General features: G+C 41.6%; 6 protein-coding genes across 7 annotated transcripts; 3 read left to right on the top strand and 3 right to left on the bottom strand.

Moving 5' to 3' along the window:
* The first annotated feature begins 99,496 nt into the window (after window positions 1-99,496).
* Window positions 99,497-103,634, top strand: NEFM (neurofilament medium chain). Its single transcript, XM_059831488.1, has 3 exons — window positions 99,497-100,558; window positions 100,882-101,006; window positions 102,278-103,634. Exons 1-3 carry the CDS (start codon window positions 99,497-99,499, stop codon window positions 103,632-103,634), a joined length of 2,544 nt encoding a protein of 847 aa, XP_059687471.1.
* Window positions 103,635-110,387: 6,753 nt separating this feature from the next.
* Window positions 110,388-114,730, bottom strand: NEFL (neurofilament light chain). The gene is made up of 4 exons (XM_059831487.1): window positions 113,678-114,730; window positions 112,905-113,029; window positions 111,649-111,965; window positions 110,388-110,566 (listed from the first exon to the last, which is right to left on the bottom strand). Exons 1-4 carry the CDS (start codon window positions 114,728-114,730, stop codon window positions 110,388-110,390), a joined length of 1,674 nt encoding a protein of 557 aa, XP_059687470.1.
* Window positions 114,731-156,632: 41,902 nt separating this feature from the next.
* DOCK5 (dedicator of cytokinesis 5) lies at window positions 156,633-236,454 on the top strand. Its single transcript, XM_059831392.1, has 52 exons — window positions 156,633-156,675; window positions 174,182-174,316; window positions 180,500-180,540; window positions 181,570-181,625; window positions 182,483-182,579; window positions 186,355-186,503; window positions 187,335-187,470; window positions 187,619-187,776; window positions 188,476-188,557; window positions 189,353-189,482; window positions 190,204-190,276; window positions 191,855-191,997; window positions 192,652-192,777; window positions 193,329-193,453; window positions 193,833-193,931; window positions 194,083-194,155; window positions 194,995-195,098; window positions 195,768-195,960; window positions 197,377-197,474; window positions 198,430-198,519; window positions 199,659-199,759; window positions 202,141-202,275; window positions 203,020-203,131; window positions 204,291-204,361; window positions 205,356-205,462; window positions 205,916-206,052; window positions 206,727-206,822; window positions 207,738-207,836; window positions 210,545-210,639; window positions 211,703-211,781; window positions 212,314-212,414; window positions 213,551-213,609; window positions 214,124-214,278; window positions 215,918-216,003; window positions 216,534-216,690; window positions 217,229-217,269; window positions 217,372-217,462; window positions 218,362-218,481; window positions 219,279-219,368; window positions 220,158-220,262; window positions 221,599-221,740; window positions 224,061-224,142; window positions 224,346-224,430; window positions 225,207-225,293; window positions 225,753-225,929; window positions 228,034-228,117; window positions 228,905-229,042; window positions 229,156-229,322; window positions 230,118-230,295; window positions 232,649-232,787; window positions 234,268-234,383; window positions 236,353-236,454. The coding sequence occupies exons 1-52, from the start codon at window positions 156,633-156,635 to the stop codon at window positions 236,452-236,454; spliced, it is 5,685 nt and encodes a 1,894-aa protein (XP_059687375.1).
* A 6,917-nt stretch (window positions 236,455-243,371) lies between these two features.
* Window positions 243,372-246,347, bottom strand: GNRH1 (gonadotropin releasing hormone 1). The gene is made up of 3 exons (XM_009808019.2): window positions 246,207-246,347; window positions 245,425-245,520; window positions 243,372-243,413 (listed from the first exon to the last, which is right to left on the bottom strand). The coding sequence occupies exons 1-3, from the start codon at window positions 246,345-246,347 to the stop codon at window positions 243,372-243,374; spliced, it is 279 nt and encodes a 92-aa protein (XP_009806321.1).
* Window positions 246,348-249,689: 3,342 nt separating this feature from the next.
* Window positions 249,690-258,475, bottom strand: KCTD9 (potassium channel tetramerization domain containing 9). 2 transcript variants are annotated; one of them, XM_059831452.1, is made up of 12 exons: window positions 258,428-258,475; window positions 257,408-257,529; window positions 256,697-256,740; window positions 256,421-256,517; window positions 255,872-255,930; window positions 255,132-255,260; window positions 254,414-254,481; window positions 254,216-254,311; window positions 253,641-253,790; window positions 253,154-253,259; window positions 252,750-252,883; window positions 249,690-251,936 (listed from the first exon to the last, which is right to left on the bottom strand). In XM_059831452.1, the coding sequence occupies exons 1-12, from the start codon at window positions 258,473-258,475 to the stop codon at window positions 251,820-251,822; spliced, it is 1,170 nt and encodes a 389-aa protein (XP_059687435.1). In that variant the 3' UTR covers window positions 249,690-251,819. The 2 variants fall into 2 exon arrangements, with proteins under 2 accessions (XP_059687435.1, XP_059687436.1); XM_059831453.1 differs by lacking the exon at window positions 255,132-255,260.
* Window positions 258,476-260,066: 1,591 nt separating this feature from the next.
* CDCA2 (cell division cycle associated 2) lies at window positions 260,067-273,372 on the top strand. Its single transcript, XM_059831501.1, has 13 exons — window positions 260,067-260,602; window positions 261,124-261,254; window positions 261,868-262,018; window positions 265,301-265,536; window positions 265,909-265,996; window positions 266,518-266,738; window positions 267,187-267,265; window positions 267,899-267,951; window positions 269,003-269,143; window positions 269,879-270,053; window positions 270,538-270,692; window positions 271,132-272,007; window positions 273,090-273,372. Exons 1-12 carry the CDS (start codon window positions 260,071-260,073, stop codon window positions 271,969-271,971), a joined length of 2,802 nt encoding a protein of 933 aa, XP_059687484.1. The 5' UTR covers window positions 260,067-260,070; the 3' UTR covers window positions 271,972-272,007; window positions 273,090-273,372.
* Window positions 273,373-288,358: the final 14,986 nt, after the last annotated feature.

Raw genomic sequence — 288,358 nt, 5'->3', positions numbered from 1 at the left:
GTAGAATTGATCTAAAAATTACTTAAATTAGTAAGAAAAGACTGCAGTAAATTTTTGATTGGACTCTGACAGACAAGGGACTGAGCAACAGAACGGGTACTGTTTTCTAATTAGTTACCCTAGGGAGCTGCTAGTATTAATTTATTTTGTATGATATTAGTAAGATATTAGTAAGTGATCTTAATTGCAAGCATTAGTAAATATTATGAGTTAAGTAATGAAGTATTTAAATTCAAATACACAACATCCTGTCCTTTTGATCTGCAGCACGCTCTTGCAATGGAAGCCTTGTAAGTAAGAGTAAATATATGTAAAGCTCAAGCTGTAAATATCGCCATATGGACAAAAGGGAAGAGCATTCCGCAGTGTACAAGGAGGTACTGTGCCGCTGTGCTGAACCCCAAGGCATTATCTGCAGTTAGAGCTGAGCTAAGAGTGTCACACTGCAGGGAGACAGCCTTGGACGTTTCAAAAATAAGTGCGGAGGCACCCTCTTGGTGACCTCCGTTTGTCAATGCGCTTCAGGATGGGCTCAGTTCACAAAGCTGACAACAGGAAGATGCCCAAGCATAAGACCAGGTTTACCTGCAACTTGCTGTTCATTACAGCCTTTATTCAGACTGGTAATCACCCCCAGGAACAGCCTTACAGCCTGCACAGGACTAGATCCTGGCAAAGACAGTCCAGTGTCAAATCAGCAGCAGGTCACGCTGATGCAGCCTGCATCATTTCTGAATGCCTCTGACCAACTGAAACTCCTGCTGTTATTCAAATCTAGGACTGCACATGCCAACTTTGTTTTGCATAACAGGACTTACTTGACTACAGAATCTATTTCCCAGATTGCATAACCTTACTACATTACTGCATGATTTAACTTCCTTCCACCTTTTCACAGATTATATTGTCAAAAAGAGGAGTAAGAGTAGCTGAACAATCCTGGGATGAGAGGGTTGGTCCAGCAAAAAGCACTTAGATCAGGGACACCTGAAAATAGAGGTTTCACAGGCAGCCTTACACCTCTCTCTTGGCAGATGTTTCAACTTCTACAGAAATAACACATCAGTCACAGCACGAAGGAAAGGACTCCAAACAGATGGTTTAGAAATATAAGGTTTGTCAGTGTAGATCGAGTCTCAATCCTCGAAGGAGGTTGTAGCCAAAAATACTATAAAGATCAGGTCATTCAGAGAGAAATACTAAATCCGGTAAGTTAGAAACCTGTGCAAAGCTGTGTCTGGGGATAACAAGGGATCATTTCACTGCAAAGAATTACTTAACTTCCTCAAGCATTCAATTATCATACATAGCATGATCGATCACACCTCAAGAAAACAAGTACATTTGATTTCACACAGCAATGAATCCCACAGCTTCACTACACAGTATTTAAAATACAGTGCTGTGTCTGACATGATGTTCCACCCACCCATCTCAGTGACACATTCAGCGTCGCTGTCAGTGTGCCGGTAAGGTGGGAGCCGCTACCTCGATCAAATTATCCAGCCTGGGACGTTGCCATGTGCAATGGCCAAGCCCCGCGTCTCCAGAAGCAGCAAGGAGCCCCGCTGCAGGCAGCAATGGATTAACACGCTGACAAGGAAAAAACCTCTTCCAGTTCCTCATCGTTTTGCAGCCAACACACAGGGGTTTGAATTCCAAGCAGCACTCCAAACTTAAAATCTTCATATTATTTTAATTCCAGGTATGTTCATTATTTAAAATAAACATCCATTCTACAAGCAGCACTTGATCTCTACAATATCCTGTGGCAAATCTCAATAGAAGGAAAATTGATGCCTAATAAATCCTACACATCAAGGACTTCAGCTTTGGCAAAGACAGAGATGTTGAAGTGGAGATATACTGGAGCTAATTCTCAGTACTTTACTGAAACGAGGAGAGAGAATAATTGCTATTATCTTACAAGTCCATCTGTAACAAATAGGCTGAATGTATGTCCTATAAATCTTACTAAGAAGGTTTGTCTCTAATGAAATGCCCGCTGCAGAAGGGGCAGGCATACACCTTAGGCTGCTCCGGGTCTGAGATGATGTGTTCCCTGCTTAAATCCAACACCTTAAACCTCTTTATTAATGTCTCAAAATAGCATGATTGATGAGAGTACTTCCACAGCAGGTATTGGAAACCATTGAGAACAGCTGCTGCTTCATTTCAAAGAATTAATCTTTCTGAAATTTATCACATTATGTGTCAGAGCTGAAGATGTTTGTGCTGCTCAAAGCTTACATGGTTCACCCTCCATTCCCTCTTAAAAACAGTTTCACCTTTTAAACAGATTTTTTTTTTTTTTTTTTTAACAAGAAAAAGTGATATGCAACAAACAGGACAAAATTACAAAAGCATGTCTTGATGTCATATAATTCAGGACTCAGGGTGAAATCTTTGATTATTTTACAAGATTACATGAGTATTATAACTTAAGAAACAAAAAGTAGGTTCCAAATAACCAAGCAATGCTTTAACACCATCTAAGATAATTTTCTTTTCAAGGCACCCAGGGAGAGACAGGATTTCAAGGCAATCTTGTCCTTCCTATATGCAGTAAAAAAAAAATTACAATGTGACCTCAAAGCATGCACCTCTTATGTCAACCTTGGTATCTGCTTTATTTTCAGAATGGCTGACTCTGCAGAAACCTGTGTTGAAACATTCCCAGAGGGTATTGTAGATTACACTGGGACAGCTGAAATGTCCTGCTGCCAAGACAAGCAATTAAGAAAAACTAACAGAAAAAGAGGGAAAAGCAGCATCAAGAAACTTCTTGTCAAGGTTAAAAATAATGGATGGATTAAATGGAACCACACTCCAATTACTTCATTTAGAGAATTTATGGTACTTGATTTCACAGTGTAGAGTGATAGATGAAGAATTACACAGCTAGACAGAGCAGGCTTATTTTCCCATAATATTTGTTTTGTTTTATGCATTAATCAAAAACATGTGGACACTCAGCTGACAAATGGAAATGTTTCCCAACATTTCTATTTAAAAGACCCACTTAATTGTCAGCAATTTTACTGCAAACCTCTTTCAACTCAGCTACAATTAAAAAGCCACTTGCTTCTTTGCTGATAACATAAAGGCAACCTGTAGTATATGACTGGTATGGAATTGCTTCCCCCCACCCCATAACTGTCTCCTGGCCTCTTATTAGGCAGTGGGATCTCATCTCCCCCTCTAAATGGGCACTCGTGTCCCGTCAGCAGTGCCTCCAAGCAGAGAGCACAGAATGATCGGCAGGGAATGCATTTGTTTGACATGGCAGCACTGGGCAATAAACCAAAAGAGTCCGGATGCAGAAACTCGTGTGACTCTACAGCAGTCAGTGTGTGTGACTGGAAATAAGTCACTTTCTGAATTACATGCCATTTTCCTTGCCTAAGAAATAAGAAATACCCTACCTACCTTCACTATCTCTGACAGAGGCGATAAAGGCTTTACTTGCGTTGGGGTTGCAAATGCAAAGCACTGGTTGCAAATATTGTCCCAGCTCCCTGAAACTGCTTGACAGTATGACTTGGTTTTAATCCTAGCTGACTTTTCCATGAACACACCCTTTTCCTTGGGCTCACTGGTTCTCTCCTTCCGACCACATCCTAACCTTGGAAACAGACTGAGGTCAGTTTAGTTTTAAATGGAAACTTCTAAAGTCAGTGTAGTATCTTAATATGGATTCAGCTTTTAATTAACTGGTGTATTATCTCACCCACCCTCAGATACTCCTCATCTTATTGCATTTCTCCCACTCCATCTCAGCAATGCAGAGAGATAACGCATCAGCTAAACGATGGCATCAGCATTTGTCTCGCACACCAACAGGACAAATGACGTCATATTTTCACAGTCTGACCTTCCTAAACTACTTACTGTTCTCAAATACCTAGAACAGCATTTCCTTCTCCCAGAAGGAGGGGGGGGGGAAGAAACCTACCGATGCCAAACCATGCATTAATGTAAAATACTCTGCTTTACAGATAGAGGAAGATACAGATGTAAATTAATTCTGAATAATATATCATAAATTATGGATTTCCCCCCCAGACACACTGAATTTTCTTTCTTCTGCATTGCAGTTGAATAATCCTTGGTATAACTCGTCACATTGCTGCCTGCAACTCCAGGCAGCCCACTCCAGCTGTTTATTTAATTAATAATATTCTTACTGTGATTTAGAAACAACCTATTTTAATTAGAGGTTCATTATGAACAACCAAGTATTAATTCTGAAAAATACACAAAAATATTTTAAAGTTCATGAATCAGCTGTATTATATACTCCAGAAAGCTTAAAAACAGACAGTGAGATCTACAGGGGGGAAAAAAAAAAAAAAAAAAAAAAAGAAAATCAACATTTATCTTCTAAATGCTGTTCTCTGAGTAGGGACTGAACATCCTTACCCCTCTGTGCAGGGCCTGGAGTCCTACCAAATGAAAGTGCTCTACAGCAACTGGACAGTCTAATCTCACTTGCTGTAAAAGGCATGATGACAAAATGAGTCTCTGCGTGTTCATTAAATCTTTACACATTGAGACTCTACCTAAATATTTCCTCCTAGATTAGACTTCTTTCCTGTTTCATCTTTCATGTGCACATCATATTTACATCAACATTTACTATACTGAAAACAAACACTCATGAAGATTATATTAAAAGCTACAATACTGAAGACATTGAAAGGCATGGAAAGATATGTGGGAGAACAAACATGGAAGGCTCATCATGACAATAGTTTGGCTTGTATAAAAAGTGGTATTGCTTAAAAATTTAAAGATTGACATTTATTTTTAAGAAGATTTTGGTTTTAATTTTCGATGTGGATGTGTATATATTGCAAAAGTGTTCTTTCATGTATGTATAGATGTATATACAATACTCATTTAATTACATATATATATATAATGCTATAAAGATACTATCACTATCACCTATTTTCCCAGAGTAAAGTGTGAAATCAATCAGGCTGAAGTAGGTGACCCCATTGCAGGCCGGCTCTGCCTTTTACCAGCCCCATGTGGGACCACCTCTAGCTACCCTTGGCTTCCCTTTGTGTCTCCAAAGGGGATGGCCACCTTTACCTTCTCTTTACAGTTCCTGGACACACTGGGATGAGAAATGCTATGAACAGTTTATCTTGCATAGTTTCAGCACAAAATTAACTTTATTTACCAAATACACCTTAACTAGGAGCATATTCTGAATTAACAAAACCTCCAAGTCCCTCTCAATTATTTCCAGGTAATTCACAAGCTATGAGAAATACAAATGGGGGTCAAGCACTAGCACTGGACATTGTCACGTCTTCCCTGCAAGCACATGAGATGTGGAGCCAAGGGGCCCTCAGGTGCCAAGTTTCTGTCTCTCTGACCAGGGTAAAGCAAGCCAGACAGAAAAGCCTCTGTCTTCCGTCTCCTTCACCATTTATACTGGCGTCTTGCCTAAAGGCGACCTGGCAAGGGACTGCTGCACAAAGCAATGCTACGGACTCACCGAAAGTGACAGTCACTGCCATACAGAAGTCACAAGCTGATGAGAGAGCTGGGGACTGTGCTTTCTTCTCCCCAATCAAGGGGAAAAAGCTCAGCTGAACTTCAATTAGCTCAAAGCAATACCTGTGCTGCCAACAACAGGGCAATGCAGTTGTACAGACTTGCAAAGACATTGTGATAGCACATGCTGAACTTAGCAGAGCAGCAACATACAGGTCCCCTTCTGCCCCACGTCACTGCAACACAGATCTGCTTTGGCAGCCAGCACACACACTCGAGACACAGACACTCAGATATCGGGATCCCAATTCTCTGTCTCCTGCAGTTCCTTCTGGACTTGCAGCTGCCCTTTGACTTTTTATTTTTTAAATGTATGTTTGCTGTCAGATGTGCTAATGGTTTATGCTGGGGTCAAAACACTACCGGACTTCCCTGTCAAGCTGGTTACGAGCTCTCTTGCCATCAGCAAATAGATGGGTGCAGCAAGAGTGTTCAGCGTTAAATCAACGTGTCATTGGTCCTCTGGGTGGTTTTTATCATTTTCCTCTTGATATCTGACAAAATGGGCTGTCATAGATGTCGGTATCTTCAGCAAAATCACCTGCAATAAAGGACCAGGCCATTGAAGGTGGGCTTGGGTTACCAGATTGAGCCCTGGATTTTCAATCCTTACATTTGCATTACTAGGCACTTTGGCCCAGCACCAGTACAGATGAGAGACAGACTCCCATTAAGGTCAATGAGAAGTGTCCTGTTAATTTTAGGGGACAGGATGCATGTCCAAAAAATGTGTAAGCAAGTTGTAGGAGGTACTTTCTAGTGCCTTTCCTCTGGGAGACAGTGACAGCCTTCGCTCAGTGCCGACTACTTCATATTCACCTGTCCCACCACATGGCAAAATTCACATCTTAGCTTACCCAGTCATGACCCAGTCCTGTGCTCCACGTCTTAGTTCAAAAGTAACTTAACCAAAATGCTTCAAGTCTCACTGGTTTTCTGCGAAACAGAGTTGCCTAAATTGTATGTTAAGATGAAACAGTGCATGACAGACTGAGCAGAGTGAGAACTTGCCACCCTTTCAGAGAAGGTTTTGGCAAGCAACTTGCAGGAGCAGAGTTTTAAAAGGCAAAGCTGACTAGAATCCAGTAAGTCTAATTTTACCTTACCAGTTTTCTGCTAAGGGTGGCATAGGTGGGGAAGAATAAGATGTACTCATTTCCTTCACAAAACATGATCACAAATTCTCCTAATGTTTTGTCTGTCTTAGTAGAGATTGAGATAGTAATTCACTGCAGTTGATGATAATAGGCAATTTAAAAAACCTGTTCTGAACAGCTAGAACCACTTCCACCAATTCATTAGGGTTTGTCTGAACTGGGATCCAGATAAGGAAATACTACCCGGATCTCTGGTTTCCTTTCAGGCTGATAGGCTGAATGAAAGAATTTAAATACCAGGTTCTGATTTTACTGATTATTTGGTTTAACCAATTTTAGATTACATTCTATAAGCAATAAAAGATGATTTACTTATCTGTTTATTTTATTGAACTGCTTTAAATATATTAATGCTGTAAAATCAATTATACTAGACTTGTAAAGTGAGGGAATGTCACCTGAAGGGCCGCTGCAGTAAATTTGCTATATGGGCCACATCAAGAAACTTAGACAATCTTTGCCATTTCCCAAATAAGGGTCTCCAAATCAGTAGGAGTCAAGAGTAACACACTTCATTTATTGAGCTAGAAATACCCGAAATTGTTAGACATCTCAGGCCATAAATGACAAGCCAGCAAGGTCAAAGCCACACACAACCCTACTGACAGCTATTTTCTCTCTGACTCGGGAACTTCCAGTCTTAAACCAAAATAATGGGAGATACAACCCAGCAATGACTTTTACTCTAAAGTTGCTTGTAGCTACCTACTCTATTTGCATGAAGTTAAACGATGACCCTCTGCTACTATGACTGCAGAGATGTTTACACATTGAACTACGATTTAGACTGGCAGGAAGCTGAAACCAAATGTTGCGACACATTAGTAGGACAGCACACAGCTTTGTCCTACTTTTGGATACTCTTGACAAGCTCTTGAAGGTTGAAGAGATCTGTGTTAGACAGAAGGTCCAGCCTTATGTACAAGAAGAGATGAATAATAAGTATTGGCACCACGGCAAGAGAAAGTCTCAGTTGCAGGAACAGTTGCATATCGCAATGTTGTCAAATACATTAAGTTATTCTGTAAAAGTTCTCTCACTTGTAAGCAATCTGGCAGTTTGTTAAAATTAGCATGCAAAGTTGACCTAACACGTGTTCAGACTGTGAAATCACGTACACCTCCCCTCTTTAAATTTAATTCTTACAAACTGATTTCACTATATATTCAATTAATCCTATTGACTTAATATCAGCCTGCAAGTCCCCGTCACATGAAGACAGAAATATTTCACTAGGCAAGATAAGGGTTCAGCTAGTATTGGCTCAGAGAATGTCTTCATTACAGTACCTAGCAGAAACAATCAATTTCTAACAAAGTTGTAGGGGCTATCAGAAACCATTATACTCTGGAGAAGCTACATGCATCTAATAAGTTAGTTTTTTCAAAGCTAGCTCAGCTACCCTTGCCTGGCACTATGTTGTGCTGCGTAGACAATAGCCCCTTTGTCTGCAGAGCAGAGATGCAGGAAAACCAATCACCCCGCTAGGAAGGGAAATGGAGGCTGAGGCTCAAAGATGAATTGAGCCATTGGGATAAATAGATGCAACTCTGCTGAAGACAATGGCAGCGAGCCCACAAACATCAATGGTGAATTTTGTCCCTATGTTGGCTTTTTTTTAGGAAAAAAAAAAAAAGAAAAAAGAGATTGAGCAGTTTCCCTAGTCAGGGCAAAAGTACACCAAAGACAGGCTTTCTTTGCAGAAACTAATAGCACATTTTGAAGACAGGGATGAATTAGACAACTTTCCATAGCATTTTTTGTTACAGAAGAGTTTGAAAAAGAGAACAAATTCTCTGCAGTGGTGAACATTTAAACTGAGTGGGTTATGAGACAGCTCGCTCTCTACTACAGCTGAAATCATCCAAATTGGAAGGTTACTGAGCTAAAACATCAGTTTAATTCAGGGGTGTGGCTTGCAATTTTTACACACAGCTCTGCTTCTTTGAAAGATAGTGCAGCAAAATATCAGGTATAGGTATCAGTTGGTTAATGCTTTGCTTCTGCAGCTAATTTTAGCACATGGTAGACTAAAGTAAATACATCAGGGATATTTATAAAACAACACATTACAAAGGCTTAGCGTATTTACAGAGTAAACAGTACATGGTATGGGGAAACGAGTCTATCAAACACTAAAAGGGGCAGTTAGAATAAAGAAGCTGCTCAACAGCAATGCTGAAAATCGTATTATAGCCAGAAATTAAAGCAAATTATATTCCTAGCCAAAACTGCAGCTTTTTATTTTACTTTTTATTTTCGTATCTCCTTGGCCACCCCAAGAGCCATTTCCCATTCTCACCCGTGCCAGCAGCTGCCCCTCTCATGACTTCAAGACAGACCAGCCCGCAGTTTTTAATTTTTTTTTCATTATTAGAAAGCACTATCTTGAGTTCAAACTCTTCTTTCCAATGCTTCTTACTGATGCTTGGATTTCATTACAAATATTTACATCAAACAATAATCCTAAATTATGTTTCATATTTCCCAGCAGTTCTGGGGCAACTAATACTCACCCAAGATCATTTTTCCTCTACGCTTGTTGGATTTTCAATTTGCACACATTTAATAACAGGACAACAATCCATTAGGGATGGAGTTAAAATGACTGCCACTAGTTACTTATTGATTTACTATACAGAGTAGCAGGGTATGAGAAATAGACTTTTTACTTTTCACTGGCCCATAAAATTGCAGTAATAATCTGAAAGAACATTGCTCGAAGCTTTTAGATGTTCCTCAGCTATTCTGAGGCAGAGAACCTTCCCCATCTCATTTTGTCAATAAGCAGTTTAAAAGACGCTGTATCCGTTTGTTATCCACTTAACAGCTGCCAATGCTAAGTAAGTATATACATGAATACATATATCCTAAAATGACCAGAGAAATCACTCCTGCTATCAAAGGCAATGCAGGGCACAACTGAAAAGATAACTAAGACCTGCTCCTATTGAATTAGGTTTTTCATTATTCACCACTAAAGAGCTCTTCACTTTTCAATATGAATACAAGGAAACCCAATCACTACATTGGCTTTGATGCTGGGTCAAATCTGTACCACTGACAAACTAAATAAAAGCTCCTTTACCATTTACCTTTACTGTTTCCAGATCCTTTCTTAAATAACAACCATCTCTGTTTCCTCACCGATCCTGTTCAAAGAAAGTTTATTCATTGCTATTTTTCACCTTTTTTAACCCAAGGGAGTTTTACAATAATGCCCTAGTGAAAACATCATTATTAAACATCCCTAGTACTTAACATGCATTTTATGGGGCATGAAAGTTGCATAAAGCAGTACAAGCAAAATTAATGTTGAACATGTTGATAACTTGGTTATGAAGAACATCAAACACTTAATCATGCGATTAATAATTATACCAAGCACATAATAAGATAGCACAGCATTTATAGTATCTCCCTAAACTAAATGCAGATCTCCCCTGTGCTCACTCCTTTTATCTTCCAAAACTTTAGGGGAAAATTCTTCTCTGTGCAGAGGGTTCATGCAATGCCTACGGGCCCCTCAGTCTCACTTTTTCATCTGCATTCACCGGGGTCCCCAGTCCATTTCAAGAGCTTTTTTTCACACCAGTTCCTCCCCAGCCCAATTCTGTTGAATTCAAAGCTTTGCCAGTTCAGACAAACCAAGGAGCTGGGTGTTTAAGGAAGCATGAAAGCACTGAAAATTTGCAGCAGAGCACCTTAGCACATACAACTAAGCCAGTGGCAGTCATGAAGTACCATCTTATGGCCTTGCACGTAGCTTATCCTGAAATAAGCCAGATAATTCAATGGGAAGTGATGATGCAAGATCACGTCCGAGTGGAAGTGCCACTCTGTTAAGCCTCCTCAGCACTTCACCCACTCTGCGCACGCAGGTTTTGTAGGCTATCTCAGCTGCAACAAGTGTCCCCTTAAAACAAAACGTGAAAATCCCATGCACATGTGCAGCAACGCCTCCTCCCCAGGGTTATAAACTAAACTGATTTTGTTAACTGTTACAGCTCCGTGGTTTTACAAAATACCTATTACTGGCTTGCACCACGAGTTACCTACACGCCCTTTGTGTCCTGAACAAGTCCTGATGGAAGGTCCAATTTGAAAATGAAAAATCAACTGGACAGAGCAGCAGGTCACACACGTTCATACAGTCACTGGAGAAAGAAAATACTCATTCAGTACATTATTACAGTGCTCCAAAGACAAACTTGCTCAGTACACAAAGGAATTCAACAGATTCTGAGGAAGCCAATTAATTAAGTATTTCTGGAGGTCTTCCAAGCTTATCAGAAAAAGAGTCAGGACTCAAACTCATTCAAAGACAAGCTCCAGCTGAAGTTTTAAGATGTTATCATCATTTACTTCCTTAATGAGACAATATTTGTCTGGAAAGAACACAAAGTTCCAGGCAGCCTGAATTTCTCTGCAAGTGGCTTTTGAATCAGACGCTGTAACAAGAGACTGAATGCCAGTGTTCAGCGGAGCCTCCGGGCAGACCCTGCATGTAGACTGTGGGCCCAGCCTGCAGTTACAGAAATCGGCACATGTCCTCAAGTGTGCTGATTTACACTCCTGGAGATTTGGTTTCATGGGTTTGGCTCTCCACTGCATGGCACTGGTATAATTCTGCATCATGCCTGCCGAGCCCAACTAATGTGAGAGCAGATAGACCCATCTTGACTAATAAAAATATGAAAAATCAGCCAGAAGGAAAAAAAAAAAAAATAAATGAACTCAGCTATTTAGTTAATAGCTAAGGAAGCTTAGCTATAGCACAGTGGTTCTTGCCAATCCATATTCAAGAGAGATCATTCCCAACACTTCATCACGGATCATTCCATTACACATTACATGCATCATGTGTGGATTCCAGCAGGCATTTAACCTTGCTGAACTACCTATATCCCTTCACATCATCTTTCTCCAAACTATTTTTTTTTAACGGACTAGCTTTCCTTTTGATCTTGGATTTTGACTAGATTCAAATTAATCCACTAGGCTGCAATCTAAAAGACATCACTAAGACAATGATAATTGTGTGCACAGACCGAGTTCAAGGATCAGGAATCATGTAATCTTGTTACACTAACTTGATGATGTTAAGGGCTGATAACCATTAAACCAAAAGTACTAGACCAGACAACCCCAGATCTACCCCCATTCATTTCATAGACTTTGGCTCAGACTTTTAAACAGACAATATATTAAGTTTAGTGTTGAATAAGGCTCACATTGGTTTGCCTTCAACATGACAACCAAAGCAATTTAAGTGGCAGTGCTGTTTGAAGATGATTTGATATTGCCCTTGAAACTACAATGCAGAGGCCGAGCTTTACATCCGCTATTTCAGTGAAACATGCTTCTTACAAACACTGCAGTGATGAAATTGAAGTGCGATGTAACCACAAATTAATGTCACTTCCAAAACAATCCGCCAACCTGAGGCATTGCTGTTGTGTGGCTAAAACCTTAGAACGGACGTAAAGTAACAAGCCCTGGCCTCTCTCCCTGCATGCTGTGCTGCTCGGGACTTAAACCTTTTCCTTACAACCCTCGATCTGCTCAGTCCAGCAGCTGTCTGGGGCAGGCACTGTGTTTGCACAGTGACTAGTATAGCTGGGGTCTTGCTGCTTGGTATTTATTCTGGCCTAATTGTAAAAGCACTAGCTCTACTAGAGTTAACAGAGCTATCTGCTAAGGGACTGAGCCCAGAGAGAAAAATTTTCTTCCAAATTGAATTATTCTCAGCTCTAAAAATGCAAATAAGTCACATGCTCAAAGTCTTCTTGGTTGCAATAAAAAAAAATAAAAACCCCAACCTCTTCTATTGAGTGACTGAAGCAATAGCAGCCCCAGCTGAATGCTGTCATTTAGTGTAATTTCCCTCTTTCCACTGCAGCACATCAGTGCAGCCTATTAGGGATAGGGCAGGGATGGCCACATTACCTCATGGACTACTACTCCACACACCTTCCCGATTCATATACCGGCCCTCAGCATCTGGGGCACTTTATTGTCCTTTGGACTGTATCTGAGCACACCCCAGCTGCCTCCTGTAGTTTTGTGGGGGTTTGGGGTGTTTGTTTTTTTAATTACATTCTGACAGTAGTGGTGATCTCCGGACCAAAGAAAGAACAGTCTTATGGATTTCAGGTTAATTTTTTTTTTAATGTAAAACTGTTCCTATTAAAAAGTTCTTGGAAGAAAATTGTTAACTCCAGAGTTGGGAGCTGGAGTATACCACTGAAGGAGGGCACAAAATGCTTGCACAGAATCTGGGATTCCTTTGACATAATTTCCACTTCTAAAGATCTGTGGTTGTCTTCACTTGGTTTGTAGTGAGCAGGACTGGAAATCAGCCCCACTGCAGCTCTGGTTATAAGCTGTTTTTTTCTTCACTCTTGTACTCACTCAGCTCTAGATTTAGTTATAATTCCGAACATGAACTTAAGAGGGAGGCTGAGTACATAAAAAACCTCAAGGTCCTGGGATGAGATGGTTGCTTAATTCCCATCTGTGTACCATGTATGCTCAGAACACATCTGCAAACTAGGAGCACTGCTTTCAAATGATTTTGAAATGCAGTCTTCAGTTCCTGCTGCACATTGGCTTTGCCAAATAGAACTCGGAGGGGCAAAAGAGACTAAATTAATGTTCCTTTATTGTCAAGGAAGCATCGACTGACCTGCCATAGCTTGGAAAGGGCCAATATGAACAGTCCTGCGCCTTGGAACACAGAAGCCCCTTAGTGGAGGGTATAATTGTAGCTGCAGCACACTAATTGGGAGAAAATTACTCATGACTAGTTAGTAATACTCTAATCAGGTACTTAATGTTGTATCTATCAGTATGGTATCTTCTTTGGGCATATTCAGCCCAATGGCCCCTAATATGGCAAACTGCTTTGCATTCACAAGAGTAAGGTGCCTTAATTAATGAAGTTTCAGAATATGAAATGGAAAAAGAATTAATAGTCACACAGCAATAAAAGCAAATACAGACACTTCCCAGCATGGCTCACAGCTCCAGGTGAGTCCAGGCACTTTGTTCTAATTACATCTATTAAACAGGTGCTGCAAAATTAGATAATCCATATTCATTGTAGGTCAAATTCACCCAAAGCCTGGGACTCTTATTTAAGTCACAGTGTGAAGCCTTAAAGGGGAAAATGAAAGATGTGGCTTGTTGCAAGGATGGCCAGTTTTACCACCTTTTCACTGCTCCACAGCAGAAAGACTCATTCACCTGTATGCAGAATTAGCAGTTTCATTTTCAAGCCTCATGCGCTTGGCACTACACAGCTATTTGTGCTTTGCACACGCATGATTAGTCAGGAGGCACAGAGGAAACATGTTGTTGTTGTTGTTCTACAGTCGCACAGCAACTGACACAGCCTTGTCAGGCTGCTAACTCAGATTCTTCTCTCACCCTCATCCAAAACTCTCTCTTTCCCTCTTCCACTGCCTGGATCCAAAACACACACAGAATCATCAAGGTTGGAAAAGACCTGTCAGATCAAGTCCAACCATCACTCCAACACCACCATGCCCACTAAACCATGTCCCAGCTACATTTCCTTTCAGAAGTAATACTTACACTAATGCCCTAGCTCTTGTGCAAGCTTTTCCGGACCAATTATTGCTATCAAATTACATAGCTAATCCTTACATTTAAGTGTAGGAATCTAAATTTTTTGCTGAAGGACTCAAAGTCATTAAAGACAGATTTCCTGTCTGATCTAGGCATACAGAAGCTACATCAAGGTACTAACTTTTGCCCTCCTGTGTTTCCATTACTGGCATGTAACGTGCGATGCACTGCAAGAAAAATATGCTAATGAAAGTCTTTACAGACAATCACATTCAAGGCTTTTATTCCCCCCACCCTGGATCCATAATCAGAAAAAAAGAGGTTAGAAGAAAAGTATTAGCATAATTTGCTAGCTGATCTTTAGCTGCCATCTTTTTCATGTCATACTGAAATTTCCAGAGGAGAAAAAAAGCAAGAATTAAGTTAGTGTACTGCATTTATAAAAGCAGAGAAACTTAAAAATATTTGTCTTCTCATAGGACAGAAAGGTTATGGTTTTTAGAAGGATCTTTACTATTTTTTTATTCTGTCCTTCCACGGAGCTTTCTATTCCAATATACTTCAGAACTTAGAATTATGTCCCAATTTGCTCTCTAAATGTCATTTTTACTGCATTCAAGCACTGGAAAGCATTCAATTCAGGAAAATAATAAAAGAAAGTACTTATAGTCATCTCGAGCAGCAGATAAAGTCTGCAACTGAGTCCTCAAAGACAGACCGTTTTGCCCACGGGAAGCTAATGGGACTCTGCAGGGGAACAAAGTTTCCTCTGGACAGTAATCCAAGCATGTCACCATTCAAGGGACAGAACGGCACTGACCAGTACTGGCCTTTGATTAAGAAACAGCCATCCCATCTGGCTTTGATTTATTATTTATCCCTCTATCAGCATAGCAGCATCTCTCTCTGCAGCTTAAATCTGGCTCTGCCATTCTGTATCCAGCAGCAGGAAGAGATACCAGAATACCTCACTAGATAATCAGTACTGCTGAAATAAAACAGATTAAGCCATACTTGTTTCACAGACTGACATGAAGTCGGCCAGGTTTTCCTGTACGGTCTGTGCATGAGCATGCTTAAGTTTATTGTGCCCAGATTCAGGCACCCAGATGCAGATTTATTGGCCCGTCACCAGGATTTAAGGTCACCAGAAATGCAGGCATCTCTTGCAGCTTGTTGAAAAGACATGGACATTCACCAGGTGAGACACATGGGTGGCAGGATGCAATCCAGACTTTCTGTACTGGAAAATAATGGTTTGCGATTAGAAGGGAAATGCTACCTAGACTGTGCAAAAGCTCCCTCTGAAAAAATGGATTTTCTTCTAAGAGGGAATGTGACTTGGATACTAGATGTGAATTGTATTTCCAGAACTGCCACTGATCTGCAGAATGACCCTGAGTAAATCCTTTGAATTCTTTCTGCGTCAGCCACTTTCCTTTCCCGGTCTCTCCCTGTCAGCTCTACTTAAGCCATAAACTCTCAGGCATAATGCCTCTACCTTACTCCATTTTCAGATGGCCCACAGTGAGAGTATAAACACAAGTTCTCATTCCATAGGGAATACAGAAATCTTAAAGGTTTCCACATCACTTCAAAGCAAGTTGCTAGGGCACATGACTATTCCCAGCTGCTTTAACAACATCCTGAGGGATAAATTCTGTCCCAAGGTACAATGTGGTAAATTAAGGTTAATTCCAGTGAATTACACCAATGTATAATTGGGCTTAGAATTGGGGAGCTCGAGTTTAGTTTTACCTTAGGATACATCAGGCATAATTCCACTGAGGCCAGCGTAATTAGAGTACTGTAAAAATAGCACAAGGATGTAAGAGACAGCCCCTGAGGTTGAGAGACGCACAGGAAATCGGAGAATTCAGAACTATATCTTAATATACAGATCTAGTGGGGGAAAAAATTAAAATGTAGGCAGGGCCTGCTTGGCAGATGGGGGACAGAAGCAAGAAGTGGTATTTTGGTATAGAGTTGCTGATTCAGGGCAAATTCATTTATAGAAGTAGACAGAGAAATTCTGTGAAGCTGGTGGAGGAGCTCTCGGTATACAGCACTGCAAGTGAGCTCTGAATCTGGCCAACAGTTCTGTTGCTGAAAGCTCTTATTATCAGTTAACAGTTTCATTTTTCGTCTCTGCATCATCATCAGCTTTCAGCTTCCTTCCTTTTACATCTCTCTGCTGGGTTTCTGAATTCCAGTCAATACTGCATTAGCAAATATACATTACTGGATTATATATATTCTCTACACACGAGGCATGGGAGGTTTTTCTGATGCAGAGAATGGCATTGTGACAAGACTGTCTGTAGAGGCATTTTAACATTTCTTAGAATTGCCATTTGAGAATAATTTTTCCCTAGTGCAAAGAGGGGGAGGAAAGAAAAACAACTGCAGCACTGTTGATTGTGGGCATAATCTGCAGGCTGATGTCAGATCTGCTCATGCTGACCTAGATGTCCCAATGGACTTTCTAATTCATGCTGCAGATACTGCAGAGATATGGGTGGGGTTTCCTATATGGGAAAAAAAAAATCTACTGTAGAATGAAGAGATTTAAAGACATAACCACACCACTGCCCAGTCAGAGAGCTCATGGGTCTGCTGTGCCTTTGAAGAAATTTACTTTTATCTGCATAATGCAAGTGTAATTTATTTTAAAAATCACTCTGGAGACTGCTTTTTTACTTCTGTTTCATATGGTTCAAAATAAATTGGTAGCATTTAGCAAACAAGAAATACAACAGAGCATGTGAACATGGTATAGCAACCCCATACATTCACCTTCTGCTATAAGCAGAAGAAACAGAACCCAACCTTGCTACAGTGCTTTCAGTTTTAATGCATTTTTAGTAGGGTTTTTTGTTTGTTTTAAAACAAATGAGGCTTATGCAACCATGCTGTGTGTGAGCACAGCTCTCAAGATGGTGGGTCAGCCTGTCAGACACTAAAGTATATGCTCTTTCCAAAATATCCTAGCCCAGGACTGGTAACTTGTGAGAATGATTAACCTGCAATTTTTCTCATGTTATTGGCTTAAAATCTTTCTGTACTCTAGGATATGGAAATGCATGGAGCACTGAGTGCCTTGGGTGCAAAGCACTCGTGTTTCCTCCCCCTTGTATGAACACTGCTCTCTGGCCATCTTGGCTGCATTCTCAGTGTCCCAACTGCACAGTACAACTGCCACACCTCCAAACCCAGACTGTCCAAATCAAATCTAATTGTGAGTCCATTAAATCTACTGGCAGTTGCCAGATTTGGCAAAAGGTGCTTATTCCTACAAGTTTTCAGCATAATGTTGGGTAGAGATGAAAGGTCATGTTTAATGCCTACACTGAGACTGACTACAGGCACAAGCACAACCCTTACTGGATCTTGCAGAACCTGCATAAAGGCGCAGCCATGAAGACAACAGGAGGGAAACAGGCTTCCTTAGCTAACCAATAACCGGCATTTTTTCATGTAGTACTGATTGCATTTCCCAAAGCATCCTAGGAAAGTGGAACACAGCTTCTAGATTTCCTTCAGCAGACTGGCATACCTCTTCAGGCCCGTCAGAAAAACAAATGAAAACCCTCAAACAAGCTCAGTCTTGCTTAACTACTCACCAGAAACCCTGCCTGGAACTCTGTCCTCGGGTGCTGAGCCACAGTCAGTGTTATCTAGAGCAATTATTGGAACATAAAACCAGATCCATTTTCTAACACAGTGTAAATGCTCCTGGGATTGATCACAGATGAGCATAAGATTTAGTCTCACAAAATTCAAACATCTTCTCAAAGCTAAAATTGATTCTTGGGCAATTTCTCCATTTTTCTTGTTTTGCCAATGTTATTTGCTAGCCTTAAAAAGTTCTTCCCCCTCCAAGCTTACCTCCATTCTATATAGAGAGCATATTTGTATCCCTTCTCATGCTTACATTTCCTGGGTTAAGTAAGCATGGACTTGACTAGCACAGTTTAAGATTTCAACTTTCCATAGAATAGGATCTCCATTCCCCTGATTTACTTCATAGCCCTTTTCTGAACCTTCCCCACTTGGTCTATGGAGTGATGTGAAAGCAGCATACCATGAGTATCAGCGACGGCAGGGCTTGACCCAGAATTCATCAGCACAAAGTGGCACCAGTTTCAGAAGGCACTGAATGAAACTCTTGCCTGCCAGACACAAAGACGTTGCCAGTAATGATATGAGCACGTAAGCAGAGTTTGCACCTTGTTACTTGGGCAATAGCAAGTTCCCATTTCTTATTCCCTAGGTCAGTGTTTCAGTCAGGACTGCGTAGCTCCTTTTACATTTCCACTGGCACCACACCCCATGGAACCAGCAGCAATTTACACCAATGTAAAGCAGAAATATAACTCTGCCTTCAGAATAGCAGCACCCAGCACTGAGCTTGGGTTTCATTTTACCCAACAAACAGAATACTACTCACTGACTCTCAGGACCAATCCGAGCCCACGAGAATTTCTTGGCAGGACTGTGCAGTGTTAATAACTGTGCAGTGCTAATTATAACAATTGATGGGCTGACACCACACTGCCTTTGTGTTCCAATTAAATTCTACCACTACTTTGGTTTTTAGCACATAAATGCATGCTGTATTTTGGTTTTTGAAAACAAAATGCAAGCAAAGAAACAGGTCCAAACAAAGATATGATGAGGAAAAAAATACAGAGGAAATAACGTTAGCAAATCCCCAGCATCAAATGAAAATGCTACTTTAAAGCAACAGAATAACCTTACAAACTCAAGCAATGTAGGAGCACTGCTGTTTGGTATAGTTTATTGTGATAGAGACTTTTTTTTGTTCCACTGCAGAAAAGAGATCCCACTGGAGCAATGCAGCAGGTACAGAACACAGTCAGAATAGACCAGGCTGTTTCGCCAGCCTGTTCACTTTCTGCCCTCAGATGAGGTGTTTAAAGAAGTAGAGCTTAGCGATTATTGCAATTAATGCAGCTGAAGTGATCACTGACTGCCTCTGGGATTGAACTGGGTTATTCATGATGTCTGGATATCCAGAGCCTTATGGAGTGTTGTTTCATTCCTTTATATCTAAGTAATTAAACCCTACCTATGTTTGTTTTAATGTAGCTGATCACAGATTTTGTGTGTGTGGAAAAAAAAGGGGCAGACAGATGAAAAACAGTATGCTTGCTTTTTTTTCTAGGTGCAGCTAAATCCTACTTTGCTAAGTTTTTAAAAATTGCAATGCAATGTCCCAATCACCTCCGTGTTTGAATCCAGTGTGCAAATTGCCATCAAAAACATATGGTAGGAACAGATGGGAGGGAAATTCCTGTAAGCCACGGGGGGGGGGGGGACGGGACACGACAGGACTTACAGATAAAAAATAAAACTACTTACTGACAATTTACACTTAAGAACCAGCTAAAAAAAAAAAAAAGGAGCAGGCAAGGCGACATCCATATATGGATGTGCAAGCAGAAGTTACAGCTGTATATATCACGAGAGGGTAGACATACCCAGTCAACAGTGCAGTGAAACCCAGTGGCAGGCAGACTGGAATTCAATCCTGCACAAAGCAGATGACTTCTGTATTGCACCGTCTTCAATAGAAGCAGAGAGCTGTCATACCTGCAGCATTAACTTCTACTAAAGCAGCTGACATAATTCTTACAGTAATGTATAACTAATGTATAACCAGCTGCCTCCCACCTTTGTATTTTCCACCTTAGATTGCTTTTTCTGGTCCTAAACTTCAGTTGCATAAAAAATTTAGGGCTCAGCTTGGCAGACGTATCATTCTTCTGTTGGCTAATACTGTAAAAACTACAAAACATGAGACTGCAGATCCATTAGTCCAAAACTGGTCACAGAACAAACTAAATTATGCAAGACCTCACTCAGGCAAGCCCCTCCACGCTCTGGACAGGAGAAGTGCCAGATCTCAAGGACACAGCTTAGGACCACTGCTGACTCTCTAGGAGGTTTTACAGTGATCTCAGGGAGAGGGAAAGAGTGAAAACTGATGTAATGAGAAAGAAGGTGACTTACCCAAGTGCTAGAGTTGGGAATGAACACAAGTTCCCTTATATCTGAAGTGACTGCTCTAGTCATTGAGTTATACTGCCTCTGATTCACTTACTCATACACCCAAATTAGCAAAACACCATTGGATCTAAGGACTGACGTATTTCTTAACAGTAAGTGCATCTTATAAATAGATATTCTAAAACTACGCATATGACAGACTCCCTCCATCAACCTTACCACAAAGGAAAATAAGGTTTAAAATCTTCTACCCAGGAGTCTTTCCATGTATTGTCTCTTCATTTTGGCAGCTCTCGTCCAAGAGAGCATTACATCATCTGGCTGGATCCTTTAGCCATCAGTATGGGAGCAAGCATCCCATAGCTCTGGAAGCCTGCAATACCTCTTAACAGTGCCTCTGAATATGCAGTCTGTTCTTTCAGACTAAAATTAATAGCTTTATTGGCAGGATGACTCAGGGAGCTGTAGTTAGGCTTGTCTCGTCTCCCTGCATTTGCAATGAGATTTCCCTGATTTATTTTATCTGCAGTAATTAAGGCAGCCTTCTCCCTCACTACCACTACACTGTGAAGATTTAAAAATAACACAAGAAACAGCAGTAGGCTAGGCGAATGGATCAGCAAGAAAATTGCTCCAGGCAGTTAAAATTTCACCTTAATATACACAGAGCAATTTCTGCTGCTTAGGAGCCCTCCTTGCCTGTAAGACAGCACAGCAGAGCTCTCTGTGCTGGGGCGAGGAGGCTAGCTAGAGCCCAACCCTGCAGGTGGAACTAGCCCCAAGCAGCACTGCTTTTATTTTGGGGCAGCAGTCCTCAGTGTCCTGTTAGACAAGGCTGCTGTGCCAGGCAATACCAAAGACTGAGCCCTTTATGCAACAATTGCAATATCAAGAAAACTTCAAGGTGTCTTCTATAAAGAGATACTCACAGGTTGCAATTTCTGAAGTATTACAAGAGTTTTGTCCTTGTAGGGGAGGAGTCACTCTCTCCTTCTGAGGCAGCTTGATGCAGCAGCCACTGATTTGCTCTGTGCTTCAGGGAAAATCCCTTTCTCATCTTTGCAGCCCTGTTTGGAATACGAAATGTAGCACTAGCGTGACCAAGCTGGCTGCCTCCCGGGCAGACACACCCATTCAGGAAAAAGGCTGCTTAGGTGCAGCTTCCACTGCACAGGGCCTGGCAGGAACCTTGTTAGTAAGAACCTGCTTCAGCTTAGACCAGCTCTGGGACAAAAGGGTGCACAGCTCCCCTCCACAGACATCTCAGAAGCAATGAGGGAAGGTAAAGCAGTGCAAGATCCCCAACCAAAGAGTATGGCAGTTGTGCCAAGTTTTACACTGTGCTTAATCCCAGCAGTAATTTTAACCCTTCGCATGCTTTCTGGGCCGCAGAGCCATCTGCAATACAGCAATGGGCTTACAGCTCCAAGGCTATACATTACAGATGTTCCTACTGCACCAAAGCCTTGCCAAAGCTCTGCAGGGCTGGATCCCACAAGGAAGAACAGGCATGTTTCTATCTATTTTGCCTTGGAGATGGGCTCGGGATTTGTTCCTCTCATAGCCTTTTTCCCCATTAGTTCCTGCTTTCTGCTACTTTCTTCACTCTAAAAACTATTTGAGGCACTTAACAACTCAGCTAATTATGGGAAAGAACCACACTGCAATCTCTTGTGCTAATGAAGGATTTTGTAATTTTCTGGAGCTCTGCTGTGAATGCTGCAGTATCCGCTCCCTGTCTAGTATAAAAAACCCCATCTTCTTGGATAAGTACCGACTGAAACACACACACTTGCTTAATACTGCTAGTCAAGGTCAGGCAGACCTTAATAAAAATATAACCACCAGGAGCTAAACAGTAAGTACAAAATGCAACACTGTAGACTCAGTAATAACGTTGTCTCTTACACTCTGCTCCGCCTGACTGATATTTCGTATCCCAGAATAAACCACATTCAGTTCTCCAAGGGAAAACAGCACTTAGAGTGCTTGCCTTAGTTTTCATACTGACTTCACAGATATATCCAAAGTGTCTCCAGGAAAGAAATTATTTATAAGGTTCATTACAAACTCCTCCACGCTGTGGAACCGATTCTTCACTGCTCTGCAGCTTGTGTCGTCATTTACACAAAGCAGTGTGCCATCCCTCCACGGGCTGAACAACTTCTTAGAGTGGAAGGACAGCGCCGGTGGTGCCTCCAGACTCGATCAGCTTCACCTGAGTAGGTTATGATTTTTAACGACCTTTTCACTCACCATGTTCCCTTAGAAGATGAACGTCCTATTTATGTGCAGATGTGGCTGAAAGCCTGCATGCAGCCAGTCAGAGGAAAAGAGACAACTTCACACCATTTCAGCTTGTCCTGACTCAGCACCAAGCACTTTTTGCTCCATTTATTGTGCATAGCACTGAAGTGCGTTTTTAAGCAGTGTATTAGCTACATGGGCCATCAGTTCTCTTGCTTCAAGGCAGAGTTGTCAGGAAGGAAATGCCCACCTTAACAGAATTACATACAAAATTACATTCAGTGCCTGAAGGTCTGTTTGTCTCCAAAAGAGAAGCAGCAAGTCAGGTGCACAAGAGGAGTTGGACCCTGGCTTGATCATTCCTCTGTGGCCAGAATGGTTATTTCTATCTACGCATGGAGCCATACCAGAATTCAAAGCCCATGCTTTTATGCCAAATGCTCACTGTACCCATACAGCAGAAAGCAATCGGGAACTAAAATAGGAACTGGATAATAAATAGCTATCTGAGTGAAATTATTTCAATAAAAGGGTTCATAACAAAGAGCTCTGGGTTGTATTTCATTAGTCATCAACTAAATATGGATTAAAGTAGTGGCAAACCAAAAGATGCCCAGTATGTCATCAAGCAATCTCACAGGCTGCTAAAGGATTATTATCCTTTCATTACCATAAATTAGTTTGATACATAGAACAACTCAATATCTGCACGTGCATCACAACTGTGGAAGATAAGTGCCTGCCTTTCCTATTTCTCCACTCTTCTTTTGCTCTACAGGTATCTCTTCTTGTTAATGTATAGATTAAAAAGTCCAAAATTATCATGATGCATTTTGTCCAGAAAACTGATTTGCAGTATGTCTCTCATGATTTGCCATCTTTTAGAAATACAGATTCAGCTACAACATTTTCTAACCACTAAAACTGTTGCCTCTGGCAGCTTCCCCATCCCTACCCCATCAGCAGAGCCCAGACGACACCAAGAATTTGGTCAGCGGAGTACTCAGAACCACGGGAATTAAGCCCAGCAGAGATGGAGTCGGGGAGCAGGGAATGCAGGTGCTTAAAGATTCGGCCTGTGTTTTCAGTGAAACAACATGAATATATCTTGGTCACTTCTAGGTTATTACTTTCCATTGCAAAATAGTCCTCTGCTGGTATAAACTGATTGAAGTCCCTTTGTGTTCAGTGGAGCTCTACTACTGACGCCAGTCAAAGAAACACTTGTTTATATTTAGCCACGGCAAGATGCGAAAGCAGTAGGTAAGGCAGCTAGGAGATTTATACCCAGCCATCTGCAAAGCTTCATACAATTTTTATAGCATTGATCCAAGGCTCTGAGTCCCCTTTACTAACCTTCCCCAAGCTCGCTAAATTCTTCCGGGCTTTACAGTGTTTTTAATTTGTACGCTGCAAAAGCACAAATGCTTTCCATGGAAGTTGTATCACATGGATTAACATTTCCGAAGATCACTAATGATGAAATGAAGCATGGCCCCAAACTCAAGAGAACAACAGCCTCGAGTCTTTATTTCAAATTCCCATTACAAACCTTCAATTAGTTTCCTGGAATTTTTTTCTTCCTCCCAACCCTGACGAATAGCAGGAGTTAGCCCACTTACTGAAAAATATGTCATTATAACTTATGCAACTCTGAAACCTCTGATGGCAGCATTAATTTTTGTGTGCACGGGAGACAGAGATCTAATGATGAACTAAGCCACTGAAAAGTGAAGCAGACACACTGGGCTGTGAAAATGTACCCCTTAACTCAAAGGAATTATGGGGCCAGACCTTGAGATAGGGATACCTTTAAAATCCCATTGACGTAAAAGGCATTTGAAGGCACTCTGCACTTTTTAAGATAGCTTTACAAAAGGCTGATGGGTGATAAACAAGTAACTTCTCACTGCTGTTGTTGTGCGGTTCAGAGTGATGCTTTGTTTAAATAAAAATTAAGGACTAGCCAGAAGTTAGTGGTTGGTACATATAGCTTAGGACCATGCCTGCGTTATTTTATCTGAATGCAATGTTAGTGTTAATTGGCATACATTGACTTTATTTGTACAGTGCCAATGAACTCTAGTTGATGTTCTGGCACCCACATGCTGGGATCCAAGCAGATGAAAGAAATAAGAATTAGGGTTGTCTGGTCCGCATTTGAAAATAAGTCCTTCGCATTAAGACTTTGGACATGTAAAATGGAGGTTTGCGGGACAAAGTGACGTTGAAATCATAAAAAGGCAAGATTTGTGTCTCCAGTTTAGACTCACACATTTGAAAAATGGCCTTGTTTATATTTGGGACTAAAGTAAATCAAGGGATAAAAATATCCATGGCATTTTGTTGTGTTTTTTTTCCCCAGCCAAATGAAATTAAACCTAAAAGTCTTATTTATTTACAGCATATCTACAATATCTATTTATTATAACAATTACATCAGGGCTTACAGAGCAACAAATCTAGTGCATTATTAAAGCCTACAGGTTTGCAATTCCCGTAAGAAAATACCGTACCAACACATACTGCAGGGACATTCGTTTGGGTTGTCACTAGACTTTGAAACTAGAAGGAGCCCTATGTATTGGCAGCCTTCGCAAAAGCTGATGGAAGAGGAAGCCTGCAAAACAGAACACAAAAGACAGATCTCCAGCAGCGCTGCTGGGTAAGATGCAACATCATGGCTTCCACTGAGAAATACCTGCTATTTTGTTTTTTATCTGTCTAAAAATATACACTTTGGGGAATGAGTAGCTGGTAGAAATCACCTTTGACCATTCAGTCCATACTCCATCTGAAAAGGCTATCTGCCTGTCCGGGGGTACTGATTAATGTTTTTTTTGAGACATGAGTATCAGATCATCTCAGAGAGGTTACCAAAAGGCTGTTAAGGACATATTGGAAACACGAAAACCTCATCCAAAACTGCCAGCCATGAATAGAGTAAAGTTCTATTTTGCAGAATGCTGGGTATTCACAGGGACCGAGGCAAGTGCCGAGGTCAGGCATTTACACTCAAGAACAGCCAGATGAAGGAGAAAGTACTGTTATGCTCAGAATACAGAGGGGGAAACGGAACATATGAGATGAAAGATAAAAAGGGATTTAAATACTAAAAGCTCACTGAATATATGATTTGACCTAAAGGCCACCAGTTTACTGTGAATTGCAACTACACATGGTATCGCGTAACCCATCCAGTAAGAATCTTTCAAGAGTGCATTTGAACCGAGCCCTTTGTTCATTCCGTTTCAGAGCACCTCCAGGAACCTATGATTTTAATCCCTTAATGTGATTGTCTGTCACATTTTACCAGTAAATTTGATTGATTGCATTTGCTTTATTTTAATGAGCTCTCAGATGTGATAAAGAGATCTAAAAAGCCTAACTAAACATTTATAATTCATTCATAACATACACACATACCTAGTACCTGCAGAGCTCTGTAGGTTTATAAATACAGCCAGAGAAATCAACATATAGAATTAAGATTCACGACATATGCAGACCTTCACATCTGATCACAGTAAGAAAAAAGCTACAATTACTTCCTCTTGAAATAGACTGGGGATCAGGATCTATTTCTTAAATATAGGGTGATTGCTGCCTGATACTGCTTTCTTGCTATACTCAGGTGAGTGTGGGAGAGTTTTCACATGCACCATCCTCCCTGACCATAGTTAGAGCTTTTGTGAACAAAAATACAGACCCGCAGTGGGCAAACAGATCTATTATTCCTAAGTGAAAAGATCAGTAAAGGATTAAACAATGGGCTTTAGGACAGATCTCTACAGCAAAATCACAAATAATGTGGTTAATTTATGGCTGCATATGCAACCTTCCCTTCTTTATGCTAATTTAATCAATACAGAAAAATTTGCACAATTTTTTCAATGGTCAGATCATCAGCAAAATGCCCAGGAATAGCCACGTGACATTTACTTCATCAAAAGGAAATAGCTACAAGTAAAACAAATTATTATGTGACAGATCCTTATGGTGCCAGAACTAAATGAGAGTGATTGAATACATATGGGTATAGAGGGCAACTGCTAGAATGAGATAATTAGGTATTGCGGCACTCTAATCTGGGGGGAGTCCATTTTCTTTCTCCACAGAGGAGCAGTCTCCGTTCCTCATCAAATTAGTAAATTCCATTAAGTATTTCCATTGAAATTACTAGTTGAACTTATCAAAGATAGCCTGGCTTCAACAAGACAGTCAGGGTTAGTCAGATGAGCAGCAGCTAACCTGCTTTTCTGCAATGGCCCCAAATCAATTTACCAACGCCCTGAGTTCCTGCATCTACTTTGTCTCAAAGTTACAGCCAAACGACATACGACTCTGCCACATTTCTTTGTTACTAGTACAAATACGGACACTGGCACAGAAACAACGGCACAGCTGAAAATCAGAAGTCAATCTCTAGGACATCAACCATGCCATGCTCACTCCATGTCTCTCCTATCAGTACGCAAAAGGTAGTTTCCTCCCCAGTGAAAGAAAACAAGCTACCTCACATCTACTGCACGATAAGTATGTACACAGAATAGCTGACACTACAGATTTACCCCACATCACCTGCACATAAATCCGAAGCCCCTGAGGCCTGGGAAGATAATGCATTAATGTATGGGAGTCTTGTTAGAAGCCTGCAGCAGGGACACATGCCCCTATATCAATTATACATCCCCAGCACTGAGCAGGCACCAGATGCAGAGGTTTCTCAAGTCTCTGTGCTGAGCATCTGCACGCAGATTTGCTGCCTACAGGGGACAGAAGCCCAGAGCAGCATTTTCTACCTGAGCAATTTTACTTCACCGATGCAAACATGCCCTGCTACTGCAAAACATAAATGTTTTACTGCATAAATGAGTCAGAGCTCTAGAAAGAGGCAGTCACGCAATATGTCAGAGCCACTTAATCCAGTCAGGCCTGCCTTTACCCTAAGAAACCCTGCGTGCTTTTTAAGTGTCAACATTTGGTTTTTCAATGTATTTGCGTATTTTCTCAAGTTTGACTTGTGTAACCTGAGCTCTTAGGTTAAGCAAACCTGAAGGGGCAAACCCCACCAGGATGTATCCATCTACACATGCAGCCCTCATTGCCAGCGAGGGGGGATACCTGACAATAACGAAGGGATTATGAATTTAGGGAAGAGCTACTTGCATTCTACAGATGAGGAACTGGCACAAGAAAATGATGTAGGGAAAACCAAGGCCCAGAACAAGCCAAAGTCATCACTGATTCAGCTACAGAGCCAAGAACATAGACTTGGCAAGGAGGACCAGATCTATACGAGGAAGAGAGCTTCCAAGTCAAATTTCCATTTGTGTTATTAATAAAAAACCTCTTAGCAAACAACTAGAAGAAAAATTGATTCCATCCTCTAGCAGAGTAAAATCTAATCAAGTTACACAAGGTGACATCTCCAAAAGCCAAGCGTTTGATTATGAGGATGGGTGTTTAATTAAAAGGGCTATGTACTGCACCTGTAAAGCTGCAGCTCAAGGAAGAAGCTTCTGATTAGATGTCTGTGGTCAAAATAACCTTTGCTGACATTTCTTCCAAGACAAGCAGAAACTGGTTCCTCATGGAAATAATGGGAAAGGACAGTGCGTTTATAGTAAACTCTACTTTGTTTCCACTTGTAAAGCCTTGGAAATCTCCTCTCATAAACCAAGTTAAGTGAGCAAGTGGGCAGTAGCTGTTTTGTTTGTTTTGTTTCTTAATTCATAGCAACATGGACTGTCCAATAGCAATGCCTGTAATTCTAATGGCCAGATGTCCAGGGCTTAAGATTAACTGCTTTACTGCACTGAGCAAGCATTCATCTTCCAGTGCTCCTTCCCAAAGTACTATCCCTGTCTAACAAAGAACTTGAGCATTGTACTGGTCCCACATATATTTAGAAAATGGCCACTGTATTGTTACAGTAGCAGTTACAAACCCATCCCAAGTGGGTCTTCTGAAAAGGTCTGGATACATCAGAAGTTCGTACTGAGACCTCCTCAGATAGTATTATGTTGTGGAAAGCTCAGCCAAGCTCATTCAATCCACGTGCACTGCTGAATAAAAGTTGCTGAAAAATTACAGACCTCAAAAGCTGTCTCTACCTGCCGTTCCCTTCTCACATTCAGTAATGTTTCCTTCATTTCTGGCGATCGTCTCAAAGGCAACAGTTTTACCATGTCACAGTATAGTAATACCCACAGGTCAGAGGATAGCATGATGGAGGGAGGCAAATATTAAACTAAAAAGCAGCAAGCGATGAAGCCCTTAGAAGACACAGGTTTACGACACTGTTATTTCTCACCACCCTGCATCCAATGCTCCTAGAAAAAAGCACTATGGTTTTATAAGATAAGGAATAATTATGGCAAAGACATCTTACTGTTTCCAACTCAGAAGAAGGAGAATCAGACCTATTTTATACTCCCACCCACAGCGAGCTCCTTGGCTGAGCAGGGGAAGATGATAAACTGACCAGGATTGTGAGTTTGCCCCCACTTGTGTGCTTGGCAAGTACCTTTGCCATGGTCCCTGCACTGCCTTGTCAGTATAAAAGGAGACAGAAAAGAGGATACAGCAAAGGATGGGAGGCACCTCACAACAGCAATAGCAGCATTAGGACAAGGTTTGCTCAGGTCTGCCTGCTGTGAATGGGTATCTGATCCCTCAGGATAAGAAATCAAAGGCAGACAAATGTGGTACCAGCCATATCCCTGTCAGCTATAGAAGTCATATGCTTTAATCAGACTTCCCAGAAGATTACTTTTCCATTGGAAAACTACAAACCTTTTGATCAAAAAAAAGCAATGAGTCCTAAGGAAAAAGCTGGGAGCTAACTCAGCTATACATCATCTCTGACATTTTGACCTAAATAAGACATTCCCTGTAGAGTTAATGAGGATATAATTTTATCATGTGCAGAGGCACAAAAGTGAGCCTTTTAGAGATTCAGAAATGACTGTCCCCAGGCTAGGCTGATGCTAATGCAGGAAGCACTCCTCATTGACTGGATTATTTTAGATAACACAGAGTTTCTCTGGTGATCTCCCCCAAACATTGAGACTAAAGGCAACATTCCCTCTGGAACTAAACCACCAGAACAGTTTTCAGTTAGAAATGAGTGTTAATGAGGATAGCAGAATGCATCCTTTTATCACAGGGCAGCTAGGTCTTTTAGAGGTGGACAAAGCAAGCAGTTTCTGGCTGCCCCTGAAGAGCACTATTTTGCAAATGCTACAAGGCAGTCCTGACTCTGAGTTGTCATACCAAGATACAGGAGACACTCAGCAAGCTCCCAGCTTTACCATACATAGTCCTCTATGATCTCAAGCAAGCACTAGACCTATGAAGTGGAAATAATAATCCTGCCTTGGTAGGCAATTTAGGACCTTCTGATCTTGGCTGAGGCAGGAGCGCCCATAGTTAGAAGCAAAAACTACTTTCTTGTTGTGTTTTTATTTCAAATAACAAAGAGAAAATACTTTCTTCAAAACATTCCCATTCTAAAATAGCCCGTTTCATAACACAACGACACTCTTCGGTATTTTAAAAGTAAAATTTAACCAAAATGACACATTCTGAGAAATGAGTGATAGAGGCAACTTTTGATAACAAAAAATACTTTGAAATTAAATTTCTATTTAACTCTAGCTGAAGCTTTCATATTCTAAAGTTACTGAAGCAACAAGCCCGAAAATAATGGTATGGAAAACATAGCAGTGAACTCCCAGAGCAGCTCCCACTGTCTACTTCTCAATCTCAATTAAAGGTCTTGCCCCAGGACTTCAGGAGCTGGTACTTAGAGTACTTCCATATAAACAGTTTACAGGATTAAATGATAAGATTAATAGGCATGTCTTTGTCTAGGAAAATGTAGTCTGCAACATTCACTGAAACAAGCAATAACAGCATTTTTGCAACCATGCAAAGTAAAATGAAATTAGAAAGTAATTGGCTGTAGTTCAAAATTAATAATTGTTTGAATGAACACATTATAAATACAATGTATAATCAAATCCAAAGGACATATTATTTAGCATAAAAAGTAACTACAGAAACATCTTTTAAAGCATTAATATTTTGCAGCAGCCTGACTCTGACTATGAAGCTAATCTTTCTCTCTAAATTTAATTTTTTAATACAATGGGGTGTTAGTTTTGGGGGGGTTAAAGATAATTATATGGAATTGCTTAGGACTCATCATTTGTACCCAAGCGGAAATTATATACATTTTGAAAACAGCCACTCTATAAACAACTTTTTTTTTCATTACAGCTCCTGATCATAACATAGGTTTAAATGAAGACAAAGGAAGAGAGTCCAAGGAAAAGGAAGTGAGGAAGGTTTTGTTCTCATTCTGTTTTCTTCTCCTTGCCCACATTTCAGACATTGCTTAGAATACCACCGGGACCTGACTTGGACTTGCTTCACAGTCCAAGCTGTCCTGGCAAACAGCTGGTTACATGAATGAAATGCAATTGGAAGAGGGCACAAAGCGTGCTTCTAAAGAGACAAGGGTGAAGGTGCTACTGGGGTATTGAGTAGGTCTACTAACACTGCCTTGATTTGAGCAGGAGGACAGAGGTAGGTCAGGGTGCGTGTTACCTCTGACAAAATGAACAGGGCCGACCCTTCCATCAGCCAAGCTGGCAGAAAGCAGCCCAGCAGAAAAGAGATAGATACAGTGCATCCTGGGAAAGCTGTACGACAAGCAACAATCCTTTGCTTTATTATTATCACATCTTTGTTTTGTAGAGATGCAAGCACAGCCTTAGCATTAGGTGTGTGCAAGTTTTTTTTCTGAATTGGGACTTTCAGGGCTGGTCTGGTGGGGCTCACTCATTCCATGAGAAACAAAATTACAGCACAATACCATGCAGCTGCAGACACTAAGTGAAACATCTCTGCATAAAATCTGAAAAATTCATCTTTGTAATTACTGATGCATCTTTACTATTTATTAATGATGACAGGATTTCTTCTGGAAAGACAATTTATTCCACCAACTATACATTAAGGCGCTGAGAAGAGCAAAATGCCGTGTCATCACTTCTCGGTCACGCATATAGAGGTGAAATTGGAGCATAAACCTGAATGGTGATATACCCACTATGTTCCACCCCATATATTCTGAACTTCAGGACCCCTATTTCCTCTCAACCCTTGTCACCAAATCTCTCTAGAGGCATTGCTTATGACATTAAACTTCGTGAGCTCTATTATGCAAAGGTCAGCAAATCTAGCTGATACTTCCTCATACATTAAGATACTGTAGATTCTAATTATTATTTGGGGAGAGTGATATTTTCATTTTTCAGATGATGCAATGAAATAAATCAGTGTAGCATGTCTCTGCAGTGAAAAATACTATAATTTAGCTGCTTTTGCAAATCCTACTTTAATTCTCTTAAGTGACTTAACCTAACCGGGAGCATCCATGGATCTCATCTTCCTAAATCACTCTGGTCTTTTCAGAAATCCTCAAACAAAAAGGATAAGTCACTTGCCTAAATCCATCTCCTACTCTTCTACAGGCTTCCACTACGATCACAAGCATAGGAGGGCATGCCTGCACCACAGAACTTTGCTATAGCTAAGGTGCTCTGTCCGTATCCCATGCTTCCAAACCAGGGTATGGAAGGCAGCATGATCTGCCCTTCCCTGACCCAGGACTCGAACTTCACAACACAGACCTGCACTGGCAGAGGGAGAAGGCAACGCCCGTGGTATTGAACAGGCACAGAGACAGTCCCAGGAGAGTAGGTGGCAGCAGTGCAGAATAGGACATCTATTTGGAGAAAAGATGCAGAATTTAGCAGGCAATGCAAGAGCAAGCTGAGATTTTTTAAAGTTTATTCAACTCAGATTTAACCATCTCAGTTCTGGAGCTGGGCAGCCATTCGATGTCCAGAAGAAGGAAATGGTGGTTTAACCTTCTGATTACTGTGAATGGAGAAGTCACACAATTAATTTAAAAGACAATGCAAAGCAGATTTACTACAGGATGTCCTATGTAGCCATTAGCATCCCAGAACAATATTTAGTTAGAGGAGTTTAACAAAGGCTAATGCATGATTAATGTGCATGTATCCTGCCTTTCAGCTGTGCTGGGATAGAAAAATGGTTTATAGATCATGTAACAAATCACTTCTTAAGGACACAGCAACATGCATTACTCCACAGAATACCATAGGGCGACTCTGCTTTTCTTAATCGGCAATACTGCTTCTGCAGCTTTGGCTCCTCATGCATTTTTAAAAGCTTCCGTCTTTCTCCTTCTGTGCTCCACATGTCTCCAAAATTACTTTCCAAATGGAATTAACAAGCGCATTAATTAAATCATTATTATGACTTCGGATATTTTTTTGAATATTTGCTCAGGCATATTAAACCAGAAGATTGCCTGTGGCCCCTAAACAATCACCTCTAGTCTCTTTGCACTGCTTTCACTTCCCCAAATCTCATTAAACACGAGCCAAAGAGAAACATTTTCAGGAGGTAAACTGGTGCTATTCTGCAACATAACAGAACTGTACTCCCTTCTGCCAGCTGAGGTCTGACCCCTGAAGCATATTAAAGAAAAACAGGAGGCTTTCACATGCATCGAGTCCCAGCTTCATCTGTTGCATACCAGTGGCTACCCAGCACTTGAATGCTTAATGCAGGATCAAAGTCTCTGCAGCTTGGCACACGAGAACAGAATTTCACAGGGTATTTCTCCTTTTAACCCAGGGACAGGAAGCGTATCCTCCTCTCTACTCTCCTTAGTCATATTAGCAAGGGCAGAATCTAATCTTCTGCCTGCCCTGTGGCAACGCATGCCAAAATCCTGCTCTTAAAAAAGCAAAGAGAAGAAGGAACATAAAGACAGCTTTATATTTTCTATTTCATTCTACAAAGTGCCAAATATGGAAGAATCACAGATATTACTTCAAGGCACAAGACAGTTGTGTTACACTGACCATTGCAGACTAAAGATAGGAAACAAGAAACTCCAGCCTCTTTATTCCAACTCAGCATCACTCCATGCTTAAGAACCTTGTTTTATCCTACTGTGAGATCATTTACAGTCCCAAAGATCTTTAACAACTTCTTCTAATTTATAGTACTGGCTACAGAAGCAGAAATGTGCAAGAAAGATGTTCAAGTACTATAATAGCTACTGCTACACTGACTTTAAATAGGGTCAGTTTTCCTGACACATCCATAGCAGTCTCCTTTGGGGATAAGAGGGATAGTTTCTTCCAGGGTGTGAAGGTAGGAAATCTTTTTGCTAGAGACAAACCAGGTCCCGAAGTGCAGCAGTTACAATCTACAGACATACAAAAATCATCATTTTTTGGAAATAGCTGCCATTTGCTCACCTAACTTTAGATACTTTTCCACTGTTTTAGTAGTTTAATGTATTGCGAAGGAAAATCTGGCCTGCTTAACTTGGGTGTATACTTTATTTCTTCAGGTTTCAGTGGGACATAGAGTTAAGCACAGGCTTGTTTGATTCAGCCAGCTCTCAAAGCTGTGTAATTTCCCTGTGCAGCTACTGTTGGGAGAATGAGTCATGCAAGAAGATAACTCATTTTTCCCATGTCTTCACTTCTTTTAGTTTGATATGAAAGGTTTTTCTTTTTAATTAAGGAAAAAAGAGCAGTTTACAGCTGTCTTGCAAGATCACATAGCTCTTATGTACTCACCTTTGATTTTTTCTTTTTCCTTCTTTTTCTTTGCCAGAAGAAACAGGAGAATATTCAGGATTAAGTTACATCCCTTATTACTTACACACTCAAGGCTTAAAAACACAAAATCAATCTACAGCCATGCTTAACCTTTCCTAAGGGCTTTACACAGAACTGGACAAACATTAACGAATTTTGCTTTACAGCAGTCCTGGATTAGCCAGGGAAAAAAAATAACAGCTTATTCACAAGCACAGTGCATGTAAAAACGAGTTCTCCCAACCCCTAATATTGGTATCAAGAATGCCCTTCCCTGCTGCTTATGCATCAGGTCTTACTGGTGCTCAAAACACCTAACTGGGGCCAGATCAATCTCCCTGCAAATCTGATTGTCAGCTGCATGTACCCAACAAGCAGTCTCACCCTATTAATGGATAGGCATCCTTCTGAAAATACAGAGACATGAAAGGCTTGCCTTTTTCCTTGATTATTAACCATGTGGGAGGGTCAGCAGTGTATAACCGGCTTATTGATTTACAGGGGCTCCAGGACAGCTCCAAGGAAGCTGTGAGCCAGCTGTGTTCTCCTCCACTTTTGTGCTGTGCAAGCCTTTATTGGAGCAAATTAAATACCACCCCTGCTGTAATGTATGGGCTGCTGTGCTTGCACAACCATTGATTCTTGGCCGATACCCATGGCTTGGTCTGGCAAAAATAAAGGCAAGATCTACTACAGAATCAGCTGAACAGCCAGGGCTCTATAGCTAGGGGCAAAAACAAGTCATACCCTCTGTGATTTGGAACGAGAAAGGGACTTCAAATACGCCTTCACCAGTGCATTGCACGTTTGCTCTTTGCCAGGCTCTTGTCCTTCACAAATCATAGCTGAAAAGAGCACAAGAGATATAGCTATATGCCCTGAAATGAAGACATTAAGCTCATGCTTATCTTTAAGCAAATGAGTAGTCCCAATGAAATGGATTCACTTAAATCCATGACTCCTAATACAATGGTCTAGTTTTCATTACTATAATTCATTATTGTATGTAATGTGGTTAAAATACCAAACAAAAAAAATGAGCTTTTGCATCATTGTGCTTATAAGAACTGTCACCATCAATCCCAAATTGTCCTCGTGAAAAATAAATATGATCTTTGACACTGACCTTGTATGCTGATCAGAGAGCCGTTTAAGCCCGTGGGAGAATTCTACATTTCAGCAGGGCTTTGTGCAGGACCACAATTTTAATAGTGATGCTTTGAGAGATTTGCATAGTGGTAGCTTGTCTGGGCAAGGCAGCATTTCAGCACTGTCATACCTGGAGTGTCTGCCAGCCACTAGGCACCGTTCACATACATGACTAGAGACAACAGAAGACCTCAAATGTTTATAGACTGAAGAAACTACATGAACACAAGAGGAGAAACTAAGAGACTACACAGCATGTCAGGGCAAGGCGTGGAGCTGAACTCAGGTTTCATTCCTAATTTTCTGCACATACTTGAAAGCCTGGGTTTGGTACCTGTTACATACAACAAAACACAGCTGGTAAAAATAAAAAGGCAGCTGTGTGCATGTTTCACAGAAATAGATGAAACCCACCAGGATCAGCTATCATCACTGTTCTTCCTGAAAGTAGTGTTTTTCTGAGCCCATTTAAAAAATATTTATGGCCTTCCTCAGCCATTCTCATGAGAATTCCTGTGACAGGGACATTGATATTTATTAAATGTTTAAAGAGTTCACTTCAGCTTTGCACTTTGTGTGAGCAAGCATTTTTATGCAAGGAAAAAAAAATGCCGTAGGAGCAGTCTCACTGCCACAGCTTGGCTCCCTGGTTAGGCAGCTGCTGGACTATCGGTGGGGTCTATATTACATGAGCCATTGGTGATAAGAAACAGGTACTGTTCATCATCAGTTACTGATGAACAGTCTGTTGGTGGTGTGATAACAGATCACAGCTACAGCACCCTCTTCCTGCACCACCCTCTCTGTATTGCACATTTTGAGCTTTATAAAAGCTTGGAGAAGCTGCCCAGAAACCTGTCTGCTTTCTTTAGGTCTAGCACCAGGCTGCACCCTGAACATCAGTTCCTGCTGAAAGGCGTCTGAAGTACAAAATTAGTTTCTTGGCCTCGCTCCAGTCTTGAAATGGTAAATGCTTTAATCTACAAAAGCCACTACAGTAATTGGCACCTTTGTGTTAGTGGAGAGCACACAGACCAGGCTAGTCACCTCCTTTTCTCCTCCTAAAGGTCATCCAGGAAAAGAGCTGCTGGGGAACAGCCTGAGAGCGCAGCATGAGGGACCTTACTCCCTGCTTGCACCCAGTCTGAGAACAGAGATACTGCAGCCCAACCCCTTTCATCTGCCTTCCCCAGTTTTCCCCTTGTTCAGCCATGTCTGCTCTTCAGGCACACCAAACAAGGGGGGGAAGATGCAGCTCTTGGGCATCATCTATATACTAAATTGCAAACTGCAATTGGTTTAAAGCTTACTAAGACCAGTAAGACCAACAATACTGAAGCACAAGCGTTTAGAAGAAGTTGAGCTGTCTCTCTTTGCTATTTGAAGTTACCGTGCAGTTTGCATGTAGGGATCTCTCTTGTTGCTATTATTTATAGTAGCTGTACAAGGGTACGAGGACATTGCAGACAGATACTGCAGGAAATTATCAACATTTCCTCTAGTCTTCTAATAAACCCTCCCCATCTCATGCACACATGCATACTCCCTACTGTGCTGAGTTTTTGCAGGGACATTAGCCTCTATTAGCTGCAGCAGTGTCTCATATGAACCTAGAAGACCTGGCGCTTTTTTGTTGTTGTTGATGTATTGATCCCAGCAGAGTTCTGGTAAAACAAGAATGATTCCATTTATGGATAAGTAGCCAGTTAAAGACGAGCTTTTTTTTGTCTCCGGCAAGGATATCAGTTCCTAGATCGTGACCTGATTCAATATATAGAGTGGCGCTATGATAGGTCCCTGTAGGCTGGTAGCAAAAATCCATTCTCTGTTACCTAGCTCGTGACACTAATTTGCATCATTCCACATTATCAGAGCACTATTATATCAGCTGAATATTCATGGCTGCTTTGCTCCATGTTCAGTATACTCCGTTGTCAACTCAGAAAGCATAACCCTCTTATCAGAAAAGAGATGCTGTTCTGTTTCAGAAGGAAGGCTATAGATCCTAAGAGCAGCTCTTACTTTGCCGAGTTATCATACAAGTCCACGGAGCTTAGTCTTCAGGTTTCTCCTTGCTGAACGAGAAACTAGACACAGCCTGGGAAGCCATAAGGTCAGAAACAGAAGTCAGAGCAATCTCCCCAAAGCCAGATCTGAATGCCTGCAAGTTTAGAAGAATCCACATCCAGAGCTAAACAATGAGCTCAGATGCTCATGTTTAAGTCCCAGCACACCCTTCAAGTGTCTGCTCAAGACAAAATTTCATCTGGCCACTTTTGCAAACCAGTAGGCAAAATGTCACACTCAGAATGTCCAGCATGGGATTGTACCTCAGAACCTATTCAATATCACATGGAGATGTGACACCATTTGACAGGAGAAAAAAAACACTTTTTGTGAAAACCTAGCAGAGAAATTACTGTGACAAACCGTATCAGGAAAAAAAATTTCCTATAATATAATTGCATTCTTTGCATTAGGATGAAAGCCTATTTCCAAGCAATAAACTGTCTCCTTTGATAGCTGAGTTTGAAGCAGAAATTGTGTAGTGACAAAAATGATTTACTACAGGGAGCAAATGTTTGTGTCTCTCCTGCTAATAATGCACGTATGCAATAAGCGGAAGTCATGAGACCAATTTAAACATGTTGAAAAATCAGTGAATGAAGAATCTTAATCACTTGGAACTGTGAGAACAATACTCAAAACTATTTTGTAGCTACCCTGTAATGCTCTTACACCATCTAAAACAGGATGTAGGTTGGTCCTTTATAAAGGTTGGGTAAGTAATTTTGCATTTACCAAGGCAAAAACATGCACGTGGACAGTTACGGAGTTAGAAGTATGCTTTATATTACTGTACAGCAGGTGAAGTTATGTAAAACAACCTAGCTTAGCGTGCAGTGAACTGAAGAGCTGAAGTCTCACTGGATGTCGTCAAACTTTAAAGATTAGATTTTCAAAGATGCAGAGAGAGTTTAAACATTTTCCACTGAAAGCCCATGAAGTCAGGGAGAGATAGGAAAAAAATGTTAAGTTCTTACAGGTACAAATACCTACCAAGGGAGAACAGAGCACCAAAACGTTACCCAAAAAAATCCCTTTTGTACCTGCATGACATCAGTAAATTTAATGCAAAATAGCTCATGAAAACTTTACCCCTCATCTGATGCAAAGGTCTGGTCTTACTGAAGAGAACAGAATACCTACAAGGAAAGCAACAGGCAGACTTACACGTAACCCTGCTTTTCACGTATGACTGCTTAACTTGGCTACGGGGACACCCATCTGAATGCAAAGATCCCATATGCAGCCAGAGATACTGGAACGCCACTTAAGGTCATAAAAATGGCACTCAAATCAAAGCAGCTATTATATAACCCCAAGGCATTTCGTTGCATCAGGTTTTGTTCAGCAGTGCAGTATTAAATCAGCAAGAAGAGGTTTTCATTTTACTTCTGAGCATGGAAGAACATGAGTTATCCTGCACTAATCAACCCCCAACCTACACATGACAGTTTTTTTACATTTTTTTTTTTTAAAGGATCCATTTTGTTTCCCAGAAAATAAGCCCATTTGTGATAGTTCATAGGTATTGTTTTGTCAGCTCTCAAACGTGTGTGAGATTTAGCTAGGCAAAATGCCAAGCACTGATGCTTCCAGGCAAAGCCATCTATTTAGCACAGTGATGAAGAGCTTACTGATGCTCCTGAACTTTGCTTTTTTTTTTTTTTAAATTATTATATTTGTTGTTGGGTTGTGGGTTTTTGTTTTTTTTTTTTTAAATCAATCTTTCAAGTCTGTCTCTATTCTCCAGATTCATGACAGAAAACTGAACTCTGTTCACACTTTATAAAACTGGTGTGACAGATTGGAGTAGCAGAATGGTGGAATTACCATTCGGATCTGTAAAGTCACATTTATTTTCAGCTGACTCCGACCTTTCCACAGTTAAACCTTCCGTCTTCTGTTTTTAATATGCATTACTGAACTTTTATTGTCAATAATGCAAAAGGTATGAGTAAAGCAGAAGCTGGCCAAGAATGGCCAAAAGCTGATTAAGTAAATCTGCAGATTTTCTACACTTCTGACACTCACACATCACCTTTTACAACCATTTCATGGTAATAGGCCAAAATATATTAAAAAATTGTTCTCAAGTGTAGTTTAGTGAGAAGAGGTACTGAAGCTGGACAAAACAAGCCCTAGATTGAGAGCAATTAGTGTAAGCAGAAAAGAAAAAGTGGAGAGACTAGAGTTTCCCCTCAAGATCTTTTCCAAATCCATTTCTTAAAATGGTGGAACAACTTGGAGGAGCAGTTTGCAATCAACATCATCTCCCCTATGTCCTTATCAGTGTTCAACAACTATGCTGTTATAAGAGCAAGAGCTTCCATTGATAAATATCACCACTAAGAGGGATTATTATGAGCAGCTAGTTACTAAGATCACAACTTTTTCCATCTGTATAGAGACTAAAATGTCCATTTCAGTTTGGACTGCCCAGGAAGGAAGGAGATCTTTGCAGGAAAAGGAAAGTACCAGAACTCAACACCTATAGTAGATTGGGTCCCTTTTGGAAATTCATTCTGATAAAACACATATTAGCAGTCTCTTTCAAAATTGTTTTTGGCCTAATTATTCTGTTTTAAATTTTCAAATGAGGTTATTTGCTCAGATCCATTCTGAAATAACTCTTTTGTTAGACTCACATTCCATCTTGCTCCAGGATAACTTCTTTATAACAAGCTCTTGGAACATTTCTTTAGCAAAAGTGCACATGCCTTACATTCAAATATGGTAAATTATATTCTTTTCCTACAACACAAGTAAAATTCTCCCCTCATGTGAAGAGGATTCAGGAGCTGTGGGGATGCATAAGATTGACAGCACTGGATAGTGTGTATATAAAGCAGTTTTCAATAAGAGCTATGCATATATAGTAGTCCCTGCCCTCCCTTAACTTAGATTCTCCCCTACAAATGCTTTCATAAAACTTCAGAAGTTGAACATTTCTCATCAGAAGGCAGTTTAACCTTCATTAAGAAATGGGTCTGCTATTTACTTTCTACAGCAAAGTTATGTTTCCTCTAAGGCCACTGCTTAAATAATGAATAACAACTGTGTTTGTCAGGGAAGAAGGTTAAATATTTCAATTAACTATATTACTTTAAAAAAATTCTTGCGTGAATGAAGACATTTGTACGCTGGGCCAATTCTGCCAATGCAAGCAGATTTCTGCATTCTTCATCCTTACAATCAATTATCTGATAGCAATGCCCTTGGCTTGAACATTGCTTTTCTCTGCTTAGTGTTGGACACTGACTGAACTCCTCAGCCCAGTGCTAAGCAGCCCCTCATTGATTATGTGCATATTATTATTCCCTGTAGCCATGGCATGATGGACAGTCACCACAGATCCAGGATGCTTGCCCTGGAGACTTGAACAGCCATCCTAAAACAAGACAATAGCAAAGGTGAAACTGATAAAAAGAAAAACGGTGATAACTCAGCAGGATCCTGAAGATATAGCTGTATATATGGATAGCAAAGCCATTCAGATTTATATCAGTTACACATGTTTTAGAGCAGACATAACCCCTACCTGCCTTAGAAATAGAATAGAGAAGTGTCAGGAAGCAGCTTTTCCTGAGAGCAAGTCATTGTACAGATATTTCTCAAAGGACTTATTCCACTTTTTGCTGAAGCAGCAGACAGTGACCACAGTCAGAGCAAGGGTATTGGACTAACTGAAGCACCGCCTTGATCAATATGGTAATTCCTATCTGGCTACTCACTTTACCCAAGGTGAGTGCTAATGGGTCCACACAGCATTTTTTGATATCTTGAAATGACAGATATCATGGTTCATCAATTCAGTGATTTTATCAGGAGTGCCAGTGAAACAAATGCTTTCAAGAATAAACAGTCATCTGCTGCCTATTAAGAAATGATCTAAATGTTAAACAGGAATAAAATTAAATAGATTTAAAAAAAAAAATCTGCCTTAAATGAATTTTTATACCTCCTTGCATGGTGACCTGAATATGTAGTATAAAGATATTAAAAAAAGTAAGCATAGTACCAATTGCCCTAAGTATGTCCAGTGGATTTATACTACCAATAGAAAATGGTGTATGTGTTTGGAGAATGAGTATATGACATTTTTGCATAGCTGATACAGGGCTTGATCCTGAATAACCCCATGAACACAAATAGCTAATTGACACAGAATTTCAGTGGAAGTAGAGAAGTTATTAAGGGATACTCATACAATTAAGGAGTTGCAGGATTTGGCTCAGATTGTAAGGGACCAATTTACAGCTGATTAAAGTCAACAGAAATATTTCATATGGCTATAGTGGAGTTCAAATGGACTGTCAAAGCAGTCTGCTTTACTGAGATAGCTCAGACACTTTCCCATGATTTTGTCGTTTCTTTAGACTAGTGAGGGCTGATGCCGAAAAGGAATTAACATTTCTCTTGCCACTTTGACTCCCAATTATTGAGAGTCAAATGAATAGATTTCTGCCAGGTTTATACATGGGTGCAGAGCAGGAAGAGGAATAATGTAGTACATGTATCTATTAAAAATGGTACTGAATTCAGCAATTTTGTATTGAAGTTGTTGATCCATGTTTATGGAATGTTAAGAATATATATATGAAAGGATACCATATGATTAGTATTGAAGTGCAGTACTGAGTAATTATCTTTCATACATAAATATATAAATATGTATGTGCATGCATATCTACATGCTATACTGAAACTGCAGCACCAGAGTTGGCATACTATAGAACATAAAAAGCATATTTGGACACTTTATTGGAAAGCACTTCTCTTAAGGGATGGGAGATAATGGGACATGATGTGGGAATAAGGACTTGGGAAGCCTGTATTGATTTAGCTTGGCTATGTCTGGGAGCTAGCCATGTAATCTTATTACTGCATTAAGGGCTACATCATTTTTTGCATTGGGATTAAGTCTACATACATTATGCAAGTCATGTGAGAGACAGAGAAAGTCTACGGTCCATTATAATGTGCTTAGACCTTAATGCTCCAGAAGACTATTAGCTACAGCCACTCATTCTCATTAACAAAGGAACTCGTGACAGTATCTTCTTTGAATCATAACACTGTGTCCTCATCTCCCTCAGGCTCGCCATTATCATTTACAACCCTTTCCAGGTCATCTTTAGATTTCAGTTGCTGAAGCTAGCTGGATGGAAACGAGCCCAAGATTATGCTTTGACATAAGAAATGACAACAGAGAAAAGAAGCCACATAACAGGGAGGAAAAAAAAAAATTAAGTTTAAAGACTACTATCTTTTCAGCCACTTCAGGAAGTGGATTTCAGTAGATACAGACAGAAACCTCCAGACAACAGTATGAGTTCTCATATAGACTAAGAACAGATTTTAGCGGAATCTACATCTTCTCTGGCATCTGAGAAGAAATATGCCATATTCCAAATGCCCTTAGATTTGCTTCCAAATTATAAACCTGTACAAATACAGCCTTTTCATTTTTGCCATGTAGCTAGAGAACAACTAGATACACAGAAATATCCACTAACTGCAGCACTCTGTTTCCTAGTTCCCTCTGACCAGCCACCACATTCCAGACATGGTCACTGAAGTCTATCAAGCTCAACATAAAATACTCCCAGAGGGCTATGCGGACCACCTGGGGGTCTTGCAGGAGGAAAAAGCAGCTTTGAACAGTGCTAATAAAATGCTTTGGACATAACGTTACCTTCATTCTGTCCTTGAACGTCACTGACTATCAGCTCATGAGCAAAGCTTCTGTTCCCATTAACTAAATTCTATTCCTCAGGCCAGATGACTATAGATTATCACCTTGCAGAGCAGACTTTGGCTTGATTTCTACTTCCTTCAGCTTTTTAATCTCCCAGAGGAATTTTCCCTGGCTACCCCTTGAGAGTGTGCAAATAAGCTCCAAAACATGTGGCAGAAAACCCATAATATTCTCTCACCTTCCAATGAGAAATGTTTCACTGATGCCAGTTTGCCTCAGCTGAGAAACCTTTGCAAATTACTATTTCAACCCTCAGGAAGTATCTGATCCTGGGTATTTCACCACGCTGCTTATTACAAGCATCTTCTTGACAAGAAAATAGAATACTAACATCTACAATTTTACCCAATTATCTGAAATCTCTGACATTTAGCTAGGGTAAGAGATTTCTCCCATTTGTAGCATTTTCACAAGGAAGTGGTGATAAACTGGGAGAAAACCGTTGCCATAAATAGATTTAAAGATGCCCCGAAGAACTCCTTTTCTATACAGCAAATGAAAACTCACTGTAGAGACATGACTGAAAATCTCTGAGAGAGTTTTAAAAGATGCTAAATAAGAGTTAGAGTTTAACCAACCATCCCATTTATAATCTGCTTTTCCTTTCCCAATAGTTAAGGCCAGTGCAGTGATGCTGACTTGGTGTTTCAGAGACTAGTGTTGCTAACTTTAAGAAAACAACAGGGCTGATTAATTCATCACACCTGCTAATTCCACTACAGAGTTTTTCAGTTATACACCTATGATGCATGGCTGGGAACAAATGCAGAATCAGCAGAGAAAGAGGCTTGGATGTAAAATGCATGCTGAGGGTGTTGTACAGAGGTGTGTACAATGAAGTACAAGTGCATTTTTGGGATTGCTACAAAAAACAAATGGGAAATCATTAACAATGGGCTGAAAGGGCAGTGTCTGTTTCACATAGGATAAAGATGAATTATGTTTTATGGGCACAAAGAAAAAAACATATGGCTTCAGTTTGAAAGGCTTTATTTATTCGGGGAGGGGGTGGGGGGGGTGGGGTAAGGAAGAGCCAGGGCAAGAATCTTCTTGAAATAGCACAATATAAATCTTGGGGACAATATACTGCATCAATCACGAGGTAGCTGTCCTGGGGGAACGAGCTTGTGTGGAAGCGCTGTAGAAAGCCACAGCACCCATACACATAGACACTATGAGCAGACCACACTGCTGAGGGCTTTTAAACTCTCTGCCCTGCCCAGATGAGCAGGCAGAGCACAAAGATGCACTACATAGAAAGCAAAGGACTATTTTGAGCATGAGGATATTGATCCCCATTACTGGTAACTCTACCAAGGCAGACCTCGCTTGTCATCCAGGGGATGACAGAGACAGGAGAGCTTTGGGTAGTTCCTCACAGCCTACCTGTGCCTCTTTCCTAGCACCCCTTTCTCAGCATCTAAAAACCTGTTTCTACTTCCAGCTCCTTCTAGGCCCAGCACAAAGCGCTGCGAGAAGGATTGACAGAGTGCCATCTACTGTTACAATTTAAACTTTTCCCACAGTTAAAGGGACCAAACTCAGAAATAAAAGTAAAATCAGGAAGAGCCCCAAAGCAAGAAAAAGCTGGGCTGGGTGAGCTCCAGAAATGCATGCAACAGGCAGCTCAGCACACAGGTGACTGCATTCTCTAATGAACTCCAATGCAAATGACGTAACAGTGGAGTAAGACTATTTTTTGTGGCAGGGACTGAAAAATAGAAATGAGTAAGTGGTGTGCTAGTTTGTGGTAGAAGGGAAGCTCTGGGCAAGTAATCCGTTTCCCAATCCCAGCCTATTTAGGGTTTCTTTCAGTAGGAAGTTCCCCAGGTCTCACCACCAAGGTTGTCCCATCTGATACTTTTGTCGCCAAGGTAAAGGACAAAAGCTTGTACCAGGTGGGAGTGGTACAGACGGCTCAAAGACACACTTCTCAAACTCAGAAAGCAGAAGCCAAACTAGGAACAGGTCTCAGGGCTGCCCAAATCACCAGTCCTTCATTAACTACACAACTCTGTCCATCACTTAACTGCGCCTCCCACTGAGATGGAAAGAGAGAGACTGAGGAATGAGACATGCTTGAACTAGAAAGACCCATTCTCTAATATATATATCTCTCTCTCAAGGTACTGATACATCTCCAAAAGCCTAAACATGTGATGCAGATGTTCGATATGGTTTTCATACATACAGGGGCAAATTTCCAATGACACAAACAATGCCCTTGTTTTCTAGAAGCACACCACATCAAAAACAACAGCAGAGCACATAACCAGGTATTGTGCAAACAGCCCAAGACAGACCACTTGTACAACAGCTGCTTATGCCGTTTTGGTGCTTTGAGGCAAGACAAAGCTTGCGTAATTTCCATCCACTGTCTGATCCCTCACTTTACCTCCTTTGCCCCCACTTAGGGACAAAACAGAGGAGTGGTTTAGTCATATACTGTTAAGCACTTAGAGCAATGATGAGCCATATCGCCAAAAATGGACATCTTGGCCCAACATGAACTGGTTTCAGCATAAGAGGGAATTAGAAGCCATGCGTGAAGACACTGTTCTCCACCGATTCTTATTAAAGCTTGTCTTGCTCAGATGTGCTCCATTTAATCAAATGAGAGCTAAATGATACTCTGCTGCCAGCATCAATCTGAAAATTGTGTGGCAAGATAAATGGCTAAGGCTCTGAATACAGGGGGTCACAATTTTCATTGCCATATCTGTGTTTTGACAAAATGCTTATTTCCCCGACATAATTCCGAGGAAAAAAAGAATTATTTGGTAAGCATGAGAGAATCCATACCAGCAGGATGTTCAACATCCTCCTCCCAGCAGGCCTTTCTCTTTCTCTAAGAGAGAAAAACCAGGGTTAAGGTTCCCAGACCTTTGAGAAGTCTAACTGGGAATTTGGCTTTAATTCTGTATATTGATTTGTGCATTAATATGCCATTATCTCCACAATATATGATAGTTGAAATCTAGACAATGTTCAAATTTATTGCTGCTTTTTTTTAATCTTATGAAATCACTCTTATTGTTTCTTCCATCTCCAGAGATACCTAATGAACAACCTTCAAGGCAGTCATTAAGTCTTCCAGTCAGAAAAAATTATAACTGTGCAAAAAGCACATTTTTTTAAATATCATAATGTTATAAATCTTAATAGCCTTAAATGTTTTTGATCTTCAGGGTCCTTTGCCATTAATTTCAGCTTGGCTTTGAAATGCTCAAGAGTTCTGAAGATCGAGGAGCTGCACCTGTAAGGAAACTATAGAATGTTTTCATGGGAAGGTTGTAAGTGAATGGATCACTTATTCCTAAAGTAGCATTTTGGAAATACCACTGTCATAACTGACCAGCAACACACAAGAAAAATATTCAGACCTAAAATCCAAAAATGAAGTTTCAAAGGCTTCATGGTATAAAGTAGGGAAGTATCTCCATCAGGACTGGTTTACATAATTTACAACATTGGTTAGGGCCTTTCTTTGATATTAGTCTTTCCTACCTCTACAGCCTCCAGTATGATTTTCTTTGATATTAGTCTTTCCTACCTCTACATCCTCCAGTATGATTTTGGTTGTTTCTTTTCAAGTAAAACTGCCTTTACACTAAATACAGTGCATTTTCTAAAAGGATGCTGAGTTTTGCCAGACGCAGAAGAGGTGTGTTGCTTAGATTGGGACTGTCAGCTGAAGACTTTTCTACTCTGGTTCAAGGTATCTGTTGATTAGCAAAAGCCTTCAATAAAGCTTGGCTCAAGAGCTTATGTATGCATCTAGGTATATCATCAGTTATTTCACTGAACTTACAAAACCACATAGGCCACTAGTTCCTGCAGCATTTTCTGGTAAGCCTTACTACTTTTATCATTTGGTACCTTTAAAAAAAAAAAAAAAAGACTCTCTTTGCCTTGATTTCCTCATCTAGGGTTGCTGAAGTGCTTTATGGGTGAACTCATGAATGGCCATGAAATTGTCCATTTATTCAGAGAAATGGATCCAAAGAAGGGCACAGAATTAGCATGTAAGACACCTGCCAAAAACCTGCCTGTTCTTCCTCCGGTTTGACAGATATTTCTGATCACAGCCACATCCCTTATGATAAACACTGCCTGGGAGCTCAGGAAAAATACTAGTCGTGTGCCCATGAACCTCAAATATTAGTATAGACAAAGGATTTCTCATTTTATACACCCAAGAGACTTTTGATTACTGTGTTCCCTTGTTTTTATCTCCTTTTTTAATCTGTGCTATAAAATAGCCAGATCCATAAAATGACAAGGTAAATTATATACTGTGACCACCTATAAGAGGCATATTACAAAACCCAGGGAATTTGGCAGGGAGCTATAACTTGCACAAATTTCATGACCCTAGTGATTGTGCCTATACCTCTCTATTTATCTCACTATGGTTTACAATGCAATCTTAAACAAGCTAGGCTTGAAATTCAAAGCTTAATTTGTAAGTTGGTACAAAGTTCCAGTCTGGATCATCTTGTTCCAGTTCAATTCTTCATTCAACCAGCTCCCAGTTTCCCGTTCACCAAACCTTGGTCATTTCTTGGTTAACAACACAAGATCCATGAGCTCTATCATCTTACAAGCAGTGTCATTTTAATCCCAGATTTCCACACTAGTTTAATATTCCTCTATTTCACCTAAACTCCCACAGCAGGTCAATGACAGACCAAGATGCAACCCATTCTTCTACTCCATGTTTGGGGTTGCATCGCCTGAGGTTGCATTAACAGCAAAGCCAAAGTCAGCACCCTCATTGAGCACCTCCTCTATGCTATTTATAAACAATCTAATGCTGAGATGCTCCCTAAGCATCTCAGTCAAATTCCTGGGCTGCCACGGACATTGCCTTCGGAACAGCTCTGTGTACCACTACAGCAATCTGATTTTCTCACATCATGCCCCAAGCGCTGGTCTGCAACTCTCAGTTTTCTATATCCTCATTAAACCCTTTGGCGGGGTAGGAAAAAGCAGGTCAGCTACCTAAACATGGTTCAACAGTTTCCAGGCTCTTCACAATGCTAAGCATCTAAAGCCACTCGGACCAAGCAGAGAGCTGCACTGTTTGGTGTTACAGTGACTGAAAGCCTAGCAGGGTTCAATTCCTCCTTTATACCTCATCCCTCCTCAGCGGGGAACAGCTGAACACACACTTGCTTTCTGGTTAATGCAAAACATTGTTATTAGGCATTAATATCTATTAGCAAAATTTAATCCTGATGAGCTAGTGGGCAAAACTATTCCCAATTTTACTTCAGCTCCAATATCAACTTCTGTAAACTGTTTTCCATATCACTATGTAGTTGAAACAAAGTCTAGGCCTCTTATATCTCATGGACATTTGAAAACAGTCTTGATGAAGCCCATGGCATTTGCACTGAGCTCTGCCTGGTCCCCACCACAGCCTATGAAGACCTATACACAGAAACTTTTTCTTTATTGCCTCTTTATTTCTCACACGGTTTTAATTTTAGTGCAATGGCACGTAAAACGCAGCCAGGTCTGTCTCTGTAGCAGCATAAACTATAATACAAGCTACAGGATGTCAGACAAACCCGCCTTATGATTTTCTACCTCCAACCTTTACCCTAAGTCCTCATGCTACAGTTTCATCAATCCCCAGAGCCAACCTACCCTAAAAATCAGGCTTATTCGGGTGGTTCCATCCACCGTTACAGTCCCATCTCTCAACAGCAATGCAGACATACCTTATGCAAAACAGGTGAGAACAAAGCATTCAAATGGCAGCAGATTACTCAATACATTGACACTCAATGCATTGGGTAGCCTTTCATTTTCCCCTTTCTGTACTGCATATTAAAAATACTTCTACAGATAAATGGTGTCTTCTCATAGATATTGTAATTTTCAGATAACCTCAACATGAAAAGTTTTCCTTCGGGTAAAGATGCCTGCCTTTTGGTTTTTCTAGAACACAGCAATTTCAGCTCAGGAAAGCATCAGCTGGCTGACACACAGCAATCCAAGAGTTACAGATGAATGCAGCATTTTGTTGGGGCGGGCTGGTGAGGTTGCATCTATGCACAGGCAATCAGAATAGTGCCAAAAAAGGGCTGCACAAACTATTGATGCATTGCAGATAAAATGTAGATCAGCCGAGCTGTTTTGGCAGCAAGCCTGTTGGAGTGGAGAGCAGGAGTTCTGTCTCTGGGGTGGAAACACATATGTTCCTGCTTCTCCTCCCTTCCTTGTCCCACACGGCCAACATTTTTTTTAAATACCAAAGACTGGCTTTAGAAAGTACATGTGTGCAAGTACCCTATAGCCATTTTACGGAGCTTGGACTTTTTGGATATTCAGTCCAGCTTTTCTTTCATATTAATGTAAATACTCCATCTTTACAAGAGATATAATCATTTAATTAGGCAACACTCCTATATAATTATATTAATTGCCCATTTTACCATTTATATTTTACCAGCTAATTGTATACTCCAGGAGCCAGCATAATAGTATCTTTAGCCCTATTGCACGCAGAGGGAAACCAAGACAAAGGAATATAAGTGACACTACAGTCCCCTCCAGGGTCTCAGGTCAAACATAGCCTGAACCTACTGCAACTGAATTCGGAGGCAAAGTTTACTGATATTAATAGGAAGAAGGTCACAGGAAACAGGTAAGAGATCAGGTAACATGACTCACGCCAGCTTTTCCATATGGTCTCTGGATCATATTGCTCCCCTAGCTAGAGTGAAGCTTCTCAATAAGAAACTGAATACAGATTTCTCTTCTCCAGCGTTACTTGACTTGAGATGAAGACAACGTCTAACATCTCTTCAAGCCAAGTTGGCCTAGGGAATACTGCTGCAACTCCACTGGACCTGGCATGAGCAGACAGCTTAGCGCGAAGTCAGGTTCCACTTACGCTTTTATAAGTCAGACTGAAGCAGGCTTATTCACACTTCTTTCACTCAGGGTAATTTCTTTCTAAATGCACTTTGCTTTCTTAACATGTAGGCCTGATTAGAGCTTGAAAATTTAATTTCAAGGGCTTCTCCACATCATTTCCACTCCAATTTTGCAAACACCAAAGGATCCAAATATTCAAAATACTGTTACTGTCAAAGGAGAGTGTTGTCCATCAAGACTCTGGATTCAGACTTGAGTGTAACAGAGAAATTTTAGGGCTGCTGAAATATTTCATATTTGTATTTTACACTTAGCTTTTTTTTTACTTACCACATATGATCCCTATGTGATTTTTGCTACTTTCCTTGATCAGAAAGACATATGAAACCTCAGTAGCCTTGCAAGATTTCAAGTTTAAGAAAATTAATATTTCCCTTGAAAACATCGATGTTCCCTACTATTCTCCAATGAATTCAGTGAAATTCTGAATCCAGATCCACATCTAGAGGTCAAATCTGCATTTCATATTTAGCACCACAATGTGCTGAAACAAAACTGACAATCTGAAAATAGACATCCTTTTAATATGCAGCCAGAAATGTTTTCTCAGAGGAAAAAATCCTATTCTTTCCTCACTTTATACTTGCTTTCCTGCCTCCTGAAAGCTAATGAGAAAGACTGAGAATTTGAGAAAAACAGATATACCGTTTTAAAAAAAATCTCTTCCATTTTCTGGCACTTGTCAGAGCTGTTGTTTCATATGATCTGCAAACTCATAACTAAAGGCACTCAGATATCAAAGACTACTATGACTAACTGGAAAGGCTGGCAAGTTCTGAATTCGGCAATGTGTGATGGTGGGGAGGTTTTTTGTCTAGTGTTTAAATCTCACATTCTGCAGCACGAGTTAATAACAACAGCAGCAGCAATGTTCGCTAGCACTTAACTTTTCTTCATTTGTTCAAATTCTGAACTCCATTTTCCATGCAGAGGATTTATAGCAATTGAGCCATCGTGCTATTATACCCTCATGAGCTCAGCAGTAGCCTTGGCTCGTTAAAAGCTTCAGGATTCAGCTCCTGCTCCTCCCCATGCTACCATGAATGCTCTGTTCCATGGACTTGATTCTATTTGTGTGATGTTCTAACTCAAGTTCACTTTGAAAATGTAAAAATTGCAATGTCAGCCCTTCTGCCTGCCTTTTCCAGTAGTCTATGCAATACCTCGTGCCAGATTCCGTTATCTACTGTCATAAAGAAAACTTCAAGCATTATGTGAATTCCTTGACACCAGCCAACTTGATAGTAACGAAGGTTTCTTGCAGTGTTCAAGCCTAGCATGAGCACACCAGCTCGAGATCAGATTTAAGCAAAAACACCCCATGCATCAGCAAAATGAGGTTTCTTTGAAATCACTTTCAGCTGGCTGAACATCAGCTTGCTGTAATAGCAATCAATAAGGCCCTATCTCCTAATCCTGGCATCCACAGGGTAATAAAATGTTGTAACCAAGCAGAGAGGTGTAACAGAACTGTAGAGTCATGCTGCTGTAATACATTAAGTTACATAATAGTGATAGCCCAGTCTAACACAACTTGTTTTTAAAAACTCCCTTTACCCAAAGATCGCTTCTATCCATGGCATCAAAAACTTACCTCCTGACTGCACTGCTCTGACAAGCTTTTCCACATGAGGATATTTTAGTTGCCAAGCCTTCAGATGCTCCTGCTGCACCAGAGGACCAACTAGTATCTGCACTGCTTGGCACTGGGCACTGTATAGCACTGAAGACTCAATTCTCATCACAATAAGGCCTTTTTCACTGCTGAACTGCTGAGAAAGGACCCTTGCATCAACATAAACGATTCCTCTCCCAAAAAGAGGCCAGGCTAAACAGGTCAGAGAATTACAGGTGTGATGGGTGGGAGGAGTCGAAGATTATGAGGTCCATTTTACAGATAAAGGACATATAGAGAGACTAAAGCCCACAGCCATAAAACTACTTTGGCTCCGAACTGCCACTGATCTTTTGAGTTTGATAACCAAAGAGTTCATGCCCTAAAATACAAAACTCCAAAGGTACCACAATGTCACTGAAAACCATGGAAGACAGAAACCTCTCTGGGGCAGTTTTATAAATCAGGATTTAAGTTGCTCAGGATCACAAAAGAAGTTTCTAGCAGAGCTGATACCTGATGCTTAATTCCCGTGCTGCTTGTTTTAGAGATTTGATGTACTCCAAACATTTGCTTTGTAGCCTAAAATCCTGATTCCTGACAGTATCTGGAAAAAAGGAATGAAAGTCTAGCCTTCATTACTAGACTTCAGTTCTGTGCAAAGACTCAATTCATCTGATGTACAAGGCACATTAGGGAAATTTGGCATTTATCCCTGGGGAAGAGTGACATAAAGTATCCATTTTCTAGCAGTATTCATGAGGACTTAGAGGAACAAAGGCAGTATGGCAGGAGTTAAATCAATTTTTCAGAAGGCTTTATTAGTTCTCACGTGTCCCTATCCTCCTCTCCATATCTCTACAGGCTTGTTATCTCTTCTCTGTGACTGCCTTTCAGCCATTTTGTACCATAGCCAAGTACAAGCATATGGCCAACAAGCCATTTTAGCTGAGGGGAGATGCTGTGTGTCACGAGAGTTGTGGGTGCTCAGCCTCCTGCCTGCTCCACGAACACTCTCGAACTCTGCAGTAGCAGTCTTTCAGACCTGCTGAATTTTGTGCCCCGCAAACTGGGAACACAGTGACAGAAATGGCAAGAAACAGTGCTGGCAGCAGCTAGCGTATTTCCAGTGCCAGAGTAGTTCTTCAAACATGTCCACGAGTCTGCATTTATTCTCTCGGCTACCCAAATTAACCTCCTGCCTCTGGAGATGAATGAGCAGAGTGAAGAGCAGCGCAGCTCCTAACTGAACTTCTGTGCTGAGGGCTCATTTCTGACAAGGAGTAGGTGAAAAAGGGGCAAGGGACAGACACCTTTGTATCTCGTCCAATATTTGCTGGGCAGTGTAGAAACGCAGCGTATACAAGACAGCTGCAGTCTATTGCTGGTATTAATCAGTATTAAATTTCTACTCCCCTGCAGGAGCAGGGCAAAAGCTGAGAGGACATTGTAGACAGATACACCCCATTTCTGAGGATGGCCCAGGAACAGGTTCATTGGCTATAAGGTACTGAAATCCAGCACTAGTTCCTTGGAGGAGATGGTTCTTACTTTGCACCAGCTGAGGATTTTCCCCAAAGAGACATATTGGTTGGGAGCAGCTGGTATATACCTGTGCCTATTAACACCGCTGGAAATAAGTCTTTAAAATATGCCCGGTCAATAACATCGGTTTTAGTTTGACTCGGACTCTTCCGTATCAGTGATTGAATACACAGTTCAGAATACACCCCAGACTTTTGTGTTAGTAAATACACTACTTTCAGCTCTGACAGAAAGAACAGTTTTCCTCCTAAGATTCTCCCCCACCCCACTCTTCAGAAAAATCGGTGTTTTGGTCACTTTCCCAAATTGCACAGTTTCTGTGATCTTGTTTTAGACTTTCTTACAAATGATTTCTGGTTGTTTAGATCACTTCAGAAGAACACATGTGCAGCTGAGAATCTGATCTTGAATTCTACATCTCAAATTATTTCATCAGCTTCTTTTACCAGCACTAACACATTCTGGCCCAGATCCTCTCAAAGGTATTAGGAGACCAAATCAATTTAAGAAAAGGGTATTCTGCTCCTCATGTCCTTTCAGCTCCTTCAGGGAAAGCAGGGTCTGTAAAAGTCTTACTGCAGGATTTTTCCACCGCCATTTTGTAGGGCAAAGGCTCTCTTCCTAATTTTTCTGCTCTGTGTCTTTTGTATCAAAAGAAGCCTCCCCACAATCGAACAAAAGCAAAAAGTTCTGCAGGGCCATGTTGGAATTGCTGATAGCCACTCTTATCACTCTATCCCTTTGCAAGGCATCTCATTGCAAAGTCAGAGGCCAAAGCACAAGATCTGGCAATCATAACCTTCACAAAATTATACACAACACATACAAACATAATAACATATTGACCATTGCTAGCAGTCAATTAAGTGACTCAAACCCACTTAGCTCAGCTCCACGTTCTCTACCTAATGCCTTGAGGCAACCAATTCCCCCTATATATTTTTATGCACTTAGTTTTCTAATCACATGATGACTTTTTTTTTCATTTTTAAAGGGCTTTGATAAACTGTGTGTGGTAATCCCCAAAACACCTGCATGGTCAGCCAGACAAGTCACGAGGTCCCTGTTCAATATTGCACATAGCTAAAATTTTTGCCCAAAGAAATACCTGCTACCAAGTCCAAGGTAATGTTTCTTGGTCAAGAAAATATTCTGTGTGCTAGTGAGAAAGTAATTCTAAAGGGACTTGCTTAGCCACCCAAAATACAACATCAAATGGAAAATGGAGAACAATTTATAGCATAGCAATATGACTACACTACTTAAAATACACAGCATTCAGTTTTGCATTCAGGATAATAACCACAAGAAATATAACCACGCGAAGTTCCCTCTCAATTCTGATTTAGACCACTCCCTTTTCACAAAGCACACCCATATAAAACCAGTGGTAAATGCAGTGAAGGCGGTCCTGCAACACAGCCTACAAAGTATCTATCAATGCAGTCTAAAGTGTGCCCCAAAGAGACAAAACTACTGTTACCCCACATTGTGCTGAGATGAAATCCTTCAGAACAAAGGATTACATCAAAGTATTGGGGTTCATTGGGGGAAACCCACCCTTTGTCTGTCATATAACCAACCTGTCCACTGGTTTTCCCTTTTTGAAACACAATTATTCTCACCTATTGCACAAAAGGCATAATGAATATTCATAGAGCGCTCTCAGACCTCTGGTGAAGAGGCATTATTGCTGTATCATAATCAGTTCTGCAATTCCCTGGAGCAAAGATGGAATTTCAGATCATTCCAATAACCAACCTTATAAAGCCTTGTCCAGTCCTATTAGGGAATGGTGCATTTCCTTCAGTACAGCCTCTGTTTTAACAGCTTGAAATCAGACACTTGACATTCAGTTCGACTTATCCATACCACTGTGCTGAAACATGATGGATTCAGATCATATTTAAATTGCTGCAACTCAGTGTATGACTCCTAGTTTCTATAGTAGGTGTAAGAAGAATCAACCCCACAGATACTGCCAATTTTAAGACTAAATAAGTGAATTTCACATTAGAGTCTGAGCAAGCCTCTCTGTTTTGCTGTTCACAATGTACAGATAAAGATTCCTGCCACAGGAACCCAGAGGAAAAATTCCTCTGGGAAAATACATCACACTATCCCCACCTATTACTCCAGTCTTCAAGCCTGTAATGACAGCTTAGAGGTATCTCCACTTCTTGTTGACTAGAAGTTCAGATAACATTCAAGAAAAACCATATGAGCCATCAGATAGATATTCAGCTGACACAAATTAGTGTTGCTCTGTACATCAGTAGACCAATTACACCAATTGTAGATTAGCTCCTGGCATCAAGACAACTACCTTCAAAGTACGAGAGGCCCCCAAATGACACTTTAAGAACTGACAGGTAGCAAATCTTCTTTCTAACAAAGGAGATGGTATGCTAACCTGCTAGACATGCCCACATTGAAATTGTCCTCCGCACAAAAGGGATTTGGAGTCACAGATATTGTACGCTTACAGGGGCGCAGCTGTTCCCTTTGACAGCTTCACACTCTTATGCATAGATTAACCTGCTCTTGCTCTCCTGACAGACAGGCAGCCACACAGGCAAGCAGCCAGCTCAGGATAGCATCTGGATCAATACCTTTGCAACATCACAAAAATACCTCTTGCTGAACCAAACAGGGCATGGTGCAAAAGCGTTGCCAGTTTGGCTGACTTATACACATTACATGATCTAGGACCTTCTAAATTTGATGTTCCCACTTCAGATGCCTTTGAAAACTCAACAGATTAGCAGAAACAAGTCAGCACTAGGTGGTGACCTCCCTCCCTCACTGCCTGCTTCATAAAATTGAATGACAAGCTGTCCAGAGGCAAAGCGAAAGGTGAGGAAGGAGAGATGGCAGCTGCCTGTTGAGTAGCCCCAGAAACACTCCTGATTGCTCCCATCAGATTTTGAGTGAAGCAGCTCTGTTTGGAAGGAAGTCCTCTGCTCAGCAGAGACCAGTGAGTCAGAAGCATAGGCTGTGCTGCATTAGCAGAACTGAGCTCTGAAGAGAATAACAATGGGCTTTCACTCATCTTCCTTCCTGTACCTAATTACAGCACCAAAGCAAAACCCACTGTGCTTGCATCGCTGCCTTTCTCCCGGTACCCCTCAGGCCAGACACTGCTTAGTACTGTTCCTCACAAGATGCCACCTGCAGAATTATTTCATTACGTTTTTAGACAACTGATACATATCCCTCCAGGACCAGAATACTCTTAACAAGTGAATATCTCAAAAACCCCTCCAGGGGTTAGCTGTAGCAGTGAGAGTAAATAAACTCGATAGACAGGGAGAGAGATGGTGCCTTATACCGCAGGGTCCCTGAGAACGTCATTGAGTTGCAGTTCACAACAGCCACGAAAGGAGCAGACACTTACATTCCAGCTGCAGACACGCCATGGGAAAGCTGGAAGAGTGTTTTTCCCCATTTCACCTCTCTGTATCTGGTCTGCTCGCAAGTCAGCACTCTTCAGTAGCATCCACAGGGGTGAAGCCAGCTCTGAAGATACTGAGGAACAAATAGAAACCCAGTGAGGTTGGACTTATGCTAGGCCCTTGAAGAGACTATAACTTATTCTTCTGCCTCTAGGCAACCACTAATATCATCAAAGTAATTACATCTCAGCAGGGAGAAGAGGGGCTGTTATCCATCTTTAAGCCTTTTCTGTCCACATAAAAACAAAAATGTTGGTTCTTCAAAGCTGACCCAAGGTGTGACTAAAAGGAAGTCAGGTTAAACAAATTAAAACAGTACTCCTCCCCTATTTTATTTTCTTGTTTAGAAATTAAGGGGCAATTAAAGCCTTAAATAGCTCTTTTTAATCCCAGGGGGATGGGAGTGGCTGCTGAAATCACTGGGTCTCCATGCAGGTAAGTTAATTTATAGCAGCTGAGGTTCTAGCCCTTAGTTACTGGAGTTCCTAAAACACTCAAAACAGATAAGCTGGCTGTATTGTAACTTGTCTTCAAAATTACAAACCTGTTTCCCCTACAAAATTAAATGAATCCAGGGAGATCAATCAGCAGAACATTTTCTGTCAAACCAATAACACCTTCTTATGTAGTTTATCTGGCTCCAGCCATCTTTGAATAAATTACCAACCTGGCTCTTAAATGCGATGTTTGCCTTTCTGTCCATTTAATTAAAGGCATCGTATATTCTGTAAGCTAGTCAAAAGCGATTTTGACAGCTCTAGTAACGAATGCCTTCCAGATGGAGGCATGCCTTACCAGTTATAAATAGAGCAGCCTTGCCAGGGTGGGAAACACAGAACCCAGGGGACTGCTGAAGAGAGTTTTTTCTTAACTACCGTCTTGCCTGGAGTCACACCCAAGATAACACTGTTTTATTACAGAAAACAAAAGTGCTGGAGTCCAAGAGATGGAGTAGGGGAACAGAGGGACAGACGAGGCAGCTCACAGCTGTCCCACTCACCTGCCAGGCCCGGCTCTGGCAGACCCTGAGCTGCTCAACCCCTCAAAACGCCCACCTTAACGCTTTCAAACACACCGCCGCTCCACACACCAGCACCGGGTCTGCCGGGATCCCTGTGAGGAGAGGCGGGGTGGCCCCGTGCTGGATGTGGCCGGTTCCAGCCGGTTCCAGCCGGCCCCGCCGCGGGCCGCAGCTGAGCCCAACAGCGCTCTGCGAGAGAGAGAGGGCGAGGGGCGGCCTGGGAGTGTGAGGGGAAAGGTGTGAGGAACAGCCCTGTGAACAGCGGGGTGAGAGACAGGGGTGCTCCAGGCCCCAGACCGCCATTTGCAAAACTGCAGCCCCTGGAGAGGACCAGGGAAAAGCGTGAGGAGGAGGGAGAGGCAAGAGGGGCTGTAGGAACTGGTGGTAACCCCCTTTCCCTGTCCCCCTGCACCGCTCGGCGGGAGGTGGAGGAGTGGGAAATGGAGTCGAGCCTCAAGGGTGGAGGGGAAGGTATTTTGGTGTTTGTCTTTGCTTCTCACCATCCAGATCTATTTTAATTGGCAATAAAGTACATGGATTTTCCCCGAGTCAAGCCTGTTTTGCCCATGGTGGTGATCGGTCAGTGATCTTCCTGTCTTCATCTCAATCGACGAGTTTTTTCATCTGATTTTCTCCCCTCATCCTGTTGCTGATACGCAGTCCTCAGCGGTGAGTATGGGCCTGCACTGACCCTTCATCTCCCACCTTGCCTCCCTCTTCGTTCACCGTTTGCTGTCTGACGCTAGTTAAGATCTCTAGGAAAACCTTTCATGTGATTATCGGATTGAAAACCCTTTGGACAAGAACATTGCAGCTGAGTTGATCCGTTTAACGTCCATGTCATTTTCAAAACAAATTTAAAATCACATTAATCCTCTTGTATCATGGATTTTTTGCAAGCTGCCAGCTCCAATACTTTGTTTATATGAGGCCTTTGCTAATTTATCCCAGATATAAACAAACCCATCAAATTTAGTAGGTGGTAGAATACACGTCAATCTGTTTTACTTCTGTTATTAAAAAAAAAAACTCTTAGGCATTTCAGGATCACAGGAATTGGAAAAATTATCTCTTTATTTCCTCATATTTTTAGAATCAACACTGGGCATACAAATGAAGGGCACTTTAAGATATTTATTTCTAGTAAGAGTTTTATCTACTGGTCTTAATTACAAAAGCAATTACATCACCAGCTGCACTGGATTTTTGGATCCTGTGGCTGGGGTGGCTCATCCCATCTCACCCCCTACTCCCAGGTCTCAGGCACTGCAAGTCCTGGCATGATCTTCAATTAAAGATTGGAGTAAACCCTGAAATACGAGATTTACTCTTCTTTCCAAAGCATTTATCAAACCTCACTACAGTAGTCTAGATACTAATTTCATTTAATTTCCTCTGGTGCAGCACATCCCTGCTTCAAATCTATGTGACAAACAACAGTCCAGTCCCCACTCCCGATCCCATCAAGTCTTCATATACCCCTCTACTTCTGAGACTAATTTCTGAGGGCAAATGTATTGCTTTTGAAATGCACAACTATACACCAGTGACATATACCTTTAAAGCATCTGTTCCTGGTGAAGCTGATACTGGAGTCCTAACAGAAGGATTTTAATCTCCTCCCACCACTTCTTAAAATATTTAATTTGAGCATTAGTGCTGGCAAAGAGTTCTTTGAGAAGTTACATCCCATTTTGGTGTCTGATAGGGCTCAAATCTTTTGAAATTCTAGCCCTAGTGAAGGAAGTTTGAAAACAAATTTGGCTCTTTATGCATGATCTAACTCTTGCTGAAGCATTGACACTTCAGTGAGACCAAGACCTGGCCCATGGTGGAGAAGTTAACAGATCCCTGCTGTGGATACGTGGAACGTCTGTCCCATGAAGTCAAGGTGTTCTCCTCTCAATGGTATTCTTTTTTGCCTGTATGTTTTTCTCAGGCTTTATATTTAGTCTCTGACTGCCTCATGCCTGACTTGCTCTGATATTTATAGACATTCTTACACAGATAATCTGGGAGAGAAAAAAACAAAGGAAGATGTTAAAAAAAAAAGTTCCATTTAACAGTGCTCTTCAAATCCTTGAATTCTACCCAGAATAAAAGAAGGGAGGAACAAACAAGACAAATGCATTAGGGCATGGCTGGGGACAGATACCACCCAGTCTTTTATAACAAAATGTTACAATAAAAGTATAACACTGGGAAATAATTTGCCTTAAGGTTCATGTATTTCAACTGCTTCCATAAGCAATTAAGTTTAGGTGGGTGAAGTTTTATGGCTCTAATAAGAAAGGCTAGTTGCCTGGCACTGCTAGGCACTGGAGACTTACATTAACTTTTTATAAAGAACATAAACATTGTAAAAATCTTTGCACCAAATTCTACACAGGGGAAAAAACCCCACCTTTCAATATATGTGCTTTAAAATGGCCTGTTTATGGGATTTTTTATATAACTTGTTTACATTTTGGTTATTCTTTCAGGTTAGGTGTAACAAAAGGATCTATAAGCCTTCTAAGAAAATCTAACATCATATTTTTCTAGATCTCTTTTCCATATTTCCATACCTTTTATCCTCATAATTCCTCATATAGCCATGGAACCCCAATCAGATCAGGATCCCACAAGGACAGAGTCAACTGTGCAGATGCTTCATTATAGTGTCCAGCCCCGTGTGATTAGAGAAGCAGTATGCAGAAGAGAGGATGACAGTGACTACCAGCTACTAAGGAGATGCGACAAGGATGGTTGTATTACAGTGATTTTGGTTAGTGTATACTGATTTCTTAAAGAAGTCATTCATACAAATTGCATAACACCACCATTGTCAGAGCCCAGTTCTGAACAGAAGGAAAAAACCAGCAGATCCTGAACTGGTATAAATAGCTGTGATGCCGATTTCAGCACTGCTGGATTTCCAACAGCTGCCGGTAGCATAAATCAGTGCCCCTCAGCAGCGCTTCCCCAACCTGTGGCTGCTGAGCATCAGTCCCTCAGTGCCCCATTTCTTTCCTCAGAGCCTGACGCTGTTCAAGATAGATGTTAGGATACAGGAGTTACCAGTGTGAGCCTGTCTGAGAGCGCACAGGGGAAATTGCCTGTAAGGGGGAGGAAAAAAGTCAGTTATCAGACATTTCTTGTATCTCTCTTGCAGGCATTAATAATGCTAACAGGGTTGATGGTTTTCTGCGTGTCCACTAGCAGCTAAGTGGAGAGGTATCAAATAAAAATCTAGGTCACAAATAACTTTTACTTATGCCTTTTCTTGAAGACTGTTTGAACAGGACATACAGGTATGCTCCTTTATCTGGGGAACTATACCTGTGAAAAATACAGTTCTTTTAAAGTCTCTGGAATATCAGCTTTCCTTTTTTTACAAAATGAGGACACCTAATTCTTCTTACTTTCTTTTCTGGTTAAAAGAACTCCAGTTTTTATTAAGCCTGCACAAGTTGGGACAGTATTGGTTTGCAGGAAAACAGCTGTGGAGGATTTGAAATGCTAGTATTTCTTAAGAACAATTCAACTGCAGCACAAATATCACTTGGTCTTTCAAGTGTTGAGTAACGCTGGTTGTTTTATCTGACTTCAATGGATATGCAGTCACTGTAAGAATAAAGAGCCAGAATACGCTTTTCTGCCTTAGTAGGACTTTGAAAACTTTAGTGGTTTTCAATAATTTATATTTCAGCAGCAATTATGTTTCCAGATCCAGTAAAAATTATTTGGCAGATATCTGGCAAGTTAGCACAATTATACATTTAATGTCCATATACCAAATCTCAGTAAAAAAAAGAAGTAGTGGGATTTCTAGCACTAAATCTTCCAGTTTCACAGAAATCAATCTTCAGGACTCCACTATTGAGCAAAAGGAAAAAAAAAAAGATCAATCATAAAGCAACAGTTTCAAGTTTTATTCCTTTTAAAATTTCAAGATCCACACAATTACTCATGTTAGATAGCATTAAACTAGTGTTTTTAAGACTTGTTTTTGTCATGGTTATTTTCAACTTATGTTGATATTTTTCTTTTTCTGGCAAATATTTGGTCTTCTGTGTACATTTAAAGGTTACATAGTTTGCTGCAAAAATTAAAAGAAGAAAAGGAAGATTTATTCCTATCTGTGCCACCAGCTTTCTCTACAGCACTCCATGGCACCTACTAAAAGGATTCATCGTTACTAGTATTATGTAACAGCCTCAAAACTTGTAGTAAATAGGGTGCTTAGGACCAGCATTAGCAAATGCTGCATGGGTTTTGCAGAGAGTGATGTACAGGAAACATTAAGCTTGTTCAGCTGATACAGCATCACTGACTACTGACATCGCACCAAAATCTGCGAGCTCTGGATCTGGCCCTTGGGTCAGACTTATAAGCATGCCACTTCAACAAGCATGGATTAAGCACAGCTCCAAGAAACATATGGTATTACTTCAGACACTCAGGCAGCAAAAACTGTTATACCCCAGGGTAAGGAAGAAGCAATAGAGGTTTTATACAGACAAAAATCTATGAAACTCAAATGCCTCCCATGGCCTCTGCCATCTTGCTGAAGCAAACACACCATCTCAGGCTTTAAGCTTTAGTGAAAAACATGGTCTAGTCCTGCTTGTTTAAAATTTGCAGCAGTCTGGTTTCTGTCTTCATCCTCCTTTTCTACCATTCTGTATGCACGCTGCTGACTTTTACCTTGTTATAATACTCTATAGTCAGCCTGGCAGTTTCCTACCTCAGTAAATTTCTACAAATCAAATTTTGCTTTCACAGCCAGAGCTGTATTTAGCAACCGATCCAGGATTTTTCTTCATCTCTTGGTTCAAAAGGTTTATTTTTCCTTCCTGTAAACTGTGTCCTGGGTCTGAAGATTTATCAGGCCTGAGTCACCCCTAACACACTTACCACATTGCTGTGCTCTCTGCAAAGACACTCAGGGTAATAGTGGTCCAGCCCATGCATAGCTTTGGTGATAAGTCTTCACGAAGCGGAATATTAGTGTCTGAGTCAGCATCCACTGGAAAACAATTGCAAAATTACTTCTGACTTCACGGGGGTACAAAAATGAATCTTTCAGCACATTAGTTTGGTTTTCACTTGTTAATCTAATGGCCTTTGTTGTTAATCTGTTGTTGCTGAGGCAGGAAAAACTCATGTATTCAGAACTATAATTTTTGGCACTTCTTTTGAGAGCTAACTCCCAGAGCCACCATTTGCCTCTGTCACTATATATAATTTTTTTCTGCTTCTCACTGTTCCTTTCAAGGGCTTTTATTTCTCCTTTATCAGACACAGGTCAATCTAGTGGCAGCTAATGTCTGGTTATAGGAAAATCTGATATTGAAAGCCTTGAAGTGACTTGTAAAAAACACCCTGTACTTTCTCTTCTGTTTCTTGCCCCACCAGCACCCAACGTCCCACTCCAGACAATAAGTCTACTCTGATTTTCTCCTACTGCAAACAATCCATTTCAGTTCGTACCCTACGTATTGTGCAGCAGCAAGGTAGTGTGTGGGTTTGTTCCGCTATAGGTAAAGTGATCAAGCATGGGATTTTTACACGTGCAGCGCTACCCAGAAGTTTAGTTAAGCTGGGACAGCACTACATACTAGTATACTGCATCTTTACATAGATACTGATCACTTTTGGGGAAGAGCAGTAATTTTACTACACTAAATTGAGGTTGTTCCCCCCTAATTGCCTTCCTCTTTGAAGTTTGCTCCACTGACCTCCCCAGCTCCCCCTCCTGCTCAGTCAGAAACTGCTTCCTTTGCAAATCAAGTAGATAGCTTGTGTGACAAGGTTTATCACTTAAAAAAACCTCATTTCATTGCTTCTTTGATTGAAAATACAGTTGCATTTCTATTACCCCTTCCATCTGTCAAAGGCCATTAGCTAGAAATCTCATCATAATTCCTTGCATAGTCCATGAAATGAATTTCTTTTTATGGTTCTGCAGCCTGGACATTTCTATTGTAGTTGTGCGAGACAAAGAAAAACCGTTTTTAATAATCTCTTTCCTCCCTCACTGCAAGGGAATGCAATTCTGCTACATCCATTCCTTTTCCATCCTACATCCACACACTCCCAGTTTACACAAGCTATAAGTGAATTTTGCAGTCAGGTCTCTGTCCAGACTTCGGGGCTTTGCTGCAGCTGGAACAGTAGTAGAAATCAGACTCCAAACAGCAAGTCCCACACAGCTTGTGATTTGAATAATCTACCAGCTCTTCCACAGGGGTATGGACTATACTATGATGGTCCTTAGGTCCTAGAGGATTTGCCTCACCTGTCAACACTCCAAATTCTCAGGAATGAGAGGGTTTGGATGACCAATTCTAGCATTCCCTCAAAGCTAGATTTCTAGAAAATGCCAAACACTGCTCCTAAAAGCCTTGTGAGTTATATTTTTAACCAAGAAGCACATTGAACACATTCTTATTTCTGCTGATTCCTGAGAAGGTCTCATTTAGACACATCAGAAAACCACTGGGCCCCTTAAATATCACTTCAGCCCCCAAATATTCAGGTTTTTGGGAAATGGAAATTCCTAAGCCATTGAGAAGAATTTTAAATGGTTACACCAAACTCCCAGCTGATAGCAAATGTAGGGGTAAAGTCTCTGAAGGAAAATCCTTATTAAGCTATTTAAAAAGTAAAAATCAATAGTACTTCCTGCCTTGGTTTGCTATCATTTATTTTGCTGTAATTTTCTTGAGCACTACCAGCCCAGTCACTTTGAATCAGATCTCCAGACTGAAGCACTCCAGGAGTTTAACTTGGAAGCCAAAGTTATCTTAAACCACGTACACAATTCTGTGGCTGCTTCAGCATTATTCAATGACTACTCCAGTGACTCGCATCATTTGCTGTATGCACAGCTGGTTTGTCAAAGGCTGTCTTGCCAGACCCGGTAAAAGTGCTTCCAGCTCCGAAAATCTGCATGTGTTATACACCTGAGATACCTCAGACATCAGGTTTTTACATTTGATTATAGCATGCAAGTAAATAGGTAATGAGGCAGGACATGAGGATTTTGCTCTGGTTGAACCGGTTCTTTAGGATGATAAAGCAGAAAGATCACCCTTGCTGTCCTCTTAGCAGATATGCAGTCATCTATGTACTTTTCCCTTTGATAGCTGAAACCCCGTAGAAGATGAGGTACAAGATACAGAAGCACTGTCACTGGAAGCTTCCCCAGTACCTCTTCTCCCCTTGGGTTTTTGCATCAGCTGGGTGGTGGCACTGAGGGTTTTCATAGAGAATTTGAAATAGAATGTTGTTATTAAGGACTCCAGAGCTTTTGAGTAAGACTTAAGACATCAGGATCTGTGTAAGCTAACTACAGTTCTTGCAATTCATATATTTTGCAGAAGAATTCTGCCTGCCAGGTGCCTGATCAGCTTTAAGAGCTTGGCTTCACATAACAGAGACTGAAAACAGTCACCAGACTTCAAGAAGGGTTTTTGCAGTAGTTAGAGCTTTTCTGAAGACTTCAGTGCATGCTGAATTCCATACATCATAAGATTTCTTCAAGAACAATCTGCACAAGTATTAAAAATACAGTATTCAAGGCCAGTTGTGTTCCAGCTTATTTTCCAGCTGAGGGCTTTCAGAGGCTCATTGTTTCTGCATGCACTTTTATGGAAGTATTTTGAGTTGTATGCTCGTAAGCAGGCTTTGGCTTTGATGGCATTGGGTGCTATTGCTGTCCTGTTCTGAGGATATTACAGTGTCCGGAGAACAAACAAGATAGTCTATTACGGATATGGACCATGCCAAGCCCCAGATCCCCATACAGAAGTTTTAACAAACCACTCCCCTGTTTGGTTTAAATCACAACTGAGTTCGCATGGCCTCTGATTAGACTGACAGGTGTAAGGAAGTGAAGGAAGAAATCAAAATAGGGTCTAACCCAACCCAAATATTGTAGCTTAGAATCCTCTAGTTCTATTGCAGCTTCTGGAGATGGCAATGAATGTCCAGATGAGTAATCCATTTCAGTTCTTTATCTGCACAGCACATGCTAAATTCTATGTTGTCTTGCTGACACCTCTGGATGACAGCAACATAAACTCCCTTGAACAGCTCATGCCTGACATTTTCTAGCAGATTTGCTAATTAGCAAGAGGCAAGGCTATTTGTCATGCAGGGTTTATTTCTCTTGTTTCATTATTGACATGTTATCTGCTTGCCATGGTGAAGCATCTTTCAGAAACTGCAATTAAAATACATGAGTTGACTTGCCCTTCTTTCTCTTTCCTAGAAGGATTATCCTGCTGTCTAGTGTTTTCCTGCTGCTTATACATGCCACTCAGTTCTTGCAGAAGGGAAGATCAAATCCATCCAGAAACAAGACAAATCCATATTGCATTCTGGCAGTCTGGATTTATTCCATCAAATACCTATTTCTATGTCAACACTCAAGCCCACATGAGACCCTGCTCCAGTCTGAGTTGTCCAAGGCATCTTGGCCATATTTGGAGTTTCTGATGGACAAGATTAAGCTTTTCATTAGAGATCTGAGTGCTCATAAAGTGTAGAGAAGCATGAAGCAGTCACTGTTTGGACTAAAGAATCTGGGACTTTGAGGACCTCATTTTTATCTTACCATAAATTAAGGGCTACATGTTTTAGCTACACTTTGTAATTAGAAATACACTGCAGGTCAAATAAATGCAATTACTATAATGGACTGTATTACATTACCTGTCCTGTCCAGTGTTAACAGGTTTTTCCAGAAGAGTAGATATTGCTGAATCTCTTGCAGAGATCAAGGACTATGCATGTCCTGAAGTTATTTCTGAAGTAGTTACGTGCTCTGAGACTCCAGAACGCTCAAAACAGTGTAGTGCTTCCTATTTTGATAAGGAGAAAAGCTGCAGTTTCACAAATAACCTTTGAAAAATGGTCCAATAATGAATTAGCCTGGATTGGCTCCCATATACTGCATTTGACCTCAGTTTGCAGGCAGAAGACAGAAAAAGATAACTAAATCCCTTAACAGCATCCAGATACACAGCACTGCTTGAGATAAACATCACAACAGAATGCTTCCTGTTTGCCTCAATTAATTCATTCCTTACCTAATAAGCTAGGAAACAGTCCTCTCTCAAGACTTATCCCTTAGACTGCTGACTGAAGAGTTTCTGCTACTCCACATATCATTAACCTCAGTATATAAAGCCCTTTCCTGGGGGAAAAAGCATTTGTTTGCTGAGAAGCAGCAGAAACAGCCAGAAAAGATCAATTTTACACTTCAAGATTTATAAATGAATTAAAGAAATCCTTCCTGAAGGCCATGTCAAATAAAGACATCAACTGTAAGTCAGTTGAAGCAAGCCATGAACTAAAAGTAGCCTGCTTTATGAATTGGTATGTTTATCTGAGTGTTCAATTGTTACTGCAGGTGCCAAATATGACATACAGTTTCATGAGGAAAAAAAAAAATCAAGACTGCAGTTCCATTCGCTGCTTTGAGCAATACTGCAACAGCCTGGTTTATGTATAACATTTTTTATTGGCTAATGAAAGATGTCTGGTCCTTCAAGTCTCAAGTGAGAAAAGTACTATCGATGCTTGTATTTTGAACAGTACGTGCCTCAAGCCAAGTACCTAATTTTACAACTAATGCCCAAGCTAGGGCAGATCAGTGTTCAAACATATGAAACATCAACACCTGACTTCAGCTGAGTTCCTTTGCAGATCCATGAAGGTAGATACCCAGTCATGGATAGGCTGCTAGTGTTCATTTACTACCTTTTTCTTAGACTGGGGCCTCATTTGAGAGCCAAGACCAGCATCTACACATGAACGCTTTGCATATGGTGAGTCAAGCAAACCGAGAGAAACATCATCCATCCTTTGCGTTAGTATGATCAGGAAAACAAACTGATGGATGATCCAGAAGTAAAAAAACATCATTTATCAGCTTGCCTCAAGCCTGAGATTTTTTGCTTTTTCCATAGCTACTAATCTTTCCTGACAGGAAGTTTTTGATCAATTGCTTAAACAACAGAAAGCCCTAATTTGCACTGCCTGGAGTAAAGCTGTCTGTTCTGGAGGGCCAACACTTCCAAACACTCCTGTATGATATCCTTGCTGAGATGGTGATAAAAGAAGGGCTGGCTTGTGAAATCCCCCTAGCTTGCCTTGCTAAAGAGCCATATCCATCAGTTGTGATCACAGTTGAGGCCTTTTATTTTAACTAGAGTGTTAAGCATGTTTAAAGACCGAAATCAATGCAAGTTATCCTGCTAGCACAAAATAAAGCAAGTTACTTTTAAGCAAGCTCCCCTAGAACAATAGTGTGCATAAACAGACCAGGTGGGAGAATAATTTGGATCCTGTAAACAAAATATAATTTACCACCAGATCCTCAACTGATACCTACTGATCTGATACCATCTCAGACCACCCTGCCAAGCTGAAGTGCAGAAGAGAATTGTCATTGCAGCAAGGCAAACCTTGAGCTCTTGGCTTCCAGAAAAAAAAAAACACGTCTCCCCCCCTCCTCATAAAAAGAACTAGAAACAGATTTATGAAACAGACTCCTGAAGATTATCTTAAACTGAAGAAGTGGAATAAATCTCTGGAGAGACAGGTTGCTTGTGTGTGCCAAGCATCTGTTTAGGGATCATTTATTTTAGATGACTGCTAGTCTCAGGCAGGACCCATTTTAGATCACACTGAATAACCACCCCTTATCTCCCATGGCTACTTTTTAATATCACTACAGGATATTGAGCAGGAAGCCATGCCAATCGCTTCTGCAGTAAGTTACTGTAAGAAGAATCAGAGCAGGCAAAAAAAGCATTATCAGATAAATGGAAGCAATTTTATTTAACCTTCAGGTTGTCTCACCTGAGCACCAGGGGCTGAGAACATAAGGCACCTTCACGAAGGTATCAGCAGTCTTAAACTTCACAGCTGCTCTGTCAGGGCAATAGCAAGCCAAAGCTCTCGGAAAGTTTGGATTCAGTCTCAAATCCAGTGACTTTATGCTTACTCAGATCTTGCTTCATCACCCCTCGTTTACTGAAGCCTGACGAGACGCTACTGGGATTACATGAGCACATGTTCAGAGGCTTACAGCTCCCACCAGTGGGGCACAGCAAGCCTCCATTTGCAGGCTGATAGCCCACAGCAGCACAAACGAGTTAATGCCAACCTCCTTCTCACCGAGCTGCACCATGCACACATGGAAGTCACCGTCTCTCAGCCAAAAGGGCAGAAGCTCATTAAAATATGCTAACAAGGTCTTCTTACTTACCTTTAATCTAGGAAGGAATTTGCTTCTGTTCTCTCAGTTTCCCTTAGAGTCAGTCACTCCTGCCTGGGAAAGTATCTGATTGATTATTGTATCTTTCTTCCACCATCTTGTACATCAAACATCCTGATGTTTGATTTCTGTCTCAGTAAAGAGACAAAAACCCAAGTTAAAATAGACAGCAAGCATTTCCCCAGTGACCTGTGAAAGAAAGCTTAGTTAACTCTTGGAAATCCCTCACATCCAGCACTTGTGGATAGGCTGCTGCTCACAGCTGCCTTAAAGACAGGCTTGTGAGTTGATTATTACAGCTGAAATTAGTATTAATGTGTCTGTTAATAACAGACAACTCCCTTGTAACCAAGCTAGCATTGTTACCCCATTTACTAGGGCTAATGCAGTTAGAAGCGGAGGAAGTCTTGGGCCAGGAAAGCAAAATAAATGTGGAAGTCTCTGGGTTTTACCATGAAATCAGAAGTGGTGTTGATCAATTTTGGGGCCTTTAAGAAGCCCATACCCCCAGCATTTAGCAGGATGAGTTATTACTCAAGACCATAGCCCATAGCTCTATTATCCCCTGTCCTCCTGCTACAAAAATCAGAGATGCCCATTAGCCACTACCTGGGCACTGCTGAAGTGGTGACTACTGCTTGTTTCTAAGCCTTTCCCTTGATGCCAACCCACAAGGCTATGAATCTCACCAAGCTGGAGATCAGGCTAAACATTTCAAAACTAGGCTACAAAATTTCCCCTATAAAAATTAGCCACAGATTACCCAGAGACACTAGCTCACCCAAACACCCCAAGGCACAAAGGCAGCTCCTTCCTTGCCAGCAAAACCCTGAGGGATGCTTCACAATTAGCTTCCTCCTAAATTACACGGCACTGCCTAAAATGCAGGCTGTTTTAAGGCGTTGTAGCTACTCTCAGGCAACAAACACAGAGAATCACCTTAGAAAACCTTGACTGCATTTACTGATTCTGCAGCTTCCCCCCAAAACCCACAGCTCCTGAGACCACAGAACCAAATAAGCTCCTACCCGTGCAGGGGGATTAAGTACCCCAAGAGCAAGGTGTGGCTGAGACCGGCCAGGAGGGAGGGTACTGGGGAGGCTGGGCAAGAATAAATGCGGGTGGGAATGTAGGAGGGGTTGAAAATAGCTGTCCCGGTGCTGGGTTGGGGCTAAGCCCCCAGATGCTAAAAATTAGTGTAGTTCATTTGAAGGTGGGATGGCAGGTTTTTATACTGAAAAGATTATGAAAAGTAAACCATAAAGAATATCAAGCACTTTATAGGAACATGTTTATATGGCTTTAAAATAGAAATGTCCTTTATAGGTCTTAGAGTCAAAATTTAAATTTTGATCCTGGAGCAGGTTTTTTACCAAGGTCAGGAGTTTTCATTTATGATCTGAACCTCCTGAGAAGTGAGCTTTGTTCTCTTCTCCATCTCTAATCACTTTTTGTAAGCTTTCATGGCTCTGTCAAAACACATTGTATTTTAAGCCAGACCAAACAAGTGAGGAGATAGAGAAAAAAAACCGCTCAGGAAGTGGCAGTCACACAAATAAACAAACAGAGGAGACTGCAGCTGACTCTGCAGCTGACTTTGTTTTATTTCATTTTGATTAGTTTAGAAAACAAAATAAATGCAGTATGTACAAAGCAATACAGGCTTTGTAAATCTCCTTTCATTCCAATGGTGTACTAAAGTGTGTCCTATTTTCCTTTATTATACTGCTTCCTCATGGACTTAAAACTTGGATCCAATCAACAAATCCACTCGGAACTGAAAGCTGAATCTTGGCAGACATGAGAGATCAGTTTAATATTAAAATAAAGGATTTTGGCTTGCTGGATAAAGAGCGGTGTGGACAGAATAGCAGTGAACGTGTCTTTAGCTTGATTTGCATTTCCACAGTCCTGAAACAAAATGTTTTCAAAATTGCATTTTCCAGATGATTAATGTAGTTAATTCATCATGGGATAGATAGCCAAGGTTTCTCCATAGAATTAGGAAGAATCTGAGTCTTTAAAGACACAAATTCAGCTGAAAATCGCCTGGAATAATAAATTAAGTGCAAGGAACACTTGAAGCTTTCTGGCAATCTTCACATTACTGTTCAGGGAGTGGCTGATCTGGCCTTATTCTGACCCAACAGTACATTAAAAGCCCACCAAGGACTGGATTTGGGTTTTTTGTCTCAAATGGATGAGAAAGTGCATCTGCACACGCAGCCCCCAACTCTCTGCATCTCTTCTGCTTTTCATGTCCTGTTCAGTTCCCCTTTTCATCTCCAGAAAAAGGTTATGAGCCTCATCCCCCTTGTCAGTGACGATTTTGCTACGGCCCCAAATTGTCAGGGATAAATGCATTTCTTGGAAAGTCTCTGGGCTCTCATTCCAGCTTTCCAGTTGAATTTGTGTGCGTTGAAATCAGGTTCTTCAGATTATTCTAATTTCTGGTCTTCCTCCATCTGTGACTTGCAGATTTGTCCATCATAAAAATGGCAGTCGGGCAATGAATGGTATTAATAGAAGCAAATGATTTTACAAGCTTCAAAAAAGTGCCATAAATCTAACCCTTAGAGCTAAATTTTCATAGCAGTCAGAGTGCACTTACAGCTGGGAAAGTGACTGTAAAAATGAACCCTTTTTCCTCAATAGGTTTGCTCATGGAGGATGAAATTAATGCCTCCAGAGCAGCATCTCTCAACAGAGTGCTTGAGTGAGGTTTTGCAATGTGCAGTCCTTACGTTGTGGCCGGGTTCCTGATCACCCCCTGTTCGACGGCGCCTGTTGTTACTGGGCTCACGTTGAGGTTGGTGCTCTGCAAGCGCAGACCAACCTCTGGCCAAACTCGTCACCTGCGAACACAGACCCACGAGCAAGCTCCTGATGGTGACATCTTACTGTGGGCCAGTGCTAGTCCATACAGGTTTTCTTACCCTTCGGTGCCTTGTGCTAAAAGAGAAGTAATTTACTTCCCTTTTATGGTATAATCCCCCAAATTACCATCAGGAGAAGGCCCACCACGGGCAGTCACAGCCCCTGAACTCAATGTGAGGTGCCGGCAGACTCAGAGAAAGGGTCACATGGAAAATAAGTGGCAGCGTGGGTCAGCATATGGATCACCGTAACACAGCACGGAGATTATTCTGCAGATGCTTTAGCAAGAAATAACAGCTTGAAGTTTTGTCTCCGGAACAGGAGCAAGACTTTGATGTCTAACCCTTGATGCTTCCACTTACAACTCAATTTCCAAAATGTCTTGTGTGTACCAAAATACTTCCAACTGCTTTTTATTTGTCTCCTGAATTCAACACATCAGACAAGTCAAGAGCGGCAAAATAAATTGCTGAAACATCCTTGCCGCTTGAAAGCTGTAGCATTTTTACCTTGAACTTCATTTCATGAAGACAATAAATACTTTCCTATTCCCATCAAACTGCTGCTGAAAAGCAAGGCTGATGCTCCATTAATCACTAGTGTGATGGTTAGTCATCGGGAAAGCTAACATTTCTGTTATAATCACTGAAACATCAGGGGACAAATGGCTAATTGGGAGGTTTTTACCGAACAGTAGAAACCACTAAGTGGCTGGCTGTCAATTAAAACTCTAATTCCATCTGAAAGTCACCTTGTTAATGAAGCTGATTTTGAATAGTGAAGAATTTGAACTAACAAATTAAGAAATAGAAATTCAGCAGGAGACTGACCGGGTGAGGAGCCTGGTTTGGAAATTGCAGCCTCCCGCAGCCTGGCTACGACTTCCAGCAATTTAACACTGCTGACGGGAGTTTTCTCAGCTCCCGATCCCAAAATGTTTTACAAATATGACGGATTGCTTGCAAACAGAACAGCTGATGCACAAGAAGGGGCTCTGCCTTCCCCAAGGTCAGGCAATAAGCAGACGATGTCCAAGCACCAGCAGCAGGTGCCAAGTACTGTAAGGACTTGCATTACTTCAGGAGGGGCGCTGAATTACGCCAGCTACGTGTGGCGAATAAGCGATGTCCTGCTGCTCCTGCATGACTAGCGGAACGTGTACAACCACACGGGGAGAGGGCTTCAGCACATGCTTTCACCTTGTTCAAGACTGAGCAGATCTGCATGGAATTTTGGTGGTGTTTGGTTGAAAATGCCATCTCTGAGGTCAGATCGCCTTGATGACATTTGCTCTTTGCCCCTCATTTTAGTTATTCTGTGACTGAGTGGTTCTCTATCAGCCGTGACTCTAGTGGGGACCCACGGGTGCTCCCAAATTTGTACAACACCAGTTTGGGAATTGAGACATTTGGAAAAACAAAACCCTGAGATGCCGTTTACTCCACGTAGGAACTTTCCCCGTTCTGCCACAGGCTGACATTTCTCATGCTCCAGGTTTTCAGCACGGCGGTTTTTGTCACTTTGCTTCAAAGGAGCCCATATTCCAGTGGCGCTGAATGCAGTTTGTGAAGCTTTGTGATCAGAAGAGCGCAGAAAACAGCACAGAAAAGCCCGCTGTCGACTGATGTAGCAACAGGGGCAAGAGGTAAACCTGTGTTGCCTTCAGAAACACCCCGCTCGGCATCATCTGCTCCCCCAATTGCGGGGAAGCCTGGCTCCACCCTGAGCTGCTTGTTTTCTGGCTTTACAAAAAAAAAAGCAGCGTAGCAAGCTGCAGTTTGACCTTCAAGATCTTACCGTGGTTGGGACCGAGGTAAACAGTTGCTTTGACTGAACATCAGTCTTTCCCATTAGATTTTCCAAGCGAGGTACGCATGGACTAAGCAATTCTTTTCTATAGAGTTCAAGGTGCCTCTGACCCAGCCTTCTTTCTTAGAAAATCAGAGCTATTTTTGCACACAAAAGAAAATCAAGGAACACAAAGCCTGACACAAACACTTTCTGATCTCTTTATTTCTGTACCAGTTGGAATCCATTGCCTATAGAAAACAGACCAGTAAGAGGCTCCTTTCTGTTGGAAGCCTAAAACACAAAGCTGCAGATGAACAGGTTTCATACATTTTCTCTTTTTTTTTATGTGTGATATGGAAAAAATAGATGCAGGCTCGAAAGCACGGATCACATCTTTTCATGGTAGGTATGAACTCACTGCACTTATACTCACTTTCTATTCCTGACAGTAATCCCTGTATTTTCAACAACCAGAGCCAAAATTAGGTTGTATATTTTGCAAACACATTTATTTTTTCGTGCTTTATATGCTCCCCGTGCTGAAGACTGAATGCAACTTCCATTAATATTTATGAAAAATCTCTTGCTGATGTCAGAAGTACCTGGACCAAGCATGGGACTTCTTGACAAAAAAGGTTTGCATTTATGTGTTATCCTTTACAAATATGTGACCTAAATAGTATAAAGTGCATTATAGTGTTTACACCACATCATACACCAATAGAAATATAGGATTCCTCTGTGCAACTGCACATACATGAGCCTATATAATGCAAAGGAATATTAAAATGTGCTCATCAATTCTGGTGATTAACATTTAGTACCAAATAAAAATTTAGATTACTAGAGGATATGGGGTCTAATGTGTAAAGTTGACAGTTAATTTAGCTTGGCAAATAGTTGTATGAGAACTGGAACTGGTGTTTGCAAACAACCTTTTACCTTGACTTTTTTTCTTTATATTCTTACTAGGCATGAATCTATGAAGCGAAATTTTAAAACAGAAGAGTCATTTAGGAGCAACTCTAATGCTTTATTTTAAACAGGTTTTATAATAATAAAAAAGAAAACACATTTTGAATAGAAAATTTGGAACGTTTCACCCTGAATGTTTTACTCTTATTCACTTATTTTTATCTACATGGGCTTTCTGAGAAGCTGAGGTTTCTGGGAGCAAGCAGCTCTCCAGAATAACTAGCGAATATGCAGCTGATGTCTGAGAAGAAAACATCCCATAAAAATCCCTGTGTGATTTTTTAAAAAACATGTTTTAAGCAGGAAATGTGAGGTTTAAGTCAAATCAGACTATTTTAGCAGTCAGTGGATGAAACCAGCCACAGTAAATGCCTCTGGGCACAGAGCTGGTTCCACTGCAGTGCTTTGGAGTGGCAGGAAAATCTCCCCCATGAAAATTTCCTTTAGGGCCACGCAAGCCAGGAGCGGGTAGCCGTCCTCACGCCATCCCCCAGCAGCTGTGCTTCACATCGCTGTGCGGCGACCGGCCAGCCAGCGCTTACACCTAGCAAGGGAGGAACCCGCTGCCAATTCCCCAGGGCAGTCCCCGCACCTCGTCCTGCCAGGGGAGTTGGTGGTAATTCCCAAATTCCCAATTCAGCCAGCTTGGGCGCGTGGTTTCTGCCTCCCGCGGAAGTGAGGGTGGGAAGAGGCTCGAGTGCCTGATCGATATTCTTAGTCATAGCTGGGTTATTTAATTATCTGGGGATGGGCTTGTTTTAAACCATATTTTTCAACTCAGGCTATTAAAAAGCTTTTCCTATAAATATCCCTGCTGCACATCAAGACCCAGGGGAGGGTCCCTGCACTCTCATAATCTAATTTGTGGGAGTGGGATTTCAGCAAAGAAATGCATCTGAGCAGGAAGCTTTCCAGCCTGAAAGCTGCCTCGAACCCCCCCTACACTCAAAAGCCTCCATTTAGCCCCAGCCTGCAGAGAAGGTGCCTCCTTTTCCAGCCTCCTCCGGGCCAGGCGCCTCCGGTGAGCCGTGAGAGCGGTTATCCATCTCCCCTCGGGAATGTGGCCCCCAGTATGGGCTTGCCTGGAAGGCTGTCGAGAGCCACTTTGGCTAATTGCAATTCTGGCTTAAAAGCATCAAGGGTGCAAAGCAACAGCAGCCTAATGCAGGACCGAAGGTTAATGCACAATTACACGAAAGCATTTAATCTTACAGAAAAGGAAAGGCGCATTTATTTATTTATTTGCTTGGTTTCTTTAAAAGGAAAAATCTGCTCCACAACCAAGTATCAGCACATTAAAAAGGAAACACCCCCTTTCTCCCAGCCTCTGTGCTCCCTGGCAGATGCCTCTGTGCTTTCTGCAGTGTCCTTGGTGGCGTTACGGCCGCGTCTCCCATTGCAGGGCACGCTGACGCAGCCCCGAGCAGACATTGCCTCACCGGGCTCTGCCCCGAGCTCGGGGCGTCCCTGCGGAGCCCAGGGCTCCCGTCAGGCTCTGTGTCTGGACAGTACACACAAAAAAGCAAATGGCAATCAGCTACCAGGCTGCAGCACCGAGGAGACTGAACTATTTTGATTAATGAGAGCTGATGCACATCCAAGCCCCACTTTCTCACCGAGTGATGCGCAATAAAGAAAACTCCCTGCCAACATGTCGGGGCAGGAGGGGGAATGAGAATAATACATCAACTCAGCAGCAGCGCTCGGAAAGGGCAGCACGCCCAAAGAGCAGGCGAGACCTTTAATAACAGAAATGTTTTCCTGGGCAGGAGGCTTTTGCTTTTGTGACAGCCCACGCCAGGGAAGCGGCCGGGAGCTGAGGGAAGTTTGTTCCTGTGTGAGGTCTGATGGCTGATGAAGGATGCTGGCTGCAGCCGGCGGCTCTTTTGGGGACCTGCCACCAGGCTGGGCAGTGATGTCTGAGCTGCAGGTCCTAAGTAGCAGCCTGGCTGCTGCTTTCCTGAAGGAGTTTATGGGTGCAGAGCCTCATCCAAAACTTAAGACTCGCTGAGACTGGCAGCTCACAGATATTGGTCCATGTGGGCTTGATCTTCCCCTGACATAAAACTGGGAAGTCCTTGGAACCATAATAGATTTGCAAACCACAGCTGATTTGCACCAGCTGAGCATCTGCTCCCTCCAGCAGATCTGCCTTCAGAGGAACCAGGCAAATTTATGCTTTCAGGGAATCTGACCCTAAATACGTGGGGGGGTTCTGAGGTGACAGTCATTCCCTGGTATCGGGGCACTGGTCTGTCTCCTGCATTCATCTTAAAATCTTACCTGCTGTGCCCATCTGCTCCAGACATCAAGGTCAATATTGTCAATGAATAGCATGAGATTTGCGCGCAAAACTGTGCAGTCAATCAAAAAGTTGGTAGAATTGGTTTTTCCCCACCCCTTGTCTGTTGAAGTGCCCGGAGGGTGTTAGCAATGGCTAAAAGCACTGACCTCTCACTTCTGCACAGCTGTTGTTATAATGTGCGTAGTCTTATTCACCTCCCAAAGGGCCAGAGAGCCGTATCGCATCAAGGCACTGCCTCAGCAGCGCTGGGCAGGGGAGATCCAAGAGTCAGAGGTGGGAAGAACTGCTTTCTCAGACCCTCTGGTTATCAATTATTTAGTAAAAGATGAGGCCCCAGCAGTACAGCCAGGGCAAACCTTCTCTGATGAAAAAAGCCGTAAAGTTTGAAGAAAGGAAAACCCCACGTGGTGCTCAGCGCTGGGTGAAAAGGAGATGCAGATGGTCCGATGCAGGCCAGGCTGCAAAAGGGAGACGGAAACACTCTGTTGCCTTGAATTCAATCTTGTGCCTGTTTCAGCCTCTCCCCCAAATTACCGGTCATTGATTTGTGCCCCTGTGCACTTACAGGCAGGCAAAGTTTGTCTGAGCCGGTGCCAGCCCTGGAGCCTTCCCGCAGCCGGGTTTTTTGTTGTGGTCAGCACGCTGCGCATGACTAAGACATTTCTGATTAATGGGAGGGGGTAGAGTCTGCTCAAGAAAGCAATAAAACCCTGAGCCAGGAAAGCAAGTTTTGGCCTGACACTTGCTGTAGTATTTCCGGTGGTGATAATCCACAGGAATGAGATGATATATTGTAAACTGTGATGGGCTATGTAGGGAACTCATTATAAAAGCAAGTAGGATTCAGAGCCTTCCAGGACGTCTGGGGTCCAACACTGTCTAATGCATTTCTCCTCCTGGTAACTCTCTAAGGAAAGAATTACTGTTACCCACATTTTACAGGCAGAGAATTTAGGTTTATCCCAGAGAACATGTTGAGCAGAACAGAGAATGAAACCTCAATCTCCTTAACCAGAGCTTGGGGTCCTAGAGCCTGAACCATCCATCTTTCGACAGGTGCCTGCAGAGAAAGCAGAAGGTGAGCAAGCTGTGAGCAAACTTTACATCCTTTCCTGCATCTCCTTTGACCCTTCACATCCAAGACATGAGCAGTGCATCACAGGGCTGGTGGGAAGATGCCTTCCCAGACACAAGGTCTGATACATCAGCTGCATCCCCCGGTGAGCAGGGCCAGCAAAGCCCGTAGGGTGAGCAGGGACTGGCGCCGAGGCTGAGGGTCTGCAGGATGGGGTGTAACGTTGCTGATTCCCCGTTTGGTGACTGGTGTAACAGAGCTGCCTTCAGGCAAAACAGAAGCACTTAGTGGCTCAGAGTCCACTGGGTCTGATCCTCATCTACAGTAATGTCATTTTACACCTGCCGTTGTGCCTGACTACTTTAAAGATCTTACCAGAAATAAGAAAAATCCAATAGATACTGTTCGTACATACATATCTCATCCTGTCTTTTCCCCATATCTGAAATGGATATTACCCAGCTAAAAGCCAGAGGTTGAATTCCCCTTGAAGATCTTGGCGGGTACCGTGCTTGCCATTAGTGAAACATCGCTTTTACCAATAGATTTCTCATCAGGACCCTCCCTGCAACGCCGTATCGATCGCCGAGCAGGCGGAGGGGCCGGGAAGCACCTGCGCTCCTCGGCTCGGTCCCCGCGGCCATGGAGCCTTTATTAGGATGTATGGGAGAGGCTGTTGATAATAAGTGATGTCCGGGAGCCAGGCAGGCCCTTGGCTAATCGTACCGGGCGTCAATAAAGCTGTTTTAGCAGCACAGCTGCCATCTCCCCGGACGGTGACTGCCGAGCGAGCAGCAAGGCTGTTTCTGGGGGGGGAAGGGGGAGATCAGCTGGGCTCTTTTCCTCTGCGGTGCTGCCAGGGGGTCATTTTCTGTCAGGGCATGAGGCTCAGGGCACACGGGGCAGCATTTCCCAATGGGCAGCCACTGAAACAAAGGAGGCTCCTGCAGTTTCAGATGAAAAGAGGAACTGAGCCAGTTTGCTTAAAAAAAAAAGAAAAAGACACACTTTTGTGGATAGTCTGGTTCTTGAGGTGCAAAAGATAACAGCAGAGCCCTTACACCCACACAGAAACGCGCAAGCCACCAACATCCGCCGATGGGAACAGACTGCCCGCTATCTACCGCAGAATGACTGTCATTTCATTTGTCTTTATTTTTAGGCTCTCAGTTTGAAACAGCTCGGAGTGAGATGACTGCTGGAAGGAGAGCGCTCGGGGTTTTCTAAAATGCAGACCTCTCTAGTAGCCACAAATGGCACCCACCCGATCTTAGCAGCCACCTTCGCCCTGGACCAGACCCAGATGAAAAACGTGATGCTGGACATCTCTTTTAACCTCCCAGCTCTTCTCTGAGCCCACGGGGCACCCAGCACTGCTCCATGTCTGAAAAACCCCCCACCAAAATGAATCAACGAAGAAGAACAGGGTGACTCTGTCATCTATATATAGCCCATAAGTGGTGCCAAGCCAAATGTAGGTTACTATAACATGTGAATCATCCTGCTTTGAAGAGCAAGGATGAAAATAAGGGATGTGAGAGGGGTGGGGGTAGAAGTGGTTATAAAATCCTGCCTTGATTGACTACAAGTTGTGGTTTGCCAACAGCTTCTAGACAGGAGTATGTAGCATGTGATGCGCCTGTTCCCACTATGTTGGAAAGGATCTGCCTGTAATTCCCAAGCAATGTGCCAGGAAAGTACTGTAAATATGCCAGCACTGACAAAAGAAATCGGAACAGCTTATCTGGTTGAGTATCTATGGCTGATTCCCTGTAAAACAGATGGAAGTGTTTCCTAATGGGCAGGGCACGAGACTCGCATGGCTCATTTCTTTCCTAATTCTCATTCTTCTCTTAGCTCTATCTCTGTGTCTGTGGAAGGGGCTTAAAAATAGTGACCCTCCTTTTAAAATCTCCTTGCGACTGAGTAATGGAAAATGCTGCAGAAGGAGGTAAGTCCCATGAGTAGTTAGTGTCAGTGGCTGCCAGCAATGCTAAGAAACAGATCCAGAAATTATGAGCAACTTGGTATTTTAGCTTAAATGCACCCCACTGCAAAGGGGCAGCATCCGCTAGGGACCTCGTGCGGGTCTCACTGCCACGATGCAATGCATTAGGGACTCGGTTCTCTTACGGACGTTTTATGACCCATGTGCAAATGAGGTGATGCAGTGGGTTGCTGTGACTGTTCCTGGGAGTTTGGGCTAGCAGGCCCTGCTCGTGGTGCTTTTCTAATTGGCATAGTCAGTAATACATAAAAGTGTGTGCTTTCTCGCCGCTCCTCCAAGTGTGATGTTTTTCACACTTAGCAATAGCAGAAAGGTCCCCCGAGCTTTGAGCACCGCTATAAAGGGAAGAGAGAAAGACAGCACACAGGGTTAGCAAAAACAATGGTGGTAAACAGAGAGGAGAGTTTCTTATAGGGAGGCAGGAAAGAAGGCAAGACATTTTAGTGGTAACGTGCCACAGCCATATAGTATAGAAGCAGAAGAAAAGAAAAAGGTCGCTGCATGAGCAAGTAACATCCGCTGCCAGGAGCATCGCTGAGTTTTCAGAGGGGTGAAGCAAAAAGCTCTGCCTCTTTCCTGCAAGAAAACACGCACTGAAAAGAAACCGAGAGGCAGAAACTAGGACACGAGCTTCCCCTTTGGTAACACCTCGTACGCGGAGGAGAAAGGGTAGAGCGGAGCCTCGCTAACGTGCGGGGGCCACCCGGCTCCCGGTGCCATGCGGTCCCCATCGCGTCCCTCCCACTCCCCGCGCTGCTGTGTGCTCTCTCCTGCTTCTGCAGTGCAGAGGTCTCGCGTCCCACGGCTGTTTCGTAGCCTGGGGTTGGTGCCTGGCCACATCACTCGCTCAGGCTGTGTTGGCGTGTGCCCCACAAAGCATCACTGATTTAAAGCTCTTCCCCCGGTTTTTGGGATTGCTCGTTGCCAGAGTCTCCCTAACACAGAACTGAAGAGACATGCCAGGAGAAAGGACAGAGTGTATCTGGGAGAGGAGAAAAAGAGAGAAAGAAGGAACACATTTGGGCTAAAATCACCCTCTGGAAGTGAGGGTTGGCTCATACTTTTATATCACAGCCCTGTTTCAGGAGCGCTGTTGAACCAAGCTACTCTTAGAGGCAGTGAAAGAGATTTTTGCTCCTCGGGGGACTCCAAGATGTAGGACTGCTGCAAACCTTGTGGCTTTTGGCATTTTCCTTGACAGCTACCCAACAGCTTTCCATGCTCCAACCTTTAGGGATCAATCACCCACCCTAATGTTTAAGGTAATTCTATTCCTGCTTACAGCAAGGAAGGTATGCTGTTAATGCTGCCAGGTCCAAGGACTTAATTAGCATTTGCTCCACAAAACTGAAGTCATCTAGTGCAGCTGGTGCTAAATCTGAACTATTATTAATCCTGTCTCAAGCTTTGCTCTTTAGGGTCATTGCAGAAGGGGACTGTAAAATGCTAATGGTCAGAAACCTAATGGGAACCATCAACAGAATGGCAAAAGGCCTGAGGAGTCTGATCAGCCACCAGAAAAAAAGCCCTTTATTTTTATTCGTATCGCCTGCTTTTCCTGGACTACTTTAGCCTTTAATTATTTGTCTCGCACATTAATTTCCATACATATTAATAGCAGCTCACCAATCCAGCCTGATCTTCCTCTGTGTTTGGAAGACTCTGCACCTCGAAGTAAGTGAGTGTCTTTTCCCCAGTGGGGTTGTCTGAGGAAGGGAGGAAGAAATGCAGTCTTGTGGTCTGCAATGCAATGGCATAGTAATAAAAGCTCTTTCAGGCACATTGTTTGTGTGAGGGACCAGCACTCAGTACCTGTTTTTCCATTTAAAAAAAAAAAAACAAACTCTTCAGCCCTATTTGTGTAGTCCTTCCATAAATAAATAGGAACTCTTGCTTGCTAGCATACAGTCCCTTGAGCAAGGCTACAAAGGATTAGCACCTAAGCTTGTTTTTTCTAAAATTATATGAAATGAAAGTTCTGAAGAATTCAATACAACAAAAAAAGCGCCTTTTCCTCGTAATATTCTCATAAAGCTCTATGCCCATTTTTCTTTGGAAAAAAATCATTAGCCCTACACACCAGACAGCAAAATTTAATGTAACAAAATGTTTACCACAGAAGGGAAATAGTCTGGAATAGGGGTGGTAAATATTCATGGAAAGTTGCTAGCCATGAACTATTTGGTGGAAAATATACAGTGAGCATTAATAAATGTATACCCAAGGAATACAAATGAAGGCAAGTAATAAGTACTTGTGCAGTCTAGCTGGAAGTGTTTCATGACACACAGATCTTTCTCCCCCTGCCTTGTTACCGGAGAAGAATTATTCCATATCTATAAATACCTGGCGATACCCGGCCAGCAAGGGCGGCAGTACTGCGAAGGTGCTACAGTGCAATCACTCCGAAGAGCTGTAACATAACAGTGCCTGGGAAAATCCTGTTTCCAGTCTACCGACTGCTGTAATGAATCATGGCTAGTGCTGCATCAGGGATTTCCAGCCCCAAGAGCATCCCCATCTGCCATCCGAGCCAGAGGGAAGGCTCCTCTCCCTTGATCCTTCCACAGACGGAACCCTCAGGGGACCGCTCTCAGGGAAAGCGGCACAACCAGCACTGCCGGAAGGGCACGAACTGATGAGTCCTCGCAATCACACAAGCTCATTTTACTAGTTCCCTCCTCCCAGCTGTTGGTTACTGCCTCCTCCCTGACACTTCATACCCTCTACAGAACTCCTCTTCATTTTTATTTTTATTCTTCTGGCTCTGATCATCCTTGTTGCTGGATTTCAATGCACAAAAAGACTAAAAAATTTTAGCCGTATCAGCCTAATGGCACTGCCAGGTAGATGGAGCATCCCTCATTTCTCAGGATGCGAAAAAAATTAGGCCACACATTTCCCAGTCCCCACAAGCTTCTGAAGAGCAGGTTTTTCCATGGAGAAAATGCATAAAATAACTGCATAGTAGCTCCAGTGTCTAGTCCTCAGTGTTTAAAACTTCATGTCTTAAAAAAAAAAACCTATTTTTGTATCTGTCTTTCAGAACATGTTCTTTGCGTTACATATAAATGCTAGCCATTAACACTAATTATGCTTCAAGCCCATTATCGCTTAGACATCCATTATCATCCAGAACATCCTCCACACCTCTCTTCTCACCATCTTCTGATTCACACATGTCTTTAAGATGTGCAGCAGCACCACTCAGCTGTTCAGTTCAGGAGTTTTTCACAGTTTCTTAAGGATAAAATGTATAAAATCCCCTCCTGTAACGAGGAATTTAAGAACATGCCCCACCCCCCCCCAAGCGCACCTCTGCACACAGCCGCCTTTCTTCCAAAATCAGTGTTTCCCTGTAACTCCCATGTTCACAAACTGCACATCAAGGATTTCCCAGCTTCTGTCTAGTTTTCTGAAGGTGGAACATAAAAAAAGCCTCGAAAGCAGCCTGGTGGAGAGCACACTGATGAAATGAATACTTGGACATGTTTAATTCATCAAGCAGTAGCTGAAATGTTTGGAAGGAGAAGCTCCAGCGCAGACTGTCTTGCTGACTCATGCGAGTGGTTTAAGAGCATTTCAGGCTTATACCTGCAGAGACGCGGATGGGAGAGGGAGAGGAGTGACCCATATATCCACCCATAGTGACAGCAACACTCAAAGCTATAGAAAGGAATCAGGTGGGTTTCTTGCTGTTGGGGGTGTCTCTTGGCCTGAACCTTGGCAAAAAGTCTTTTTTTTTTTTTTTCTACTCCCCCTCTGCAGATAAAACCTAGTTATGTTTTATGTTAGACATAAATTGCCCTAAAACAGCCTGATACAAAGAGGTGTCTTCAGGTAGGGGGAGTAGGGAACTCAAACCCGCCCAGAAATCGAGCTCCTCTGACCTGTCCCATGCGGGGACATAAAAATCACCTCTCTCAGCTGAACCTCTTGGGCAAAGCCTCAGGTCAAGGCTGAAGCCCATCGGTCCTGCTGACTCCTGCACGATGCCCTCCTCCCCCCAGAATGCGTTTCTACTTCGTGAACTTCTCTGCTCCTTGGTCTTAGGCAGAGCGATCCTTTCGGCAGCACATTTTAATCCTGCTTTTCAAGCAGCCGTGTTGAGCACCCAATTGGCTCCGAAATCACCCAGCCTGAAGAAAAGGCAATAAGCCCTTCCAGCCCGCTCCGCTGAGGTAGCACAATTACCTGTAGCGAATGGAAATGACTCTGCCAGAGAAAATTGCTCTGAAAAGGGAACTATTTTGGGAGAGCCTAATAAAGGTGGAAAAAACAGAAATGAGCCCCCACCTTCTGAGAGAACGAGCAAAGCCCGAGGACAAGCAGGGTGAGCAGCAGGATCCCTGCCCAGTGCTCAGGCCATGGGTGCTGGCTTACTGGTTGGACTCAATCAAGTCACATAGCCTCTGAGGTTTCCATCAAGCGCACGAGTTTTTGGATGTGCAGCTAAGGGAGACGTCTCATCTGTGAAATGCATCTCTAATCACACTGGCTTGCAAAGGGGCTTTACTAGCAACCCTGCCGTTTAAATATCCTGAAGTACAGATTAAAAAATTAACGCAGTATTCAGAGAGAGAAATGCGCTGCTCTGCTGTGTAACAAAAGGAAGGAGAAAGCAAAGCGATTCCTTAAAAAACCTTCCCCAGACCGCGGTATGCCGTCAGGTCACCACTGTTTGGCTCAAGGGCCCGGCAGTCTCTCCCACACCGCGGGAGCGCAGTGCTTTGCCGTGTAAAACAGGGAGGCTCCAGGTGCGGGACGGGATGATAAAGCTGGCACTGGCTTCCACGGAGCGAGAGCTCACCCAGCACGGGGGGCTGTTACCAACCAGCTTCATCTGTCACTGCTCATCTCACGCACATTATTTATTTAGAAAGAAAAATTTAAAAAGCACTTAAGTTTTTTCCTTGACCTCTGGAACCTATTGATTGCTGCTCGGTAAAAGGAATTAGGCTCCATCTGTACTTCCAGACTATCCCTCCGCTACTGCAGGGCAGCATTTGCAGGTTATATTGAGCCCCTACACAGAGTTATCACACCCAGCTGCTCCGAATGAACCTGCCTCCGCTCCTTTTCCTGTCGCTTTCCAACCATCTCCATCCTAATTAACAGACATTTGTCACTAGTACACAAGGATGTTAAAAACTACAAATGAAGATATGATCTGGCACGTAGAACGCTTCCTTTCTATGTTTAAAGGAGATAATGCGGTTCCTGTGGGTGAAAAACAACAATCTGAAAAGAATCCAACCCCTTCTGCAGAAGGAAAGGAAAAAAAGCAGTTCTTGGTGTTCATATTTTAAGGCTAAGAGAGGCTATTCTCAGTCTGCCACGTCTTTGTCAATAAACACGGGATCTCTCCGTGTGATTCCCCGTGGAAGGCAGCGGCGGGCGTCTCTGCAGGGCAGGCGGTCCCCGCACCCGCAGCCCTGCGCCCCGGGATGTCCCGGGGCTCTGCGGGAGCGACACGTGGAGAGGACCACAGCCCCATCGAGGACAGAGGCAATGGCTAAAATGGTGCCAGCCATCACCTTTTTCTCTTTTATTAACAGCAAAAGGTATGGGATCAAGGAAAGAGCCAAGAACTGTCAGGAAGGAGGATGGGGATTCCTCCAGACGACAAATAAATATTGTTAATCTATTTCTATAACCAGGATTCAGTGCAAAAAAGAAGTTCTGCAAGCATGTTGGTCGCAAACTGGGAACTGAAGGCAGCAGACACACACTTTGGGTGTGAAACCAATCGACCTGACCAACGCAAAATGCTAATAAGGCTTCTTTTGGAAAAGGCAAAATGCTTTGGCATTAATCCCAGAGTTATTTCTCCTTGTGACCAACCTGTATCAGGACAAAGCATCAGGGAAGCCAGACAACCGATGAGAATCATTAGCTTTTCATCGTAGCCTTCCATCTTGACAGAAAATTTCTTGTTGCATCTTCTGATTTGATGACCTGCTCAAACAATTAGCTGAAACAATTAAAATCGCGGACTAGAAGGATTGGTTTTGGCTTATGATGGAAATGCAAACTCAATCCAAAAAATTTGTTCATCCCCTTCTTAGGGAAGTTTCCAAACCCACTAAACTCACGGTGAGAATTTTCTTTTAATATTGCTATAATTAGGGTTAGCAAAGAGGTGGAGAAGATTAAGATCTAATAAATGTGCCACACAAGAGTAAACAAATTACTTTGTTGGATGCTGTGCAGTGGAGTCATTAACTCAGCAGTCTCAGGGACATCGACGTGCTGCTGGGAATGCAGAAGAACAGTGCAGCAGTTTCTGGGGGCCAGCTTGAAGCTATACTGAACCTGTACTTGAAGTATAGATTTTCTATACTGTATTTTTTTGTGTAAAGCCATGAGATGTCTGTTGATGCCTACTTCTGATGGGAGCAGTAGGGTTGATGTAATACTTTACCAAAATATTCAGGAGGAAAAACTTTATTTTTTTAAATACTGCCTTTATTTTACACAGCCAATGGCTCCTTAGCAGTCGTCGTCGTTCTGAGCTGAGAAGCATTGGGCACACCAGTCTGTGTTTATAACTGCGTTCATAACAAGCAAGTTATGCAAAAGGCAGCACCTCTGCTGCATCATCCAGTCAGCGTAAGAGAGCGACACTGGAGAGATGACAGAGAGGTAACATTTCTTCCCAAGGAAGATCGCTAGGGTTGTGAACGTGTCTAATAGAGCCGATAATATTTTAAATGTTTTCTTTTTTTTTATGTTGCGTATAGCAGCCTTGGCTGAATGACATAGTTACATACGCCTTTCTAGCACATGCAGCAGTCAGGCTGTGGAGTCGCTTGTCTCGGAGACAACTCAGTTCCCAGAGAAAGGTCAGAGAAGCGAGCAGAGGAGAACCAGAAAGCCATTCGCCCCGCACCATCACTCTGGGCAGGGATGTCTTGATGCACTCAGCGGGAGCTCTGCGTACGAAATGATGGCAGGTTACGGCCCATAAAATTCTGTTTTAATAACACCACACTAAGTTATCCTTGGTTTATTGAACGGCATTTAATCACCAAGTGGACACCAGCATGGCAGCCAGTTCTGCAAACCCTCCTCAGAGAGTAAAATTGACTTTGTTGTAGGGGATCGAGATGAGACGGAGCTACAACTTAAAGCAGAGAATTTCATACGTGACTTGTTCTCATTACTGAGAGATGATAAAAAACACCTCCCTTTTATCTGCTAATTCTCATCAGTGGATCTCAAATGCATTGCAACAAAGATGGTTTCATTAGTTTCATTATCTCCATATTCATTAGGCAGGAGCAGAAGCACAGCAAGATGAAATGCTGCAGCCACTGTTCCCCAGGGAACAAGTGGCAGAGGTGGACAGAGGAGACCACGCAAACCATGCTCCCCCGTTACTGGATTAAAGAATTTATTAACAAGAACTACAGTTACTGAAATAAGAGCTGCTCATAGAAAAAGTTCACAGTCCCACAGAAGACCAAGCAGGCTCAGTTACTTTGTACCATGCACATAAATGTAATCCATGGCTTATTTTTTGAGTTGTACAAATAACGCTCATACCACAAATAGAAGGAAGTGCACAATTAGGCCAAATTACAGCCCACAGTGGGTGCTGCAATTAAGCAGATACCATGTGCAGGTACCACGTCTCCCTAGTAGACCAAATATATGGAAGATGAGACTAATCTGTGCGTGCACAGCCAGCCGGAGTTTTCTTCCAGCTTCAGCAGCCGCTGATGGGGAAGGGTGGCCCTGGGTGCCGGTGCAGTGCTGCAAGCCAGAAAACTGGCCATCATCTGCTATACCTGATGGGGCAGACCTTGCCCTGGGCTGGTGCCTCCAGCACTGCCACCACAGCTTCTCTGGGGGCTCAGGTACGCTCCCCGCGTCCCATGCCCGCCCCACGGCACGGCTGTGCTCGGAGTTAGTGAGTCAGGCCCCCACGCGCGTGCAGCAAGCAGGCACTCGGTCTTCCCGGTGCCAAACGAGTAATGAGTGGGAGTGTAGAGCAAGCGGCGGCATTAGGGACTGTGATCCGATGGGGAGAAAAGGGATGTAGCGGTAAAAATAGGGAAGCAAGTCAGGGAAGGTAAACTTATATCGTGTGTCCAGGGTAAGGTCCTCATCCAAACCTGGCTTAAAAAGGGAAGTTATTTTCCTTTCCTTCTCATTAGGGGGGTAACGAGAGCGTGCCTTCCTCCGCCGTATCATTGACTCGCCAGGCACCCGTGCTCCTGGAAGAAGCTGCCCGGGCAGGAGGCTGCTCTCATTTGCACCGGTGCCACTGACGTTAGCAGCCAGCCCCTGGGAATTTGTTCTCTTTCCACTGCGGTTCTGCAGCATGTCACTCCTGGCAAGGGCAAAATTCACTCCTGACTTTCCCTGGGATGAGCGGGAAGAGCCTATTCCGATCCTCACTGCCGAAGTCAGGTCCATTTGTGGCTGCTCTTTTGCCGGGTGTGATGTATCGCACCCTTCCTGAAGGGTATGTTACCACTCCCTCTGGGATATTATATTAATGCCTCTAACAAAATAGTGTGTAAAGATTGTGTTCCCCAAATGACAGTGATAGCAGAATAGGTAATTTCGTTTAGAAAAAGCTTTTGAACAGGGGGGAAGCTAGTTAAGGAGGCTGATTTATGGCAGAGCAAGATCTGTCATATCAGAGGTGAGTTTGGTTGATGAAAAGGATCATTAAAATCCCAGCGAAATCTTGCTAGCTGCCTGAATCTGACCTTAGGGAAACTCCCACTGAATTCCATTCGAAGGAAAAGCTGTGTAAGGCTGCCCGGTCCGTGCCCGCTGTCTGCTGGGCAATCAGTACCACGCTGAGGACGACCCAGGGGAGCTGGTGATCCAGGGAGAGCCGCGGCTGAGAAAAGGTATCGTGGTCAGGCTGGATGCAGTTTTCTATAAAGTGGGATCACAGCGTGATCTCTGTTTCCTATGATGAAATTATAAGTACTGGATACAGCTGAAATAGTAGGACATGATTACACTTTATGGGGCACAAAGAGGGAACAGCAGCATCTACAGAATGGGTGTTGTTTCTGCCATTGATAGAGAGGACATTGCATTGAAACAGGGAAAAAATCAGTAGAAAAAACAGTGTGAGTCACCGAAACAAGTTTGTTGCAATCTTGGCTGCTGGCGTAACGATGGAGAGGTCACTGCAAGGCAGAGACATGGGGGAAACGGATGCATTGATGCAGGGGGAGCAGACTATGGCGTATCAGGAGAAATGAGATTATTAGATAAAGCTTCCTCTTGTTCTCCACAAATATTAAATAATTCCCCTTGGCTGTTTAAGGAAATTGGGTTAAGAGGTCTGTCGGGGGAGTTTTGTTTGCTTTATTTTTTAATTCTGAAACCTACAGACTTTACATCTGACAAAATTTCAGACATAACCTGCACTGCCAACACCAGAAGCATTTCAAATGATGATGCAGAGTATTCTGACCTTGAAATTTACAGGTGATAACTTTTAAATTCTTTTCTCAAAGTGTTTTCTAAACACGCTTAATTGACATGGAGTCAGTTAATGAGAGACAATGCTAATCTGAAGCTTGGAAATTAAAAAACACAAAAAAGCAATGCAGCAAATTCCACCAAGTTTGCATGGCATGGTCTTGCGGCACCGCTGTGACCACAGCATTACTGAAGGTCACTTGAATTTCGGTATATTGATATCTTTTCTACCCCTGTAGGTCCTTCTGACACTCACCTTTAATGGGGGTAAGAGAGAAGTCTGGGTGGTGAACATGCTGATAGAGGATCAGCTAGACAAACACTTACAAAGCAGAAATGTTGGAGTCTCAAAGCAATGAAATGCCTACAGGACTCCAATGAATGTAATCGTTTCAGGAATATAGAATTACATTTTATACTGACAAATTTAGAAAAACACATTTCTGATGACCTTTCCTTCCATTCCGAATGGAAAACAAGCTCCTGTCTTATCTCAACTTAGAGTCACTGATATAATCAAATGTACAGCTCTCCAGAACGGTCATTGATTTAAAGAAAAAAAGCACCAAAAATTACCTTTGTTTTTTCCATTTTTAAATCACATTGTGGAATCATTTCAGAACTGCCACAGGCACCTCCCTATAAACATTTCTCTTCTACTTCATCCCTCCAGGATGGATGCCCTTCCTAGCCTGCCCTGTGTGCATGTGCTGTACGCTCCAGCTTTTACTTGGCACAAACTGACACGATTGCTTTTAAGCTTGTTTAAAAACTTCTGAATTTTAGTGCAGCGAGGACCTTGAGACAAAAAGGTAGACTTATAGGTCCTGCTTAATCAAGACTTCAAAGGAGCTATTGATATTTTTTTTTTTTACAATAAAACAAGTTTGCAAAATGTATTACTAAAATTATTGATTTTCCTACTGTGAGTGTCTGCATCATTCAATTTGATTTGTATTTATGCTTGCCTCCTAATCAGCTTATAGTTATTGCTGCTAAGACTATTCTTTAGATGCTATAAGACTGGAGAAATTGAACTGATATTCCAGCCAAAAAGCAGCTCATTTTTCTGTATACAGGCTTAAAAACGTAAGGAATAGCTTACAAAGCAAGCCCATCCCCGTAATTCCTTATCCAATTCAAGCAGAGGTGATGAGCTTGATACACAGAGTTCACATTTCTATCACAAAAACCACAGGGCAATCGTCGCAGACCATGGGCAGTTTCAAGAGATGATGCAGTAAAGCACAGACTTGGTTGTTGCGTTTTGTGACCGCATAGAAGAAAGTTGGTCGAGTTGCAACAAAGAGCCATCCGTATTTTACTAAGGCCACCCTACAATTTTCCATTTGCAGTTTATCGTGGGGTTCCCACCCGGCGGTATTAGATAGGCTGTTGGAGGAACATTTGAATCTCGCATTTGGTCAGGCCAGAAAGCTGAGGCAGGTCATGGCAAGGAGTCCTAAGAGATGAAATGCCACCACGCTATCGCAATTCAAAGAAGAGGGAATGGCTCGGTTGCCCAGGCTCCTTTGAGCTCCTTGGCCAAACTGGTAAGATAATTCAAATCATGAAATTCTCAGATTTTTCACCCATAAACCCTTCACATGAGGGAAGTCCTCCAAGCAGGACTACTTTAATGGTCCCTTCTTTCTTAAATTTGCTGTAAAACATTCTTACCTGAAAAACTTCTTCAGCTCTGTTCAACATTTACTGTAGAGGTCTACGTCAGAAAAATAAACTATCTTTGTATACAGTGTCTAAATAATAACTGAACCCTCAGAGATCTCAGTAGCCTTCTGCAAGGTAGACACTTCCTTTAGTCCTAATTAAACAGAAGAACAAGGAGTCGCCGCAGCTATTCAGAGCCGTCACTGAGCTACAGCCTTTCATCGGCTTTCTCTACTCAAATCAATTAAACATCCAGCATGAGAGCAATTAACCTAGATACCAATTAGACTAGCAGGGAGAACATGTTTCCTTGTATCAGGTCTTTTATTTTAGAAATAAGAATCATCCATATTTAAGTGCACTTTTTTGCCTCAGTTAAAACCAAGTCACTTAAAGAAAGAAAAGTCAAATGTCACAGGGAAGAAGCAGGATGCAGATGTGGCTTAGTGAGTAACAAGTACTGAAGTAAAGCTGAGTGGAAAAGCAGAGTGACAGTAAACGGAGGAGATAAACAAACACACATGTGTATGGAGGAGCCAAGCCCACAGACAAATCAGTAACGGCTGCCGTGTAGCCTCTAGTAACGCCTGCAGAGTTAGGTCCATGCATTATAAGCATAATACCTTATCGCTCATAGATTAAATAAATAAAACCTCATAGATTATGGGGTTTATTCCCAGTTAGAGCAAATGTAGGCATCTCGCTGAAATGAGTGGAGCAACACTGATTCATATTTGCTTTCAATTTCCCCAAGAGCTCCCCACCGCTGAGCCTAGATGCTACACGGAGCTCTCGGCCCATTCAGATGATCAGCAGGTTTGTTGTGTTAAAATCCGCTGAGTTTCAGGTTATGTGGCAGGCCCAGGACATTCTGAGCAAGCTAGTCCAGAGAGGAGGTATTTTGAAAAAACCAATCCTAAAGGTAGGTGAGGTTTGCACATCAACCCTGCGGTTAAAACAGCAGGCAGGGTTTCTTGGCAAGACCTCCCCATCTGCGTGCTGCCACTGTATTGAAAAATGGGACTTCTATCCCAATAACGCCTCTAACTGCTAGCGTGATGTATGTGTTGTGATAACCGATGTCAAAGTTAGCCGCTGCTGCGGCTAACTTTCTCTGATTTCCAGCCTGCAGTAAATTTTCTCCATTATTCCTTGGAAGCCCCACTCTAGAAATACTTTTGCCCTATGGCAGTGTTGTCATATGGTATGTACGACTCCAGGAAAAGTGGTCATAAAAGGAAGCATTGTGACCACTTTTCAAAGTTACATTTTTAGAAGGGGAGGACGAGGAAAAAACCTCTCAAAATGAGGTAGGAAGAGCTATTTTTGATCACTTTATCACTAAAAGATTGCTGTCCTGACCTGGGCTATTTTCTGGATGGCAACTTTCAGGATAGTTCAGTTTGAAACATCAGACAATACACACAGGAAAAATTACCAGCGAGCCATAAACCCAAGCAGAGTGTAGAAGCATCAAGGGAACAAAGCCATGCTACTTCCTTTGCTTTTCATCTGAGCCAATTAAATGTGAGTTTTTCTTTGCCTGGGCTGTGGCTCAGAGCTGATCCTTTGCAGTGTCTGGTCTATTGTGTGCCTGAATCAGCCGGTTCTGCAGAAGGCAGAACTGGGTGATTTAATACCTTGAATACAGACAAATTTTCCAAGAGAGAGCAGAAAATCTGAAATCAACCATTTCCTAACCACTGGTTAGAGAACATTGGTGGTGGAGTCACCATCACTGAAGGTGTTCAAGGAACGTGTGGACGTGGCACTGCGGGACATGGTTTAGTGGGCATGGTGGGCTTGGGTTTGTGGTTGGACTTGATGGTCTTTCGGGTCTTTTCCAACCTTAATGATTCTGTGATTCTGTGATCAGTATGTAATCCCACCTCACCCCTCTGCCATCCTGCTAATCCTACAATTCAAAGTTATGACCGCGGATGACAGGTTACTGCAGACTGCGTTTCCTCAGCAGCATGCAATTCCTGGTAGAGTTATGGCTTTTAGAAGATGTCACATGTGAAATTCAGCCTGTAGTTCGGTATGGGATCAAGGAACCCTGATTCAAATTTTAACCAAACAGGCAAGGCAATTTAAGCTAATGGACCTCAGCTGTGACTTCCAGACCCGATGCTATTGCCACCCCAGGCACACACCTCTAAATGCACAGTAATACCCTGACTCCCCCATCGTGTACCCCTCCATCAACTCCAGTTCTCTCTGACAAATTGATTTGCAACAACCCACCAAGACTAGTTTTAAACCATGTAAACTCTGCAGATGTATCTCTGTTATGAACACTTTTTTCAGTCCAGGGATAAATTAGTAGTTTCAGTCTCATCAAGGGCTGTGTTGGGTATTCACTGGGGCTGAAGAGCCATCTGAAGCATCGGGACGCTCTCCAGCTGATTTCTGCTGTGCCTGGATCCAGTCCTCCCAGTTGGCACGTGAGTTAATTCTACCGAGGTACTTGGATAAAGCTGGCTGTGATGAAACGGTACTACTATGGTTAAAAGACAGTAATATTAACAGAAATGCACCAAGCGTCATTATGATTGAAGCCCTTAGAGCGGTCTTACAGCTGCTATGTTTTTTCAGTATTTTCTGACACGCGAGCAGAGGATCTAAATCCAATCCTGCACCCAAAGCCATTTACATCAATCTGGCATTATAACAGGGCTATAGCATCAGGGTGCATCTCTGCTCAACTGATGATATAAAAGAACAGCACCAGAAAGGAAACTGAGGCTCAGCGTCTTCATTGAAGCCCATTCCTTCTCTTGAGTGGGTGTGAGTTTGCTTCTGACTCTGTTTCATTAACCTTCACCTCCAAACTCTTTCTGCCTAGAAAAAGCTGTTCTAGGCAGTCTTATTTCTGCTGCGTCAGGTTTTGTCCTCTCTGATACGGGATTCTACAAAGCAATTCTCTGGTAGGAACCAAGTTTTCCAATATCTGTCTAACGTACATGGCCATCGCTTCAAAAATGTTGTCATTAAGAAGGGTCACGGTTGTGTGCTGAATCTGCTTTTCACATAGCAAGTTCATCACACATCTATAGTTAATTTGTCAAAGAGCCGTTTAAAGAAGTGAAAGGACTTTGACACCCAGTTCAGGTAGCATGGACGGGGGTTTTACTGGCCAAGGGCTCAGTATGTTGCTTGAATAGATTTGTGGAAAACCGGAGACGTGAATAGCTGTCACGGAGATGGAGGCACAACATCTCCCTTTCCCTCTCACCCAATGCGTGCCGTTATCCCATATAACGGCAGAGAAAGCTGCAGTAATATACAGCGGGATCTGAAAATTTTCTTGAATATCTTTCTGTTATTAGTCACAGGAGTCTAGGCTAAGCCCTTCAACCGAGTAATTCGGCATTGCTGCTCCTTTGTGAATTCACACACACTGAAGAATTGGCCCTTTGAGACAAGGCAGGAGGTGGCCATGAAAGAGAACATTGCATTACAGAAGTTATAAAATCAGTGTGCAATGCAGTGTTTTAAAAATGCAAGGGAAACACCACTGAAAAATGTAGGTGGTAGGGTAAATATTTAGCTTTTTAAAGTTAGTAAATGACTGAAGTACGCTTGTAGCTGTGAAGTCTTTCTTGGTATTGACATTGAAGGAAACTCGGCTCTGTACGTTTAGCTGCTCTTGCAGCAAATAAATCAGGGAAGGCGAATACCAACAATGAGCTCAGTGAGGATCTGTAGGAATTTGCAAGAATTTTTCATTCACTGGTGAATTGAACGCAAATGCTTCTTTAGGACTCTGCTTTCAGAAGTTTATTATCTTCAAATGCAACACGAAGCATTTCTGCATGAAGAAAGTAATGCAAGTGTCAGGAAATGTTTGATTTAAGGTCCTGAAATATGACCACTGGCTGAATGGGAATGACGGAAAGCGGGACGTGTTAGGAAAATGTTATTGCCTTACAGTTCTGTCCTGAGTAAGGCCAGTTTAGAACAGAAAGAAAATGAACAGATAAATTTTTCAAAGCACAAGCATTCCCCAGTAGGCCCTTTGTATTTTATGCTGTGGCATGCTCTCAAAAAGCCTGGCGTAGCTGCGTTAGCCAGGCTGCCCGGCCTCGCCACCGCTCCCCGCATGCCTGACAGACGGAGGTGAAATGCCCGCGGTTCAGCCCCCTCCCCTCTGCTACGTCCCCTTTCCTCCATTGTACCAAGTGTCCCCAAACGACGCTGAAGTTCATTTGTGAATGATCGTGATGACCCGTCCTTAATCCCCCACCGAATCTGATATTCCAAATCTCAAGATCCTGAACAAATGACAAAAAGAAACAAAAACAGTAAACCCTTTTTGAAGTCCGGCTTCCCATGAAGCTGAACACCAGCCCTGTGATGGCCCAGTCCTGCAGCGTGCGGTGCGCTCCTCCTGCGCGTGTTGATCACTTCTTGGCTTCCTTAGGAATTAAGGTCCTACAGCCTTTCTCAAGAAGCATCCGACACCGTACAGGACTAGGCCCTTAGCGCATACATAAATCTAAGTGTTTTCTTCCATGGCTGTCGCTATATAAATACCGTTAGGACACGTCCTCAGCTGGACTGAAATGTCCGTCCTCGCCCTCTTGACTGTGCTGGAATGAGGCCAGTTTATGCCAGCTGATCATCTGGGCCATTATTTATCATAAGTTTATGGTGACCAAATAAGGTTCTAGGAGGCCAAGCTGACATAAATCAGTATAACTTCCTTGGCTTGGAGAGTCACCCCAATTTACATTCCTCTGTGGTGTGGAACCTAAAAAGTGGACCAAATTCTGATTTCCTTACTCTTTTTTCACTCTGACAAAATTCCTTCTGATGTTACTGATTGCCCTCCTTGCATGGGTATCACTAAGACCTATTCAGGCTTAAATTGCTTAAGCTTAACCTTAAATCAGGCTTATATTAAGAACAGGCAGCCACTTACCAAGAGAACCCTCCTTTAAGCTGGTAAATATTTTTTTAATAGTTCCAACCGACTGCATTGTATTATTTGTCCGGCTGTCTTTATTCTGCTGTCCCTCTATAACGTAAAAAACCCCACCCCAAAACCCCTTTTCTTCTACTCATCCAACTCTATAATTCTTTAAAAGATGTTCAAGTGAATTCATTATCATTGGCTGGATTTTAAACTCCTCCATCTGGAAGCAGTCAGGCTGTTGTGCAACTCCACCTTCGGCATTTTCTGTCCTTTTTCTTTTTTTTTTAAGGAAGCTGCAGAACTCAGGCTCATCCTCCTGGAGTGTTTCTTTAACGCAGGTTTGTCAGTAGTGTATAATCAAGATTAAAATCATTGCCACCGCGTCTCGATTCTGTGGGAGCGCCTGTTCCTTCCCTTCTGCTTCGAAGCCTGAGACATCAGGTTGCTGTTTGCTCCGAGCTAGCAATGCTTGTTTGCTAAACTTCGAGGCAAAAAGTTCTCCATAAGCAGAAATATTAGTCTGCATTTCACAATCTCCAAAGTGGATATTGAGAGAAAGGGAAAAGGGATGAGTCGCTCGCCAGAAATAAGGCAACATTTTGGACTGCTTTCCCTGACTCACTCTAACCTTCAGCTCACCTTCAGGATAAGGCAGCAGGAGTACTGTCCACCTGCCTCTGATTATAGATCAGGCACGAACATTGCAAGGATGTGTTTTAAATTAAAACAATGTCTTTTATTTCACAAGGGTCTCTGTACATGCTTGTGAATGCCTCTGCGAATGCAAACTCCTTCTCATCTAAATATCCTGATTTTTAAGGTAATCAATATGTATTATGAAAATTATTGCATTCTAGAAAAGTTTGCAGTGCTTGAATTTCAATATTACATAAAGAAGTCAAATGCTATCACTGCTTGATTATAAAGCAACATTTTATTTTGCATAGTGGGTAAATGGATTTAAAACAACCCATGCATCGAGGTGTGTAACAAAAGGGAGTTCTATCACAAAGTTCGATACCCCCCTCCTTACTTGCTGTTCAACACCATCCACTTGCTTTCAGCAGACTGGAACGATGATAAAAGCTCCCAAGCAGCTCTGTTAACTATAGGTTTTCTTTTACAGTAGGTTTTCCACACGTATAAAGACATGATCTGTTGTCCCCCCCCCCAGAGGGGAAAAAGCAGCGATAAACCAGATTGTAACGTATCTCTTTCCCTAAAAGGAAGCAAAATGCAATGCCATAATAGACAGTAATTTTGTTTTGACTTCCAATTCAAGCCAAAGGGATGCTTTTTGCCTATGGAGAAAACTTTTAGCAGAATCAATGGCACAGATTTAGAATCTGTGATTGCTTCAATGACAATTAAACCTTTTCTCTATGTTTATCGTCTAAAACTCCAGAGAGTTTAACCAGCAGATCTAACTGCCCGTGTTTGCAAGTACAATTCAGCAGACAGCTTGGATAATTCTGACTTCTCCGCTGACTGCAGTGCTGCAGTCCTATGACAGCATCATATTAATGAGCCGGCGGAGGTACATGCTCCATGTGGTTTGCAAAGTTTAACCCTGTCCCTCAGACTTCCCCAACTCTCCCCAGCGAAGGCACAGCAGCATCAGACCCGGCAGCTGTGTATGTCCCAGGTTAAAGGCGAGAAGGCAATTTTTGAGAAGGCTTTTGCCCATTAGCAAGATCACCTGCTTGAAAATCCACGGGCTGCTGGACACAGGGGGACCCTTTCCAGCACCTTTCTGAATGAGGAGTTAAAATCTCCCCCCTCAGCATTCCTCCGCTTGGCCGTGGGAGCTGTAGCAGGGCTTTCTCTAGCACCAGCGGCTTTTTTCTTTTCCTTTGCAGCTTACTAATCAATTGCCTGCGTAGCTGTAAACCATCCAAGAGGAGTTCCAAGTCTGGATGGTAGCTAGTCGCTGTAGTGCAACCCATACAGAGTATGCCGTACCGTGTAAACGGAATTTTTAACAAGGTTTCAAAGAAGGGGAATTTATTTCTAAGCAACGCACGGAGCGTTAGATTAAAACGTGAGGGTGGGAGGAAAAGCGGGGAAGCAAGGGAGGGGAAGAAGAATCAGGATCAAGGGGTTTGGATGCCAGGGGGGTCTTTCAAACTCTTGGTCACTGCCCGCTGCCCTCGCACTGCAAGCGCTGCACCCAGCCTCCTCCTGCAGCCCCGGCCTCCGCCCCGGCCGCAGGCGAAGCCTTCGCGGGGAGCCCTCCTCCGCAGGGCGCCCGGCCAGCGCGGCCAGGCTCCCTCTGCCCGCCTCGGACCCTCCAGCGGCCGCCCCGCCCGGGGAGGGGGGATGCGGGGCGGGGGAAGCCTCTGGGGTCCCCTCTGCGCCCCGCTCGCCCCGGCGCTGCCCGCTGCGGGGCGGCCCCGGCGCGTCCCCTCCCCGCGGGAGCTGACCGTGGTGCTGCAGCCGCCGGTGCCGCCCCGGCCCCCGCCCCGGCCCCGACACCGATCCCGGCCCCGACACCGATCCCGGCCCCGGCCCCCGCCCCGGCCCCGGCCCTACCCTGCGGGCTCCGCCGGCCGCCGCTCCGCCGCCCCCGGCAGCGGCCCGGTGCCGGCACGGTGCCGCGCTCCGCCATGGCCGCTGCGGGAGGGGGGAGGAAAGAGAGAACAGAGAGATAAGAAAGAAAAGGAAGCAAAGAAAGCCAGAAAAGAAGGAGCGGAAAGGAAAGGAAAGGAAAGGAAAGGAAAGGAAAGGAAAGGAAAGGAAAGGAAAGGAAAGGAAAGGAAAGGAAAGGAAAGGAAAGGAAAGGAAAGGAAAGGAAAGGAAAGGAAAGGAAAGGAAAGGAAAGGAAAGGAGAGGGGGATGGCCTGGGGAAGGGGGAAGAAGGGAGCAGGGGCAAGAGAGAAGGAGCGGGGCAAGGGAGAGGGGGAGCGGGGGCAGAGAGAAGGGAACGGGGGAGCGGGGGCAGGGGGGAAGGGGACGGGAAGGGGGCAGGGGGAGCAGTGGGGCGGGAGAAGGGGGGAGGGAGGGAGCGGGGCAGCAAGGGGAAGGGGCGTCGGGGGGCCTCGGGGGCGGGGGCCCGGCGGGGGGAGCGGGGGGAGCCGGGGCAGGGGGAGCCGGGGCAGGGGGCAGGAGCGCGGGCGGCGGGGCGGGCGGGCGGGGCCGGGAGGCGGGGCCGGGGGGAGGCCGCCCCCCGCACACGTGTGCGGGGCCGCCCCGCGGGGCTATATAAGGGGCGGCGGCGGCCGGAGCAGCGCCGCACCGCCGCCCCCGAGTGCCCCGCCATGAGCTACACCATGGAGCCCCTAGGCAACCCCTCGTACCGCCGGGTGACCGAGACCCGGGCCGCCTACAGCCGCGCCAGCGCCTCCCCGTCCAGCGGCTTCCGCTCGCAGTCGTGGTCGCGGGGCTCGGGCAGCACCGTCTCCTCCTCCTACAAGCGCCCCAACCTGGGGGTGCCGCGGGCCGCCTACGGCCCCACGGTGCTGAGCTCCGCCGAGAGCCTGGACGTCAGCCAGACCTCGCTGCTGAACGGGGCGGCGGAGCTGAAGCTGAGCCGCTCCAACGAGAAGGAGCAGCTGCAGGGGCTGAACGACCGCTTCGCCGGCTACATCGAGAAGGTGCACTACCTGGAGCAGCAGAACAAGGAGATCGAGGCGGAGCTGGCGGCGCTGCGGCAGAAGCACGCCGGGCGGGCGCAGCTGAGCGACGCCTACGAGCAGGAGCTGCGGGAGCTGCGCGGGGCCCTGGAGCAGGTGAGCCACGAGAAGGCGCAGATCCAGCTGGACTCGGAGCACATCGAGGAGGACATCCAGCGCCTGCGGGAGCGCTTCGAGGATGAGGCGCGGCTGCGCGACGAGACGGAGGCCACCATCCGCGCCCTGCGCAAGGAGATGGAGGAGGCCTCGCTGATGCGGGCGGAGCTGGACAAGAAGGTGCAGTCGCTGCAGGACGAGGTGGCCTTCCTGCGGGGCAACCACGAGGAGGAGGTGGCCGAGCTGCTGGCGCAGCTCCAGGCGTCCCACGCCACCGTGGAGAGGAAGGACTACCTGAAGACCGACCTCACCACGGCGCTGAAGGAGATCCGCGCGCAGCTGGAGTGCCAGTCCGACCACAACATGCACCAGGCCGAGGAGTGGTTCAAGTGCCGCTACGCCAAGCTGACGGAGGCGGCCGAGCAGAACAAGGAGGCCATCCGCTCCGCCAAGGAGGAGATCGCCGAGTACCGCCGGCAGCTGCAGTCCAAGAGCATCGAGCTGGAGTCGGTGCGCGGCACCAAGGAGTCGCTGGAGCGGCAGCTCAGCGACATCGAGGAGCGCCACAACAACGATCTCACCACCTACCAGGTAGCGGGGGGGGGGGGGGGCGGCCCGGCCGCGGGGGGGGCGCGGCGGCGGTGCATGGCCCCCCGCCCCGAGGGCCGGGGAGGTGCTGGGGGGGGCCGGGCCCCCCGCCCCGAGGGCCGGGGAGGTGCTGGGGGGGGCCGGGCCCCCCGCCCCGAGGGCCGGGGAGGTGCTGGGGGGGCGGTGGGAGCCGGGCGGGCGCTGCTCCGGTCGTGGCTCTGCCCGCCGGGGTGCCGGGAAGAGTTTCGGGAAGTCCCCTTGGAGAAGTCCCCCCGCTCCGCCAAGCGCACGTCGGCTCACAGAGGTTTTCTTCGTCTCGGTTGCAGGACACGATTCATCAGCTGGAGAACGAGCTTAGAGGAACGAAGTGGGAAATGGCACGTCACTTGAGGGAATACCAGGACCTCCTCAACGTCAAGATGGCCCTGGACATCGAAATTGCTGCATACAGGTACAGTAGGATCACTGCGGACGTGTCTGGAATATTAATAGCACTGCAGATGCTGCTGGCTTGGGAAGCTTTACCGCAGATAGAAATACCAGCATGCAGTGAACACGAGTAAAATTAGGGCTTGACTAAATTAGTACGACCATTTCAAAATCTACCCAGACCGTGGAGTGTCTGCAGAGAGAACCCGGAGTTCTTTAGGGACCGGCTCGCTGGTAACGGGCGGCGAAGCTCCCGGTGGGCGCGGGCCAGCATGACTCAGTGCAGCAGCACCCTGGTGCCGCATTCTGCCCTTGTTTACAAAAGCAGAAGGTGCAGCAATAGACAAGTCTATTTTTAATTCCTGTTTCCTTTGCTTTGCATATGCCAAGCAAGCGGTGCTTGTCACTCGAATTCCCTTTTATCGCTTGAGAGAGACAGCGCGCTTGCTTGATCATGGTTTCAAGCAGGGAGTGCTGATCTGCTTGTCACAACCACTTTTGCTTTTCTTGCTCAACTTTCCTTCAAAGGCATCTGCTCTAATCTGGAGCAGGAACATTGCTTGCTATTGCCATCACCTGGCAGGTTTTCTTAGTCTCTTTTGCATCACTTTTAGAACTCTCATTGGGGAACTGCTGATTTTTCTGGGTCACAGCCTTAGATCAAAACCATGCATTTGAATGTAAGAAAAGTAAAAACAAAACCCCCATCTCCCGATCTGCTAAAATTCCTGAGGCTGTTCAGACAAACACGCAGATACCCTAGGGTATATAGCTGCTTGCTGCCAAAGTTAGCTGAACAAAAACCTCTTCAGTTTTCGTAGCCGCACAAGAAAGGTGGATGCCCAAATTGTTGAACTAGGACATGTGCTCTAATCGGCTTTGAATGTCTTGGCCATGATCTTTGATTTGGGTCTGTTGGCTCTGCCAAATTCTCAGTTCACCTAAGTCATAAAGCATCCTGTGAAGTTAGCTTTTCTGCCGTACTCTGTGCTGACTTATGCCAGAACGAGGTTTTTGACATTTAAGGATGAATTTTGACTGGTCAGCTGGAGGTGTTACACTTGCCACATGCAAACCAAGCTAAAAGCTGTTTGCTGAATATGAATTTTGCCAAAGAGCTGATTCAAGGAGAACGGAACTGGAGCTGTGAGCAATGGATTATGCTGATCAGCTCTAGCATATTCCACATACAAACTGGTTTCACCCTGCTGACAGAGGGAAATACTCTAATAGCTGTCCCTCACATTGGGTTTCTATGCTCATTTTTCCCCCCCTTCCTCCTGATTCCCTTAGGAAGCTGCTGGAGGGCGAAGAGACAAGATTCAGTGCCTTCTCTGGAAGCATTACTGGACCCATATTCACACACAGACAACCATCTGTCACAATAGCATCCACTAAAATCCAGAAAACAAAAATTGAACCACCAAAGCTGAAGGTCCAGCACAAGTTTGTAGAAGAAATCATTGAAGAGACAAAGGTAGAGGATGAAAAGTCTGAAATGGAAGATGCCCTAGCAGCTATCGCAGAAGAAATGGCAGCCAAGGCCCAGCAAGAAGAACAGGAGGAAGAAAAAGCAGAAGAAGCAGCTGTAGAGGAAGAAATTGTTTCTGAGAAGGCTGCTGCAGAACAAGCAGCTGCACCCGAGGAAGAAGAGAAGGAGGAAGAAGCAGAGGAGGAAGAAGCTGCAAAATCTGACGCAGCGGAAGAAGGAGGTTCTGAAAAAGAAGAAATAGAAGAGAAGGAAGAAGGGGAGGAGGCTGAGGAAGAGGGGGAAGAAGCTGAGGCCAAGGGCAAAGCTGAAGAGGTAGCAGCAAAGGTAGAGAAGGTGAAAACACCTCCCTCAAAGTCACCCCCCAAATCCCCCCCTAAATCCCCTGTAACGGAGCCGGCCAAGGCTGTCCAGAAAGAAACAGCTGCAGAAGCAGGAAAAGAACAGAAGGTGGAGAAAGGTGGTGAGAAACCAGCCAAGGAGGAAGAGAAAGCAGCCTCGCCAGAGAAGCCACCGACACCAAAGGTGACCTCTCCAGACAAGGCAGCAAGCCCGGAGAAGCCTGCAACCCCAGAGAAAGCAGTGACCCCGGAGAAGCCGGCGACCCCAGAGAAGCCGGTGACCCCGGAGAAGCCCCGCTCTCCGGAAAAGCCAGCGACCCCGGAAAAGCCCCGCTCTCCAGAAAAGCCAGCCACTCCGGAGAAGCCCCGGTCTCCGGAGAAGCCGGCCTCCCCCGTCAAAGACGAGAAGGCTGTGGTGGAGGAGACCATCACTGTCACAAAGGTAACAAAAATTAGTGCAGAGGTAGAGAAGGAGTCCAGGAAAGAAGACATTGCAGTGAATGGTGAGGTGGAGGAGAAAAAGGAAGAGAAGGAGTCCAAGGAGAAGGAGGCTGAGGAGGAAGACAAGGGAGTTGTCACCAATGGCCTAGATGTGAGCCCAATTGATGATAAGGGTGAGAAAATTGTAGTAACCAAAAAAGCAGAGAAAATCACTGGTGAAGGTGGGGACAGTACAACCACGTATATCACAAAGTCGGTGACAGTCACTCAGAAGGTAGAGGAACATGAAGAAAGCTTTGAGGAGAAATTAGTGTCCACCAAGAAAGTGGAGAAAGTTACTTCACATGCCGTAGTAAAAGAGATTAAAGAGACCGAATAAAATAAATCATAGCTAAATTAAAACAATTAAAGAGCTTGGGTCGGTGCAAAAGGTTAAGCCATATGACAGCTGCAAAATGCATGTGAGTGACGGCTTCAAAGCAGAACGGGTTCTCTCATGGAGGCTCCAGACACACAGTATTTTACTTTTTTGTGCAATATAGGGGAGGGGGGGGGAATGCATGCAGGCTCAAGATGTACTCCCTCCACAGAGCTTGGGGATCTAAAAAAAAATAATACTAATAATAGTGCATGAGACGAAATGTGCAAAGGAAGCTTTTTGAATTTCCTGAGCTGTTGGAGGGACATATCTGAGGAACGACTTAAGATGTATTATGCAAAGAACCAACTGAGCCAAAACCAAACAGAAAACAGTAATAGAATATTCATGAGAACCAGAACTCTCCTAGCCTTAAAAAAAGCTACTTATAAATAATTATGTTTACCTCACTGGTGCAATTAGGGTGGACTTTTGCTCATGGGAGAACCTAGTTGACATGCACAGTACGCAACCTTTTGTTGTTTGATGTAAAACAGTCACAGCAGTTCTTGCTCAATAAAGGTCAATACTGAAAACATGACTTGTCTGGTGACTTTTTTTCCAACTCGGATCCTTCCCTGAAGTTTGATACTCTGTCCTGAACAGGAACACAGTTGCGTGGGTTGAAAAGTTGCTTGAGGTTTTTCCTTAGTGTCCTCACTTAGAAAACAAGTTTGAATTGGATACGATGAACAGATTTCCTGTAACATAACACACATACTTGAGCTGGTTTAAGCAAATACTTAAGAGCTGTATCCTATGCTTGCTAAAGAGGAATCGACCAAATTCTGCTCCTGGCCTTTAGGGGCTTAGAGGGGTTGCAATTGCTTTTGCTAACAATAGGAAGGTCTCTGAGCCATGTGCTGCTAACATCACTTAGCCGAGAACATCACTTACCTGAGCAAGCCTGCTTGTACTAAGTGTAAAAGTGTTAAACTCTGCTGCAAGTATAATTTTCCTCCCTGCACACTAGTCCCAATGTGTAAGGAGAACCTTAAAGATGTGGCAATTTCCAGCTCATTCCTTGATTTTTCCTGTAGGGTAGCCTGTCTGTGAACCACAACTAGTTGTTGTATCTTCCATGACACTCATTTGCCACTTAAGTGTGCAAAGACCCATTAAGTAATCTCAACCAAGACACCATGTGTCCATCAAAGTGGGGTAGCTTCTGGTTTTTTTTCCCCTCCTGCCTTAATTATATGGGAATGTCCTTATTAAGTCTGTCTCAAATGGTCAACAGGTGCAATCTCCCTCTAAACACAAAATTCCAAAATTCCTGGAAAAAGGAAACTGTCCCAGAGATTTTGCTGGTATTGAGTATTGAAAATATTCCTAAGTTGTATTTCATCTATTTGCCCATTCAACAGTAGCTGTCAAAATGAGACCCTTCCAGAGCCTGAACAGAGGCTGGGTAGGGCTCAGATTATACCTGGTATGACGGACAGGTAAAAGCAAACTAAAGCATTTTTCCATTTCCAACAGAAAGGCCTCCTAAGCGTCAGCCTGTGTCTATTGCTAATTGCAGGTTGGCTTTATTAAGAAGAAAGCCAATTAAAAAGCCCTCTAAAGTCCTACTACATGGAAAATAAATAGAGACAAATGAAACAAAGGGAAAAAGAGGAGGGCCCCAACTCCAGTTTGGGGAACTGATACATCTTAGTATGGGATGAATATTGTGTTTATTGCTATTGCATTTCAAAACGTGATTACGGTTGAACTTGATGATCTTAAAGGTCTTTTCCAACCTAAGCGATTCTATGATTCTATGATAAAAGGAAAATGAAGAACGCTGCTCCTGCCTTACCTCTCATAACTAGCAAAGAAACGCAAATCATTTTTAAGGCTGGGTTCAGAACATGGACTGTCCTGAAATCTGTTGACTAATTGAAGGTCTGCTCAGAATCTCTGTGATTTGCACATGCCTTCCAATTCTTCACCCTATCAATAATTGAAGATCAAGTAGTTTTTAATTGAAAGGGTTCTGCATGTTCTTCACTGGAGAAATTGTAAGAAGTCCACAGCAGATAAGGCTTTCAGATAAATCTGAATGTCTTTGTGTAGCAAACTAATGAATGTTTCTCCTGCTGATATCAATAATGGCAATCTGTGCTCAACAGCTTGCTGGTTGAGTGACGTTTAATTAAAGCAGAGTTAGCAAATTAAATGGCGGCTCCTCTGGAGCGAGCTTATTTGTGAAAGTTACATGTGTATGTGACATAAAAATACCTACGCCTTTATGAGTAAAAAGTTAAGTAGCCCAATCACACTCACCTATTGTCCGTAAGTGGTTGCACCAAGTTACGTTACAATACAGAAACGCCCGATGGTTTGCGAGCACTGAAGCTATTTTTCTCTTGGGTCTGATCAAAATTTTCAAGAGAACGCCACTGCTAAAACCAAAAACTAAGCCAGAGACCAATATTTAACATAAAACTTTCTGTTCACGTGCTTCCAAATAAGTTCCAGAATCTGCTAAAATGTCACGAACGGCGAAGCCAGCGGGCTACCACCCCTCGGCATAGAAAGACAGGCATCCTCAGCATCGAGCCGAAGAAGGGTCACCTTGTACAGTGAATTAAACGTTGATGTCAGCGGGAGACTCAAGCACCCTGTTAACCTGGGCTTACACAGGTGCGGGTGGGAGCCCAGATGGCTTGCTGTTTTTCATGTTATGCTTTCTTTTCCGTTCTGGTGGGATACAGGTGCAACGGCCTAGAGATTATTATTTGAGCTGGTTTGGTTCTGCTCGCACGCTGGCAGCCCGGCCAGGCTTGCAGCTCCCTGTACAAGGGGGCTGTATGGACACGCCTGCCCAGGGTACACGGCTTTCCTCCATGGTCTTGGGAATTCACTGCCCAGCCTGCGTGGGAGGCAAACTCCACTGGCATGCTGTATTTGAAAATATCCTCCTTTCACCTCCCTTTTCCACCCAAAACATACTGCAGCCTTTAATCATTACCCACAACTGCATTTTTTTTTCTCTGCTCTAACACACGAAATAAAATTGTGAGTTTAGTCTGTTTCCCACTGCAAATGTTTCCGTCAAATCCTAAGAGACATAAGCAACTGGTTAACACATTTCTAAATATTTATAAAACTATAAGAACCGATTAATATTTCATGTTGCCAAGAGGTTTTGTCTACTGACATCTGCAATCAAACAGTTTCAAAAGATAGCATAATTCCAGGGCAGAGATGCATAAATAGTATGTTATTTGCCAGTTCTGCACCAATTACTTCTTCAGACTGTGCATAACCAGTGAAGGGATTAATTACTTTCAGACACAGAAGTTCATTGATCAATACAAAAGACTCCATGAAAGGAAAAACAATAATTAAAGGAAGTTACTGTGAAGGTTTCTGCATCTTATTTAAGGTCATCAGGACCCCCACAACTTCAGGAGCCGGAGGCTCTAAAACAGGATCTTTTTACCGAACCGGCTTGCGGAGGAGCTACGAGTAAGAGATTTTTCAGCATCCCAGAACTAAACTCCAGCTGGAAACAAACTGGGAGGTGTTACAAAACACAAATAGGTTGCTTTTGCCAGGGAGCTGAGTCAGGCACTAGAATTTTCTCCAGGCATCGGGGTCTGTGCTTTTCCCATTCACACGCGGGCTTTGCTCCTTCTCTGTTCAGGATTAAACTACCCCTAACCACTCTAGGGAGGCGGCAAATGATGAATTGTCAATTACTCAGTTACTAGAAGGTAAATTCCTAGAATCTGGATATTACAGCTGTACAAATTTTCCTCTTGCCGAGTGGAAGGTGAGTGAGCGTATGTGATCTCCAGAAAAGCATCCAGGACCTCCTTGTATTCGTCTTCCCTGTGAAGAGATCTCGGCCTGATCCAGACCCCCTCTGCCCAAACAGCCGGAGAAAACTCAGGGACAGACTCGCAGCTTTACTTGCAGCTGCAACTCGGGTTAAAGTTTCTATCGTGTCTCCCTCTGCCTGCTCTTGCTGCATTGCGTCAAGGCGAGCTCCTGGATTTCCAAAGGTAAAACAAGGGTTGCCGGCAGGATCCCCACAACCCTGAGAGCATCTCAGCACGTAAACGCACACTTCCATCCTCTCTCCCACCGGTTTACCTTAGCAGCAAGGCAGGACTGGAGGTGACAAACCAGGCTGGACGGTCACTGCAGCTTGTCACTCTCTGCAGCTCACTGCCGTGGCTCTGACTCACACATTTCCTGCAGAGTTGTGAAATCTCTCCTTTAGCTGCAATACATTAAAAATAACATAAGGAGCAGGGATCAGACCGAGACACCCCACAAGGAGAAATGTGTTTGCTGGTGGATCTCTAAATGCACCAGTTTGAAAGCATCCCTAGCAGCCTGGCTGCAAGGATTTGGAGAGCTGCAAGCTGTATTGCTTCCCAGAAGTGAAAGGGATAAAAAGGACTGAATGAAGAAGGAGTTTATCTGCAAAAAAAGACATGAAAGAGGAAGCAAAATCAGATATTGCAAAGTTCAAAGGAGCTCAGAGTGCTTGGAGAAAGGCAGGATGGGGGCAGTGGTTTTAATATATGCCAATCTATTTAACAGTGGTTTGGCTTCAATGGCTGTGATGGTTTCCAATCTGGTGCAGAACATGGTTTTTGCTGTGTAGGAGCGGAAACTCTCTCCCAACTGAAGTGCCCTGCTAAGCATCTTCCGACAGGGCGCTCAGGTGAATTTCCAGGTACCATCTCTCAGACTGAACGTTCTGCTGTGTTTGAACTACAGTATCTCATACCAGAAGGAGCCGGTCTCCGGCAATCCCATCAATAGCTTTTAAAAGTGCTGAGCAAACGGCGTGGTCGAGTCTCTGGCCCACGGTACCGCAAGCACCCCCCACCGCTCACCACCGCTTTCCTGGAGACAGAAAACAAAATCTGCTTTGTAAGGATAAGTCTGCATAAACACACGTAGAAAAATCTCCGTTAAAAACAGAAGGGAAACTTGTAAGAAGAGATATTTTTGAAGAAAGGGAAAATTAATTTACATGTTTGCCTTCTGGTTCTCAAAAGCATCAAAAAATACAAGTAGGAGCAAGAAAAGGCATTTGGAAATGATACTGGGACTCCCTGAACAGGGGTTACTGGAATTATTGCATAGGAGTACAAACTCTGTTTCCTAAACGCTTTTACTAAAGCTCCTTTTTCTTTCTCCTGCTGTTTTTCCTGGGAACATGGAAGGATAGAATTATTTTAAGTGCTTACCTCATCCATCATCTTCTTCTTTATAACTCTTTCAATACTGAAAAGGGAGATGCTTTTGGAACGCCCCTAAAGTTCGTGTGAAGAGACACTTTCTTTCTCTGTGAACACAGCCATCGGGGAGAACCAATGCAAGTCAACTGATACCATCAAGTCAGTGTATAAAATTAGAAGCCACTCCCAAGTCCTACACAAAAAAATCCATCTAGCTGCAAGTGACTGTGAGAAGTTTTAGTGCAGCCACGTAATGCCTGTTTTAATGTGGGTTTCCATGGGTTTAGTTTATTTAAAATGGTTTGATTTGCAGCATTAATCTAGTACCTGCCCTTAGCACAAGGTTTAATTTTATGCATCAGCCTTAGCCAACTGAAAATGAATAGGCTCAGACTACAGGACATTGCTTTCAGAGTTGTCAGGCTTTGCTGCTGTTTGAGCTGCTCCTATTTTGTGCCCTATCACAGATTAGACCTTCCTTTGGCTCACACAAAACTTTAAAAGGCTCTGACAAATTCTCAGTAAAAAAAAAAAAAAAAAAAGCCTCTTCAGTCCATAGTGGATTGACTTAAGACAACACCCTGGAAAGGCAGCTCATCCCCGAGAGACCACCCCCCACATTGTCCTTCCCTCTAACACCTCACCCCAGCATGTTTTTTGTTTTGGTTTTTTTTTTTTTTTTTAAATACACAGGCATTGCTCCAAGTCTCATCAGTATCAGCAGTCATTCTTCCCTTTCATCACTGAACTGCCAGACATGGAACAATTCCTACCAATGTTTAAAAGCCATGTTTGCATTTTGCTTCTGTGTTGGTTTGTCAAATATTCTCCTTTTTTTCATAAGGCAAAAGGGAACTTGTTCTCATGTGCATACAACAGCCCAGTGAGACCCATCACAAAGCTAACAGCATATTCAGACTCCAGTGTGTTTTTACCCTTGTGAGACTTCCATGTGCAATTTTACAGCCCCATCAAGAAATTCTTTGTCCCCCAAGCATATCAGCTAGAGACAGAAACCAGCATCCCATATCCTGTTACACAGGCTTGAAAAAGGAGTGTGATACACCACTTCAATCAACCTTTTAAGTGCATTAGTGACACATGACACATACAAGGAATCCGTGTAAGCATTTCTGTAACTTTATTGACTAGCTTTATTGCACATACTTATTGAAGCCTCCATTATTTTACCCACCCAAGGTTTCCATAATTATTTTAAATGCAAGTTAAAGATAACTTTCATTCCCGTGACTTATTTTTTTTTCCCCTTTTTTAAGTTTTAAGGTTCTGAATCACCCAAGAAAGACATAACCCCTGAATTCATATGTGTAGACCATGCGGCATTCAGGGAGCAAGCCAGTGGGTGCTCTGCAAGCATACTGATACTCCGCACAGAGAGAAACATCATAGATCATTAACTTTAAACCTCAGTGGTCACTGAATTAAATATGTGAGACTGCAATTTTAGCTCAGTCAATCATTTATTCTGTTGACCTGATGAGAAAGCCAGGCTGCCTAAAAATCAAGCCTTCTTCTTCACTTCACTCTCTTCCTTTCCTGCTGCTTCCTTCTCTTCCTTTTCCTCCTCACCAGTTTCCTCAGCAGTTTCCTGAGACTCCTCTCCTTCTTCAGCTGCTGTTTCTTCCCCTTCTCCTTCCTCTTCCTCACCCTCTTTGGCTTCTTCAGATTCTTCCTTAGCACCTTTGAAAGGCAAAAAGAAATACTTCACATCTATGCACTGTTCCTAATCCCAATTTAGCAGGAGCCAGTATACCTGCATCCTTCAACCCCACACATTTGGATGGCAGCCAGCTAAACATGATGTGGCTGGTAGCTCATTTTTATATTAAAGCAGGGACATTTATCTAGGACTTGCAAGGGAGACCAACAAAACTACACAACCAACTCATCCTAGACTTCAGAGGGAGTGAAACACTTTATAGGTCTTTTCAAAATCATGGCCTTGAAAGATATTGACTGCGGAGTCATTGCTTTAAGCCTTAGCTAAAGACTTGAGTTCGAAAAGGAATCTTGCCATTGCTCTCCGATGGGCTCTTTAGCTATCGTTTCATTATAATTAATCTTTACGCTAATAAACTCCTGGAATAGTTCAAAGGTAACCAATGCATTTCAGATATGTTTAGGTTAAATCCTTCAGAGCTATGCAACTGAAGTTGGAAAAAGCAGCTCTGGATAACATTCCTTTCACTTTTTCTTTAAAATGTGAGTTTGGTAGATAAGTTACAGGGCAGCAAGCAAGGAAGTGGCATATCCTTTGGTGGAACAAGAAAACTACTTAGGTCTCAGGCAATAGATCTTACTATCTGCTCAATCCAACACTTACAGCCACAGACATCAGCTGACATTCCCATTATCACAGGCTACTCCTCTGGGAATTAGTATTTAGCTCAGGATGTTCTTGCTCCTTTTTGAGAATGTCTGTAAGAGCTAAGTACTGTTTGCGGCCATATGAGTATAGCATTACACACTGTTAAAGTACTCTCATTCTTGGTTTTAGAAACTTGAGTGGAAGAAACACCCAGTGATTTCCAAGGGAGTGTAATCAGTCCTATAATGTGCCTGATATTGAACATTTACTTTATCTTCCATTCAGTATTCAGTCTTTCCAGCTTAAATGCTGTGGGCTTAATACCACGATCCTTTGCTCACGTGAGCAGACAATGAGAGGTCTAACCAGACTTAGCCATGAGGATTTCTGGGTTCTACTCCATACAAGCAGGGTGAAGCATGAAAGAGAAGGATTTGAAAGTAACTATAAGTACCTTCCTCCTCTTCAGCCTCTTCACCTCCTGCTTCTTCCTCACCTTCCTCTTTCTCTTCCTCCTCACCTTCTTCTGCAGGGGCTGCCTTGGCTTCTGCCACTTTAGCAGCCTCAATTGTTTCCTCTATTTCAATCTGCTCTTCCTGGACATGACTGGAGTAGTATGTGGGGAAGGAACGGGTTGTCATCAAGTAGGAGCTGGACTGGAGACCACTGTAGGCAGACCTGCCAAAAGTCGGGGCAGTCTGGGTGTAGCCACTGGTGATGCTTCCAACACTAGTGAAGCTGAGTCGGGTCTCTTCACCTTCCAGCAGTTTCCTAGCAGAAAAAAAAAGGCAAGCAGAAATCACTTAGTTATGCTGTAGCAATAATCAGCAGATTCAGCTCTGGACCAGGATACTATGATGCTTTGAGCAGCACAAGCCCTGCAGACTGCACCCTTAGGAGTGCAAAAACTAGCCCATAATGTATAACTACGTGGCAGTGCTACCCTACCTTCTTGGAATAATTTAAGATTTTCAGAGGTGTGCATTACTGGGCAATTAATACTTTTCCCTGTTAGGAGAAATCATGGGGAAAAAACCTGGAGGATTAGGTTCCTACAGCAGGTGAAGATAGAGGTGTATTTTGGTAGCCTGTAGGGTTGCAGAGAACAATGCAGATCTAACAATGTGATGTTATGGTTAGCTATCAGACAAGGTTTATAGCCACCTCCTCAACATTCCCCCTTGTGGCATTCATAGAAATGCTGTTTCGGCATTTGCCATTTCTAACAGTATCTGGGACAAAACATCAAACAGCTATTTAGCAGCAATTCTGCTGTAAAATACTTGCTTTCCAGGAGATTGCGTCTGTGAGTTAGAAACAAAGCACGTTCCTAAAGGCATGTAAGGGATTTCCAATTTTGAGAACACAGCCATCTGTATTAAGAAGTTCCACTGATACAAAAGCTCTTCACTGTAAGTACAGAACAGGTATTTTTATCTGTAAAGATGGAGAACTGAGATTATATATTGCTGAGCTGAGAGTTCTGTATGCATATACGTACAACTATACTCACTGAAGATTTTGCTTTAATGAAATATTTTACCTCAAAAGCACTGCTTCTTCCAATACCAAGACAATGGAGAAGACCCGATTCAACTCTGACATCTATCTATGAAAACTTCTGCTAGAGGAATGATAAATAAATTCTCTTGAAGAGAGAACAGGAACCTGATCCTAGTTCTGACTTACTAAAACATTCCCCTGTCATACCTATATGCTGCAATTTCGATGTCCAGGGCCATTTTCACATTGAGCAGATCTTGATATTCCTTCAGATACCGAGCCATTTCACTCTTTGTGGTTCTCAGCTCGTTCTCCAATTTGTTGATTGTATCCTGTTGGAAGTAACAATATTGACAGCGTAAAATTCTTAATTCTCCCGTGCCTAGCAATAATACCTTGCAAGGAATGTCTCCAATCCTATTAACACAATCTTGCTCTAGCAGACAGAGAAAACAGAATGACTAAGGTTGGAAAAGCCCTGTAAGATCATCAAGTCCAACCACCAACCCAACACCACTGTGGCCACTAAACCACATCCCGAAACAGCTCCAGCTCCACCCAAATGGTGCCAAAAAGGTACCAATTCCCAAATCCCACCTTCCCCGGCAGGGTTTTCCCACCCCTATTTCTACATCGTATTACTCCATCCCTACTTCATGTTGAGAGCCCAGTTTTCTGCTCTCCATGGACTACAGCGTGCACGAGATCTGTTTCGGTTTTAGCCTCTACGTGCTTTTTCTAGTTTTAGCTTAAGGATCTTTTTTTAATCATGACACAGTTAAGGCTTTATATGGATACGGGTATGCGGGTGAAGGATGGATACGGGTATGCGGGTGAAGGATGGATACGCACTGCAGCTCCATGGCGTTTTGCGTGACGGTTTCACGCCACCTCACCCTTCGCCCGTGCCGCCTCGCTACGGCACGAGGCCGCGGCAAGGCCCACGCCCCCGGGGTGCCCCCCCAAACCCCGGCCCCCACCTGCAGCGCGGAGATGTCGGCGCTTTGCTTCTCTTCCAGCTCCTGCAGCTGCTTCTCCAGCGCCTCGTTCATGCCGCGGGTGGCCTCGATCTCCAGCGTCTTGGCCTTGAGCAGGCGGCGGCTCTCGGAGACCTCGTCCTTGGCGGCGCGGACGGCGTCGGTGTTCTTGGCGGCGCTCTCGCTGAGGACGGTGAAGCGGCTGCGGAACCACTCCTCGGCGTTCTGCATGTTGCGAGCCGCCAGCTTCTCGTACTGGGCGCGGATGTCGCGCAGGGCGGCGGAGAGGTCGGGCTTGGCCGACACGTCCATCTCCACGGAGAGGTGCGCGTACTGGATCTGCGCCTGCAGCTCCGCCAGCTCCTCCTCATGCACCTTCTTGAGGAAGGCCAGCTCGTCCAGCAGGCTGTCCACCCGCTTCTCCAGCTCCGCCCGCGCCAGCGCCGCCTCGTCCGCGCCCTTCCGCACCTCCAGCAGCCGCGCCTCCGCGTCCTCCCGGCTCAGCACCTCCTCCTCGTAGCGCGCCTGCAGCCCGCGCAGCGTCTCCTCCAGGCTCTCCCGCTCGCCCTGCAGCGCCTGCTTCTCGCTCGTCGCCTCCTCGGCGGCCAGGCGCAGCTCGCGGATCTCCTGCTCGTAGAGGGCGCGGAAGCGGGAGGGCTCGGCGTGCTTCTGCCGCAGCACCAGCAGCTCGGCCTCCAGCACCTTGTTCTGCTGCTCCAGCTCGTGCACCCGCTCGATGAAGCAGGCGAAGCGGTCGTTGAGGTCCTGCAGCTGCGCCCGCTCCTGGCTGCGGATGGACTTGAGGTCGTTGCTGATGGCCGCCACCTGGCTCAGGTCGAGGCTGTCCACCGAGTGCAGGAGGGAGCCCGAGGCGCTGGAGGCGGCGTAGCTGCGCCGCACCGACACCGAGGAGACGGGCGCCGACAGGCTGGAGTACGCCGAGCGCGCCGAGCTGTAGCCGCCGCTGCTGCGCATCGCCGAGACATGGAGCCGCGGGCTCTCGGCGTACCGCCGCTTGTAGGAGGGGAAGAACGGGTCGTAGCCGTACGAGCTCATGGCTGCGGGGGGCCAGCGGCTGCTCTGCGGAACGGCGCCGCCCGACCGTCCCTATTTATGGGCGGTGGCGGGCAGGCGGGCGGGCGCAGCCGCCGGGCGGGGCCGGGGAGGAGCGACGCCGCCGCGCTGAGGTACAGCCCGCTCCGCGCGTCGCGGAGCTGCGCGCCTCGCCGCGGGGGGCTGCGGCTGGGCTGGTTAGGGCTCCCTGTTAGCTTGCTCTGGTATGGCCCCGTCGGGCCCGGCTCGGACCCGCCTCACGTCGCCCTCGCCTCAGGCTCCCTTCGGGCCTACCTGGGGCCTATCTCGGGCCCGTCTGGGGCCCACCTCGAGCCCACCTCGCCTCAGGCCTCCCTCAGGCCTAGCTGCTGCCCCCCCACCCCAGCCTGCCAGGGTGGTGTGTAGCACCCCTCTTCCCTCGCCCTCCACTCCCCACAAGCCGCCTGGCAGAAGCCCGGAGGAGGTGGTCGCAAGGCCGGGGCCTCAGGAAGGGCCGGGGCCTCAGTGGGGCTGGGGTGCAGGCAGGCCTTGCTGCACCTCAACACCCCCAGACCACATCTATAAATAGCCGTGGTTTTGGGTTTTTTTCCTTCAATTTGCAGTTTTCGCAAGGTGTGTATGCTTTTCAAGTTCCTGCTGTCCTTACCATGTCCTTTGTTACCAGTGGTTCCTAATAACCAGGTAATTACACAAATGAAGAAACAAATATGGGGCGTGGTTCGCAGTCCTAGCAGAATACATTAATACCTAGCTATCTAGTTTTGCTTCCTCTATTCCTTGAGATTCTCTAGAGACAAGTCTGTCTGAGACTTGGACCGTGGGGACTGGATGTTTATCCTTGCCTAATCTGGCTTGTACAGAGACTAAAATTGGACAGCTGCACTGCAGCTACCTCTGACCCAGACTGTTAGCCATTGGTTGATGAGAACAAAATATTTATGCAGTAGTGATGTATCAAAACTAAGCTGGGAATATATTGAGTGCAGACTTCATTGGATGCTCAAAAAGGCAACGATAATTTGTCTCTCTGAGTCAGAAGGGCAAATTTATTACAAAACAAACTCCTCAAAGTTTTTTTCAGGAAGGACTAAACGTAGGCTCGGGTTGGGGACCATTTATTAAGAGAGAGATACCTCAAAAATGCTTAGTTGCTTCCTAAAGAAAGAGGAAAGACCTAGTAATATACATACATTAACCTGTATGCCTGTCACTAATTGCAATGGTACTTACGTATTTCTGGCACAAAGATATGTTTGCTTAATACCATTCATCCACTAAAGGTAGAGCAGGGTTGATTTAATCATGTTTCCTACTATCTTCTAGTCATCTCAAACTGAACGTTACCTGTTGTGTGCTATCATTTCCATAGGTTTCAGGGTACTTGAATATGAGGGATATTAAGCTACGAAGGGCAATGGCCTAGCAGAGGTACAAAGCTGCAGTCTCTTTTTCCTCTGAGCTCATGCTAGATGGAATGAACTGCACTAAGAGCAAGTAAAGGCTTTGTGCCACCACATCACAGTAGAGCTGATGAAAGATTTTATTTTGCAAATCTAAAGTGTCATGAAGATCAATGGAATTGCTTTCGATTTACAAGCACTGCAAGTGAGGCTTCTACGCAAAATTTTATTGAAAATTTGTGATTTAAATTTCAGTAGCAGTTGCATTCATGCATGTTAGAACAGCTATCCGTTATTCAGACATTGAATATGCAGAATACAGCAGCACAGGTGTGGTTTTATGTGCTGATAAATTTTAGCTTTAACAGAGATTGGTTTTGACTTTTGCCCAAAAGAGGTAGCTTGTGTAGCTTGCAGAGCACCCAGGGAAGAAACAAGCAATTTAGGCATTATAGCAGATGGAAAGATTCACAGTGGGCTTGGCCAGAGATTCAGTGAGCTTCTAAACACAAATTGTTTTGGGATATTCAACTAATGCAAACTGGCATACCTTGTTTCATGCAAATGGATTTATGCTAATCTCCCCTACATTCAATTTGAGCATAAGATTTAATTATTAATGGGATCATTTATTATGCCATGTATTAATAAACAAATATACCTCAGCTTCTAAAAATAACTCCATATCCCAGGAAAATAAGCCTTGTAGGCTGTTAATATTCTTTCTCGTATTTTTTTAGAGAGGGAAAATGAGTGGAAAAAACCCCTTCTTCTCTGCCAGCAGTATGTGCCAGGAAGATGGGAAAGCGTGTCTGCAGACAGCCCTGCAGTGTTGAGTTTCAGTGTGACCCAGAGGTAAGGATGAAGCTTTATTACTATAAGGAAAAGAAAGCTACTACTGAAGGCATCCTGCTTCGGAAACTTGTATTTCTAGGTACAGGGTAGTGCTGACTCTGATTTCCCCATTCTCTTTGTCTCCCTTTTGTTGCTTTTTGCCATAATGCAGAGTGTAATTTAGTCCCTTGATACATTATTGTTAGAAAAATCATTGAAGTAGTAGTGAACAGAGGAACAGGGTAAAGACTGGCTTCCAACTAGAATGAAATGGTCTGTGCCATTTGTCTCATCTTTGTTTAAGACCACGGTGAAAAAAGCAGGCAGGCAGTCACTAGAGATAAGCTGAGTCACCCAGCAGCTTAGCATTATGTCCGTTTCCACCTGCTCAAGCTAAAGCTGCTTTCTTGCTGTTTTAGTTAGATATGAGTCTCATGATTTCATCTAACACAAACTTCAGGTAGAAGAATCCCAAGTCCAGGTTCAGCCCTTGAAAACCTCCCCTAGGCTGGCTGACCTAAATAACGCGAATTGTCATGATGAGTGATACAGAAATAACAATTATGACATGATAAAATGGCGGCTATGCAGTCGCATAGTATTGCTGCATACGCAAAAGCAAGCAACTCCACGACAATACATTCTTGTTCATACGTTTTCCTCTGCTACATACTATGTAATTAACATGTACTCAGCTGAGGAATGGCATTTCTTCCTCAAGGAAGAATTTGGGTCTAAGCCCTGTGCTAGAGCCTCATTGAGCACCAAGAAGTTCCTTGAATGCAACCAGAGTCAGTGAAAATGCCCCTGTGCTGCAAAACACTTGGGCATTGAAGCCTAGTGGTGTTTGCCTTTTTTGTTTGTATGTTTTTTATCACAGAATGGTTTCCCCAGCAGAAAGTATAACAGGTATGTTTGGGGTTGAGGTGGATGGCAGAATGAAGTCTTCATTGTCTGCTTCTGGTCTTAATTCGGAAGCATAAAAAGAGCTGTACCTGCTTAGTTTGAACTTGCACAGAAATTGAGCAGTCCTAAGTCAGAAAAGCAACAACATTGTTTGTACTTGTTTGGTGTTTTTTTATTGTTTCTACTCTACAAAGGCACAGCTCTGAGAGAGTGGGGAATCAGGCACTCCCACTATGGAAACTGTTACATAGCTCTGTGTTGTGCAATGTCATATTTTTTTATACAATATATAAAATGAGATGGTAAGAGCTGATCTATGCATGGTACCTATACTCACAAAACAGGCAGCTGAGAGATACTAGTCATAGTAAAGTTTGATTAACCAATTTCCTTTCCCAGTGTTCTGTAATTGTTAATAAATTTACTGCAAATTCAAAAATCAAGATACTGGCATTCAGTGGCACCATGGTTTATGGATTGATTGATTTTTATTGATAAGATTGATCACAGCAGTTCTGAAGGAGAAAGGAGAGAGCTGGAACAGGTCCACTGTAGCAGTCAACGCTTTGTGCCAGTGTTTAGTGCTATGGGAATGCAGTAAAGCATGCCTATAGCCGAGCTGTCCCTATAGGTCTGTTTATTGATCTTACCGCAGAGGGGTGTGTGGCAAAAACTGAAAAAGAGAATTCTCATTGAAGCTCCTGGGAACTACATCTGAGAAAAGTCTGGTTAAGGATTTTAGAGTTGCCCTACAATGCTTTCTGTGTTTATAGCTATTTCTCTCTTTAAAACTTTGAGGAGAGGGGGAAACCCTGAAGAACTTTCTTTGGGGTTTATTCTCATGTGTGCTAGAATTTCTACATCTGTCTGGTCTGTTTTGAAGTTTTGACCCTATGCTGAACATGCTGGAAAATGGCTGTTGTATGCCACTAATACTCTATCTATCAAGGGAGTATTTTGAAAGTCATAAGCAGGAGCAATGGGTCCCACTTTCTTTCCCTTGCCCTGAAGTTAGGAACCCAGATCTTATGTATACGTCTAAAATTAAATCAAAATCTCTGAATGAGTTGAATTGAAATGTGCAAATGAGAATACTCTGTTCTACTTAGATTCTCTTAATCCTGCTGCATTTTTCTGTTACGAATTGGACTGAATCTTACATTTTAGGAATTTAAGCTTCCTATATTCCGAACAGCCCTTTTAATATGAGACAACACTAACATGAATTGTCAAAGCCTATGCAGAATTTTGTCTGCAAGGACTGAAATACAGTATCTGGAAGACACAGAAGAAATGCTAATAAGTATTTAATTTATTTCTTTTGAACAGCTATTTGCTTTGTTTGTGCCATATATAGTAAGTGCCTGAGCAGCTTTCATTATTTTATTATCGCTTACACCAATTCTCTTTTGCTGTGCACAGTAACATTAATTTGCGCACTCTGAGTTTGTTCTGTCTCTTGATTACAAGAGCTAAAGGAAACAGCCAGCCACTTCTTTCATCTGAGCTCTATCAATGAATGCTTAATTAGAAGATTCATTAGCTTTGTTTACTCTTTGGATCAGGACTCCAAACTAGGCCACAAAATCTGATGGCAGCATCCTCCTTGCTGTTTCAAGGGTTAGTTAACTCCCAGAATCAATTAGATAGATGTTCTGCTTTTGTTTGATTCCAGCAATTAAAGATAAACAAAAAGGTTCTTGGACAGATGAGATAAAACTCCCTTACCTTGCCAGCTGCAGAGCAATGTACGTGGTTTGAAAAAGCCCACTCGGCCCCTTTTGAAAGAGATGATTTACTCATTTGCAAAGTCTCATTGCTTTGAATAGGACTTCTGCCAATGTGAGAAGTAAGGGGTTAAACTCAAGAGACCAAGGGCCAGGTCAGAAGCTTGTTGTAAGTTGGCACTGGGCTGTAGGCTTCACTGAAGTCCTTCCACTTAAGGCTACCTGGCAATCTGAGTTTCATCTTTTCCTTTTGTCTCCTTGTGAGTGATCTTACCTGTCTTAAAGCTGTCACCTGAAAAAGTGGTATTTTATGATGCCATAAAATACGAAAGAATAATTGTGATGGTTCTCAGCTGAATCAACTTCTGATGAATTGCAACAGAGATTCCTTCCCCCCCCCCCCCCCCCATGATTTGGTGAGTTATAGAACACAATTCTTATTCTGTATTCATTAGTATTAACTTATCAATCTTAACGGTTTTAACATCCAGTTTACACTGGATTGTGCAAGATCGGAATCAGTCAATCAGATCTTATGGTACATCACAGAGCAATTGATAGGCATATTGTGTAGCAGTAACATGCCAGGCTTGGAAGAAAGCAATAGAATCAGTCTTTTACCTTGCTGGCATTTGTAACCTCTAGCATGCCTTTTTTTACCCTTCCAGTGGCTTATTTAATCACTCCTTATGTTTTTTATTTTTGTCTTGGAAACCTTTTTCACCACATTAAAATGTTCTTCACAATATGGTTGTAATAGTTTTCAGTCTTCAGTGTTTCTGAATTACTGTTCTTACTCGATTCCTTCTCAAAGTAATATGAAACTGAAATGAACAACTGCAGTTGTTTGAGCTGACTGAAAGCAGAGTGCTCTGCCTACATATCTGATATACACCAAGAATAAATTATTCAAATGGAATTTTCACATGTTTCTAAATGCCCAATTCCCATTGAATCCCAAAGGAATTTTGACACAAAACTCCTTTAAACTCCTTTGGAAAATTACAGATTGTTACAGGTGTTTTTGCAGAAGAAGATGAGTACTTTTACATGCCTTGTGCCATGCATGTGTCTTTATCTGTAGGGGTGGCTGAATGTGTATTCCTGCAAATCTTCATTTCCCTGTGCCATTATACAGTGGTGTTTTCTACTCACGGTCTGTACTCATGCATGTTAAGCAGTGGACTCAGTTAAAGAGCTGAGACATTCTCAACAGTACAGTGAACGACCTGAACATTAAGGAACAAAGACAAAGTAAACCCTAAGTGTTGGTATGACCCAAAGAATTGCTCTGGGAAACCAGCTCTATGACTACTGCAAAGTTTTAAATGCTCAGTGAAAATAATTATTTATATGTAGTCTTGTTTGAGGGATGTATGCTGTGACACCATGTGCTTGAGCAACTGTAGATGGTAATAATAGGAGAAATTTAATATCCATTGTATTTTTGAAGTTGAATACTCATATCAGCAGCAATATCCAGAGGCAAGTAGTGTCAGTATTTCCCTGTTTTCCCATTTCTGCTGACCACATATTAGTTCTGTTGGTGATGCTGCGGGTAGAAGGGACGATACTGCATTTACAATACAGTTGAGAGCACATGAAAGGCTCATAATGCAGTCAGAGACTCTATTTCCTTCCAAAAACTTTCCAGTATGAGTGACAATAAAGATAAAATGTGAGTCAAAAAGAGTCTTTATTTGTGGATTGCATGCACAATTAAAAGGCAGAGAGATCTTCTATCTGTGGTCTGCAGGGAACTTAAGCATAGTCTGAATTTCTGATTACCGGGGTATGTTCTTCCTTTGATCACAGAATCTGGATGAACAATTGTTTTCCCTGTAACTCAATTATTCTTTAAACCTTTGAGAGATTTTTCTCCTTGCTGCATAAGCAGCAATAAAACTTATGCGGGGTGTACGCAAAGCCACCTCTACCTTTTAGTATGTGTATAATCTTCCCCCCACGCGCGTGTGCAAGCATTTCTTAGCAAGATATAAGCGTCCCATTATTTAATAGTCTGGCATGTACTGCTGGCCGTAAAAACCAGAAGGAAAGTGAGCAATAAAACTGTCTGACTGTTGTACTGCAGTGTGTTGACTGGTTATGTTTCACAGCAGCGAGCTGAAGTTGCTCAGCTCTGCAGTATATGAATAAAAATTACTAAACTTCTGCAGCCAGTGCACCTAATTTCCTACATCAGATCTTCTTGCATGCGTCAGATTCTTGGTATTATATTTGGTTATTAAGGACGATAGTCAAGGATTTATGCATATGTGGGATAGGATACGAAATGCAGTCCATTGCTCTGGTTTTACGCTAATATAACTTAATTGAAACATTTGCAGAGGTCTGCAGGGGTTTAATCTCTGGCACTATTCCTCTTAGAGAAAATGGCTTTGCACTCTAGGTCATAGATTAAGTTATAAATTTTGCAGCCTGATTGAGAGGCTCTCGTGGCGTGTGTTAGCTGTGAAAATTCAAGTGTTTTCTTGATACTACTAATAAAGGCAGATGAGTTGCTGTTTTTTCTTTTTATTTGTGCAATTTTTTCAGGGAAATAGAAATATTTCACTTCCATTATAACTGCTGCAGTTTTGGTTTGGGATTTTTTTCTTTTTGAGTGTGGGGGAGTGAAAAGGGAATTGCTCAAAACTGTAACCCTGAAATTTTGAGCCATGGGCAGATCTTGTGGTCTTTCATTGGTAAGTAATAAAAACATGTAATTTTTCAGGGTTTGGAGTTTTGACAAGCTTCCAGGCCTTTGTCTTATGTTACTACATCTGAACAGCTGTAATGTTATGTGACAGCCATCACCTTCGATGCTTATGAAACCTAAAATTTAGTTAGTCCCATAGTGTGGGAGAATCAGCTCAGCCTGGGAATAGTCTCTGTTTTGCTGTTATTGCAAGAGCATAATACGTGTTTCAGGGAGCCCTGTGCAGGTATTAAGCAATGCCTTCTGCTTTTGGGCATTCTGTGATCCTCACAACAGAAGGCAAGGCTTGGTTAGATCAGGATCAGGACACTCACTCTCTTAAGATTTCTACTATCCTGATGATAAGCTCTTAGTCCTTTCTGTGACTAGTGGTAAAAACTTAAATGATCAGCTAAATTTAGCTGTTCTAGACATTTTGTTTGTATCTTCTGAGCATTTGCAAAATGTTTACATGAATAAATCTTTACTGATTCTTTTCATTTGGCTTAATCATCATAATCATATTTTTCTTGTTTGTTAAATGAACATTTGTTAACTCTTTTCACAGTCTTACCCTCTGTCTAATGCTATTCCCAGGGTATGTTCCCTCTATACTTAATTAATGCCAATAGGAATTCAGAGCCTATGTTTTTCTGGAGATCTGGAACTTAAGGACTTTCAGTTGTAGTATTTTCAGCACTTGCATTGTCACTATCTTAGACCCTTTAAAAGCCCTCAGGTTAGTAGAAATTTGCAGCATGAATTTGGCTTTTGTATAAGAGAAAATATTCTTGAAATAACAACTTCAGAGGCACTTAGCATCTGTAACTAACCAGTCTAAGTCTCTTTATTTGGCATTGCTAAAAGCTACTCAGTCATTTGTTTTAGTTACTCCAAAACCTCAAAGGGGTATTGTGGCTGTTGAGCAGATGGTTGTAAGTGGTACCTTCTAAGTGATAGTCTGCTTCCCGTCTGATGACAGAAACGGTGAAATGTGCACTTACACTAGCCCCAGTAATTAACCAACAGGGGTGCGGGAGGTTATTTGGTTTACCTAGCTGGTCCATTGCAACTGGGATGAAATTCCCGCAGCAACTGAAAGGAGTGCAGTTTCTAGGCCTCCACAGTAAAAAGAGATAAATCTTCAAGGGTCTGCTGATTCGCAAACACGGCCATCAGAACTGACTAGAAATGGTATTAACTTTGCTTTTCAAGGAGAATAACCTGGCCATTTATTATGAGGTAGGATAAAGCACTTGAGATAGTGCTGTAGAGAATAGCTCTGAGTAAGCAGGGGATTAGGAAAGATGAGGTAGCCAGATACATCCTTTCATCTCTCATTCTTCTGCTTCTGTTGATGGAATCCGTGAAGCTATAATAAGCATATTTCAAATACTGAAGCCAAACACGAAAGGTCATGTTTCACCTTTCAATACAGCAGTCTGCTCTACAGAATAAGAGAGCTGGGCAGCAGTGTAAAAGCTGTTTGTTTGCAGTGAGGAGTTCTGTGGGTGGATTCTCACTGCCTCTTGGTTCGTGCCTGGGTGCAGATGGGATGACCTGTGGGAAAGCTGAGAGAGCTCTCTGACCTGCAGCACATCAGGGTAATGGTTGTAAGTCCTTGAACAATGCTCTTTTTCTGGTATACAGTTATCGAAATGATAAAATGTACGGGGACAAGAAATGACCAGAAGACAAGAGACTGTAGCAAAGGGCTCTCAAGTATGTAATTAACTAAACCATCAAACCAGGGGTTCTTTGTGCCAGTTTGAGTTGCTACGCTTGCATCAGTTCATGCATTATAAATCCAACCAAGATTATGTCTTCCAGTTCCGTGCTTTGAACTGGAATTTCTGAAGATTTTCAGTTGGTAAAGGACAAAACCACAGGATGAAACACTGTTAATCTCTTTGTGTTACTGCACCACATACTATGACACAAGGAGAGTGTATTGCATCTTTCAGTGACAGCTCAGAAATGGTATGAGGAGTTTACCTGCTGTCACTGTGTTTAGAGGAATAATCCTGTGTGCATACACTTTTGTTACATTGTTGGGAAATGTTTCCTTTATGTTCATGGGCTAAAAAGCCCACTAGTACCATGAGAAAAACAGCTCTAAGCACAGTCCATAGACACAGACCAAAAATGGCTGTACCAGATTGAAGGAAGTCCTTGTGCTTTGTGTAATCTTGGGCAAGTCAGACACTACTCCTGAAACACATTTGCAGCTCCTTTGCTCTGGAAAGCAACAGCTTAGAGGCTGAGTCTTCAGTGCCTCAGATTTCTAGCTAACATTTTTCCTTTCCAGCTTTTGCTTGCCTAATTACATTGCAAGTGCTTAAGAGCAGGCTCTCTGAATTTATATACATACAGCATCTAGCAGACTGATGGGGTTCTACAATGTGTGGCAATGTCAATAAAAATAAAGCATAGAAGTAGCACTTCTTGATTTCAAGATAACTTTTTATGATTTCAGGAAAAGATACCTAGTTTGTTTGTTACACCCATTGCACGCTTAACATGGAAAGCAGTTGAATTAATGCCTTTTCTTGTTTTACTTCGAGAGTGGCTATATGCAACTTGGTTTTAATCTTCCTTTTTCTTTTGAGTGTGTACATGAAGACAGCAAAGAGGAAATTGTCACGTTATCCGCAATGTCTAGGGACACGTATAACTTTCTGTAAGGCTGGGATGCTCCTTCTGTGATAAAGTGATTTGTGAACAGTGCTCTTGTCTCCACTAATCTGAGCAAAGGAGAAATGGCACAAGCTGGGTTGTTCCTGTAACTAATATGATCTTTAAATCTGGTAACATGTGAAGTTTGGGTTAAGATCAGTGAGTCTGGAGATCAGATGTTCAGAAAACTGATTCGATGCTGTGACTCTGCAGATTTTACTGCAGAAGCCATTCTGTCAGCTTGCAGCCCTGGAAGCAGCTGCTCCTGCAGCACTGCACAGCCAGTAGGAAGAAAATGCCTTTGTTTGTAGGCACAGCACAGTCAGAGAGAGGTGAAGGTGCATTTTTGGGCTGTCTCCCTAAGGTGCGTATGTGTGGGATAGCTGAGGGGGAGAAAAAAGAAAGGGAGGAGTTATTTCTTATAGTAATGCAGCCTGATGAGTAAGACAGGAGGCAACCTATGGAGTTCAATGCCCCCCTGACGTTTGATGCTGCTTTGTTCAGAGACAAAAAAAACCAAAACGCATTGCAGATTTCATTTAGGCTGGCCAAGACTGCATCTAGGGCTTGCCTTGAGGGGCAGAGTTACTATCCATAGAATCTGACCTAAATCGTTCCTTCAGGAGGCTTGCCATGGCTCAGAGCAGCCTGCACTGGACTGAGAAACGCTGGGCACAGCAGGAATGGAAAAGGCTGCAGGAAGGGTTAATCCTGGATCTGCAGTTCCCTGGGGGAAGGCTGCAGTAGTTTGGGGCTCCCTGTACTCCTCCAGCGCCTCCTGCTGGGAATTTCCCCCGTGGAGCTGCAATTTAGGGGGAGAGGGAGGGCAGAAAGGGAGCAGAAACTTTTTCCCCTCCCCGGACTTTTCAGGGATGGAGGTGGAATCTGCCTGCATGAAGTCTTAATAAGGGGCTAGGATTGGTGTGTCAGGGATAGTAACAGGGGCAGGTGCAGCCCGAGGGGAAAACTTCAGAGAAGTTTTGCTGTGCATCCTTAGGGAGGGATGGGACACGGTGAAGGGGGATTTGACCTTTTGCAAATAGAAAAGGAGGGAGGAAACTCTCTTCCATCATTCCTTGGCAGTGTCCTCTGCCTGTCACCGCAGGGATGTGATGGTGATGTGATGTGATGGTAGGACCCTGCACTGCGTTCTCTGTAGTGGGAATTTATGGATTGATAGAGGCTTGCTATAAGCAGAGAGGGGAAGGAAGAGGGAGAAGGGATTGTTTGACTAGCTGCTGTCAAGTGGAGCTTAGAGAAAGCATTACTCAATCTGTCTCTTCCCCCCTCCCGCTGGGAAGCTGCTGCTTCTGCAGCAGGTCCAGTTTCTGGCAAAAGTTCAACACTGCACCAACTTTGAAAGAGAGAGGAGAAGGGAGGGAGAGAGGAGGAGAGTCCCGCATAGAGGAGGAGCTACCGTGTCCCAGGCTCCCTTTGGCCAGCAGCCCAACTGCTGCAAGCAAGAAAAGAATCGGGAAGAGCAAGCCTCCCCTTTCCCATTCAGCAGCAATGCCTGCTTTGCCCCAGCTTTCATATAGTTGACAAGTTTTCTGTGGCCTCACCCCAAGAGCTAGTGTTTGTGGTTTATACTACGGAAAACTCTCCCCCAAGTAGACAAAATTGATGCAACAAAATAAGGTGATCAGGGTATCCATGGGATCAGAACAATTTTCTTGCAGGGAAGGCTTTTTTTCTTCCCTAAGTGTTCAGAGAGAAGGGGCCAGGTAAAATTTGGTGAGGAGAGGGAGGAGAAAAAAGTCCATTTACTGCTCCCAAAAAAATCAACAACCCCCAAGTGAAAGGTGTTAAATAAGGAATAGAAAGGTAGGATGGGAACAGGTAGGAAATCAAGACAAACCTAGCAGCACATGAGAAAATAGCTGAGGAGCAAACAAGGGTGGGCTTTGTACCAGCCGTAGGTCTCTTCTCCCTCGCTTCCTTACAGCCTTTGCCAAGCACTAGCTTGCAGGGCAGTGTTTGTGGGCAGCAAGTGCTTCTCCCCACAGGAACTGGGCCCACTTCTGCAGCGGCGTCAGCCCAGTTTCCCACTCTGGTCAGCATGAGGGGGTCAAGTTCTCTGCCTGCCCTTGCACACTGAGCGGCTTTTGGGTGACTGTCAAAACAAAGCACGAGATTCCTTTCCCACGTGCACCTTCGTATGTATGTCCCATAGGAGAGCAGCTTCAGTTGTGTGGGCCTGGACACGCAGAACTGTTCGGCCCTTTTGTTCCTTTTCTGTCCTATGACAGTTATTAAAGTCAGTGATACATAGCTATGTGAGAATTAGATGGGGTGCAGGAGAGGAAGAGGAGCCAGCTGCTCTGCTGCTCCCAGTGAGTAGGAGGTGAATAGGGCAGCGTGGGAGTTCACAGCATTTCTGCAGCTCCGAGGTGGGTGGTGGTCTCCGGATTGCAGTGGGGAGATGGCAGCACAGCAGTTTTGCTGACGCTCTCCCTGGAGCCAGGCCCTAGGGAATGGGCTCCAGGGGTGCTCTGGGAAGGCAATGGCTACGGAGGGAGCTGTGGCTCTTGCAGTTATTTGCAGGGAGATTTTTGGGCAGGAGGAGACCAGCCCTCCGTGGGAGGGGGTCTGGCGTGGCTGCAGTGCCCCTCCTGCAGCTATTGCTTGTGGGGAGGGGCAGGCCTTGCGCTCGCAGCCGGGGAAGGGCGGTGGCTGCTGACATGCTCCCCCTCTGCCGCAGGAGGATGCTGAGTCACTCCTGCAGCGCCTGCTCCTCCTTTTCGGCTTCCCAGTCTTTATCCTAGTCTCCCGCAGTGAAACTGATGGAGGCAGCTCAGACTCCTTTTTCTCTAGCCAGACTTTTCTCTCTCTTTTTCTCTCTCGTTGTTTTTTCCCTTTCTGGGTCTCAACCAAAGGAAGGCATTGCTTTAAAATTAAAATTTATCGCTGTAGCTATGTAAGGTGATGCTGAATCTATTTCTCCTTTGGTAATGGATCTTCTTGTTCCTCTAGAGAGCAGCAATAATATTTGATGAATACAGTGAATGCTGCAGCAATTTTCTTCTTTAAAGGAGCCCTCCTGGGCATTGAATCAGCAATGATTATCCATCGGGCAGACATTTCTTGGAAGAAGGGGTAGGGTGGGGGAAACATTTTTTGTGTGTGTTTTGCTGGAATAGGTAGCAGTAAAGCACTCTGTACTGCTACTTTCTACTGCCTGCTGTACAAGCTCTTCCTTTAACCTCTTTTTCCTCAGGGATTGCTGCAGAACATCTCAGTAAAACTCAAAAATTGCCCAGCGTGCAGTTTTGGGGAGGATGCTGTGCAGGAAAATAGGAGGGTGAAAGATGAATCTCAGTGCAGGACTGTGCTTATTTCACAGAGGCAGGGACTTGGGGAGAAACGGGTGCTGACTGAACCCTGACGGCTGGCATAGAAAAACAACTTCATCAACATTTCACTGTTTGTCCTTTCCAAACAGTAATGGCAGTTAACATCTGCAATACTAGATAAGGATTTATTAAATGAAGGGTCCTGGTCTCCTGAAAAGCAAAGTACTTGTTTGAACAAGCTTTCTTGTCAGTGGATGATGATTCATTGCTTCATGTCTTACGTCTTCTTTATGTCTTAGCTGTATATTATTATATCCTATAATCTTGCTTCCTTCGTATTATTACAAAGAGATGTCAGCACTACATTTTTTTAAGATTAGTTTATACTTCCTATTTTAAAATCCTGTTTTCATTTGTTCAGAACTTCTATATTTAATATTAAAAAGAAAACGCAAAACCTAACTTTTGCTTTAGAAGCTCTTTCATCTTCCCATATTTTAAAGCAGGGTCTTGAAATTTAGTAACGGTGGGCATTATTGCACAGTCATATCTTGTTTCGTTATGATGCCTTATGATGAAGTATTTTAATTAAGTGATCATGCATAGTTTTTCCAGAATGCTTGTAGATTTATACAGTAAACTAAAATTTATATATAAATATACTTTTTTTTATCCTCCTTCTGTAGTCTTTAACCCCATGTACTGTTTACAGTATGCAATCCAAATTCTGCAGGGAATACCTTTAGTTTTTATATTTTTTTTTTCCCCCCATGGTGATCACACTGTAATTAATTCTAAAATGCATTAAATGGTGAAATACATGCAAGAAGAAACATTTTACCATTTAACAAACCATTGAAAGCCAGTTCCTCCTCCTGCAAGTTTTAGGACGAAGCAAGGCCAATTGTGGCCAGTCCCACAATAAATCTGGCTCATTGGCTCTTCCTGGCCTGAAATCTAACTATAGGCTTAAAAACAGCCACGAGACCAGCAGGGCACATTAGCTACACATGAAAAAAAAATCTTGATCATTAGTCCCTGCAGCTTCTAACTCTAGCATTTGTTTTAGTTCAGTGGCCACTGCTAGCTACAAATCTAAATCTAGGCAGCCGTCCTTGGCACAGACTTGCTCTAAATCTCACTGAGTCCTAATCCTAACTTGTTTGGGAACATGACTTTCAGGGAGAATTTGCTAGAAGGAGAAGAACTTGAAAACTTGTTTCTGAGCTCTGAAATCCTGGCTTCTCGTGAGCTGCTGGTCAGATGCAGCAAAAACCTTTTCCTTTTTCTCAGCCTGTGTTCCAGAATCTGCTCACATACTTACTGTTTCCTTTTTCAAATCTGTTTTTAGCTCAGCCGTTCCTAGCTGCACATCTTTAGGGGTATGCAGATGTTACATAATGAGTAAGTTATTTTTCTTGTGGAAAGACAAGAGGGTTAAAATGGAGGCTTGGAATTAGGATATCTTTTTTGTCAAGTCCTGCAATTTTCATAGTTATTTACATACAGAAGTATCTTACCTGTCTGCCTGTAACATCAGTTACATCAGGCTTCAAGATTTCATTTGAATAGCTTTAAGGGGATTACTCAAGTTAATAAGGAGTGTGTGTAGGAAGGCTGCCGATCTTCCCTTCTCTGTGTGTCTCTGTCTTCCTCCCACACGTATCATCAAAGTCTCTGAGCCTAGTAAACTGCTTTAGAACGTTTGGAACTGATGCCTATGACTCTTCTCTGGTAGCTAATGGGCAGATCGTTCCTAATGCACTTTGTGTAGCTACAAAAGGAGTATTAAAGACCAGGCTCTTGAAATGTAATAGTTTATCAAAGAAATAGAATTAAAGGATGGAAGAAAAGAATGGGGAGAGGAAGCATCAAGGTTTTTCCAGTGATTTAATTTCAATGGGTGTTTCTATATGTTTGATTGACTAATAACAGAGTAAGACATCGTCTTGTTGTGGAGCTTTTAATCTACAGCTCTCAAGATGCATCACAAATACTAATCAGTTAGCTTCAAAGGAGATTTGGATTGCCCTACCTAAATATTAGTTAAAGAATGTTTAAGTGGTACTGGCAATGTTTTCTGAAGATGGTCCTATTGCATTTGCTCATTATAAAGACCACGGTCACCTAATGGCTTCTCACGAGTTGCTCCAAAATTACACCACTGCAAAGTGAAACCAAAATGAGGACATTTTTGTTAGTGTCTTATGTTAATACATTTGCTTATTGATTCTGGTTAAGAATCTGATCAGTGTCTTTCCAAAAGGAAAATGCTAGCTGTGTCTTTCCTGCAGTCTGTCAACATTCGGAATGATTATGTGCAAAATGAAAACTCTTATTTCCCCAGGCTAGTACACCAGATATGTAAACCCATCCTATTAAAGGAGTAATTTACTTAACAAGGCACAAAATTGGTTTGCCATCCCATGAATAATTGGAATAAATAATCTGCCATCTGAGCCCTTGCTGCAGCCACTAATACAGATTGAGATTTGCAAGGTTTGGCCGCACTGTGTGTTAAAAGTGCTCACACGTACAGACTAAACTGCCTTGTGGGCTGGGGAATTACAAATGGGCCTCATCAAAATCCCTGAACATGCCCAGTGCACTTGTATGGCAAAACAGGCAGACGTGAACAGGGGGTGAGCAGGAGGTAGAACAGGCCATGTTTATTCAAGCCTCTATCAGCCCAACTTAGAAAAAGCTTTATATTCTGTTGGGGTCTGAGGATTCTGTGTGTGTAACATCCTTTGTTGTGGAACAGTATATACATGATCAACTCCGGGGGGGGATATACGTACCCTTTAACATCCTGACCTTCACACTTTATGGGATCAGAGGTCTGGAAATGGGACAAGAATGTAGAAATCTTTAATTTCAATAATAAAAAGTAGCTCTGTTTTCCATAAATCATAAATCCATTATTATGGTCAGGAAGGAAAGAGAATACGAAATTTACCTGAGGTATGGCTCACTCCCATCCCAGCTCTTTATCAGGATAGTATTGCCTAGCTTAATATCATAAAATGTTTATCACATGAACCTAAGTAACATTTAACCCACGTCCAGATTTCTTCTGGGTTACTTTACCCTGTGAAACACGTATCTCCCTGTCTTCCACCACTGCAACCCACACACCAGAGACCTACTCTCTAGGAACTGTGCTTAAAAATGATTCGCTGCATGTGTTTGGTTCTGGTGAGTTTAATTAACAGTGCTCCATCTGTATGAGATAATACAAAGAGCAATTGAGAAGAGTCAGAGAGGTGCTAGGATTCAGATTGGATCCCAGATGTTTCATGTGTGAAAGCATGATACAGGTTATCGATCGGGGAGTTGATAAATGGGCATCAGGAGGCACATGGTGATTGAACGCAGTTACTTCATTGGAAGGGAAGGAAGCATGAACTAACAATACAAAGTTAGGGGTCTGTCTATCGGCATGTTAGACAACATTCATTTATTAACATCTAAGCATATCTATATGTTATGAATATGACATTGTTATTAACTGGTGCCTTGCTCAGGGCTGAAATTTGAATCTGAGCTACAGAGCCAAAGATGTCAGTGTAAATAGTTCAAGGTAATGAAACTTGGTCCCAAGGTTGGTGTTACTGAAGATTTATTTCTGTTGATCAGGCACTCTCTGAACAGACAGTCTTACAAGTTTGAGTAGTGAGACCAAATCTTTACCGGTCCTCCTCAGAAGATCCAAGCATGAGTAGTTGTTTTAGGAATAGCAGTAGTATTATATAGGGAAGCTTTCCAGTCAGTAGCACCCGCCTCACAGGGCCATAAGCCTTGCTGCTAGACCTCATGACCCAAACGTGACAGGAGTCTGGCAGACACTTGTACATTAGTTCTCACAGAAGCTGGGCGTTCATTTGGGGCTCTGGCTAAATCTTTCAATTTACTATTGTCATAGCAATAAATAAATAAATACAAAGACAGAGACTCAGCATTGGTTTTGTTTCAGGCAGGTTGCCTTCTGGTTTTTCAAATGTTGCTTTCCATGATGAGATCATTCCGACCACAGTGTTTTTCAAGATCTAGCACTTACAAGTCCCATCACTGGACTATACTGCATCTAAGATAGGTAAGTGCTGCAGCTTTGCTGCTTTTCTTGGTAACATACTGTGAATTATTTATGCCAACTCTTTGTTGTCCTGGAGGCTTTGATAAAGGGAGAAAAATGCGTGCATATGCAGTTTCACTTACAGACCACAGTAAAATGGTTTATGAAACAGATGCATCAGCAGGTAGTAGAGTTGGTTACAAGCTGTTGTAAGGATAGGCTGACCACCTACATGGATGTCATGCATTAGCTGAAATTGTAGCAAGAGGAAATTTGCTAGATCCTATCATGGAGGATCTCTTATTACCTGGGTATAACAAGTATATTTTTCTCTCTCTTCTGTCTCTGTGAATCTGGTGTTATATTGGCAGTATAGCTTGGAAAAACTGTCCTGCATGTCCCAGTTTAACGAAATGTGTAAGCACAAGCCTGACTTTAGAAAATAGTGTAAAACTGTCAATGAACACTTTTCATCAGAGGATGAACCATCTGGCTCCCATTTCTATAGTACCTGAACTTCACAAAACTCTAGTGCACGTATCCTCTGTACCCATGTCTCTGTAATAGCACACCATTCCCTGTTTAGCAGTTGGGAATGGCACACATATTTATGGACTTTCGAAGAGAGCTAGTCATGTAACACACTTTTATGCATTCCCGTTAGTCCCACAATGCATCTTTTAGCGATTTTGTACTCCTAAAGGTCTTTGTAGTAATGGCTGTAAGTGATTTGCTGGGGGTGTCCATGGGAGAGTAGGAACCTGAACTTAGTTACGTTGTTACCCCAGAATTACCCTGTTCTTGTGATATATAACTAATGGTTCTAATAAAAAATGAGAGAAGACAAATGGCTGCATAGCTACATGCGTCACAGAGACAAGGGAAGTGCATTTAACTGTTTTTATATATGGTATTATAGTGAAAAGCAGGTGTCGTCCATCACCCCAAATTCTGCACGTCTTTGCTTATGCACCTTCTATTACTGCCTAAAACAATAGCCCATAATAAAGTAGGTTGCTGAAGAGCATGTAGATTCTATTACGTGTGCAGCTGCTGCAATTTTTTTAATTCAATTTGTTAAGGGATATAGACATCAGCTCTATTAAATTATCTGCCTATGAGAAATGTGGGATAGGAGGGACCATTAGTAAACGCCATATGCTGACCTCAGCCTTGTCCGCACTATAATATGTTATGAACAAAGGCATAGTCCCATTTGTAGTTACCTCATACGAAAGAGACTTACAGGGTCATCACATCCATTGTTCATGCAGACTAAGGGATGAGGTGTGGGCAAGGGAAGGAGGACACAGACAGATGCAAAGCTGTGTGATGGATATGCCTGATTACAGCATGAACAATAGCTGAGGAGAGAGGATCATGCTGAGCTTGCTGCTGTGAATTTACTCAAAATTTAATGAGCCCAATCTGCCACCTTTGCATCCAGCAAGAATTTTGCCATTGGTTGGAAAGACAGCGGAATAAGGCCCAATATCAGACATTGGGTAATGTCATTAGTGCACAGTTTTGCTATTCTTTTTAAGAGATACAAAGCCACCAGTAACAATACTTGTACATGCTCTTGTCACTACTTCACAGAAAGGTAACCTGGGTTTACAACATCTTATCCTCCGCTCTAAAATGACCGCTGTACAGTTACACCTTGAGAAATACCCCTCAGATGTCAGGACCTTCAGTTCGCTTCTCCCATGTAGCAGCCTAATTACTAGTCTACCTTCCTGCCCAGAGAGTAAAACATAATCAAAGGGTTCTGAAGCTGCTCTAATTAGTCCTTACCTTCCAAACGCTGGGAATAACATCCAGAATTTTTTACCAGCAGACATCTGTTCTAGCTATTTGAATATACTGTTTCCTTCAAAAGCTTTTTATTGGAGTGTTTCAGTCCAGTTTAGACTACTTCTTTTCAGACCACCTTATCTTGCTTTTCTTTTAAGAGGTATTCAGTGTCTCACTTTAAGGTTTCCTGGCTTAGGACTAGACTCTAGTATACCTCCATAGTAGAAATAATATAATGTCAAGAAGGAAGCTGTCTAGAACATAATTACTTGCAGTCTTTCTAGTAACTTGGAGTCATATTTAAGGTTAAATTTCATTCTAGGTAGTCATGAAGGCCAATCTGATTAGTAGTGTTTGTGCACAGAAGTTGTCTTTGATATTAGATTATTGCTGCTTTTTCCCTATCAATTTTTTTGCCAGTGTTCATTGATTAAATGTGCTGCTCCATGCACAAATAAATAAATAAATAGAATCACGTCCTGCAGTCCTGCAGCTAATCAATGGGCTGGTTTTTAAAAGTCTGCAGATCACATTACAAGGGCAACTGCTATTGCGGGTTCAGCAGATGTGGCTGCAAGCTGTGATTTTGCATGCAAATGTGATTTAAAAATAAAACGGTGTCTCCCTGCATCTCAGCTCTCTGGTTTCAAAAATGGCCCGTTCACTCAATCTTTTGCTAGAATGCATCTGTTTAAATACCTTTTTATGTGATGAGGCTGGCACAACCAGAAATTTGTTTCAGCTTTTCTTACTATTCTGTTCTTTGCACAAGGCAAAAAGAATTTCACATCAGAAAAGCCTACTTTAGCCCATCTTCACTGATCAGTCTCATTGGACGCAGTGCCCTGAGATACACTGGCAAAGCAGTTAACTGTCATTATTTTGCCTGATTCCCATCCTGTAGGGACTAGGTGGAAGCAGTGTTGACTCAGTGCAGTTGTAATGGAGATGAGCAATCCAGTGGGTCTTTTAACATGCCGTAATCATGATTTCTTTCCTTTCATTTGATGTGGAGAAGTGTACATTTTATTTTTATCAATATGTTTCGCTTTCGTCACTTATTGATATTCTTATATGTGGCATTTTGACATTGTAATAATGTTCTTAAGGGTCCTTCCAATGTTAAGATGACACTAAAAAGCTGTGAATGCAATAAACAGATTTGTGAAAGTTTTGTAGGAGGAGCTGTACAAGCACAGATTCCCACAGAGCTAATGTTTTAAATTGATAAGGTAAGTAAATAATGGAAGAAGTTTTGCCCAAAATGGCACAGTGCAGTAAGGAAGGCCAATGTGAACCTGGCTGTTATTTTCAGTTATCCATTATCTCATGCTACTGTTCCTCCTTACAATCCCACGTAATAATGTAGTATCCATATAAGAAAGCAGACTCCAGTGCTGACTGTGATCTCACCCATAAGTGTTTAACTCCATCTTTATCAGCAGTATGTCCTAATATATTGCCATATCCTAAAGTAGCAAAAGAAAGTGGGACTCTTTTTATTGATTTCTATGGACTCTTAATTAGGTCCTCACACAAACGTGCCTGAATCTCTTAAGAGTTACTGGGAGCTTTGTCAACAGTTCCACCCAGTTCAAGAATATTTATGCCCCTAACTTCTTCTTAAGTCAGCAGGAGATTTGCTGTGGAATGGGGGACATTTCTGTGCACCTCTATCCTCCTATGGAAAGGTCATAAATGCTTAGAAACTTCTGAGCTGTCATGCCAGTGCTTTTAAGTCAACAACAGCAGTGGCTGAGGTCCACAGACATTAAACTAACCTTGTGTTCTAAATACCTGTTTTTTAAATACTGTGTTTCAGTGCTCAGTGGTGCTTATTTCCGCATACCTAAGTGTCCTTACTTACTCTCGTTTCCACAGCTAACACTTCCTATATTTTACTCTTTCACATTTATAACAAATGTGTTCTTTTGAAATGCAAAACAGTGGCAGAAACTGTGTGGAAATAACTCTGAGTAGAGTCTGTAGCTGTGATGAATCTTTATTTTAGTAACAGGTGGGTTAAAAAACATGAAAGGAGCTTTTGAGGAAGAGAGGCTTGTCTCTTTCTTACCAGGCTGCTAATATACTCATTCTCAACCACAACTGCTTTGAACCATTATGTTCCAGTATATATTACATTTCAGCCTGAACTTTTTCTAGATCCTGTGATTTTTAAAGGAAGGGGATATTGGACCACAGGACCACTGTAAAGTTGTAAAATGTTACCTGAAAAATCAGGAATCATCCTATAGGATTTAAATTTTTAGTAGCAAGTCACCATGTGCCAAATCCTGCTTGCTTTACTTCTATTTTAGCCAAAGAGTGTTTTGTAAGGATAGGTTCAAGAGGGATTTGGCCTTGTGTCTTTCACAAGATCATTTTTGTCTAGCCTAGCTATGGCATGTCTGCAGAAGTGTCAATGCCTGTGAGTTGTCTAGCGATCAACTGTGACAGCAGAACATGACACTGTTGTGCGATGGCAGATAACAGCAAACAAATTGACCTTATGGAGCACGCATGTCAATAACCCAAGTAACTCTATTTTGAAAATAACTGCTCTCTCTTTCTCTCTTCCCTGTTTTCTCCCTTTTCCATGCCCTTCCCCCCCCCCCCCCCCCCCTTTTTTTTTTTCAGTAGGTAGAACCAATGGTGTGTAACGTAGACATTTCAGTTTTGGTTTAGATGGTCTTCACATACCAAGCTATAAAGCTTCCAGTTTTGAGGGCTTATTCTGAAGATGAGAAGCCGAGGGCTGCTTGCATGTTATTGCAGGTTCTGAGACCAGTAGTCCAGTAGTAGTTTAGTATATCACCTAACCTTGGGGTGTCTTGGAGCAGAATCCTTTGCCCTTAGATGTCCTTTATTCCTCTACAAAAGACTTACAGAAAAGAGGATGTTTTATTTTGTGCAGTGCAGATTCACTCTTTCTCTACCACATTCTCTGTTTCATGATATACTCCTTTCTGTACCAGTCACCTCAGTATACTAGTTGACCTCTTCCCGAACAGTTCCCATTTTAAATTGAATTACATAATGTCATGCAATTTCTTCGGGGTTTTTTGTTTTCTATTTAAAACAAGGGTAAGTAAGGAAAAGGCTAAAATGCCTAAGAGCCTGCATATCTGAGACTTCAGGAGTTGAGCATTGAAAGGCATCTGCAACGCATTATTCAGAAAATACTAGGCAGACAACATACCCTTCATCCTACTCACTGGGTATCTGGACTCTTTCTTCAATGCTGGTACCTTTGTGCTTCTTGCTAGCATGATTTACAGGGCCTTAAATAAATTAGTACCTGAGCTTCACTGGTCTTGAAAGAACACCTATTCGTCATCTTACTTTGACAGAGCAGCTAATCACATCCAGGAGAATTAACAGACATGTAGCCATAAATTCTGGTATTTTAACTTCAGGTAAGGATTGGAGGTGAAAAACTGGGTTGGGAGCCAAGTAGATGCTGTAGCTTGCAAAATACATCCTAGGCATTTGGGCAGAAATCGGGAAGTTACAAGGTCAAAGTGTGCAGAAGTTGTTTTTAACTTACATGATCAATAGTTCCTGCCCTAATCACTTGTTTGCACTCCCAAAGCTTATTAAAGAAACCAGGCATGTTGATCTCTAGGTTTCTCTCCTCCAAACATTAGATTTCCCATTCAGCTTGCTAGTGAAGTGACCAGAATTTCCAGTGGTCAACGCCATAACATTGTCATACTGGATTCCCAGAGGTGAATTATCTAGTAATGGAAGCCAGCTTTTCAAGTATCCAGTCAACAACTGAAATGGAACAAAATAAGGGTCTTAAGCAGAGCATCTTTAGCCAGCAGAGGTTAAGGATGCTACTTTTATAGTGTTGACAGTAGGAAGAAATAAATTTCTAGTCCAGATAGCTTTGTCCAGTCTGGTCTAGCGGGGAAGCACCAGTAACAGAGAGTCTTTGAGGAAGGAATAAAACAAGATGAAAGAAACATAACCTCATCTTTGCTTTCTTCTCACAAATCGCTAAAGGTAATAACATGTATCATCAGCTGCAGTGAATTAGGAAAGCTCTACAGAAATCCTCCTTTTACCAGCTTGAAGGTCTGGGACAAAACACTGGTTCTGCGCCATAAGTTGATCTTGGTCAGTACCAAATAACTCCCTGCAAACATCCTTGAACTCTGAGTCAGTTTCGACCTTGATTTTTCTGTCTGTAAATTGTAAAGGATCTACACATGCAGAAGTAAATGTGTATGTGCAGCCTGGATTGCAAGTGCTTGAGTGCTCAAGGAACCCTCTGTTAATTTTGTTCCCTTACTATTCCAGCCTACAACATCAAGTCCTATATCCAGTCTCTATTACTAGACAAGGCATTTGCTTTCATTGGCACAGTTACTGGGAAAGGTATCTCTAAATATAGGTATAAAAATTGTACAGCAGTCTTACATGACATGGACTGCTTTGAATCTCTCTCTCTCTCTCTCAGATATATATATATATATATGTCTTTTTACCCACCAGTGATTCCACTGGCTTGACTGAATCATTGCTAAATTACCTGAGTGTAAAAGGAGAATCAGACCCACCTGCTTAGCAGAAACCACTGTACTTTATTTTCATTCAGACTGAAGCAAGAAGGATTCAGTGCTTCAGCTGTCAGCAGTGAGACACTAGATATCACCCTTGGAGCTGTTATAGACAAGCAAGAGCACTGAAAAGCTACTGACAGATTTTTATTTCTGTTAATGGGAGGTTTAGGCATTGATGTGAATAGAAAAGAACATAGTTTTCTCCATTAGGTACGTGTGCCTGGCTTATGCATAAGGGCTCAATGTCATTCCTGTTTGCATTTTAACAGGGCATCTGTTTTTCTTCTTTCCTCTATAACTGGACACTTTCTGAAAGGAATGTTTCACTGCTTTCCTCCATGCTGTAATACATTTTATCTTGATTTTCTTTTCTTTCCTGTAGCCTCAGGCAATTAGACTGTTAATGTAGTTACTTGTGATGAGGGATGGGAGGAAGGCAGAAACTTAGGCTCTGAAACAGAACAGCAAGCCCTATGATTCTGCAGTGCATCCCTCTTGTCCATACTGCATAGTCATTAATAAAGTCCCATAGGTTTCTCACCGCGTGCTCTCAGGCTCAGAATCTGGGCTGCCCTTCACAGGGGAGTGAGGATAATGCTGGTTCGGCTCTTCCCAGATTCAAATAGGTCTAACCTCTGGGACTGCTCTAATTTATTGTCTACAGCAGCTCTCTTGCAAGCCAGTGACAGACAACCTAGAATAGGTGAACTACAAAATATTTTGTCCGGGTTTCCTCAGATCCTTGCATAGTAGCTTTATTCAATGGCAAAGAAGAACAGCAATCCAAGATAAATATTTGTGTGTAATAGATTGACTTGTTTAGTAATCTGACGCATACAGAATTTTGATCTTGGAAAGAAATTTAGGTCGGTTGTGAAATTAAAAGTCAAAGGCGTTCCTTTAGAAAATGTTTCTCTGCTTTGGCTTCAGCAAAGTTCCACTTTTCCTTTATTCTTCTGACTGCAGCTGTTTACTGAAGTTGACCTGGATTTACAAATAGCTGATTTTTCATCAAAAGTTTAATCAAAGGCTGTAAGAGAATTTGTCTGGAACCTATGCCTCAGTTTACCACATAACGCAGATGGGTTTGGGAAAATTGCACTGTCATACTTACCTTGTATCGGATCTTTGCAATAGAGATCCAGGAATTAAGATTCTCAGGCAGGCATCTGCAAACCCTGTTCTCTGCGGCAAGCACTTCCAACGAACCAAAATATTCTTTACGGTTATATATGCACATATATATTGAAACTTTGTTTTGAGGAAAGAGGGTATCTCTAGTGAAAAAGGTCACTTATATCCTATGTTTCTAGCTTAAATACTTCACAATTTGATGCCTGCCTTTTTGAGGCACTTTGCTCTAAAAAGAGTTAATCTTTGTGTTTGTCGACAGCATTGCAGCAAAGGGGATGAAGTAAGCTTGAAGGGCAGAAATGGTGTACTGCATCTTTAATAGGGTGTGTCCAATCCACTTGCTGCAGTCTCTGCTGCAGTGAGGTTTAAATTGGGCTCTGACTGTCTGTCTTGTTAACCCTCCTCATTTAATGATAATTGGAGGTAGTGATCATATTCAGACATAGTGCTAGTATGGCTGTCGATCTGAAACCGACAATTAGCCCGTGAAGAATGGGAAACTTTGTACAGCACATATCCCCAGCCTAGTCACCCATGACTTGACTCAGTCCAAAAAAACTTTTTCACTGATTCTGTGCTTTAGTGAGCTGAAAGGTTCTGTTGTATGTAAAAAGGAGCTAGCCAGAGATTTCAGCACTCCGTAACGTGTTACCCTGTTAGGAACTTTACATAGTCATCAAACATTTTCTGCAGCAGTTGCTGAATGTTGCTGAACCAATTTGGCACTTAGAAGAGGGAGATTATTAGGCGGTTGAATTTCCTTGAGATTTTTAACAGTCCCTTAAACTCATTTTACATGTAGTCATAAAAGACGCTGGCTTTTAGAAGTACTGAGAAGCAGTTTTTAGAGGATTAAAAGACAGAAGTGATTTTGAAATTGTATACTCTGCTTTCACAACTGCAGTGCTAGCTATACTGTGCTGGGCAGTAATTGATGATGTATTGGTTTAGTTATACAAAGCTTTCCATAGTCTCCTGAGTGCTTGTTCTCTTTACATAAAAACATCCATCTGTAACAGAAATAACATATTTAAATCTTGTGAATTTGTGTATTATTAACTTGGTAGACAGTGTTTGCAGTTATTTTTATGTAAAAAGAACTTTCTTAGCCTACCTTTTAATTTATTACTACTCTGACACAAAGTGCTGCTATAAGGAGAGTTCCAATGTCACCAACTGTACTTGCTGTTTCATGCTCAAATCTCATCCTTTTTTAATTGACGTTTTGGTCATAATATGCATCCAAGACTTCATTCTTCTTCTAAGAAACTGAAGCAGTGGCAGATATTTTGTTAACCTAAATCCAAAGGTAATATTTAACCAAAACAAAACTATAATTTAGGATATTGGTTTAATAGCAACTTGCATATTATTACAGGTTCATGCTGCTAGCTCATTTGTATGCATGGGCTCCTGCAGAATATGTGGAATCCAGATAAAACTGATCAGGCTTCCTACTAATATTAAGGACTGATTGCAAGATCAGCCTCTGTAATTATAATGTGGCAGACATAATTTCTGCTTGTCTGTGAAGTGTTCACTGTACTTTTGGCACTGGAAATGAGATAAGTTGTTCAATTTCCTCTGATGTCATGAGAATTCACAACTCTAAATCCTGTGGAGACTTCAGAGAAGATTGCAGAAAACTGTAAGTGGATAGCATTTCACTTAGAATTATACAGCACATATATTTTCAAAGGAAGTGCAGAGCCAGACTTCAAAGCTCACTGAGCGATGTTACAGAGCAAACCGTTTTAGACGCCACTGTGCATCAACTATATGAACAGTGAAATGCTGCTGATTCATCTGTATCTTTACTTTCATTTTATATGATCTCTAGTGCCACCAAGTGCCAGTCGACAGAAAGGAAGCAGCCCTGCCTGATAGACACAGAGAACTTCCAACTGGTCTTTTTCAGGGAATGCAGTGACCTGCAGCGGGTTGGATCAGAGCTAAAGTAATCTCTGAAACATAGAAATACAAAGGCTTGAAGTTGGGATTTACAGGATGGATTCTTCCAAAGCCTTAAAACTTATTGCAGTTTAGCTATTAATAACAGATTTAGCCACATTCTCAGCTTAAATTTGTTGACTGAAATGATAGAAACAATGATTCAGTAGTTAATATACCAGACAGATCCTACAGCACAGTTTAGACCAGTAAAAGTACCAGATGCTTTGTTCGTGATCCTGTCCTTTTCCTCACAAGCCAGAAATTCAGCAGATTTCTTAGCGGAATTGTGAAGGGGTGGCCTGAAAGGCAATGTGAAGTTGCTGGGTTGGATTTTGCATACATGGAAAGAGCTGGAAACAACCTTATTCTGTTGGCCTCTGAAATGCTAGTTCTGCAGGTGACAAAGAAAAGGAAAGGAGAAAGGTTACTAGTATGAAATTGTGGCAGCCTTAGAGCAGCGATGGATGAGACAATACATCATATGAATGCATTCATCTTATGTAATCTTAGAGAAGCAAGCTTGCCAGAACTGACGTAAATAGAGAGCTGGAACATTTTTAGGTATATACTCTTCTTGATTCTCAAGTGGACTGTATCCGCCAGGACTCACTGTGCTGGTATTTATTTTTTTCTATACCACTCAAGGTGATTCGGGTTTGTCCTGCATTCCTTCTGCTGTGTTGAGAAGGGAATAATGCCTGGGTGTTAGAGCTCAGGTGATGTGAACTCTTGCAGTTCTCTTCCCATTGGTAGAGCTTTACTGAATTGCACCATCTCCAGCAGTGTATTATCAAGAGCTGGTTCTTTTTTTAGTCTTTGATTTCTTTTGAGCAAAATTTGGAAGATTTTATACTGGCTAATTATACCGTGCTACTACAGCAGTCCTGTTAATAACACTGCAATACTTGTATAAGAAATTAAACCTATTGACTGCAATACGAGTAGATAGCCTTGAGACTTTTGCAGGAGATTCCTCTCAGAACTGGGACCCTAACCCAGTGGGGAATTGTTCCCTACTGTGTATTTTCTAATCACTACTTGCATATGAATCTAACTGACATTTCCTAAGTGGGCAAAAACTGGAAGTAGCCAAGTGATAGATAAGGCTCTGTGAGTTTTCCTTTTCTATCTTAGAAGAAAGAATGCAGAGTCTCTTAGCCCAGGCAAGACGATTGTGTGCCTCACCAGGTGATCAGTCTGTTCCCTGCAGTGCTGAAACAAACGTTTCCGTGTTCATAGGGCTGGGATGGCTTCATCAAATTGCAGATCAAGTCTGCTTCTGCCTTCCCTCCCGTAAAACAATACATTGAACTGCTGCCTATGAATCAGTCATCCCATCTGGGACTCACTGAAACCAAAGAGAGCTGAATCACTGAATTGAAAAGAGTCTAAGCTGGTCCCTTAATTGATGGATTTATATCTTAACATGTGAGAAACGTTCAAAGGCCTGAGCAGTGTCAGCGTGTCATTGAAGGCAGCAGAGCGGTGCTGATTTACAGCAGCTGAGATCCAGCATTCTCATTTGCTTTCTAATGCAGACTTTGGACTAGTAAATACAGATTGCACACAAGCACATGTAAGAAATGCATATATTTTCTCTTAGGACAAAAGGCTCCCTCCTTTTTGTGCAGGGGTTGGGTTTTTTTCCATTTCTTTAGTGTAAGCGTGTCTCTAATTTGTATCTCAAGACTGAACTAATGTTCTAGGCTAAAGGCTGCATCGCTCTATTTCTGTTACTGCATAGGCTTATAAAAGAATGTGTGCCTGATTCTGGAATCCCACAGTGCTTAATCCTCCACCCTGAAAGCTGGTGTTGGATCAAGCACTTTGTCTTACTCTGATTAGTCTTTGATGTCCGTAAAGCAATAATATAATCGAGTCTTCCTGCCTTTCTTGCAGTGCAGTTTTAATGAACAAATTAGTCAATATTTTTAGACTGCTGTGTTAGAGATAAGTATTATTTGGGCTGAATTATTTGGGCAGGGTATTGACAATCTGTTCCTCTTGGATGTCTATACTAAACTCACTAATTAAAATCCAGACGAATAGGAAAACAGAGGGAAGCTTTTTCTTACCTACTATAGAGAGTTACCAGTTGCCGGCAAGTAATTTTATTTTCTTTTGCTTGGTTGGTTGATTCTGCTTTGCTACAGGCAGTGCATACATTTCTAAATGCCTGGCAACAGTGATCTGACGTCAGTCCAGGCACACTCCTGAGACACAGAAATAGCGTGCCTTGTCAACGTGTTCTCCTTGGGAGTGAGCTACATTATGCTATTGCAGGGATAGACTGTGTCTTCGATTTCCTGGCTGCGTAGAGAAGTGAAAACATGATGCTTGGCCTGGCTAGAGGGGGGGGTTACAAACAGTGCTGGCAGTGGGTGTGTGGTACCTGCTATGTGCTGAGGGCATGGACCTGAGCACAGCAATAGCTTTTGCCCTACAGGAACAAGTGACTGCTTGTCGCCTGATGACAGCTCCTGTGCATACCAAAGTGGCAGAGCCACTGTCTTCTATAGAGCAAAATGCTATTCCATGCAAGGCAGTGGTTCCCACTTCCCGTAGCACCTGTGGAGCCATCTACTGTAGTGAGTTACTACTCAACCAGTTGGCAGTATCGCATCTCAGTGACTCCTGGTTCTTCTGGGTTCCCACAGTTACTCAGAATACAAAGTTTTACTAAAAAAAAATACATATGACATCTTCAGAATAAAATGGGGTTGGCGTAGTATACAGAGGGAAGCCTGCAGAGGGTGTTTGTCACATTGCTACAATGTTTGTCTTCAGTGTGGATTTAAAAAATCCAATGGCTGCCTAATCACTCTTAAAATTTTGGACTGCCGCTTACGGCTTTGAAAAGTGAAGATGTTTTGAGTCATAGTCATGTGCACATCTATAGAGAATCCCTATAGAGCATGACTCTGCAAATGCACTTTCTGCTCTCACACAGCAAATACTGAGAGCATAACTGAGTGACAATTTTATCTCATTTTATGTCTCTGTGCTGGAGGAGGTAGTTTTTCATGTAGATGATGATTAAATCTCTTCTTATTGGCTGCTGATGTTTGCTGCAGAAATATTTTGGGCAGGCAAGGACTTCAGTAGGAAATAACTATGCAGAAACTGAAGTACTGCATGCTAACTCTTCAGCTGTGCAAACTGCTCCTTCTTCACAGATTTATGCGGAGCTGTTTTCATTTGCTTTCCTTTTGCTGCTGCCAAGGAGCCAGCCCACTGGTCCCAAATATCACAAACTGTGCTGTAGCCTTGCCATAAAATGGTCCAGGGCTGTTACCATTCTGCAGTGAAGAGCATTCTCTCCTACCAGAGGCAGGGCTACTCCTTGCTGAGTCTTGCTTGCACTATTGTTTTCCATGCTGATCTCTTAGTGGCATCTACTGTTTAACACATGTAATAGCATCTTCTGGCAAACGTCTGGGGCTGCAGTAACCTTGAGGACTTCCCCTGAGATAAAGTGTTTCTAGATCTCTTTATGGAGAATATCCACTCCCATGTAAGGGCTGTAGGCTTAGACCTTTAAAAAGAAACCATTTATAATACCCTCCTTCTCCCTACATCCCAGTGCTTGCCTTTGATTTTGGTATTTAGTGAGTCTTTTCTTAAACTTTGATATATTTGTCATTAATTCGCACTTTTAGGGATTTGGGATATCCACAGCCCTCAGTGCTAATCTCCATTTCCCCATAGCAGAGATTTTTTTCCCTCCCAGTACAGTTTTAAAAGTTTTGCTTTTCTGGAGAGATGAAACAACCTAATGGATTCTTTGCTAGAACAAACCTTGTGGTATAGGAGCATCAAGACAACAAAGAGGGTGTCTGTGAACGTTCCTGGCAAAAAGTCTGTGTTCAAGCTCCGTACCCCTTTTGTCAGATTTGTGTGGGAAAGGGAGAGGAAGGAGGCAGTACCTGGAACAGCCGTGAGAAGCAGGGTGTCAGTTAAAAGATATCTTAAGGGTTAATGCCAGAGGTCTTCAAACGCCTAGACTATACTCCTCATTATTTTGCCTGTACCACACCATTCCTGCAAGCAGTGAGAACCAAGCATACTTTTGCTTCTTTTTTTCTCTTTTTTGGTCCCCTTTGAAAAAGAAAGACGCTCTATGGTCAGTATATTGTATCATGTGACTGATGCTCTGCACAGAGCCAGCGTGCTCTCTTGAAGGTCTATGTATGGAAGAGAGGTGCAGAACTTTGAATGTCATCTAAACTTTTATTTCTAGAATGGAGGGGGGTTCCCAGGAGAAGTATTCTACCTCTGGAGAATCAAAACTGAATGAACCATGACAATAAATTTCCTTTAAAAATTAAAGCCTATTTCAAGCGAGACAGAATTGACTTACACAGAGGACATTTCAAGCTCTGAAGACAGTCTCTTATCAGCAGTACTGCATGCATCAGGCAGTACCCTAGAAAAAGTGATTATTGTATTGGTATTGTTTCTCAGTTTTGGTTCTCCATATTGTGAATATGTCTCTTTCCTCATTTTCAATGGGAGAAAAGGGAAATAAGAAAGTTGAAGAAAAAAATTACAAAGATAAAACTCATAAAAAGAGTCAGTGTTAGATGAATGGAGAAGTTTTTAGGGCTATGAATGTATCATTCATGTGCTCATTTATTCCTATGCAAATGGAACTGAGTCATAAGAAGCATACAGTTTTTATTTTTTTATTCTAAAGTGTGCAGCACGTAATAAAACTTTGTGCTTGTTCAGAGCATTTCCTATAAAGATCTCTAAGGTGCTTATGCAAATAAATCAAGACCTGTAAGTAAATACAGGGAGTTTGTCTTTATTGAGGATGCAAACAATATGCTGTATCCAGAACCCTTAAGTTGTAGATTAGTACTTTTGAAGAGTTGCATACAACTATTAATTGTTTGCAACAAAATAAAGCACATCCCCATCTTTGTAACTTAGGTCCATACTAAGTGGAGATTAGTCTGAGCCGCAAAATACATATCTGGGTATTACATTGGGTGACTTGTTGGGTGCCTCTATTGTTTGTGATTAGGTCTAGAAACTGCAACATTTAGTTTTAGCTTGAGCTCATCAGTTCTAAGATCTTGATTTGATTTTTCTTTTTATCAGCATTGATTTATTATTTGAGAAATAATTACATATGACAGTAGAGACAAGCAGGCATCAAACTCCTGTGAGATCAGAGTCAGATCCTTCCACTGTGGCTGCTCTCTGTGCATCTGAATCTACATCTGCCCATCACCAACCAAATGTTTGTGACTTTTTTGTAAGGAAGCAACCTCTGAAATAAGGCAAAAACAATTACTGTTTTTTATAAAATGCATCTGAACTCCTTAAAAAACCCCTCTTTACTCCTGGATGTAACAGGCTTCCAACTTAAATAGGTGTTTTTAGCTTTCTGGTATTCTGACTGCCAAAATCAGAGGCTTGATTTTGTAGTAATTCTTTTCATATAGACTTCCCATGAGCAGAGGAAGAAAAAGAGTACTGCTTTTAAAAAAGGAATTATTGATTGCAGTCTGCTGAAGACAACTCCTAAGAATTATTGGAAGCCCATTTCCAGCCTTGGAAATTTTGATTAAATCTGACCACACTACCCCCTGCTGAGGGCACTTTCGGGAACAAGCTCTTCAGACATTAAAGATGTAAGAGATACATTAAATATAAAATAGTCGATATCCATGATTCAGCTGTGATGGATAGATACCACAGGCATTGCAAGAGAGCTTCTACTAATAGGCACTTTGGAATTAGCCAGTGATTCTTAATGAAAATGCCTGCCAGCACTTCCTCCTCTTAATCTTTCACATGATCTCAAAAAGGAGGGAGGAGCAGGATTACTGGCACAAAAGTAGAATATAAATTCAGAGTTTGCAAGTCTCTTGGTACCTGTTGTTTTATTGCAGTTGTGCCATGGTGGCTCTGGGTGAGGGTTCTGGCGTAACATGATGGCAGAGAAGCAGGAATAAGAAAGAGATAAGAAAAACTCAGCCTGGATTCATACTGGTGTAAATAAGCAGAGTTTCTGTCTGAGATACATTTTGCTCTAGCCAGTAGTTTAGTATCCTTCATTGATTAACACTACTTGCAGTTCATGCTGTTGCACCAAGAATTTTTCTGAAATCTTCATCTTGTTAGTCGGAGCGTTACTAGTGACTTTGTCTCTCAGCTGCTCAAGTGTTGGCAAAACACCTTTCTAACTGTTTATAGTGCTAAAACAAACTTTCATCACAGCTTTCCTTCCTGTTCAATGCATTGTAAATATAGAGTCATTATGTATTCAGTAATCTTTTCCTTTATCCTTTAGTCTTTTGCAATGAAATGTCTCTTAGGGGTGGGTGAAGAATGCCACAATAGCAGCAATAACAAAGTTTATTCTTCTGTCAGGAAATTAACTGAGCTCTGTTGTGTCTCACTGATTATAAAACCGGTTTAATTTTCCGTAGTAAATGGGAACAATATAACATAATAAACCCCACAGTATCTTAGCATTGAAATTAAGTGTTTTATCAGCAATACATTTCTACAAAACATTTATCTCCACAATAATTATTCAGTCAGATAGCACAAAGGGGGCCCAGGCATATTCATGGTGTGAATGGTGTCATAAAACAGATATTGCCCTGGGGACACTTTTTTTTCTGGTCCAAATCTAGCAGAATTCTATGCTTTCTTTTCACAGTTCCAAACCGTTCATGGAGCTGCTATATGCAATTGCTTACATAGAAAACAATATTAGAAAGTGTGTGAATATGCTTTTTAATATAGTTAGGAACAAGGGGCCGAAAACAACCCTATGACCATTTAGTTCTGTAGAAATCAACAACTAGATAAAAGAAGAGCCATCAGTATTACGGCTTTTTCATAGACAAATACCAGTTTAAGAGAGAGGAGTTTAAATCAACTTGCCAGTTGTGAAAGTGATCTTTCTCGAATTTATAGAGTTCTTCTTCCGGCATCAAATTATCTTTTACTCTAATAAAATAGTAAAAGAATAAAATACAATGATTAAAACAGTGTGTGGGAATTTGGAATTCCAAGGTTATGTCCCCTGAAGATTTCTTTAACACAAAGATTGAAAAAACACGAGATTTTACTTTTCCCTTCACAGCAATTGGCCATGGAATATAGTTTAAAACAGCAATGCCATCTCAACTGTTCCTCCTCTATGAGTTCAAGTGTCCTTTTAAAAGCCAGTGAAATCAGTTCCTTTAAGCCCATTTTTCTATATTTTCCTGGGCCTGTTCTTTAGGCTGATTTACTGTGAAGAATGGAAAGGAAATTACTTCAGTATTTTTGAAGGAAGAGCTACTTGCTGCTTGCTTTTCATCATTCTTAATTTGTAAAGCTCAAGTCAGTAGCTGAGGGAGTTTTAAATAAACCCAGAGTTTAACTAGATACAAGACTCGGACACATACAGAGATTTCCTTCTCTAATGATGAGTTGATAATGGTCATTTCTTGTGGAAGGTTCGTGTCTGTTTCAGTCATCTACTTAGGAGATCATGTGTCTACCCCTCTGGCAATAGATGAGAACCTCGGTTAATGTAAATCATCTAGAAACACTGACATTGGTGGAGAACTGCTCATTTACAGCAGCTGACAATGTCTATTCTGCTGTTGCTTTGAATCTGCTGACTTTGCTTATGTAATTTTACGGTAGGCTTATTTGGGTAGCTTGTACCTCATCAGATCAGTTCTTGACAGGACCAGGTAACAGAGACCTTTATTTTACTTCACATATTTTGTAATAAAAGCTTGAAGTACTAAAGGTCTATTTCTGTCAAACTTTTTTGTTCTTTTATTCCCTAGAAATCGTCACAAATTCCAGTTCAGCAATTTTGATTATGAGATTTTACCCAAGGCCACTGACTTGCAAAACCTTTCATCAAACATGCAGCAATCTTTCAGACAAAGGGAATTGCAAGATAACCTCTGCCTGTGCCTTCTGCTGACCTTTTTAAAAGAAGCTCAAAAGCAAGAGAAAGCTATTTAATACCCAGCTGTTAGGAAAGGTCTTGGCATCAGGACTTGAAATACATCAGTCAGATGATCTCCAACTGAAATTAATGTCACAACCCTTTTTGACATTACTGAGACCAATATTTGGTGCATGAAATGTGAAAAGCAAGCAAAACAGTTTGTTTCAATGAGGCTGTGCTGATTTACATCGATTGAGGATCGTGACCACTGAATGAGTTACTAATGTGAATAATAAAGTCTGGCTTCCAGCAGTTACTCATTCATGAGCTGAAGAGTTGAATTTGCTGCTGGCGCATGAGTCTCTTTCTCAGTGCATGTGGCAGCAATAAGTGGACTCAAGTGAATTATAGATGATAAAGATAGTTAAAAGCAATTTTACAAGTGAGATCTCTGAATCCTCTACCACTTGATGTATCATTTCCCGTTGTGTTTCATTTCAGGAATATTGGATTTGGGACTTAACAGTACCTACAGGAGTAAGGTATTGGCCTTCTCACATTGAGTTGGTGCAGATAAGTAAATGAATGCATGCATCATGCTGGCATTTGTAGCTTTGAACATACTCTTAAGTGTTGCAGATGTGGTGTTACACCTTGCATTTTCTAATGAAGCAAATATCCTACTGAGCTTTGCAACTAATGCAAAAGTTGATTGCACGATTGATGCTTTGATTTGCATGGATAGAATTCATGCCTGAACAAAGGGAGAGATCACCGTCTGGATAAAATGCAGACTAGATGGGAAGATTCTTCTGTCTTTCCTTAAAAAGAAACAGATGGAAGAGGAGTAGAGAAGCTAAGCTTTGAAATTTTAATAAACTCAGACATGAAAATACAATGCTATTAAAATGGAAACGCCAACTAACTGATTACTCAGAACCTGTTCATCTGACTTAAGGATACATCAAGGCAGAAATTTTCAAAGCTGCCTAAGGGCTGTTGTAGTCCCCATTCCTGTTTAATTGAAAAGGAGTCGGGTTTCAGCAGTCAGATGGCTTTGGAAATATTTGCACAAAATCATGAAACAGAGATGATTACATTTCATCTAGAATTTCTCTTGAGAAAAAGTGATAAACCTGTCTAACAAACTGTTACCCTACTCAGCACTGTATTACCCCAACTCAACAGTGGCAAAATTGTGTTGGAATCAACAGCTCTACCCCATTAGGACTGAAGAAATGCCGGCCTGACTTGGAGGGAATCCAGGGGAACTACATAGCACCGTGGCTGCAGACATGTCCCATGCTGGGGATACTAGTCATGCCAGTTGCTGCTGCTGCTAGGGGGAAGTAAAGTCCTCTTGACGTCTCCAAGAAATCTGTGCCTGCCTATTATTTGAATGCAGATCCTGAAGTCATTAAACCTGGGAGATTTTGAACATTGCTGAACCCGACAGAGTAAGCTATGTGAAGACAGTATCTACGCAGCTTCTGAATTTGAGCTGATAAGCTTGTGTGGCACAGTGCTGGGGACATGCAATGTCGGGTCTTTATTAACTTAGACATAAGCTAGCAAATCTAAGCATGAATGGCTTTCTGAGAAACTTACCGTTCCTACATTAATTTCAACAGGAATTAGCTTTTAAGGTACTTTTAAATTCCTACTAGGCACCTTTCGGCATCATTAAGCATCTAAATACCTTTACAAATCTGTCCCCAAGACATGTATCAGTTTTGGACAGGAAATCTCCTCCAAATCATGTAACTGCTCTTGGTATTTTTACAGAAAAGCAACAACTTTTACATAGCATTTTCTCCATTACTGGTCTTCTCAGAAACATTGTTTACCCACAGTTCTGCTTGTTTGTCAGCCTGGAATACCATGCAGGATAATGGTGTGTTATCATATGCAGTTAGCCTTCTGGGGAATTTGCTACTCAGTTCTATTCCAAGAAATACTATATGCCCTGCTTAAGAAACAATTTACACTGTATATAAATAAAACAAGGAAACAGTGAACACCCATTCATGTTAGACCTTGGGTCAATGAGGTGTGCACAGAGCTGCTATATATTTCTTCCAGTGAAGAAATTACTCCCTTCCATCACTGCAGGAAGATGCAACATACTGAAATGTATTTGCAGAAGAGAGAGATCCTGCTGGTGTTGGTTACACAGTCCTTTGCTTACTCTTTAGCTGCAAATAGGAGAAAGTACTTCTGTATGAGTTTGTCATACCTTAGCTTCATGTGATAATCAAAAGGTGGGTTGTAGTAGCTGTAAACCTCAGTTTAGTTAATGAATGTTTGCCCTTTCTCACAGCTGTGTTGGTGCAGAATAATCCAGAAGAAAGAGAGTGTCAGTAAAATTGGTGGCAGGTAAATAGTGGGTTTGTTGAAAAATTGTTGAGAAATATCCCTGTTACATTAACAGAACAACAAAATGAACATACAATAGGGTAATGCAAACCAAGCAACAAAACTAGCATCGTCATACAAGCATTTGCCTTATTTGGGTAACCAAATGTGCAGTGAAACATTCAGCTATAAGTATCTGGGCTATGAGATTTTCAGATAATATGTTAAATATTGTTCTATGATAAAACATGTACAGGCAGATGGATAAAACCACTGTTTTCTCCTCTTTGTGGTGTATGTATGTATTTGCACGTTTAATTGCGTATCTAGCTTACTCTGCTGCTTTTTATTTATGGTTTCTGCTGATGATTGGAAAAATAAGAGTCCAGTTCTTAACCAGACCTGATCATTCATCAGCTAGAGGGACTGACTTACTAAATTGCGGCTGTAGTAGTACTTTTTTAGTTGGTGTGCTAAAACCACTTACTATTTTGCTGAACAGCATGGTTTTATTACTTTATGTTTTTCTCCACACTGTTTCCACGTCCTGTTTCTTGCTTTGAATGTAAACTGCTTGATTCAGGTGCCATCTTTTTTGTTTGTATATGCACAGAGCCTAGCTAGATAGGATCCAGGCTGGTGACTAGAAGAGTTCTTAAGTGTTACCACAGGAAAAACCTTTTTTCCTTCCCTTTTCCATTCATTCAGTGAAGGTCGGTCTGTTTCTTCAGCTATTGTAGTTCTTATTTGGAACACAGGAGGGCACTAGAATTACGTTTTTTAAACCTCAGTTGCGCCACAAAAAGAGATGAAGTTAGTACTTCAGAAATGTTTCTAAGACACGGGGTTCTTTCTAATGACTCTGTCAGCTACACGTTTTGAAATGCTAAGTTTAGATAAAGGTTTTACTTCAGTAGTCTAATAATTTGCAAATATGCTGTTCTTTCAACTATGAAGTAAAAGACCCAGAAGTAATATGGCTTTCTTAGGGCACTAAAAATGTGAATGAATCTTAGTCACCCAAATTCTCTCCAGCTCTGATCTGTAACATGACCTCAGTATTGTGGTTTTGATGTGGTATTTATGTAAACCGAGTTAATCTCTGATGTAGCCTCCATGAGAATTTAACTATCTATCCTGCTCCTGTTTGGGGCAGAGAAGAACAGGGTCCAGCCTGTGCACCATTAATGGTCCTGGTTAAACAACACTTGAGCATTAAAAGACAGAAAGAGAGAAGAAAAAAAATGTGTTTGGTAATATTATAAAATTAAATAAAGGGCTTTCTGAAATAAAACCTACTTTCAGTGATAGCTGAGATTGCTTCCTTCATGTGCCCCCGACATTTGCAAATCATTATATTTAATGAATCATTCACCAACTTTCCCTACTTCAGTAATGAAACCAGCGACTCTAGTTACTACTTGTCTATCTTTCATGCTTTGCTCTGTTTTTCATTTGCTGCCAAGAATTTGCTTTACCTGGGTTGGAAAATACTGGCACAGCTCAGCCAGCTTAACAACAAAATCAAGAATCTTAAAGTAAAATCAAGGTTCTAGGCTGTCAGTTAGACTCTTGATTAGAGACCCTCTAGCCAAAGGCCTTGGCAGCCAGAATACAGGTGGTCTTTCAAAAACTCATTTCAGTGTCTTCATGAATACTTTTCTTCTTTCATTATCTGGCCTCGGATCTAAGCATGTTCCACAGTCCCTCTCTTGTCATTTACAAGATACTACTTATCAAGCTGTTTCTCTTCTTTATTTGGGATGATGCTACAGAAAATGACCTCAAGTTGCACCAGGGGAGGTTTAGGCTGGATATTAGGAAAAATTTCTTCACTGAGAGAGTGGTGAAGCACTGGAAGAGGCTGCCCAGAGAAGTGGTGGAGTCACCATCACTGGAGGTGTTCAAGGAACGTGTGGATGTGGCACTGTGGGACATGGTTTAGTGGGCATAGTGGGGTTGGGGTGGTGGTTGGGCTGGATGATCTTACAGGGCTTTTGCAACCTTAGTGATTCTGTGAAAGCATAAGTAAAATGTAAGGAAAACTATCTTTACCAGAAAAGAAACATATGTTTTTCTCTTTCGAAGGAGTGTAATTTTAACTAACTTTAGATGTTAGCACACACATAGCACCTTGAATTGCAGCGAGGAATGTTTAGCTCGAAGCACTGAAACTTTTACAAGACTAACACTTCAGGCATTGCTAAAGCAGCCCTCCAGGGGCTGACGGAGTGTTCCCTGGACAGAAAGGAATGCAGGGTGATGCTAAAAACGCAGTCTCTTCTGCATTGCTTGTTCTGCCATACGCTGCAAAAGGACCATGGAAAAGCCATATCCTATTTGTAGTGGGGATTATTTTGGAATCCAGGTGGTCCAAGATCAGAGCAGAGTGGCCTGGAACAACCATCTCCCTGTTTAATTGTCTCGATAGCCTAGTTACATTGCTCTTTGTGTTAAGGTCTCAAAGCACTTAGCAATATTAAGCTTCCATAAAAAAAGTCTGGGTGAATCTTGCAGAGTAAAAGGAATTGCAAAATATCTAAGTATTTGCTCTTCACACAAGCTCGGATGCCCCCATCCTGTGGTGAGGGGACCGGCCCCAGGCAGTGCCGTGTACTCTCTGTGAGTCCTCAGCTCTCTACAAAAATCCTACAAGGACTGCATTAAGTGGCATTACTAGATCTGTAGGTAGAGGTTTTTGTGCATAAGAACAATGACTTCAGGTATGTGCCAGTACAACATCTGATCATGTTTGGCTGGGTTGTATTAGCGTTTTATAAAGAACAAAGTAGTTAATCGGTTCCAGCTTGCAAATCTTTTCTTTTTTTCTTGTAACTTGTCCTACATATTGACATACTCTGTGTTGAAGCTTCAGGTGCCATCTAAGTATTGAAAGAGCCCGTGTCCCCCTTTAACCTCTGACTGCAGTGTTCCGTGTTCAGTGGTTCAGATGTACACATCTGAATACAGTTGGGAGCATCTCAGTCATGTCATGAGCAGCCCTTGGGAGAAGATCAAAACATCTTTTTAGGGAAAGGTTTGGCTGTCTAGTGGAAACTGGGTGTAACATTACTGCACATCACAGCTAAATGAGTAACGCACTGTGTATGTAACAAATTCCTGGGCCACACATTCTTGACAGATGACAGATCAGCACATATTGTTAAAAAACCAGTATATTGTACAATGATACTGTGGCTAATAGTGGTATCGAGTGTCCTTATGTTTAAAATTCTGGCTTTCAAAGAACAAGTTTACTTTAACGTTAGAGCAAATTACCGGTAAATAATTCATATTTGTGTTACTCTACCACTCAGAGGCACCAGTGAAGATCAAGGCAAATTAAGCTTTCTAGAAACACAGGTGGGAGAGTCGGTAGTATGGAAAGCTGTTCTGGACACGCAAGAGGGATGCAGGCTGGGAATCAGAGAGAGATGAAGTGACCTGCCCAGGGCACCACAACACCTGAGCAGTAGAGCTACCCCTCATGCTTCTCACTTGTAAAATAATAAAAAATATTATCTCCCCAGATTTTCATGGTTTAGTGCAATTAAACAGGTGGTTAGGTTTTAAAATATGCTGAGTGATCACAGCTCTCATTACTTTCCATGAGAGATGGGCATACAGCAACGATCAGGCACTAATGAAAATCAGATCTAGTTACTTACAGCCCCAGAGAGATGATGAAAACCTGTATCTCCTCAGTTTGGACCTTTGTAAAGAATCTGCCACCGTGATTTGCAATGGTGCTGCTTAATTAAGGGTATAAGTAGTAGGTGTTACTGAATATCCCTCTCCCAGGCACTTTACCCTGGCACAGCTGACATAAGTACAGAAGCCAGCCAGTCTGGTTCAGGTCAGAATGTCAGACCTGCCTTGCAGGATCCAGGTACGTACACAGCTTGTGTCCCTCTGTCACCAATTTGAAATACTTTATCAAGTCCCCATCCACGAGACTGAAGTCAAGTGGAGGTTTACGTCATCGCGTGCCAAGTCAATCTCACAAACAAGAACATTGCGTCTTTTGCAAAGTGCAGTCCTGTGACTGTTTTTCCAGATGCCTGGAGTACTTTTAAAATAACCCTTTTGTTTTCTTAATTATTAATGAATTACTTTTTCAAAATCGGTATTTATGCTAACAGTGGGAAAATGTCTGCACGCTTATACATCAGTACACTAAGGAGCAGTAATGGGAACCATAAGCCCCAGCCGCCCGCCCTCCCCATTAGTGCTTTCTGCAGTGTTCGTCTTTATTTCTCCCCCGTGCCCCATCAGCACCTTGCAGCAGCACCGGCGAGCGCAGGGCGCCGTTCCCCGGGGCGGGGCGGGCCGGGAGCAGGTGATCCCCGCCGGGGCGGGGAGAGCCGCCTCCTTCCCCCCCTCCCTCCCTCTCCCCGCTCGGCGCTGCGCGGCGCGGCGGGGGAGGCAGGAAAGTTGGGCGGCTGCCGGGAAGTTTCGTAGCATGGCGGAGCGGCCCGGGGCGCCCGGCCCCAGGCAGCGCGGCGGGGCGGCGGCGGGCGAGCGGCCGCGCTGAGCCGAGCCGCGCCGCGGGGAAGCGCCCGCCCGCCGGCATGGCCCGCTGGATCCCCACCAAGCGGGAGAAGTACGGGGTCGGTGAGTGCCAGCCCGGGCCGCTCGGACACCCCCGCCCCGGGCGCCCCTTCCCCGCTCGCCGTGCCTCCCCTCCCCTCCGCTCCGCTCCGCTCCTGCCTGTGCGCCGCCCCGCGTCCCCTCCCGGGAGCCTCCTCTCCCCCCGGTCGCGGCGCTCGGCTTCCCCGCGCCGCCGCTGCCCAGTCCCCGGTTTCCCCGCACCGCACGTTCATTTGCTTCCCCCGTCTAGAGTCGTTCCTTTTCTTTCGCACACCCTTGAGTCGTTTCTTCTCCACACCCTTTCGCAAATTCTGTCCTTTTTTTCAGTTTGTGCTCTTTTCCACGTTCGGGTTTCAGTGGGTGTTCACTCTTTGAACCCTTAGGGATGGAAGCAGTGGTGCGTGTCCGCTTCACGCCCTGGGAGCTCTGGGTTTCTGGAATCCTGCAAGTTCGGGACTGAACTTTGTAATTTTGCATCTCCAGCATGTTTTACAGTGAAGAGTGCTCTAACAGCAGCAAAAATGAAGATGTGGATAGAAAAAGCGATGACAGGATAAGATGTCTGTGATGAGCGAATTCAGGACTGGGGGTGACACCTTTGCAGGGGATGGACATCTTGACATAGGGCGAGGAATGGTGAAAGCTTGTCTGACACCTCGTACCTTCTGCCCTGTCCTCTTCATGTTTAAAGCGAGCTTGTTGAATGCTGGCTCGCTTTTCTCTGGGAGGAACATAACTAATGGCGTTGCTGATAAGCTCTCGTTTTTTTGATAGTGTGACATACTGAAAACCACACAATTTTGAGGTTGCTTGTGGGAATTGGGCAGGGAACAAAAGGCAGGAAGCCACTAATGACACAACTTCTGATAGTTTATTTTAATGAAGAGTGATCTTCTGTGCCCCTTGTGTTCCACAGTGGACTTCCTGATGTGAGAAAAATTTTTAATTTCATGCTTGCAAAGTGTTAATTGCCCCAGTTCCCAAGAGGTTGTTCATTCAAGTTCAGTCCATGAGTTTAAAGGTGAAGAACCTCATCCTGCACAATTTTTCATAGAGTGAATTTGAAAGAAGTTACCCACTTGACTTCAAAGTGGCTTTGCAGAGAGGCAGCCCACTTCTTGCAGGACTGTAGCTTAAGCGTCAGAGATATTATACGCAGCACAACCTTATCTAGTTTCTGCTCAGGCAGCCAGGAGGGTGTGGAGTATTGTATGCCCTGAACTTTGTTTCTTTCTGTGTAGGTAACAGCCCAGGCTGTTTATATATGGGAGCCTATATGTATGGCTTGGTGAGATTACTCTGAGCGTCAGGAATTTAAGAATTTTGGTATTATAATCAAGCTATATAATACTAGTATGATTGGCTGTGCTAGATTATGGTGGGGTTTTTTTAAGCACACCTTTGAGCAAGGCTCTTCTGCCTTGAGAATGGCCTTGGGCAGTAGGATGAATCAGAGGCACTCCTCTAGCTTCCTTTCCATTAGCTTCCGGGGTGAGTTTTTTGTGCTGGCTTGAGCCAACTGCTGATTATGACAGCTCCTCTCCCAGAAAGGGCACTGGCTTGTGAGTAAGCAGGGTGGAGGGAAAAACTGCCTCTTCCCTTATGTTACTGATCAAAAAGTGTGCTGGTGGGAAGCATCCCCTTACTTCTGTCTGTTCAGACAGCTGTGTGAAGAAGATACTTATTTCCCCTGTATGCAGACATGTGGACCAAACTGACACAGAGTCCGTAATGCTCTTGCATTTAATTTGCAGCCAGAACTGATAGGGTCAATCCACAGGCAGTAAACAGAATTACTTATGCAGTGTCTAGCTTTATCAGACAGTGTTTGATACATGGCATTAATGGAACTGTGATTTTGTCGATTTGATGTTTGCAGACTTGCCAGTTTCCTATCTACAGTTGCATCCTGTGCTGTGTTCAAGCTTTGCACCCAGGTACCTCATTGGTTTTGTGCTTAATTTGAAGAAGTTGATGAGGATTGAGAGGGAAGTGTGAGCTTCTTGGGCCGTTAATCTGCCTGCTAGCCAAGGTGCCTGGTAGTACCAAATATGAAGGTGGTTGTAAGGAGGGTAGTGCCACGGATTTGTATGATATAGGCCATTAGATGGTAACAACTTCCATTCACTGGTAGTATGGGTAAAACAATAGTTGTGAATTGTAAAAGAAAGAACACACACGTTGTGGCTGTTAGTTATCTGTGCTTTGGAAACTAATATAGAACTATTTGCCTTTATTTTAAACACGACCCTGTAAATCATACCAATGCAGTAAGAAATTCCAAGAAGTAAACTGTGTGATTCAGTGTCACTTGTCTGATTTTTGCATTTCAGTTCAGAATGGTTTATCTCCTGGATTATATTCTACAGATTTGTTGATTGTGATTTGCTGCCTTCTAGTTTTGTCCTCAGTTGGTTAAACCTGCAGACTGCTACCTTTTAGCATGGACAATACAGATGGCATATGGGCTGAGTTTGAAATGGCAGACAGCAGAGACTGCAAGATTGGAAATTGTAGCATTTTTAGGGAAGCATACATGAGAGACAAATGGCTTGCAGTTTCTCACTTGCAATGAATTTTCAGCCCAGTAACAGATAGGATTTGGGAAGCTTCAGCCTTGTAGAGGGACAAAACCGCCACTGATCATCTGATGGACAACATCTTGCCTCTTTTAGCAACAGGATTTTCTGGATCTCACAAAGCTTCCTTCCAACATGCTTCATCTCTAATTTTGGAAGGAAAGATACTATCTGGTGCATCTTCCTTGAAAGCTGGTCAGTTTTAGGGCCAGACTAAATGAAGTAACCTATTCTTGGTTAAGTGCTTCTCTCAAAAAGAAGGTGTCATTTGCAGGATGCCTTTCATGCAGACTCTTTTCAGTCAAAAGAGTGTGCTCTGAAGGAAAGAATACCTGAATGACTCCCCACAATTTTTAACTTTTATTATCTGCTTGTTTTAAAATTATTAACTTGGAGCATAAGGAATCAACAACGTAATTATTTTCTTTTTCACTGACAGTAACACGGGCTTGCATTAACTTCAACTTAAGTATTACACTTCAGTTGTAAAAGCAATTCTTTAATCATCATCTGTTCTTGTGTCCTTTGTGGATTAGAGAAGACTGTATGAATGGTTTCAGTACCAACTATGAGAGAATCTGGAGTCTGTGGAATCATAAGCTATTCTATGCTGGTGTAAATCCAGGCTGCTACCACAACAAGCAATCGGACCCCTTTTTCTGGGTCCTTCCTCCAGGCAGTAGCAGTGTGGTAAGCCAGGTCAGGGAACTGGCCCAGCTCAAAACCAATTCAGAAATGAAAAGCGCTGAGTTTTCAGCCAGAACAGTTTCCATGTGACTGTAATGATGCATCAGGTACGCGCATGCTTTATATATCACCTTTGACTAACAGGATCTGCAGTGTTTGTTTATAATTACGTAGTTGGATCTGTGTATGCACCTATTGTTCAGCCAATCCAGAAATCTGGTCTTCCAGAATAAGAAATTATTAACTGAAGTTTTATTGAAAGAGCTTGGAGACATGAGATCCGGAATAGTTTGCATTTTGGTGAAGAGGGTGGCTTGCACCTGGATGCACTGGTATGACTATCTCCTGCAAGGTCAGTTTACCCTTATTTTTGGGGTAGTAGCTGTTTTGTAGAGCTTGTATGGTAGGACTGGGGAAGGACCAGGCAGATTATCGTGGCTGGTCCTCTGCAGTTGCAGGTGATAATGGACCATTCACTCTACATACCGCAAAATGCTTCAACCCAACAACACACTTGGAGCTTGCAGCAAAACTGAAAGCCACAAATTGTGATGTTCTGCTTAGAAGGAGCAAGTGAAAGCTTAAACGGTATTTGTTGCCTATGATTTCTCTGAATTGTTAAGTGTATAAATTAAAATATTATTATAAGCCCACAAAAAACTTCACTGGTCAGTGAGGTATATCAATGCATTGTTTGTATATTAGTAATCTTTATAGGCTCCGAGTTAAACCAGAGTCATGTCTTGTTTAGAAAATGTCTTAAAACATGGGTTGAAGGGAAGCTATTTAAACAAAGTGGTTCAGTCCCTCTGTGGAAAGTGTTTCCATCTAGTGCATTTTTAAAGGCAGGGGGCTGGGAGGGAAGGGTTGAGAAACTTTTGGGCAGCTTTAATTCCCAAGCTTTCCCTGCCTCTTCACATCCCATTCCAGGGATTCCCATTTTGCACTTCAAGTATGCAGATACATGGGTGGCTATTTGAAAGGGGATGGCTTGATTTGATCTGGTTCCAAAAGAAGTGTGGCCACTTGCTATGGCTAAAATACCTTTGCCATGTTACCAATAGAAACTGTTACAGTGGCAAATAGCAGTCTTTGAGTTTCAATCTATCACCGTTTACTTTGCTGGTTTTTTTCTTTTTGAATAGATTTTTTTTTTTTTTTTTTTTTTTTTTTTTTTTTTTTTTTTGGTGAACTGACAAGTAATTACCCCTAATAGTTATTGGTGGCCTTTTAAACCCATTACATTTTTCCCTGCTGGAGGGACCGGAGCATGGGACTATTCTTGTCGCAAAGAAGTATTTACTTTGTTGAAATACCATGCGGTGGTTGAGTTACAATCAGCTGCGTCATGTCTTAGGAATGGCAGTAATTTTTCAAATGTAAACCAGTGCCTGCCGGCTACGTTTGTGATTTATGTGAGCAGAAATGCAGAGGATCAGAGAGGAAGGGAGAGTGCTGCAGAATAAGATTTTCTTACTAATGGTTTGATTTGTGATAACTTCTGATACGCTGGGCCATCAGGTCTTGGCTTCCTGTTCAAACCTCGTACATCTTCTGCAAAGTTGTCTTGAAATACAGTCTGTGATCAAAGGAGTTTCATGGTACTGGTAGTAGTACATCATGTCAAATTAGAGCAAAATTCATATTTGTTTCAACTTGCTGCTTGCGTTATGCCTACCGTTCCTGCAGAACGCTTCCACCTTGAAACTTAAGTCTGCCGTTGTGCAGCAGGTTCCTGACAAGGGGTCTAGAAGGATGGAAGAGCCCATCCCCACTGCAGAAGTGACTGTCTTCCTTTTTATTGATAGAAGCACTCTATAACTACTCATTTTTTCCCCTCCATTTGTTTTATTATGATTTGTGTCTAAAAATTGTCATGTTGGTGGCAATACCAACAAAACTTTCAATAGGGAACAGTAAAACCTTGGCATTGTTGACAGCAAAAAGTTTTGAAACTTCAGAGTAGTATACGACACAGTATTTAGTTCCCCAATTTTTACTGCTGTGTCAACAGTTTATTTGATGTGAAAGTTGGCTGTGCTACTTCTGGCTTCCATAGTCCTTTCTATTTTTTGTTAACCCGTATTAGCCCGAGTCTGTCTTCTCTTACTTTTGGTGATTACTACTCTACTCCTTAAGTAGTTCCCTGTGAAACTAATCCTGTGAACTTCAAAGGCATTGCTGACATGAACAAGACTTGTAACCATTCCTTTTCTTATTCTTACTTTGAAAAACAATATTTCTAGAAGTGTCTTGTGACTTTGGGGGCTTTAGCTCTTGGGTATCTACCTTGAAACATCACCAACAGTCCTGATGTTTAGGTACTACCATACAGTTCATCTCACTAACAATCACACCCCTTTATGGAGGCTCCATATCCTCTCTTGAGGCATCCAGAACTGCTAGTTGCCTTCTAGAGTTTTGGCTGAGCTGTCTCCTGCTGATGAGATGTGGGTGGGCCTAATTGTTCAGCGGTGTCAAGAGGCTGTAAGTACCAGCTTCCGCTAGAGCTGGGTGTGCCGACCAGTTCTGAATTTCGCACCAGTCTCTTGCATATTCTTGTGGTTCTCCTTTTGGCATAGGACTGTATTTGCTAACGCAACTGCAGATAGGAACTATGGAAATTAAAAGCAAAATAATAGAAGTTCATAAACGAAAAAACTTAAACCAGTAGGATATTGATCAAGAAGCAGTAAATGTATAATAATCTTTCCCTATCATTCAAAAGTTGAAAAATGTACACCCCTTCTACATGCAAGCTTGCCAAAGCTCCTTTAATTGAAAGTCAACTTTTTTTTTTTCTTCCTGCTATTTAACTTGCACTTAACTTGACTGGTAGGACATTTCTTTCAATTAGTGCTTTTAGGGGAAAAAATCTTATTTTTGCTAGCACGTTAAAGATACAACCATGGCCAAGCTTAAAACTTCCTTAGTCCAAAGTCATAAACACATTTATTTCCTTGCTACCAGAATGAGACTTTTTTCAGGTCCAATGCATTTAGCTTATTACTGAATGCCTAAAATACTGTAATGAGTTCTGGTGCATTTGCCGGGAAACGTGTGCTAATAAAACTGGAACGTAAGTATGAATTACGAAACAACTTTCTAGGTGGCCAGTTCATGGTTGCCTTCAAAAACTGAAGATGTTACAGAGTGCTAGTTGGACCAGTTGCTTAAATGATAAAAATGTCTTTTTGGTACAGTACAGACTGTACCTCCTAGGAAGATTGCCCAAGAATAGAGGGGGGAGCATTGTTTAAAGGATTAATTGCTCTGGCAGCCTCTTGAAGCTTTCAGATAGGTGTCTGGCACATTGTCAGAATGTATCTAAAAAAAGTAGTGATCTGGGGAGATTATTCTTTGGCCACTTCTTATACTCTCAGATTTTTGGAGGTGTTGCTGCAATAAAAGTGGACCTCATTCTGGAAAGTGCTGAATCTGGTCAAAAAGTTCATTGAGATACAATGGAGATAATAATAGTTTTTTGCTCTTGGGAAGCTTGGTACTTTGATCCTCCGTAATAATAAAACAGTTTATAACTTCAGCTCTAAAGTTCTAATGCTGTTTCAGAATATCATGAGCAAATAGTGGCCAATTAGTTCTGAAAGAGCACTTTTTTCTTTTTTTTTAAATGAAAGAGTAAGTAGCTTAAATATTAGAGACCTGATTCTTGCAGCATTTCCATTCTCATTGCTGTGATGATGTAGTGGGGACTTCAAGCTGCAGAGGGATGGAGCTTAACGTAAAGGAATAAAGGAGCTCTAGAAAATGAAGGGAAAGCTGCAGTGCATGGTACCCGGTTCCAAATTCTTTCTCTCCTTGTATCTTATGCAGTTTAATTAAAACTGACCTGCTTACTGCAGATTTGGGAGCAGTTTGTTCTTTGTTCTTGACAACAAAGGGATCAATATTCTTGTTGGGCTGTTTTCCTTCCAGAGTAAGACCCTTAATTCCCAGCCAAGATTTCCTGTTCCTCCTTTCACCACTATTCCCCTGTTTGCCATTTGCTTGTTACCTGAGATAGGTGGCCAGATAAAAATGCTTTGGAATTAAAGGTCTCTGGAAATGCGAAACTGCATATCTCGCTATGCAGTGCCACTTCTCTGATTGGGGCTATGTCATTTTGCAAACATGAATCAATGAAACCACAGGCATCCATTACGGGAGAGTAATCTGTTACGAAGCCTGTGTGGAGTGAGAAGGACCGAAGGTACAGAGGCCGATTGAAATCCCTATGGTTATGCGTTATGCATTGTAGAAATTCTACTTGTGTTAGCCCTGCCAGCCTGAATTAGCTCAAGTGCTGGTGTCCATAGAGGTGCTATCCAGTGAAGGTAGAGTTTTTTGGCAGCATGTCCCAAGTTTCTTAAAATGCAGTGGGCCAAGCCATGCTATGACTTCTGCAAATTGTGGGAGAGCTTGTCTGTCTCTTTCTGAGCACATGGATGGAGAGGGGAAGGTGTTGGAGGCCTGAGAACGTTGTGCAAAAATTTATGGCTGTAATTCTGGTGGGTTACATTTGCAGCTGATGAAATGGGATCCCTTAGCTTTATATTCTGTATCAGCTTGAGTTTAGGGTTGATACGTGTAAGTGTGATGCTAGCAAGAGACAATGCTGAAGTTTTAACTCAAGTGAACTTTACGGTGAAGACTAGCCTGTAGGCACAGTTGGACTCCATGCTCAAGTGTTTTGCCTCCTCTCATCTCTCCACCCTCACTCCCTCTGGAAGTAATGCATGCAGCAAAACTCATTAGATAGTAACGCTCGCAGTTCTGTACAGTAGTATTTCCAAGTTTTCTTTCTACTTCCTTTGATGTTTTTCCCAGTAAGAACTAGGACAGTAATTTCAAGCCAGTGGCAAATTAATTTAATTCTTTTGAAAGTGCCATACGCTTTCAAGTTGGGAATTAGCTGAGTAGTCCAATTTATCAAGTAATGGTTTTGGTTTTTTGCTTTTACAAACCTGCTTGAAAATTTCATTGCAAAAGTTACTCTTGTACTTAATGTATCCAAACATAAGTTGCACGTTTGCAGGCTTGGAGGAAAAAAAGGTGATTGCAGACAGTCTTGGTAAAATTCAGTTGCAATTGTATGCATATTGTAAATCAGAATCTGTTTCTTCACAGGCCATAAAAATGGAAACATTCAAAATCGGAGGTTACTTTTGTGAAAACTGGATTTCAAACTTCTAGTAGTAACAATATGCAGTTGTTAAAACTGGAGTGTAAGTACCGCGATACTCAGAAGGCTATAGGTATGAACCTCATCTTTTGTAGAGGGCAACCCAGAGAGTGGCTATATGCCCATTCTCTTCCAAGTCTTTCTCCAAAATGCACAATACAGGGAAGATGCACAATATTTTAAGTTTATTGAATTCTCATAATATCAATAGGCTAACCTGAATATAAACCAGATTCTGATTTCAGCTAAAGCCAATGTCAAAACGGTTGATTTCTGTGGTCATATGGTAGTTGAAGCAGTGTTATGGGGTTAGAACAATTGCTCTCAAGGATAAGACTATGGTTTAATGTGTTTTTGGGACAATACTAATCGTTCAGGCTAGATGTTAACTGCTCAAATTTCAAAGAGGCAGAATAAAGCTGCAGGGCTTGGAAGATATGCACCTTACAATATTATCAAGCACTCTTTAACCTAGTAAGATCTATAAGCCACCTGTCATTACGGTATCTAGTTCTCGTAGCCTCGCCAGTGGATGAAAAGTAACAGTCTTGTCTTGTATCCTGCATGTTGAGAAGGTCACTGTGTCACGGTGAAAGCAGTTGAACGTATATGTTGGTAAACGAATGAAGTACTTAAACACGCTAGGTAGATGTGTTTTGTGAAATTAGAGCTGGTAAAAGATGCAGCTTTGATAGCACCAGGATCTGAGGTTTCTCTGTAGCGCAGTAGTAACAACACCACTGGCAGCTGTTGCTGCACCTTTCCTCCTCCCTGAGCCAACTTTCTACTGCTCCGAATTGAGTACTGCTAAAACAGGAATGGCAATTTGGTGTCACTGGCTTCTTTTCTTTTGAGTCAACTGAAGGAGGGTTGGGTCAATGAAAACTGCAAGATCTTCCAGCAGCTGGGTTGAGAACCATTAAGTCAAGGAGCACCTTCCAGACCCAACAAGCAGTGTGTTGTCATCTTTTTGCACTTGGAAGCTGCTTTTGGCATGCGAGTTCCAAGTTGGGTACTCCTGCATCTGTTTGTTCTGCTTGAGCACTGACATGCTATTGCATGTTGTTTAGTTTCAATCAGCCAGACCTGAAACAGACTGTAGCCTTAAAAACTGTTTTACACTGTGGCTAACACATCATTATTTTATCTTCCCTGTTTATGTTTGAACACTGTTAGGCGGGTACCATTCTCACTGACTGCAGGAAGTAGATGGAGGCTGGTAATGCAGTGGGAACAAAAGCCAGGGGCATTCCTCTAAACCACAGCCTAGATAATCTTGCAGACAACCTTAAATGGTTGTTGTACAAAGATGTATCAAGGCAACCTAATAAAACTTCACAGAAGTGTGAATCTTCAAGAAGAGAGGCTAGGCTATTTTTTTTCTCCATCTGTGTATCTGCAAAAGGGGACATTTCATAGTGTTCCAAGGAGACTGGAATTGCAGGTCTAGGTTTTTGGGTTTTTTTGTTTTTTTTTTTATATCAAGCACTGGATTAAGCTGGGTGTAGTATATTCAGGAGGAGGCTGGCTCCTACACTGCGAATACTGATTTATTCCTCCATTGGCTCACAGCACTCCCCCTTACTCCAACATAAGCCGAGACAGCTAATGTAGATTAATTCTTTATCTGAGCTTAAAATCCCTAAGGGCCCTTTAGAGTGAAAATAATAAAAGGAAGTAGAGAGCCTAGTGAAGAAAATTACACAGCTAACGATTAGTGTATACGTTACCCACATGTAAAATAAAATGCATACTTACTATTATGTACTGTGACTCTGCTATGCATTATTCTGGTACGTGTTTTCAGGAAAATGGTTTAGAAAGTCACTGCATGTGTAAAAACAGCAGAACTTAAACTCCACGTTGAGATGGGTAGAAGGGAAAATTGGACTTTGGGAGATGGGGGGTATTCATGTAACTTTTGAGGTCGGAGTGGGTTATTGCAAATCCTAGAAGCTCAGAATTGAATTGATTCTCTAGTCAGCGGGTGAAGTCAAAGTGGGTTCTACCATAGCAGAATTTTGCCCAGGGTGTCTGTCTGTATGAATGCCTGTCTAAGGGTATTTGGAGAGACATGTTTTCTGGTGGTTTTCCTACTGTAGGTTTTCTTTGCCGTTGTTTTCCGACGCCCAGTTGAGAGGTGGCGGCAGAGGGGCCGAGACTTTAAAATTCTTCCGTCTGGGCAAAATGTGGCGCTACTTTAAAATGTGCACTTAGTGACAGAAAGAGAGATTTCAATACTTTTTTTCCAAGTGTCTAGCTGCTTGTATACAGCAAAGTCTGAGTTGGGACATCATGATGCTGTAACCAATGCACTGTAGCCTCACTCGCCTAGCCACTGACGTAAAAGTAAGTCCGGAAAAGTCACTGGTCATCAAGAAAACTTATTTTAGAGTCTCATCAGTATAACAGAGGGTTTCTCTGTGGTTCAGATCACAGAAGCAGCTACAGTTTGGCTGCTTCTACCCCAAGCACACTTAGAGAGAGACAAAACAGCTTATGCTGTGATGACATTATTGCTGGTATCCGAATCAGTGTATGTTTAGGATGTGTATCTCTGTCCTGTATTGCAGTATAGATGCACTCTGAGAACAGAATCTCCTTTATTTTCATACAGCTACTGTGGTATAAACACTTTGCAATAAATATTTGAGGGGAAGATGACTAATGGGAATTCTGCAGACATGAAAAGATGGAGATTATTTCTTTTTCCTTTATAATCAGTATGTCTCTTGCTTCAGCAGTTCCGAATCATCTCAGTTTGCCTGATCTGAATCTACTAAGAAACTCTAATTAAAATAGATGGGCTAATTTGTCATCGGGTCTGCCACTTGCTCCAGAGCATTGTTGTGGAACTGACTGTGGTTTTAGTCCGTAGAGTTTAAAGCCATAAGAGACCATTAGATCATCTAGTTGGAGCACTTGTGTAACGCTTGTGAAGCCATCCATATTCCCATGGGTTGAGGTTGTTAAGTTGTTTTTTTTCTCTAAAGCAATCCAGGCTTTAAGAGATTAAACCATTGATCCTAGAATCTGATCCAATCTATGATGGAGAGAGAGAGAGAGACAGAGAGAGAGACAGAGTCTGCAAAACCTTAGCTTATTTGCCTATCCCATCTCCAGGATAATATTCTGTTATTCAGAGGAAATCAGAAAAATCTTATCAGAGTTTTGGTCAACTATGCATCTGGCAGACACACTTCCTTGTCCTCGGCAGGTGAGCAGGTGACACCCTTATTTGGGTTTGGTTATTGGAATAGTCTTAGCTTGGAACTGCAAGTGTTGGATGCGTGTTGAGGACAGCGTTGATCTTCCTGCTTTTCTCATGGTTCTCAAAAGAAAGGAATTAATACAGAAACTGACAGCCACAGAATCCAAATCAGAAAGGCCATGCCATATTCTCCTGCATAGGCAGACTGTATAATTTCTCAGTTGATTTAATGCCCATTTTTAAGATAACCCAACTTAAAAATTTTAAGGATTAGTCCTTCCAAATGTATTCCTGTGTATGAGGTCAGCCTGAAACATTAAGTATACAAGATGTTCAAGGTCCACCTCTAGTTCATCAGGTGTTTGACTCTGAAGCCTAGTGATGGCTGTTAATTAAAGCATTTCCATCCGCGTAATCCTGTTATTCTGGATTATTTGCATTCAAAATGCTAAGCAGTGACTTGGAACTTTGTAGGATTGAGACTGAATGTCAGCATCAACCCATGCAGGAGTAGTAATTTTTTTCATAACAATCAGTTAATGTGCATGTTTCACAGTGTTGAACCATGACCGACTTTTTTTTTTTTTTTTTAAGTAGTCTGACCTATAAATCTTAATTATGCTATTCTCAATTTTTCAGACACAAATTCCTGGGAAGTTACAAGAACATTTTTGCTCAAACATCAAAAAGCCTTTGTTCCCATTAAGAATTAATTCCTTGGGCAGTTCCTTGTTTTTTAAATAAAGCCACTGTTTTTTTGGTTATATCTTGGCAACAGATAGCATACCAGGCTTCTCCAAATGGGGCTGTCCGGCATGAATGCCATTTCTTAATACATGGTTGTTGCAGCATAAAAGCACATACTTCTGTTTCCGTACAATAGTTTTTGACTCTTCAGTTGAAAGATGTAATGAGATGAAGTCTGGTTATTACAACACCACTGAATGTGATTCTTTGTTCAGAGGAAGCAAGGCACAGCCCTCTCCTATCAGATAGTGGCGAGGGCAGACTTCAGAGAAGTGGGACATGGTATTTGGAAGCGGTTATCGTGTCTTTGTAATGGGTGGAGGGGTGGTTATTTTGAGCCAAGTTAGAGATAATGGATCTTGCAGTGGCTGTGTTTTTCAGGCCAATAATCCACATTTCAAATGCATTTAAACAAGTTATTGAGGAAAGGATTCAATTTCATTCTGCTTTGGATTACACGTAAAATAGTATGTGCCAGTTTCTGCCTCATTCATTTTAGTTTCAGACATTTTTAGCTGAGCTTCCCGTGTAGAACAGTCTTGAAAACGAGTTACGGTCTTGTGGTTACAGTGGGTCTAGGAGTTAATATTTGGTTTTCATCTTTGAATATGCTGTAGATGAACAGTATGACATTCAGTTTCTCTGTCCTCAGTTTCTCTGCATGCAAAAGAGAACAACTGCTGCCTTTCTAACGTGCATCGGTGGTACTGTGTGAAAGGCACTGCATTAGTGCGGGAGGTCACTTGTCCCGATGCGTACTGGCTCTTTAAAGTGCGGCCAGATGTGTATGTGGCATCAGAGCTGACTGCACTGTCACCTTCCTTCCAAATGAACGTTGTTGGTAGGCACTGACACTGCTTTTGTGGAAACGTATGCCAAAACTCCCACTGGTTTCACTAAAAGCTAGATCAGGCTCAATGAGTTGCTGACAGACCTCTTGCAAATTAAGGCTTCTCCCAGGACTCTTGGACAATGTGAAGCTTTGTGGGTTTTCAAAGTGTGTTTTGGGGTTTGTTTTTGTTTAATAATTTTAATAATATAATTGTGCTTCTTCTCATTTCCTGCCCCGTGCATGACATTGAGGCTTCTTACTGTTTTTAAGTGGCACTGTCTGGTGTTTCACAGATCAAGAATGTGTGCTGTGATTAATCTTGTGCTTTCATACAACTGGAGGGAGTGGTATAACTAAACCTGCTCTTCCCATCATAACACTGCTGTGGGCCAGCCCACATCAAACTCCGTCCCTTCCCAGAAGCTTCCAGCTCACCGTTAGCTATTACTCAGAGCCCTGGCTACCCTGGAAAGCCCAGGCTATTTCAGGTTTCCTTTGCCACTTGTGTAGTATTTGCTTCTGGTGATGACTGTTGCGTGATCCTTCAGAACAGAGCAGTCTATCCCCCGACATCCAGCGTGCACACCCAGTTCTGCAATGCCTTTAGAGTTCCTTCCCGATCCATTTGGAGGAATCACCTTCTGCCCTGAAGCATGGAAATTGCTTCTCATTATCTACACCTAGATTACTCTGGCTGCTGTCATCGGTCATAAAGTTATCTGTTGCCCTTTTCAAACCAGCCCCAATGTTGACTCCTCTGACCTTCCGTCTCAATGAATTCCATAGGCTGGATGCATCGTTGGGAAAAAAAAAAAAATTCTTACTTTCCGCTAATCAAACTGGGAGACTGCTTTCATGTCAATTAAATAATACAATACATTGCCTGTAGTTATACTCAAAGAATATGATCATTAAAGCAAACCCAGTATCTCTTTCCTGTGGATCATGTTTTCCATCTCATCCTCTTTGTTTAGATTAAATTTGCGAGACTGCAGTGCTCCTTTTCTTTCAGGATGATAATAGGAACAGAATCACCGTTCCAAAGTGAATTTCAAGGACAAAATCTCAACTGAAGTTTAACTTGAAGGGAAAAGACTTAACTTCAGATATTGCTGTAAATCTGGGGACAAAAGTTGCTGCATTCTTCCTTTCTAGCTGCACTGTCAGGATTTTATATGAAGGATTTTTATTTTTTCATGCCATGACCATGTTTGTTATGCGCAGCTTCCTTTTTCTTTTAAGTCTGAAAGAGGTCAGATTAAATACACACAATGAAGAAGAGGCTAAGCGGTTCAAATAACTGCAGATGGACTCTTTCGGACAGGACTGACTTGAAGCAGCAGGAAGCATCAGTTGCAAACAGTAAAGCTCCCAGGGAAAATATGCCAGCAATTTGTCTTTTATAACCTTGTGCATAACCATTGGGTAGGAGATTTTATATACAGTGGCCCTCTGTTCTTGCTTAATTCAATCTAGCAAAGCAAGATACTGCAAATCTTGCCTTTTTTTGATGTGCAGTGGCAGAAGCGTGTTCCTTTAGCTTGTAAATGCTACACACTGAGATCTGAAACCTTTCTGGTGAAGCAGGGAGAGAGAAGGGAAGGGAACGGCAATGTTTAGTACTCTTGTGGCTGTTGTGATCCTTGAGGGGAAGGGAACTGCAGTGTTTAGTTCTCCCTCTTCTTGTGGCAGTTGTGCTCTTTGGTTTTGAATTAACTGTCTGTGTTCTCAAAAGAAAGGCTTGTCTGATGCCCGCCCACCTTTCTGTTAGACACTTGGTGCTGCTCAGACTGCTTTTGTCTGAAGCTAAAGCAGCAATTTATGGAAAAATACAGACTGGTATTTATATAATGTCTGTTTGTCCTAAAGAGATCCAAGGCGTCTAGAAATTGTATGTAGGAATCCCTATGTGTATAAGCACACGTGCATTTCTAAACAGCAGCCATTTCTCATGGAGAGCACAGCCACGAAACAGGAATCCCAAACAGCATTTTAAGACAGAAAGTAAGGCAGTCCAGCTGTAAGCACAGGAGGAAACTTAAGTAGACAGAATGTAATCAGCCAAGTTAGAAATTGGCTAAGACACTCTGCTTTAAATCTTCTAAGTCTGTTGACAGTGCTATAGGATTATTAATGTCCATAGACTGCTTGATGCCTGGACTTCACCTGAGGAGTGACACCTCCTGTGTAGCGCAGTGTCTCCGTAGCATGTTGTGGGCCAACAGTTCAGCAGTGACTTCAAAGGAAGCCTGGATTGTTTTATCCATCCACACCGCTTCCTGCTGCACCTTGGGGAGATGTGGAGATGTCCCATCCAAGCAATGGCTTGCAACGTCCCTGCTTAACATTAGCGATTTGGCAGGTTTACTGCAACAGAAGGCATGGCTGCAGGGAGTTTACTTTCCTTTGGGTCGGGCGCTGCACTTTTATGCTGTTCTCTGCAAACCCTTGCAGAATTATTTTCTGTATCTGGCAGAATGGTTTCTTTTTAACTGAATCAAATACGATATTAACCAGTTCTTCTGTCGATTTATGATCTCGGCATCTGTCAATACAAAGTAGTTCTTAATGGATTACTCTGATCTACTCTGGTGTACGTTCATGTTTGTCTTTGCTCATAAATGTTATACGAATTTTTCTGCTAAACTGTTGATGGGATTTCTTCTTTTGGGCCTATTTGGGGGCCTTTAAGGTGTCTAAACTGAATATCCAGATCACCAGTCAGTTTTTAATATCTTAGCTTACAACAGCATTGTGGGGAGGGAGAGGAAACTGGATGCTGAAGCAGCTAGGGCCTTAGGAGCAAGAGTCCAGTAACATTCCTGTAACCCTCTGGAAAACAATGTAATAGATTCATTGCATACTCTACCTGTATCTCTGGAGGCACTGAAGTTATGGTAGGCATGAATTAGGGCCACCGTGAACAAATGCTGCCCCTGCAGCTTAAGAAAATAAGTATCTGTTTGTGATCAGGGTCTATTTCAGATACTGCAGGGAATTCACATGGCCTGCCTACTTCTGTTGGATTATTTATAGTTACAATATTTGAAAGAAAGCTAGTATATGTGAGATAATTTCCGGTGTGGTAAGCCACAGTCATTTGTTTATGCTGGATCCTTGCCAGGAGGCAATATACCTCATCTTGACGGAAATGATAGGCATTTGATGAGAATTTCCTGACATAGGAGCTCAATTTTTATTTATTTATTTTTTTTTCAGAGAGAGTTCTTCAAATACAAACCCTCTGAAGTCTGAAGAATTTTCCCAAAGCTCCCTGAAAATGTTTGCATGATCTATTTGCCGCCTTTATAAAAATAGACATTGTGCTTACTTCACTAGTACATTTGCTTGGGGAACAGATTTGGAGACTTAAATACGACACTTATGTGTGTGAGAAGATTGCATTGCTGCATTTAAGATATGATCTGTACTAAACCAGTGTTGTAAATGAGTAAAATGATCTCATTTTGGTAGAGAAGTGGTCTGTTCTGACTTAGCCGATCAATTCATTGAACCATAGCGAAGCATTTTCCTAACTGCTTTGTCTTTTTACTTGCATTGGTCTGAAAGCAAATTCAGATTAAACTTTCTCATCTTGACAAGCCTCCAGCAGCTCTAAGGAGGGCTCTTCTGCTTTGCCTGGTGAAACTGTGCACCTCAAGAAAGTTCCAGAGAAAAGGCCCTTTAGAAGTGTGGGCTTCTGGACTTAATCCTATTCCCACTGGAAATCCGATAAGCATTCAGATTAGCTTTGTCTTTGGTAGGGATTAAATTTGCAGAGAATCTCAAGTTTTCGTGCTAAGATTTGTTCTTGTCTGGAAAGAGCCTTTAGTAGCAAGTAGTCTGAGGCATTTAATATAGAACAGTGGCATTTTTTCTTAGGACATCCAATTTATGTTGTTTTGCCAGTGCTTGTGAGTGCTACATTGCAGTTAGTCCTGTGAAACACTAATAAAAAATGACAATTACCTAATTGATCCATAACCTCTGCCTGGAGTAGTAGTGACCTTTGCTGGGCAGGTTGTCAGTAAAGTGGGAAGATGTAGCTTCTTAATATAGTGTCACAGATCTGTATTCTTAAAGGTAAAAGACAAACTTTGTTGGCTGTTAAGAGTAATGTTTCTTATCCTTGCAGGAACTGATGATAGAATCTGGAAATAGATAAGCTACATACTTTTCCAGTGTATTACATACACAGGATAGCTTAGTAACTTCATAGCGCTTTTTCAAAATCATAATCTGCCTTTGACAGGTGCCATGATACCAGATTTCAAGATCTGATTACCTCACAGCTTTCATGACTGTGTTTTTCATCTTTCCCTCCCCGCTGTTCCCCTTTTTAGCAATCTACAATTACGATGCTGTCCAAGATGTGGAGCTCTCCTTGCAAGTTGGCGATACTGTTCACATTTTGGAGATGTATGAAGGTAGGTTGCAGATCACTTCCAAGTACTTTGCAGGAGCTTTTGAAAGTAAATATAACAAATAAAGGGTTTTTTAAATAGTACAAATTTCAGATCTCCAATTTCAACTTCTGATAGGACCAGAAGCGCAAAAAAGCTCACTCTGTAGTGTTTGCTGTGTGCTCTTGACTTTTAAAATGGTGTTAAAAATACATAAAATACAGAAGCGGCAATCATATCTACACTGTTCCTGGCAGAGGTTTGTCAAGGTAAGATTTCACTAGCATCTCAAGGCAGCACTGCAAGAGAGAGAAACACTTACTTCTGGCTGTTCATTCTTGTTTTCACACCACGCCTGTTTACCTTGGCTCCTCCTTGTGCCAGGCCAAGTTCTTGTTTAGTCATGTGATGAACTGATCCAGCTGGAAAATAATATAATTTTTAAAAAAGCAGCTTTTAACTTGAATTACTTCTTTGATCTGAGACAACGGGGGCAGTGGATGAAAGAAAAGGAGAGGGCAGGTCTAATTGTTTCAAAAGTAATGTTGGTTTAAGCTGTAATATCATGAACTGGCATTGTATGTTTTAAAAAGTCTCCAGTTAGAGAGCTTCCGTGCTCTTTTTGGGGCTGTTACTCCCAGTACTTTACTGGGAAGTTTTTCAGAGTATGTACCTTAGTGTAAAATATCTTGCAGAAAGGAAAACAGAATTCCTATTTTAAACTAGATGAAAATGACACTTGTGTGTTTCATATTTACTTATTAAACTAGGCTGTTTAATGAATATTTCAATATTAGGAACGGAACACATCCATTTCGTTATTTTAAAGAATGTACTAGTCACTACTTCATTGGGAAGGCTCTCCAAAGTTTAAATACTCTTTCCAAAATATAAATTCAATCATTTTCACAAGCAGCATCAGCTTGAAAGACTCAGCCTACACAAACTCTTTAGTATCTCTGCTGGGAACAGCAAGCTGCTTGTTTAGCAAATTGTTCTTAGCCAATTGTTCTCTTTCCACTTCTCTTTGACCTTGACACTGGAAACAGCCAGCCAGTTCCTACATGTCAAAGCATGTCAAAGCAGATTATGTTGCTGATGTGTGTTTTTACACTGATGTGTGTGATAGTGGTGAGTGTGTTTGGCGGGGGGAGGGAGGGAGAAAGTACTATTACACATGGATTTTTTTCCCTAACTTATGAACTGGTTTTGCAAAAAGACACAAAGAAGAGGGATGAAAATTGCCCTCATGAAGAGGATGCATCTTGTACTGCCCAAAATGTTGGGGTATTTCTTTCTCTTTTTTTAAAGCAGCGTCATTGTTTAATCCTACTACTTGGTCTGTAATCAGCTGTTTAACAGAGAGACAGTCAAGAATAGGAAATGAATACCCAAATGATGGCATCCCCTTTTTTACGTGAAATGTCCCAGTTTGGAACTTCAGCCTGAGAAGATTGATTGTAAATTGTTTGGGAAATTGAATGTGTTTTGATTGTTTTCATATGCTGAGCCATCAGTGTGGCATCCTAGTTTGTGACTGAGGCACCTAGGAATTACTGCACTACAAGTAAACACTTTTCCTGGAAAGACCAGCCAAAAATTCAGGCCAGACATTTGTGAATCCAAAGGAGAAGATGCAGATCGTCTCTGAGATGGTAACTCTGCTGTGGGTCTGGTCTTATTTCCCATAAATTCATCTTAAAAAGTCCAAATTCTGATATTCTGTCTGCTTGGGAGGAAATTCTCATGTCATATTGTATCTATTTTTCTTTCTTTTGGGACATCAGCTTTCAGCTTTGTTTCCAGATATTTGTGGGTTGTGTTTTTGAGAAGTAGTGTTCTCACAAGAAGCCTTTTCTGTTTCTTCTCATGCTAATGATGTATACTTACAAATACAACTCCAGTCTGATAAAAGTAGTTTTTTTGTTCCACTAATCGCTGTTCTTATCTGGATACACAAGTCTCAATTTAGAAAAAGGTTCTATTTAACCAGGGTGTTGGCTTTGCAAGAAGAAAGGCTCAGAGATGCCTTGTGAGGTCCTTTTTTTAGTTGGTGTGTGTTATCCCTGCGGCTCTTGGCTGAGGGCGTTCCGTAGGCTATCGGTAACATTCTTCAGGGAATTAAGGGGGACTTTTTCAGGATTGTCCAGAGGCTCTCATGTAATGGTAATTGTCCTTGCTATTGTTCCCTACCTCAGGATGCAGAGGAGCATCTTTTGTGAGTTACCAGAAGGTTCTCGGGGCTGTTACACCACAGTTCGCTTCCGCTCTGTCAGTCATCTAGAACATGCCTTCCTTTTTCCTCCTGGTTGAAGTCAGCAGGTATTCATTCCTCAGCGTGTTCAGTGAAGGCACTCTGCCTATCACACAGCCTTCACTTGAAAGCTCTTTGTATTCTGCATCTGGGGTTTTGGCTGGCTCCGCTCTGTCTGTAAGAATTGAAGTGCACAGTTTGTTCCTTGACAGCGAGGCAGCAAGGTTGGAGCTTGTGCTGGATTTTGGTGTTAACAGTAAATGTTATCTGACTCTCAACCGGCTGAATAGCTTTGAGACATAACACTGATACAGCTAAGCCACTGGGGGAGGTGTGTGAGAAGCAAAGAGCAATAAATTGAATTAAAGTGCAAGCCAGAAGGTATGAATGCAGTTTGGTGCAGGCCTCTGTGCTACGCAAACTTCTAACGTTATGTGGCTTTGCCACAGACCGTAGTGTCTCGCAGACTCTTAAGGTGGAGTGCCTGCAGTCAGGTGCTGCTGTTGTATGGCCTGATGGCCTCACAATGAGAGAAAGCACCTTTAAATTGCAAAATCCCTGCTCATTTATGCTAGTGCGTGCTATCAGGAGTTAGAGGCCTGTTGCAAAGGCTGGAAGTCCTTGGAAAGTTGGCCAAATTTGGGGTGGCATTGCACTTTTGTTAGTAAAGCTTTCTTTTCCCATGCTCTAAACAGATGCTTTGCCTAATGATTTTTAAGTCCACAGCTAGGCTTGGATTGTGAGTGCACAAAGGAAGATAAGGGAGTGATAACATGGTAGATTGTCTGCTCATATTGCTGGACTGCAGCTTGCCTATGTCAAGGATTCATCAAAGGGTGATCATCCCTGTAAATGGTAGCTTCAACTTGGACAAAGTACACAACATTGAAGTGAAGGTCATCAGAGCTGAAACCACAGACTGAGCAGTTTGAACTAAAGGTTTCAAATATTTCTGGAAGGAGCTATAACGTGCTGAAGTCCAACGCAGCTCGAATCCGTGTAGGGACAACCGGACAGCTGTTTGCTATTGGGTTGAATAACTCCATAGTCTAGACTGTGCAGCATTTTCTTCAGTCCAGCAAAATGAAGATTGTGGCATACTGCGTCTTTGGTACTCTGCCATTAGGTGCAGTTGCAAGTGGGGTTTGCAGTGTAGATAGGGTCCAAATTTGCATATTCAGTGTTTTCCTTTGGGACTGATTTTAAATAACTTTTGAAATGTCTTAGTTGGGCTTCAAAGCATGCTTTGAAACACCATGGTGTATTTATTATACATGAAGATCTGGAGGATACCAGTTTTCTTAGACTTACCTTCCCTTTAAAACAAATACACATATACTGTCTGCAAAGCATGGTTTTGTTAGCTTAGGTGTCTTGGTCATGATATGCTCTTGTAAACTGCAAAGCAAGGGTTGGGTTTTTTTCCTCCTTTCTCTGGCTGTCTGGTTGCAGAAGGGCATGAGGTCTTTGTACAAAATTACTTTTTCCACTTGATAATAAGATAAGCAGTGTGTGCTTATCCTGTTGTTTGCCAAATATTGTCAGGACTGGGCATATCCTGTAAAATCCAAGAAAAGAAGGAAATTTGCTGCATCCAATATTTTAAAGGCTGCTTCAGTGCAGGATTCCCTCTGGGAATCTGTCCTTGAGTAGTGAGCTGGGGAGGATAATTTCTGTTTAGGGGAATCTTTTCTAATCTGCGGTATATATTATTATTTCATGCAAGCTGTGGGAAATAGCCAAATTGTGGATGGAAGGAATGTGTGCACACATACTGTGATTCCAATCAGTTTCTTCTCCTGATGAAAATGAGTTTGCATTGAATTTGTTCCTAGTTTCAGTCTTTTGTCTTTCCTCTGACCACTGTAGGTAAATGAAGCAATCCCCTGTTTTATTTCAGTCCAGTGGTGTATATTGTGGTACCGAGAGACAGTACGCTACAGCGGAAGACGAACAAAGACCTTGTGGTTAAGCACGTGACCTGGGATTGCATCACTGTGTATAACTTTTTGTCATCTATTGTAATTTGAATAATTTATCTTAGATTTTCTGATCTTCTACATACTGCATAAAATCCATTTAATGGAAGGTAAAATTGAGGACCTGTGTTCCATTAAAAAACCAAACTTTATGACATTTCTTTGCAAGACTCAGTCTGCTCTCCTTGCGTTCTTAATCAGATTTCAGTTTGAGACAGTGTTGTAGTAGCTGAAATTCTCCATGTCATCTTCAACTGAACAGCCTTTCTCCATTTAGCACATCTCTGCTTGGGGAAAGTACTTAAGAGAAACACGTAAATAGTCTTATCATTCTTCTGAAGCTTTAGCCAGATTTTGTTGGTTTGTTTTTTTTCAGAAGTCATCAGGTGATCAATTGACCACTGCCAAAAGCTTTTGTTCTTTTTAAAATTATGAATAAGATTATTGAAAATTGAAGCAGAATTATGAAAAAATTGCATGAGATGCTTGCTGAAATAGTTTTGCATAATAATATACAACATGCTTTTATGCAATGATTACAAAATATTTTACAGGAATGTGGTTAATGCCAAGAGGCTATTTTAAATATGAGGAAGCTGTCATATAGAAGGGCTGAGAGACGGTGTCAAATGGAATTGAAATCACTGGGAAAATATTCTTGTTAAATTCCGTGAGCTTTGTATCACACCCTAAATAACTTGTACTTGACCATTCAATTAATTACAACTTAGGTAAAAATAGAACCTAAATCTTCTCATCCCTAATCCAGTACCTTATCCATTGGTCCATAATCAATGTATAATCTTACCTTCACCCTGTGGAAGGAATGGAATTTCTTCTTTCCTAACTTACTACTGGAATATTGGGGTTTATGTGGTCAAGCTGATTCACCTTCTCATTGCTAGAGAAAGGGGACAAAACTGTGCTTAAAAGAAAAAAAAGACCAAATACCCACCCCACCCCCCCAAAAAAAAAAGCGCCGAACACAACAAAACAAAAAAACCACCCTAAGCTCTAATTTATCGTCGAGGGGTCTCAGATCCATGTTCCTCCTGGAACCGTCTTTGATAAATATATAAATACATGGGGGCTCATTAAGCGAGGCTTGCTTGAGGACGTAAGAAATACAGCCGTTTTTTCATATGCTTGCATTTCAGTCACCTTGAAATCAAAATACTGGTCAAACTGCAGGTGCTGAAGAGAGAAGAAACGTACATCTGAAAGTGACATATGCTTCTGAGTCTTGGGGATCACAGTTATTACTTCGTATCTTGTACTTTACTAGATCTTGTCAAGATAATACTGAGAAACGATATCTGTACCAGGGCAAGCAGTTCACGGTTGGGTTTTTTTGCCTTATCTAATAAAACATTCTCTTTCAGCCTTCCTTTGAAGGAAGGCATCAGACTGAGTCACAGAAGAAAATGAAGAACCTATACCATGTGGAACTCAAGCACAATCTATAGGTTGATTTGCACTTCATAGAAAACAAAATTTTAAAGAGGTGGAGTGGAATTGGACTTGGGACACTTGAATACATTTCTCTTTGCCAGATACATGCTATATGACCTTGGGCTGGTAGTTCTCCGTCCATTTCTGTGTCTCTGCCTCATCTGTCAAATGTAGCAGTAGTTCTGTGCTGTGTATATAACTTGTAAGCATTATGGAACAAGGATTGTCACTTTCAAAATGTACAGCGTGGAGTGGCCTGCTCTTCCATTGAGCCCTACGCGTACAACCCAAATGGATATGCAGAGTAGAATCGAGGGTGTCAGTTCGTGGTAGGAAGAGACGCCCTTCTGCCCTACTCTTAGGAACCAGGCCTCCTGCAAACAGAGCAGAGGTGTCTTCACAATAGCGGATCCCAAGGTCAATAGTTTTATGTTGTAGAAAGGTGGTGAGAATGACAATGTGTATTTAATTGCTGTAGACAGGAAAAAAATAAATGTAAGTATTTTTGTTTCCCTTTGACAGGCTGGTACCGAGGATACACGCTCCGAAATAAATCTAAGAAGGTATGACCTCACTTTTCAGTAACTCTCATTTTTATTTCGCACCTTGCCAGACCCCATCCAGTGCTGTAATCTGCTATGCTTCTGCTGTATTTCTTGTCTTAATGTTGTGCAGGTCTCCTGATCACTGAGTCCTTTTCCTTAGTGACAGAAATAAATGCCCTTGAGCTAAACGTTTCAGAACCATTAATTGGGTTCTCCTCCGTTGTAAGCATGCGTAATGTAGTTTGAACTAGCAAAATTGACTGTTCAATATCTGCATACACTAGCTTATTGCTTTGTCATTATGGTCTTGGACCTGTACATATCCAGCATTAGTTATGTGTAATGGTAAGATTAGAGTTTTGATTTGACTTGGAAAATATTCCAAAAATTATGCATGCATGGATCTCAGCCAAACTTCTTGAGGTTTGTGAAACCAGTCTGAAAACTGCATGGACATCTGGTTTCCCATAGGAATCCTGGCACCTCTCATGTGGTAACACCCTTCACAGTCTCCATTTCTCAGACGTAAGGGGGAATGAAAAGAAAATAGAAAAGGATTGCCACACTCCTAGAAGGTTTCTCTTAAATAAAGGAAACTTGGGACTGGTGAATTTCTATAAATGCTGTCATGTGTAGTGAGCTTTTCTAGAGAACCACAGGTCCAGGGCAACTTGAAAAATGACTCTTAAGAGTATTTTGTAGCAAGGGCAAATGAGTGTGACTGATAGTTTGCAAGAGTTTACAACATTTCATACAGGAAGATGAGTGTCATTACAATGAAACAAGGAATTGACTTCTCTGAGGTGCTAATGTCAAATATAGTGCTCAACCATGCAACCTGATGCTCCTTAGTGTCTTTTTTCCTGTGATACCGGGACTGGTGGACCTAACACTTTTCTGTTATAAGTAAACAGTAAACATCAGTCACAGTTAGTGTTCTGCTGATCATGCTTTTACCTCTTTTTCCAGCTTTCTGTTGAATGCATTTTTGTCATGTCATATCCTGCGGTGTGATTTATTTATTTTATTTTTGTGTTTATTTTTTAGGGCATTTTCCCAGAAACATATATCCATTTAAAAGAGGCAATCGTGAAGGATCGGGGGTAGGTTGGTGCTTCTTGAGAAGTACTTTTGGTAGCAAAACCAATGGAATGCTGTTAAACATTTAAACAAAAAAACAAACAAACAAAAAGAACAATTTAAGTACTGGTGGTTGTAATGAATGGTACTGGTCTGTGTGTGCAGCAGGGCATACCACCTGTGCTAGATTTCTAGAGCTGCATAACTTCTTTTTTTCAGAGCGTTGTACATACCAAAACAGTTGTAGGCGTAGGTGCAGGAGAATACTATTTGCAAAAACAAGAAAGCTCTGCTAGACACGTTAGTAGTGAGGCAGGTCAATCAAGCTACATTTAGCTCCTCTAGGGACTCCTGCAAGTCATAACACACTCCTGCTTGCAGCCAAGTAGCCAGCAGGAGTGTGGATTCCTTCCTGTCTTGGAAAACATTTAAGGAAATGACTCCTCATTTGATTCTTAGAGCTGATTCTGTGATCATTATAGTGAGAGGAAAACAGCAGTTGCAAAGGAAGAGACTTTACAAAGTACCTTTTTTTTCTTTTTTTTTTTTAATAACTGTGGCCAAGTTACCGTTGCAAGTGGTGATTCTTCCAAACTTAATTTCTATCTATTTAGCATGTTTCTGGAATGGATCCATTGAGAAGAACAAGACTGAAAGAAACATGAAACATGCTTGCATTAAAAATGGATCGTGAATGTGCATGTATGTGTTGGAGAACCAATTGAACAACTTAGAATCTTGGCATTGTGTGTGAGTGAATTGTGTGAATATCAAGCCCTCTGAAATTTCTGTTTACATATTTATCAAAAAAGGATGTTTTACTACTAAGTTTTAATCTCGAATATGACACCTTTTTTCTGTTTTCTCCTTTTTTCTCTAGACAACATGAAACAGTGATTCCAAGTGAATTGCCCCTTGGACAAGAACTCACTTCTACCCTGAGGGAGTGGGCAGTTATCTGGCACAAGTTATATGTGGTAAGTTTTGTTCTCTCATGAGATGAGGCTGGGCTTTTTGCAGGGCACTTTAAGACTTTGAATAGAACATTAGGCAGAATTGTAAAACTATCATTATTGTAAAATTGGTCTTGAGAGGCAAAAAATGTTCTGCTCTCCACTGAACGGGATGTGTGATCACAGGCAGAACTGTGGTTTAATCCACGCTACAGTGTTCGCTGTACTTGAGTAATTGTGTGATGACACAGCACTGATGAAGCATTGACTGGCACAAGTCACACTCAGCATCATGTCAGCTGGTTGGGGCTGTGTGTGTGAGTCACAGTTCACCAGTAAAATAAGGGTTCCTGCTTTGCCTGTCGTGTGTCTGTCCTGTATGAGGGCAAGATATCTCAGTTGTGCGAGAAAGTTGTGCAAGAAACCATGATGATGTTTTAACAGAACCTTTAGCAAGTGTGAACTCTGTTTTTCTAGAAGTGTTGTAGGTACTTAACAGGATGGCTGATCCTTACCCCAGAGTGCCTACAGCTCAAATAAGCAAGGTAGACAATGGATGGGAAGAGAATTAGGGCCATGTGCAGTGGGGGAAGATTTGGCTTGTCAGAAGTCACATAGTGTATTTAGCTCTCAGTAGAGCAGGGGAGAGACCTCTCATCTGCTAAGTCTGTTTAGTAGCCTGACCATATGATAGCCACCTCAGAAGCTAAGGTAATGAATGGATTTGGTGGTTTTGCTGAGGTAGGTGCATTCTTGCTCAAAGAAACACAACTGGAGTTCACAATGAATTGCCTTCTTTTGAAGGTGATTATTAAGGCACATTAAGGAGAGTCAAACTTGATTTTTCTTTGGTTAGTAGCGAGTTCAGCCTGCATAGTATGTGCTCTGAGACTTTAATTAAGATGAGGGAATGGTTTTAAATTAGCTCTAACCTTTCAGTTTACCCAGAGCAAGCTTTCCTATTGAAAACTTCACCAGGCCACAAGTACGTTTTGTTTGTGCGCCACGAAACCACAAGAATTTGTTCCACCCTCTTAATTTAATGAGAAGCCGTATGTGACGTTATTACTGTGTGAAAAGAGAGTTTTGTTCCTGACTTTTTTTTTTTCTGAATAACTTTAGGATCCTAGCCTCAGAATCTATTTTTCTTAAGAGCAGAAATCTTTCATGTGCCTGTGCTTGACCAACATAGGTCTTATAATAATCTTGGAAAATGTTGTGGTTTGAAATGGATTTGAGTTTATTTTATTTTCCCTTGCAGTATGTATAAAAAGAAAAAAAAAAAAAAGCTAAAGGAGGAAGAAGGTATTTGCGGAGAAAAAGGAGGAAACACAGGGGATCTTTTTCTTTGGCAGCATTTAATTTCACTTCTTTAATTCCTGTGGTTTTCAGCAAGCATTGCACCAGTGGGTATATAGCCACTGCAAAACATGCAAAAATGGGTGAGAGTTTTTAACTTCGTTTAATTAATAGGAGTTAGCTAACGTAAACAGCTGTAGAGGTAACTCAGCTTTAGCTAACTGTCAAATTGAGATCTGCTCTGTATTTCCCTGAAAGCTAACACAAGTTGCCTTCTCTCTGCAATTATTTTTACGCAAGTTAAGAGCATACTTTTTTTCTTTGTTTACTAAATATGTATCTAATATTTTCCCTGTAGGAACTAAAAGGCTCATCTAGCCTCCGTTGGCGCTTTTGCGTTTGCCCAAATCCAAAGGAAGATGGCTATTTATAACTCCCTTCAGATTTGTGTTCTCAGGGCCAAATCATGAGTAGTTTGTATCATTCATGTTCTTTGCAGAGACCAGAATGGGGAAAGAAGTTGAATGAGTCTCTCTTTCTGCTGTGTGGGAGCAGTTGGGGTTCATAGTTAAACATTAACAGCTTTGATATGGAGAACTGAAGCTAGTCAGCTGCTGCCTGAGAGTACCAGCAATACACCATTAGCCAATTCCCTGTTGGGTGACATGTAGTCAAAAACCTCTTGACAGTCATTTTGGAGCTGCATAATCATGAAAGTTTAATGTCATTTGGTTTGTGGCACTTCCCTCTGAAAAAGAGCAGCAGTTGACACTCAGTGCAAGCCAGAATCATCCTAGTAACTGGCTCACTATGCAGTGGTAAAGAGGGGATGAGACCTAGGTTCCCTTTTGAATGGTACAAATGGCATAGATGACACTTTTAGAGGTTTAATTACTTATTTAAGCGCATATTGCTGCAAATATAGTAGGTTACCACATAGCTATGTATTTTTTAATTACAGCGTCAGCCTTGGAGTCTGAAACTGTAGGAAGGAGGTGTATAGGTGTGTGACTGATTTTATTAGGGTGGAACCAGTAAATAGCATGAGAAGGATTTTCATTAATTAAAGATGATAACAGTAGAAATGGCAGGAGTACAGTCTTCACAAAGCAGGTTCTGATGTTCAGTTCAGTCAGTGCTTTATAATTACAGATGCTGGATTGATTGCAAAAGATGAAAATGCAATGGCTGCAGCAAACACAAGCGAGTGCCTGGTTAGATTGGGGAGGTGGTGTCTGGGAATCCAGACGTGATATTTTTATTGCATTTTTTGACAACCTCTGGCATGGTAGGTTCTTAGCAGCTACTGCTTAAAAGCACGGGATGAGTCAAGACTGCATTGCATTAAGTTCTGTACAAATGTAAACAAAAATGAGTGCCCTGAAGAGCAGATAATCTTCAGCCTTATTTGCTGATAGACACCAGCCAGAGAGATTATTGTGTTTCCACAGAGCTACTCTAATTTCCATGAAACTCTTGTCTGGAGCTCACACATGGACATGACACTCCATGTGTGAGTTACCAGTGGGTAGAATATGAGCCTTAAAATATGAAATGCATACTGGCAGGGAAGCAGTGTATCCCAGATATCGTTGCATTTTGTTGCTCTTCCTTTTTTTGATGTAATGGACTTTTAGTGTATGATGGGACAGGATAAGAGAGCGGGCAGCCATGAAAATGAGTCCATGGATTCAGTTTGCTTAGTGTTCTGGCTTTAAAACATAGTTGCTAATGCTGTAAACAGTGTGAGGGCAGAGATTCCAATTAACCAAGTCGTTCATGTTGTTAGTGTTGTATTCTGGTGACAAGAGGCCTTTTTTATATGTAACAAAGCAGCTGAAGAGTTCTTGAGGCTGGTGAAAGCTATAGGAGGAACAGATATGAGAAAAAGCCTCTGTGGGCTTCAGTGTTGATCATCTCTAGTTATTATTTATGTTTTGGTATCACTTTTAGACTTTTAAAAGCAATAAAATGTTTGCCTCAGAGTCTTATAATCTAAATGGGCAAAAGAAATGGGAAACATGCATAAAAAAATGACTTGCCCAATGTCACACATTCTGAGAGTGGCAGAGGTAAGGAGAAAGAGCCTTTGTATATTAAGTTGGCATTCCTGTCTCAATCTGCTGGAACACAATTGTGATAATTTAAAATAATCTCCCTGCCCTGTATATAAAAAGCACCCATCATAGCAGTTTAAGTGCTGGAAAACACCAGAAGTCTATTTTTTCTTTTTTTTTTGTCTGTGAGCTTTTTCTGAAATAATGTGCTGAGGAAATGATGAAGACCCCGAATCTTGAGACACTTAAACCTTGGCAGTGCAAAGTACTGGAGAATTTGTTCCATGGGTCTAATCTTGTAGTGTCATATGGTGCCAGTTTCTCAGATATTTTTAGTTAAATATAACTTGTGTGGTAGATTCACTTGAGAAAATTTCAGAAAGCTTACTGAGCTCATCGTTTTCAGGCTATCACCAGCTTAAAATCGTCCCTTTTTCCTGTAGGATAACAAGACAACACAGTTTCGGCATGTCCAACAAATGACTTACAGCCTGATAGAATGGCGGTCACAAATACTGTCTGGGACCCTCCCCAAAGATGAACTAGCTGAGCTAAAGAAGAAGGTCACTGCTAAGATTGACTACGGCAACAGGTATACTCCAAACTATGTCTCGAGGACAGGAGAGAATCCCAAATCCCAGTAAAGGGTCTAGGTGGCTATTAATACAAAATAGTGTAAATGACCATGCAAGGGGAATGCTGAATTAGGCTTTATATTTTTCCTTGGAAAGGGGATAATTCAGCTTTCAGTCCCCATCAGAATGTGACTAGCCTGGCAGGTGGACATGTAGCATTTGGTTCTTCATATGCCAGCAATCTCTTTGACTTGGCAGGAAACCTTACCTGTCTTAATTCTGCAGAAATGCTGGCACATGATGGTATTTCCCATGGAGCACAATTTGTGCCTGGCTGGCTGGAGCCAGGATTTCAATGCTGGTTATGAACTAAACTGCTTTATCAGCAACTGAGTAATACAATTCTATAGGCCACCAAAACTCCACCTTTCATTGGTTTGTACAGAACAGGGATTGTCTCCAGAACTCATTTATCTGCCTGTCAGACTTGATTCAGGTCAAATAAGTCAATTAAGAAGAAAGCTTATGGCAAAGAATAATAATTAGCCATAATCCATAAGCTTGATAGATATACATATCTTTTTTAAAAACAAAAGAGAACAACGAAGATGTCATCTTACAATTAAGTTACCTGACTAATTATTTTTCCCTTTAATGGGAAAATGGGGGGTGAGGGGTATTTCAGGACAGGAAAACCATCAATGTGATGATTACCAGGAATGGAGTTGGTGTGCATTGGCTGCCAAGTGCAGTCCACAGTTTGATCTGTGGTTCCTGCTCTTTCAGTCACCTTTGCTTCTTAAATACTGTGTTGCTTTTTTCTTGCTCGTGACTTGCATGCTACTCAGGATCCTAGGTTTGGACCTGGTTGTACGAGATGACAATGGGAACATCTTGGACCCAGATGAAACTAGCACAATCTCTCTCTTCAAGTCCCATGAAACTGCATCCAAAAGGATTGATGAAAGAATCCAGGAAGAGAAGGTACATCTTCTGTCGCTGGCTTTGTCCTCTTCAAGTAACCAGTACCCACTGTATTTGTACATTCCTCTTACGGATACTGTGCTGCTTTGGCAGCAGAACTAAATTCTTCTGTGTTTGTTTTTAATGGGAGTACTCTTCTTCTTTGCAGTCCCTGCAACAGAATTTGGACCTCCGAGGGCAGCCAATATTCAACACAACACATACGTACAGCCTGTATGTAAACTTCAAGAATTTTGTCTGCAATATTGGAGAAGACGCAGAGCTATTAATGAGCCTCTATGATCCCGATCTCTCCAAATTTATCAGGTAGGGGTTTTTTTGTAGGTGCGTGAGCAATTTAGTCATCATGGTGGTCGTTCTAAAGAAGCCAATAGAGGCCAGAAAGGAAGATCCAGCAGATAAGTTTTTCAGTTCTGTTGGTTGCTGCCCCAGTGGTGATTTGGAAGGGGGTTGTTTAATTTCAGATGACATTGGAAGTCGAGGTTCTGAGCCGATGCACTCCCCTTCTTAAAGCTGGGCATTTCTGTGATACATTAGTCAAAATCCCATTGTATCTTTACGTTCTTAAATTTCCCTACTTTTGTCACTAGACTTGATGCATTTGATTAATTGCTTCCTGTTAAATCATGTATATGCATGATATTTGCTGTCAAGTCAGTGCAAGTTCACACCTAAGAGTTGGGCATCTTGTACCGGTAGGAGAAGATACGAAGAACTTTATCAAGGAAGCATGTATGTGTCAGGCACCCTCTGTCTCCATCATTGAAGTTATCAGGTGTGGACATGCAGTCAGAGTTACACAGGGAAGTAACTGAGAGTACCCATTCATATCGTGCCTGCCTTCTGCCCTCACCAAAATGAGTCACTTCAGAATCACTTTGGGATAGAAGATTTTGGCAGAATTTTTCGGATATTCCTAAAAGATCAAAATGCTTTTGAGCTTTTGCCAGGTAATAGAAATGTCAGGTTGATTTATTTAAATTGTTTTCTTCCTTTTATTTGCAGTGAAAATTACTTGGTTCGTTGGGGCAGTAATGGGATGCCTAAAGAAATAGAGAAACTAAATAACCTTCAAGCAGTCTTTACCGTAAGTTGTTGTATTTACATCCTGGAAATTCTTCCCTGTGCTGCAGACATCTGAGCTTTGGGTTCTTTCCCTCTCCCCTCCCCTCTTCCCATGCAGCAGGGAGGGGTCACATGTGGCGTTTTGGGGTGTTTTCATGGACACTTAAGATGTTACAGGCAGCCTCAGAGGAATGCTGCTGAAAAGTATTCTTTTTTTTGTATGTCAGTCCAAAGCAGTAGTAAAGGTGTATTATTTTGCAATAGTACTGTCAGTGGGTGTTGCTCACCCGTGCATTTCTGAAAATCCTATTAAGCACTTCTCTGTTGGAGCCTAACTGTACCGAAAATCTAGGCTTGAGATCATCGTTGTTTGGTTTTCAGTTCATTGCTTTGCTGATCCTTTTCTGTGTTGGACTTTGTTATTTGCAACAAGATGTTAATGGAAGAATTGCACATGAATGGAATCACTTCTGACAGGTAGCAAAGGTGGCGCAAACTAACTGCCTGGTCATCAGGATCTAGTACTTTGGCAACTAACATCATTTGCTCTCCTTTCAATACTATTGCTGGGATGTGTTATCAAAGAGTAATGCGACGTTTAGAAATTGCTGTGTGGAAATTGCTAGTGTTTTTGTAGTTTTGGTTTGGTTTGGTTTTTTTCCCTTAGAGCTCAAAGGGAGCAGGTTTTGCTTTTTAAAAAATAATAGATTTCCTTTTATATGTGTGTACAATCTAATAAAAATGTCCTACTCTCTCTGTTGTCTTCTCTTCCATTTGTAAAACAGATCAATAAAACTATATTTTAAATAATTTCTAGGATTTAAGCAGTTCTGACTTGATCAGACCGAAAATCAGCTTGGTGTGTCAGATTGTGAGGGTGGGGCATATGGAGCTGAAAGATGGGAAGAAACATACCTGTGGACTCCGGCGGCCCTTTGGTGTGGCAGGTATGACAAATTGAATTAATGGAGAAGATAGCACGGCCCAGTGACTGCAACAGTGAGCTAGGAATTGGGGAATAGATCCTGTATGTCAGCAAAGGCTACTAACCTCCTTGTCAGCATCTCTGGCTTCAAAATGGAGATGCTGATACTGAGCTGCATATAGTACCCATTTGAGACCTTTTAATGAAAGCTGTATGTGAAGATGAAATACTGCTACTGTTCACTTTTTGTTTTGTCATCCCCTAAAAAGATCACTCGCTGCCATCAGTGCAGTAGACTTTTCAGATCTTTATCAAAGAGGGATTTGCTTCTCATGACTAATGGGATAAAGATAGAGGTTTTTAAAAGAGCCTTCGTGAATGAGACATCCAACTCCTGTTCAGCTCCTGTGATCTCTTGAAGAGACTTGCTTGAAATTTGTGGTGGAAAGCAATTTCAAAATAATCAGCATTTGAAATCTAAGTGTCATTTCTTTGCCTTGAAAAGCCTGAGTCCTGCTTGGTTTTTATCGGAGATTATATTCACGTTCACTACCATAGGCTGACTTACGCATCAATGAAAAGTTGCTTTTTAAAAAGATAAGAAGAGATTGGTGCTCTCTGTTGCTAACATGAGCGGCATTGGCACAAAGTAAGCAACTGTTGTTTCCATTCTGATGGGGAAAGCTCTCTCTGTACTTCTTAGCAACTTGGAAAAACTATGTGATGAACTTTTGTCGTTGCAGTGATGGACATAACTGATATCATACATGGAAAGGTGGACGATGAGGAAAAGCAACATTTTATTCCATTTCAGCAGTAAGTACTGGACTTTAGAGTTCATCACATATCTGGCTCATTTAAAGCAGTTGTCCTTTGGAGAAGGACAAATTTGTATGGGAGCCTGGCAGTGTACCAAGGTCTCTACAAATAGATTAGCTTATGGCAGTAGTCAGCTCTTTGAAGGAAAAGATTTTTGTCAGTTCTCTGATGCCTTTGTTCCCCTTGATTTACGTGTCTGTATGATAGCCTTAATTGCTTGGGGAGTTTTGGCAATGCAGCTGAAATTGCTAGGTATCCGTATCATCTGAGGTAAGAAAGAAGAGCACAATGCAAAATAATGGTGTGGGGTCTGGGGGATGTGACCTTCAAAACTATTAGGGGTTGAGAGGCGAGATTTTCGGAAACACCTGAGCACAGAGATCACAGCTCCTCCTTGTCATTGTTGTGCGGTACCCTGTGTGTTGTTTGCCTCTTAACTTTCCAGATTACCTTGTAAGGGTGAGTCAGAGGATAATAGGAGAGGGATTTCCCTCTATTTCTGGGAAAGAAATTCAAACCCCAATGTGTTTTGCCCTTCTGTATTGCTAGTTAGACTTGTGTGTTCTGCCTGCTCTCCGATTGCTCACTTTTTCAGCACATTACAGTAACTAAGATGAAGCTTGTTTGGCTAAACTCAGCCATGTTTTTACAGTCCTAAATGTAGCAATTAATTTGGTGTAGCCATATGTTATTAGAAGATATTTTCAGGGGAGATTGTCTGAGGTTTTGGTTTTTCTTTTCCCCCTACCGTTTTAGGGCCTGAAAGGCTGGAAAGAAGGATGTCTTCTCCTTTGCAGACTAATGTTAGTCTGCTACCTTTTTTTTTTCCCCGTCCCCTTTTTTTTTTTTTCTGTTCTAATGGGGCTGAGTTTAGATGCAAATCTGGACACCTCTACGAGGATGGGGAGCCTGTGGAGACATGGTTTTGTATATGGTTTGGTTCATTATTGATGGTATGGGCACAGGACTGAAATCGGGTTCAAGATCCAAAGCTCAATAGACGTGTTTGTCTCTAGGGATAGGTTCATCACTCATGTGATCTCACAGCAGTCATTACTTATGTTAACTTATCACTAGCTAATCTACATAGTCTCTTAGGGACAGCTCTGAGGCACACCTGAAGACAGGGCTCAGCTCATCTGGTGGGAGTGCAAGGCTCTAGCTGCTGAGCTGTTCCTGCGTGGTATCCCGTAGCTGGACTTGTTCTCACAGGTTTGCAAGGCGGTTGGTCAGTCTGTGGATGGAAAACAAGAACAAAGTGGAGCTGGCTGTGTTTATGGTTGTCCTGAAGGCTGCTATTGCAGTATGATACAAATGTAGTCACGGAGTCTTTAGGTCAGTGTTACTTGTCCTAAGCCTGAGCTAGCACTGTGATGTATTTCCTAGTTTAAGAGTTTAAATGTATTTCCATTGGATTTGTGCAGGTGAAGAAGAAAAAAAAATTCCCATGGAATGCTTTTTTAAAAAAAAAAAAAAATGTGGAAAACAGTCAGCTGTTGGCCAGCCCTCTTCTTCCAGAGCACATGTTTGATGTTAGTCTGTCTGCTTCCCGATCTTTGTTGTTGTTCTTCTCAGGATTGCTATGGAAACGTACATCAGACAGAGACAGCTAATCATGTCCCCACTGATAACTTCCCATGTGATCGGAGAAAACGAGCCCCTCACTTCTGTCTTCAACAAAGTCATCGCTGCAAAGGAAGTGAATCATAAAGGGCAAGGTACAGCAGTCGAGCAAGAAGCTAATGTAAAAACCTGGTGCGGGGAAGGGTTCCCTTCCTTACAAAGGAAAGTAAATGGCTTGTGAAAGTCCAGAGATCAAGGCTTACTGGAGTTCGCTGTCTTCCCTGGGCCAAACGTATTGTCTTTGTAATGGCTGTCATCCCAGCACATTGGGAGCTCATAAAAAGATAAAAACAGGAGCTGTTCTTACTTGCGTGAAAAGAACTTCCCTAGCTGAAGACTTATTTGTTAGTAATGTAATATTTTTAAGATAAATCCGTTTATATGGACATAAAATATTTTTAAGTGAACACTGCTCATTGCATATTCTAAATGGCTTTGGGTTTAAACTGTGTTATTCAGGATTCTTCTGCTCTTGCTTGTGTGTCTGGCTTTACTCAAATACAGTAGCGGATTCATCTGAGAAAGTTCGTATTTTACTTCAGAGAATCTACTTGCCCAGTAATGTCTTACTCAGCGTTAGGGAGATGGAGAACTGGGCCAGCTGAGAACCAGCTCGGGGTATTTAAGACATTGTTGCATGGAGATTACATGAAGAAACAGTTTACTGATTAAATTTCATGTTTTCATACCTGTTTTGTTTTGTTTTGTTTTTTTTTCCCAGTAAACAAGTGTTACCTTTCTTTTCTTAGGTCTTTGGGTTTCCCTGAAACTGCTTCCTGGCGATCTAGTGCAGGTTCAAAAGGATTTTTCCCACCTTGTAGACAGATCCACTGCTGTGGCTCGCAAAATGGGATTCCCTGAGATAATCCTTCCTGGTAGGTCCCGTATGCCTCCGCACTTCTGTGGAGTGAAAGTGTCAGATGAAATTCTAGAATTTCTGCTATGAACAGATTTATTTTAAAGCCATCTGAAAATTTGTTTTCATTTTTCTTGAAATGTCCAGCCACTCTTTCATTTTTTGTCAAAGAAGTGAAAATGTAAGTTTCCTTTCTTGTATTGAAAAATGATAGTGTGTGTACTTTTTGGAAGAAAATTTCTGTTTAGTCAAAGAGACATTGTTGCATACAGGTTTGACCCCGCTCCATTTAATCCATTCAGAGTGCATTTAGCCCTCTAGAGCTCATTGCGTTAAAAAAAAAGTTATGTAAAGACAGAGGTTTTAAAAAAAGGAGAATGGTACATTTTAAAGATTTTTGTATAATTTGAGATGAAGATGAAATGGTATGATGCTGGGTGTGTTAATTATCTGGTATCAGTAAAGGCTAAGAAGAAGAAAAGGATAAGGTAGTACCCAGGGATGTTAAATGTTAACCTGTCCCACTGCCTGTATAAGGAAAACCAACTCATTAAGCACTATGAATTTTAGGTGATGTTCGAAATGATATCTATGTCACCCTGATACAAGGGGAGTTTGACAAAGGGAAGAAGAAGACTCCCAAGAATGTAGAAGTCACCATGTCTGTACATGATGAAGATGGAAATCTCCAAGAGGTATGATGGCCTTTGCAGGAGGTCACAAGGCTGTGTGTTTGCTAGATGATAGCTCCGGTCTGTACGATCTTATTTATCACCTGTATGCAAGAACTGTGTGGTAACGATCAAGAGATATTACAGGTGATCTCAGTGACCACATTAGAATACTTGCTGACTATTCTTTTTTACATTAATAAGAGGTGTGAACAAATCTTTAAAGAATCTGTAAAACTTTCAAAGAGGTGACGCACATTGAGTTCCCTTGACTGTGAAGCATAGACTTTGAGTAACTCTGACAGTTACATGCTTTGAAAATTTCTGACCTAAGATACTTTTTGCTTTCATTCTAGACCTTACTTATACTTTTTCCCTCCTCCCCTTGTCTTTTTGTCCAAAGAAAGCTATCCATCCTGGTGCTGGTTATGAAGGTGTCTCTGAATATAAGTCTGTTGTTTATTATCAAGTCAAGCAACCTTGCTGGTATGAAACTGTAAAGGTAAGAGTGTGTAATTTACAGTCTTGCTTCCTTTGTGTAGAAAATGGAACTAATTTAAAATCAGTAGGTGCATCGGTAACAGAATGTCCTCTAAATTGACCGGAGATACAGAATGCTGGTGCTGCATTTTTCATTGTATTATCATGTGCAGGTGTCCATTGCAATAGAAGAAGTCAGTCGTTGCCATTTAAGATTCACTTTCCGTCATCGGTCGTCACAAGAATGTAAGTATCAGAAAAGATGTGCAGGAGTACTGTACTCTTCCTACTCTAATTGAGATTTTCTGAGTATCCACCAAAGGTGTAGCGCTTGCATTTCTACTTATTCCAGCATTGTGGGTTTTCTTGCAAGCAAAAAAAAATAATTCAAACTTTTTACAGCCTTAAAAAAAGGTTTGGTGCTGGTTTTGTTCTAAAACTGAAATTAGATAGGGAGCAACATGTTAGTCCCCATGAAAGACAATTGCCAGTGCTTATTGATGCTTTGGCTTCTCAGTGTACGGTGGTGTTTTTAATTTATTTCAAGGCCTGGTGGGCTCCTAATGGTCTTCCTGTAGGAGGATTTCTAATTAGGTTAATGAAAGGCTAATGAGAAAGTTAGAGCCAGAAGCTTCGTCAAACAACTGCAGAGCCCTGAAATAAGATCAATAATGTGAAACTAAGCCCTTGAAAGGCACTCAAAAAGATTCTTTTAAGGTACCTGGAAGATGCAGTGGCATACTTCCACGTCCATACCTCACAAGCAGATTTGCAAAACCCCAAGCAAAATATCTGTACAATTATATTTGTCTGTCTAGCAGCACAATTAATCACTAAAATTGTGTGGCAAGAGATGCTTCAGAGGACATTTTACTGTGTAGTTGCAGATACTTACTAAGTTCCTTGAGATGAGAGCGAAAGAAAGAGAGCTCTTTCTACTGTGGATCACAGAGTTTTCTAGCTCCATCGCATTATCATGCGATGCTGTTAAATAAAGAAGCTGCATGTAGTTAGAGAGCAACATTATGGATAGTATGGGCATAAACAAGATGATTCCTAATAAAGGTTCTTCTTTCTGTTTGCAGCTAGGGATAAGTCTGAGAGAGCTTTTGGCATGGGCTTTGTGAAGTTGATGAATGCAGATGGAACAACACTGCAAGATGGCAGACACAATTTGATTGTTTATAAGGTAGCTTGAGCATTTGCAGTCTTCGCTTTTGTTTAACTAATCAAAACAACTCTCTTGGCTGACTTTTTTCCTAGCCACGTAAACATCATCATTGCAGAGATTTTTAATAATTTTTTCTAAGATAATAGGACGGTAATCTTTTTTTTTTTTTTTTTTTAATAAGTTACCCTCAGCTCTGCTTTCACTAATGGGTTTTCTGACTGCAAGTACGCAAATCTGGTACATTTTTGTATGGATCTGTATAGAGCATTTTTCCTCTAACATCATTCACCTAGACAGCGTGCAGCAAATAGGCCTGGTGAGCACCTGCTTTGGAGGATCAGTGTGTGATGGGGAGAGAGACCTGGTGCCTTTCATCACAGTAAGAGGAAGAAGTTAATGCATTGCAGTAGAAAGCTACGAAGTGAGAGGCGGCGGCGGGGGGAAACCCTCCTAAACTCTGTGGCTTGAATCACTCTGAAAAGAGCTTAGCTAGGCAACTTCTATTCCCTGAAGTTAGAGGCCCAAAACAGACAATGTGAGTAAACAACTATAGACATGAAAAGGTGTTTAAAGCCCTCTCTGGCTGTCACTGTGTTGAAGTGTGTCTGCAGATGAGAACTGCAAGAGGTCAGATGAGGTGTGTTCAGTGTGAGATAACCCTTGTCTTTTGCTGTGTTCAACCAACAGGGTGATAACAAGAAAATGGAAGATGCTAAATGCTATTTAACTCTTCCTTGTACCAAAACGGAGATGGAGGAGAAGGAGGCCCCCTCGGGGAAAAATCTGCACCATCTAGCCAACTTCACACCCACTAAAGACAGTACAAAAGACAGCTTCCAGATTGCCACTTTGATCTGCTCCACCAAACTTACCCAGAATGGTAGGGCTTGCATTAGCAGCCTAGCGGTATCATGCTGTGTATTTGAAGTAAAGAGGGCACTTTCTTTACACAAATTTTTTTGGCGTTGTAGCGTGTGTGGGCATAGTGCTTTAATCTTGCTGTTTCATGTGTCAATGGCAGCCCAGTCCCGGCATTGTTGTCATCATGTTGTCAGCTACAAAGATGTTTACACAGCCACTAGAGACCATGTCACATGAATATCTTACCCAAACTACAAATGTTAAATCTGACAGGTTTGTTGGCATGTATAGATATGGCACCTGTCAATGACAGTGTATATGTGTTTTCAGAATCCTTTATGTTTAAGGTTAATTATCTTCTTTCTGTTTATCTTCTAATTATCTTCTATCTGCCTGTTAAGAATGTAGCAATTAGAACTGAACTCATCAGCATGCTGTTACGCAGTACCTCTGCTTTGCGTGCTGCCAAAGTGGTCAAAATGAAGGATGATGTATACATGTGAATGAATACAGTACGCGCTGGTAAATGATGTGAGATTTCCAGTAGCTCTGGAAGGCTCTTGGTATAACATACTCTTTGACTTTGGGAAAGAGGCATGTGAAAATGACACCAGCTGTGGCTCCATCAAGGTGTGCCTGTGTAGCTGCTGGGAGATGGGCATGAGCTGTTCTGCTTGCAGTTTGAGTTTGGCCAGTTTAAGTTAAATGCCATACTGATAACATTCATGGGCACGAGGACTGAATCTGACTTTCATTATCCCGTCTGACACGTAGACCAAGCACGTTTGCATCTTTCTGCCCTCCTGCATGTAACCTCTGTTTCTGAATGTGGCATTCTTTGTCAAGGCTGTTAAGTTCCACATGGATTCTTACATCTGAAGGTAGTAAATGAATTTAGTTTCAGAACAGAGATGATATGTACGTATTTCATTAATATGGGAGGTGTATGTGAAACCTGCTAGACTCCTTTGAAAGCCTCAATTGTAGTCTGTAACTAAACTTGAGGTCCTGGGATGTCCCAGAACTGTGATAAACAGCTCTGCAGCTTCATGTAATTTATACAAGATGTTTCAATTTTAACTTTAAGAACCATCTCCAAGAGGCTGCTCTAAAGTAAACACAAGCATTAGTAAGAAAAGTCATGCACTGTAATAAAATTCCTAGCTTGAGATCTCTTCTCTTGGCTGAATGAGAAGCCTGCAAAATTGTCTACCGAATGCCTTGCGTTATCAAATTACACCAAGGCTTCCATTTATAGCAAAACTTAACTTTCTTGCCAAGATGAAAGAACCATCTCAAGGTAATTTTCTGTACATCAGTGTGACTTTTCCTTGTAAGCGGATTCCAAAAATAACATCTAGTACTGTTCTGCAGCCATTAGATCAGCTGTGTTGTTGCAATCTGTTTCTAATTGCTTGTGTTCTGTCCTTGCTAGTTGACCTGCTGGGTTTGTTGAACTGGCGTTCTAACTCTCAGAACATAGCTCACAACCTAAGGAAGCTAATGGAGGTGGAAGGAGGAGAAATTGTAAAGGTATGTAAAGAGTTTTGAGTCTCCTTGTTATGCAAACACTTATGTTTGTGCTTGATGTTGACCTTGAAGGGTTGTAATTGTGTTGTACCCAAAAGCTCTCTCTATAGGCTAGGAGAGCTGTTCTAGCTGCTGAGCAACAGGAGAACAAAAGGTATACTTTGCCCCAAGAGCTCTCGTTAGAGGAATTCACCAGAATTACAGAAGTTAAATGCTACCAGGACCGGGGAGATAGTGGTGACTTTATTTTCCCCTGTATCCTTACGAAATAGAAGATACATTCAAAGCCTAACTGTTAATTTTCAGTAGTGGCTCTGGGCCTCCTTTGTGAATAGGGACTTGCTGTGCATCAGGAACAGAGTGCAGAGAAGGCCCAAAGAGCTTATAGTCAGAGTACCGTGGGGAATAGACCTGAAGTGTGTGGAAGCACGACAGAAAGTAGTATGCTGAAGGATTTAGGAGGTAAGACTTCCTGTGGTTCCAAGTGTGGATCTTTTGGGATTATGCAAGGTCATGGTTTTACTTAACTGCTGAACCAACTGAAGTAAATGCTGTGTTGTTGCAAACCAGTCTTTATGTAAAATGTCATGCTTTAGTACAGAGTATGTGGTTGATTCGGCCCAGCGTGAGCTTAAACTATATGGATAGAATTAAGGGTATTCAGTAGGTCTCTTGCTAGATAAAAAGGCAACAGAACAGAAAAGAAAGTGGGGCCATTCAGAGCTGATAAGAAAAGATCCTCCCTTCCTAAGTGAGGGAGAATAGCGTGATGATTATATCAAGCATGTGAATGAATACAGGACTAAGATCCCTTCTTAAATGTTCTTTCATGTACAGCTTTTACAGTTCAACTGAGCTAGGCTGGAGGGGAAAAAGTGATCCAAAAGAGTAGGTTCTTGTGCAGGATTCCAGAAGCAGTAGTCTTTTCCTACCTTTTTACTGTTTTTTTCCCCTCTAGTTTTTGCAAGACACCCTCGATGCACTTTTCAACATAATGATGGAAATGTCAGAAAATGAAACCTATGACTTTCTTGTGTTTGATGCACTGGTGAGTGAGTCTTTTATGTGGATTTAGAGTATTTGTTTTTCAGCCACATTTTCAATCTGTTCCTGGTGCTACCTTTATATGAGTGATTGGTGTTTTGTTCTGAGAAGTAGATTATATTTAAACACTTCTTAAGGCATTTTCAGGAGCTAGGACTGAGATATGCATTGAGGTTTTTAGTGACCACAGTGAGAACAGTAATAACCGTTTACATAATTTATAGTAATTTCTTCAGATAACTTCTTGCATTAAGGCAATTTACAAAAGAGAAAAGCCGTATTATCCATCTGAAGCACAAAGGAAATGATTTGTTCAGGGTCATGATGGTGGAGGGTTTGTGGCTGTGGGGGGAATAGAACCTATGTACGCTAAATCCAAGCCCAGTACTTAGGCAGTAGGGATGACTGCTCCTCTGAACCTTTGTAGAAGGATTGTTATGACTGAGCAAAAGACTTCACAAGGAGTTTTCTGCGTCTTTGGAGAGGCTGCTTAGTATGTGTGTGAAAGGCACTGGCTTTGGTGTGCAGTGCAGTCACAAAGTTGTGTGCTTCATGCTGATCAACAAATACGTACTTGACAGTTCAGGAAGAAATGTGAAGTCGGATGTATCCAGCTGACACTGGGGAGCAGGGGGTGAATACAGGGGGACAGAATGTCCTGGCTCTGGTACATGTCATTGTAGTCACAGGACCACAGGACTGGGTGTTTGCTATGAGTATAAATTATCAGAATCTCAAGTTCTAGCTTGAAAAGCATCATTTCTTAGCTTTGAAAAATGGCCTTCAGCAGCTCCGTGCCTATTTAACCTGTGCTATGACAGTGTCACATAAAGGCTGTGAGTAGTGCTGCTTCCCGTATCACCGTTGTTGCTTTGTGGAGAGGCTGCCTTAATCTCGAAGATCTCCTGTCTAAATGCTGCTATGACCTACCTTCCTTCTGAGCAATGATGTAGTCGCAGACACCACAGTATTTAGTCACTATTAGAATATGAACAACACTATCTGTAGCTTTAACGCTATTAGAAAAAAAACCAAAAACCATGACCCGGCAAAGTAGATGACATGCAATTAGAGACTGAGTTGTTTGTGGTAGTTAGAGGTTGTGTGGCTCTGTACATCTGTTTCCTTTTGAATTTTTGGCAGGTATTTATTATTTCTTTGATCGGAGACATCAAGTTCCAGCATTTCAACCCTGTACTTGAAACTTATATTTACAAGCACTTCAGTGCAACCCTGGCATATGTGTAAGTATTGGTAACCACAAACCCACAGTCTGGCATGCAGGCAGTGTCTCACCGATAGTTACGGTAAACTACGCAATTGATAAAGGCAGCATAGACCAGACAAGAGTGTCCCACCCTATTCTTCTCTGCTTTCAGGAGAGAAAGAAAGCCTGTAATTACTGTCTTTACTCTGTAAAAAGTTTCTATTGTAAGATTTTTTTTCTGTAAGGAAAAGACACTGCTATCATGGGAAATCCTGTGTCAGACTGGGTGATTCAGACTCTCTGTTGAGCTGTAGTCCTCTGTGTGTGTGTTTGTGTTGTAAAAGCATCTTCGTGTTTTTCAGTCTGATTTCCTATTGAAAACAGGTGTCATGCAGTCAGTCAGTATACTCTCTCCCTTATAACTTTTGAGTGCTTTGGTCTAGTATTACTGCTAAAAGATTGGGGCAGGGGGATATGAGTGGTGGTTATGGGTATATGCCAAAGACAACGGAAATTATCACGAGTCGGTATGTGGGCAGGCTGGTGGAAATTGGTGAGGGAACACAAACTGATAAAAAATCTGGTCTGATAAGTATTGCTGCTCATGGAACTGTGTTGTCTTGCCAGTATCTGCCTCGACTTTTTCAATCCATCCCAAAAGTACTTTTAGCAGAAGAAAGTTTTTGAAATAGTCTGTATACTTTGTGTTACAATTTTAGGGGTATGTTTGAATGGGGTCTCAGGGAGCAGAAGCAGAACAATATGTGGCTGAAATAATACGAGTGACATTGTGGTTGATGGTAGCAGAGATAAGAACGGTGTTCACCTCCACTGTCTGCCTACAGCCAGGCAGGTTGAGGCCACCACAGACTTCAGAAAAGGGCTAAATGTCATGGTGAGGTTTAAACACACAGATTATATGAGATTACACTTATATATTGAAACTCTCTCACATAGACTGTCATTTGTTTAGAAGAAATTTGCAGTTCTTCATATTTGGATATGTGGGTATGGATGGTGGGAGTAATTCTGTTCCACTGTGGCGTTTTTATCTGTGGAACTCAAAGCAGTTTAAAAAATTTAGCTCACAATCATTAGTCCTCTTGTGTCAGGGAAGGAAAAAGCTGATCCGCAGAATTTATTCAGGTACATGTGAAAACTTAGTCCTTTTGGTCAACCTGTTGATTTCATGTGCTTAAAAATGAGGCATTTTTTTAAGTGCCAAAGCTTGTCATGGCTTAAATGCCCAAGGATATCCAGGAATTTGGTGGGGAAGCCAGGAATATCACCCAGATCTCTTGACTTTCCAGCGCCTTGATCTAGCACCCCTCAACCCAAAGGTCATTACCCTCATGGTAACAGGCAACTAAAAGGTTAAAACTGGGGCCAATAGAGAAGGCAAAACCAGAAACCAAGCTCTTTTTCCCCTCTAAAAATCTCTTATTTTTACTGGTACGCCTGAATTCCTAGTCCTGAGTATTCAGCCTCTTTTGATGGTTGTCAGCCTAATAATTCTGTGAGGAAACACGATTCCACAAAGCTCTGAAGTCCCCATACCCTGGATTTCTTTCTTCGCTGTCCTGGCCACATAATCACTGCTTGCATATGATTTTCTTTCCTTCTTCCCTGTAACCTATGGAAGAATCATCATTCTTATTTCTCTTTACTATAAATAAAGTTCTTTGTCTGATTAATGAGCGCACTGTATTTTAGCTTTGTTGCTCCCTTGCCTTTCTTTCCAGCTTAGCTTGACAATGTGGCATCTGCATAATGCCAGGTGGACTATCGTATTTTATAGTGTCCTTCTGTGCTCCGCATGCCAGAATTTGGCAAAGCAGGGAATTGGATGCAGGCAGTGTGGCAAACAGAGCGAGTGCAAAAGCTGTTGTATACTTGGCTATCACTCACACTCCGCTTTGGGTGCTGCGAGTTGTTTAATGAAGAGAAGAGGATTAACTGCCTGCCTTCCGATTCAACAGAGACTAGATAGCAAATACTCCTAATGTGTTTATGCAGCTTCTGTCCACAGTTCTCAAAGCACTCAGCAAGTATTGCTTCAGAAGAACTTTGTGCTCCGCACATGAGAATGGTAACACGTGGAGAAGGTGTCAGTCCACTTTCAGTACGAATGGGTTTTCCAGCTTCCTGAACACTTCCTTTTAGGGAAAAAGAAAGCAGATCAAGAAGCTAGAATTTTGACAGACAATTTTGTAGACTTTTCTGAGAATTCATGAACCGGTTATGAAAATCTGGCAGCCCCTGAAGCCAAAGATTTCAGAAGGAAATAGGCTGTGAAGAGGAACCCCTGTCTGTTATCTATTTGTTAGACTCTAGTTCCGCTCTGGAATAAGGAAGCTGGAATGACACAGAAACTTAACTCTGTCTATATTTATTCTTGGTTTTGTTTTATTTCCAAAGGAAACTCACCAAAGTACTGAACTGTTACGTGGGAAATGCTGATGACTCCAGCAAGACAGAATTGCTATTTGCTGCTCTGAAAGCCTTGAAGTACCTATTCCGATTCATTGTTCAGTCACGAATATTGTACCTGAGGTGAGACCAAGGTCATTGCTGTCCTTATGTTTCCTTTTGGAAGTTAGTGGAGTTTCTTCCAGTCAACACCACTGGAGGGGATATTCTTCAGCATATCCTCTATCCTTGAATTATTAAGAAGAGTGTCTTTCTGCCCTTTTGTCTACAGCTGGAGAAAATAAGTTGAGTAAAAACGGAAATACATAATTTCAAGAGGAGAATCCTTTTAGTCACCTGTAGCACGCCATAAGCAGCGTATGGTGGTGATGAAAAGGAACGTGTTATTTATTAAAAAAAATAAAACATGGAATGACTTCCTCATTTTAAGAAACTTTAAGAAACAAACTCACACATGGTTACTTGTTAGGTGAGGTGAGGGCGACACTGTGTCTAGTTAGGATATGGTCAATGACAGTGGTTTTACCATAGCCTCAGAACATGTTTTCAAAAATTTACAGTGAATGTTTGGAGTCCTGTCCTCATGTTCATTCTGGCTTTTTTTGTTTAATACAGAATGAGCTACTTGATTCTTGGAACCCAAGCAGAGTTTGATGCAATGGCAGTTTAAAAAGTGCAGCTTTTCCCTTTTATAACAGATTTCAGCAGGAAATTACTGCAGAATCCCTCATGCCATTTTTACATTCATGTCTTTGTAGAAGGAGATTGCTTTGAGATGTTGTTCCACAGGATAAAATCATATTTCAGCTACTACGACACTGTTAGCCTAGATTTATGTGTATAACAGGCTCTTTCTGTTCTTTGTAGGTTTTATGGGAAAAGCGAAGATGGGGATGAATTTAATGATGCAATACGCAAGCTGTTCCTCTCCTTCAATGTCCTCATGGACCGGCCTTTAGAGGAGGCTGTCAAGATTAAGGTATGCATAATTTGCAGGGAGAGGTAATATATTTTATTAGATCAACTAATACAGTTGGGGGGGGGGGGGGCGCAGCGAGAAAAAAGGACAAGTTTTGAGGCACGTAAAACCCATTCAGATGAGTCACACTACCTCTGAATGTCTGTTTTAATAGAACTGTGTGTGGCAGGAAAGGAATATTTAAACCCCAAAGTTGATCAAATAAAGATGAGAGCTGTGACTTTGCTGAAAACCCTTCAGCCCCTGCTAGGATGAAGGCTAACAACCACTGAAGGTATAATCTACTGGAGTGTGGAAGACACTTCAACCAGTAACACCAAGCTTGAGGGCGATAGAGATGTTAAACTACTGCAAAAATCAATGTAACGCTGGGAATGGAAGTAATGAAAAAAACAAATGGTTTCTAAATGTATCTTAGATTTTATACTTTCTTGTTTTTCTGGTGTCAACTGGATTATGAACCTTCTGTTTATGCTCTGAGGAGGAGCAGAGCAGCCGTGCAATGAGGCTGCTAAATTGCTGAAGGCAATGAGGCCTTTAGATTGCTTGCTTTATTTCAGTTCTTCTAGCCAACATGCTTTTCTCTGTTTGAAGGAAAGATTGAGTCTAAACTTTTAATTAATGTTTGGGTTATTTAAAGCTCAACTTTGATTCTCATGCAGTCAGAGTACCTGCTGGCAGCAGCCATAGAACATCACGGAGAGACCTTTAGTTGTTGCATCTTGTTATCTCGATGGTACATGTATGAAAGCCATGCTACTACCTAGATAACTTATTAGTGTGTATGTGGATATGCTAAAGTATGCAGAACGCTGAGTCAAATTAACTGACTAGTGCTTTTCACATCAGGCTGTAAGGAGCTTAATCCCTGGAACTGCAGGATGTTTGCAAAAACTGAAGAACTTGGCTACGTATCCTTCCTCCTTCGCCTTTTCCGCTCTGCACTGCAAATGTGTGGTTGCTGGAGGCTCTTTGGATGCATAAATTTGATCTTAAGCCAGTTCTCTACAGGTGTCCGCATATTTGGTCTTCACAAAAACTAGATTTGCCGTGTGAGCTGTGGGCATTGTTGTTGAGACTTTACACCCTTTTAGAATGAACTAGCTAGTCTAACTCAGTTTCCATGTGTGTTTCATGTCCTTGTTTTTTTTTCTTGCAGGGTGCAGCTTTAAAGTATTTGCCAAGCATCATAAATGATGTCAAACTAGTATTTGACCCTGTTGAGCTCAGGTAACCATATTAAGTTTGTTTGTCCTCCCAAACCCAGCTCATCTGTCGGGAAGAATCTTGGAAACTTTCCTAAAAACAGCCACTCTGATTATGACATGATGATGCACGTACTGTGCATGAATTTGAGGAAGCGCTTGCAGGGCTTTAATTGAAGTCAGTTTAGTTCAAAGGAATCTATGCATCTCAACTGCTCTACCTTAGGAACTTGGAGATTTTACTAAAAACCAAAATTTGAGGACTGTGGAGTGATATGTTGAAATATTCTTGTGCAAGTTTCCACCAATTCTTAATGATCGCTTCTGAGGTAAAGCGAGAAGTGTGACAAAGGCATAGCCTTGGTCAGGAAAAGAAGAGTTGTATTTATTCAGGAAATTCACAACCCTGCGTGGATTTCTCTTCTTTGCTGTTCCTAGCTTTGCCCAGAACCTCCCAACCATGCCTCCTTGTTCTGACACAAATAATTTGCTCGTAAACAGTAGACAGACAGCAAATGTACATGGAATTTAATTTAATGGAATCTCAGATTGAAATGAGTCATCACTCTTGATGAAAGGGGCATCTGGAAGGATATGCCCTTGCCATTGTGTATAGCAGTGTTTCAAGTTTCGGCAGTGGTCTGCTGAAGCTTGGCAAAATTCTGCTTTCATTTTGTGTGAAAGTATGATTATCTTATGCTGGCACTGGAGGGCAGATAGTATTGTCTATTTATAAGCTTTTGTGATAATCTAGTGTGTCTTGGGATGCAAGCTTCATTTTAAGAGGTGTAAGCCTGCAGTTTCTGAACACTGTTCAGTTTTACTAAAAGTCCTGTGCTAAGTTTCTTGAAAATAATTTAGGGCTTCATAGTATTTTGCGTGCAGACTGCTTGTGGTAACGTGTCCACGCAGTGACAAAACTGCTTGACTTGCCCAGGTGCAGGACAGCATAAGTGTAGGATGGAATCACGTTGGGTGAAAATGCTGACCATCTGCTTACTTTGTGGTTTGCTCACTAGTGTCCTCTTCAGCAAGTTTATCCAAAGTATTCCCGACAACCAGTTAATCCGACAGAAGCTAAACTGCATGACCAAGATAGTTGAGAGTGATCTGTTTAAACAGTCCGGTAAGTAGCAAATTGAAGTCTGGGGATTCTGCATGGGGCCACACACCCTTAAAAACAAAAACATCTTTCACATTCACATGTCCTTTACGTCAGTCATCAGTGGTAGTCTGCCATTACATCCATCTTTAGAAATATTCCATGCCATGGAACAACTGAAACTTTTTTTGCTCTTCAGTCTTTATACAATACCTAATACTGTAGGATCCTGAACCAGTGTGTTGATTTAGAAAGAGGCAGAAGGTGAGAGTGTGCTGTTTGATGCAATACATATAATTACAGGTTATTTATGACTTTCTCTAGTCTGTTAGTGGTAACTCAAGTGGGTTTAAGCATGTTTTGGTGTCCAAGATAGTAAAGTTATGAGCAGAAAGCTGTTGTGTGGTACGTAAGTATACTGAACGCTGGAGAACTTCCTGAGACTGACAAGGTGTGGTGCTCTATTTCATTTTTTAGAATGCAGAGATGCCCTTCTGCCGCTACTAATAGATCAGCTAAGTGGCCAGTTGGATGACAATTCAAACAAGCCTGACCATGAGGCCTGCTCACAGCTACTTAGCAATGTTCTTGAAGTCCTGGATCGGAAAGATGTGGTGAGCATGAACTGTCAAGGGTGCAAATCAAGGTTAATTCTTCTTTTGAGAAGTTATGGCAAAGAAACGTTCTCAACTTCTTCTTTAAAGAATTACGAAGTTCTGATGTTTACAGAAATTGTGTTGCATTGCTGTATAGTTCTTTGAATCTCTTTGCACATAAAGTAGCTCTGTCTAAAAAGGAGCCATGAAAGGTTGAATTAGTGGTTATCGCTACAGTACAAAAAGCAATTGCTTTCCTTTCTAGGGACCAAAATGATATTCCCAGCAACTTTAGTAGCTTGTTGAATTATTTGGTTGTTGTCATAACAGTATTTGGGTTTTTGTTTTCTCCACTATGAAATACGGACAATGATCATGATTCAGTCAGGAGAATACAGTTACTCGCTGCGTTAGTCGTGGAAATTGATTCTAAGTTGCTGTGAAAAGGATAGTTTGAACTGAAGAGCTGTTCAGGGAAAACAGAGCCAAATCACCCAGAATCAGAATCACAGAATCAAAGCACCAGCTTCGGTTTAGCTATGCCAGGAGGAACTAATGAAGCTGGTATCAATTATGCTAGCTCTCCACCAAGTGTATACCTACAGCATTTGAATCGATTGGTCTGCCCACACAGGGAGCACTCTACAGAACATTAATAATTGTCTCAAATTTTCCTTATTGAATATCCCCAGGGGCCCACTGCTGTCCACATCCAGCTGATCATGGAACGCCTGCTAAGGAGGATAAACCGCACAGTGATTGGAATGAGCAGACAGTCTCCACACATTGTGAGAGCCTTTTACTTGCTTCAGTTATTACTTTACCATTTGTTATAGTGGAATTTATTCTCCTGGGAGATTTCAGTGTGTAGCAGTGGTTTATGAAATCATCTTTCCGTTTCCTGCAGGGCTTCTGTGCCACTGAAACAGGGCTTTTGGTGGTTTTCTGAGATGAGGTATTAGGATACAAATTGTCCTACTCCAGCAGCAGTTTGAACTGAGTCACAGCTGGCTGTGATTTCAAGTTCCTTTGGGCCCTTGTGCACAGAGAATTTGGTTTCAGTGCAGTTTCTAATACACAAGGAGTCTTTGCTGAAAAAATGATGCACTTTTGTCACCTTGGTGAATAGGATTAAATGCTGAAGGATGAGGCATCTCTAAGGGGCATTTCTGACTACTGTGTGGCATCTTAGAAGGTGTGATCAAGTTCATATGTTTTAATTTGCTATGTACAGAAAGACGGAAAAATCAAGAGCTGGGTGTCTATAGCAATATCTTATTTTTGATAACTAAGGTCAAGTGAATGCTATTACCAATATGTCAGCTATGAGAATTACAGTTCACCGTAGTAAATTTGAAAATCATAGAATCATTTTGGTTGGAGAAGACCCGTAAGATACAACGAAGTGATTCATATAAGTACATATATATATTCCATTGTTTTGCGGGTATGTTTTTCTTGCAAACCATGATCCCTGGGGAGAAAGAAAGCTATACCCAGACTTCGTACTTGAAATTTAGGAAGTTGTGACCGCTTTAGGGTAGAGGACTGAACAGCCACACAGGCTGATGTCAGGACATAGATGAGCAGGATTGCGATCAGTGATATTTGATTAGGCAGAACTCTGAAAGCGTATGCCACACTTGGAACTTACAGTGCTCAATTCAGGAAAATAATCAAATGTTTTGTTTTTCCTATTCTAGGGTATTTTTGTGGCCTGCATGACAGCCATCCTGAGGCAGATGGATGATTTCCATTACAGCCATTACATCAATACTTTCAAAACCAGGCAGGACATTATTGTAAGTCAGCCTGGCTGGGGGATTAGCTCAGTCCATAAAGAATTACACTCTGCTTCTGAAAGGTCATTTCAAGTTACTGCATTCAGTTTGCAGTGATTATGCTGCATTCATCAGCAATGACTTAAAGGCACCTAATGCCGCAACCACTGGGGATATATTCGCATCACCCCTGCTGGGCATACACAGTGGGTGTTGCTGACTCAGTAGAGCCTGAGAATAGCATTTGTAGCATTGAGTAAAAACACGTTTAATGACTATTTAAGTCTGTGCAACTAGAAAGTCAGGAACCAGAAGAGTGAATGAAGATGAAAAGGAAAAGCATTTTCCCCTCTCTTGCTCTCACTGTATCTCTTTGTGATCCTGTTCTCTCTATCTACTTCTTTCTAATTCTTCCTCTTCCTCTAGAGTTTAATTAAATGCTTTAGTCTTGCTTTAGTGGGCACCAATGCAAATAGTTCCCTCCATGTTAAAAACTGTGTACAATTCATGTCCCCAAAGACTTTCAATACGAAACCAGGTGAAATACTAGTTTTGGTTTGTGGGTTTTTTTGGTTTTTTTTTTTTTCTTAAGGCCCTTAGAATTAACAGCTCTGTCCAGATTTTCCCCCAGACTGCCCAGAAAAAGTCAGAACCAAAAGAAGTCTGAAGCATGACACAGCAACTGTTCTGGCTTTTTTGTCCCCTACTCCTTGTTTTGCAACTTAGAAGTGCTTGCTTGTTTAAATACTGGCTGGGGAAGAGCCTGGAGTTGCATTCTTCCTGTAAAAGCTAGATCAAAAACCACAAGAAGGTGTTTGTAATTCATTTGGGATGGCAAGGTGATCTGTCTTTGCCTGTGCAGTTGGAATTGCCTGCAATCTGTTGAGCAACATAGCCACCTACAGGACACACACATTTCTGTCACTTCTGCATCTAAAAGGCCACTTGGCTGCACTGTCTATAGAGAGCACTCATCATCTAGTTTCAGAATTGCTTTTTATATTATCCAAATAATTTTTTGTGAAGGAAGAAAAAACAAAATAAAGTAGATTCAGGAATTCTGCTAGTGTTCAAGTAAATGAGTGAAAAGGTTTTCAGCAGGGTTATGTAGAAATACTGTGTCTGATGAAGAAGAGCGGTAGGAAGACAAATCTGATGGATTTTGGAAAAAGGTGAATTCAAGGCAGAATTGAAACAGATTTTATGTTGAGTGGGCCTCAATTCAGAATTTTTTCTTTTTCCTGAAGAGCAGTTGAGCCAGTAGGAGACCATTGTAAGTTAAGTTCAAGGTAAGGTTAAAAAGGTACTTAAAAGCTTTCCTGAAATGTAAACTTCAGACTGAATCTCAACTTGCAAGTTGAAAATGTCTTGGTTTACCATATAGTTCTGCATCTTCTGACTCAAATAGGAGAATATTTCTTTTGTATTTCTGTGTGTGCAGATAAAGCTTCTACATGAAGACATATCAAGAGGCTGAATTATGTAATCATTAAAACTACCTGCGTATCATTTAAACAGATACCGATTGAAAATAAGTTTTACAGATCCTTAAATCTACAGAAGCAAGCCCACATTTGTGGTGGTGTAGTAGTTGTCAATACCAATAGAACATTACTGCAATGATTGCTTTTTTTGTTGTTGTTTATTGTGGGTTTTTATTTGCTTTGGTATTTTCAGCACTGGCATTGCATCATTACTTGGTTGGTTTAACACTGTTACAAGTTAATTCATATCTTCAAGGTGCCCCATGTCAAGTCCAAACCTTTCCATCAAGCTGTGATTTAATAATGCCTAAAGGATTTTTACTGAGGCAGCACCAAATGCCCCTTTCTCTCTCTACATCGATGTCGCTTGCCAGTTCTTTAGAGCAAACTGTTCAGCTCAACAGAATTTTTTTTTTCCTAGTGATCTTTGCAAGGTGGTGATTTCTCATGTGACCTTCTTCGTGTCCCTCTCATTTTTGAATGCTGATGTGCTGTCTTTGTAGAGAATAGACTCTATTTAAATGCTCATAGGTAGCATCTATATCTGTAGAGACCACAATGTAGAGATCAATATTCTTGATATTACCTTCTTTTGTTCATCTCTCTTCTTTTTCCTTTACTTTTTTCTTATTCTACAATTCAACCTTGCCTTGCCCAAGTCTTAAGGTGGGATATAGCTTTGTTTGGAGCGGTTTAGTGTTTGTGCAAAAAGTGTCTTTTCTACAGTAATGTTCTAAACCGTGTGTCTGATGGCATGTTCACTACCTCTGTGTGACTATCCTTCTTAAACTGGACCAGAAAAGACTTAACTAATTGGGGAGGTGAAAATACATTATAATTTCCATCTTTATAGAAGATACTGTGTAGGGCTGTTACACTGTCATTGTTTAGACATTTGGAAACAAGTCCTTGAATATTGATTTTGCTTTTTAATCCAGCTTGTGCACCAGAACTCCCTACAACACAGCTTAATTCAAAACAGTAAAGACAGATTTAATTAAACAGATCAACATGTTCTGTGGAATTATTTCTCCTTCTGTAATTGAATGGATGAGATGTCAGAAATAATTTAGTTATTGGAATATACCACACAATAAGAGATCCTTCTTAGGAGGTACAGCGTATTGATTGCAATGCAGTCATTAATCAATGCTATTGCAAACATTTGCATTTCCCTGTATTTTCATGTGGATAAAAGACTACCATATTCAACCTGATGGGCTGTGGTTTTTATTTTTCCAACAGGACTTCCTGATGGAAACATTCATTATGTTTAAGGATCTGATTGGAAAAAATGTCTATGCAGCTGACTGGATGGTCATGAATATGATGCAGAGCAGGTATAGAGTTGCTGCTATTTTAAGACTTGCTACTGCTTTGCAGCCTTTCTGGTTCTGAAAGGGGGGTGACTGACTCAAGCAGGCTTGCGAATCACTGGAGTTACATAGGCTTATTTTCTTTTACAGTTTCAGGGTGATTTAAATCAGATTTCAGTAAATTGTAGTGCCTGCACTCTTCTGTTGATGGAACTGGAAATCTTTCTTCTCCTGCCCAAAGGCACACAAAAACCACGCAGTCTTTCATACAGTCACTTATCTGCTGGAGAGTGCAACATAAATCAGAGGAGCCTTTTTGGTTTCAATTCTGGGGGAATCACATGGCAAACATAAAGCTACAGTTGGACATAAGTGTGGTCTTGGGTTTAGTATGCTGGCCTGTAAGCTAGAACTACCCACGTTCGCTTCTGTCCTCTGCTGTGGACTTCGTTTGGCCTTGTGTGAGGCAGTCTCTCCTGCTAAGTCTGTACAATTTGAATGGCTTTGGCTTGCTCTCTGTCTGCTGTGCTGGATAGCAAAGCATGGCCAAAACCTGCTATCCGCAACACAGCGGGGCCTGTATGCCTGTGAGTTTAATGTTCCCACGGGCGGTATCGACAGAACTGGGGACACAACGAAGGAACAACAAGCATGTAACTCCTGTTTGCATGGCACAGTCATGCAAGTCATCTTCAAAATGGAGGCAGCGTAGCTCCACAGTGTCGTAGGGGTGCAGTGTGGGGAAGGACATGAAAGCGGCAAGTTATTTGAGTGCTTCAGTGGTGAGGATAGGCTAAAGTTAAGAGAAGCTATCATCTGGAATGACACTGCACTGTCAAAGAGATTGGATGACCCAGAAAGTGTTTTGTTTTTCGTCTGCCTCCAGTCAAGGTTTCGTTTGCTCAGAAACAGAGGAATAACTTTCCCTGAATGTCCCTCTACTGGGAAAGAGGTGAAATAGCGTTATAGAGAAATACCTGCCTTGTTTGGGAGCATCTATTCTGGTCTCCTGAGCTTACATGTACCTAGAACGGCAATGTTATTTTTTCAAAAGCCACCTTTGATTTGATGTTTTTATCTCTTCCAGGGTTTTCCTCCGGGCAGTGAACCAATTTACCTCCGTACTCAACCGTTTCTTTCTGGATCAAGCAAATTTTGAACTCCAGGTAATAGTTCCATTGTTTCTGGATTTTTTTATGGACCCCTGTCCTGAAAGGCAGGAAGAACAAACAAATCCCATTGTTAACAGATCTGTTGATATGGAGCATGCCTGTGGAAAATGTCCATAGTCTTTTATAGAAAAGCAGCTGAGTGCAGAGCAGTTCTGAGTTACACAACTGTGGCTACTGCAGCAGTAAGTTGCAAGCAAATACAACTGCTGCAGGCTTTACAAGGTCAAGTTGAGCAGCACACTGACTATAGCTGATTTGTGCTTTACTAGTTAAGAACAAAATACTGTATGGGTGTACACACTGTCACTTCCTGTAGTTGGAAAGTACAAGCTAAAAAGAGCAAGAAATTTTAAGTTGCTGTATGCTCTGGCTGAGAACACAGACTCATCTACCAGCTCACTGCTGGTACGCTTCCTCATTAACACTTACCTGGGAGACTGCAGCATCTGGGGCTGTGTAGCTCTGTTGGGCTGGTTGTTGCTTTTGCTTTGTCTTCTCCTATTTTAGACTTGTTTCTCTTCCACAGCTCTGGAATAACTATTTCCATTTGGCAGTGGCCTTTCTCACTCATGAATCCCTCCAGCTGGAGACCTTCTCACAAGCCAAACGCAACAAAATTATCAAGAAGTGAGTTTACATTAAAAAGTTGCCAGGCCTTTTTGCTTTTAAGAAGCTTCATTTGTCCTGTTCCAGACATGCCCCATACAATCTTGGAATGAGATGAAGCATGCCATGGAAGTGCTTGATTAATGAATGATGATGAAGGGAGGAGGGGTGACTGGGACAGATGTCAGGTCTTTACAGTGTGGATGTCTAAGTCTGGTCAGACAGATCCTGAGTTTTTTGAGCTGGACTTAAGCACCTTGCCAAAAGATTCTTTCCACTGTAAGGTCTGTGATAGAAGGCTTGCCATAGTTCCCAAAGCAATACCTTATGCAGTCCCTCAGCCATTATGTAAAGTAGGTAAGCAAGAATCCTAAAAGCCCTGCAACTTTTTAGTACCCTCTCTTTGCTTTTTCTGTTTTGAAAGCGAGAGCACTTCAGAGGCATTCATCAACCCAAAAGTAGTAATTTTTAGTAACTTGGCAAAATTCACAAAGACACTGAACAGCTTTTACTTCTGCGTTTAGCTGGAATCAAGTGCCTAAATATCTTTGTAGATCTTGACATAGAATTTTGTTAGGGCATATATAGTTATTGTTTGCCATCTTTTTTTTCTGCAATAATGAGGACTTTAACAAGCCTGGTAGTTAAATATTCTTCCATTAGCTTAATGTCAGCAGTTAAAGCTTTAGGGAAAAACACCAAATACAACGAAATTCTGGTAGAATTGCATGAAGCAGCAGGTCTGCAGCTTCATTCTGCTCTCAGGAAGCCTGCAGGCTTCTGCCATAATAGCACGTGGCCGTTCTCTTCCTCTGCGCATTAAGCATTGTTGCTGGGCAGGGAAAGGAAGAAAAAAGATGAGGTGAACATCTGACAAAAGGTATGTAATATTGAGGAACTTCTTGGAAGACCCTTAGTAGGGAAGATAGTCTGTGAGACCCCTAGGTATAAGTGCCCAGCATATTCACAGAATCACTAAGGTTGGAAAAGACCTGTAAGATCATCAAGTCCAACCATCAGCCAGGTTTGTGTGGTGTTTTTTTAAGGAGAGGGTAATAGATTTTGTGGTTTTGCCGTTAAATTTCTTCAGCAACTTTCAAAGGTTATTTCAATGCATAGGCCTTTTTCATCTTTTTCTTTTTAATACTTTTTTCTAGGTATGGGGACATGAGGAAAGAAATTGGCTTCAAAATAAGGGATATGTGGTATAATCTGGGTGAGTTCCAGCTAAAGAATTATCTTTATTCAAGCTCTCAAGCTGGGTTTCAAATCCTTTATTTCTTTATAAAAGCTGTTTGTGTTTAATGTGGGGAAATACACTTAAGGTTCAGCTGATTCAGCGTACAAAATCTCTTTTCCTTTTTCTGTTAATAGCTTGCAAAAGCTGATCTTTTCTCACATCAGCTGCTGAGATAATTTCTTAGATCCCTTATAAAGGATGTTCTACGATATGAAGGACGAGTAGAATTTTCTAGAGAGCCTTTGTGATTTGCAACTTGCATGCAATTCACTTTAATAATTTTCTTGGACTATTCCTGAATTTTGGAACTGTAACATGTTAATTCTACCTCAGGTATCCATTATCCACATAGAATATGCATTCTAAGCAGAATGTCTGTGTTTTATGGTCTTTGCTTTATACGAATAATGTGTTTAAACATTTGGATATCCAAATCCTGCCTTCAAGCAGCCGTGCTCCATTAGGATGTATCTGACTGACTTTCTTGCAGGTCCCCACAAAATAAGATTCATTCCAGCAATGGTAGGCCCAATCCTGGAGGTAACCCTGGTCCCAGAGCCTGAGCTACGGAAAGCTACCATTCCCATCTTCTTTGATATGATGCAGTGCGAGTTCAACTTCAGCGGGAACAGAAACTTCCATATGGTAAGGGAGCCTGGCGTCTTCAGTGCAGATGTTCCACAGTATGCATTTGGCAAGAAGGAGAAGGGAGCATTTAAACAAAAACAAAACAAACAAAAAACCCCACACAAAACAAACATTATGCCAAATGCTTTTTGAATGTATTGTTAAGTTTTTTGTAGGAGCCAGGACTCTTCAGTCCTTTCTCTGACTGTACCTTTGCATGACTTTGATAATGAAAGAGCTCCTCTGTTTTCATATCTTTCTGCATTTGCAGATGTGTGACTACCCATGTCTAAATTGTGAAGCAATTTGGAGACCCTAAGAGGGTGCTCTACAAAGTAGTGTCTAGTTACATGTATAACAATGTAAACTTCCCCAAGGCAAATTTTTGGCTGTAAACGTAAGTTACTGTAAAGAAAATCGCTGGACAGTCAAATGTTAGGACTATATAGCTGTTTATATACTGACTAATCCCTCATTAACTTCAAATTTGACAACACATTTGTGAATACTGATGCCACCATTATGGAAAGGAGAACAGTGATACGAAGGGCAGACACGATTTGCTTGAGGGTACACAAGTAAAAGGACAGAGCAGGGAACAGGACCCGGATCCCTGAGTTCCAACCCTGTGCTAATTTCTCCAGAAGTTACCTTTTATTGCTACTGAGAAAGTGCGGCAAAGTAAGGAAGGAAAAAGAGGATCTTCACTTTTGCCCTGAGGTTAAGTTTTGACTGCAGTTTCTAAGGACTTATTCTTCCAGTTTTCCTTTGGGGATATCAGACATTTAACATCTCAACTGGCAAGCAGGGGACACTGTAGTTAATGCTGTAGACAGTCTTCTCCCTGGAGATAGGTAGGAGCCATCCATCCAAAAGGCAGCCACCTTGGCATTTCAGACTGTTGTCAAATGTGACGTGCATCTCCCTAAGCACCATCCTCACACCAGCTTAGACCCCAGCTTCAGTGTGCATATGGGATCTTTCTTCCCTTGGGGTCATCAGTCTTTGGTGTGGTTGGCCACAGGGTCTCAGAGGTTTTTGGAATCGGTAGAAGGAAACAGGATGTGTGTGGCATGGATTTTCCGTTCCAGTGGTATTTATATGCTCGCTACATTTATAACTGAGACTATGTACTTGACCTGCTTGCACATAACAGAGCATCTCTTCATGGCTAGACAGATAATCACACAGGACTTGGTTCTTGCAGCATGAGAAGATGCTTTAATTAGTAGTCACAAGTGTTTATGGTAGTCAGAGAGTTGTGTCTTGCCCTTAGCTGATGGTAGTAGTTCAGTTTCTTCAGGGTGAGTGAATGACCTTTATCATCTGTAAGGTGGCTGGTAAGATGCTTCTCCCTCCTAGCAAAACTGAACTGCTAATAGATGGAGGAGAAGAGGAAGCATTACCTCAGAGCATGACTTCCCAGGGACTGAAGGATAAGAGAGGGAACACTTCTATTTCCTTGCTCCAATCTTGTCATCTTGGCTTCTTACCATTTTTGTTCTGCTCCAGTAATGAAAGCATCCTCCAGCTTGTCTTGTAAAACCAGTGTCTGATGGTGGGGCAGTTCAGAAACACCAACCACAAGCATTGCGAATGTTCAGACCACAGTCTTGAGAGTTGCTCTCTATTTGATTGTGGTTTTTTGCCTTTTCAGTTTGAAAATGAGTTGATAACCAAGCTGGACCAGGAAGTGGAGGGTGGCCGAGGGGACGAACAGTACAAGATTTTGCTGGAGAAACTGTAAGTTTTATAAAGAACATGGAAGCCCTTTTTTTACAGATTAGTTGGCTATTTTTCTAATGCAAAGAAACCGTAATTCATGACTCCAGTGAATAGAGAGACAGTGCAGTTGACAGTGATCTTAATGCTATATGAGTATTCTCAGACTGATTGCCTTAAAATCATGCTTTTATTCTGGAGCAGCAACTTGCACAATTACCCTAAACTTGGAGATGAAAGCCTAGAGGCAGGTGCCAAACTGGCAAGGGGGTTGTAAGTGGAAAAACTTGAGAACAGCAGGCTCAGCGGTAAAGCAAAGTCAGAGCCTTCTTTTAGCGCTAAGAGTAGAACTCAGGTTTTTGATCAACAAGGCAGGCTTTGATCTGCCTGACTTTGGTATCTCAGGTCTGTGGGTGTGGTGTGCTGTTCTGCAAACGGATTTGACTCTGTTAGTGGGGTGGCTGTTTGGGTAATTTACGCTGAAGTTCTACTTACCACTGCTGAGAACCGTAACTGAGTAGTCCCTTCCATCTCTCTGGGTATATCTGCAGCCTCCTGGAGCACTGTCGGAAGCATAAATATCTGTCTGCTTCTGGAGAAGTGTTTGCTTTGCTGGTCAGCAGCCTGCTAGAGAACCTGCTGGACTACAGGACGATCATGCATGATGAAAGCAAGGAGAACCGCATGAGCTGCACTGTCAATGTGCTGGTATGAGGAGGGCTGGATTTGGATATGGGTGCTTCTTTACTGACCTGGCTTTTGTGGATTCTGAAGGATTTTTTTTTTGTAGGATTTTCAGTAATTCTTTATGCCATTTCTGGTTAACGATGGGCCTAAATCAGGCTACCAGCTATTGACAGCTATAAAACACAGAAAGACGTACAGTTCAAAATCAAGTCACACAGCTGGTTCTTGTCTACACGGCAGTCTGAAGCCCTGAAATACAGGCAGGAAAGATGGCTCACTGATAGCTTGAGAAATGCGGGCTTAAGTCCCTGTTCCACTGCAAAGAGCCTGTATAACTTGGGACAAATCACTTTCTCTCTTTGACTTACCCCTTTTCCAGAGGTGATAGTAGCCCCACCTTATGATGATTGCAGGGATATATGCACCTAAGTATGCAAAATGACAGCAAAGACCTCTGAAATACCTAAAACTGATGCTTAAGTTACTTGTCTAGAGATGGTTATGCAAATGCATGGCGCTTTACATTGTAAAAGTTTGACGTTTTTTCTATTCTTGGCAGAATTTTTATAAGGAGAAGAAACGAGAGGACATTTATATCAGGTAGGCTGTTCCCCTCCATAAACCTGTATAGAAGCCTTCGTGTTCTGTACACTGATACAGGAGTCCTTCACATCAAGTAACAATTGCTTTTCGTTTATTTAGGTATCTATATAAACTCCGGGACCTGCACACAGACTGTGAGAACTTCACAGAGGCAGCATACACTCTCCTCCTCCATGCGGAGTTGCTCCAGGTATTACACTAAAGCCAATTTTAGTTTCCACTGTCAGGGTATGGGTTTTAAATGAAGTGTGAACTGCTCAGAATAAACAATTCACTTTTTTCTTTTTTTTTTTATGTGACTTTGCATTACCTAGGTTCCAGTGGTCATAAAGGAGCTTCACAATTTTGCAAATTGCACAGCAGCTAAATGGATGAAAGCAAAAGTGCTATTAGCATCAATTTGTTACATACTCTTGGTGAAACAGAGTGCTGTAGTGAGCTGGGAAAGAATGTCCATGTTCGGGGTCATAGTACAGTTTTTTTCCACTGCTGTGTGAACAGTGTAAAATGCATTAGCCTAAGCCATCTTAATTTGGATTTAAGTCAACCTCTTAATTTCTTCCACAGATTAATAAAGCATACACATTCACTTAGTGTCTCAGCATAAGACCTTAAGCCAAAAATCGCACCAGTTTTGCAGTTAAATTAATTAGACTTGTATTAACATTTTAAAGTGATTTTTAAATATGACTAAAAAAATTGTACAAGTTCAGATGAATTCTTAAACTGATTTGAAATTAATTTTTAATTAGAAAAAAATTTGCACATAACTGAAGCTCTCTGGCTGGCTTATAGGTGTAGTGAGAGAGCATAATCAGATGTTTTTCTGAGCAGCTGGCTGGAGTGGTTTAAGAAGTTCCTGTGTACTGCTACTTGTTATTCTAACCATGCTGCTGAGATGCAGTGTTTGTGCGTGCATTCCTAGCTTACATTAGTCAACCAGCTCAGCTTGTATCACTCTTCCTTTGCATTGATGATGGATTTGTCTTGAATGCATCCCTGCAGAAGGTGAGTCTGTCCACTGTAAGGATTTGTTAATCTGAAAATATTCCAGTTCTTTCAACTTTGCCTTTTCTTCCTCTGTACTAGTGGTCCGAGAAGCCGTGTGTCCCTCATCTGCTGCAGAGGGACAGCTACTACGTCTACTCACAACAGGAACTCAAGGAAAAACTCTACCAAGAAATCATCTCCTTCTTTGACAGGGGCAAAGTGAGTGTCTCTGCAGTGTTCCTACAGTTCACTGGTAAATACTTGGCTTGGTGAATGTGAATGTAGCTGGCAGAAGTTGTTAAAACAGCTTCTGTTAAAAGCAGACATGATTCCATAACAAGCCTTTGGTGTTTAGGCCTGGCTTTTTAATAGACACTACAGTGCTGGCACGAGCAGGATATCTATTTGTCCTGGTGATATTTGAATCCTTCTATTTCCTTGTTAGTCAAAGAGTGTCTGAAAAACTAACCCTGTTGACAGTACTGGGTAGATGGGAAAACTAGAGGTGCTTTCCTTTCTTTTTCTGGGTAACGGCTGTTGTCAGGTTTTTGCATTGCAGTAAGTATGGCTTGTCTGGCTGATGCTGAACTTGTGTTAATTGCACTTGGATAGATGGTTCTACCAGGGCTAAATGAGGCAAACCCAAGGAAGCCTGATGCAGGGGATGAAGTATTAGTGTAGGAGGAGACGACTTGGGCTTCTCTAGTTTGCTGTTTGGACATGTCCTTCCACCTCTTTGTGCCTCAGTTTTCCCTATCAGGAGTAACAACAGAAACCTTGCTTTGTAAATCACTTTCAGATCTACAATCAAAAGAGCTGTGTGACTACAATAATTATTGCAAAAAATATACAGCATGGAGTCTAAGAGAAAGTTGGCAGTGCATTAAAGCACTGTCTGAATTAAAATCGGCTGAATTTTTTGTTTACCTGTCTGTGGTAATGAATGCTTTTAACTGAGTCTTTTATTTTGGTTGTGCTCTTCTTCCCCCACCTGCCTCCCTTCACCCTCCATGGAGATGTGGGAAAAAGCCATTCAACTAAGCAAAGAGTTGGCCGACATGTATGAAAACAAGGTCTTTGATTATGAGGGACTTGGTAATCTCCTGGTAAGATTTTTTTTTTCCCCCTCCATTTTCAGCAGGCTGCTGACTGCTTGATATTGTTGAGCAGGATAAGCCCAAAATACAGTTACATTAAAGACAAACAAACCAACATAACCCCCATGGTTTTGTAAAGCTTAATATTAGAAGAACGTTTTCATAATTTTTTAAAGAGTGTGCTTTTGACCTTGTAATTAGCATGACAATACCATATGCAGATGTTTAGCATTCTTAGTGTTAATCAAATAAGGTAACATTTGCGTGGTGTATTTTCAGGCTTCATAAAGCTTATCACCTTGTTATTTCTGTGATAAAACTACTGTGTATGAAAACAGAATTATAGAATCATCTTGGTTCTGAATTATGTTTTTTGGTGGTTAAAGATGTAACCAGATGGTCTTTATGTTCTTTCATATGAGAATCATCTGCCCAGTTTTATTTCTGCCAGTTCTCTGACATTTGTCACCATTTGTGTCTGCTCAGTTTCAGAACATATTTATTTTTAATCTGTGTTGCAATAGTTAAGGATTTCAAGTATCCTTCTGGAATCCTAAAAAACATGGCATTGTTCTCATGTCTGCAAACCAGGAAATGAAGTTGATTCTGGCCCAGACAAATCAAATATTTAACCAAGTAAATGGATAAGTATGAGATAGTGTATCAAAAAAACAATTGTAAAAAGTATTCTGTAGGGGAGAACTAATAGATCAGGAATTGTCACTGGGAATGTGAGCTACAGTCTGGCACTGTCCTTGAATCCTCCGAAGTGCAAATGCTGATGACTTTCTTTTTCAGAAAAAACGAGCTACTTTTTATGAGAATATTATGAAGGCAATGAGACCTCAACCAGAGTACTTTGCTGTTGGATACTATGGTCAAGGTTTCCCCTCTTTCCTCCGGGTAAGAATTGTTCAGCACTCAAGTGCTGGAGTGGTGGGTACCCTAACAGTCACAGCTTCTGCAGAGCTTCCAAGAAAATTCAGATACCAAACTCCTTTTGCTTTGAATGACACTGAGAGATCTAAATCCCTTAAGTATTTCAAAGCATTTCAGCATGTAAAAGGAGACGAATAAAAAACCAGATTTTTTTTTTTTTTTTTTGTGTTAACAGCTTTAATAAAGTTAGTGTGTTGCAACAGGGTTTGTTAGATGATTGGTATGTTCTTATATGGACTTAAACAGAATCTACCTTTTGTATTTGTGCCCTCTACACTTCCTCAGAAATATGATTGTTGCCGTTAGAAAATGTTTAGCTTGTAAAGAATTCAACCCATTGCTTTTCAGCCTGAATCAACCTAATTTTCAGAACTTGAAGCATTTCAGTGCTCAAGCAAATTAGTGAGAGTCTGTCCCACACAGGATTAAAATGCAAAGATGCTTCCTGTTTGAGATGTGCTGCTAAGCATTGCTGGATCTATGCTAGCTATAATACAAGAATCTAGCCAAAGTGAGTCAGATGGGCAGGGTGCAACATACTAGAAAATATTCCCAACTATTAGTTAAAATTAAGGAACATTTTACATTTTCAGGCTGGAGTTGTTTGAAGTTGCTGGCCTTAAATGGAAGCCAAGCTTAATAATAAAGAAAAATGTTAACTTAGGACTGTGGAACTGGATGGCATAGAAGGCTTTCACCTCCAGGTCATGTTTTTGAATCTGTCCCTTCCAGAAACCACCGCTGCTTCATGGCCAGTTTGGAAAAATAATTGGCCATGATCTGCTGTTAAATCTGTAGTGCAAAACTGCCATAGCTGGCCATTTCGTTAATGGTAGCTGAAGAGAGTCAGGAATGGACCGGAGGTAAAACTCGTGTCTGTGCATAGAGAGATCCCTCAGTTAACTTGTAACAAAAGTGGTCTGGCAAGGAGCATGCAGTTCTTGCATTAAAGAACTTTTGGGACACGTATTCTCTTACTTAAAATCAGTCCCTGGACTGAGATTTCATGTGTTGGATGTGTGAGTTCTTAGAGTGCTAGAAAGCATGAACATGTTCAATAACACTTGTATGTCGAACAATGAATTTTCTAGACAAGTATGAGGATGCCATTGCAGGGCCTTGCTTCTGAGAGTTGTCACTCCAGCCTGCATTTCTTCTCTCGAGTGTTCTGACGGTCTGTTAAGCTAGGAGACAACCCTTCGTATAAACTATACCTCTGAGACTACTCGGCATGTGTTTGGAAAGCTCTTTCTCATTGCTTTGTTTAGTGTTAATTCTCTGTTTCTTCTGCTACCCACAGAATAAAATCTTTATCTACCGTGGCAAAGAGTATGAACGAAGGGAGGACTTCAACCTGAAGCTATTGACCCAGTTTCCTAGTGCTGAGAAGATGACCAGCACTGCCCCTCCAGGAGAAGAGATCAAGTCTTCTCCTAAACAGTGTATCTTTTGGTTCTAATACGTTTTGGCACATTCAAGATCTGCCTCTTTCCTAGAATAAGAGAATTTTTAAACAACAGTAATAAGCAAGGAACTTCCTGCTCCAGGGGAACTTTGAAGGCAGGCACTGGGCATGAAAATAAGACTATCCAGAATTGCAGTAGCAAACTTAAACGTATTGAAAAAGAGAGACGGCTTGATACTGTCAGAGTTAAACGAGTTACTGTTAGGATGAAACCTTAACAGATTGTGAATTCTAGGTGAAAGAGGTAAAATACAGGCAGTGAAAGTAGGATATAAAGAAAGTGGAAGTATGCTCTCTTCTTGCTTGCAGTTAAATAGCATTTATGAAGTGGATGGTTTTTGCTTTTTTTCCCCTACAAGTCACTTTGTAAGAAGTGTAAAGTGATTATTTATGTTGATGAAAGTTTTTGGGTAAACAGCCCTTCTTTTTTATTTCATTTTTCTTTATGCTGATGGAACTCCAAACTGTGTGACACAGCACACCACTAGGCTTAAGATCCTCTTTCTCTTAATTGTGAGTATGACCAAGTGCAACTTAGTGAAGATGCCTCAGATTCTTGTTTGTGACTTCCAGCTGATAGCAGATGTGCTCCTGGAAGATGTACATCAGTAAAAACCAAGTTAGTGGGCTTCTGGCCTGTGCTATACAGGCCAGACTAGAGAATCTGATGGTCCGTTTTGGCCTTAAAAGTCTGCGTACAGAGGCACAACTCAAGCAGTGATACCAGATGCTTCCCTTGCAATAAGCCTGCCAAGCACTAAATCCACATAGGAAATTAAAATTCATTCAAGACCAAACTTGGTATCAAAAAATGCCTCTTCTATTGCTGCTTTGTTTCAGTTACTTCCTTTGCATCTGTTTGTGTTTGTTCTAATGTTTTTGGCTCAAGATGAACCTGAACTGCAAAATTTGGATCCAGATCTGAACTCTTCCAAAAGTTTGGGGGTGTTTGGTTCCGGGTCTTTGGCATAGCCCCATTGTAAAGGGGAGCAGCTGCATAGCTTGGATTTGGTACAGGTTCTTCTCGGACTCTTACAAACACCTTCTGAAAAGATGAGGAGTTTGAGTGCCCAAATCACTGTTGTGTTAGGCAGGGGTTGATGGTTCTGTAGTTTGTTTTAATTTCATGCTTTTTTAACCTCCTTTGTCTCAGGCTCTTTTTTACTTTTGCTTAGAATCTGTTTCCTCGCTCTTTTATGCTAAAATGCCTTGTTCTTCCTTTGGTTGTTTCATAATAGTGTACTGGAGATACTAAGTGAGCTGTGCACAGTCTCAGGGCAAGCCTACACAGCTATACAGGCTAGTCTTCCACCGGTTCTGCACTAGAAGCTGTATAGCATGCTTAGCATGGCATGAAGCCCAAGCTAATAAGCCCTCCTGAGAGAAAGAATGTATTAGCTTGGGCTCAGTGCTTGATCTAATGTGGCTCTGCGGTTTTGGGTTCAAATTTGGCTAGTATCCATCTGGCTCTTCAGTGCAGGCAGAATGACCTTGCCTTTGCTTTCAAAACACTGTTTAGAGCTACCTCAGTGAAATAAAGGATGTATGGGGCTACCCTACCCACCAGTAAAACATTGCCGCTTCAGAGTGCAATTGGCAGGTGATTCACAGCAATAATCTATTAATGTGGGTCAATTTGTTTATGCTTTCCTTTTCCGTACAGGTTTTTACTTCTGTAAAGCCTTCAGTACAGTCCTTAGAACTCTGGAGGAACAACACTGTAAGCTGCTGTGCTTGGGGATACTATTACTGACTTTCTGTTTTCATTTCTGTCGTGGTTCACAGGTACAAAAGCTGAAGATGAACTAGATACTCACTGATTAAAAACAGCCTGCTTTCTTCAGTTAGCTTTATTGCTCTTAAAAATTGGGAGGGAGGGGCACCTTCACTGTACTGGAAGAATCTGACAAATAACCGTGGGGCAGTGGGGGAGAGAGAAGAGGCAGATGCATCCGTTACAGAACCTAGTGCAGAATCTTGTTTTCTTGTCCTCAAAGTAGAAATCAGTAGCACCCAGGCTTCTGAAGCATTTCACCAGAGAATTTTAATAGTTGGAAGTATTTGTACAGCCCTTATATTTTTGGGCTTTTAGTTCATGAATAGCATACAAATTACAAGAAGCAGTATCACGCCTGTGATTGCTGATGAACTACTAAGTATTTTTCGTCAAACATGACAAGAGCACAGGGAATTGTTGAGGAGTCTGACATTTGATGAAAACAAGAAGGGTATTCCTCTTCCTCTCCTGTTTTCCCAAAAGGATTCATAGTTTTTCATCCTTAACTATAGCTGCTCAGATGTGCAGTGCTTTATTGTGAAGCCTGTGATGAACCTGCCACCTAATTATAAAGATAAACCTGTTCCTGAACAGATCTTAAAGTAATTTCTTTTCCTTTTCCCTCAACATTTCCTCTGTGTTTTTCTCAGCTAGCCTTGGCATAAGGTGGAGTGCCTTTATGTCTTGTGTAAATTTGTTTCACAGTCCAGTTTAATCTTGGTTGTTTTTGAAAGGAAACAGAACAACATTTATGTAAGGAGGATGGGAGGTGAGAAAACTCACCATTTACTCTGCTTCTTTCTAGCTACTACAGAGCAAACGAGGTACAGCAGTTCACGCACTCCCGACCAGTCAGGAAAGGAGAAAAAGATCCAGACAACGAGTTTGCTGTGAGTCCTTTGCTTTTGATGCCAGCTGGCTTGGGTGTACGTGCTATGAGAAGACGGTTCTATGCATTTATTTATTTTGTCAGTGGCATTTTGAACAGCAGTGTCATAATTTTTTTCCTCCACCTGTTGCAATGGAGTTTTTCTATTAAAATGTAGGCGAAGCAAAGGCCTGCACTTTGCATTGCAATCTTTACATAAAGCCAATGTGATAAAGTCAAGGGCTCCATAGCTGAAGTTGTAATGGTCAAAATCCTTGATCTAGGATCCATAAATATTGTGCTGTCTAACTGCAGCTTCCTACAGAGTGCAGCTGTGTGTCTGGTAGATTGTGGATGATGTAGCTGTCTTTAAGGAGGCCAGCCTTTAACCATGAAGGATCAGCTCAGCTTCAGGCCAACTTTTAAGATCTGCAGTGGAGACTGAGCCTCGAGTGTAGTGTAACAGCATGTTTCCTTGCTGCTTATGAGGCATACTGTGTAGTGCTTGGGCATGTTGCATATAACTCTGGCTATACATGCCATAATTGCAGTCCTGCTAATAGTGGTCCACATAGAGGATAACGGCCTAGTGCTGCTAGTGTTGATACTGTTTAAATAGTAGAGGGGTATTGTTGCCAAAAACCCTGGGTTCCATCCCAGTTAGTGACGGTGAAAGTCATTGTGTAAGTCCTGCCAGCTAGTGCCGGAAGCCTGGTTCCACGCTCTACTGCAGAAGAGCGTTGAATTGCAAGACCAATATTTTCTTTACGTCTTGGAATTTTTTCCTTCTCTAACTAGAATATGTGGATAGAAAGGACAACCTACACGACAGCATATTCGTTTCCAGGCATCCTCAAGTGGTTTGAAGTCAAACAGATTGCAACGGTGAGTTCTGCATGTGGGCTGGGTCTCATCCCCTCCAATCTGTCTTGAAGTAAAGAATCTTGCAACAGTTAGGACTATTAGTCCTTCCGCTGTTGGATGTGGCACACCAGTAACTTCTGCTTCAGATCAAAGCAAATGTGCATCATCTTTGATGTGCTTGTCTTTTTATGCCATTCTGCGGACAGCTCTACACAAGGCAGCAAAGCTCTGCGTTGACGGTATAATGCTTGGGAGAGCAGTTAGTTCTGTAACATACTCCACAGTCAGCAGCTGGGTCCTGAACTGTTGTTCCTTCAGGTTAAGGTATAAGATCATTCTTGCACTTACTTCTGAATGGCAAGATAGGTAGCACAGGGGGTTCTAAATCCTCTGCTGGAAACTATTGGGCTGCCGTGCATATACGAGGAGTTATTTCAGTGGAGGTGAATGAAGGTTTATTCCATCTCTTCTTTCCATCAGGAAGAGGTCAGCCCCTTGGAGAACGCCATAGAAACGATGGAGCTAACCAATGAGAAAATCAGCAACATTGTCCAACAGCATGTCTGGGACCGGAGTCTTCCTGTACATCCTCTCTCTATGCTCCTGAATGGGATTGTGGACCCAGCGGTCATGGGGGGATATACCAACTATGAAAAGGTCTTTTTCACATTTATCTCTAGCTCAGTCTGTTGACCTCTGCAATGTTGAAGACCTGGATTGAAACATGGGAGATTCAAGTTCAGTTTCCAGATATTACTCAGACATAGTGCATTCTGTAGCTGTATCTGTGTGTTCAGAGCTCAAAGAGGTGGAGAAAAGAACAAAGATAAGAGATTTTTCACTAGACTGCAAGGTGCAAGACCCCCACATCTTTAGTGTTTAGTTTTAGTGCTGTGCATTGCCACAGAGATGAATGATCCAGCTCTTCTGGGCCTCATGTACAGTGGTGATAATAACATGATCCTACCTCGTGGGGGCATTGAGGTGCTTGGTCAGCCCAATGAACGGTGCAAATAACGAAGAAAAGCCAAAGAGCTAACTTTTCTCCTCTGTATCAGTATGGAATGGTAAGGCAAATGAGGATTTCTCTTTCCAGCAGATAATCTGTGTTTGGAGTTTGCAGCAAAGAGCATGTATTTCAGAAAAAAAGCAGTATTTCCTATCCAGGTTTATTCATTTGACTTTAGTTTATTCAGTTGATCAGTGTATGTTCTTCCTTTTATGTGATGTTTAACTTAAGCTGTTTATTCCCGGTATCTAATGATGGTATTGCCAGCACAAAATATATTGCTTATTTCGATAAACTGAATGGATGGTGTTAAAACACATTTAATTCTTCTCAGATGTGTTCCAGTCACATGAAATGAAGTGCAAAAGTTAAATGGGAGAAGGTCTGATTTATCTGGGGTCTAACTCTGCTGATTCCAGAGGAGTTGCATACTTTGCCAAGGCTGAATTTGGCCCTAAATCCTCCAATTTTATGAATTAAGGTTGACATAAAGTTTAGAATTACGAAAGTGGGAAAGCAGTTAAAACTAGGAAACACAAAGTATCTGTAACCACATCTGGAAATACTCATTTCTGGTTCATATTTTCCTATTTCAACTGAAGATCAGTACAGAACACTTGGCTTTTGTGGGCGGCTAAAATCTTGAGTTTTAATTGTTTCATTGTAGCCAAAAGCCAAAGTCTGCTTTTTTAACATGCGCTTTCTTCTTGCAATAATTAAACACTTTCAAGAAAAATCTGCTGGGACCTACCCGGCAGTCCTTTCACAGGCTAACCTCCTCTTGACATCAGCCTTTTTCAGAATCATACCACTAGGCCTATAAACACTTGTACATACAGTCCAGTTAATGGAATGCAGAACTAAGAAGTATATGCAGAGGCTGAAATAGATCGGAGACGTGTTTTAAAACCAAATGAAAAATTATTAGGGATTTTATCTAGGAAAAAGAAAAATTAAATTCTTCTGACCAGGAATTGCAATACATTTCGGTGCAATACACTGTAGCGCGTAATGTCAGTTGGCACGATTTTAAGGCTTCGGTCCAGGAAAGTGTACTCGTGTTTGTTCAACTTTAAACCGATACCAGATTCTGTTGATTAAAGGTAAACACATAAGAAGTGCAGACTAAAGGTGCTTTGTTGAATCAAACTGTGAGTCAAACTCTCAATAGAGTCTTTACTTCTACTGAATCTTCGTAACAAGCCCCATGTGAAAATGTTGGACTTAAGGGCTTAAATCATAGAGCTTAAGGAAATTGGAGGCAGGAGATGCCCTGTTCCCCTTTCTGCAGCTGAGGTTGTTTGCATGTCATTGTGTACTGTCGGTCACTGAATGCTAAAAATGAAAGAGACTTTTTGGAGTGAGAACTCAGAGACTGGATCTACTACTTGCATTTGAGCGACAAGTAATGTAACCTTGGTCATTCAAATCAATACTGTTTTATGAGAAGGGAATTGGAATTGAAGAATACCCTTCTGATGAAGTAATTTTTTTTTTTTTTACATGTCAGTGTTCACTGAAAAAATAGTAAAATTTGAGGGGTTTTTTACAAAAAAAGTCTCTTTTCTTCCCAGTTCTCAACAAATGATACTTTGTCCCTCAGCTTTGTGGCAGGGAGGTATTAAACACAAACTTTGCTATGAGGAATAATGCCAATTAATTGCTTTTAAAGTACAGGAATCTTTCACTCAGAGTTAGAGTTAGCTGTGAAAGCAATGTAGTGTCTGTATCATCTTTTCTCTTTGCTTTCAGGCCTTTTTCACAGAGAAGTATCTTCAAGAACATCCTGAAGATCAAGATAAAATTGAACTGCTGAAGCAACTAATTGCTCTACAGGTATCGTATTGGGAAAGACTGGGAAGTGCTATGTGTGAGGGTGGATGATTTTTCCAGCATCACTGTTTTGGAGAGATAAATGCTATAAGAACAATCTGGATATGTGTGTTTTATTTTAAGGCAACTGCTGTATTCCAAAATTGTGGCCTAGAATGTTTCATGTACCTTGTGTTGCTCTGAAATGTTATTCTGAAATATTTGCCAACATGGCATAGATTTTTCCCTCATGAGTGTAACAGAATATCTGCTACCTTTTCATGAAATCATCAGACCTGATGTTTTGTCAGTCTGACCATTGAAAGTTGTCTATTTCAACCTGCAGAGCAATGAAAAATTGCTCTGTTTTCTTGTAATTCAAATTGCGTCCTTGCAGACCAGTTTTTACATATTTCCACACACCAGAGCCCAGTTAAAGCTTCCTCACAATCATACAGCTTTGGGGGCTCAGGTGATACTCCAACATTTAACATGCTGTGTTTTCCAAAGCAGAATATGGAATCTGGGTAGCAAAGAGGGAACCATAGGTATAGATGGGGGGAAGGTGTTCATGTTTCTTGAACACATGGAGCTCAAACAAGCAGTCAAGTTACTACAGTGTCACAAGTTATGAGTCAGCAGCTGAGCTTCCTTACTGTATGATTGCTTTTTTATTTTTTTGCCTCTGCAAACTTAAGACATTGATTTTAGTCCTTTTGAGTGTATCTGAGATGTATAACATGCATAAAATTTCCTTCCTGGAGCAGGAGAGCTGATTTGTCCTTTCGTAGCTTAATTTTGTTCCTTTCAGATGCCGTTGTTGGCAGAAGGGATTAGGATTCATGGTGAGAAGCTGACAGAACAGCTGAAGCCTCTACATGATAGACTGACAGCCTGTTTCAAAGACCTGAAGAAGAAGGTGGAGAAGCAGTATGGTGTGATAACTTTGGTAAGCGTAGCTGGTTGTTTAGGCTTTTGCCTTAAAGAAACACAACTCTCCCCTTTCCCACTTGTTGAGTGAGTTCGTGTTGCATGATTTATCAGGAGTGTGTTTGTCTGCAGCCTCCCTCCCTCACCGAAAGGAAACAGAGCAGGTCAGGCTCTGTCGTGTTGCCCTATATCATGTCTTCCACGCTGAGGCGGCTCTCTGTCACATCTGTGGCGTCTTCTGTGGTCTCTACATCTTCCACGTCATCTGATAGCACTTCCTCCAGACCAGGTTCAGATGGGTTAGTAATCAGCCTTTACATGTGATTTACAAGAGTGAGAATATGCTTTTGCCGGAATTAGTTACTCTTAAAATGAAGATTTATTCCATACACAATAGTAATACCTACGCATTTAAAACTTTAAATGGAGGCCAATGTTGTATTCCATTTTGTAGATAGGGAGTTTGAAGCACAGCTAGGGATAGTTCTGGGAATTGAACCCATGACTGTCTGTCTCTGGAGTCCCAATTATCTACGTGATACTGAAGAGGGATGGAGGCAGTGTATTTCAGATGCACACTATTTCTGTTTCCCAGGAATGCTGGAAAACAGAAGTGTAAGACACAAGGTAATTTAGTTTGACATGGTCTGCAAAAGAGGTGCGTAGTCATATGGTACTTGTTCCACTTACTTGTTTGCAGCTACATACATGGCATTAAAAGGAGCTGCCACACATGGAAACATTTCCTGATGTTACTTCTCTGTACGTCTGGTTTGCATCTTTAATAACCAGGGAGTCTAGGTGATTTGCTGAAGGTCACATAGCAGGCTCGGTGGCAGGCTTCAGCATAAAAATGCAGGTCTGACTCCCTCTGCAAGTAGATCACACTTTATTTTGTACATAAGACATAATACTCAGAATTACTAGGGTAACTTAGGAGCACAAATGTCACTGAAAATTCCATGGTCATAATTCAGTTTTTGAAAACAATCTCTTATGCAAACTAAGAGATGACAGCTTTTTAACAGACAGCGCTTTCAATGTTGGATGGACTAATGTTTCATGTTTTTTCACTCTTTTGGTGTGGGCTGCAGGTCTATTCTGGAGCCTCTCTTGGAGAGAAGAATATCAACAGCTTCCAGAGCTGAGGAACTGCCCATGAAAGATGATGGTGATAACCGGATTAGCAAACTCAAGCGGAAGGACTGGAGTATTAGCAAGTCTCAGGTTATTGTAGAGAAGGAGCCAGAAACGGAACTGAGTTCCAAAATGGTAAAAATAATAATCGTAATAATAATAATAATAAAATCAACAGCAGGAGATTTTAGTGCTTCCGTTGCTTTCAGCCATGCTTGTCATTGGGAACTTCATTATATAGTGGGAGGGGTTCAAATACCAAAAGCCTTGGTCATCTGAGTAATTCGTGCTTTTTTATTTGGAAAACTTGTGTCACAGACCGAACGGCAGTTTGGCTTAAGGTACAGACTGGAAGCATGAGGCACTGATGTTTCATCTAGGTGCTCAGTGCCCTCATTTCTTGTAGGAGCGGAGGACTGTGTGATGCACAATGTAGAATTGTTCTGTTTTTGTTGGAGCAAGCAGATACTGCTAGCCCACTCAAAAATCCGGCTGGCAAGCCAGATGTTCAGCTGCTATCAGTCAACATCACTGCACAAATCAAATGTACCGCAAGGGGAAGATCAGTTTGATAGATTGGGGAGTTGAAAAAAGATGGTCTGGTAGTTAGGTCACCAGCTTGGGACTTTGAAAAACTGGTTCTCCCAGTCTACTCTGCTCCAGACCTCCTGCGTGAGGGCAGGAGTGTTTACTCCTTGAGCAAATTATTTGCAAAAGAGGAATAGAAGAGAATCTATACCCCCACAGGAGTGTTGTAATGAGGAATATATTGGAGACTGTTAGGCTTTAAAGTTGACAGTGGGATTCAGAATGATCACCTAATATAAACGGCTAAGTTTCAGCCCAAAAGTAGAGTTGTATGACCTTGGAGTATTATCCTGATTTATGCAAAGACTACGTTACACTGTCAGAGAGTATGCGATAATTAGGCATCTGAGTATTTAAGCTGGTGGCTCAGTGATACTAATTTGACTTAACACAGGCTGCATAAATAATGAGAAAACACGAGTTCTTCTATTTTCCTGTCTCTCCCAAGATCTCAGCTGGATCTGGCAGGAACTGGTTATGCTGCTATATGTTCAGGAATTCTCATCAAATCTGAGTGATGCTGCCAGCACTTGGAGTCTGCAGAAAATTTTAAAAAGGGGAACTGTGGTTCTAGGATCATGTCATTTGGTATTGACAGGCTTTCCACTCAAGAGGAGAATCTGGGGTTGTAAATATTAGTGGTTCAGGAGGCCTGGCCCTCTGCCGCTGGAAAAGCTGCCGTTGAATTAAATGGGTTTAACCCGCAAACTGCGATGTCAGCTGCTGATCACTTTATTAAGTAAAACTAGAGCGAAAAGATCTGGGAGAAAGCCCATTTGTATCGACCAGTTCACTAGGACAGTAAGGCATGTCTGTCCAAGACTTTGCATTACAGGGAGCTGAGAGATGCAAAACAGAACACCCACCCTTCCTTCTTCCCCCATATCTCTCAGGTCAAATTACATGTGTGATCAGCTTACTGAAGCAACTGAGCAGTTAAGGGTTATATTCATGCTTAAGAACATTGCAAAGTACAGAGAAAGCCGTTTTTTATAGCTGGTCTGTTCCATAGCTGCATAGTGTAGCACAAGAATTGGGCAGACTGATTTTATGCAGCTCTTGACTAAGCTGCTTGGGAGCTAGAAAGCCAGAGGGAACCAAAGGCTTGCTGTATGTCCAGCAGCTTTGGTCTTTATAAGTTTTTTATTCACTGTACACCAATGTGTGGTCCCTTCTGTGCAGTGAGAAATACTGAACTGCTCAATGATGGAGAATTGATCTCTAAAATAGCCCCGTGAGTTTACTTACATGTGTAAGTGACAGCCTTCTCTCTAAAGCAATAAACTAATATTTAAAAGAACCATACTATTAATGCAGTGGACTCCTGGGACCATATTCAGATGGCCTCATGATTTGAGTGAAGAGCACAGAGGACATGCGTGACACTGGAAGGAGCTGGAACAACATCTGCCGAGTCCCAGATGCAAGGGATTTGCTCTGTAAAGCCTGAAATAGATTTGTTTCACAGCCCTAAGGAGCCGGGTGATTCTAGCGGTCCTGACTTGCACCCAGAATTTAATCTTTTTTTCTTCTTGGAAAGACTTTTTTTTTCCCCCCAAATTTGTTCACAGAACTGCTAGTCAAATGCAGCAATTTTTCAGCCTGACGTCTTCCCTTCTAGTTAATACACTGAGGTCATTAAAAACAGTTTACTATTGCCACCCAGTTAGTAAGCTCCCACAGAAAACTGGATGTGTCATAGGAACACTGTGTATGCCTTTTGACATGGCTTAGCCAGCGCAGTGGTTTCACTCTTACGTTTCACCTGAATGCACCTTTCTCTCTTATGCATGGCTTTTCTGGAGTATGTTGATGCCTTTGTGACAGGTCTGATTACCTGATACGTGTGCAGCAACCTTGCTGACTTCTAAAGGTTTTGTTTACTCTTTGTTTCAACCAGGGCATGTCAGGAAAAGCACAAAGGCCAAAGAGTCTTCAATTAGGAGACAACAGACTGACTTTGCTTCAGGGTTCTTCACTCCAGCAATCAACGCCTTGCAGCCCACCACCCATCACTCCCAAAACCCCAAGAACCCAAAGTAAGTTCTATTACAGAGCAATCGCTACGTCCTTCAGGGCAGTACCTGCAGCAGTAGGAATTACTATATATTTGCTGAGGTAACCTCACTGGGGAGGGAGGAACTGCTCTGAAGTAGTTCACAGAAAGTGACTCTGGGCTGTTTATGTTTGTAGGCATCTTTGTTAGATAACAGAATTTGGCAGCGTTATCAAAGGCACCGTGATCATACTTGAAACTTACATATCACTTGTTAAAATTAGTATATCAGATGAATTCCAGAGAACAGTTTTTATCTTTTTCAGTTTCTTTCTTGTTTTCTCCTGTATTGACTTGTGGGAAGGTATATTAAACCTGAAGGTAACATCACATGCAATCAATGTAGACCCTTGTAAATGCATCAAGTCAGATGGTTACAGCACATACTAGAGGATTATCTCCTGCGTGTTCACTGGATGGAACTGCATTGATCCAGCATGGTATTTCTGATCAGCTCTATGGCTAAATTTCCTGGGCAAGCCCTGAAGGCTTTGTTAATTAATGAACAATAACTCCCATCACGTGGCAGAAAGTTTTAGGAGAAGTTGCTCTGCAGCTTGGAAACTCAGCTGATAAATGTTACACCTGAAAGAGAAGGAATTTATCTTGAAGAATTAGCAAAATGAATAATTTGCACAGTTACCATCCTTGCATATTCAGTAAGCTCTGTAGTTTCTGAAGCAACATATAAATGTGGCTAAGGTAAAAATACAACTGTAGTATCACCACTGACAACTTCCTTGCTGTTGCATTTCTCACTCTACTGCTCTTTGTTTAAAGGAACAGAAGTTCATATGTAGGACCTGACTGTCCTTCCTCTTATGTGGATATAAATTCAGAATCCAGTGTAGATAATGAACTAAACTAGCATAAAACTGTTGTGAGAGGATGAAAACCAAAAAATACCTATCAGGGTGGGGGACGGGCTAGGGAGACAACCAGGAACACAAACAAATGCAGCAATACTATATGAAGAAAGATCTGTGAAAGGAATGTGAAACCTCACTCTTTTACTTAGCAAGCGGTTTTAATTGCCATTAGTAGCAGAACAGCTTCCCAGGAATTCTTCTGAAGTTTGGGTACTTATCTACTCCATCAACTGGAGTTAAAATCAAAGTGAGTTCTCAGGTTGAGGCCCAGGCTGAAAGGAAACCCCACTGAACATTGCAGATGTGATAATGGATTCAATTTTCTGTTTTCTCAGGCATGCATTTTTCACATAAGCTTAGATTCATTTGATGAAGATAGAACTCTTCTGGGCATTTTGAACTTAAGGGAGATACAGCTGCGACTCTGCTTTGACATATCCATTCAGGTTTAGCTGCTAAAGCAGAGAACTGTTAGCAGGTCGAAAGCACAAGTTACTAAATGAATCTCCCTTAAAATTCTGCATAGTCAATCCCATTTCCCATTCCTTTTCCACCTACTTTAATGTCTTTTCTTATTATTGTTGTTGCTTCTAGGTTTTCCCTCATTGCAAGCTGATGGATTGGCAACTGCTAGCTTACAGAGCACCCCACCCCCACCTCCGCCCAAAAGCAAACCCTATGAGAATAGCAACCCGAGGAATTCTGGGGAGGTAAGGAAATGAGAGCTGACATTTTTTTGGAAAACAGCTTTTGAGAAAGAGACACCAGTGGAATTTTCCAGGCTGCTTCTAGGGTGGTGCTACTTGAAACTTGTCTAATCATTTTACTGGTTCACTCCCTGAAACCACAAAAGAATAAAAAGTTTTTTGGTTCGAGAGAAGGCTATCAAGTGCCATCCCTTTTATTCAAGTGGGAGTTGTGTTGTCCTTGGTTAGGCGAACTGTGTGTGGGGGGGTGGGAAAATATATTGAAAACAAACAAGCACAATGATTGAAAAGTTTCAGAAACATGATCAACGTAAAATAGCGCAGTAATCTGGTCCTGAAAAAGAAGGGAAAAAAATCACACACTTTTCAGAAATGATAAATGTCTCCTTTTGGGTCCTCAGCTCAGAAGAATCTAATTTTTCAAGGTATGCATCATTAGTGACTTAAAACAGCCTGTATTATATCACCATCCTAGCTGCAGCCTTTTTCTCATTTTCATGAAGTTGGTTTCCTTCTAAGAACATCAAATTGCCACTTTTTTATGCCGTATCACTAACGTTTCTCTTTATGCTATGGGATTCCAAATGGCTTGCAGATATTTAACGTGCAAATACTCTGGTCATTGTGTCAAATCATTTCATTTGCCCCTGAAATGTGGGTGCTTCTGATAGGAGACTGTAATTGCTCACCAATGCGTGGCAACAGAAAGCATCCTTTTGTAACTGTGAAAGGGATGGATGTCTTCCCCAGCCCAATTTGCAAGGAGGGTTTATGGAGTACCTTAGTGAGATGAACTGGAATTTGACCAAAAAGAATTTAAAGAACGATCGCACTTAAAATAGTTACTTCTGACAGCACGGGAAGACAACAAAACAGCTGATCACTTAATTCTGTTAGAGAGAGATATGACACTGGCATAAAGCCTTGAAGCATGCAATAAATAGGAGGTTTTCTACTTTGCCCTTCATTTGGTCGGAACTGACTGTGCTTCTGAAAAGGGGCAGTATAGGTGCTGGGGGTGGCGTGAATGGTGGAAATATGCCAGCTCTAGGGATGCTGTGGGAGTCACTGGTTCAAGAGGATTAATAAAAAAGCCTCATTCCCTTGAGTCTTGTAAGAAAACTAATTACTAACATGTTCTGGCTTGCAACATTGACCTTGGCTTGCAGCCAAATGAAAAGGATTTGAAGGGCTGTAAAGAGAGATTGTAAAAGTATTTTCTGAAGGGTTTTGTTACTTTGTTGTTCTTGTAAAGTTGACTCTGTCCTCCTTCAGTTAAAATAGTCCTGAAGTCTTGGCACTTTTGGGTAAGCAAGTGGTGACCCACACAAGCTACTTGTTCACCTGGCCTTTCACATCTCGTTTGTTTACAGGATGCCCCTTACAACAAGCAGAGACCCAACTTTAAAGAACCCACTAGTGCAGTTTTCTGCAAGAACAAGAAACGCCCTGCAAGCCCCTGTGCTGGGCAGGAAGGCTGTGGCTCGCTTTAGTAGAACTTTACTTGCTACCCTTTTATAGCATTAGTTGTACCATTCTGATTTGGAAGCATTTAACATCCTTTTGGCCCCTGCTTGGTGCAACTCATCAAGCAAGCAAGATAAAAATAGTTGAATTTTGAAGCCTTGGGGGAAATGGGTTTATTGCTGTTTTACTGATAAACAAGAGGTGGGAGAGAGGGACAAATGGCTCTAAGTCAGGCTGCAGGTTGGAAGCAACTAAAGTATATCTGCAAGTAAAGCGTCTTCTAGCAACTAAAACATACCTGCTTCTCTTATCTCCTGGGGGTGTGTCCTTGTTTGCCCCTGTCATTGATTGCTTATAGTACTGAGAGGCTGAATTCAAAGATTTGGTCCTGAAAGAAACATCAAGTAGTACAGAACCTTTTGGATTTCTTGTTTGGTAAAGCAAAATGTCTTAACTAACCAGTAATGGATTATTTTTCTGTGTGTTTTTTGTTTTGTCTTCTCAGGTTGCTCCACCACTGCCCAGCAGACGTGAAGCCAAACCTCCCCCTCCACCTCCGAAAACTAGAAAACCCAGCGTTGTCTCTTCAGAGCAAGGATTGCAGTGAGGATCATCACTTGCTGGTGTAACAGCAAGCGCCTAGAGTGAAATGGCTGCTTTCTTTTTACTGACATGCTGGGGCTCTCTGACGCTAAAGACTCTAGCGATCTCACCTGCCATTCCATTCACTCCCCTTGGAATTTTCTTTGGGAAATACCAAAAGGAACTGTTATTGTGACTGTATTCCCTAACCTCTGGTTTACCTTTCCAGTACTGAGACACTAATCACATAGCAGGAGAAGTCGCCTTACTGGAATTCTTGTCTGTCTTAGTGTTTTCTGTCCCGAGTTTTTTCACTGATGCAATTTCAGCAGCTCATTTCTAGTGTAAATCTGTCACAGTAGTGATTTGCACCAGTGTTTGAAACAAGGTAAGCCACACCAGTATGAGATGTGTCCTACAGTATTTTCACGTAAGTTCATCACAGCTTTACAGCTGTACTTACGCACCGATCCCTCCTTCTGCCCCTGTAGCGTAGCCGAGCCCTGATTCACATGAAGCGAAACAGATCGCAGCCATTCCTAAGTTGTGAAATGTCGGCTCCTGAGATGTCAGGTGCCGGTGTATGATGTGCAGTCTCCTAAGATTCTTGATTGCAGGCAGAGACCTGAGCATTGTTAGCAGAATAAGAAGTCTTTTTTTCTGCTAGTCATCATATGCATTTCAGACAAAGTGCAGACGTTCTGCATTACACCATCTCTGCTCAAGTAGTGGCAGTTGCTCACTCCCAATGGAGAGTTTAGGTTCACCAGTACTTTGTCACAATTTCACTGTTGATTCTGGTTTTAACACTATGGAGCAGTTGATATTCCTCCCTGAATTATGTTACCTTCTTGGTTTGTGCTTGCATCTGGGAGTTGGTACAACTTTTCATCTTTGTGCTTTTTAATATGGTGTAAAAAGTTGCTTCTCTCCTGTGAATATGTGAGAAGAATAGAAGTTGCATTGATACCAGCACTGAACTGGTACCAGCAACTTTGAGAGGATGGAGTGTGCAAAACTCTTTATACATCCTGACCTCAGAAACAAAGTCTGATAGTTACCGTAATGTTTACTTGGGCTGGGCAAATTCACACAAATATAAATAATTCTCATCCTCTTTTTTTTTTTCCCCCCTGCACCCATTTGTAGCAGTACTTGCACTTTGTTTTATAGCCTCCCTTCATCTAGGTTTTTAACAGCCACTAGACTTTAAGGAGCTATTTAGGTCTGGGATGCATGTGAAAGACTTGACAATTAACCACCTGGTTTCCTGTTGCTTGGATTACTCCAGCTCTCTGCAGCTTTTCTTTCCTTGGAGGATGGGATAATCTGTTTAATTTTTCTTTTAGTTATTTTTTCCCTGCTCTGTCTGGATGTCAGCATCAGTCTTTGTATAGAGAAAAAATGACATGATTTTGCATTTTAATGTTGTTAAATTCACGTGATCCATGCAGAAAAAGGCTGTTGCACACTGTTAGAATAGCCTGTCCTCACAGTTGCACAGTGACCGAAAATTCAGCACAAATATCATTGTTACTTATGGACCAGATGGGCCTTAGACACAGCATTCCTCTGTGCCTGAGCTGCCACTGAAATCTTGCTGGTAAAAACCAGGACATCACCATTTGTGATTAATACTCCTAACGTTGGCAGATCCATTCTGCACCTTTCAGGGCTACTTGTCTCTGAGCTCTGCTGGAAGGGCTGCGCCCCGGGGGTGGGGACTTGCTCTTCCGCAGCAGGCTTACAGGGAGTTTGTGCAGACAGAAGACAATTTAGTTTAAAATTCTCTTGCAAGGTGTATTTCTACTCCGTTCTACTCTTAGAAGATCTAGATGACTCCGAAGATAGTTACAGCAGCTCTTTTTTTGCTGTGTGGAGCAGGACTTTCCTGAACTGCCTGTTCCAGAACTAATGCATTGTGAGGAACTTCACTGTTTTCTTTTCAAGCTACATAATTGAAAATTTCTTCATCTGTCCCCCCAAAGTTGCAGCTGCCGGTTGGTGCCACATTCCCAGCAGCTGAAAAGCCGGTGAAGATAGGGTTTTTCTTGATTTGTAAGAAATAGTCTCTTGTCACATTCAGGCAGAATATTTTGCCATGCTATTCTGCCTGTGTGACTGGCTATTCATAAACACAGCTCTTCTCATGGCTGTTATTTTTCACTGATATTTTCCAGGGAAGGGGGGTGGAAAAAAAAATCACTCGCTGTTGTTCCCTTTCACTATGAAACTCAGGAAACATGGGAGTTTGCCTGCAAAGTTCAGGTTCAAACGTTTTGGCAAGTTCAGAGTTTCTTAAAACACATCATAAAGAGGGGAGCAGCTGAGGAATTTGGATCCAAGTTTATTTCTGAATGTACACAAAACTTCGGTGGTTTGGTTACAGCTTGTGGCCTGTTTGTTTATTATCTGTATCGATAAAGATTCTGACATGGGCACTCTCTTCCAGGAAATAATTTTGCTTGTTAACCGAACTGTCATTTAGCTTTTGATTTTTTGGTAGAAGTTGGGGAGACCCACTGAAAACCCTGCCGAGGATGTTGCTCACAGTAGTAAATACAAATACTGTTGGGTTGGGTTTTTTGCAGGCCACTGCACCGTTATTCTGCTCACATGACTTAAATGGATTTCATTACCTTACTGAAAAATTGAAGTTCGTTAAACCTAATGAAAGTTTTTTTCAGCAAAGTCTTCTTGAGGGAAAAACAAAGCCAACGAAACCCTAGGGTTTTTTGGTCGGACTGAAGTAGTACTTTCTTTTGTTCTTATACATTCCTTCAGCTTCTGTGTCACTCCAGTTAAAGAAACCTGCAGAAGTTGCATTTGCTTTGCTGCCTGCATGGCTCTGTAAAACAGATTGCTTTCATCAAAGGGTCATATTGGATTCACATCACAAAACAAGTTGGAGACGTTTTGGAAGTTGGACTGCAGTCACATCACATACACCCACAGTCATGTTTGCTATAGCGCGCACAACTGTCTTCTGGGCTGTTGCCTTCTCAGGGGAGATCTTTGAAACCTTTCTGGACAACTTGACTGTGGTTCACCCCCTCCCTCTGGTGCATTGTAGGACTTGTCAGCTCCACATTATGTTCTTGGACATAGATGCTGCTTGACTTGAAAACCACAGGGTTTTCTTGTCTTTCATTTTTTGTCCATTTCTTCCTCTTCTTGTAACCACTGTCTTCCTTCTGCTGCACGCAGGAACTAAAGGACCCTCTGAAACTCTTCACTTGAACAAGAACTTTTTGTCTTCGGTGAGGATTTTGCTTTAGGCAGAACAGCAGGATGTGGTCTGAATTGTAGAAAAGTACATGTGAACACCACCTATTGTTAATTCAGTGCCTTTCCCAATTCTACATCTGCCTGTTACCTCATTCTTAGGTGCATTGCCTTTTTAGAGCACGTTTGCTTTTAACTGCTTTGGTAAGTCAGCAGAAACAAAGGAGACTTTGCAGGAATCCCAGCTAATGGTTTGTCTGTCGTGGGTAAACAACTAGCTATCAGATTTGGGTATTTTGGTTCCAAGTGACTTTTCTGAGTCTTCTGTCCGGACCTTTTTGATCTGCTTTAATAACTTTAAGTCATAGATGCACCTTTCACATTCAGCAGGTTTGTTTTTTTCCATGGAGGAGGGAACTCATCCGTGCAAAACAACCTCATGGGAGGAAGTCTGACCTTGGGAAGAATTTTTCAGCTGATCTTTAATGACCCTTTGCATAATGCTCTTTAACTTGAGGAGACTTGCTTCTGACTGCTTTTTTTGCAGTTTTATGGACTAGGCTTATGAACAGAGTACTTAGCTTGTAAGTGGTTAATTATCCTCTCCCCCCCTTTCCTTCCTTGGACCATGCAGCTGCCGGCGATTAGGAATCAGAACAGTTGCTGTCTCTCTGTGTGCTGATCCTAGGTGCTAGTACCTGAGCTAGCAAGATGCCCAAGTCACGTAGAGTCAGGAGAGCAAGCGGGGTGGTGGCTGTAACCCATCCCAGTGCTGGCAGATGTAGAGGAAGCTTCAGTGCTTTGTGTTATTTGAGCAGTGGCTGAAAGGGGCCTTTCATTTGTATTTTGATCTTCGGCTTTTGCTATAGAGCCAGCTCCTTAAAAAGCAGTGAAGATGATATCTTCTTGTATGTTCTGCCTTGCAATTGCCTTGTCTCACCCTGCAGGTTCCTTCAACTTTGTCTTGGTACGCTGTCCTCACAGTTCAGGCTTTTCTTCTTGCTGCCTTTGTTGTCTGGGCAGTTGGAGACTGTTGTAGCTGAGGCATCACCCTAACTGGAAGGAAAGGGACGCCTGATGCCTACAGAGTAGAAAGTGAGGAGATTTCCCTTCCCGAGATATTTTGGGCGTTTTCATTGGCAAAATTTCTATGCCAAAAGGGGTTTTAGATTGGGGGATTTTTTCTTTCTTAGCGTTATTTTTGTTCTAGACTCTGAAGTGCTGTAAACTCTTCCCGCTTCTCCTTCTTGCCTTTTGGCAAACTAACTCACAAACAGGAGTTCAGTCTTCTTAAATGCATTACTGACGGTGGTATGTGAAGAGCTATGTTCCTAGCTGATACAAGTCAGCGTAGTTTGCTTAGAGGTACAAGGTGGAATTTCTGTACTGTGCCTAAATGATTTAGGGCTTCGTGCCAGTTTTAGCAAAAAGCATTGTCTTCTGTCAGTTTTTTAAAGGCAGCTGGGCATTGAAGTGTGTGAATAAGCACAGGGCCTGACTGATTTTAATTAAGTGCCCACACTCTTACATGAGAAATATCCCACCAGACCCCTGATTTTTTTAAGTGTTCTACTCTTTGCTACACTACCTACCTGACTTAAGGTCCGAGATTTAATTTTCAGAGACAATTTAAGGTCTCACTACTTAGTTTTCAAAATGAGAATCATCTTTCCATGTTAATTAGATGCTTTTGGAAATGTCATCTAATGTCTTTTAAACTGGAGGGCTAAAAATGGGAGTCGGGGAACAGTCCGTAATGATGTCATCTCTGCATACCAGAAATGAAAGCAAACAGCAGTGTTTCTACCCAATTCATAGTTTTGAATAAAACAAATCTCAGAGTTAAATATCCAGTCCGCAGAGAAGACAAAATCTAATCCCATTTCATAGCCATGCTGTTCAAAGCTAGTGTTAAATTTCAAGTCTTGGAGGATTTTTTTTTCTTTGGAGAAATATGCTTAACACTTGTTTTCTGGAGCTTTTAATTAAAATTTGTCACGCTGTGATAAATTCCTTTAAAAATGTTACAGGCTCTAATCCACATCAGGGGAAGAGAGAAACAGACAGCTTTCCATTTCAATGGATTATTGGATTAGGAAAGGACACCGATTCCAGTGAGAACAGCTCTGTGATCTGCAGTGGCAGAAAATACCATAATGTATATGCAGTGGTTTTTGAGAACCTGCATCTATCTAATAACCTTCACACAATGCAGCCCAGTGTGTGTTCCACAGATTAACAGTGAGTTAGACTTGTAGTGATAATGGCTCAGATTTTGTCTCCTTATTTATTTTTATAATTGTAAATGGAAATAATAAGTTTAAGATGTCTGTAATTTAACTGTAATCTTTTTTTATAGTGAAAACATTCCTGAACCCGTTACTGCTACCTTCTTTCAATAGTTTCTTTTAATTAAAAACTTCTCTAATATTTACTGTTGCAGACTAAATTATCTAGTGGACCAGGGTGAGCTTTTCCTAGGACTGCATCAGAAAGAAAAAGTAAACAAATAATGTGATTTCATTGATTGCATGGCAGGAGAGTGGCTTTTTCAAAAGCACGTGAAGTCACCTAATTCCGCTCCTATTAACGTTAAAGCACCTTTAGGACAGTGTGCGTGGGCACTACAGAGAGTACACAAAGATGTATAGAGGAGCTTAACAAAAGGTGGAAAGCATCCCTTCGTTCTGTATTGGCCTGACTCTTCTGATTTAAGGCTCTCATTGAAATCCCTGGATGTGCATGACTGCATACTTTGGACTTGCTTTTCACGTAGATGGTCTGCAGTTTTTGCATTTTTTAAAGAGAGATGTAAGTCCTCAGCAGCTCTGACATTCAGCCCCAATATGCATGGTGTATTAATTGATGTTGTTTTTCCATTGTTGGTATTATAAAGGTTTAAGGACGTGATAAACCTTGGGACATGTTTGTCTTGAATTCAGGAGAATATGGATGTTGTGTAACATGGTTTTGTGAGTGTTTTGAGATCCTGGATGTGATGGTTTAGTTATAAACCCCACCTCTGCAGACTTGCAAATACCTTCTTTCTCTCTCTTTTAGTCCTCGGCAATTGCATCAGCAAAAAATACGGCTTTTAAAGTGGCTCTGAAGAGTAGGAGCTAAGCTTTGGAAAGGGAGTCTGCATCCCTCTGGGTAAATGACGTATGATTCAATAAGTCTGTAAAGCAAGGTGTACAAATTTTCATGTTTTTAAAAATGCATTAACTATTGTAAAGTTTGTAAATACCTTTTTAAAATAAATGTAGTTTTTATGAGTGAACCAGTAAAAAAAGAGCTTAGAAAAGTCTTTCATACATGGACTACTGAAGTGCGAGTGGAATTACATTCCAACAGTAAGTTTATTCTTGATTTTTAACAAAGTTGTGTTACCGTTTTATCCAGAGATCAGTGAGATCGGACAGTGCCTTTGTCCGGGCGTTGTCTGTAGGTGTGAAACAAAAGTTGTCACATCCAAGTTTTCATTGCAGGATGCAAAGTAGACCCTGTGCTGCTGAGTCCCTGCCACTGGACTAGAACATGTTCTCTTTTACTATAAGCTAGTAATCTACACAACAATTATCTTCTGCTATTTAAATGCAACTTCAGAGTATTTATTCACATAATGCAATCTAAGCAGAGGCCGTCTGAAGAGGAGTTGTTTCTAACATAGCTTTGAAATTTTATTCTGGGTCCGTTGCTCCATTTGGCTTTGTGGGTTTAAATTTTCTTTCGTCTAGCTTCTCCTTCGATTGGACTTTCCTGTAAACACACATCATATACTTTTTTTACAGAGAAGAAATAACTTTGATGGTGGAATTTTAAAGCCTGGTCAGATGCTAAAATACTCATATTGTGGTCTCCATTGGAAGGAGGATTAGAATGACATAAATCTGACCCGACATGATCTCTCTGCCACCTGCGCATGGATCTGATCATACAATGTAATGTAACTGACACTCATAATGGCCCTTTTCATCCCAAAGTGCATGACCAACTTTACATCTGTTAACGGGTCCACCACTGCAGCGGTTCTCGGAGTGCAACCCAACAGCTGTTGAACGCTATACTTTGACAGCAGTTTAGGACAAGAAGCATGAACTTGCACAAAGCGTCAGTATGTAGGATGTCTCTGCGAGCTTAAGCAGTTGGCCAAGACACCAGAGGCAGGAAAGCTGTGCTTGCAAAAGTATTACAGGGTCATTAGAGCGGCACAGTTGCCCTGTTACTGTTCCCTGCGTCCCTTAGTACTACTCAAATGGAACCCGTGTTCCTGTGTCACATCCTGCTGGATCAGGTCTTCTGCTTGAGTATTTATTTATGTTGTTACCTCTGAGTTGAAAGCCTGTGTTTTGGATAGATGTGCTCTCTGAATATGTTATTTTTTTCCCTTTTCTATCTTAGGTAGGTATATTTTTGTTTGTGCTCACTAACAGCTTCTCCAGGCAACGATGAAGATAATTTGCAAAGTTTTTCCATGGGGTGGACCATTTCCAGACACCTCCCCTTTCATTGCATAATATTCCTGTAGCAACTCCAGGAATGTGTTACATTGGAAGAGCTGCATCTGGAAAAAGTTTAATTTGTTTTCAATGTCATTAAGCAGCTAGAAGTAAGAAGGTGACATAGTTCAGACTATGCTACGGGAATAAGACATGCAAACTAAGTGTTTGATGCAGAGGCTTAGAAGTTTTTACATGTGTGCGCAAGATTTCCAGCAGTTTCTGAGCAAACCTAAGGGTCTGATTGGGGGGGGGGGGTGTGTGTCTTCAGCTCTGCAAAGAAAGGCCAAGTTTCCCTCAGTGAGCAAGAAGTATCATAGACTCATTTCAACTATCCTGATAATTATTCCAGTATCTTTTCCTGCCTAACATAGTCTCTTGCAGTAAACACGCCTGAACATTTAAGTTACTGTTGCTGGCTCTTCTTTCTGCAAGTAGTGCCTTTGGAAGCCAGAGTCATGGACAAAGATTCCATTTTATGTTCAGTACAAATAGGATTAAAGATGACCTAAAAAAACCCCTGGATTTTAGGTAGTTTCTGCATGAAAATCCAGTGGAAGTCAGACTCTGACCTGTCTGCATTACTGTTACTGAGTTTGAGCCTTTATTCAGGCCAGGTTCCTCAGGGAAAGGCTGGAGTGTGTACTAGAAACTTTTGGTCTTGGCTTGAAAAATGAAGTAGAGATTGAGTGTTTCAACTTTTAGGACAGCTCAGAGACACTTCCCAGAAAGTGGTGACCATCTGGCCTGATCAAGGTGTTGCTATATTAATTAAAGAGCACTTTTTTGCTTGAGAGTATTCTTTTCTATGGCAGTTAGTTTGTATGTGAAGTCTCTGCTGTCATTGCATTAGAGCATCTAATGGCAAACACATTTCCCAGTCTAGGGACCTTGGGAGCAGCAGCTTCCATATGGCTTGATCCTTCAGCTGGCAAAGTGCGCCTTTGAAGTTAAGCATCTGTGAATGCTGCATAGATTTGTATTAAGGTAGAATGTGTTTGACTTTATTTTGGTTTTAATTTAGTGGGTAAGGACGTTGCTACAGCAGGAACATAAGAATAATGTAGTCCTGCCCTAGGACTGTAACTCTGAAGTACTTGAGAATGATGCAGATAAGAAGAGCAGAGCCGGTATGGCCACATGTGAACTAAACTTAACATGCTGCCTCTTCCTTTTCCACCACCTTTTTTCTCTTCCCTCCATGTACTTTCCCAGCCCGGACCAGTCTCCTGATTTTCCCATAGTGATAAAAGAAAAAACATGTTACTTACCATGGCTTCCTTCAGGTCACTGAACCTGGAACGCTGATAGGAGCCTGGGCATTCGGTCTTCTGCACTTCCCCTAATTTTTCCATTTCATTTGCAATCTGAATTGGGAAGGGATACAGCCTTTGTGAAGGGAGATGTTTCTGCTAAAGCAACTCTACCCTAGTTACAGATGAAGATGAAACTGTTCCACTGCACAATTTAAATTCACCTCTTTCCCAGGTGCTGTGCTTGTGCTACAGCAAACTTAACAGCGGTTCGAGCATCCTGATTTTACGAGGGACTACACATGAAGTGTTAGAAAGGATGGGAAAACCACTGGTGGACAGAACCTTCCACATCTGCTTTGTCATTTAAGTGCTTACCATCTCATCGGTTACCACCTGACAGCTGCCCATTGCCACATTGTCGGTGAAGTGGATGAATGTTGTCATAAAACACCCCATCAGAATATTGGCTGAAATTTAGGCAGAAGATAAAATCGGGTTTAACCTGGAACTTAAACTTCCATCTCTCCTTTAGAGCAGCCTGCCCAAGCTCTCTGTCTGGAATAGACAGCGCTGTTCTTTATGCAAGGCTGTCAAATGTCATCTTACCCTAATGCCGATTAATTTCCAATTACTACTTAAAAAAATACATGTGTATATATGTATGTATGTTTGGGGGGAAAGAGACAGAGATACACACATATACAGCAAAGCCTATGTCACTTCTTTTTTGCTTGCATCCTTTACAGATAAGGGACCCTAGCTAAAGCAGCAGGGTTGTCTTACAGTCTAGAACCTACCTCTTGAAATGATTCTACCAGGTTTTCGGCGTTCCTTTTTCCTCCTGGTTGGAGGCCATAAGACCAGTGTTGAGCCCAGCAGATTTCCACAGACATGACAAACAGGAGGACGCTGACAAAGATCTTCCTGGACTTCTCCATCCTGTGAGAGGACAAAACATCCTTCTGATCATAATGACATTACAGCTCCATTTCTGTCTAACAGAATTATGAAAATGTTGTATTTCTGGATCTGCAGTTTTGATCTGCTGTGCCCCAGTGGCATTGTGCCTATGTGTAAGCCACAGCTGGATTTTGAGCCTCTCAAAGTGTGGATTAGCTCATTATATAGAGATTTAACATCTGAAAAATTTGGAAAAAGATCTAAATTAGGATTTTTGACCACCCTTTCAGAGTTTTAGGAATGTCTGGACCTCAAAGGTACCGTGAAAGTCCCTGCTGATATTTGACAGCTGTGCTCAGTTTAGCTGGTTTCTGTTCTAATGTCCCTGCTCCTTAAAAAGCGCTCTTTACAGTCTCTTCTAATGCAAGTTTCTTCTAATACAAGCATCTGTAAGCCCTGAATAAGTAAAAAGGGAATCCAGTATGTCGTTCAAGCACATTACCTGCTTGCTGAGAGAGGCTGCAGTGTAACTCCAACTCTTCTCTGTTTGAAAATGTCCTGCGAGTGTGCTTGTCATCTCACTTTTTATATACAACCGCCCCATCACTAAACCTTTCGCAGCAGGTAACTTTATCCGATTCTATCTCACAGGCTGCAATTTTGTTCTTAAAATTGCTGTAATGCAGCAGAAGTAAAGCACATAATTGGAACACCCCTGATGTAGCTATTAAATTCAGCTGTTTTCTCTAAGAGCCATAAAAGTAACAGCCTTTCTTTTAAGAGGCTATAAATCTGACATTCAAATCTAGCTGACTGCTGTTGCCCTGTGGAAAATACACAATCTTTTCTTTCAGTGGCTTCTAATTTTTAAGTAAAAGTCCGGGGGTGAGTTTGAATTTCTTGGGAGGCGCTTACGGGAGTTGAAATGGAGGCGGAATTCAGCTTAGTCGCTGTATATCAGGCATGAAGGAAACAGTCCTTTGGTGCATGAACAAGAGCCTATGATTGCACAGAGCAGTTTGCATGCTCCTTTGAAAGTTCTCCTCCTTAATGTTTAATTTAAAGTGCCTTGATATTCTTTGCTCTATGAAATGCAAAGTAGTATTAAACTGCTCAAATGGACATGTGTATTAGGTTGTAAATGTGCTGGGGGGGGCCCTCTTCATTGTCACGATGGGATCTCGTTCATGAACAGGACTCCCAGACACTTACATTGTTTTGTGTTTTATGTATGTGTGTGTAAATGTATGCATTGACGTACTTTGAGAGCTCTTCATTGTTGAGAGTTTATGCACTGCAGTTTTATAAAGGGGTTGGTAGCTATTTGCATGCAGGAGTTAAATTCAGTAATTTTGACTGCAGAAAACTAATTTTTTTTATCCACCTGGCAGCTATTTTGACTTGCTGTGCAGTGTTTGATGTGCAACTGAATGTATTATGTTTAGTGTTCTTCAAACATCCTCTCTTCCTGCTCCCATGACCTCTTTGAGATGAATGGATTAAAAGTAATTTGATAAGTAATTTAAGGAGGATTTAGTGACTCTAGCAAAGAGTAATTCTTCCTGCTCTAATGCTCCTCCTCCTCATGGCAAGAGTAGCCATCATTTAACTTCAGCTGATAAATGGATCAAGCTGTGAAAATAGTTTGTTTCAGTGGGAGAAATGTTACTTCAGCGTAGGCACATCACTTCAGAAGTGAGATTTTCCTGTACCAGTGTTTTAAGACTCCTTCCTTCCCTGATGAGCCTAGTAAAAATTAAGGTTATTTAAAGATAAACAGAAGAGTTTGCTCATCCTGAGGGATGACATTTAAAGAGGGAAGAGGGCCAGCTTAGCCCAATAATTGTGCCTCTTATTAACCCACCATTTTAAGCTCAGTCTAATGGCAGCCTACCCTTAACATCTTTCAACGGCTATGCTTCTCCACAGGTTTGTTAGAGCTACAAAGCTGACCGGCCAAAGCACGTCAGAAGGGGCACGTAACTGCCCTGGTTAGGGGTCTGGTCCGTGTCTTCTCTTAAACTCTAGCCCGCAGTTGTAAGTTACATACATAAAGGACTTGGGAGGTTAAAACAATGATTACAGCTGTTTTTGTTTGCCCACAAATGCTTTTAAGGCCCTGTGTAATGGAAACCAACAAACTACTCTGATTTTGGTGGAGGCAGAGTCTGAATGGAAGCCTGGCCCAGGGTCTGGGAGTGCTTCAGTCCAGGCCCTCGGGTGGGTGCCGGCTTTGTGCTCTCAAAACAGTCCAGGTGCGAAGCTGGGTTCTTATCAGGTGGCCGCTCTTTAGTTTTCAGACACTGGAGTACGGGTGATGTAGGCTTCTCAGAAGAGCTCCCAGACCTTCAAGGGCACTTGTTTTTCTGTTCCGGGGAGAGAAATCTTAATACCTGCCAATGCTGTTAAGTACCTACATGGAAGTCAAGGACTTCTTAGGAAAAAACGGGTTTGTGGATTCCCATTCCAAGAATCAAGACCTCTCTTTTATCAGAAGTGTCGGAAAGGCATATCCTAACCTACTGAGTCTCTTAGGCTTTTTAGATAGCATTGCTAACCCAAAGACACGTACCGGAGGTGGGAAACTGAAGAAAGAACTAGATCTTTTTCCAATTTTCTCAGGGTGCTCTACAGCACTTATGTAAATGTGTTGTATTTGTATTAGCACCATTGTGCCAGAGTTTATTAGACTGAAATCATGAGCACTTTATAGACCAAAGTCAAGGACAGGTTTTTTCTGTGCTTCAGCATTTCCTTATTAAGGAAGTTTAGCTGCTTGTGCTGTGCGATGATAATCTCTAACATGGAAAGAGTGTTTTAAATAGCGCACATACCTATGTAAATTGTGGTTAATGACTTCTGACTCCAACTATTTTATTAAGCAAATATGAAGGGCGGGGACAAAGAAAAGCTGAAAAATGTTGCAGATGAATGACAAGTCCAAAAAACCCCATGAAAGTTCTCAAACTGAAGGTATCGGAAACATGGCAGCAATCCCCACAACACAAGGTACACTTGTTTTTCTAGCAGGTAAGCTTTATGTATGAAAGCAAAAATTCTTTTGCTTTCCGCCATAGTGCAAATTGCCTGTGCAGAAGTAAAGACATCTAAAACTCAGTCTTCTCATGAAGTAAGTACTGAAGCGTGGATAATTCCCAGTTTACACTAAGTAGTACATTTCAGAAATCACTGGTTACATCCAAGTCCAGGCAAAGGTGACAGTCAAGGTCTCACGAAGGGCAAAACCAACTCTAGCTACAGTAGTTTTCAGTTTGTATACAAGGAGCTATCAAAAACTGCGTTCTCTTCTAACTTGCTGTCCTTCCCATAGAAGTTAGATAAGATGGAGATTATTTTTTTAAATTAAGACAACCAAGACACTTATATTTCACACTTTTATTAATGCAATTTAAATTAGGCTGGAACCTGCAATTTCTGAATAGGCCACTTTGGGCTATTCGTACAGCTTTGTCATAGCAAAAGAGGTACCTTAAATTCATCTGTGAATGAATGATGCCACATGCTGTGATTATTCAAAACATAGTGCTTCAGTGAAAGTTCAAATATATTTTATACACAGTGATTATGAAAATAGATTTTTCCATACAGTATTTAACTTCTGCCAGCTACAAAATATGATAAAGAAAAATAATTTATTTATTTCTCTAGCCCTAGGAATCTTCTTCTACTGCAACATATACATCACTCTCAATGAAAGCGATGATGGGAGAAAGGACTCCAAAATCACGCTGAAATATTTCCCTTGAATCTATAGGTGTTGTCCTAGAGCCAGATCAAGAGGCCTGGGAATCTGGAGGAAATAAAATCCCAATCCTGAACCACATGGCTGTGGGATTTGAGTCCCGGAAGTTCATGTCATACGCCTGAGTCAATACAACTTGGAAATAAGGGAGAATCCTGCAAATCCCCCCAAACAAATTGTATACTGGTCCTGAACTAATCTTTCTAGACTGACGGCAAAGCAGCATTTTCATAACAACTACTGAGACAAGAAGACTTCTGTTCAGAGAACTGGAAATCTGCACTGCAAGTAACTGTGGAACTGAAACCACTGCTAACAGTGTCAGTTCTGTAAGATTTAGGATACATTGCTGCTTGACTTCCAGTAATAGCTGTATTTTCTTAGATTCAAGGTTAGTTTTAACTTTGGGGTGTTTTAAGTAAGCATCTGAGGTAAGAGTTCTTGATGCACCCTTTTTTTGGTATAATTTCTTCATGTGCTTTTTGATTGTGTATAAAATAAATGTCTTGTTAGATGAGAACTAGACTGATACTACAGTGGAAACAGCTTATTAGATGAAGTGCACCACTACTTAAAGAGATGCTGTGAGGCTTTCTGCACTACACAAGTCACGCAGTGCCCTATTTGCTCACAGGTAAAGCAGTTGTGGAAAGGGCACTGGGCCCTATGCAAGATGCTTTTACAGCCACTTTAAGCAAGCCCAAGGTGGGATACTAAGATCGGGCTGGGACAAGGATCATGTCCACGCTTTCAAGGATTCAGTGTACGAGAGTATTTGCATAGTACATTGAGGGGAAACAGGTGCCATTTATTCATATGCTGGAGTAGTGACGGGAGGACGAAGCACGTGCTGTGGCCCCGATGCTCATCTCTACTTTGGTGACAGTACTGTATTTTCCTATTGACATTTAATTCCCCACAAAGAATGAAAAAACTACAGGTACTCCAGCTTGGAGGGGTTAAGACATATGAAAGCAAGAGAATTTTTCTTACCAGCTGTGATTGATAGTGCAATGTCACACTAATTTGGAAAGGATTAAATAAACCATCCAATTTCTGAACAGGGATGTTTCAGTTTTAACTAAATTGGCTGTCTATGCAGATCTCTTCAGCAGGAAGCAGCTTCCACTGCACATTTTAGAAGATGATAAAGCTGTTCTATACCTGCATTCAAACTACTACAAGGCAATATATTACCTAAGATGACAGTTAAATTACTGTTTTCACCCCAGAAGAAGAGAGTACCTGAAAACATCCTGTGGACATTGTCTAAGCCACATCTGTCATTTAATACACTGTGCATGAATGAAGAAACTAACTGTAAATACACTAGTCTAACTGTAAACCTGACCTTTGTTGCTACTATACATGAATAACATTTTCTATTCATATTGCAGCTACAGATTTAATAAATAGAATTGCATATATTGTGCTTTATAAATTAAAATGCATTCCAAAGTGAGGCAATGCTAAACAATGAATCTATTTAATTCCCCCCCAAACCCGTTCCACATTCTGGTTCTGCAACCAGCCCCCTTCCTCACTGTTCACAAAGGTAGAAACAGTGTCTGGTTCTACCTCTGAAACCAAAGCTCCCTCCCCAAAAAGTGATCAACGAAGAGTTTACTTAGGCACTACTGCAAATGTAAGTTGTCTAATAACCATTACTTGTAACTTAATGAGGGGAGGAGGTGAAGAAGGTCACAATAAATGGTTTGATTCCTTCCTCTTCGGCGTATTCTCTTCCCTATCTGACGCTCTGAGACATGTGCAAAGGTGTCAGCATCTCTTCAAAGATAGCTCCTTTCACATTAGATCCCCTCAAATTAGCTTCTTGTAGATCACAACCTGATAGATCACAATTCTAAAGGGTAAAAGAAAGAGTAAATGTTAACTGAGTACGCCCAGAACTTAGTTCAAAACTTTACCTTAACTACATTTGGACAGAAACCACATATACTTCCATAAATTTCAGTGTAAACTTCTAGTCTATCACTCTAGTTTAGAGTTTTAGTTACTTCTTGTAAGACAGTAGTTCCTTATTGCAGTAACAGCTGGATTTATTTTTAAGTTGTTACTTAACACTCTTTATATCAACTTACCTTCCAGGAGTTGCTGAACAAAGCTAGAAAGAAGCTGCCTCTTGCAATCTCACCAGACATTACTCTGAATACTTCTCTAGTACTCAAGAAAGAACAGCCATGTACACAGCTTGCAAAATGAGCTAGTTTGTCTTTCTAACTAATAGAGACAGCAGTGTATCGCGTGCCACCAGTCAGGTAAGACTCCATCATTAGTCTATAAATTATGTCCCAGGATCAAAAAAAAAAACCCCAAACCCCACAACCCCAGGCAACTGCATTTCTCTTCAGTTCGTATGTGATGGCATGATCGCATGCTAAGAGTTAAGTTTAGCAGTATTTCCATGCATTACTTTTGAGATGATACAAGCCATTCCTGTGGCTTTGAGGTGCTGGCAAATCCAAGATTTTAGACTCATCTTCCAAACTGAGGCTAGAACGAGATATGATTCCCTAGATCAACCATAGCTCGCTAAGACTGAAAAAAAGACTAGTGCACTCTGTCTAGTTTGAAGCTGGAGAACCCACCCAAAAGCCAGCAATCTCAAAAATTTTATCAGTTGACTAGTTAGTATGTAAAATAAATCATAACTCACTTCCAAATCAGTTCCTGCCAAAGTTGCTCCTCTAAGATTACAGTTTTTTAGTTTTGCATTTTTCAGCGTTGCAACTCTTAGATTAATTCCTGTCATTTGACTGCCTTCCATGTCAACACCTTTCAGGTTAGCACCTGAAACACAGAGAGTAGTTTTATGAGGAAAAAGTCAGAAACACAATAGCTCCAGAACAATGCTTCCTCAGAGCCATGTAAATTGGTAGAGGCCAAGGTAGAACTTGGAATTCAATGGTTATATGGACATATACTTAGTCCGGTATTTGTGGCCTCTTCTCCTGAAAACATGGATTGTACAAACCACAGCTAAACCTTTCACATGCCATACAGATTTACAAACACAGGGTTCAGTTTTCACAGAGTGCCTAACAGGCAAACACTTCTTACCTTCCAAATTAGCTTTAAGGCCTGATGGATCTTCAAAATTGCACCCTTTTAGAGATGCCCCTTCTGCGTTGGAACACAGCATCTTTACCCCTTGAAGGTTTGCACACTGATAGAGATAGACATGTCCGTGAGATTCATAAAAGTGCGAAGATGAACAATACCAAAAATGATCAGAGTATAGTTTTAATTTCTGTTTTGGAAGTGAATCCTATTTAAGCAGAACAGCCTTGTTACTGTGAGGAAGTGTAAGAACTTGCTATACTATTACTTCTCTATCATCAGGAAGGCAGATAATTGTCACCCACTGCCCTTTTTTTCTTTTTACTTAAGATGATAGCTTCAAAAAGCTTTTGAAGTCATCTGACTAGAACAATTGCAGAAAATAGTGAAGAACTACATGTTTTACACTTATCTGCTTGTTCCAATTCCTCTTCCCTTAAAATAACTGAATGACAGCCCAGACTTTCCAAGACACAGCAATGCTTACATCAAGCACTGATCCAGAGAGATCAGCTCTTTCAAGGTTTGCACAGCACAGGTTGGCATGTGCTAGGTTGCAACGGCTTAGGTTAGCCATCTTGAAGTTGATGTATCGAAGATCTAGACGTGAAAGGTCTGCTCCACTGAAATTGAGACCCTAAAACCAAAACAATAAACCCCAAAAAGTTACAGAAGATGAGGTGTAGCTCTGAACACCAAACAGTTAAGAGAATCATGTATATATAAATATACGCAGATACACACATATACACACAAGACTAATGAAATGTAAACGCAAAGCTATCAAGCATTGCCCTTGGTTATGCTAGCGCATTTTACATTTAAATAGAATTGCTTAACAAATTGCTCCTCTGGGAAACCTTCAACCTAAAGAAGGAATGAAGCCCAAACAGTACGCTTGAATTTCACGTTAAGGTCACTCTGCCACAGCTTGGAATCAAAACTCAATTAAACAGCGAGGGGGGGAAGCACATGTTTGAATTTCATGTTGTCACATGATGCTGCAGGATATTTCACCAGACACCGACACTACAGATCAAGACAAAGTCTGCATTTTCGCACCTGACATCGCAGCTCAGACTTAGTTGGGGTTGCCAGCAGGAATCGGACAAACTCCTTCCGAGATATAGGAGAATGATCCTCAGCTGGCTGTGAATTCTGTTGAGAGAGTTGTTTAAAAGCTAATACGGACAGGACTAAATTATATATTGCCTGGAAGAATAGGACATGCGCAGTCATGTATTAAAGAAAACAAGTTACCTTAATAGCTATTTCTAGATGTTCAATTAGTGAATCGATACCAAAAAACCTGGCTTCTTCCAAAACACCTAACAAAACAAAGCAGTATTTGTTATTTACAGGGAGTCGTTAAACAAGAGGGCACTATTCTCCCCTTACTGGAGAAGGCAGTGTATAGCCGCACCAAGAGCATGCCAGAAGGTTTGGGTTAATCCATCCTTGCGATTGGAGGAGCATCAATCCAACTGGCTTTCCCTACCTGTGACACCTTCTATACATTTTACCTATGCTAACAAAGATGAATAGACCACTTGTTGGAAGTTTAAGAAGTCCCGAGGAAATGCATAAACTAATAAAACTGACAAGCACGTACATTATATTAGATGTAACTGGATAGAGGAAAAGCGAGCCTGCTTGCAGCTAAAAGGAAAAAAGTAACTCAGAAAAGATGTTTCCAATACCAGTATTAGGTTAAAGACACCAAATCCAGAATTACAGCCAGATACTAATCCAGTAGGGAGAATTATTAATGCTCTCAAGATAAATAAGTTTAAACAGTACATCTTCATTAAACCAAGCATGTGGAATTGCAATGCTTGAGAATAAATTCACGGAAGAAAAATCCCAAACATTTAGATGCGCATTCAAAAGTCCCACTGACTCTATCGTGTTTACCTGAGGGCAAAGTTTAACTTCTAAAGAGTAATAATTTAGGAGATGTCATACAGGTAATACCTACCTAGCAAATTAATGCCATCATTTACAATGAGCTGTCCGTGACGCAAATAGTTCAAAATTGGCTCAAAATACTCTGGACTGCGGTCAATTAGGAATGCTCCTCTATGATCTTGCTTATTTCCCCAAGCATCTGTTTCCACAACATATATATAATTAAATTTGATATATTAATAGAAGAGCATTTGCTTCAGTTTCAGATTTCTACTACCAAAGGGCACTGGATTATGAAACATTCCACTTGAAAGGGCGTTTCTTAGAGAAAAGGAAGGAAAATGAGGGGGCAGGGGGAAATCACCTTAAAACGAACTCACTTCTGCTATAACTAGCTACAACATTTTATCACATACATAAGAATCATTGCTAGAATAAAAGCAGCACTAAGGTTTCAGTCTGCCCCCATTTCCTAAAGGCCGTCTCGTACAATGTTTGCTTATTGATTCTGTTGACAAAACTGAGCAAGATGCAACAATAAGATGAGAATCCAAAATCAAACAAACAAAAAAAGACCCCAAAATATTAACTATAGATGGAAGTTATATTTTCAGTTTGTGAGACGATAAGCATTACATGGGCAACGGAGAAATGAACAATGACAAAAAAAATTATTATACATTCTGCTTTGATACTTTATCATACTTTTGATATTTTAACATATGAACAAGAATCTCAACTTGATAGTGCCTTTTGCCTACTTTGCTAATTTGTTAGCTTAAAAAATGAAGTTTTTTTCAATATACTAACCTTTATCTTTAAACATGTGGGCCAACATACTGTCAGGTTCTTTATTAACCAAAGTGCTCCTAGAAAACAAAGGCAGCGCAATTTTATTTTTACAATGGAATGTTCTCCTCAAGAGACAAACTTGTTGGTTGGAGCGTATTTTCTGCCCTCGGTGTGTGATATGCATTCCAACAGCTAAAACACTGTACTGATTTAATTTCATATAGTGTGATAACAAAATACATTTCTGACCTGAGGTATCGTAAAGGTATTTTAAATACAAAGCACTTAGTTAACTGAAATATTGCAAGGATAAATCCAGGCCTGTTCAGGCTTTTTGACAGTTTTACTTCATATGTAAACTGTTTAAGAATTAATTTGTTGCAAAATTGTGGTAACAAATATGAAATACAAAGAAAGTTGCAGAAATCAGATCTCCTACTCCATAGTAAGTTATTTTTCTAGCTCTTTTGCAAGAGCATCTGAAGCCTCACCAACTGAATGTACGCTACCAACTACTTTACTAAAATCAAGTCCTTTAAGAACAAAACCAACTAGCTGCATTTTTACCGTGTAGTGGTGAAGTATCGGCCTCCAACATTGAGTGTTAACCAATCTGTGTGTGACCCTGTTAGTTCTTCATGAGGTCTGCCATCAGTCTGGGGATCTAGACAGATGGAAACACACAGTAATTATTAGAAAAATGATGACTATTTCTGAATCCTCCATATGGTAAGAGGTATCTTCTGAAAACACCAGAAAATAAAATTTTAGATTTACATTAAAGCAAAACAAACCCTCTTTCCATTAAACAGAAGATTAAACATAAGAATTACAGAGACTTACCAATGAATGGTTCCCCTTCACAGACAAACAAAACATCATCATCCCTGAAAGGGGAAGGGGCAAGGGGAAGAGGAGGAGAAAGAAAAAAAAAAATTAATCGTAATTTTTTGTTCATCTAAGTGACAGTGGGAACCCCTCCTGCTTAGTTTCAGGTAAATGATAATCAGTTGCCATTAGTTATAACTTCAGTAGCTGATTTTTTTATCTTAATTTTGCAGGTTCCAGTGGATTGTAATACGACTGACTTCACTAGAGATGCCATCTCTATCAACCAGGCAGGGATCACTTGCTACTCGACCAGTTTAGTTTTACAAAATAGTTGCTTTTCTCCCCACTCTGGGAGTATTTGGTGGAAGCCAAAGCAATGCTAGAGTTGTCTCCTTTTCAAAAAAGCCTCATCCAGGTGCTGACTAGAATAGTGGGATTTTCCCGGTACACAGACTGCACTGTGAATCAACACAGGAGGGTGATGAAAGGCATAAAATGCAGCTTGTATCAAGTGCTGATGCATCAAGATAGAAATGCTTTGAAGTTCAAAAGACAGTATTACTTTTTCCTTGGGGCATGAAAGCACCTTTGGGCATACTGGCTGGAAATGATAATATTTGTTTTTAAGGAAAGCGCTGGTTATTGATTAAGGTGAGAGGATTAATAGGCTAGTAAGTCTCTTAATCCGCATCCGTGATTTGACTTTTATTGGATAAACCTTACCTAATCAAAGCGATATCATCAATGAGTCCACCTTTTCCATTGTAAACACTGGTCGCTTTTATTCCAAGCTTATTACTAGCCACAGACAGCAAATCTGATAAAGTCCCGTACACAGCCACAACCTGCGGAAGAGAGGTAGCTACAGGCACTGTGTTCACATCGTTTCTGCCATTTCAGACTTATTACCAGGGCTGTCAATATCTTCCTACAGCGGCAGGAAGGTATGTATGGATCTTTACTAAAAAAAGGAAACAAACAGACCGGCTTTGATGTTAGAAACGTAGCTGCCTTAAAACGGGGTGACTTGCATGTCTCTCGCCAACTCAACGTACTGAGGCGGCGGCAGCAGGGAAAGAATGAGTGTTGGTACTGTAAGAATATTATGATTCAATTATTTATTTCTCTAAAGAAATACTGCTATTTGTTCTTTCCAAGTCTCTCCCGAATTCACCTCTCTAAAAGCAAGGATTAAACTACATTAACTCCCTTCACTCCAGAGATGTGGATGGGAAAAACCGGGGATCACGGACAGCGCTCAGCAGAACCGCATCGCAGGGCCTCTTCCTACGCTGCCTGCGCACGGGTCGGGCCTAGGAACCGAACTGTTCCCACTTCCGAGACATCGCCGCGCAGGTTTCCAGCACGCGCGCAGAGCCGACGCTCGCAGCACACGGAGTAGGCCCCAGCAGACACCACCGAGTCCGGGGAGGGGGCGGCGGGAGCCGCCAGGCTCCTCTGCCGCAGCCGCGGGCACCGCGGCCCTGAGGGGCGGCCCAGGGCTTCTCCCTCGCGCCGCACCAGAGGCGGGAGCCCCTCCCGCGGCGCGGCGGCCCCGTCCCGCAGCGGCGAGAGCCGAAAGACGGGCACCACCGCCCGCCCCTGCCAGCGGCTGCCGCCCCGGCGACTGAGGCGAGGGAAAGGGAGGAGGAATTACTCAGGAAGCGGGCTCGCGGCGGCCGGCACCTCCCCGCGGGCGGCGGGACCCCGCCGAGGGCCCGACCCCCCCTCCCCGCCCCTCACCTTCCCGTTCCGGGGGCTGCCGTTAACGAACAGCGTGACCCGCCTCATGCTGCGGCGGCAGCCCGCTCCTCCTGCCGAACCCGGAAGGCAGCGATCGCTGACCGACATGAGCGGCGGCCAATCGCGGCCGCGCCGCGCCGAGCCCGCTATCCAATAAGAAACGCGCTCCGCCGGAGTGACGGGGCAAGGACGGGTGGGCGGGTTGGGCGGGGAAATGCCAGCGGCGCCGCGGCGGGGGGGGCGGGCCGGCAGTGGCGCTGCCGGTAGCCAATCAAGAGAAGAATAAAGCCCTGTATTAGCATAAAGCAGGACTTGAGGTAGAGTCGCCCTTGATTGGTGCGGCCTGTCACGTGGGCGCGGTTCGTTGAATGGACTTTTTTTTTTCCAAAATAGTACTTTAGCGCGTGAGCAACGGTCCGTGATCCCTCCGCGCGCCGGGAGCCAAAGAGTCCCCCCTCCCGGGAAGCCCTACCGGCGCCGGGGGAGGCGGGCGGCACCGCACCGGCTCTCGCGAGCCGCTCTCCTTCCGTGCACCTTTGGCCGTGGTGCCCGGTGGGCGCAAGGGGTGGGCGGACGGGCGGGGGGCGCGGAGGCACACACAGCAGTGCGGCCCGTTTGAATGTCGGAGGCGGGCACGGCTCCGGTGGCTGTGGGGAAGCGCTGGGGCGGGCGTGAGGGCGGAGGTGAGGGGGCGCGGGGGGGTTCGCGGTGAGCCGGGGAGAGGGTGGGTGGGTAGAAGGAGGTGGGGTGCATTGGTGAGGGGATATAAAGGAGGGGGGCAGGGTGTCTGAGGGGGCGCGTGGGCAGTGAGGGGCGTGGGTGAGGGGAGCGGGGTGCGCTGAGGGGGTGAGTGCTGAGGGAATTGGGGTGCCCGAGGGAGGGGGGGACGTGGGGGGAGCCCTTTGGGGGGGGGGGAAGCCCTTTTGGGGGGGGGAGCCCTTTGGGGGGGGAGCCCGGGAGCGGCCGGTGGCGGGCGCTGGTCCCTCAGGCGGTGGCGTCTGGTTTGTGTCACCGGGTGGGTGTCGGCGCCAGCTTCTAGCGCGGGCTTAAAAAAAAAAAAGTAAAAAAAGTCGCGCACGCGGTATTTAACAGCTTAATTCCTGTTACACAAAACGCAGGAAAATGCCTGTATTTGTGGAACCAAAGTTTCAGACTGACGTTATTGGATTCGACGTGCTTAACTTAAAGCCCAAGAAACTAAGTGCAAAAAACGTTAGCGTCTTCATTTTCCAATTAAACTGCCAACACTTGTTGCAACAGAGCAAAACGATCACAGTGTGATTGTGCTTAACGTATTTTATGCTAATATGAAGTTTAAGTTTGGTGAAGAGTGAAAGCATAGCCTTGTGTTTCCTTACTCCTGAAGCACTTCTGTTGCAGGTTTATATTGCTGGGCATTTTTCTCTATAGTGCCAAGCTTTTGTGTCCGTTCTGTGTAGCTTTCTGGAGATAAGCCTTTCCCTTTCCACCACGCTGTGAAACACCTTGTTCCAGGAGAAGCCTAGATTTGGTAGAATTTTGAGAATGGTAGGAACCCTTGCTCTTATGAAATACCTATTAAAATCTCTTTTTTTTCTTTTTGGTCAGTGTCTGTAATTACAGGAGAGCAAAGACTGAATGTTTCTTAAAATAAATCACTAATAATGCACAGACGATCTAAGAATATAAATGCTCCCCTGGAAGCTAAAGAAAATGAGAGTGGCTATACCGACGAGAAGCAAGAGGCCTCTGTCCCTGATACGTCAAAAGACCAGAAGAGTTGCAAAGTGACTAAATCAAAAGTCGTAAAGGCATCCAAGAAGGAGAATTTAAGTGATGGGAACCAGGCGCAGTTGCAAAAATGCTCCCTGAAATACACCAAAGGGCTCGAGAAGGAATTGTACCACAACAAGGAGGATGATGTTAGCTGTCAGTTTACTGAATGCTTTTTTGATACGCTAAAAGGGGATACGGTTGGTGAACCTATCTTGCCCTTGAACAGTAAGGAAAATTTTTCAAGAAGTAGACCCATTTCTTTGGGGGATGAATGCAACTTGACACCTAGTAAGGACAAAGCAGAAGAAAAATCTGATTGTGGAATACCGGAGAAACAGAGGAGAGAACCTGTTGATTTTGCAACTGTAACAATTGCTGAATTTGGGATTACTCAAGAAAGTTTTACTGAACGATCTATAGGTAAGGCTGGAGTGACTAATGACTGTTGTCCTTCTCAGAGGGACATCTGGAGGTCCTCTAGTTCAACCTCTTATCAAAAGCTTCAATTTAGATCAGGTTCAGGTTGTCTGGCTGAGTTTGAGCATGTCCAAGGATAGGGCTGTGTTAGGATGTTGCTTTAATTCCCTATTTAACTTTTTTGGCCCAGCTGATTAGGTGTCAGTAAGTTTCACAAAGGAGTAGTAGAACAAAATCTGCAGGTATTGGTAGACAGTTCCTTAACTAGCAATTGGAAAAAGTAAATGAAAGACACAGCTCCTCACTTGGTATATAGTTTAGTTAAATATTAACTTGCTTTTAGGATGTTAATTTGCTTTTGCTCAGGAAGGTTTCTTGAGTTGAGCAGCTAACTTTGGATGTTTGCATAAATCACTCTTAAAACAAAAAGAAAAAAACCCACCTTTTAAAACCTGTAGGTATTCCTACCAAAAAAGGGTCTTTTTAAAATTTTATTTATTTCTCTCCTCCTGTCCCCATTTCAGGGAAGTCTCCAACTTCATTAAAGTTTCGACGAAGATCAGCAATTGGAGTACGGGGGTCACCAGAAAATAACACCCTTATTCGATACCTTGCCCAGCAGAGAAGCAACAGGCAAAAAGAAGCTTTTAAACAGGTGAGAGTCTTCCTCGGTTTAGTTTCCCCCAGGAATTAACGTATTCTGGCAGAAAGAGAAGGCAAGTCTTGGGAAGAAGCCAGCAGAAGGAATAACCATGGCCTTAATTTTGTTTACTTCCCTTGGACACCTTACTTTAGAATAAGGGGATGTTACAGGTTTGTTTGTGTAGAATCTGGAGTCTTTTCACCATGTCTAGCTTCCTCATATTTTAACTTTTGTTTACCATAACCTCTATTTTCTTGTATTTGCCATCCTTGATTTTTGGCTAATTAAGGTGTTGATAGTTCAAAGTGAAGTAAATACTAGCATAAGTGACTTTGTTTTTAATCAGACTTGTTCTTAACTCAGACTAGCATAGGCTGTCAGAAAACAAATTCTGGATATGGTCTAGAGGGACAGATTATGAAAGGCAGTAAAACTTAAGAGATTTCTTGATACGATTCCTTTTTTGCATGTTTTTACCATACAACTAAAATTGCAACCAGATTAAATACGAGATTTGCTTCTTCTCTGAGAGTGTTCTATGCCGAAGTACAAATGCAAAGTAATAAAGCCCATGTCATCTTGGGGAAAAAAAAAAAGTCTTACGAGGTTAATTTTGTTTTAGCAGGTTAGTTCTTTTGAACATGAAAATGTCAGGTCGTTGAAGGATAAAATAGATGCCTTTCAAGCATCTTTTAAATCAGTAAAAGAAGTTGAAGGGGAGACTGGCTTCTCTGGAGTGTCACAAGTGGATGATGCTTCCCCGGAATCAGGCTGTTGTAAGTTGATTATACTTCTGATCAATGATGTATCTTAAACATTAGTTCTTCCTTTAGGCCAAAAAAGTACAAAACTGCAAATGTTTAATATAAACCAAAAATTTTTCCTTTATAAGGGTTGGCATAGGTTTTTTTTGTGTGTTTGATTTGAGGTGTTATGTTTATTTAAACCTATCTTATTTCTTAGTGCATCCTGAATAGTGGTTTCTCAGAATAACCCCTGAAGAAAGATGAAGACTAGTGTTTTTTGTGACTGTTTTCTTAGTTTTACTTTCTAGATTTATACCCGTTAATTTACTTTTCACTAAGCATTAATGTTTTCACACTTTTTCCATGAAACTGAGAATGGTTTTTATGACAACTGGTTTTAGCTGTTGAAACTGTTACCTCTCTTTGATTGTGATGTGCAAACTTTTGTTTAATAACTTTTAAGTGCAGTAATTTTAGAAATCATGTTACATTACTGTGGTGTTAACATCTTTATTTCTTAATGAAAATAATAAATATTTCAAAACACAGTACTGCCCTGACCTGCTTAACTGTGAGAGGATGCTCATGTAAAACAAACTACAATGCTCTACTTCTCTGGTATTGGTGGTCTTAACGTTTATATGAAAAGAGTAACTTGCTTTGTTTTGAAGATCTGGTAATGTTCTTTTCAAAGTAGAACTAAAAAAAATGCATGTGTTTTTCTTTTTCCTTTTTTGAATCCCACCATCCTTCTGGTGAAGAAACACAAAAAGAGCATTCATTGAAAAATCTGAAGTTTGTCTTTGTGGTTTGTTGTTTTTGTTTTGTTTTTAATTAATGCAGCTCAGAATAAAGTACCTTTTACAAAAGAGTGGAACCTGGATCAGTGGAGTGAAAAGTTCATGTCAGACAACAGTGGAGCTGATTTGAAAGAAAATTTAAGACAAAATTTGACGAGCAGCAGTAAGTCCGATACCAAGGTATGCGCCATTTTGTCTTCACACCAAGATGTGACTATCACTGAACCTGCTGCTGCTGTGTCAAAGGTACTTATATAAGTGTGGGCAAAGAACACGGAGAAAACAAATAGCACAGCAAATCTCCCTTGTAAGAATTTTACACCTTATTATGACAAGTCAAGGGAAGCAAAATCTGGCATGGACACTGATCCATTTGGACTGCCAGTGAACATAGCCTAACCTCGGGTACCTGCTGCTGGCTCTTCTGAGGCTGCGCTCGGTTTTCTTTAACATGCGAATGTTCAGTGTGGATGCTATAAGCTGTTCTAGTCAGTAAGATTATACTCTTTTCTGACCATCACATGGAAAAGCTTATTTTATTCTATTAATAACATATAAATAATATAAATATGTCTTAATTCTTTTGAATCCACAGTTGTAAGTATGTGAGATGCCAAATTCACAGATCTGGCAAATATAGCTTTTTCCACATGTCAAAACCAACTTTATTGATCATTGGGATGACTTCGAATGCGATTTTTAATCTTCACCTTATATCTGTTTGGCAGTTATTTGATATTCCATACAAAAAAAAAGGATGTACTTGTATACAGATGGAGAAGTTAATTTGTCTTTTATATTAATATGTCTAGTGATCCTTTTATTAGTGTCATATATAAAAACAGTGAAGATGGGGTCCATTTTGCTAGGTGTGTCCTCTGATGCTGCCAGACCTAGCAGCTTCTGAGTTGTAAAACAGCTGTGATAGTGTAACAGTTGTATGGAGGTTAGGAAGAAACTTCCTAAATTAGTGATTAAAATATACGGGTTTTTCATTCCATTTTTCTTCATTTCTGATGTCTAATCCTTTTAAGCATTTAGTCTTGGTGTTTTGGGAAAATAATGATTGAGAGAACTCTGAAATCCTTGTCTATGGGATTAAAAAATTCCATAGCTCATGCTATTTAAAAAGGCAGCATTTGCAAGTAGTTATACCATGTCCACCCCCACCCCCCCATCTTTGAATATTGAGATTGATTTGAAAAACTTCAGTTCTTTATTTAGTCAGATAAGTGCCACCTGTTCTTTTTGGATTAAAAGGTTCTGCAGCCAGGTGAAAAATACATTCTATTCTATTCAAAAACTGTTTATTCAGTTGAGGATTGAGAAACCTCGGTAGTATTCTTCTGTGTTGATTGCAGTTGGTACTTGTGATGCTAATAAATAATCACGTGAAGCAACACTTTGAAAAGTTTTCTTCATAGATACTACAAATGAGTAATGAGGACAGAGGCAAAACAGATTTATGTCAAGTGCTTCACAAAAAACTCAGCAGATTATATTTTTTATTTCTCTATCATGTTGTGTGGGTGTGTATATAAATAGATGATATATATAATCTTGTAACTTTTTTGCTAGGAATGGGCTTATGAGCAACACAATCCTATTGAGTCGGAGGCTGTTCTAGTTAGAGATATCTTAGAAACAGGCCATGGTAAGAGGATTCATCACTGTTATAATCTTTGTTATATTCTTATGAGAAAGTAAAAATACTTCGAATATTTGTAAAGAAATGTGTCACAAGCAGTCATCCCATGTCTGTTCCTTGTCTACAATTTATAATGCAGTAGAAGCCTGATATAACTATGACAAAGGCTGATGGGGGAACAAAAAGTACTGCAAATGATCTATTCAAGTGCTGCTGCAGAGGAGTCTCAAGTCCCAACTTAAAAACTGAATTCAGAGCTCCTTCAGTACAGCATAGTATTAAACATGTTTTTACTTAAGTACAGTTCATAGGAAGGAAATAGCTTTTATGAGAGGAGCTGAAATATCTGGAGGGTGGGGTAGGGCCTCTTGGGTGGTATTTGAGCAGTTTGATTCTGACCGAAAAAGCACGCTCAAACTGAGACACAGGCTGGGAATAATTGTTTAGAGTTTCCCTGCATTTTGTTAGTCAGGCCATTTTTAGGGAAAAGTATAGTTAAGTAGTTCATGCCTGTGAAGGAGAGAGGGATGTTAATGCACAGAGTCCCTCTCCGTGCATTAGAGAATACTCCCCCCCCCAATTTACATGGATGAGAGAGAAATCCTTCTGCAAAATGTCTTTTCCTTCATGCAATGCTCCCTTTTTACTTTTGTGTGTTTTGTAAATGTCTCAAAATATGAAATGTAAATATGGCACGATAATAGCAAAATTTAGAAACGAATGGATTTTTTTGAGATGCTAGGTGATGTTGATGCCCAGAATCTTATCGAGATGTGTATGTTTATAGTTCATGTTGCTAATACTAAAGTCTTCTCAATTTTACTTCAGTCTTTAATTGTCATTATCTGTCTATTTGGTCTAAAGATTTTAGTGATGCGGTCAGAACTGAAGACATTAGAAGTGATGTTGTATCAGATGTAAGCAGAAAGAAAGTTAGTTTTGTGGAAGAACTGAGCCTGGAAATATTTGATGAAAGCAAGCCACCTGTCACACCACTGCAAATGGGAAATACTTCATTAAATGATCATACACAGAGTGGGTTCCACCTGCGATCTGTATTAAAGAAAATGCCGATGAAACAACTAATGGATAGCATGAAGGTTGGTTAACTGACTTACATGGAGGTACTAATACTAAGGATGGACTTTTGCAGTCATTATTGAACTACCAGAAGTTGAATCATGGTTAAAGATACTTTTTAACCGATTGACATGCATCAGAAATAATTTAATGCTATCAGTGGATATCTGTTTGGTCGTCTTGGAAGCTTTTTTTGAAGCTTTCAGGCTATCAGAAGATCCATATGTATGTTGTTGAGTTTTATTCATTTAGAAAATAAGTAGTTTTTTTTAAGCTGTAGGACTTATTAAGTGTTGCCTATAGAAAAAGTTATTTTCACTTTTGATTTGAACAAAGACAGTATTTTAAATAAATGGTATTGAATAGATGATTGTATCACTTAAATTTGATAGGAATACTCGAACGATGCAGTTGACAGAGGAGGAGGTGAGTCTCTCGCAGTCTCCAATTGTGCAGAAATCTTTGAAGCACTGCCAACAGGTCAGATTCCCCTTTGGTTTTTTAAATAGGCAGAGTATTATGTGGGATCATAAGGTTTTGCCTCTGTGCTAAATCTGAAGAATGATATGCATTAACCACCACTGAAGTAGCTCATGTGCGGCATCCTACTGCATGAAGTAGAAAATAAGGTTGCCAAGGAAAATAATGTCTATTAAAAAAAAAAAAAATCAAAAATCCCATACCAAAACTTCAGAAAGCCTCTAATACCAGAATAGAATCACCTGTTTTTCAAGAAATTTTACGCTTGTCAACTGGAACTTGTGGAACAGCTAGTCATTTCTAGTCTTCTCTTTTTGTGCTTCCTTAATTCTTGATACTGTAGTAACACTACACTGAAAATTCTGGCTGAATCCACAGTAGATGTAAAGGTGGTGTTTTGCTGTTTGGTTGGGGGGCATGATTTTTAAGAGAATGTTAAGACCCATAAAAAGTCCTTGAAAAGTCTCTGCTCTATGAAAGTTCCAAGTTCACTAAGCAGTCTCTGTATTTTATTACAATAGAGAAAACTGAAAGACATAGCTCTGAAAAGTCAAAGAAGAAAAGAGTTACTTTTGGAGAAGTTCTAAGCCCAGAAATATTTGACGAAACTTTGCCTGCTAATACTCCATTGCGCAAAGGAGCAACACCAGTCCGTCATCTAGAATTGCAAAGGAATAGCCCTTTTGCAAGGTTAAGTCTCACTGAAGAACCATTATCCCAGCCGAACTTTGATTGTAATGATGTAAGTTTTTTTTTGTTGGGGTTTTTTTTTCAGCTATAAAAATAGCCTCTTAGTCTCTGTGAATGTTCAATTTTTGTTTTATTTTTTTTTTTCCCCCAGTCTGCTTGGTTTTGAAAAGAAATTGCTTAAATATTAAAATACAGTCTGCTTGAAGCATTAGAATGACATTGAGAACTTTTTCTTTTGCTTTATGAATTCTAAATAGCATTTTGGCCTGTAGAGCTATATTAAAAGTTGAGTACTGGTAGCACACAAAATGTTTTTGTCTTGGCTTAATCATATATTTTTGATACTGTATTTCTTTTTGCCATATATAGCAAATGACCTGCTGCATTCTTTAAGGAAAAATAAAATCTCCTGGCTTTTCCAAATGCTAATGGACAAGGTGTTTTTCAGTATATATCTGGTATAGTATATTGCTAAAAAATTTAACTTTTTTTTTTTTAAGGAATGTGTTGAGCCTCTTCAAGAGCTAGTGGAGGGTTCTGATGCTGCAGAAGACCTCTTACCTGTTGAAAATGCAGAAGGTAACCCCAACTTGTATTTTTGTCATTGGATAATGCATCTTTCTGTATCTGAAAATTGGGAGATGACACAAGGTTTTTTTGTTTGCTTGCTTTTATACAGGGGATATATTTCACTTGTGCTAAAGTTTAAATGCTCTTGATTTCTTCTAAAGGTCTTTGCAGTAGCTGCAGTGTTCACTTGTTGTTTAGGTTAACCGGATGTTATTTGACCTTATGGTATTTTTCTGTGAAAGTGGCTGATCTCATTAGACTTACTGCTTTAAGTAACTGGGCTTACTGTCTTCATTCTGATATTGTAATTTTGATTTTTAAAAAAGCAAGCAAGACAACGACAAAAAGGTTGAAAGGGGGTTGGGCGTGTGTGTGTATCTCTATGAAAGCTGTGTATGTGATAATTATTTTTATACCAAATCCTCACAAGTTTTGTTTTCCTCTGTTTTGTAAAGCAAGCTGTTAAGTTTATTTTATCTTGCCATGTTTGATAGTCCTTTATGCAGAAAATCTTACTCAAGACTAAGATAACTAAACATGCTGTGCGTAATGTCTGAAATTATGTGGATAATTTCCTCAAAAGATGATTAATGTTTTGCATTGAAACTAAATCAGTATTCTTATTTTCTTCATAAATAATAGCAGAAATTGACAAATCTGGTAGGATAACAACTCGTTCTTCTATTAAAAGGAAGGTAAGTTTCTTTACAATGATGTTTAATTTTTTTTTAACTTCTTCAGGCAGAATTTTATACCTCCTAATACTTATAAGAATTTTTACAGCCTCAGGTATGAGGATTATATATGTCCAGGTATATGGAAATTTCTTATGTTAGTGCAGGTAATTGTCTTAAGGAAAACTCATTTTTGAGTGAAAGTGGTTTTCCAGTTATTAAAAACACTTTTGGTTATAGCCTGATACTTAAATTTACTATTTCTACTGACTTTTCCCAGAACTTTCCCAAATAGTTGCACAAAATTTAGGAGAGATTTATTCAGAGACTTTCATTCATAGGATCAGGGGCTTCACTCATGGGAATCTAAAAAGTTATAATCTCAGAAAATTGAGGAGAATGGAAACAAAGTTTTCTGTCTAATTTTTCTATTTGGTTTAATTTCTTTGAGAGATAGGAACATGAGATAGAGGCTAATAAAGGGAAGTTTATTCTGCAACTTGTGATGACTGTCGGTATCACTGAAAATGTGGTTGTGTTCCCAAGTCCAGTGCTAAAGATCTTCAGTCTTGATAACCATTGATAACCATTTGTCTGCTTGCCATAAGGCAGGCAGAATATCATACGTGTATCTCTTCTGGTTGCTGGAATTTTAAGATGCCTAGAATTTATTGTACAATTTTTGTAAGCAGTGCTTTCAGACTTTAGTGTTTTACAGTTCTAGTGTGCTTTATGGGAGGTGGAAGGCAAAAAAAAAGTAATGTGGAAAAAGTAACCCATCTTCTCTGAAAGAAATAGCTGAAGATAAAGATTTACTCTTTTCTCATTAGAATGTCATTTTTGTACAAATAGAACTATATTGTACTGTGTGAAGAGACTAGCTCTATAAAAATCTGAATTTCCAACTGTGAGTCTCCTGCTCTTATGACCTCATATATGAAAGAATGAAGACGAATTACAATGTGATTCTTATGACTGTTGGACCGTGGTGTATTTTTTTTAAAAAAAGCAAGCGTAAGCATGCGCACATGCATGTGCACCCCAACAACTTAAAATTCATGTTCCTCAACAGCATAGCACCGTTTCAGAGGGGGCTGATTTTAGCACCTCTAGAGCCACAAATACTAAGAATGCCAAAGATACTAAAAATCCAAGAAAAAACAAGTTTCAAAGACAAAAGAATATAGCCACATCTGCTGCCAAAAAAACACAAGTAAGTGACAGCCCACTGCAGTTGGTGAATATTGCCTTTATTTCTCTATCCAAGTGTCTCTTCTTTCTTGTGTGTTTTACAGGATTATATGATCTTTGTAGTAAAGATTTTCTAAAGGGTGTTACGTTTCCTGTTGCTGCCATTATTCTCTTCTTCATGCCTGTCTTGTTTTCCTATGCTTACTGCCGCACCTGTCTGTCTTACTGCTTGTTAAGGCTGACTAGCAGGGTTTAAATACTTGTAGGGCAAAAAGATACTTTATGGAGGTGACTTCAGGGACATAAAATGAGTTCATGGTTCTTCTCTTACTAAGTATATGCAGTAGTAGTTCTTCGAACTTGCCCAGTTATATGCTAGTTAAGAATTGTAAAGGTGTGAGACTTCTAAAAGACTTTTGCTTTTATGTATTGGAAGGGAAAGCACATATTCCTTTTCAAACTAAGCATGAATGAAGAATCTGTAGTTTTGAGATGAAAGACTAATTTCTTTGAATTCTAGATTTGGTTAAACAAAATGAATGGAAACAAAATGAGATCTCGTGTTTGAGAAGTAATTGTCCTTTGCTTTGAGTTTTTAGATTAATTTGTAGGTGGCAGAACGAGTGGAACCTTCATTTTAGGGGAAACAATTGTTATCTATCAAAATCCAGTAACGGTGTCACTTATTTGTTGGCAAATATTGTACAGGATCATTATAATTACATTTTGCTCTATTCAGTCTTCTCAATCTTTTCAGAAAATAAAACATACAAGCTATGGGAAAAGAAGAAAGAAAAAAGCAAAAAAATGTTTATATGGGGAAAGAGAAATGGCTTCTAAGAAACCTCTTCTCAGCCCTATCCCTGAAATTCCAGAGGTTTTCTCTTCTGCCTCATCTCCAAACTTGCCGAAGGCAAATGCACTTTTTTCAGGTGATGTGGTTTTTAGTTTTGTTTTGCCTTGCTCTTTCTGTTGCTTCTAATTTTTTCTTTCAACAGTTACGTAAAAAAAACCTCTTGATAGTTATCTTGAGTTCTGTGCACAGGTAAAAAGCCCAGTATACATTTTTTACTTTTAATTGCTATTGTAATAGTAGAGTTAAGAGGATCTAATAGATTAATAATCTCCAACTGGATAAATCTAATTCTTGTTGGACTCCAGTGTAAAGCTGACGAAAAAAGCGCACCTCTCTGTACTTTGGATACTGATATTTTCATAGTCTTTAAAACTGGTAAGTTGGGCATGAATAGTTAAGTGATGTGCAGTAGCTTTCTGTTGTTTGGGTTTAGAAGGTTACTTTTATGTAAGTAAAATACTATAAAGCTTTTATTCTAATATTTAGAAAAAGATTTACTACATTCACAAGTAGAGTCAAGTAACCCTGTGTTTATTCTAATTCAGAGGACGTATTTTTAGATAATACCAAATCCAGGAGTGCTTGCAAGGATGTTCAACAGAAGCCAGTGGTTGAAAGAATGAGAGTGAAAAACATGTGTGCAGTTGATACATATTCAAGCTCTAAGGACCTGGACATTGTAGAAGCCAGCAGCTCCAATGATATGATGCTTCAGGTGTCAGATGGTGATCTGAAGTCTGTTTCTGGCATTGATTATAAGGTAACTGCTGTGCTTAAGGATGCTGCTAGAAAATACGTCAGAATTGTGCTTGATGTTGTTGGATCAAAAAAATAATGTTTGGGGGGAGGAAAAAAAACCTAAGAGTGATTAAACATTGGAACAGGCTGCCTGGAGAGGCCATGGAATCTCCATCCTTGGAAGGAGGTATTCAGAACTCAGCTGAACAACAAGGCCTCAAGCAACATAAGTTTGGCCCCACATTGGAGCAGATTCCAACATGCAGGATTCTATGCGTTGGTTGGTTGGTGTTTTTTGAGAATGAATAGACTTGGTGAGGAAAACAGTAGCAGTTGTTTAGTTGTCAGCTGTTTGAAACCAGTTTTTTGTGGATTACCTTTTGCCTATATTTAAAAAAAAAATTTTTTTTTTCCAGTTTTCAAATACTGTGCCAGATGGAGAGTGTGTTTTTGATACATCTGACTATTTCCAGCAAGATAAAGAGAATGCATGTGTAAAAGAGGCAAAAGAAAGTGGTTTCTTGATAGAAAACGAGAAATTACAAGGAAATCTCCTAAATAAGGCAGAGCGGCTAACTGGGCTAGAATTTCTGGAACAACAGGACACTAGTGTACATGAGGGTGCCCAAAGAACTCAGTGTCCACAGAAAGATTCTATAGCAGGTAGCCCACCAAGAAGAAGAAGAAGAAGTAGTGCCATCTATTTTCCTCCTGTTGAACAATTGGAAATAACTGGAAACAATCTTTCAGTTTCTTGTTTTAATGTGGAAGAAGTCTTATCTGCTCCTCGGCTAAAAAATGACTCTTTAGAGCCTTTTAGAAGAAAGAGCGATAACATTGGTGAAAAAAAAGTGAGGCGCAGCATGAGATTACATAAAGATGCAGAAATTGAAGGACTTGCATGGATTCAAGTACCCAATGAGATTCAAAAGAACTCTTCCCTGCTAGCTTCTGCTTGCAAAATCAGGAGAACGATAAGCACATCCACCCTTACAGAATCTGAGAATATTCACCACAGAGAACAAAATCTCATCCAGTTTTCAGCACCGGGGAAGGAGAACAATGACTCTGTTCATCTTGCTGCTGGGCCTTGCAAAAGATGGAGGAGGAAAAGCATGTGTGTATCCACACCTCAAGAAACAAGAACTTGGTCTCAAACCCGGAAAAGGAGCAAAACAAATTCTGTATATAGGAAGGACAGAAGTAACCAAAAACGCTCCGAAGAATTAGAAATACCTCTTGAAAATAACATTTAGCCAGGTTTCAGCGCCCTCTGATTTTCTGAAGTGAAGGTCAGTATTAGATTCTTATGTTCTCTCTCCTAAGTGCTGTTTTCTTCTCTCTCCCACTTACATGTCCTTACTTATTGTTTCCTTATCCATTTTCTGGATAACTTAAGAACTGATTTTCCTTGTCTTGATGCCTGAAATGCTTGAAGTTCAGAACTGCACGGGAGACCTACCTTGGCTCAGAGCATTGGTCTGGTAGACAGTCATGGCAGGTAATCAAGAGGATAAAGTCTTTTCTCCTATGATGAACTGACTTTGACATCACCTCTTTATTGTACTCTACATCCTTGCTTCTGTGTTTTCATGCTTTGGTGCTATCTGTAGAGCAATAGCAATTAAACACCGCTAATATTATAAAAACTCAACAAATGACTGACTTTCCCTGCAACACTAAGTTCAGTCATTTCAGGAAGGCAAAGACTAATTTTTCTCAGCTGGAAGGATTGCTTTAGGGGCTAGTGAATTTTGTTGCAAGATACAACAGTAAGACAATATACAAAATCTAAATAATGTTTATGCATGCATTTGTATGCATGTTATCGCAGTCTGGGATTTTCTTGTGTTTGGATGAATATGTTTACAGTTGTGGTACCTGCACAGCAGTGTGGGATTTTTGCCCTTGAAACTTAGTCGTGATTGTTAGACTGGATGTGTTCAGTAGACCATCTTGCTACATTTGCTCCGCTCTCAAAGGCACAGTCAATATATGAAGTTGCTAAATGGAGACACGTCAGTAAACACGTGTGACTCTTAGCTCTTTTAAGTAAAGAGGAACAAATTTTATAGCTCAAAAATATGGTCTATGGTGACAAGTTACTACTTAGACAATTGGGAGTTGATACTAATCCATATTTTGCTGATAGGGCTCTTTCCTTTTTTTTGAAAGAACAGGATTCAATCTTAAGATTTTGTTATATTTTTGAAGTTTAATTGAAGTAGTTAAAATGTGAATTTGTCTTTAGTAGTTAAACCATGGTGTTGTAAAGTATGCCTTTTCAGCTGGAATTGCTTGAAGTGTTGATGTTTCCTATGTGCTTGATTGTTCCTTAAAACTGCTTTTGAAATCTGCATGAATTTTCTTCCAGATTTCAAAAATGTCCTAAAAAACCCCTTGAGATTCTCTGCAAATAAGAAAGAAAATCACTTCTGGCTTGAAGGGGAGGAGTAGAAGGCGGGGAAGCTGTTACCGTCTTCTGAAAAGACTTTGCTTTACCTTCTGGGCATGAGCAGAGGTAGAGTTCCTATAAGTAAGACTAAACTTTGTGTTAGAAAGAGTTAATGAAGTCTGCTTCTCTGGTGTGAAGGCTGGTCATTTAAAAAAAAAAAACGCTTTTAAATCTTTATTGTATATAGCACTAATTTTTAAAAATTAAATTGGCTAAGGAAGGTGAAACATTCATCATACAATAAAGCTGTATGTACTTCACTTCTGGACATTTACAGTCTTTGGTGTATGTATACTAAATACAGTGCATATTATTCAGTAGTTGACCTGTCATCTTGCTGTTTTCATTTTTCTAGTTTGAACAATGTAATAAAAAGTGATGACTGTAGGTGGTCTACTTAAACATTTGCTGTTGCTTTCATTTTTCATACTGTTCTGTTTCAGCCCTAGTGAAATACCTGTGCCAGCTTGAAGGAAATAGCTTTCTGTTGAAAATGATCTCTTCTGTGACCTTGTTTTTAACATTATTGATGTGGAATAAAATACTTTATGTACTTGGCTGCTTTTATAAAGCTTAAAAGCAGACAGAACAGTTTCATTTTTATGCACATTTCACTTTTCTCTACAGACATCATCAGTTTTTCCCAAGACAAGAACTCCTAAGGCAACTTGAAAGAAACTTCACTCCTTACACGCTGTTCATCTTATGCTGCTTTAGAAACATTAGTGAAGCTACCAGAAACATTAGTGAAGTTACCAAAAGTCTCCTTGATGTTTTATTTTGGGGTTTGCTTTTGTGTCATGAGGAAAATTTTATATTTGGAAACAGAGTGGCAATAGTTACTTGGGTTGTTACTCTTGTTGTAATAGCAGTATGTAGGTCTACCAGGAGAGGGCAGTCTGACATGAGTTTTTATGGTTGTAACTGAATTTGAAAATAATATTATAATGTACAAAATCTTTGAAGAGATACTAGCTAAGGCTAAAATATAAAGCTCCTTGAGATTAAAACTAATAATAGCTGCTACTTCTAACATTCAAAAAAAAAATCAAAACAGCAACTGAACTACGCACTGAAATTAATCTGGAAAAGTGAAACATTTATGCATTGTATTCAGATATGACTCTCTATATGGAAGTCACCTTGCATTCTTAAACACCGTAGAGCACTACTACAGTTGCAGCTGATGTTAGGGTTTACCTAACAGGTTTTAGATACCAGATCTAGTGGTGAGTGAAACCTTTGGAGACTGTGGATGTTGGATACTGAATACCAGACTTGAACAGGTATTCAGTACAGGTATTCAGGTACAGGTCAAGTAGAGAGTTGTTGTGGAGGAAGAGGCAGTACACTAGTATGTATGATACTAGAGGGCTAAATCTAAAATCCTGCCTAGAACATGCTTTTTGTGATGTTGCTGTCCTACGCATCAGTTGCAGCAGCACTAGAAGAGAATTCTCCCTTGAGGTTTCTTGAGTGTATAGGCTAAGTGCACTTCAGATGTGAAGTGTAAGTAAAGTCAGAAATAGAAGAGCAAGGGTAAGGAGAAGAAAACAAAGCTTGGATTTTCCTCCTGGCACAGCTTAGTTGAAAAGGGTTGTTAGGAATTACATGTAGATGTTTGGCAGTTTGCATGGCTTGCATGAAGGTGAGGTTGGAACCTACAGAGAAATAAAGAAGTTGCAGTTAACGGGGCTTAATCTGGAGAGGACTTGAGAGGAGACAAGTCTTCAATTTTACAGAAAGGGTGGGGTAATAATCTATTCTCCATATCTGTACTGAATGGGACGAGAAATAATGTATTTAAATTAGAGAACAATGTCTCTGTACGGGAATACGTTGCCTCGGGAAGTTGTGGAATCTCCATCACTGGAGGCTTTTAAGAACAGATTAAAAAATGTCTGTCAGGAATGATATGATCCTTCCTAGGGGTAAGGATAGGGCCTGGATGGCCTCTTGAGGTCTCTTCTGGCTGTGTTTTCTGATTGCTGGAGATTAGGGTTGCAAGAGGTGATTTGGGACTTGCCTAATAGTTAAGACCTGAGATAGAATCTGTTGTGGAATGGGGAGCCGGAGAGTTGCTAACACTGAGGGCTGTTTAGCATGGGAAGGAACTGGGGAATTTGCGAGAGAGCTATTCATGTGAGGCTAACAAAATGGTCTTGGTACTTTAAATGTTCAGGTCTCATGTGACTCGCTGCTCTTCTTCAGAAGAGTATCTCTATAGACTCCTGAAATAGTGTCACCTACAAGTTGGTGGCCATGCTATTATGCAGGAAGTGTGAACAGCAGAGTGAACAATGGTGTTTTCAGATTTTCTTTTGTAAAATTGAGTTAACATTAACCTTTGAATGACCAGCAACTTTACTATCCCTGTTCAGTCAACAGGAGAACTTTCTGAAGTGGTCTCTTGTCTTCATTGCCATGTGGGGGTGTAGGAATTAAGATTAAGGTATATTGTGTGTGAGTGCGGACAGGTCTCAAGAGTCAAGGTATTTTGAATTTGTGGTTCTAGCTTTCAGCTGTTAATTGCAGCACTGTCTGGAACAGATTGTAATGGTGTGCTGTCACATTAGGTTAGCTTAGTCACCCTAATACAACCTGCAGTTTTATTTGCAGCGAAGTCATTGGACAGAAGAATGCACAAAGGCAGCAGTGTGAAACTGAGTTGTGTTTTAGTTTGATCGGTGAAGCATCACTATGCAGAATGTTAGACTGGGAGTTGGCTGATGCAGTCTCCCGGTGCGAAGGCTAGCCTTTGTAGCCTTCAATTTAAGTCACTGTTTTGACTTTTTTTCTGCTGTACTGAGCTCCATGTCAGTCTGTGTATTATAGTGGCATCTAAATAAATCTACGGTGTTGGCCAGTCTCTTTCACCTCTCATTTACTCTCCATACTCTTCTAAAGGGAGGCTTTTTCTCTCTTTAGAGGGTTGTTATAAAGATTACTTTGTGTTTAAAAGTACTTCACTAATGTTAAGAGCTGTATTGTATAGCCTTTAAATGGCTTCAAGTATGGTAACAGCTAGCACTAAGTGTATATTGCTGAATAATTGCATTTAGCAGATTGCCATGTAATTATCATGCTCTGACTGAGGCAGAGGACAAGTGGTGGGTCCTAGAAAGACTGATTATTTTGCCATTCTGTAATTATGATGCTGTTAATAAGTAAGAGTAATTACATATCGCTTCTGCTTGTGCTTTCCTATGAAGTGAAGTCTTGATACATTTTCAGATAGCTGAGTATCTGACAACTAGCAGTAAGGAGTATTTCACAGCTGGAATGGTGTTCGCTTAAATTTGCTTAATGTTAGTGAGCTGAAGATACAAGGAACAACAATACTTATAGTTGAATTTTTCAGAAAGTTTTAAAGGGAAAGTGTTAGTGTTTTCTAGGAATTATTTTATGCCGATATTTTCCCATAATTAAGATGCACATAAGTTACAAAAGTGGAGACAATATGACCAGGTTTTCTCACATGTGAGTTAACAGAAGTAAAATAGTTTTCTCAACCGGACACTCATGGTAAGCAGGGGAAAGAAAATAACAACAATAGTATATCCCTTTTTTTTTTACTTGAAAATAATTAATTGTAAATAAAGCTTCATCTAGTCTTCAGCTTATTTTTCTCTACTTGCTTCTGACTAATTGGGCAGATACCGGGGGGGATACTGAAGCATGTAAGTGTTGCATATAAATTTCACTATTGTGTGTTCATCTAGTCTAGTTGCTGTTCAGAAGTGCACTAAAATGTTTGTGCTCTACTCTTCCTCCTTCTCACTCTGAATCCTCTAGCACTCTTATAGTTCACATAGACCTGGAAAGACTTTAGTGATGAACTGATCTATGCTCAAGGAAGAAACAGAAAAGCATTGTTAGATCTATGTACAAGGAAATGGAGAGAAGGGGAAAAAAAAAAAAGCCATTGAAGTATGCCAAGTATAGCTTAAGCACACAGGAACAAGAGTGGGCAGTGAAAGAAATTTCATTTTCAAGCTGCTAACAGGTAGGTAAGCAATGGAAATAAATGTAAAAACAAACTGTAAAGTGTAGTTGGGTATTCCTTCAAATTGCACGTTTTTAAAATCGGGAGGTAAACAGTGCAAATCAAAATGTTTTTAATTGAAATAAGGTAAGGTCTAATTTCACTGTGTCCCAGTGGAAAAGATGAAGTTGTGCCTGTGACTTATAGACAAGAAGGCTAATGTATTAGTTTTGTAATTAAGTCCTGTAAATTGTGCATAACAGAGCAATTAACTACTTTAGCCAAGCTTTGGAGGGGGAAGAAGAAAAACCTGTGTGCGCTGGGAATGAGGGCATGGAACATATGCCCTAACTCAAACCTGAAAAACCTGGTGTTAGTCTTGGGTTATTTCCAGTGACCCCTTGACTCCCATCTTCCTGCCCCCTGCACAGATTTGGAACTGGTCAGCCATTTTTGTTTTTGGAAGGGAGAGGAGACAGATATAATGAATGGCTTTTATTGTGCAATATTTCAAAACCTTTTTGACTGCATTCGGATGGGATGGAAAATGTTCTACCCTGTGCTGCAGCCAAAATAAACAAAACATATTCCCTAAACCTGGATGTGTGTTTCACTCAAACTGGCAGTAGTTACAGTTCTAGTCTTAAACAAGAATTTAGTTTGACAATTTTTAGGCCTTGTTCAGCTGAATGTAACAGCCAAAGAAAATACTTGGAAAAAAATTAAATAATACACATATTTACAGCTTGCAGGTGGCATTAATTTTTGTGGTTCGTAGTATTTAGTTTTAAGAATCCCTGTTAGTTGGGCTATTTTGTAGATTTTTAAAAAATATTCTTAATTGTCTTTTTTTAAATTAGGTTTTTTATGAGAATAGTCATTCTGAAGGAAAATACATTTTATGTAGCTCCCTGATGGGTGATAAATACTTGTGATTCAAGGCTTTAAAAGTTTAGGGTCTACCAAGAAACTGAAAATTCTACAAACATAAGACCCAGCAAACTAGCAGTAAAACCTCTTGACAGAAGCATGCTATGGACTGGCTTCCAACTCCACTAAAGTTTAGTTTAAATACCCTCTTTATGGTGCAGGCTTACTGCTGTTTTTTAGCGTTGCCAATCAGTTCAGTGAAGACCTTGCACTGTGTAACTGAGATACTTCATGTTGTGCAACGTGTTTTATAGTCTGAACAACTATATTTGTTAATAATAATAATGACAACTTTTAATTTAGTCACCTATGTCCAGAGGCCTCCGAGTATAGTAACAATGAAGGACTAAAACTAAATTATCAGAACAGACACCGTGCCTGGACAACCTTCACCCTGCAAACAAATCTTTTATTCCTCACAATCCCACCCTACAAGCAAAAATCCCTTTGAACAAATAACATGCAAAGCTCTTAATGTTTTTTAAGTAGGTAAATGAGCTTCATTTTTTAAATCATTAAGATTAAATCATTAAAGATTATGAACAAGGTATCTCAAAGTCTGAAGAGAAGTTGCAAGAACAGGTAGTGATCGTTCCTCGAAAGCCCTCACGATGTAGTAAGCTAAACAAGCTAGGAATTGGAAAATTGGGCTTTCTGTTCCCTCTGTGGTCTGGTTTTGTTTTGTGCTGTTCTTGAATTAAGTTGTTACTCAGTTTACTTGCTCTTTGTTTTTCATTTATTTGCCAGCACTTGTAACATCAGGCTGAAAAATACGGATCTAATATCACCATCCATTAAATCAACTGAATTATACTGAAGATACTTTTGAAGCCATGCTTCATTCTATCATAAATAACCTGCCTATGTCATAGAAATGTTTGGACAAACAAATGCACTTAGTTCCATGTTCGGAAGGTCAGTAATGCTGAGTTTTGGTAGTAAATAATATTCACTAATGCAAATCTATTAAGGTTGTAAGGGAATTCAGGTTTGAACTGTGACTTGGATATGTTGAGTATCCTCGTGTGTGCTATTGAGGAAAAAGTAATTGTGTGGGTACAAATAATAACAATGAATAAAAAGGTCATTTTACTCTCCCCTCAAGAAAAAAATGTAAGAGCCCATGGCGTGTTTTGCAAGGAAAGCTTTGTAAGGTTTATATAAGGAGTAGGTAATGTACTAATCTACATGTAGCTTACCTTAATGTTAAGCATTACATAAGACAAGCTATGGAAAAGAAGCCTCAAATGTTCATGTTACATTTGTCTTTTGCATCTCTCCCACTGCTTACTTCTCACAGTAGATGGAGATCTATTGTATCTTGCTGAGTTTTCCTGCATCACTGTCTTCCACTGCCTCAGGTTTGGGGTGTGCTGCCTTCTGGTCTGCCTCACTTACCTTGCTTCTGTCTTCCCAATACTTCCTCCTGTTGCTTAATACATCAATGTCCGGCTCTTGCCAGTCACAAAAATGACAAGTTGGTTCACAGATTGATGATCCAAAAAGGGAAACGAAGCAGTCGGTAGCACAGAGAATGTATGCACACACAAACTATTGCCAGTTAAGCAAATTAAAGCATTGCTGCCAGGAACTTTTTCTAACACTTGGCATAGTGCCTCCTAATAGACCCACAAAAAGCCTTAGTCACAGCCAGAGCTGTGGTGTTAAGTGCCTTGGAATTGCACCTTTGTATAAGAGTTAATGATAAGGCTATAGGTAGAATTAAATATGTAGTTTCATACTGGCACACAGAATAGCCAAAGCCTTAAATTGTTCCTCTTTTATTAGCAAAGAAAATCTCTGCTTCTGAAAACTTGTTTTTTCTCATTCCGCTAAGGATCAGCAAGGGCTAGGGACATAGGGTGGTAGTTGAGGAGAAGTCTTAAACTGAATCCTAAAACTTTCTGTTTCCATATTTTTAGCCTGCCCTTCTTCTGCTTTCAGTATTGAATGCAGTGCAACTAGTATGACCGTGCCAAAAGCTGTTTAAACAATATTAAGATGTTTTCTTCAAACTTCTCCCTAGGAAGATACTCTTTTTCAAGAGGAATGTTTTCCCTGGAGCATTACATCATGAATTGGTTCAGTTCTTGGAGTAAGAAATTGGACCAAATGGTGGAGAAGGTCTCCAGGGGAAACATACTTACGCTGTTAAGTATTCCCACCAGAAAGCTTAGAAACCGCTTACATATTACCATTCTGTCCACATTTAGCCTTTCACCTTACTGCAGCTGAACAGAGGGAAGGGGGGTGGTTAGACTTTTTTTAAGGAAACTTGAACCTTCTTTGTTTTTGTCATTACATTTTTTCCCCACTCTTATTGTATCTTGTGAACTGAACTCTGGTAATGGAATGTCTCATTTTTGACAGTAATGCTGCATAAAAATGCATTTGTTTTAATGCAAACTGTTAATGAAATCTTAATTATGAAAGCTTCCTTGGAAACTCCAAATTTAGGGTTTTTTTGAGGATTAAAATGAGAGGAACCTCTGAGAAGACCAGAGGATGGAGGGACTTGGATGGATTAATGGGACAGCAGCCATATGAACAACATCTGAGCTGTAACAGTATTGTGTTTCCTCTTGTGTATGGACTGGTTCCCCATCAAAGATGGAGACACTTGATATGGTTTCCTATATCAAATGCAAATCTCAGAACAAGGAGAAATAGACTCCTTTAAATTTAGTAGTGCAGAACAACTTTTTTTTTTAATATGGCAGTTCTACTCTGTAGAATTATTCTTTGAAAGCTGATAAACTTGCAATTTCACAAAGGTCCGCATTTTGTTTTGTAGACGGTTAAGGACCTAAAAACATATTGCAGGTGCAAGTTGGATTTGGAAAGTTTTGAATTGTTCATCTTAAGTTCACACAATAACCTTACAGGATATAAAATGAAAATACATACTAGTGTAATAAAACTCAGAAGAATAACTTCCTGGACAAACATGTCCCAGGGCAGAACACTTAGTGCTTCATGAGTGGCTTGAATTGGACCGTGGAGCTGAATTAGAAAGGAGCCTCCTGTGGTACTTCTGAGTCATGTTCCCATCAGTATTTTGGGCAAACCATGTTCTACTGCCCCAGGTTTGTTTGATGGGCAAAGAGAGGATTTTTGTATCCCAAATCTTTTGTTTGACACCCTCAATCACTCCTTAGAAATACAAAAACAAGAAAAAGCTTAATTGAATTTGTTTTTCTCACTCAGAGGGTATGATACTCCACAATCGTAAGAGGCTGAAGAGAAGGTTAAGCCTTACAGATGCTTTCTCTATTCGTATTTGATAGCTAATCTTTCTAAAAGGTGGGGGTTTTTCAAAAAAAATCCCAGGCAGACTTTAACTGTGCATAACAAGAAGGACTATTAAGCTGGTCCAGCTGCTGAGGGACTGGCACTAAAATTGGTGACTGGAAATTGGCATGGGATTGTAAAACACTTCTGCCAAAACATATTTAAATTATGTAATCATATTAAATACACACTAATTACACTGTGCATGTTATTGCTACATTCAGGTTATGAAATCATTCAATAACGAAGTGTGTAGTAGATAATGCAAGATTGTAAGAAGAGAGAGACTGTTCTGAAGCATACTGAAATCAGTGGAAATACGTTGACTGCAGTGGGTTCTAGATGAGAGCATATACGTGGTACTCTTATTCCCATAGGGGAAAAAGGCATAATTGTAAGATCAGCACTTGGGCCTGTTGTCCAGAGCCCTGATGCAACCAGCTATTTAGATGTTTCATTTCTGCCATAGAACAAAGGCAGCAAAGTTGGTAACAGTGTGGATTTCTGACAAAGGCAATTCCCAGTGCTTCTGAAGCCTCTAATGCAGCAGATGGGCTGTTTGGTCTGCAATACTTATGCCATCTCCAGAGCAAGTGACAAGTCATGTTAGTGTTCTTTACTGTTGGTGCTCCTCCAAAAATGAAGTTCAGTCATCTGCACAGCATAATTGGCTCTGAGGCTGGACCAGAACTTCTACCGGAGTTCCCTGTGTACTCCATGCAAAATAGTAGTCCTGCAAAGGTTTCCACTTGGAAATTACCTGGCTTTGCAGAATTTGTGCTCTTAGGAAGTTGAGAGAAACTATCATGGGCAATTAAGTTCAGATTCTACCGACACTTTAATTCACCAATGCATTCCAATTCAAAAATTGCCTTTTCACAGAATCACTAAGGTTGGAAAAACCTGTAAGATCATCCAACCCAACCCCACCATGCCCATTAAACCATGTCCCTCAGGGCCACGTTTACATGTTCCTTGAACAACTCCAGGGATGGTGACTCCACCACCTCCCTGGGCAGCCTCTGCCAGTGCTTCACCAGCAGACCTTTTTTTTTCATGTCTCCTAGAATATGTGGCTCATAATACACTCCTGCTTAAAAATGCTGAACTCTTATGAATATTTAGTGGAATGGCCACTTAATCTTCCTGCTGCTGTTAACAAAATGTAAAAAGATATATTTACTTTTGCTTCCTCTCTCAGCCGTTTTTTCACTGCAGAACAAACTTCTTAAAACTGATTGCACCAGATGATTTAACGGTATGGCCAAATAGTCCCTGCTTGATTAAGATGGATGGTAGCTGTATTTGGAGCAATAGTAATTAAGACTCCCATGGCAAGCAAGGAAAAATAACAAGTTAATCTAACAAGAGCTTATGGGGAAACTCTTAAATTGAACAGTGTTCTTAAAATCCAAAATTCCATAACACTAGTAAAATCTTAGTTTATTAAAGCTCACAGAATTATTAAAATCCAAATTATTTTTATTGTATTTGTTTTAATATTTGGGTATTTGTACACTTTTAATTTTAAAAATTATTAAAAATGTATCAGAAGCTTAAGGTCTGAATTTCTTAACACAGAATAGACACTTTCAGTTAAATCACAAGATTTCTTTAAAATGATATGAACTACGTTCGTAGTCTATTTTTAATAGTCTTTTTACCGGATACATGCAGCTGACAAAATGTCTTTCTACCACAAGAACATTTCATTTCTAGATTGCATCATCTGTCTTGGTCAGGAATACCTTCTCAAAATACACTGAAAATAAAGACTGCATGGTCTAATAAACGTTGCAAGGACTCCTAGTCTTGAGCTTGTTTTGCTCACGACATTCTTGATAATGCGCTCTTGATACTGCACAAGTCCTTTCATAGTTTGGTGCCTCAGTTTCTACGTGTGTAAAATGAGATGTCCACCTCTTGAAGGCAGTGGAAAGTATACTTACAGTGTGCAAAACCTTTGACACAATGACTGAGGTATTACTGTTTTTAACTATTTCTATACCAATTCTCTCTCTGTGTGCAGAGGTGAAGCATTTCATGTCTGATGGTCAACAGCGTTAATGTTATTGCTGTTCAGGTGCAACTGACAGAAAAAGCCCAAATGATTTAAGGGTGGTACTACTTTTAGAAGAGAGGTGGCTTGTTCAGCTTTTTAAAGTCCTTAAGATAATGTCTTTTATATCTATGATTGATTTATTTGATATTTATGCAGTTGGCAGTGGGATTTGAAATATAACATAAGCACTTCCTGAGATGTCAGTACTCCGATGTTAGTGGTCTGAACAAGGATGTAATTCATATCTGCAGGTGCTTACTCTGGTATCAAACACTTCAATAACATCATGCCTGTGGAATCCGGCACTCCCCAGTGTCCCATTTGTATCCTGATATGCCCACGTCTTTCCTATGTGTGTTTTTCTTTCTTAAGGAGCTCTCATTTCCTTCAATAGGATATGTTTTATTTCATCCTTTTTCCTGCATTTACTCATATTAATGTCACCGCATTCACTGGTAATAGCTCGGCTTGGAAATAACCCGTATATCCCTGAAAACACTGGGCCTGAAATTCAATGCCTGGGATACTTTATTAAGAAAGAATAGATGTTTAAGTGAAGGGAGGTAATAATTTCTTTTTGGACTCTGATTGATCTAACCCGTTTAAAGGTGCATCAAGCATGCTCAACCACAGCCTGATGGCCCTCTGCATTGTTCTGTTGGGCAGTGTTTGAGTGTCCTGGGATGAAAGTTTTCTGGGGCTTTTCTGCTAAATGGCCATACAATTTGAAACTGGATGCTGCCAGAGGAATTTACACCTTTTCTAAGATAAAGAGACTGTAGACACCTTTTAGGCTTCTCTCATGAGAACTTCTTCCGAATGAAAAGGACAGAAGTCAGATGATGGTTCTGGGAAGCATGTTCTGAGAAGGGACTCCATCGTGGTGGCTAGATCAGCTGACACTCAGGGAGTGCAATTTCAGCTACACAGCTGCTAGGGAGTTTTGCTTGCACTTTTTGTGCCATGAAACATTATCTTTTTGTAACTCCTTTCCTTCGTCCCTTTCTCCCATTTTTCTCCATTTATGAAAAGTGTGAGTTTAGCTTACAATCTGTTAAAGTGATAGTAGTCTCTTTCCTTGCTTTGCAAAGCACATTTGCACGTTTTGTGGGATCTAAGGATAAAGTCTTGTGAAAAGAAGTGATAGTTAGCACTTCTCTGAAACTGCATTGTCCCTCTTCCAGTTGCTTTGTAGACATGAGTCTTAATAAGCCTCCTGTAGACAGGAAAAAAGTATCTGATATGGAAGGACTTGAGTCTTAACGTAGGTTACAGGGTTGATTACCAAATATGACAGTGACAGGAGGGATTTCAGGAGCTCCAAAATGCCAGAGCAAGTTTTTAGTTAGGAGGCCACTTTGGAGAAGCATTTTGATTAAATATACTGGAGTGTTCAGTGTATGAAATCTTTCTATTTCCTGTCATTATCTTGGTACAATCACGAGTGCCTTTTTTATTATTTTTATGGATGTGCTCATCAGCTGTAGCTTTTCCTGTCCCTGTGGGAATTTCCCTGCCCTGAAAAGCTGAACTTCACAATATCTAGTAGAAACTAAATTTTTTTCCCAGCTGGTAAGTAGTGCAGCACCAGAGTCTCTAGTTAACAGTGCTCTACTTGGGGAAATTTTACAAGCCGTAATCTGTTTGAACAACTCACTTGGGTAAGTTAGTGCTTTGTTGTAAACTCTCATAGGTGACTCATCTGGGAAATTGCAATGAACAGAAATGCTACAGAATAAAGCGTCTTGCTTGCAACTTGAGCTACCTCCTTTACAAGGTATAGGATCGTATGTATACATTTTACTGTAACGCCAGCCTAGGTTTAATGTTTGCAGCGTGGAGTGATATGTGTTACTGATCTTTAGCTGGTGGGGTAACCTCACATTTACAGTGGAAGCAGACCCATTCATTTTTATTGCTGCAACATTTATATTGCAGTGTCACTTAGATTTTCTTTCCGAGACATTTTTGCATTAGGCTACATACAAGGATGGATAATCCTTGCCATGTTAGGCTGACTTTGCCTGAGAGTGTATGCTTTGTCCTTATATTGTGTTTTTGATATATATGAAGGTACAAAGTGTGAATAAGTCCAGGAGAAAATAAGCCCTGTAAACAAGCTTGTAGCCCTGTTAGGATTTTAAAACTGTTGTTCAACGAGCCATGTGGTAACAAAGTCAATGCAGATAAAACAGCCATCTTGTTCTGAAAGTGCTGGCGCCTACTGCTTGAAACAGAGAGAACCACTTTAGCTTGAGCTGAACAGGAGCTACTACCCAAAAGGTAATTTCTCCAACTTAATATAATGGAAGACAACGGTGCAATTACGCTGAACCATGTTATGGGTTGGTATGATGAGAATGCCCTTATAAGATCTGAGAAGCACAATCTTTTGGGGCTTATAAGATACTTAAAATCCCACAGATGGGGATCGGGAGAGGCATACAGTATTCATGTTATTTCACTCTCACAGTTTATAAATAGCAAAAATGCAATTTCCTGCTTTCATTCAGGGCAGCTGCGAGTCACGCCGGCCGGTGGAAAATGTCCAGTTTGACTCACGATTAAGCCCAAGTGCCACATGCATCTTACCTGCTTCAGCCAAAGCTGTACTTCAGCAAAGAGCTTAATATCTCTCTCTGTCTTTCTCAAATTTCTCCCTTCTTGCCATCACCATACAACTTGGTTTTTCATTTTAAGCATTTTTTTTCTATGATCCAGCCTAGAAAATAGGTAATTCTCCGCTACCAGCAGGTGGGGACAGGGAATACAAGATGTTAGCTCTACTATAAAGGAGGAAGAAACAAAACAAAGAGGAATTAATTTCATTTCCTCTCTTCAGCAGGTGGAACAAATCTGCCTGCCTGAGTAAAGTGTATGCTCCTATCCTCCCCTCCATGTAGCCTCTTCTTAGTCTTTAGGTTTTTTCTTTTAGCTGGCAGGACTTCAGTTAATCTCTCCAGAGAAGTAAGCAAATGCAATTTTTTTTTTGTTTGTCTTTATAGTGTTTCAAATATCCTAGAGCTTCTAATTTTGGGAGAGGACAAGTTTTCCCTTCACAATTACTTACTGAATGTGCTGAAGGGAAGCAAAGAAATAAACAAGTACAGAAATCAAACTTTCATGATTGCCAAGGGTGTGCACTTCCTCTGTGATGTGCTGCATGAAAGCCACACCTCAAAACATCTCTGTAGACAAAAGCTTCTTAAAGATTTAGCAGTTATTATGTGTAGAGAAAAAGAACGTTGGGACATCTTTGACTTTGTCCCTTTCAGACAGATTTAACAAAGTCAAAGAATAATGCATGCAGAGAAATGTATACACATGCACAGAAATCAATAATGTAATGATTAAATGACTGTGATGAACTCAACAGATTAAAAAAATTCACAAGTTTTTAACTCCCCCTTTCACAACAAAGGTGGCTGTAACTCCAGATATGCTGAAATTCAGAAAGCAAACTACTACGTTCTCATTTTCTTGTTTTTTCTGCTTGAATTTGGTGGGTACACAGCCTTGCTGATGCTTCCCACGGCCAACGCTCACCCTTTTCACAAAGGAGGGGAATGGCTGGGCCAGAAGGAAATTCAAGACCCGGCAGTTGTGCTGTGACCTGATGAGTCACCTGTGGAGCAGGCTGGGCTCAGGTGCCTTCGATTACTTCTAATTGCAGTCTCCTCCTCAGCACTGGGTCTGGTGACACTGGGCTGTGCAGAGGGTAAGTTCTCCGAGAGGATTTTCCCCTCAAATTACTTTTTATATTTACCTTCTCCCCATTTCTGTGACGTAATGAATGTAGTTTTGATACCTGAAAGCAGGGAGGCAGAAGCTGTAAGCTTCCTCTTGTTAGGGGTGACGTGTAGGGGACAAATTGTCACCCTGGAGCTGGCTCAGAGCAAATCCTGCTTTGCGCTTGGTTAATGGGATATGGCGTTTCTTTGTGTGTGAAGAAAGTCATAGTTTTAGATAATAGTGATAACGCTTGTCTTCGTCCCTACAGTGGTTCTGCTCAGTGGGTGCTGGAAGCTGTTTGAATGGGGTGGCTCTTTGGCTTTTCATGAAATGTGTTCCTTGAAGTGATTTTCCTGACTAAATGCCTGAAATATAAAAGGACCCCAGCTCTGATAGCAGGGTTACCCTCATCCTGCTTTGAGTTTCATTTGGTTTCACCAGGCTGCCTAGGCTTACTTCCTTCTTGGAAGGTTGTAGAGGACCGATGAAGTTTTGCTGGCTACGCAGTGGAAAAACTCCAGTGCAAAGTGCTCTTAGATACTATGCGCAGCCATGATAAGCTATGGGGTGTCTCTCAGTAGTACCTTGACTCATGTCCAGTGATTTTGCTCCAGTTGCAGTCCCAGTTTAACTCCCCTTGGTTTCACAGTCTCTTCTGCTGGAAGCTGTTTCCTTCCAGAGCAAGCAACCGAGTCCACTTTCAGATTCTCCCCAAATTTCAGCCTGAGGTCTCATTTCAGTCTGCTTGCAATCAGGACAGCAGGGTATTGGGGTGTTTGGTCAGCGAAGATATAAGCCAAACATGACATTGGGCTTTCAATGAATTTCAAACATGAATTTGAGCTTTGAAGGCATTAGAGGGTATAGTTTTGCTTCTGTGGTGCATGTTGTCTGTAAAAGAGCAAAAGGAGAGGCCTGGTTTTGGTTTGGGTTTTAGCATAAGACCTAGGAAAATTAGGTAACACTACTTTCTCTGCCACACTGCTGGGTTTGAGGTAAGCTGAATTGAGGCAGCCATCCCCTCCTCCACCTTCTGTGCTGCGAACCACCAGCTGCAAAAGGGGTCTGTTACTTCAGATTTAAGACACCTGGGTACTTGGTATTTTGAGGGGGAGATAAGCAAGCAGATACATGTCTTATGAGGAATAACTTTTTACAAAAAGAATGCCATAACTAAGCAATTATATG

Source organism: Gavia stellata, chromosome 31, assembly GCF_030936135.1.
Source record: "Gavia stellata isolate bGavSte3 chromosome 31, bGavSte3.hap2, whole genome shotgun sequence".
Taxonomy (NCBI): domain Eukaryota; kingdom Metazoa; phylum Chordata; class Aves; order Gaviiformes; family Gaviidae; genus Gavia; species Gavia stellata.
The sequence above is the reverse complement of the archived record's forward strand: the minus strand, read 5'-3'. Positions and strand labels throughout refer to the sequence as shown.

Coding starts and splice junctions, on each gene's coding strand:
- NEFM (XM_059831488.1), top strand. CDS start 99,497: ATGAGCTACACCATGGAGCCCCTAGGCAACCCCTCGTACCGCCGGGTG. Junction 100,559..100,881: donor ACGATCTCACCACCTACCAG/GTAGCGGGGGGG, acceptor TCTCGGTTGCAG/GACACGATTCATCAGCTGGA. Junction 101,007..102,277: donor ATCGAAATTGCTGCATACAG/GTACAGTAGGAT, acceptor TGATTCCCTTAG/GAAGCTGCTGGAGGGCGAAG.
- NEFL (XM_059831487.1), bottom strand. CDS start 114,730: ATGAGCTCGTACGGCTACGACCCGTTCTTCCCCTCCTACAAGCGGCGG. Junction 113,030..113,677: donor CCGACATCTCCGCGCTGCAG/GTGGGGGCCGGG, acceptor TACTTCCAACAG/GATACAATCAACAAATTGGA. Junction 111,966..112,904: donor ATCGAAATTGCAGCATATAG/GTATGACAGGGG, acceptor TTTTTCTGCTAG/GAAACTGCTGGAAGGTGAAG.
- DOCK5 (XM_059831392.1), top strand. CDS start 156,633: ATGGCCCGCTGGATCCCCACCAAGCGGGAGAAGTACGGGGTCG. Junction 224,143..224,345: donor GTTCCTGAACAGATCTTAAA/GTAATTTCTTTT, acceptor GCTTCTTTCTAG/CTACTACAGAGCAAACGAGG. Junction 225,294..225,752: donor AAGTCAAACAGATTGCAACG/GTGAGTTCTGCA, acceptor TCTTTCCATCAG/GAAGAGGTCAGCCCCTTGGA.
- GNRH1 (XM_009808019.2), bottom strand. CDS start 246,347: ATGGAGAAGTCCAGGAAGATCTTTGTCAGCGTCCTCCTGTTTGTCATG. Junction 245,521..246,206: donor TGGTAGAATCATTTCAAGAG/GTAGGTTCTAGA, acceptor TTCCCAATTCAG/ATTGCAAATGAAATGGAAAA. Junction 243,414..245,424: donor GTGACCTGAAGGAAGCCATG/GTAAGTAACATG, acceptor GTGTGTTTACAG/GAAAGTCCAATCGAAGGAGA.
- KCTD9 (XM_059831452.1), bottom strand. CDS start 258,475: ATGAGGCGGGTCACGCTGTTCGTTAACGGCAGCCCCCGGAACGGGAAG. Junction 256,741..257,407: donor GATGATATCGCTTTGATTAG/GTAAGGTTTATC, acceptor TTCCCCTTTCAG/GGATGATGATGTTTTGTTTG. Junction 255,931..256,420: donor CGATACTTCACCACTACACG/GTAAAAATGCAG, acceptor TTTGTTTTCTAG/GAGCACTTTGGTTAATAAAG.
- CDCA2 (XM_059831501.1), top strand. CDS start 260,071: ATGCACAGACGATCTAAGAATATAAATGCTCCCCTGGAAGCTAAAGAA. Junction 262,019..265,300: donor TTCCCCGGAATCAGGCTGTT/GTAAGTTGATTA, acceptor TTTGGTCTAAAG/ATTTTAGTGATGCGGTCAGA. Junction 267,952..269,002: donor GTTCTTCTATTAAAAGGAAG/GTAAGTTTCTTT, acceptor GTTCCTCAACAG/CATAGCACCGTTTCAGAGGG.